General features: G+C 40.0%; 1 protein-coding gene across 1 annotated transcript; it reads left to right on the forward strand.

Moving 5' to 3' along the window:
* Positions 1–68632: 68632 nt before the first annotated feature.
* COL8A1 (collagen type VIII alpha 1 chain) lies at positions 68633–240066 on the forward strand. Its single transcript, NM_001101176.1, is given in 4 exon segments — positions 68633–68677; positions 177951–178066; positions 232352–232682; positions 235451–240066. Coding segments are annotated over 2 exon segments (2238 nt in total). The 5' UTR covers positions 68633–68677; positions 177951–178066; positions 232352–232354; the 3' UTR covers positions 237361–240066.
* Positions 240067–243793: the final 3727 nt, after the last annotated feature.

Consider the following 243793-nt stretch of genomic DNA (forward strand, 5'->3'; position numbering starts at 1 on the left):
CAGGAACTCCAACTACTATTCTGAGAACAGATGAAGAGAGGAAAGGGGAGAGTTTCACAATGACAACCCCACTAAAGCCACAAGTGCTAAATGGCTTCAGTCATGTCCAGCTCTGTACGACCCCATGGACTGTAGCCCGCCAGGCTCCATGGGATTCTGCAGACAAGAATACTAGAGTGAGTTGCCATTTTCTCTTCAAGGGGATCTTCTCAACCTGGGATTTGGATTCATGTCTCATTTCTCCTCCATTGGCAGATCAGCTCTTTAACACTAGCCCCCCTGGGAAGCCACATGGAGTAGAGAAAATGGTTGTGAAGGGAAAAGTGGTTACTTTTGAGTGTCTTAAATCCTTGACTAGTTTTTATGATCCAGGAGAGCAAGAACTCTGCTCTAGTCACATTTATATCTTCCATAGCACATAGTGCAAGGCCTTGCACAACACAGATGTTTAACAAACATGAGGGGTGATTCCACAAAAGTAGTCCCTACCCCCCACCCCCACCCCCCACAAGTGCTTACTATTTAAAAGACAAAGTGGAAACAGACAGATTGAAAATGAATAGAAGTGTTTTGCTTATATGGATTACATTAATTACAACTAATATTTACATAGTAAGTTACAGTTTACAAAGTATGTCTGCATATATCATTTCATTTCCTTATTAAAATGATCATGCAAAATAAGTTAGCAACAGCCCCATTTTACAGATGAGCCTCTGAGAGGTAGACTCTTACCCAAAACAATAATGGCTAGTACTCACTGAACAAGAATATTTGATCTAAGTTCTCTATTTCTTCTTCTTCTAAACACAACCTTCTTGAAAAGGTGGGTCCCCTCCCTACTTGGTCTCTTATTTATCTGGAAAATGTTTTTGGAGCCTGAGATTAAAGAGAGAGACTGGTAATGAGGAAGCGTGTTGTGCTCTGGCAATCTGTCTTTTCTTTCAAAAAGGAGACCAATAGCACCATGAAGTAAAGACAGCAGGGGATAAAGCAGGCCAGAGGTGTATAAAGAAGTAAGGAAGACCTCATTGCATTCAGGGCTCTCAGGGTTAGATTATATTGTTACGCTTCGCTTCTCTAATTCCTGGCATCTATTGTTTCAGCTGCTGAACACTTTTGAGTTTTTCCCCAAGAAAAAAAAAGCAAGGCCAATCCAATTTCTCTTCAGTTACATAGTTTCACTCACATCCTTTAAAATATAATTAATCAGGGTGGTGCGTGGTCATACCCCATCTAACCTGGGGTCAAAACTTTCCCTGTAATCATTAGGAAAACTTCTGCCTCTCAGGGAGAAAAAGAAAGCTCCCTTTGCTTCTCAATGCCAGAAAGCAGAATGCGAACAGGTCATTTGACTTAAATCCATAGATATCACATAGAACCCATGTCTGGTCTTTGAAGTCCAAGAACACACAGAATTTCATCTAAGTAGCTCTTGAAAAATCCTCTGTGAATCTGTTTGAAATTGTCTATTGGCTGGAGTTTTCACATTCACACCAGTGGTGTCTGATTTTCCATTCTTTTCTTTAATTACGTTTTTCTACCTGGGGCTGTTGATTTCAAATTATTTTATTCTAGAGCTGTTAAGACTCATACAAGCTGGTAAAACAGGAAACCCCCCCTCCTCCCTGGGCACCAGGCTTCCCCCACCCACCCACCACCCACCATGGGATCAACAGCAATGACTATGATCTTGCCTGGCAATGCCCACAGCTAGATGATTCTTCCAAGTGAAATTCAAGTTCACATCGAAGACAAAATTATCTGCCTCTATACATTTGTCCTTTGACCAAGAATTTGAAAACACTTCCAAGATCAAAAGATGAAATCTCCCTTCATAGACAATGTTTTGTTGGCCAATATTACTACAGCCAAAATAGTCCCAGCCACACATTTGCCTACATTCTGATTTAAAGGTCAGAGAGAGTAAGGGATACACCCTAAGTCAGCCAGGGCTTCAGTCGTTAGGGGTTTCTTGTCCTTGATTCTCTCCATAAGGCTCAGCATGGTTGTTTACAAACACAGTTTTCTTCAAAAGAGCTTGTATGTTTTTCTTAAATCAAACCAACTATCTCGGTGCCAGATTCCAAATATAGGACTACTTCACCACCTTTTTTTTCCATCTTCCCTAAAGGGGGCTTCCCTTGTAGCTCAGGCAGTAAAGAATCTGCCTGCAATGCAGGCGACTTGGGTTCAATTCTTGGGTCGGGAAGATCCCCTTGAGAAGGAAATGGCAACCAACTCCAGTATTCTTGCCTGGAGAATCTCCATGGACAGAGGAGCCTGGCAGGCTACAGTCCAAGGGGTCGCAAGAGTCAGATATGACTTAGCGACTAAACTACCACCGCCATTTAAAAGCTTGTTTAGAAAAATACCAATACAGTATACTAACGCATATATATGGAATTTAGAAAGATGTAACAATAACCCTGTGTACGAGACAGCAAAAGAGACACCGTTGTATAGATCAGTCTTATGGACTCTGTGGGAGAGAGAGAGGGAGAGGGTGGGAAGATTTGGGATAATGGTATTGAAACATGTATAATATCATGTATGAAACGAGTTGCCAGTCCAGGTTCAATGCACGATACTGGATGCTTGGGGCTTGTGCACTGGGACGGCCCAGAGGGATGGTATGGGGAGGGAGGAGGGAGGAGGGTTCAGGATGGGAAACACGTGTATACCTGTGGCGGATTCATTTCAATATTTGGCAAAACTAATACAATATTGTAAAGTTTAAAAATAAAATTAAAAAAAAAAGCTTGTTTTTTAATTACAATAACATAAAGTGCTCATATTTCACAGAGGAAAGGTATAAGGTTGAAGAAAGAGGGACTAAAATAAATTGGCAGTCCCCACAAACAAGTGGAGACATATTCAAAATAGGGTAATTCAGAGCAAGGCTGTATTCCAGAGGCAAGGTTAACAAATGTGTGGGTTTAGGAGAGCCACAAAGGCGAGTGTGATAACTTGAAAGCAGCTGGGACAGTCTCACCAGTGAGACTGAGGATAAAAGGGAGGACGTATTATCAGAATCCAGAGGGAAGACTTCGCTGGTGGTCCAGTGGTTGGGAATTCACCTGCCGGTGGAGGGGACATGGTTCCATCCTTACTCCAGGAAGATCCCACGTGCCAAGGGGCAACTAAACCCATGAGCCATAACTACTGAAGCCTACACACCTAGAGCTCACGCTCTGCAATAAAAGAAGCCACGGAAATGAGAAGCGCCTGCACTGCAACTAGAGAAAGACCATGCAGTAATGAAGACCCAGCCCAGCCAAAAATAAGTTAGTTAATTACAAAAATAATCCAGAAGGAGAGAGTTGGGTGGAGTCTGTCTTGTGAAGAATGGTGACTTTCGGTAGGAGGACAGAGGTGGGTCTCACAAAGAAGGGGCCAAGGGAAGACATCCTTGAGTTTGCATTCAACCATCTCACACAGCTTCCTTCAAGGGCTGTCCTTTGGCCAAAAGTAAAAGGTAGTCTGAGGGCATGGAGAACCCTCTTGATTGAGTTCATATGCATCAGCCTCTTAGGATCAATAATTTTGCTGGGTTGTGATGCTTAGAAATTGTAACAAGAATGACCATATATAGTATCTCTGGTATGTACCAGACACTTGTACTTTATTTCTTCTAATCCCTTTACTACCCTCTGGGGTGCATATTTTATGGACTTCCCTGGTAGCTCAGCTGGTAAAGAATCTCTATCTCACATATGTGAAAACTGACTTGGAGAGACTTGCTCAATGTGGTCACACAGCTGATAAGTGTCTCATCCTGATTTTGAACTCCATTCTGTTCCTTCTAGGATGTCCCACTACATATAAAGTGCCCATCATTGTGCTTGGTAAACAGTGAGCTCAGACAAGCAATACTATTAATGATGGTAAGGAAAGAGCTGCTTCTTATTATGCAAAACTATGTTTTATGCTAAGCCTTTTACATACATAATCTCAGTTAATCTTCACAGCCACCAATGGATCTTATCCAAGAAGGAAAATTTCTCTTGTCACTGAAAAGATACATAAGTTTTGACCAAGGACTGTGTAGTGACTGTGAGAATCTGCCTCTCTGATTTCCCTGCATAGGGAGTGTAATTGACTAAGAGCCCCAGGGGCCACACTCTGAAATGTCAACCCTGCCTTTGCTCTGAGATCACACTTTCCACCAGCTACTCTCAGAGACTGAATACAAGAAGGACACTAAGTCACACCCTTTCCTGGAAGATGTGGAATTCCTCTGATAAGCAGCTTTGGCTTCAGGACTTCCCAGTGGCCTCACCAAACTTTTCTTAGAACTGCAATTCAGTCTAAGATGTTTCCACCCACCTCCCTCCCTTTCTCCATTCCTTCTCTCTCTCTCTCTCTCTCTCTCTCTCTTTCTCTCTCTCTCTCACTCTTTCTCTTTTATTTGGGGTTAGACCTGCATTATACTCTGATGCCTCTCTCAACCTCCTCATTTTTGCTCATAGGCATTTCCCCCAAAATTTTCTTGTAAGTTTAATCCTGCCTTGGTGTCTACTTTTTGGCAGACCTGGTTCTTGGCAGACTATGGCAGTCTTACTCAAATTTTAGTCTTAAATATAGTATTTTATGGATGATTATTGAGTATCTGTTGAGTATCCTTTATTGAATTGCTAGAAAAGACAAGAGAAATCAATCAAGCACCTATCCACAAGTAGCTTACACTCTAGTAACATATTTAGTATGTAAAAAGATAGCTGTCAGCTGATACAACAGAAGAAGAGATCACACCGGATAGTCAGATTCTATCCTTTTGTGTTTCATGCTATTATCAGTGGGAATTCCATGCATGTTCCCTGGCAATGTGTTTCTTTGAAAATTTGGTTCTAAATCCAATATCAAGCTGTGGTTTTTTTTTGAATCCTAAGTGGAAATGGCTTGGCAGAAAGAAAAAAAAATGAACTAGCTGTCCAACTGTTTAAAATATGTATTTTCCAAGTCTTCCATTCTTTCCACTGTTTTTTTTCAAAACCCCCACAAAATATGTTTGCACTCAGAAAGTCCTTCTCTCCTCTGAGGCAGATAAAAATTAGCAAAAAGTTATCGGTCTAAGCTTTCTTTTTATCCATATAACAGGCTACTATGTGCATCCCTCCACCCAGAGAACACAAATGCTTTCCCTGAAATTGTCCTACTAGGAGAAGGCGATGGCACCCCACTCCAGTACTCTTGCCTGGAAAATCCCATGGATGGAGGAGCCTGGTAGGCTGCAGTCCATGAGGTTGCTAAGAGTCAGACACGACTGAGCGACTTCACTTTCACTTTTCACTTTCATACAATGGAGAAGGAAATGGTAACCCACTCCAGCGTTCTCTCACCTGGAGAGTCACAGGGACAGTGGAGCCTGGTGGACTGCCATCTCTGGGGCCGCACAGAGTTGGACACAACTGACGCGACTTAGCAGCAGCAGTACTCTTTACTTTCCTCTTAATGAATTTGGGGGGTGTACGTAATACACACAAAGAGACATGCATGCTCACACACATACAGGAAGATAATTCTGGTTATCTTTGTTGTTGGGTATAAAATATATCTTGCACAAGTCAAAGAATTAAGAACTGAAAGACAATTCCAATTCTCTATTATTTTCTCACTTGAAAGAATTCATAGGCTTTTTGTTTGTTTTTAATCATTTTTATTGATTTATTTGGCTGTGCTGGGTCTCAGTTGCAGTATATGGAATCTGGTTCCCCAAGCAGGGATCCAACCCAGGCCCCCTGCATTGGGAGCTTAGAGTCTTAGCCACTGGACGACCAAGGAAGTTTGGGCTTTGTGTTTTTTAAGAAAAGCCTCAAGTCCTAAGAATAGCCACCACCTTTTGAATATGCATGGAACCTGTAACAACTAATCAGTCACTTTGGAGATAGGATGAAATGTTTAGAGACAGATCATTTTAGTAACTTTCAAAGTTAGTGATTCAAGTGATTTCTCACCTTTGACATGTTTTTGAAAAAACAAACACAAATCTTGTCAAACTATTGACTGAAGTAAAAGGAGAGTGTCCAAATCTTGACACTGCCTTCACAACTGCCAGATACCCCTGTTCATACTGAAAACAGCCTACAAAATGTAAACAGGAAGTTAATGGAAAAAGTCTCTGCTTTTCTAATGGTCTCTAAATGATGTGGCCAGATGTCTTCAGTTATTAACCTTGGGACATGCAGCTAATTCTGAGAATCCCAGCATGATTATTGACAAGAACTCGATGAAATATGAGTCCCAAGGTGTTACTTCCTCAACTGTGATCACAAGAGATATCTCACCCAGCTTGACCAGAGAGAAGAGCAGACCTCTCCCTCAGCTGCCTGGCATTCAGGACACCTCTTCAGTTGAAGGGGCAGAATCTTCTCTGTCTTCCATTTCAGACACCCCAAATACTTACCTTTATTTGAAAATAATTCTTGACAGAACCAAAACAGTAAGGGAGGTTTTAAGACTCAGTGAAATGAGGAAAATGGCCATATCTGGTCAATTTCATAAACTTTACTAGAGCTCAAGAAAAGTCAGTTCTTTTTACAGAAACTTGTCTCCCTTCTCTGTGGTCCGTAAAATTTCACAGCCTTAACACATAATTTAGTCTGAATCTGTTTTAAATGTGCTATACTTATCTTCCTTTAATGTAGCTCCTTGAGGGTTAGAATCAGCCTGTATCTTCCCTCCCTTAGTCTGCCCCTCCCAGCAAAGAACACAGTGGTTTGAACTTAGGAGTCTAATAATTAGGTAATAAAAATTGAATGCCCAAGAAAAATAAATCGATTACTTTTGCCTTCATGTATATTTTAACTATGTATTCTATTGATTCATGAGTAATTAAGAGAAGGATTTCAAAAAGTCATAAAAACCTTTTCTGTAAATACATATATATATATACACACATAAATATTTGTAAACAGAACAATATTTATCTTTACCTTTCTGTGACCAAAGCTATCTATTTGACTACAGAGTTGTTAACTAGTTACTTTTGTCATTTAGAGTTATTTTTTCTTTTTCTTTCCTGTCTCACTTTCCTTCATTTTAAGTCTTCCTAGAAAATGTCCCTTTCAGATTGGGTCAGAAGGCTGTGACTTTCCTACTTTTCATAAGAAACCCCTCAGAGGAAAACCCTAATTAACCAGAAGGGCAGAGATAAGGTTCCTCTGAGGAACAGTTGAGCTTTGGGAGTTATTTTCCAAGGTTATATGGCATGGCATTTTGAGGTGGTTAAGTCAGAACTGTGGTCATTGGAGGGAATCAAGTGTACAGTAGGAAGGTTAAAGCATTCAAAAGCTGGAGCAGAAATGATCAAAATTTAAGGAGCCATCTGGAAAGCAATTCTGACTCCACAAGCAGCATTTGAAAGCCTATTCATTTTGTTTCATGCCCAGAATTTTTGGAGAGGAGACAATAAGAGAAGAGGCAAGACAGAAAGAGAGGAAGTTCTTAAAGAAAGCTTACCATGCCAATGGCTTCTCTCTTCTTTAGATGTTCCCTTAACTAAGCAACAGCCCATAATTGTATTAAAGATAAGCATAACAGAGGCCATTTTCACCTGAGAAAAGCTGCATCGTATAGCTGAAAGCTGCTGTGTGATTTTCCTAGCATATTTGGTATTATGAATAACCTGGATTATGGAAAGATTTTTCCAATCCCTCAAACAAAAGCAGAAGTGGCCACATCAGTAGGTACCACTGAAGAGAATTTTGAGCATCTTCGGTATTTAAGTAAGATGGCCCAGAATATATCAGTCTGTTATTAAGCACAGATTAAAAAAGTAGTTTTCACAATTTGAAGATGCATTTCCCTTCTTATTTTCCTTGCATCCTCTAGAGGTGGAGCACTTAGAATTCCAAGAACTGCAATTCAGCTCTAGTACCACTTACTATCTTGTAACTTTGGGCAAATTTCTTAATCTCTCTAAGCCTGAACTCTGCTCACTACCCACAACCCATCTACAAAATTGGAGTATTTTTATCTGCCCTCATTAGACAAAAAGGGCTTTGTGAAGCTCAAAAGGAGAAATGGATGTGAAAGCATTTTGTCAATTATAAAGAAATTCACAAGAAATTATATTAAATGGATTAGCTATTGTTGGGGTTCCTTTGATGATCTTTGCTTGGGTTCCACCAACCATTCAACAACTGATTGGTTCTGACATGATCACTATCCATCCAGTCCTTGGGCAGAACTTCCGTTGCCTAAGTCCAGCACCAAATATGAATGGATACCAAAATTTGTGTTCTTCTTGTTTCTGACAGAGCTCCTGGTAATTAGAATCCTAGAGTTGCTTTCAAAAATAAGCAGTGGGAAAAAAATCATATTTATATCAGTGTAGGTCCTTAAACTGTTGGGAATTAATTGTCTGTTTCATGTATTCTATTATTTTTGGAGAGGCCAAATTAAATTATGTAAGTTTGTATATTTCATAAGAATGTACATAAATATTCATGTTCTTTGCTCAGGTTCTAGAAAACACTTATGAAAAGTGTTCCTTTGCCCCTTGGATTTCAGCAAAGATGTTTTATTCTGCCTATTAAATCATTTTGAATTATCTTCCATGCCAGCAGCATACATTACATATCCTGCCAGTCAACAGCTAGACTGTAAAGGCATTCATCCAGATTTTCATTTTTACATAAATGGTTTTAAAGCACGTTCTCTATATTACATCCTAATCTCATTCTGGCCCAGCAAAATATACATGATTCAATATAATGCAAATAATATGATGATGAGAAAAAGTTACCAAGGAGTCAAACGGTGTTATAAAGACTTACTATAAAATCCATATGCTCACTTTGAACAAGTTCCAAATAAGCACTAGAAACTGACAGTTTAATGCTGTACTGAAAAGGTCAGATCAAGAAGCAGGAAGGCTCAGGAAACTGAAGCACATGCAAAAGAAACAGCCAAAAGAGTATGAGAACTCCTGTAAAGAATTCAGCATAAAATGAGGTCCACATTTCTAGCCCCAAACTTAATATACTTCTGTTCATATCAGAGACAAAATATCCTATCCATATTAGACACATTGGAAATGCAATAACGTGGGTATCATATGTTTGCACTAATCCAAATCAATGAAAAATTTAGCCACAAAATCCCTTCCTTAGAATTAATAAATGTAGAGTACCACTGGCTTATATACACTGAAAAAAAGTGTGAAAGTGTTAGTCAATCAGTCATGTCTGACTCTATGTGACCCCTGGACTGTAGCCCACCAGGCTCCCCTGTCCATGGAATTTTCCAGGCTAGAATATTCAAGTAGGTAGCCATTCCCTTCTCCAGGGATCTTCCCCACCCTGGGACCAAACCCTGGTCTCTTGCACTGCGGGCAGATTCTTTACTGTCTGAGCCACCAGGGAAGCCCCATATGTATATACCCAGGTGGCACTAGTGGTAAAGAATCTGCCTGCCAATGCAGGAGACTTGAGAGACTTGGGTTTGATCCCTGGGCCAGGAAAATCCCCTGGAGGTGGGCATGGCAACCCACTCCAGTATTCTTGCCTGGAGATGCCATTGACAGAGAAACCTGGCAAGCTACAGTCCATGCGGTTGCAAGGAGTCAATATACACTGTTGTATACAAAATAGACAACTAGTGGAAAGCAGCTGTATAGCACAGGAGGCTCAGCTCAATGCTCTGTGATGACCTGGAGGGGTGGGATGCAGGGATGGGAGGGAATACATGTATACATAGAACTAATTCATATTGTTGTACAGCAGCAACCAACACAACATTGTAAAGCCATTATCCTCCAATCAAAAATGTTTTTAAAAGAATTCATGGACAACTAGATTTTAAATTTCCCCACATACCAAGATTTATACATCTATCCGCCATTTAATTCACTTGCCTGATGAGAATTTATGGGCATGATACTTGATTTTCTATATACAGTTTGCTGCTGGCTGTTTTAGGATAATGTTTCAGGCATGATTATTGGCTAGTATATTCCCATGGGTGCTTTTTCAGGATGAACCTCTTAAATAATTTTTTCTTATGTAAGTATAGCTTCAAATGTGCATCTTATAAAAGGGACCATGAAGGATCTGCTATGGCCTTTTAATTATTGTAAATCTATGGTCTACTACAACACCATCCCTATGTTGTATTCCACATTCCCATATTCCAGATGGAGAAGCTGAGGCAGAAAGAGGAAACTCAGATTCAGAATGTTCAGTGATTGAGTCCAGAGACAGAACTCATGTTTCCAAATTCCAAATTTACAAGAGTTTTCTGGAGTTGCCTTAGAAGACCCTCCAGGCATGACCAGAACTCTGACAAACAACAAACTGCTTTTAAAAACAGGACAATGACTGCTGGGATTCCTTCTAATTGGCATGAGTGAAATCAAAAGCCAATAGAACCAATAAACTTGGCTCAGGCTACATGATGATTCTGACATCAAAATGCAAAAATTCCAAAATGCAAGCATGCAACTGTTTAGCAGTGGGGGTGGTGAGGGAGAAGGAGAAGAAGTTTCAACATGTCTTTCAATCCAACAAAAATCAAAACAAACATTAATGGAGTCATGAGATGGTTCCAAACTGGCCTGGACAAAGCAAATCACAAAGCTGCAATATAAAACAATTGAGGAGAAGCCTTCTTCCTTGAATGAGGTAGTGGATGCCAGGGTTACATGTTCTTCCTTGCTCTAGTTTTCCCACCAAGGTAGTCAACTGACTCCATCTGAAATGGACTTGCTGTCTTGTGCACTGGGTCCCATGGGAAGTAGCAGCCAACTCTCAGATCAGATCAGATCAGTCACTCAGTCGTGTCCGGCTCTTTGCAACCCCATGAATCGCAGCACGCCAGGCCTCCCTGTCCATCACCAACTCCCGGAGTTCACTCAGACTCACATCCATCGAGTCAGTGATGCCATCCAGCCATCTCATCCTCTGTCGTCCCCTTCTCTTCTTGCCCCCAGTCCCTCCCAGCATCAGAGTCTTTTCCAATGAGTCAACTCTTTGCATGAGGTGGCCAAAGGACTGGAGTTTCAGCTATAGCATCATTCCTTCCAAAGAAATCCCAGGGCTGATCTCCTTCAGAATGGACTGGTTGGATCTCCTTGCAGTCCAAAGGACTCTCAAGAGTCTTCTCCAACACCACAGTTCAAAAGCATCAATTCTTTGGTGCTCAGCCTTCTTCACAGTCCAACTCTCACATCCATACATGACTACTGGAAAAACCATAGCCTTGACTAGACGAACCTTTGTTGGCAAAGTAATGTCTCTGCTTTTGAATATGCTGTCTAGGTAGGTTAACTTTCCTTCCAAGGAGTAAGTGTCTTTTAATTTCATGGCTGCAGTCACCATCTGTAGTGATTTTGGAGCCCAGAAAAATAAAGTCTGACACTGTTTCCACTGTTTTCCCATCTATTTCCCATGAAGTGATGGGACCAGATGCCATGATCTTCATTTTCTGAATGTTGAGCTTTAAGCCAACTTTTTCACTCTCCTCTTTCACTTTCATCAAGAGGCTTTTTAGTTCCTCTTCACTTTCTACCAAAAGGGTGGTGTCATCTGCATATCTAAGGTTATTGATATTTCTCCCGGCAATCTTGATTCCAGCTTGTGTTTCTTCCAGTCCAGCGTTTCTCATGATGTACTCTGCATATAAGTTAAATAAACAGGGTGACAATATACAGCCTTGACATATTCCTTTTCCTATTTGGAACCAGTCTGTTGTTCCATGTGCAGTTCTAACTGTTGCTTCCTGACCTGCATACAAATTTCTCAAGAGGCAGATCAGGTGGTCTGGTATTCCCATCTCTTTCAGAATTTTCCACAGTTTATTGTGATCCACACAGTCAAAGGCTTTGGCATAGTCAGTAAAGCAGAAATAGATGTTTTTCTGGAACTCTCTTGCTTTTTCCATGATCCAGGGGATGTTGGCAATTTGATCTCTGGTTCCTCTGCCTTTTCTAAAACCAGCTTGAACATCAGGAAGTTCACGGTTCACGTATTGCTGAAGCCTGGCTTCTCAACCTCCATTTAAATAAGAACAAGAGTCAACAAAGTATTCAATCAGATATTTTCTGTATTGAGAAAAATACCAAGAAAAGCAAAAATTACTAGCAAAATAAGGGAAAGTGAGCTTTCCTAGCACTCCCCTATCCTGGGACAAGAAGTTGGCACAAGGACAAAAGGAGACTGAATTCTGAGGGCTCTTTGGTTTGTGGCTACTGCTACATACCATTATGTTTTAATTCAAAAATTATTATTTCCTACAGCAACTTTGCCTAATCAGGAATTGACTTTTAATTCTAAAATTGAAAGACTATTTCTGCCTCAAAACTGTCCTAATATGTTAATTAGAAAAAAACATAAATAACAATGTCAAAGCAATCAATTGTCAGCCTCTAAAAATAATAGCAATAGAAATAAAAATTCTAACTTGCTGGCTCAAACACACTGTTCCCTTCCCTCAACAATGTTTGTTACAGTACAGGTGTAATTTTATGTCTACTTTGCAATGTATTTCATGATAAATTCTTCCTCAGTTGAGGGGTCATTTTGAAAATGTTTTTGAATGGTAAAGTGCATTTTGAATAGTTCAAGAATTCAGAGCAAACTAAAGTATGTAAAACCAAATTTTATATAGCTCCTAGATTTCTAAATTGAAAAAACTGTTCTAAGAAATTATCTGTTCACATATATACTAGTATTCCCTCTGTTACAAATTCAGGATTTTTAAAAAGAAAATGATGCATAAGGATCATAGAATCATAAACATGATAAGCTAAAGGTTTTGGAGACCACCTATTACTTATAAAATTCCCCAATAGAAAAGGAAACTGGGTTAATAAGCCAAATGCTAACCTTCAACATGACGGACTCAAATAGAAAATAAACCTATCAGCAATTTGCTTATGACCTTTTAAAACATGTTGCAGAATCTTGCTCTTCCATTGAAGTTTCATTTCCCACTAACTACAAAAAAGAAATCAGATTTGACATCTTATAACTTGCACATTTAATGTAAGAAGCCATGTGCACACTCAGAGATTTTTTGCTAATTCTGATTCTCATATATTTTTATTACTATTTTCTCATCCCTAAAGATCTTTTTCAAAGTTGTATATGGGAAATGTCGAGGGTGATAAGAACATCATGAGCACAAAGGAAATCCAAGTAGATGCCTCTATGTGCCCATTGGAAGAAAGCAAGGACTAGTGTTTGTGGCTGCATGTAAAGAATTTTCACTGTTGAAATCACTGTGATATTTGAAGGGGAAAAAGTCTCTAAATACCTAAGTAGTTTTAGTGAATGTATCATAAATTACACCAACCGGTTTTGCCCTCTTCCTATAGAGATAATGTATTAAATAAGTAAGCATGAACATACATTAGAATGTGCCAGCTTATGGAGTTCCTTTCACCCAAAGAAGAGACTCCATTTGGTAACTGCTCTGCACCAAATAAATCCAGATATGAAAAGCATATCTTTCAGTAAAGTTGAAGGGCAGATACAAAACAGCATGGAAGCTTATCTGTCAAGGAACTGCAGAATCCTAAAGCTCAAGGCCATCTTATTCAAAATCCTCTCTTCAAAGGTGAGAAGCCTAGAGAAGTGAAGTGCCTTGCTCAATGGCACAGACAGTAAAGTGTGGTTTATAACCAGAACTCTGAAGGTCAATCTACTGGAGTTCTCTACTGATTCTTTTATTCTGTGAGAGGACATAGGTGAGGTGATTGTTCTTCCTGAAATCAGAATGTGAATCCCAGATGTTTACTTGAATTTTCTGTTTCGCCTGTGATTCTTGGTTGATATTCAGCTATCATGTTGAGTTGATACATGTTTATAAAATAAACCTAAACTCAAACCCTCTAGACTATTTCTATTTAAAGTATTTATTTTGTTCTCTCAAACTCTATAACACTGCTCCTAAAACTGACATAAAATTCCCATACACTACTCTTCTATATAGAATAGATAATCAACAAACACCTACTATATAACACATAGAACTATATTCAACATCTTGTAATAAACTTTAATGGAAAAGAACCTGAAAAGAATGGATATATACATAGACACATACATTATATAATATATATATAAAACTGAAGCCCTTTGCTATACACCTGAAACACTGTAAATCAACTATACTCCAATAAAAAAAATAAGAATTAAAAATTTTAAATTACAGTCTCGCTTATCACTTAAAGAATATCTTAAATCCACCTCCTCCATGATTTCCTGCAGTTTTCAGCCAGAAAGGGACCCTTCTAAGTCCTCACTCAGTTCAGTTCAGTTCAGTCTCCAGTCATGTATGACTCTTTGAGACCCCATGAATTGCAGCATGCCAGGCCTCCCTGTCCATCACCAACTCCCGGCGTTCACTCAAACTAATTTACAGCTCTTATTTAGCATTTGTTGCATACTTCCTTGTATTGCTGTTATTCGTAAGTTCAGTTCATCTGCTTCACTGTGTCTAAAACACTCAAGAGTTCAAGTCAGGACAGTGACTCTCCCTCAGTTATGCTTCTAAAGCACATCTGTCTTCTGGGTAAGCCCCTTAATCCTTTCGAAGTCATTATCTGATTTGCATTATAGTGAATTACTTATGGATCTGGATCCTGCAACAAATTAGGAAGTCCTGATTGTCCACAATTTTGTCCTTTGTTATTTTTAAAAGCTCTCATTGCACTTATTTTTGTACCCTAGAGCTCAGATGGTTAAGAGTCTGCCTGCAAGGCAGGAAACCCAGGTTCAATCCCTACATCAGGAAGATTCCCTGGAGGAGGGCATGGCAACCCATTCCAGTATTCTTGCCTGGAGAATCCCATGGACAGAGAAGCATGGTGAGCTACAGTCCATGGGGTCATATAGAGTGAGACACGACTGAGCAACTAATACACACACACACACACACACACACACACACACATATACACTTAGGGAAATTAAGTGCTAAAATAACATCATGCCTGGCATTTAGCAGGTGCTCAAAAAATATAGCTCCACAATACTGGGGAAATCTTTCTAATGTGCTATTATAACACTAATCCACTCTTTTAAAAGCTGTGTAGTATTCCATAGCATGAATAAACCCACTTTATCCAACCATATCTCTATTGAGGGTTCTTCATTTCCAGTTTTCAGCTACTATTAAAGAAAAAAAAAGCTGCAATAAACAGCCTTCCATACACAAGTTCTGCTATATTATATATATATATATAGCATATATAAAGCATATAATATACATAGCATATATATATGGCATATAATATATATTATAGATTGGTAAATGCATCCTTAAAAAAACACCTGGCTACACAAAATTGTGCAATAAAAATCACAGGGCTGGGACTTTACTGGTGATGCAGTGAATAAGAATCTGCCTGCCAGTGCAGGGGACACGGTTAAATTCCTGGTATGGGAAGATTCCACATGCCTCGGAACAACTAAGCCTGTGTGCCACAACTACTGAAGCCCCTCCGCTTAGAGCCTGTGTTCCACAAGAAAAACCACCTCAAGGAGAAGCCCATCACAGCAAAGAAGAATAGTCCCCACTCGCTGCAACTAGAGAAAAGCCTGAATATACAGCAATGAAGACCTGCTGCTGCTGCTGCTAAGTCGCTTCAGTTGTGTCTGACTCTGTGTGACCCGAGACGGCAGCCCACCAGGCTCCCCCATCCCTGGGATTCTCCAGGCAAGAACACTGGAGTGTGTTGCCATTTCCTTTTCTGTGAAAGTGAAAAGTGAAAGTGAAGTCACTCAGTCTGTCCGACTCTTTGCAACCCCATGGACTGCAGCCCACCAGGCTCTTCTGTCCATGGGATTTTCCAGACAAGAGTACTGGAGTGGGTGCCATTGCCTTCTCCGAATGAAGACCTAGAACAGCCAAAAATAAGTAAATAAAAATCCTTTTTTTTTAACAAAACCATAGCACTTCTGGCAAGTATGGGGTTAGGGAGGTACAGAAACCTCATCCCAGAAAGCAACATATTGAAAAACTAGAACCCTAAAAAATGATAGTGCCATTTCACATATGATAAATGGTTAAGAAATGCATAAATACTATAAAATACTATAAATATTAGTGCCAAAATACTATAAATACTAGTGCCATTTCACATATGATAAATGGTTAAGAAATGCATAAATACTATAAAAAATATGTCATTCAACCTTGAAAAAGACATGAAAACTGCTTTAGGAAATTGGCATCAGAAAGGTTGTTACAAGTTGTGAAGCAGTGGGAGGAGGGTTATTTGGAATCAGATGGAAAGTTGTAACACCAGATGTGGAGGGTGTGGCTGCTAACACACACAGTGAGCTAAGGTAGCTAGAGATGTATGAGGTGTGTTTTGTGTTTTCCCAGGCAGCTGGGTTCAGCTGGGTGCAGTTTCCTGCCATCTCTTGGTGGGGTTTTTTTGCAAAGGAAATTGTGCATAAGCCAAAGCAAAATTCACGTTATGCTCAAGTGTTCCCTAATATATCAATTGCATTGGAACAAATTCACATTTTCAAAGTAAAGTGTTCTAGCAGAAGTGACTGCATAGGTACCTTTAGATGCCAGTGCTTTCATTCCTATGGGTTTGATTTCCAAGATAGAGACTGATGGGTTGAAGGGTGTGTGCCCTGTTGGTCTCTAGATATTGCCAGATTGCATCCTAATCAGTTTTAACAATTTTAAGATATTTGCTATTTTGTATCCTGAGAGAAAACAATTCAGTTCCACACTCTACAGCCCTTTATTCCTCAATTTGAGATAACAACCCTCTGAATTCCGAGCAGAGACCCAGGATCCTGCTTTGTACTAGTCAAAGCAACCAAATGGTTAAAGGACCAGGCATTTCCTGGGAAAATCAAGGAAGAAAACAACTCCTATTTATGTGCCCTTCACCTCTGGCTATGCTGCTAATGGACAGAAAAAAAGATTCTCCAGGTGCTTAAAAAATTTTTTTAATCTCTTTTGAAAAAGGTAAAACTATATAAAAGAGAGAAAGAAAATAACATTCACTAACGACTCTTCCAAGTGGATAAAACCATTTTTATTATATTGATGGTTTATGTCCATGTGTTATGACATCATGTAATATTTGGTTTATCTTGACTACTCATGTCATCATTATCATTAAGGTTCTGCTTATTAACACTTCATGTCTGCATGATACTCCATTTTACAATGTACCATAATTTACCTAGACATTTTTCTATTATTAAAAATTAGATTGTTTTTAAATATACTCTCTTAGATCTCTTCCATTGGTATTTTTGTATGTATATAAAATACATATATGATTCTTTTATATATATATATATATATATATATAATATAGTTATATGCAGTTACATCTTTAGAATAATTTCCAAGGAGAATTTCTCAAACATAAAGAATTATGGCTAATGAAATATTTTGCAAAATTCCTTTTCAAAAAATTTACACCAGTTTAGAGATCTACAAACCTACCCTTAAACCTTATTTGAATATTATGTAAAACTATCTTGATTTGATGTTTGAAACATTACATAATTTATTACACAATTTGCATTTCTACTACTGGTATGAATAAAATATTTTATCTCATTAAGCACTCACTTTCCTCTTCTGAAAATTTCAAGTTTTATATCATGCCTTTTATTGATATGCACAACTTAAACCTATTAATTGTATTAATACTCTGTCTATAGTATTTACTGCAAATATTTTGACAGTATATTGTTCATCTTTTTATTTTCATGAGGTTTTATATTAGAGAATTTAACTAAAGTTTAAAAATTTTATCAACTATTGTATACTAATGCATATATATGGAATCTAGAAGTGACTTAGCAGCAGCAGCCGAAAGATGGAACTAACGAACCTATTTACATTGCAGCAGTGGAGACACAGACATTGAGAACAGACTTACGGATATGGCTGGGGAGGCGGGGAGGAGAGGGTGAAATGTATGGAGAGGATAACATTAAAACTTACATTACCATATGTAAAATAGATAGCCAGTGGGAATTTGCTGTATGAGTCGGGGAAATCAAACTAGGGCTAGGTGACAACCTAGAGGGGTGGGATGGGGACGGAGGTGGGAGGGATGTTCAAGTGGAAGGGCACATGGGTAAATCTATGGCTGATTCACACTGATATTTGGTAGATACAAATGCAATGCTGTAAAGCAATTATCCTTCAATTAAAAATGAATAAATGTTTGAAAATTTATCTAGTGAGATTTGTCCAAGTCTCCGTTTGGTCCCTTCACCTTGCTTACAGTTTTAGGATTTCTTTTTAATCTTTCAATTTATATACAGTAAAACTCACTTCTGGCGTACAGTTCTATGGGTGCTGAGAAATAAATGGAGCCCATATGCAGAGTACATCATGAGAAACGCTGGGCTGGATGAAGCACAAGCTGGAATCAAGATTGCCGGGAGAAACATCAATAACCTCAGATATGCAGATGACACCAGACTTATGGCAGAAAGTGAAGAGGAACTAAAGACACTCTTGATGAAAGTGAAAAAAGAGAGTGAAAAACTTGGCTTAAAGCTCAACATTCAGAAAACTAAGATCATGGCATCTGATCCCATCACTTCATGGCAAATAGATGGGGAAACAATGGAAACAGTGACAGATTTTATCTTCTTGGGCTCCAAAATCACTGTAGATGGTGACTGCAGCCATGAAATTAAAAGATGCTTGCTCCTTGGAAGAAATGCTGTGACCAAACTAGACAGCATATTAAAAAGCAGAGACATTACTTTACCAACAAAGGTTCATCTAGTCAAAGCTATGGTTTCTCCAGTAGTCATGTATGGATGTGAGAAAGTCATGTATGGCCCTCAGAAAGAAAACTGAGGGTCAAAGAATTGATGCTTTTGAACTGGGGTGTTGGAGAAGACTCTTGAGAGTCCCTTAGACTGCAAGAAGATCCAACCAGTCCATCCTAAAGGAGATCAGTCCTGAATATTCATTGGAAGGTCTGATGCTGAAGCTGAGACTCCAGTACTTTGGCCACCTGATGCAAAGAACTGACTCATTTGAAATGACCCTGATTCTGGGAAAGATTGAAGGCAAGAGGAGAAGGAAATGACAGAGGATGAGATGGTTGGATGTCATCACCAACTCAATGGACTTGAGTTTAAGTAAACTCTAGGAGTTGGTGATGGACAGGGAGGCCTGGCGTGCTGCAGTCCATGGTGTTGCAAAGAGTCAGACAAGACTGAATGACTGAACTGAACTGAACTGATACCATCACAGTCATGACAGAAGAGTTTCATCACAGCAAAAGTTCTTCCTGCTCTCCCTTATTGTGAACTCCTACTCCTAAGCCCTAGTTCCCAGCAACCACTGCTCTGTTTTCCATCCATGTAGTGTTTCCTTTCCCAGCTGTCATATGATGAAATCACACAACCTGTAACATTTGGGGTTTGGCTAATTTTACTTAGCAAAGCAAATTTGAGATCCATCCTTGTTATTGTGAATCATAGTTCATTCTTTTCATTGCTGAGTAGGAGTTCATGGCATGAATGTACTAGGTTTTTTTTAATCCCCTAACTATAAAAAGGACATCTCACTTGATTTCAATTTGGGGCAAATATTAAGCTACTATAAACATTTCCATACAGAAAACAAGGAGATCAAACAAGTCAATCCTAAAGGAAATCAACCCTGAATATTGATTGGAAGGACTGGTACTGACGCTGAAGTTCCAATATTTTGGCCACCTGTTGCAGAGAGTCAAATCACTGGAAAAGACCTTGATTCTGGGAAAGATTGTGGGCAGGAAGAGAAGGAGACAACAGAGAACGAGATGGTTGGTTGGCATCAATGACTCAATGGACATGAGTTTGCACAAACTCCTGGAGATAGTGAAGGACACGGAAGCCTGGCGTACTGCAGTCCATGGGACCATAAAGAGTCAGACACGACTGAGCAACTGAACAATAGCAACAAAATACCTGTAGTAAACTCTGAACCATGTAATAAGTCTATTGTATTTACATGTTTAACTTTATAAGAAAATGCAAAACTGTTTTCCAAGTAACAACAAATTTTTGCATATATTGATATATCAGCAGTGCCTAAGAGTTCCAGTTGTGCAATTCTAGTGAGTATCTAGTACTGTTACTTTTTCTTTAGCCATTCCAATTGATATGAAGTAGTATCTTACTACAGTTTTAATCTGTATCTCCCTATCTGAAGTTGGCTTCCCAGGTGGCATTAGTGGTAAAGAACCCACCTGCCAATGCAAGAAATGTAAGAGACACAAGTTTGATCCCTTGATCGGGAAGATCCCATGGAGGAAGGCATGACAACCCACTCCAGTATTCTTGCCTGGAGAATCCTATGGACAGAGGAGCCTAGCAGGCTAAAGTCCATGGGATCCAAAGACTTGGACACAATTAAAGTGACTTACCACACATTCATGTGAAGTTGAGCATCTTTTCTTGTGTTTATTTACCATCTGCATAATCTTCTTTAGACAAGTCTGCATAACCTTCTTTGGGCAAGAGTGTGTTCAGAGAGTTGTTGCTATGGTTACCCTCAGTGAACCTCAGGCTTCAAATATTCTAGAAAAACCTTGTGTTCAGGGTGAAAATAGTTTCTTCAGATGGGTTTTCTCCACATCTAATCCACCCTCAGTCTTAGGTCTTCCCTTTTGATTAACCTTAGAGAAGGTATCCACACTCCTGCAACTTCCCCAGGAATTTTCCATACGTATTTGTTACCTTATACTTTTTGGCCCAGGTGTGCGTGTGTGTGTAAAGGGATAGAAAGAGGTAGAAGCCTCTGTTCTAATAAAGATGCAGTGTTTGAGCAGCACAAAGTCCCCGGATCTGGAGTGTGTGTTATTCTCAATGACTCTGCCCCTCCCTCAAGGATAGAGGATATTTTTCTATTCACTCCCCCCAGATCAAAAGCTTTTTACCAGTGCCCTAACAAGGGCTTCCCTGGTGGCTCAGTCGGTAAAGAATCCACCTGCAGTGCAGAAGACCTGGGTTTGATCCCTGGGGTGGGAAGATCCCCTGGAGGAGGGCATGGCAACCCTCTCCAGTATTCTTGCCTGGAGAATCCCCATGGAAAAGAAGCCTGGCAGGCTGCAGTCCATGGGGTTGCAAAGAGTCAGACACGACAGAGTGACTAAGCCCACATTATGGGCAACAATGTTAGTTGCCCCTCCCTTCTGCCACCCACACACATAAATTAAGACTTTTGTTCCATGGAGTACATAAGAAGGAAGTGTCCTGGTGGGGTTCTGGACACTCAGCAGCCACAGAAGCGCTATCAGTCTTAGAGAGTGGGAGCCCGTGCTGTTGGGCTCATGCATAACTTCCATCACGGCCACCATGGCTCCCTGTGCCAGCACTGGAGGACCAGTGGAAAGCCCTGGCTGACAACAACTGGCCAAGGCATTGTATCTATTTGTGTTTAGCACTTATTCCATGGTTTATGGTCCTTGATAAGAGCGAACATTTGATTTAAAAGACCGTCACACTTTTTTCCCCACCCCATAGATCTATCCACGTGCCTCTTCCCCAGATTTCCCTCCAGGATTAACAGTCTCCTGTCACCACACCTCCCCAGTCCGAGTTCAACCACCAAACCATTAACAGCTCAGGAGTCCATGTATATTCTTAACTCAGGCTGTTTCTCTTTCCGTGTAAAGTGGGTGACTAAAGCTCTGCTCAGTGAATTTTCACTCACTTCTGTTTTTCAAGGTTATTCCAAGTAGGGCCGCAGGGCAGCAGTAATCCTTCTGTAGCTTGCCCTGACATATCAAACCTACACTTATATGAAACAAATTCTTTTTTTTCTCTGTCCATTGGCTGATTTTAAGGAACCCTCATGAGGTTCTGGTGCAGAGTCTTAGACAGCACATGAATATAAAGCACCTGGAAGTGACCCTCCCTTTTTCTAATGGATTACTGATAGCTGTCTGACCCAATAGCTTGACGAGTCTGGCAATACTCTGCTCACAACGAGCAGCTTTGGCCGCACAATCACCCTGTGTCTCAAGGTAAAGCATCCCACTTCTACTCACCCCTAATAGCAAGCCAAGGGCTCTTTTCCAAAGTCTATAGCTCACTGATGCAGATGTATTACAATATCTACTGCATTATAATAATTGTAGATGATATGGCCCTGTTTCAAGACCTTAGAGGTCTTCCCTACTGAAGCTCTTCATACCTGCCACATGACATCTTTTCTCACCACATAGTTTTATTACCTGGAGAGCTCACCCAACTGGCAGGCTGCTATACCATAGCCTAAGCTTTCATGCAGGTCTTCTCTGCTCTGGGCCTCACCTAAAGCTGGCAGTCTTTTGTGTGAGCTGGGAAATGGGTCAGAGCAGTAAATACCCAAGTATGTAATATGCTGCCTCCAGAACCAATGAGGCCATCCAGGTATTAGGCTTCATGCCTAATAGTAGGAGTTTCCTTCATCTGACAAAGTCCTAGTAACCTTATCAATATGCTGGGTCACTGAATCTTCGGAGCTCATTTCCCACTGTACCTTACCAAGGCCTCCAACATTCTTGTGTGTCTGGAACAATTAACATGGTATCATCGGTAGATCAATGTGATGTTTTATGGAACATCCAGGTGGTCTAGATCTTGTTGGTCTGTATCATGACAGAAGGTGGGAGAGGTACAATAACAGGGCCCTGAGGTCAGGTCACAAATGTATGCTGCGTTTTATCTCATGTGAATGAGACCTGCTTTCAATCCTCCAAAATAGGTATATGAAATAATGCACCATTTAGATCAGTGGTTGTATGCTTTGTATCTGAGGTGTTTTGTTAGTCTATTCTAGCAGACACAGAAGCTATAAGTGGAATTACCCCTTGATGGAATCTGTTGTCATCCTCTAGGATACAGTTCTCTCTTGTAGTGGCCAGAGAGGTGAATTAAGTGAAGAGGTGATAAGAAATTCCTGCATTCTTCAAATCTCTAAATGTGGCTTTCATACCTGTCACCATCCCTCTACCTAAGATATGTATGGTTTTGGCTCATGGTTCTTTCCTCTCAGTCTTCTGATCCTGCCTCCTCCATCTGCTGTCAGAGTCCTGACATTTCTGCTTCACCTCATGTGGGCCAGCATTTCTCCAAGAACCATCTTAGCAGCATCTCCTAGGTTCTTGATGGGATGGGGTGTTAAATCCTGTAGCCTGGGAGAGTACTCTCCTGGAGACAGACTTTTCCCTTATGTAAACCTAATGGTCTAGCTCCATGCCTTGATCCAGCATCGTAAGGATTCACGTGCGTGCACACACACACACACACCCTACTAGTTCCTGCCAATACACATTAGCCTAGCCAAAGTGCTCCTTAGGTTTAAGCCTCTTTACTCCCTTAGCAGGTCCAGCACTCTTGATTGTTCTTTATTGTGAACTAGTCTTAGACTTGGGCTAGTGTCCAGAAATGAAGGTAAAGATAGCACTGAAGGGAGGCTGCATTGTCTCTCAAAGCCTGTGTGTCATCTTCAAGCAGCAAGAGGGACTAATAGTGTGTATCTAATAGTGTGGAGTGGGCCACATCAGTGGGCCTGCAGTCTTAGGAAATCTGGGGACTCAAGGTTTTTGAAGACAAACAGAGGTCCCCATTTCAAGTCTCAGAGTCCAGCTACTTTCTAACTAGGGTGCTAATTTCATGATACTTGACTTGCTGGGGTTGAAAATTCAACCTTCCCTGAAGCTTCACTATCCTCATAATCAAGCCCTGGGCCTGATCCTCAGCTCTTTTCCTTCTGGTTGTAAGAGATAAAATTTTTTTCATACTCCGTCAAAAGACCCTGGAACTTCCGTGGTGGTTAAGACTTTGTGCTCCCAATGCAGGGGCCCCAAGTTCAATCCCTAGTCAGGGAACTAGACTCTATATGCTGCAACTATGAGTTGGAATGCCACAACTAAAGATCCTGCACGTGGCAAGGAAGACCCAGGGCAGCCAAATTAAAAAAAAAAAAAAAAAAAAAATCTGGCTTGCATACTTCACCTTAAATGAGTTATTAACCCTTGGCCCTTGTCTTTCTACAATGTACTGCTTACACATAGCAAAAGCCATCTGATTGAATTGGTCTGACAATCACTACTTTACAAATGCCTGAGATGTTGCCCCTGGCAGGGCATTTCCTTCCACTGAATCCTACCCTGCTGCACAACTTGTGAAAGTTCTAACTGCATGCTCCAGCACGCCAGGAGCTGACTGCCCCTCCCTCCACCAGGGATGGGGCTCTCACTACCCTGCAGACAGCAGGCACTCCAGCTCCAAAATTCTGCTGTACAGTCTGGATCCTCAGACCACTCCTGGAACCAACTAACATTTAAGTTGGGTTCCTCATAAAACAGAATCTAAGGCTGAACAACATGTATTAAGGAGTAAGGAAGGAGGATTGGGCAAAGGGAGAAGCGGAACTTGTACAGGGCAGTTCTAACAGGGGTCTCAGGTAATCCTTCAGGAAGCCCTGGATCTAGGATGGCCCTTCACAGTTTTCTAGAATTAAGGCAAGGAAACCAAGTCTTTAAGGTATACCCATATGTGTTAGTCACTCAATCATGTCTGACTTTTTGCCATCCCATGGACTATAGCCCAACAGTCTCCTCTGTCCATGAGTTTCTCCAGGCAAGAATACTGGAGTGGGTAGCCATTCCCTTCTCGAGGGGATCTTCCTGACGTAGGGATCAAACCCAGGTATCCTGCATTGCAGGCAAAATTCTTAAAGGTCTGAGCCACCAGGGAAGCCCACACTCATATAGGTCAATTATTCAGTTGGTGAGCTGTCTCTAGGGACAGGGTATAACGTGAGCAAAGAAGCCATCTTTATTCTAGAGCAATTTCCAAAGAGCTCCCCAGCTGTGAGAGGTCTTTAGCCATCAATGCTCGCAGACCTGCAGGGAGAATCTGAGTGACACTCTGGAACACCCACTACACACTTCCACAACAACCACAAATTTGTAGTTGAAAAAGATGTTCATGAAGGTCAGAATATTGATCAGGTAGCAGAAAAATGATGTTACACACGGGGAAGTCAATAAGCTCAAGCAAAAGGAGAGTCTGAATATTAAAATTATCAGAAAAGATGTTCATACAAATCAGCATAATCAACAGGTAGGAGATTTAGCTGTATTATAAATGCAGAAATTAACATTAGATAGCTACTAATAAGTCGAGGTTTCCCAGGTAGCTCAATGGTAAAGAATCTGCCTGCAGTGCAGGAGACCCGGGTTTGATCCCTGGGTCTGGAAGACCCCTGAAAAAGGAAATGGCAACCCACTCCAGTATTCTTGCCTGGAGAATCCCATGGGCAGAGGAGGCTGGTGGGCTACAGTCCATGGGTTGCAAAGAGTCAGATAAGACTGACCAGTTAGTTAAAAAAAAAAAATAGGATCAACTCTGGCTAGGAGACAAACTCTTCTAAGCACCAGACATATTCTGAAGCTGCACAACCTCCCCAGCCCTGAATCAGTCTCCATCTTAAAGTTGCTGTGCTGCATCTGTACAAATGTTCACCTGTCTTCCTTCCACACCACTACTAGCTGTGTTTAGCCCAACAGGCAGGAACAGGGATAAGGTTTTGGTTTCCAAAATGGATGTAGTTTTGTGCCGTACCAATACTACTCAGCCAGCTCTCTGCTTCAAGTGGGATGATAAGGGAGTTGAGGATAGGGATTGCTTTCCAGTTGCTCACATAAGGAGCTTGGAAGCCATATCCCATTCTACAAGCAAGTGAAAAACTGAAAAGATCAACATCCACAACTCATCTTGTATCCATAACAAGAGGGCACAGAGCAAACCACTGCTGCCAAGATTAGAGAGATAGGAAAGTATAAGGTATAACCTTTGAGAACCAAACACAGGGCAGGAAGCCAGGAACTGTAAATGATGAATTGATGACAGTTCAGCACAGACAAGCCTGAGACTTAAAAACACCATGAGGACCCAGTGACGGGGGATTTAGCTCCAGAAGCCCGATCAGATTTCATCAGAAAACATCAAAGAAATATCCTCTCCTGCTTCTAGCAGAGGAAGGGAGAAAAGGAACATTTTGAAATATCCCAGAATGCTCTTTCTTCTTAACAAGCCTGCCCACAGAGGAAACTGCTTAACCAAAGCCTCACCTGCAGGGCATTATCAACACCTGTGACTAGTTTCAGTTTAGTTCAGTTCAGTCACTCAGTTGTGTCGGACTCTTTGTGATCCCATGGACAGCATCACGCCAGGCTTCCCTGTCCATTACCAAATCCTGAAGCTTGCTCAAACTCATGTCCATTGAGTTGGTGATGCCATCCAACCATCTCATCCTCTGTTGCCCTCTTCTCCTCCCGCCTTCAATCTTTCCCAGAATCTGGGTCTTTTCCAATGAGTCAGTTCTTCGCATTAGGTGGCCAAAGTATTGGAGTTTCAGCTACAGCATCAGACCTTCCAATGAATATTCAGGACTGATTTCCTTTAGGATGGACTGGTTGGATCTCCTTGCAGTCCAAGGGACTCTCAAGAGTCTTCTCCAATATCACAGTTCAAAAGCATCAGTTCTTTAGCACTCAGCTTTCTTTATAGTCCAACTCTCACATCCGTACATGACCACTGGAAAAACCATAGCTTTGATCACATGGACATTTGTTGGCAAAGTAATGTCTCTGCTTTTTAATGTGCTGTCTAGGTTGGTCATAGCTTTTCTTCCAAGCAGCAAGCATCTTTTAATTTCATGGCTGCAGTCACCATCTACAGTGATTTTGGAGCCCAAGAAAATAAAATCTGTCACTGTGTCCATTGTTTTCCCATCTATTTGCCATGAAGTGATGGGACTGGATGCCACAATCTTCATTTTCTGAATCTCAAGTTTTAAGCCAACTTTTTCACTTTCCTCTTTCACTTCCATCAAGAGGCTCTTTAGTTCTTCTTCACTTTCTGCCATAAGAGTGAGGTTATCTGTGTATCTTAGGTTATTGGCATTTCTCCCGGCAATCTTGATTCCAGCTTGTGCCTCATCCAGCCCAGCATTTTGCATAATGTACTTTGCATACAAGTTAGATAAGCAGGATGACAATATACAGCCTTGATATACTCCTTTCCCTATCTGACTTGGGGGAAGGGAAATACCCAACTCAAGCCCACTCTAGCCATCCTGTCTCACCTAAGAGAGGAGGAAAAAACCAAGAAGCTCTTGTGAAGTTCACTTTTGGTGAGGCATAAGCTCACCAAGGGGCTTCCCTGGTGGCTCAGTGGGTAAAGAATCTGCCTGCAATGCAGGAGACACAGGAGATGGATCCCTAGGTCAGGGAGATCCCCTAGAGGAGGGCATGGCAACCCATTCCAGTACCCATGTCTAGAGAATCCTATAGACAGAGCCTGATGGGCGATGGCCTAAGGGGTCGCAAAGAGTCAAACACCAGACACGACTGAAGCAACTGAGCACACATGCAGGCTCACCAAGACTGAGGCCTCATGACTGGACTAAAGAGTGCTTCCCCTCCTCCACACCTCACCACCACATCTCTACAGGCTTATTTACAGCAGTTTCTTTTGCCTGTTAAGGTCATGTTCCGCTACCAGGAAACAATAACAACGCACGTTCTTGTTTTTGTTGTTTAGTCACTAAGTCATGCCTGACTGTTTGCAGCCCCATGGACTATGGCCCACCAGGCTCTTCTATGCATGGGATTTTCCCAGCAAGAATACTGGAGTGAGTTGCCATTTCCTTCTCCAGGGCATCTTCCCAACCCAGGGATCAAACCTGTGCCTCCCATACCAATAGCAAAAAAAAAAACACACTTTGAAGAAAGAGAGCAAGCATCAGAACAAGACATGGCAGGGCTGTTGTAATGATCAGATCAGGAATTTTAAACTATGATTAATATGCTAAGGGTTCTAGTGAATAAAGTAGATAACATGCAAGAAAAGGTGAGCAACGTGAGTAGTATAATGAAAATTCTAAGGACCAAAAAGAAATGCTAGAGATAAAAAGCACTGTAACAGAAATAAAGAATGCCTTTGATGGATTTATTAGTGGACTGGACTCAGTTAAGGAAAGAATCTCTGAGCTTGAGGAATGTCTCAAAAGAAACCCACAAAACTGAAAGCAAAGAGAACAAAGACTTAAAGAACAGAATATCCAAGGACTGTAAGTTAATTACAAAGAGCGTAACATATGTGTAATGGGCATACTGGAAGGAGAAGAAAGAGAGAAAGGAGCAGAATTGTTTGAAACAATAATGATGAGAATTCCCCCCAAATTAATGTCAGATATCAAACCACAGTTCCAGAAAGTTCAGAGAACACCAAGCAGTATAAATACTAAAGAAAAGAGGTTGAAATTTATTGAGTCCTTCTCCCTCCCTCCTGTTATTTTTTAATTGCAGTATAATTGATTTACAATGTTGTGTTAGTTTCAGGTGTATGGAAAAGTGAATCAATTATATATCTATCTATATCTATCTATCTATCCATCATCTGAGGACTACCAATCAGCATAGATTATTGTAGAAAGTGTTGTCAAATCCAAGTTCATGTGCCCAATGCACAGTTGAGCCCATACAAACTGAAATGTCAGAGTTTGGAGCAGAGAAATGTTTATGGCAAGGGCCAAGCAAGAATTAGTGGCTCATGCTCAAAAAGACCCAAACAGGGAAGAATGTTTAAAGGCAAAATTTAGAGTGAGGGCTGCAGGGTGTGTGACTTCTGATAGGTTAAGTGTTAGTTGCTCAGTCATGCCCAACTCTTTGGCACCCCATGGACTGCAGCCTACCAGGCTCCTGTGTCCATGAGACTTTCCAGGCAAGGATACTGGAGTGGGCTGCTATTTCCTTCTCCAGGGGATCTTCCCAACCCAGGGATTGAACCCCGGTCTCCTGCATTGCAGGCAGATTCCTTACCAACTGAGCTACAAGGGAAGACTTATTGGTGGTCAGGTAACAGGGCAGTGTTCCAGGAATCTTGTGTTCAGCCTCAAATTACCATCCTCTACCTGGGTGGGGGTTTTAGTTTCTGTAGAAGAACTCAAAGATGTATTGTTATGCTTATTCCTTGAGGAGGAATTAGGTTTGACTGCTTTTCCTTTGTTTCTGCATGTCTTCATTTCCCTGATTAGCAACTGTTTGAATTTGCCTTTTGGAACTTAGGGAAGGTGTAGGAGAACAAAGCCTTTATCCTACAAACAAGGAACTGGGGACACAGAAAGGTTTTTGTACCCGGGAGGGACCCATAGACACTGCTTGGTTTCAGAAGCATGTTTTTCAAAATCTGTGGTCTAGGTGATTCTGATCAGTTATCTAGACCAGTCTTCTTCATCCAATTTGGTGTGTAAACTACTTCAGTTAGACATACTCATGACTCACCAGCCCCACTTCTCCTGTTTTTCATGGCAAAGAAAATTCTTAACCTCATTAATGGTAGGAACAACACCATTTTAAATGTGCTGTGCTGTCATTAGTCGTTCAGTCGTGTCTGACTCTTTGCAACCCCATGGACTGCAGCCGGCCAGGCTCCTCGGTCCATGGGTGTTCTCCAGGCAAGAATACTGGAATGGGTTGCCATGCCCTCCTCCAAGGGATCTTCCCAACCCAGGGACTGAACCCAGGTCTGTCCCTTTGCAGGTGGGTTCTTTACTGTCTAAGCCCCAGGAAAGCAACACCATTTTAAATAAAAAGGGTTGAATGAAGTAGTTTCTGAACTTTATTAAAGTTACAGATAAAGTATCTTGCTTTACAAAGTATAGGCATTATTATTTTATAAATATTCTACCACCCCACCCAAGGCCAACTTTCAACTCATGAGACCTGGCAATATTGAGACAAGAGGGGAAAGGGGGCAGGGCATAACCATTAAAAGAACGACACAGCCATTGGGAATAGTATACAACAAAAACTGGTTAGAACCTGCGAGGCCCCAAATGGCCAAAAGACTCAGCTTTCTGTATCCTGAGCCTCATTATATGCGTGTTGTAATGTATCAGCATGCTAAATGACACATCCACAGGAACCATGACAGTGCTGACACTGACCAAAAACGTGCCTGGAAATCTCCACTGTGACTCTGACTCTGATGATCACAGAAAACTATGGAAAATTTTTAAATAGATGGGAATACCAGACCACCTTACCTGTCTCCTGAGAAACCTATATGCAGGTCAAGGAGCAACAATTAGAACCTTACATGGAACATCTGACTGGTTCAAAATCAGGAAAGGAGTATGTCAAGGCTGTACATTGTCACCTTGCTTATTTAACTTATAAATTCAGAGTACATCATGCGAAATGCCAGACTGGATGAAGTACAAACTGGAATAAAGATTGCCGGGAGAAATATCAACAACCTCAGATATGCAGATGACACCACTCTAATGACAAAAAGTGAAGAGGAGCTAATGAACCTCTTGATGTGGGTGAAAGGGGAGAGTGAAAAGCTAGTTTGGAACTCAATATTCAAAAAATTAAGATCATGGCAAATAGAAAGGGAAAAAGTAGAAGTAGTGACAGATTTTCTTTTCTTGGTCTTCAAAATCACTACAGGTGGTGACTGCAGTCATGAAATTCAAAGATGCTTGCTCCTTGAAAGGAAAGCTATAACAAACCAGACAGAGTATTAAAAAGCAAAGAGATCACTTTGTCAACAGAAGTCCAAAGAGTCAAAGCTATGATTTTTCCAGTAGTCATGTTATGGATGTGAAGATTGGACCATAAAGAAGGCTGAGCGCCAAAGAATTGATGCTTTTAAATTGTGGTGCTGGAGAAGACTCTTGAGAGTCCTATGGACTGCAAGGAGATCAAACCAGTCAATCCTAAAGGAAATCATCCCTGAATATTCATTGGAAAGACTGGTGCTGAAATTGAAGCTCCAATACTTTGGCCAGCTGATGCAAAGAGTCAATTCATTGGAAAAGACCCTGATGCTGGGAAAGAGATTGAAAGCAACAGGAGAAGAGGTGGCAGAGGATGAGATGGTTAGATAGCATCACTGAATAAATGGACATGGATTTGAACAAACTCTGGGAAACAGTGAAGGGCAGAGGAGCCAGGTATGCTGAAGTCCATCGGGTTGCAAAGAGTCAGACAGGACTTAGCAACTGAACAATAAGAAAACTAATCACTCTATATTTCTGGGCCAGCTCTTATCTTCTGAAATGTCATACATTCTGCCTATGGAGTAGGTATGTTTTTTGTTGTTGTTTTTTTTAATTGGCCATACCACGTGACATGTGGAATCTTAGTTCCCTGACCTGGGATCAAACTTATACCATCTGCATTAGAAGCTCAGAATCGTAACCACTGGACCACTACGGAAAGGTCTCAAGTGTGTATCTCTCTAAAAAAATTTGCTTTCATTTTACTGTGGTTCACTCTTAAATTCTTTCCTGAGCAAAGCCAAGGATGCTCATTTGGCAGCCCATCCCAGAGACTCACCAGAGACCAGGGCTATGACCATCCTCTCAAGCCCCATTCTTCCACAGCAGTATGGCCTAGCATGGTCTTTGGATTTAAATAAACCTAAGTTAAAGCCCCAGCTCTGCTAGCCTGTACCTTTGTTTTTATGGGAAAATTATTCAACTTGTCTATGCTTCATTTGCCTCTTTCATAAACTAGTTTTAGTAATGATATATATTTCTCTGAGTAGAAATAAAGATCATTTTGAAATAGCATAAGGAAACAGTGTTGGATCTGACACAAAGAAAGTACTTAATTAATGATACCTACACTGACTGAGTGACTGACACATACACATTCATACTAATTAGTATTATATTTAGTGCACTAATTATTATTATTCATATTAATATTAGTCACTGTGTAAGCAATTTCCTTTCTCAGTATTCTTGTGTTGTCAGAACATAGCTTAATAGAAGCAAGAGTTGATTTTTGGTGTGTTTTAAATTGTGGCCCTCCAGAGGAACAGCAACTCAACCCTGCCTGTTTAATGTGGTTTGTTCTGAACCATATGCGTGTGGGCTTTTAATAAATACTATTTGATGATGACGATGAGTTCCTGGAGACAGAGCTGTGTTCGGCAGAGTCACTACATTATGCTTGGCCTAACTTTCTGCTACTCAACTCCAGGAATGCTCTTGTGAGCAGTACAGAAACTTCTGAAATTTCCATTTGAGGTGAAGTACCACTGCCAAAAAGCCTCATGAAGGGAGTCATTAACCCTCACCCTTTTTTCTTGTGGCTCCTTCCAAACTGACCCTCAGAAGGGCCTTCTCTGTAGGCTGCCTAGTTCTCAATTGTCCCCTGTGTTCCTAGCAGAGCTATCTTCTGTGAGCTCAGTGGGCCAACTCCCAAAGCCCAAACTATGGAGTGCAGTTTGCTACAATCCCAGAAAGAAGAAAAACAAAACCAACTACTCACAATCTGTAGCCCCTAACTGATATGAAATGAGCTAACAGCTCTAGTGTCTGAAAGAGGGTTTAAACTTTTTGAGATGTTTGCATTAAAAACAGTGTAATGTGTTAAAATATCAAGCCTGAAAACTGAGGTCAAACTCAGACTTTTTCCTCCATAACTTATATTAAAGTGACTGGGAGGCAGGAAGGGATTTTCTTCCAATAGGGATCAGGCCATGTGAAGGAGCATAAGCTCGTTTTCATAGGTAACTCGCTACCTAATCTGTGAGGGCCTTTCGACTTAGTTTTGTCTTGGTAAATTCTCCTCACTGCTATAAAACTGTATTTATCATTTGAATTTGAATTAAAGTCTCTTTCATTTCCAATGCACCCCCTTATTTTTAGAAGAAAAAGAATTTCTTTTAGGGTGAGATGTTCACTTGCTTGCCTAGGAAGCTTCTACCCTTCTGCCCAAGCATTATGGTTGGAAAGGGTCTAGTGACCCCTGGTACAACCTTCCCAAGAAGGATGCTTCAGACAGAGTGCTGTAAGTGAACAATGCTTCCTTTCAGACAACCTGGGTTCTCTAAACACAGAGATAGCTGTGATGCTTTGCCAGATCTAGAGAGAGCCCATGTTGAACACTGATGACCTAGACTGGCAGCAACGTTATGAGCTTTGCAGACAGTCTGTCTATGCGGCCTTGGACCTGATTTTCAAGGCTCATTGAGTCCATTGCCTGAAATAGCAGGAAAGAGTGAAAAGAGATTTGAGAGAGCAGAAGGACATCAAGTCACATGTAAGGGCATAGGGGACACAGGGAGGGGCCTCAGACAACTGGGCCTCTCCTTGGAAAACAACAACAAGCCTGTGAGTTCAATATCACAAAAGCCACAGAAAGGAGAAATCTTGCCTGGCTCACCTAAGTTTATGTGTTTGCTGTTACACTCCAAGCCAGTCTTTGATCCATTTAATTCAATGGTATGGCCACTGGATCAATCATTTCATCAAGTTTTTAAATTCATCCACAGAGACTTTGCAACATTATTCCAATTTTTTCTTCTTCTTTTTTTTTTTTTCTTTTTTCATTGTGGACAAGTCTGTTGTTACTGGCAATGTGTGCAGGAACTAGTCCTGGTGACCTCTCTGTGAACCTACCAAAAAGTCAAAATTTGCAACTTCTTGTGCAGTGTAAAGCTGAGCTTTGACCTCAAGGACTTTGTTGTGGTGGCTTTCCCCAGGAAATCAAAGAGACTGGTCATTTCCCAAGTCCCCAGAAGCAACTCTGCTGTGATAATCTCTCAGGGGCCTCTGAGTAAGAATCTTCCAACTTAAGGGTTCAAGTACAAGTTCTCATTGGTACACAGGGACTATAATCTAAATCTCAAGTCTTTCAAGAGGTGAAATGAAGACAAAAGGAAGAGAAACAAAAAGAAAACTTTTTCTGAGAAAAAAAGAGGTAAAGATAATATAAAATGTCATAGGAGAGGGTCTGCTTGCGCTGCATGACCATGCCCCTCTTTGGGGAATGTCTTCCCCGAAGACATTTTTGGAGAATGTCTCATTTCTTTTGTCAGGTCCCTTCCATTGTTCTTGCTCTGGCTCTTCTCATAGAGAGAACAAATACTTTCTCTGCCAATTACAACTGAATCCCTTACACCTCTGCTGGGAACAATCTTAGGCTGGACTTTATTTCAATTTACTTGGATGCCCTTCCTGTTGACCTTATTTCCATCATGTCTCATTTATCAGCTCTCCCTAAGAAATTAGGTACTGCTTAATCTACACCTCACTGAGACGCTGACATAACTTTTGTCACCTGCGATTCCACTTGTCAAAAGCAGCTGTGTGTGCGATTAGATGTCCAGAGGCCAGCCAATCATCTTTATGATACGCTTCAGCTCAACTTGTAGATTTATTCACCCATATTCTTCTTCTCTTGTTTACCCAACCCATAGGACCACTTCTCTGTCTTACTAACACATGCCTTTGTGAGGCCAGAATCAGTCAGTATTTACCTTTATTTGCCAAAATTTTGTTAGATAAAAATATATATATCATGAACAGAGCAAAAAGGACACTGCAGCTTTAGTCTAAAAGTGTCATGTTTCATACAAAGAAATGGCGATCAGGACAGGTAAAATAATTTTTTCAAGTCATCCTACAATATTGTGGAAAGACTAGAACCCTAAAACAGTTCTAATCACAAATGCTGAGCTATCACATGTTCATGGGGCTTCCAACAGAGTTGCAGTGACAACTTAAATTCTATAACATCATAATCCCAAAACATTTCCATTTAAACTTACATGGTCCTCTCTATTTAAAAAATTCTATCCTGGGTGGAAATGCTTATTGATGCCTTATCTTCCTAATGTTTTCCACAAAGGCAAACTCTAACGAGAAAGCTAATGAATTCTTCTATTTTTGTCATTGTTCAAATTCTCACTGTTCTTTTAGGTCCCAGGAAATATTCCCTATCACCAGTCCCCAAAGAGTCATAAAGTAACACGTAAGTCTGTGAATTCACTCAGTGAATACAGAGCTGCATTGGTCAGGAAGTCTGTGAGGCGGAAGCCTCAGAACTATATACAATAATTAAAAGAGGGTAACTCATATTCTGATCAATAACAATTCTGGTAAACTAGACAAGGAAAGCATACAATTTTATCCAAATATTTAATCCAAGTGAAGGTCAGTTTTCAATTAAATCCCAAAGAAAGGCAAAGTCAAAGAATGATCAGACTACCACATGATTGCACTCATCTCACACACTAGCAAAGTAATGCACAAAATTGTCTAAGCTAGGCTTCAACAGTACATGTACCAAGAACTTCCAGATGTTCAAGCTGGATTTAGAAAAGGCAGAGGAACCAGAGATCAAATTGCCAACATCCACTGGACCATAGAAAAAGCAAGAGAATTCCAGGAAAATATCTACTTCTGCTTGACTGACTACACTAAAGCCTTTGACTGTGTGGATCACAACAAACTGTGGAAAATTCTTCAAGAGATGGGAATACCAGACTACCTGACTTGCCTCCTGAGAAATCTGTATGCAGGTCAAGAAGCAACAGTTAGAACTGGACATGGAACAATGGACTGATTCCAATTTGGGAAAGGAGTACATCAAGGCTGTATATTGTCACCTTACTTATTCAACTTATGTATGCATAGTACGTCATGCGAAATGCCAGACTGGATGAAGCACAAACTGGAAGCAAGATTGCCAGGAGAAATATCAATAACCTCAGATATGCAGATGACACCGCACTTATGGCAGAAAGCAAAGAAGAACTAAAGAGCCTCTTGATGAAAGTGAAAGAGGAGAGTGAGAAAGCTGGCTTAAAACTCAGCACTCAAAAACAAAGATTATGGAATCTGTTCCCATCAGTTCAGTTCAGTTCAGTCGCTCAGTCGTGTCTGACTCTTTGCAACCCCATGAACCACAGCACGCCAGGCCTCCCTGTCCATCAACAACTCCCAGAGTCCACCCAAACCCATGTTCAAGTCGGTGATGCCATCCAACTGTCTCATCCTCTGTCATCCCCTTCTCCTCCTGCTCCCAATCCCTCCCAGCATCAGAGTCTTTTCAAATGAGTCAGCTCTTCGCATCAGGTGGACAAAGTATTGGAGTTTCAGCTTCAACATCAGTCCTTCCAGTGAACACCCAGGACTGATCTTTGGGATGGACTGGTTGGATCTCCTTGCAGTCCAAGGGACTTTCAAGAGTCTTCAACACCACAGTTCAAAAGCATCAATTCTTCAGCACTCAGCTTTCTTCACAGTCCAACTCTCACATCTATACATGACCACTGGAAAAACCGTAGCCTTGACTAGACAGACCTTTGTTGGCAAAGTAACATCTCTGCATTTTAATATGCTATCTAGGTTGGTCATAACTTCCCTTCCAAGGAGTAAGCATCTTTTAATTTCATGGCTGCAATCACCATCTGCAGTGATTTTGGAGCCCAGAAAAATAAATTCAGCCACTGTTTCCACTGTTTTCCCATCTATTTGCCATGAAATGATGGGACCAGATGCCATGATCTTCGTTTTCTGAATGTTGAGCTTTAAGCCAATTTTTTTCACTCTCCTCTTTCACTTTCGTCAAGAGGCTTTTTAGTTCTTCTTCACTTTCTGCCATAAGGGTGGTGTCATCTGCATATCTGAGGTTATTGATATTTCTCCCAGTAAACTTGATTCCAGCTTGTGTTTCTTCCAGTCCAGTGTTTCTCATGATGTACTCTGCATATAAGTTAAATAAGCAGGGTGATCCCATCACTTCATGGCAAATAGATGGGGAAACAATGTAAACAGTGATAGATTTTATCTTCTTGGGCTCCAAAATTACTGGAGATGGTGACTGCAGCCATGAAATTAAAAGATGCCTTGCTCCTTGGAAGAAATGCTGTGACCAACCTAGACAGCATATTAAAAAGTAGAGACATTACTTTACCGACAAATGTCCATCTAGTTAAAGCTATGGTTTTTCCAGTAGTCATGTATGGATGTGAGAATTGGACCAGAAAGAAAACTGAGGGCCAAACAACTGATGCTTTTGAACTGTGGTGTTGGAAAAAACTCTTGAGTGCCTCAAACTGCAAGGAGATCCAACCAGTCCATCCTAAAGGAAATCACCCCTGAATATTCATTGGAAGTCCTGATGCTGAAGCTGAAGCTCCAATACTTTGGCCATCTGATGCAAAGGGCTGACTCAGTGGAAAAGGTCCTGATGCTGGGAAAGGTTGAAGGCAGGAGGAGAAGGGGACGACAGGATGAGATGGTTGTATGGCAATACCAACTCCACGGACATGAGTTTGAGCAAGCTCTGGGAGTTGGTGATGTACAGGGAAGCCTGGCATGCTGCAGTTCATGGGGTCACAAAGAGTCAGAAACAACTGAGTGACTCAACTGAACTGAATCCATTCAATACTAAATACATGTGCCTTAAGTCTGATCCAGGGTCCCCTGAAAGCCACATAGTCCTGTGTGTGTGCATACATGTGTGTGTGTTTCATCCATACAACTTTCACTTAGTGAGAATTTGTGGAACTACAGTGTGCAGAATCTCTTCAAGAAGCAAGAGAAATGAGAGCACAGTAGCATATTAGAAGCCACCTTGCTCAGTCCTCAAACACACATCCAAGTGTCTCATCCGCCTTAGACTAGATACATCCAAGGTTTTGAGAAGGAAATGCATGAACAGCAACTTCTACTTCGAATTTCTTCTTTCAATACTTATTCTATGCTGAAGTTCATTCTTGCTTCCAGTGTGTGTGGCCCACTTTTTCAGACCTATTGAGTTAGATCCTTAACAACCCCTTTGCTTGTATTTCTAATAATGTATCATCTAATGATGTCTGGACCCTTGAGTCTTTATCATCTATCATTTTCCTGGCCTGGGTTCCCCTGTTTCTCACTGACTTAAACCCAAGACACCCTCTTACTTTCTTTGCATTTGACATAGGGTGCTTTTGATATGGTAATTGCTAGCACCTTTCTGACTTTCCAATATTTTTTGTTTCTAATGTTGGAGAAAGATTAATATAAACAAACAGAAGACATGTAAGTGAGGTCATAAAGAATATCAGGCTGTGGATAAAACCTCCTGGGGCACAAGCATGATCAAAAGTCATTCATTAAGATGTAGTTCATTTCAGTTCAGTTCAGTCACTCAGTCATGTCCGACTCTCTGTGACCCCATGAATTGCAGCACGCCAGGCCTCCCTGTCCATCACTAACTCTCAGAGTTCACTAAAACTCACGTCCATCAAGTCAGTGATGCCATCCAGCCATCTCATCCTCTGTCATCCCCTTCTCCTCCTGCCCCCAATCCCTCCCAGCATCAGAGTCTTTTCCAATGAGTCAACTCTTCACATGAGATGGCCAAAGTATTGGAGCTTCAGCTTCAGCATCATTCCTTCCAAAGAACACCCAGGACTGATCTCCTTTAGAATGGACTGGTTGGATCTCCTTATAGTCCAGGGGACTCTCAAGAGTCTTCTCCAACACCACGGTTCAAAAGCATCAATTCTTCAGCACTCAGCTTTCTTCACAGTCCAACTCTCACATCCATACATGACCACTGGAAAAACCATAGCCTTGACTAGACAGACCTTGGTTGGCAAAGTAATGTCTCTGCTTTTGAATACGTGATCTAGGTTGGTCATATCTTTCCTTCCAAGGAGTAAGCGTCTTTTAATTTCATGGCTGCAATCACCATTTGCAGTGATTTTGGAGCCCCAAAAAAGAAAGTCTGACACTGTTTCTACTGTTTCCCCATCTATTGCCCATGAAGTGATGGGACCAGATGCCACGATCTTAGTTTTCTGAATGTTGAGTTTTAAGCCAACTTCTTCACTCTCCTCTTTCACTTTCATCAAGAGGCTTTTTAGTTCCTCTTCACTTTCTGCCATAAGGGTGGTGTCACCTGCATATCTGAGGTGATTGATATTTCTCCCAGCAATCTTGATTCCAGCTTGTGCTTTTTCCAGCCCAGCGTTTCTCATGATGTATTCTGCATAGAAGTTAAATAAGCAGGGTGACAATATACAGCCTTGACATATTCCTTTTCCTATTTGGAACCAGTCTGTTGTTCCATGTCCAGTTCTAACTGTTGCTTCCTGACCTGCATACAAATTTCTCAAGAGGCAGGTCAGGTGAACTGGTATGCCCATCTCTTTCAGAATTTTCCACAGTTTGTGGTGATCCACACAGTCAAAGGCTTTTGCATAGTCAATAAAGCAGAAATAGATGTTTTTCTGGAACTCTCTTGCTTTTTTTGATGATCCAGCAGATGTTGGCAATTTGATCTCTGGTTCCTCTGCCTTTTCTAAAACCAGCTTGAACATCTGTAAGTTCAAGATGTAGAACAGATAGTAAATTAGCATAACACTGAACTCTTACTTTCAAATGATCCAAACATTTTTTAACATGTTCAGATTTTTATTAGAAAAATTAACAAGCTTATATAAGGAATTAGTCTAAAAATTCTCTCCCTAGATATATATCCTCACTCAGTACATATTCAGAATGAGCTCTTACATTCTATATATTCAATTCCAGAATCTCACACCAATGATCCTGGAGCAACAATAGTCTTTTATTTATTGACTTAAGATCAAGATGGCCCCACTGCATTGTGTAGACATTAAGTAGTAGTAGACACTGATGAATGTTGAAATAATTTTCAATATCAAAAGTTTGGACCCTTAATTTTTCAGAAAAACTAATTAAATGGACAATATTAACTTCTAATATTTCAATTAACTGAGATTTTAAAATATTTATTTAAAACACTTAATATACAACATGAATTCAGCATTAAAATTTTAAATATTTTAAGATATTGAATACAATGGAAAGTTAGTATAACCTAATTTGTTAAATTACTTTTGTAGCTGAGAACTGAATGCCAGTTCCCTAAAATATGCCTGCACTGGAATGATGTCACTAATCTTGCATCTACCAGTAACCATACTTAATCAAGTAATTTAAGGTCTTTAAGACTCAATTTTCTCATGTGTAAAATAGGACCGGTAGGTATTCAACTAAATGGCACTTAAAGTCCCTTCCAAATATAAATTTATTTGACTGTGTGAATTCTGTAACACTGTTTGTGTCATATCATAAGTATCACCCAAATATTAATCCTCTCCTCCGGCAATAAAAGGAAAAAAAAAAAAACATAAGCACAAAATAAAATCTCATACAGTGTCTCCAGCGTGCTAAATACAAGTCTGTGATTCTCATTGACTCCAAAAGGAGTTCTGCAGATGTGGAAGGAAGAACATAAATACTGTTCAAGCCTCTGTGAAGTGAAACTGAATGACTGTGAAGCAGACAGCTGCACCAAGAATGACTTCACTTGAGCTGGGCTTTCGTAGCTGGTACTCAAACCAGCTGTGCACAGTCTCAGCTTCAATTTTATTTGCAACAAGAAAGTGTTAGGAGATGCAAAGGAAATACTTCATTTACTTTCAGGAGATGATACATTGAGAGAAACCACTATTATCTTGCAATCATTAGTGACTATAGTGAATTTCTTAAATAGAAATATTTTCTAGGTTTTTATGTTTTATTTTACTGTAAACCAATATCCAATCGAGCATCTACCAGGTAGACTCTGCAGAGATAGAAAGATAAAAAAATAACATTTGCTTTCAACTCCATAGGGGGGATAAGACATATGCAAATAGATACATATACCACATGACATAAATGATAGGTACACACACGCTGCAGATAAAGTATGATCATGGTAATTAAATATTCTAAGAAAACAATAATGAACTGGATAAGCTTGTGAAAATTCAGAGAGACATATAATTATAACCCTAATGATCCTGTTTTACCTCATTAATAGCTTCTGACATGTGTTCTAGCAGAAATTAGTAAATCTTTTCAAATCATTTCATACATGTCCCTCTAGTAAGTGAAATGTTTCTTGGAAACACTAGACTAAAAGCAAAATGAATGACTCTACCCCAACACACTATTCCTTGGAATTTCTGACAGTCTTGTTTAAAACTTGAAGCGTTACAATTTCTGATTTTGTTTCTTAATCTAAATAATTTTTAACAAAATCTTTAAAATCTTTAGTAGAAATAGCATTATTAGAAAATAAAGAATAAACCTTAAGTTCTATATACCAAGAGTTTAACTTCCTTATAAGACTGGCCACATGTATATAACTCTTCAGGGCTTCCCTGGTAGCTCAGCTGGTAAAGAATCTATCTGCAATACAGAAGACCCCGGTTCGAATCCTCAGTTGGGAAGACTCCTCTGCTGGAGAAAGGATAGGTTACCCACTCCAGTGTTGTTGGCCTTCCCTGGTAGCTCAGCTGGCAAAGAATCTGCTTGCAATGCAGGAGACCTGGGTTTGATCCCTGGGTTGAGAAGATCCCCTGGAGAAGGGAACAGCTACCCACTCCAGTATTCTGGCCTGGAGAATTCCATGGACAGAGGAGCCTGGCAGGCTACAGTTCATGGAGTCGAAAAGAGACAGACACAATTGAGTGATTTTCACTTTCACATACAACTCTTCTCTCCAAAAATGTGCTAAAATGTCAAACAAAGCATTACCTCAGCCAATATGGCAGTTCCTTCTGTTCCTGCTGTTGTACTGGAATTGGGATAACAGAATGCATAATGTGGCCTCTGTAGCTTTAAATTAAGTTGATACGCCCAGGTGGAAGAATTTCCCTTCCACCGGGAGCCAGGATCTCCAGACCCACAGAGTGAAGGATTGCATAGTGACTGTGAGCTGGATTATCCATACATCCCAGAAGTCCCAGATGCTTACAGATTACCTGTTAGGGGCAAAGTAACATATAAAGGTCATTGGTTTAAGACAAATACTAGATCTGAAAGGACGGTGTCCACCATCTGCAGGTGTCAACAGGTTGCTGAATTGTGTTAACATTAAGAGGTCATTCCAGTGCTCTCTCAGGCCATTAGCATCTAGAGAAGGCAGCAGATGTAAACGAGTAGCAAAATAGCATCCCCTGAACCTGGGGGATGCAAGCACCAACCTATTAAAGGGAATCTGGCAGGGCATCTATAGCATCTGCCACAGGAAGGCCACCAAGAATTGAAAATTGAACTGATTCATGGTTTAGAAACTCCAAAAGGCTGAGAACACCAAGGAAACAGGTAAGACAGAGTACAAACAGAAAAATCATCACAAAGTTTAAATTCCCAAAAAGGTAAGAAAGAAATGGTATTAATTCAACCAGAAAGGAAGCATTAAAAAAGTGACAATCCAAAAATAATAAAGAACTCTGAGAAAATAGAAATGTGACAGACAAAATTTTAAATTCAGTAGAAGGATTAGATGATACATCGAAGATACCTCTCAAAAATAAAATGAAAAATATTAAACGGACTGAAAGTTGCTAAAAGTAAATCTTAAATGTTCTCATCACAAGAAAAAACTTTGTGACTATGTATGGTGACAGATTGTGGTGATCACCACTAATTGTGGTGATCATTTTGCAATATACACAAATATTGAATCATTGTGCTATATACCTGAAACTAAGACAATGTTGCACGTCATTATACCTCAGTAAAAAAGCATAAAATGATTGAAGAATGAAAAATAGAATAGATAGAATAAGTTCAGAATATTCTCAAACCTGATGAACGAGAGTTCCAGAAACAAAGAACAGAAGAAATTAGAGGGAAGGTTATCACTGATATAATCAAGAAAATTTTCTAAGCAGTACATGCTTCCACAGATTAAGAAAATCCACTAAATGCTCACACAATGAGAAGACCTATAGAGCACGTATCATCACAAATATCCACAAGCATCCAGGATAAAGAGTGCAGAAATTTCCAGAGAGGAAAGAGGGGCAGGGGTGTAGTACATGCAAAAGGATTAGAATTGTATTGAAATTCTCAAGCAGAACATCAGATGTTAAAAGACACTGAGAAAATGCCTTCAAAGTCCTGAGGGAAGATTATTTTCTTTTTTTTTTTTTTTTTTATACGTGAATATCCCTACCAGCTTTATTCATGATGGCCCAAATATAAACATCCAGATGTTTATCAGTCGGTAAATGGATGGAACATTTTTGTATATTGTCATTCAATGGAATCTATTGAGCAATAAAAAGGAATTAACTACTGATACATACCAAGAAAACAGATGGATCTCAAAAACATGCCAAACTAGTAAGACACAAAAGAACACATAGTGTGTGATTCCATTTGCAAATAACAATTACCATCAAAACTAATATATAATGGTAAAAAGCAGATAAATGGTTTCTTTTTTTTTTTTTTTTACAGGGTTATCATTACCATCTTTCTAAATTTCATATCATGGAAGCAACCTAGATGTCCATCAGCAGATGAATGGATAAGAAAGCTGTGGTACATATACACAATGGAGTATTACTCAGCCATTAAAAAGAATACATTTGAATCAGTTCTAATGAGGTGGATGAAACCGGAGCCTATTATACAGAGTGAAGTAAGCCAGAAGGGAAGATTATTTTCAATCCAGAATTTTATATCTGGCTGAAATGTCAATCAAGGATGAGGAAAAATAAGTTTTGCCCTTCTCAAAGCCTACTTTGGAAAGCTGCTTAAGGATGTGCTCCAGCTGAAGAGGAAAAGACAAGATGCAGCACTTAGACATTGAACACAGAGAAACTAATATGGAGGTAAAACCCAGCATAACAGCTATGCAGAAGGCTTGAAGAATAACCAGCCTGGAATGGAACAGAAGTACAGAGACCTCAAGGAGAAAAGTCCCAAAAGATTTTTTAAAAATGCTGTATATTAATCAAAATGTTTCAACATTTGGGAAAATATACTGATGGGTATATGACCAGTCTGATAGAACAAACAAGAAATAGAAACAATAGGTACAAAAAACTGTGTAGCATGAAATAAAAATAATTAACTCAAATAACAGTAGAAAGATGCACAAGAAAGTAAATGCACCCACAATACATTGTACAAGAACAGTGGAAACATTTGCATTATTTTTGTTATTGCTATTCTGGTGTTTTTATTGGTATGACCACTGTCTGCTGATTTAATTAAAAATACAGGCATGTCAAAGATCTAATCTTCCTTTATTATAAGAGAAAATCAATAGATAAAGGCTAAAATAGATAACTGTATATAAGGATAATTATTTAGGAATATGGAAGCAATTATCAGAAGTATATTCTTTAAAGAGTTGAAAGTGATTGTCTCAGAGGGTGGTGATAATTGAGGGATAGGTTAGAGAATTGATGATGATCTTTATAAGCCTCACTATAAATATTGTATTATCTAACCATGTGTATGCATTACCTTGATAAAATTGCAAATATTATGCCAAGAAAATGAGATAATCTGGAATGACAAAAATTATGTTTTACATTTCTAACTTCCATGTATAGGTAAGACAGATAATTCTCAACACATTAAAAAGGAACATTTGAACAAAGTGTTTAGCAAGTAGAAAGATCAAAGGTAATCAAATGAGAACCTGAAAACCTATGATTCCCCCCCTCATTGATTATCTTCATTCATTTTTAGCATTATTTTTATAAGCTTAGTTTCAAGTATTATTAAGTACTGTTCTATGTATTTAAAAAGTACTTAGGACTATATTCATAACTTTACAAATCAAAATGCACAGAACATTTATAAAGCATATATCTGATAAACAACTTGTATACAGAATATGAAAAGACCTCTGATCCAATTTAAAAAACAAGCCAATATTTAAAAATAGGCAAAAGATTTGATCAGCTATTTCACCAAGGAGATATATGGATGGCACACAAGCATATAAAAAATGTTTGCCATAACTAAACATTAGGGAAGTGAAAAATAACCACAATGAGATATCACTACACAAGTATTAAAATGGCTAAAAGTAGAAAGATTATCCATACTTCAGTTCAGTTCAGTCACTCAGTAGTGTCTGACTCTTTGTAACCCCATGGACCACGCCAGGCCTCCATGTCCATCACCAATTCCCGGAGCCTACCCAAACCCATGTCCACTGAGTCAGTGATGCCATCCAACCATCTCATCCTCTGTCGTCCCTTTCTCCTCTCACCTTCAGTCTTTCCCAGCATCAGGGTCTTTTCAAATGAGTCAGCTCTTCGCATCAGGTGGCCAAAGTATTGCAGTTTCAGCTTGTTTAACATCAGTCCCTCCAATGAACACTCAAGGCTGATCCCCTTTAGGATGGACTGCTTGGATCTCCTTGCAGTCCAAGGGACTCCTAAGAGTCTTCTCCAACACCACAGTTCAAAAGCATCAACTCTTTGGTACTCAGCTTTCTTTATAGTCCAACTCTCACATCCATACATGACCACTGGAAAAACCATAGCCTTGACTAGATGGACCTTTGCTGACAAAGTAATGTCTCTGTTTTTTAATATGCTGTCTAGGTGGTCATCACTTTCCTTTCAAGGAGTAAGCGTCTTTTAATTTCATGGTTTCAGTCACCATTTGCAGTTATTTTGGAGCTCCAAAAAATAAAGTCAGCCACTGTTTCCACTGCTTCACATCTATTTCCCATGAAGTGATGGGACCAGATGCCATGATCTTAGTTTTCTGAATGTTGAGCTTTAACCCAACTTTCTTTCACTTTCATCAAGAAGCTCTTTAATTCTTCTTAACTTTCTGCCATAAGGGTAGTGTCATCTGCATATCTGAGGTTACTGATATTTCTCCTGGCAATCTTGATTCTAGCTTGTGCTTCATCCAGATCAGCACTTCTCATGATGTACTCTGCAGAGAAGTTAAATAAGCAGGGTGACAATATACAGCCTTGACGTACTCCTTTTCCTATTTGGAACCAGTCTGTTGTTCCATGTCCAGTTCTAACTGTTGCTTCCTGACCTGCATACTGGTTTCTTAAGAGGCAGGTCAAGTGGTCTGGTATTCCCATCTCTTTCAGAATTTTCCATAGTTTATTGTGATGCACACAGTCAAAGGCTTTAGTAGAGTCAATAAAGCAGAAGTATGTTCTAGATGTTTTTCTGAACTCTCTTGCTTTTTCAATGATCCAGTAGATGTTGGCAATTTGATCTCTGGTTCCTCTGCCTTTTCTAAAACCAGCTTGAACATCTGGAAGTCCACAGTTCACATATTGTTGAAGCCTGGCTTGGAGAATTTTGAGCATTACTTTACTAGCGTGTGAGATGGGTGCAATTGTGCGGTAGTTTGAGCATTCTTTGGCACTGCTTTCTTTGGGATTGGAATGAAAACTGACCTTTTCCAGTCCTGTGGCCACTGCTGAGTTTTCCAAATTTGCTGGCATACTGAGTGCAGCACTTTCACAGCATCATCTTTTAGGATTTGGAATAGCTCAACTGGAATTCCATCACCTCCAGTAGCTTTGTTCGTAGTGATGATTCCTAAGGCCCACTTGTCTTCACCTTCCAGGACGTCTGGCCCTAGGTGAGTGATCATACCATCGTGATTATCTGGGTCATGAAGATCTTTTTTGTACAGTTCTTCTGTGTATTCTTGCCACCTCTTAATATCTTCTGCTTCTTAGATCCATACCATTTCTGTCCTTTATCAAGACCATCTTTGCATGAAATCTTCCCTTGGTATCTCTGATTTTCTTGAAGAGATCTCTAGTCTTTCCCCGTCTATTGTTTTCCTCTATTTCTTTGCACTGTTCACTGAGGAAGGCTTTCTTATCTCTCCTTGCTATCTTCGGAGCTCTGCATTTAAATGGGTATATCTTTCCTTTTTTCCTTTGCTTTTCACTTCTCTTCTTTTCACAGCTATTTGTAAGGCCTCCTCAGACAGCCATTTTACTTTTTTGCATTTCTTTTTCTTGGGGATGGTCTTGATCCCTGTCTCCTGTGTAATATCACTAACCTCCATCCATAGTTCATCAGGCACTCTGTCTATCAGATCTAGCCCCTTAAATCTATTTGTCACTTCCACTGTATTATCATAAGGGATTTGATTTAGGTCATACCTGAATGGTCTAGTGGTTTTCCCTACTTTCTTAGGCTTGGTAAAGATAATGAAAAACTACCAGAATCATAAACTGCTGTTGATGAGAATGTGAAACGGTACAATCAATTTAGAAAACAGGTTGGAAGTTTCTTAAAAGTTAAAAAACAAATTCTATTTAAATATTATATCATACAATGTATCCATTCTACTCCTAGGTATTTACCCAAGAGGAAAGAAAGCATAAGGACCCATACAGAGATTTGTACATCTAGTTCAAGTCTCACTGAACTATGTACACTCTGAACAGGGTACATTATTCATAGTATCTTTAATTGTAATAGCCCCAAATTAGGAGCAATCCAAATCATCAACAGGGAATAAATCAACTTTTGTATATGCATATAATGAAGTACTATTCAACAATAATAACCAGTGAATTTAAAAAGAAATGAACTATTGACACATGCAACAGCATGTAAACATAGACAAATCTCAAAAGAATTATGCCAAGTGAAAAAAATCCATACAAAAAGAGCATACATTACATGATTCTTGATTCAAAGACGGTCATTAATGTTCCTTACATTTTTTATATCAAAATGTTAAATAAATATGATAAAAGATGCTAATAATCCCTTTTATATAGAGCCCTCTTTCATCAGCAGCTGTTTCTCTGTTACTCACAGTTAACCATTAGTCCTCGGGTGGTAACAGTCCTGATAGCTTTCCTTTCCAATACTAGTGTATTGATATTCCAAAATCATCATTACTCATTGACCAATACTAACGACAGCCAACTCTCAGTTTTGATAGTGGATTTCCCAGAAACCTGGCTTTGTCCTTGCACTTTCCTGCTCCTTGCATGTGGGTCACTTCACTATTCGTTAGCACCTGCAATCAAGGGTGTTCAGTCATAGAGCAGGTAAAACTCAAACCCATCCAATATTCTGCTGAGAATCATAAAATCTTAAAATTGAAAGTAATCTCCAATGTTATCTTTTCCAATTCCCACCCAGTGCTGGAATCTTCTCTGGCCTACCCCTGACAGATATTCACCCAAGCCAGATCTTCTCTGAACATTTTGAATAATAACAGACCCAATGTCCAGTTACCCCAGTAACAAATTTTGTAGTCCCTGGCTTAACTCTTTTTCTGTGTTAGCAATGCAAGGGGTAATTGGAAACAATATTTAACTTTGGTTTGGGAGTAGTAACATGTTTTTTATTTATTACACACATACACACACAAAATATTTCTCAAGCAAAAAGAATTCTTTCAAAGTGTTATAATTACCTCAGCCCCAATATTCCCTATGAGTCAGGGAGAAAGGGTAACAGAGAGTCAGGCTGGGAGGGAAGAAAATGTTAAAGAATGAATTCATTCATTCTATGGACTGAATTGTGTCTCCTCCTGCCTCCGCCATTAATGTATTAAAGTTCCAACCCCTCAAGGGGACTGCAGCCAGCCAGGCTCCTCTGTCCATGGGATTCTCCAGGCAAGAATACTGGAGTGAGTCACTGTGCCCTCATCCAGGGATCTTCCCAGTCCAGGGATTGAACCCACATCTCTTATGTCTCCTGCATTGGCAGTGGGTTCTTTACTACTAGCGCCACCTGGGAAACCCTTTGGGGAGGTAACTAAGGTCAAATGAGATCTTAAGAGAGGGTTCCTAATCCAATAAGATTAGTGGCCTTACAAGAAGACAAAGAAAAAAGAGATGTCTCTCTCTATCATGTGAGGATACAGCAAGAAGACAGCCATCTGCAAACGAGAAAGAGAGCCCCTACCAGAACCTGACTGGGTTGGCACCCTGATCTCAGACTTCCAGCCCCAAGAAATACAAGAAAATAAGTTTCTATTGTTAAAGCCACCCATTCTATGATATGTTGTGCAATGGCCCTACCTGACTAATACAGTTAGTCTAAGGAAGACTTTTTTGAAGTGTATCAAGGAATTTAGGAGCTCAAAATACTTTTTTGCACATCTCCAGTCAATTTAAAATATATTACAGGTTCATTTTTGTCCAGACCACTTAATTAGTTTTAACTTCTTGATTTTTTTTTCCCAAAGAGAAAATGAAGATGTGAAAGAGAAGGAAATCTGTTGGTGGGGGGAGACTGAATGCCTGGATTCTAGATGCAGACTTGCCAAGATCATTTGACATAAGCCGCGCTTGTTTCCTCTTCTATGATATGAAGGGTTGAAATTTTAGAAAATCCCCAAACTTCCCTCCATCTATTTAGACTCCCTAAATCTTTAAATCTAAAAGTGCCTTGTAATATTGTAGGGAAAGGAACAGATCTGTAGTCAGGTTGACTAAATCTCTAAAGAATTTTGAAACTATGTAAGAGGAGCATTACAGACCTCTTGTTAACAAAGAGCATTACAGACCTCTTCACCAGGAAGCTGAATTTTTCCTATTAAGGATTTAATTATCCTTACTGGGGGCTCAAGTATAAAAGGAAAAATTATAGCTGAGGCATCCAACATGTAGTCTGTGCATCCCCCTTCTTTCTAAAATGATTCATTCATCCAACATACCCTGGGGACTGAGATGCAAAGTCTTGTATCACCCCAGAGTACCAGGCAGTGGTGAGCACTTAGTTTTTCTAATGAACTCAGTAAACATTAATTACTGTAGGTCTGCAAATTGTGATAGGCAATATAACCTCTCCATTTAATACAATAAAACACATAAACTGAAAGGGAACGAAGTCCTATATTCAGGGAATTTTAACATAGGAAGACACTTCAGAGACTCTCTTCCCTGAAGCCTCTTCATATGGCCTTGGGGACAGTCAGCTGTCCCCTTGCTGGAGTTTCCACAATATTTGACTCTCTTCCCTGTGACTGCATCTTGTTATAGTATAATGTTCATTTAAATGTCTAGATGTTAAGGGGTATCATGCAGAGAAACCAAGCTATATTCATCTATTTCCTGGGACCTTGTACCACATTTGATATACAGTTGGTGCTCAAAGCTGTGTTTTATAGTTTGAGATGAACTAACCTGGTTGAACAGGATGAGGAGGCTGAGACTGTAGCTACTTGTCCTAGGTCTCTCAGACAGGGGTGGCAAAGCAGGGCTAGGTCCCAGATCTCAGGCTCATAGTTCAGTGTTCTTGCCTTCAATGGCTTGCAGCTAAAGAATAGGTACCTCACTTAAACACCACCTCTGTGTTAAACTGAGAGTAATCAGAAAGTCTAACAGTGTAAATAATGCTGGGAAAGATTGAGGGCAGGAAGAAAGTGGGCAACAGTGAATGAGATGGTTGCATGGCATCACCAGCTCAAAGGACATGAGTTTGAGCAAGCTCTGGGAGATAGTGAAAGAAAGGAAGCCTGACATGCTGCAGTTCATGGGGTCAAAAGGAGTCAGACACAACTTAGTGACTGAACAACAAAGCAGTATTAAGGAAAAGACAAAATTTAAAACAAAAAGAGATAGTATTAAAAAAAAAAAGAAAAAGAAACTGCTTTCAATAGATATTTCACCAAAGGAGATACACAAAAGGTTAACAAGCACATGAAAAGTTGTTCTACATTACTAGTCATTGTAGAAATGCAAATCAAAACCATACTGATGTACCACTTCATACTCATTAGAATGGCTATAATCACAATGACAGAAAATAAGGTTATAATAATAATTAAAAAAAAGACAGGCAATAACAAATGTTGACTAGGATTTGGAGAAACTGGAACCTTCATCCATTGTTAGTGGGAATATAAAATGGGCTTCCCTGGTGACTCAGATAGTAAAAAATCTGCCTACGAGTGGGAGACCTGGATTCAATCCCTCGATTGGGAAGATCCCCTTGAGAAACCCCATGGACAGAGGAGCCTGGTGGGCGGCAGTCCATGGGGTTGCAAAAAGTCAGACGTAACTGAGCAACCAAGCAGCCAAAATAAGACTACCACTTTGGAAAACAGTCTGGCAGCCCCTCAAATAGCTTATATAGAGTTACCATGTGACCCAGAAACTCTACTTAAAGATATACTCAAGAGAAAAGAAAACATGTGATCATACCAAACTTGTACATAAATGTTCATAGCAGCATTATTCATAATATCTGAATAGTTAAAGTAACCCAAATGTCCATCAACTGATGACTGGTAAACAAAAACTGGTACATCCATGCAACAGAATATGATTTGGTGATAAACAGGTGGTATGACGTACAGATACATGCTAAAACATGATGTACCTTAAAAACACTATGTCAGGGAAAAGATCCATACACAAAAGGCCACATATGTATGGTTCTATTTGTATGAAGTGTCCAGAAGAAGCAAGTCAATAGAGACAGAAAGTTAATTTGTGGTCATCAGGGGCCTGGATAAAGATAAAATAGGTAGTGACTGCTAAGAGTATGTGTTTTCTTTGAGGGATAATAAAATGTTATAGAACTAAATAGTGGTTTTGATTGTACAATTTTGTGAATACAATAACAATCACTGAATTGTACACTTTAAAACCATGGATTTTATGGTATGTGAATTAAACCACAATGAAAAAATATGAAAAGAAAAAAAAAAGAAAGCAAACTACATAAAATGGCAAACCTATGCAAAGTAATCTTTATAAAACAGTGCTTAATGGTGCTATATATAACCTAATACAAAGCAAAATGAAATAGTACTGCCCACTGAGTCTTATGAAGGAAACTGAAGGAAACCAGTGTTTATTTAGAGCCTACCTAGGCCAGATACCACCATGAAGTGTACTTCCTATTTTCTTATTAATCTTTTGAGGAAAATATTACTCACTATACAGAAGAGGAAACCAAGTCTCAGAGAATTAAAATAATTTCCCCAAGATTACACAGGAGTATAGACCAGACCTGGGAATCATTTTCAGGTGTGTGTAATTCCAAAGCAAGTATTTTTTACACTGTAGCACAAAATTCCTTAAAATTTCATTTTCAAATTTCATAAAATTCATATTTTCAAGTTCCTTTAGAAGTTGTGAAGTAAACTAGAAAAGAGTTATCTTCAAAAGCCTATGCAAATAAGCCCAACGCATTCCCTGATTTGTCCCACCTGACGTCCTGACCAGGGCTTCCAGGTGGCTCAGTGGTGAAGAACCTGCCTGCCAATGCAGGAGACATAAGAGACACAGATTCAGTCCCTGGGTCAGGAAGAGCCCCTGGAAGAGGATATGGAAACCCATTCCAGTATTCTTGCCTGGAGAATCCCATGGACAGAGGACCCTGGTGGACTAAGATCCATAGGGTCACAAAGACTTGGGCACAACTGAAGCGACTGAGCACATACATCCTGACCACCTTCTGCATGACTGCCAAACCTGGGGACAGCAGTTCATCCCAGAGCCCTTCCTATAGCCAGTGGACCCTGTATCCCTATGGGATGTCTAGTTCATCACTACAGTTTCCAAACACCCAACTGTACTTTGCATTCAGTGGAGTCAAGGCGTGATTGTGGTGACTGAGTAAACAAACATTTTTCTCCCCCTTATTAAAATTCTTATAATTGTTGGAGGTGTAAGCTAAGGACACAGTGAAATAACCACTTTGCCATTACATGACCAGGGGCACCCAAAAAAACTCTTTTGCAGGAGAGTGCAGCTGTGGACAGACTTGATAGATGTGAAGTTATTCCCCAATCCATCTGCAGAGGATCATAGACTGATGGCAATGGGCATCTTCCACATAGATGATAGGTTTAATTCTATAATTCTTGTGGGATGAAGCCATGTAGCTAGGTTGAAAGTCAAAGGGGCACATGTCACTTCTGGACCAGGTGTAATTGCTGACCTCATGTGCAAACTCCTTTTTGCTGCATCATGGCCAACAACTGCTGAGATAATAGCTGTTCCATAAGGCACATAGGAACTGTGGGGCCCAACTTGCAGTAGACCCACCTGGGTATTTTATGTCACTAAAATTTTGAAGTTTTTGTTGTTTTCCCAGCATGATCTAGCCTCTCCTGACTGATCCAAGTCTCTAAAGTCAAGATTATGTGCAAAAATAGAAGTACAATTTAACTGGAACAGGCTTGACCATGACAAACTGGAGGAGAGAATCAGAAAGATAGTTTGGGGTCAGGTAATTCAAAGCTTTGAAACCTACTCTAGCATAGAAGGTCTACTGAAGGAGAAAAGTACTACATGAGGTAAAAATAGTTATGTGAAGCCCAGAGAAACTATTGGCAGAAAGGAATCTAAAAGCTGAGAAATGCACAGTCAATAGGAGATACCAAGGAATGGATGATGTCCCCACTTTGAGATGCAAAAAGGCTGAAGTAGATAACTGAGGTCAATATAGAGGGGCCAGTAGACAGGAGATACCAAAAGTCAACCCAAGAAGTCTAGAAGCCTATGGCTGTCATGGGAGCTGTATTAATTTTCAATGCCACTATATTAAGTTATCTCAAAATTAGTGGCTTAAAACAACACAGATTTATTATCCTGCAGACCTTATATGACAAGTCTGACCTGGACCCCCCTGTCTAAAACCAAGGCATCAGCAGGTCCTTTCTGAGGAAGGGATGATCCATTTCCTTGTCTTTTCTAGCTTCTAGAGGCAACTTGCATTACTTGGCACATGGCCCCCTCCCTCTATCTTCAAAGTCAACAAGGTGGCCACCTTCTGACACTTTTCTGGTAACATCTCTTTCTCTGAACAAATGAGGAAAAGTGTTCTGCTTTTAGAGACCTATCATTATCCTGGACTCAAGCAGATAATCCAAAATGATCTCCCCATCCCAGCTTTCTTAACTGCATCACATCTGTAAACTACATTTTGCCACATAAAGTAACATGTTCACAGGATCTGGGGATTGGGATGTGGCCACATTTGGAAGCCCACAATTCTGCCTACCACAGTACCCACCTATTAAGAATATGGAAGAGTCAAAGTATCAAGAAACAAGAGTGTGGGACTGTCAGGAGAATAACCTCATTTTAATACACTCTGCACTATAGCAGCCCAATCCTGTGTTCAGTGGCTCTTGCTCTGAGACCCCTAAAGGGCAGGCTCAGTGGTCTAAATAAAAAATGATAGACCTGTACTTTGCTTGAGGCAGAGAATGGTATAGACAGTAGTGCCCATGATGACCTGAGATTAACCCTTTCCATGTACAAGGTAGAGGCTTGAGTGAACAGGTGAATGAATGGAGGTAAATGAAATATTGACCAAATAAACAGAACTTGACCAAAGTCCGGATACAAAAGGTGATTAAAGAGAGAGAAGAATGAAAAAAGCTGACAATCAAGGAAGCAGCTAGAAGTTCAAGATCGGACAGTGAAGAAAGCATGGAGGAGGATTGCATGGGATATCTTCCCCACTGTGCTCTGAAATTTCATTGTTTTTCAGAATTTCTGTTACAGAGCTGTAGGGTTAAACATACTGGCAAACAGAAAGCGAGAGATGTTTGAGAAAATATATTAATTATATGTTTAGAAAAAGACTATTGGGCAGATGTTTTTCAGGGAACCAAAAACTAGACATAACATTTGTGGGAAAGAATTGGGGGAACTTCTAATTAGGAGCATAGGATCATTTTTAAAGGAGATTTTATCTTCAAATAAATCTGAAGAGATAGAACCATGTTTTAATTATGAAATGATGGCTTTGAGCATGTGTACCCTAGATCTCCCCAGCAGAGGTTTGCTGCATCTGGGTCCACTGACTTAGTAAGATGTGGTGGAAACTGAAAACTATACTAAATAACAACCCCTGTGGGCAACACCCGATTAAATTTCTTTCTGGCTTTTGCACAATGGTGGCAATGGCTATAATCCAGAACATAAACAAAAAGTCATATGGAAGCAACAAACACATTAACAAAAAAACTTTTTTATTATTCACCAGTCCAAAGAACTTTTTGTCTAAGACTTTGTCTGTGACTTATTTATATTAATGAGTAACTCTACCCATGAACATAAAGCACAGATGACTACAAAGAGGCAGCATTTACGTAGTCTAATGATTCCCATGTATGGATGATAGATGTGCATGCCAAGTTTGGCATTCCATTTCAGAAATTGATTTAATAGGATGGTGACAAGTGAAGTGTGTACATGGGCAGTCCCATGATAACCCAGACATTTCTATTCTCATCTCTGGAAAATCAAGTCATTCATTCTCCATTACCAACGTGTTTCAGAGCAACATGTAAATAAGTGGCAAACTGCCACACACTGAATTTGCTAAAATCAGTCCCATGGTATAAATAGAAACCAGAGCTATAACCACTACTAATGCATTATGCTAGTTGATGAGAATGACACAAATCTTAAACCTCCTGTTTCTTGAAGCTTACTCTAGGGGCTTGACAAACATCAATAAACAAGGACCAGAAAGAATCAATTTGGCTTGCCACTTGAATTATGAGTTCTTCCAGATATCCACAAAGATTATCCTACTAATGTAAATTGTCTCCGGTTAAACTTCAAATGGATGCTGGTTTTCCCTGCCATGCAATACATTCCTGTTTACAGTACATCTGTGTACTAGAGTGCTGCTTATCTAGGAAAACTATCTACACAGGAAATGAAACAAGACTGGAAATTCCCATTGGGTCTTCCTACTTTTTAATCAGTATTTAAAGGGGTTTGCATAACTGGGCATTTTATAAACATCAGTCATGAAGAACTGATCTCACACTGTGGAATCATTAACAAGTATATGCCAGTATACAATGCATCTAACATACAACCATGAGAGTGTATGTCTGGAGTTTACCACCAATCATCTAGCCTTAAGGAGGGTGGCTAGAGTCACACACTCAACACACTTTTGGTTTTCTTCTGTTTCTGTTTCCAACATTATGTCACTTTTAATCCATCTAAAACCTGGCACCATGAGACTTCATCTTTGATGGCCTCACAGACTCTTAGCACAACACCTGATTTCCATCCTGGCTTTCCCCATCAGACTTGGTATTCTTACCTGGTACCCTTGTCATATTCATTCATCAATCCATATTTTCCCATAAGTATTTATTGAACCTGACTCTGTGTTTCTTGGTAGGTAGTGAAAATACACTGGAGAGCAAGACACCAATGTTAGACCCCAGCTTTCCCTAACAGATCAAGCTTTAGCCTGGTTCCTCCAGCTATACCCCCTCAGTCTTGAAAGGTTCAAGAGGGCCACTTGGCCCACTACCCTGATACAGATCACGACACAGGCATCATAGCCAAGCTGACCCTGCTCCATTAGCAGAGACACAGAGAAGATCTGTAGAATGTCAGGCCCCTGCCCTAGTTGGCCCTTCAGCATCCTGCACTGCACTGTCTCTTCGTGGTGTCAATGAAGATTCTACAAAGATCTGTAGCCACTCAGCCTGCAACTGCTCAAAGCTCAATGCCTAAACTTTGGTAGAAGAACTGTACTGCTCTTGCTGCTACTGCTAAGTCACTTCAGTCGTGTCTGACTCTGTGTGACCCCATAGACGGCAGCCCACCAGGCTCCCCTGTCCCTGGGATTCTCCAGGCAAGAACACTGGAGTGGGTTGCCATTTCCTTCTCCAATGCATGAAAGTGAAAAGTGAAAGTGAAGTCACTCAGTCGTGTCCGACCCTCAGCGATTCCATGGACTGTAACCTACCAGGCTCCTCTGTCCATGGGATTTTCCAGGCAGGAGTACTGGAGTGGGGTGCCATTGCCTTCTCCGATTGCTCTTAGGTAATTTTTATTTATTTATTTAATTTCTGCTCTTAATGACTTTGCATAAATCTGTGTCATTCTGGGAATGAGGAAAGGAGTCTCTTTGGTACCACTCACTCCCTTTATACAATACTTTTTTGCTTCCAAGGAAGATGGATCTATATGGGGGAAGTGGATTAGCTATAGAAAGGAATGTCTTTTCAGTATCTGGAAGTTCACTCCCATTACTCACAAGCCCTGTTCTCTCTCTCTCCAAATGTCCTTTCAAAAGAAAATAAGAAATAAAAACTCTGGTTACTAAAGCCAATCTATAGACTTAGATAATTGCTGTTTAACTTCTGCTTACCCACAACATGCTGTTTACACTCACCTAGTGAAAGTAGTTTCACGTTAGTGTCAAGTGAAGAAAATTATAAACAGTTACGGAAATTTAGTGCAGACTACACACATCAAAAGTATATGAAGTTCCAAGTAGAAATTGGGGACAGAAGGAAGTTTCTAAAGCATCCCAATGAGTGGTCTGTGTTCAGAATTTCTAAGAAATCTGTACAAAATTTTTGCTATAAATGAAATGCTGTGGTCAGATTTCAACCTTTTCCTTCAATTTTCTCCCAATTGCATTAAGGTCCAATATTGAATCAATCTGTTTTATACAGGCAAATGCATTCGGCACCCTAACACTGAATCAAACCATCTAAGTGCATCACCCTCCACAGTATCTGAAATTATGTGGATGTCACTTCATGCAGTAGAAGAGTTTCTTCTGGGCAGAGTGCTGAAGGGAAGGAATCGTTTGTAAAAAATCAAATAAAATAACAGAAAAAGTCTACTCTTTATAATATCAAGAATTCTCTAGCCATAGACGTGTGTTCTCTTTACCTCTATACAATTCAAAAATTCTCTGACACACTACTGGGATAATGTCTCTCCTTTCTCATCTACTAGGGTGATAAAATTATACTTGCCTAGCTCCACTAACTCCAGCGTTCTTGCCTGGAGAATCCCAGGGACGGGGGAGCCTGGTAGGCTGCCGTCTATGGGGTCGCACAGAGTCGGACACGACTGAAGCAACTTAGCAGCAGCAGCAGCAGGCTATGCTCAATGTACCAAGTCGCTTCCGTCGTGTCTGACTCTTTGCGACCTCATGGACTGTAGCCCTCCAGGCTCCTCTGTCCAAGGGATTCTCCAGGCAAGAATACTGGAATGGATTGCCATGCCCTCCTCCAGAGGATCTTCCCAACCCAGGGATTGAACCTGCGTCTCAGTCTCCTGCATTCTCAGGCAGGTTCCTTACCTTTAGCACCACCTGGGAAGATTGCCCTAAACACAGCTAATAAAATGAAATGAGATAATACATGTGGAAATGCTCTGAAAAGCATCAAGTGCTATTTGTACTTAAGAGGAAATAATGTTGGTATCAGTGTTGGTCCTAGTGGTGGGGGTGTGACAAGTTCTCTGGCAAGGTTTCCAAATTTAGGGACCACAGAGCATTAGTTCTATGGGAAGTCCCTTGGAGAGAGGGATTAGTACGAGGTTTGTCCTGTAAGTCAAATAATCTTAGGAAACGCTATGTGTAGTATGTTTACCTTTTAGAATATGAAAAAACACATTAGCCACGGAAGGCTCGGAATAGCCATGCAATAAAGAAATCTATCTAATTTTAATAATCCAGGATTGCTGAAACATAATAGATTGGACATATTTTTTCATATACCTAACACCTACTAATATTCCAAGGCGCCAGAGTCCCACAGAACATTATTATTATTCAAAGGGAACAGAAAATTAGATTCTCATCTGGACCAAATGCTCATGGTATCCAGTCATCACAGAGGGTCTGAAAATGAGAAGTAATGAGTAACAGGCCAACTCCTTCCCCTCGTGAGACCCTATGCGAACAGCGTGAAAGGTGAGATTTTTAATTTATGAGTAAAGGCAGATACTGACTTCTTCAAAAATTAAGACCTAGGATGCAACCTAAAAAGAGGGCCCCAAATACTTCCAATCACTACAGATGCTGTTAATAGTTATGTCACAAAGAGAAATAGTCAGATGCAAATATATTCATGGATTTTATAGATGTTTCATCTTCATAGTCTCAAAAGGGACATAAATCAACAAGTGTTTATTGAGGCAGTCAGCCCTAGGCTGGTACTTCCTGCATTCAAGAGACGTTTTGACTTCTCGGTTTGAGAAACTTATAATCTAGAAAGCAGAAGTGAAGACAAGATTCCACAAATTAAAATAGAAAGCAATATCCATTTGTGACGATAAACACATAACTTATCTTTAGAAATGTCTAGTAGGAACCCTTCTGGTCTAGTCATAGAGAAAGTGGGGAATGGGGGAAGACATCTGATCCTGAACGGGGTTCCTCCATGCCACATGGCCAGATGCAATCTGCTGCTGCTGCTGCTGCTAAGTCGCTTCAGTCGTTTCCGACTCTGTGCGACCCCATAGATGGCAGTCCACCAGGCTCCCCCGTCCCTGGGATTCTCTAGGCAAGAATACTGGAGCACAGAAAGTCAAACCCAGCACAGAAAGTCAAATCAAAATGAAGGGTCCAGAAAGGGTACAAAAGACATACAACAAGATGGAATTTAATGAAAAAGTAGGAAAATGAAGATATTGGAACATTGAAGAAATGAGGACAGTGAAAAATAGGATGAAACCAAGATAGTATGAAACAGACACCTTTTCCAAAAATCCAAAGGACCAAATCTATAAATAACAAGTTACAAGAGTTTCATGGGATCAGGTCACTTTTTGCACAGATATTTGAGTCTTGCTTCTTAACAGGCCGTTTTTCTTCCCATTCCCTTACATAGGCATCTAAAGCCCATTTAACCACATGTTAATAACTTTGGTGTCTTTAATGTTATCTTGTGAATAGACTTGCCTATTTTCTTATGCATAGAGTGAAACTCCAGGATTGTGAATTTCCTTCTAGGAAAAATGATGCTAAAGCTGAAACTCCAGTACTTTGGCCGCCTCATGCGAAGAGTTGACTCATTGGAAAAGACTCTGATGCTGGGAGGGATTGGGGGCAAGAGGAGAAGGGAACGACAGAGGATGAGATGGCTGGATGGCATTACTGACTCAATGGATGTGAGTCTCAGTGAACTCTGGGAGTTGGTGATGGACAGGGAGGCCTGGCGTGATGCGATTCATGGGGTCGCAAAGAGTTGGACACGACTGAGAAACTGATCTCATCTCATCTGAACAGAGATGAAGAGGATCTGGTATTGGCACACTGAGTATGCTCACAAAATAATACAGTGACCCTAAGCACAAATTATAAGGGGCAACCATTATATGTCCACATTTAGGAAAAAAAATCATGAATAATATAGAAGCCAAGGTTGATAGGTGCCTCCTTAGCACAGTATGCAGCACTTCAGTCTCATAATCTGAAGGTCCTGAGTTCGAAGCTCAGAGGGACAACACAAAGCTTTTGTGTTTCCCTGATAATCTGCCTACAATGCAGGAGACCCTGGTTCGATCCCTGGTTTGGGAAGATCCCTTGGAGAAGGGAATGGAGAATCCCATGGACAGAGGAGACCAGTGGGCTACAGTCCATGGGGTTGCAGAATCAGACATGACTGAGGGACTAACACTGTCAAAGTAGAATTCTACATTCTCCCCCTTGTTGTCATGGAGGCTCTTGAAGGCTATCTTAGGATTTCCTTTGAAGGAAACAGATGGAACCAGATGCCCTGAGATAGCATCCATCACAGAGCATCCAAAGATACATAGCACCAATTTTTTTGAATTAATTAATTTATTTTTGGCTGCACTGGGTCTGGTTGCTGAACCGGGGCTTTCTCTAGTTGTGGTGAGCAGGGGCTCCTCTCCTGGTGCAATGCACAACTTCTCATTGCAGCGGCTTCTCTCGTTGTGGAGCACAGGGTAGAGACCACAGGCTCAGTAATGTAGCACAAGGGCCATGGGTTTAGTCACCCCTTGGCATGTGAAATCTTCCCAGATCAGGGATAGAACCCATGTCTCCTGCATTGGCAGGCAGATTCTTAATCACTGTACTACCAAGGAAGTCCAAAAGCATCGATTTTAAGTGTACTCAGTAATGAAAGTGCTAGTTGCTCAGTCATGGCCAACCCTTTGTGACCCCATAGACTACAGACTGTCAGGCTCCTCTCCACGGAATTCTCCAGGCAAGAGTAGTGAAGTGGGTAGCCATTCCCTTCTTCAAGGGATCTTCCCAACCCAGGGATCGAACCTGGGTCTCCCACAAGGCAGGCAGATTCTTTACCATCTGAGCCAGCAGGGAAGCCCGCTCAGCGTTAGGTACAGTTTAAGTCAGTCAAAACTCTCAGCATGTGATGGTATACACCAGAAGAGTATATTCAAGCCCTTTTTACGTCAAAGCAATATTGAAACATATCTACTCAAACAACCCTCACACCTTGACTGAATTACCAGGCAGCAAGACACAGCGGTCAGGCCAACATGCAGACTGTCCCTCCTGATCCCATACCCCAAACACAAAGCATATCCTACGTTCCTCCCAAGTGGCGCCAAGAAGGACCAAACTTTGCTTTTCTATGTGTTTCTCCATGCCACCCCGATGTACACCTGGCATTCAGAGTAACACACCCAAAGCTCCCTCTCATGAGCAAGGATGGTCGTGGAGCTCCTGAAGTGCCCAGTACTTAGCTCACCCATGGAATTTACAGTATGGAATAGAAACTGCCTATTTATCTCTGCTCCCCAACAAGACTGTTTAAATTCCTCAAAAATGGTAATGAAGCTATATTGGTCTTTTGAACACAGTTTCTATGACCCTGACAGAAACATACTAGCAGCTCTAAAAAAAAATTTTTTTTCAGTCGAATCAGGTAAAAGGGCTAGGAACAGAGAAAGGTAGGAAAGGATTTATTTTCAAAAAATGTTCCACAGTCATAAATAGTTACTCACCACCTATTCCATGATAGGCCCTGTGTCAGGGGGAAGAGTTAGGGCTCCAAGGATGGAGCAATGAATTTGAGGATAAAATAAGTGAGCATATGTGTAAAGAGTAGAAAATGTCATAAGTACCAATTTCCCTGGGAGGTTCAAAAAACGATCAGGAAACATTTCCTAAAGAAGGTGGTTTTGAAGTATTAAAGGATTTGAGAAATATTCACCTGGCAACAGGCACTCCATTGACAATAACATAGATGAAGAGCTACAGGCACAGATATTATGATGAGCAAATTGTTTCTCCTGACTGAAGCGCATTTACAGGGTATGTAAATGAAATGAAGACTGGGCTTGAATTTGGGGGGGATCTTTAATGCAAGAATATGAACTTGGATGTTTTTTCAATTGAAATATAGTTGATTTACAGCCTTCCTAGATGGCTCAGTGGCAAAGAATCTGCCTGCCAATGCAGGAGATGCAGGTTTGACCCCTGGGTCAGGAAGATCTGGAGAAAGAGGTGGCAATCCACTCCAGAATTCTTGCCTGGGAAATCCCATGGACAGAAGAACCTGACAGGCTACAGTCCGTGGGGTGGCAGAGTCAGACATGACTTAACGACTAAACAACAGGTGATTTACAATGTTATGAAGTTTCAGGTGTACAACACAGTGATTCATGATTTTTAAAAGTTATACTTCACTTACAGTTATTATAAAACATTAGTTACATTCCCTGTGCTGTATAACATATGGTTTTCTTTACAAACAGAGTGGTATTGCTGAAGGTGTCTAAATGAAGACATGACATAATCATTGCTGTGTTTAGGGTGATTGCTATAGGGGCAACAGGCCAGGTAATTTGGGATAGGTAAGGTCTGATCACCTGTTAGACCTCTTGTCTCAGATAAACATTTTTGCCTGTCAAACTGGAGTTTTTCATGAAAATCTTAGGTTGTATAAGATATAACTCTAAGCAGGAAGTATGGGATTTATTAAAATTGAACATGAGGTAAATATTAATAAAAGCATAAGAGTAAATCACAATTAGAAAGCATGGAGGATAGACGATAAGGCAGGATCATGAATTATTCAGCAGGGGAAGTCTAGGACCAAGACATTCCCATATTTTAGATAGGATTTAAGATGGCATATGGTAAGGGTGAATATATTTCTCTAGTACTCTGGAAAGCTTTTACTTTTCCACTCTTAAGTAAGGAAAAAAAACTCTCCCTGGACTATATTTTTCCCTCTCCATTGCACAGCCCCCATGAGAGAATCCCTACAATGAAATTTTCAACAAACAGAAAAAGGATGGAATGGCTTTAGGTGCCATTGGTTATGGAGTGGATAAATGATGAAAAAAGGTTCAGTGACCCTAGTAAAAGTCTAACAGTTTGGGAAACTAAAAAGAGTCACAATCATTTAGTCTATATTGAAAAAGGCAACAGATTTTTGCTAATTAAAGAAATAAAGAGGTGGAGCACTTGGGAAAGGGAAGAATTCATAGTGGGAGAAGAATAGATAGCTTCACAGGAAATCAAATCAATTTATTCAGACATCAAACAAATTCAGCACAATAAACAGAATTTTCAGAAACTGGGGCTCTGTATGGTGTGGTTACATTTCCACCAATTAAAAGGAGAATTACTACTTGATTCAGAATAAAAAATTAAAAGGCCTCAAGGTTTAGAGGTTGATGGCTAAATCTGGGAGTGCTCATTTGCTCAGTGGGTCTGACTCTGTGACCCCTCTATAGCCCTCTAGGCTTCTCTGCCCATGGAATTTTCCCCGCAAGAATACTGCAGTGGGTTGCCATTTCCTCTTCCAAGGGATAGTCCCAACCCAGGGATTGAACCCGAGTCTTCAGCAGCTGCTGCATTGGCAGGCAGATTCTTTACTACTGAGCCACCTAGGAAGCCCATACCTGGGAGACTTCTTCCCAATCCTGAGACTTTGAGAGACAATGATTACAGTTAAGAGCTAATTAAACCCCACCTTTGGGGATTCTGGATCTAGAATACAATGTTTAATGTTGGGGTGTGATCCTTTTATAGCAAACACTGGACTAATGCATTATAAGCTTTACTCTTATGACTCAAGTTGAGCATGTGTATCATGGATCATCAGGTTGACTTCATGGGGATGTTGAATAAAAGGAGCATCTACTAACTAGTACAGAGCAGGCATCTGAAAAGTGGAAAGAGCTGGTTAAGCCTCCTTATTTTACATACAGACATTGAATCCAAAAAGGATAAAACATCTGCCGCAAGTTTGTATGGGTAGTTAGTGGCCCAGCTGGGACTAAACCCCATATTTCCTGACCCTCAATCCAGTGCTCTTTATAAAGCCAGCGGGAGCTGTGAGGCAGTCATCTGTGGATCACCCAAGTCAGTCAGCTCTCTACCATCTGGGCCAACAGGAAAACAGTGACTCACAGAATCCAACGTTCCTCTGGAATGTAGGAGAGGTGTGCTTTTCTTCTGTGCTGTGAACCTTTTCAATTTTTGTAAATAAAACCCTACTTTAAATGTCCTAGGAGAGCTGGCAATTGTAAGTGCCTTGCGGTCCAATATCATATTTGGTGATACTTAACAGAAGCTTAGGCTGACTGACTGATGGGTCAGCTGATAGACAAAAAGCAAATTTCTGTACATCGCACTTCAGATCATTTTGATTTTTGTTCAGACCCAAAGCCATGATCATTTGCATTTTGAAGCAATTGAGGAGTGGAAGGAAAAACTGAAGGTTGAAATTTGCTGAGGATAACACATAGGAAATAATTCAAAGTATTTTAACAAACATAAATGTGACAGCATAAGTTTTTTATACCAGGGTCCACTGTTTCCTCATCCAGAAACCTTCAAAATTTAAGGATCTCTACATGAGACCTATTATCTCTGGACTGATACTTTTTTTCTTAAAAAAAAAAACATATATATATATATTATTGAAGTATAGTTGACTTACAATATTTCAGGTGCAAAATAAGGTGATTCAGTATATACATATAACATACATTATTTTTCAGATTATCTTCCATTATAGATTATAAGATACTGACTATAGTTACCTGTGCTACACAGTAAACCTTTGTTGTTTGTTGCATACCTATTTTTTTGAACTAGAAATCTAGCATTCTATTCATACTAAGTCAAACATGTGGAATCAAAATGTCATAAAGTTTTTAGTTAGGCAAATGTTCCTAAGTTTTCTAAAATATATATATTATACATACTATTTATAAACATGTAAACAAAAACTTTTCTACCATGTTTGATAAAGGCTTGAGTAAGAACATCAAAGAAAAAGAAAAGAGATGGAGAAATTGGAAAAGCTAAACTAAATGAAACGGGAGCACTGACTATGAAGTAGAAAAAGTGAAATAAACTAGATAAAAGTAAAAGATCATCTTTTTGATAACATTAAAGCTACAGCAGGTAAACTAAAGACCAGCGCCTTTGATACACAGAACAGGCACCAACCCTCACATTAACCTCATCTATCATCCTGGCCACACTCTGGGAAAATTCTGCCTTCCCATCTCCTAAGAATCACCCAGGACACTGTAGGGACACTCTAGGGTAGAACTACAGTCATTTTTGCCACCTCACGCAGACCTCCAAGTCTGCAGGACACAGACAGTCAGTTTTCTCTAAGTATGCTCATGGCCCTGGAGAGACTGGCAAGTATTTATATGCAAAGCTACTATAAACAGCCTATAAAAAGAAAAGCGAATTCTTAATAATATGCTATTTCCAGCATGCCATGCTATGGCTCAAAAGTCTCCAATGACTTCTCATTGCCTAGAAGTTACAGTTCAGACTACTGAGGTGACATTGAAGGCCGTCCACAGGCTGACTCCATCTCTCCTTTCCTGTTTCTTAGCTTCATTGTTCTGCTATACAAACACTTCCCTTAAGTCATGCCGGCCATTTACCATTCTCCACATATTCCTGTGACTCCCCCAGTTGTGTACATCTCCCCCCTTGTCCTAGAATTCATCACTCACCTGTTCCAATTCTACTTTCCACAGTCAACCCAGATGCCAACACCTCCCTGAAACCACTTTGCTACCCAACTAACAGGAATTTCATGGTGTTTTTTTCCTTCCATGAGAGTAGATCTACATTCTTACTATTTCCCTCTGCTTTGAATACCCCACACTGTCTGTATCCATTCTTAATAGGTATTTATTAATTGATTAATTCTAAATTTAAAAAAAAGTTTCCATTTTCAAAGCGCTTTAAAATAAGGTAATAATCTGTAGCTGTTATTACATTCACACAATGGAAACTTCAGAGCCATCTAGTATGTTGTCATTGGATTCCTTTCTTTCCACAAAAGACCAAACTAGGTCATTTCAAACCTCAGTCACCTTCAAGAGATTCTAGAAGGGCACTCGAAGAGTCAGCAAAGAGATCACATTCCTGGATTCCTGATTTGTTGTTCAGATCTGCTAAAGTTAGATTCAGGCAAGTGTGAACTGGAGAAATCAACTAACCGTTAGCACCATCCAAACAAAATGAAAGGAGCTCTTTTGTTACATAGCTGGATATTCAAGTTTGAAAGGAGGGAGTGATGGAGGAAAAAGGGAAAGAAAATACAGCCTTCCCTTTGAATGTGCTTTTCTTGCCTTTTCTGTTTCTATTTTTCACAACTATGTGATGGATCTGGAATGTCTGAAGGCACTAAATCAGAATTGAAAAGGTGATTTGCTATAATCTGATAAGGATATCTACTAATACGCGTATCACCCAGAGGTGACTCTAACTGGGTCCTAATTAGCTTTCCCAGAAAACATTTCTTCACTAAACTATAAAGTTCCAGAAGTGGTAGCTTTCCTGTGAAATCACATTTGATTTTAAGGGTCAACCCCAGAAGACTCAATGCAGTTTTATTTCTAGGTCCAGTAACAAAGCTGTTCATTTCATAGACTTCCTTCAGTGGATTTAGGCGTATTCTCAGAGCACAAACATACTATTTGTGAAGGGGGTCTAGAGATGAAAAATTATAACTATTAAGACAAATAATCAATGTCATGAAACATCATGAGTAACATCTGAGTAACTGTTCTAACATCAAGGTTGTGTTTATAATAAAGAACTTAAATGTTTCACCTCATATATCATTAATTCTCCTCATATCCCAGGCACAGGGGGTTGTTGACTCCCAGATGTATCCGAATGAGAAAAGATTAGTTATGAAGAAAGCAACTGAGGCTTTGAAGTCTAGAGGCAGACAGATGGGATTATGAAAATGTGAAAGTTATGTTCAATGTAACCTTAACACATATGGCAACTGGTATTACTATTATCCAAATACCACTGTTGGATATTTTCTTAATGAATTTCTTTAAAATCCTTTTTTATATCTGTGGACCTTTTACAACCAATGATTCTTAAAGGGAGGAGGAGATTTTTTGTGCTCCTCCTCCCACAATTTGGGTAAGTGTAGGCACATTTTCAATTATCATAACTCAAGGAGGGTGCTACTGGCATCTGGTGGGTAGAGGCCAGAGATACTGCTCAACATCCTATAATAGCCGGAAAAAGTTCTCACCAGAATTATCTGGACCAAGATGTCAACAGTACCCAGTTCAACATATTCTGCTCTTGGTCATCATTTTTCCTTCTCTTGGAGTCTGATAACTTCTCCTCACTCCACACACAAAGACATCAGGACTAACCGGAGGCCAGCTCAGGCATTCTATATGGTGGCCCCTGGTGGCTCAGACGGCAAAGTGTCTGCCTGCAAAGCAGGAGACCCGGGTTCGATTCCTGGGTCGGGAAGATCCCCTGGAGAAAGAAATGGCAATCCACTCCAGCACTCTTGCCTGGAAAATCCCATGAACGGAGGAGCCTGATAGGCTACAGTCCATGAGGTCACAAAGAGTCGGGCACGACTGAGTGACTTCACTCATGTGGAGGGTGCACATGCTCTGGCAGCTCACCAAATATGGCTCCCCTTTTCGTTAGCTTGAGCTAGTTGCTTAACCCTTTGAAATTCCTTTCTTTAAAAAAAAAAAAAAAGAAAGAAACTACACAATATGAATCATATCTAACTCCATAAGGCTGTGGTGAAATGAATCAAGTTTCATATATGTATGTATTACTATACATTTATATAGTTATATATCAATAGTGTCAGTAAAAGTTATTGCCCTTGTTCTTTTCAGGCCCATCCATCCATCTCCCTGCCCCTTTCTTTCCCCTTGTCTGTACCCCTCATCCTCAAGGCTCAGGTTCTCTCTTTTCAAATGCTTTAATTCCTGTGGTGGCAAAAATCAAACTTGGGCTAGGAAGTGAGTCACGGCTCAGCAGCTAAAGGAGTTTGTTTTTCTTTCTCTGAATGTATTTCTTAAGAATTTCGGCCTGATCCTTCAGCCTCTTGTTGGTTGAATCCTCTTAATGTTTAAGACACACAGAGAGCTATGGCACCAAGACGTTTTCCAATTGCTAGGAATGAGAGTTTTTAAAATACCGAAAATAACCAGAGGGCAGAGAGCCCTGCAATCCTGTTACATAAGCAGATGTTGGAGGACCGAGGCTGGTTTTGAGGTTCCTTTCTCCACAAGCCAATCTCTGCTGATCCTCTCCAACCTTTGCTGGATTTACCTTAATGCTGCAGAAGTCTCCAGAGGGGCCTCTGGACGCTGCGCACTACCGGCAGCACCGGGAGAACTTGCTGGTCACAAAGCACAGTGGGGAGTGATGAGTGGAGGGCCGGCTTTCACCCGCGGGGGGTGGGAGACAGGACGCAGGAGGGCGGCCGCATCGCAGCCGGCTGTGGACAGCCCTTCTCCGCGCCCACCCAGAGCTCGGGATGTGCTACTCCGACAGCCAGCTTCCCCTCCTTTCCCTTGCCTGTGAAATTTCAAATATTCCTGAACCGTTATTTAGGTTTTCGAATTCACAGAAAATACCTATTATTATCTCCGTCACTCACAACTCGCTCCCCAACACCACTACCATCTAAAATGTCATACAAAATGGCAAATAATCAAATTCCCCTTTCCCTCCGTATCTTGCTTGTTTAACTGTCTCAGTCTCCTATTCATTTTCTCCCCCAATCTCTTCCCTGTTTGTGGACTACATCCCTTTATAAGTTTTCTCTCTTGTCTCTCTCTTTTTCTCTTCTTCTCCCTCCTCTCCCGTTCGCTCCTTAACCCTCCTCCCTCCCCGCCCCTCCTCCCGCTCTCCGGCTCCTGGCTCTGCCCTCGCCGCCCCTCCCCAGAGAAGAGTGTCCAGCTTCCCGGGGCTGCCCGCCCGCTGCTGCTTCTCTGCCCACCTACCATGAGGAGCGGCTCCTCCCACCTGCCCATAAAAGCCAAGTGCATGTTACCAGCAGCGGATCAGAGCACTTTCCCGGTCCTCTCCTGTGGGAGCCCCCGAACCTCTCTCCTGGATCTTACGTGCTCAAGGTAAGATAACCCTTCTGCAGGCATCTGACCTACTGGGGGTTGCTTTGGGGGAATCAGTTTCCCCTGGTCAACGTGCTTACTGTTTGGTTAGAGCTGATTCTTATGAATGCCAGATCGGCTGCTCCTTTAAACCAGCAACTGGTTTGAAAACAAACTTCTGTTTGAACGGTAAAATAAAAGTTCGTTTGGGGCAGAAACAGCAGCATAAATATTGCAAAAACCTTTTCGCCTTTTAAATCACTTTTGCCCCCGGTTGCTGGCTGTTGCCGAGGTTAAAGTGTATCCGTTTGGGGTGCTTTCCTGACCGCTTTTCATTGTAAATATTTCACGTAACAGTGGGGGCAAGGATAACTTTGTCCCATTGTCAAAAATGTACTTTAAAAGAACACAATTAGTTTCCTAAAAATAGCACAAAGGTCTGCTAACAATTTTGCCATGTTTTCCAAACCCCCAAGACAGCTTCTGTGAGTCCTTTAAAAAATATCTTTCCAGGTTTAAGTGCTTGGAAAAAATGATGCCAACGGGTACCATTTGCCCAGAGACCATAATCAGGTGGCTGGTAAGATAGGAAAGAACAAATCCAAATTGACAAGCTACAGCACAACGTGAGAGCACAAAGTTGTCTTTTCAAGACGTCCTAAAATGAGAATTGTGCTGAAATACAAAAGTGTATAAAAGAACTTCATGAATTTCTATACACACACCTAAACATAAAGCATTTCAATGTGTTCCACAGTCAGAGAAAAATACAGGCCAGATTATCCAATACTTCTGTTTACACCCGAGGGTTGTAAAGAACGATCAGCTTGAAGGCTTTGGAAGTTTGATCCCTGCTTGTCACCTTCTTTTCCCTTATCTAGTAAAAATTGATCTGATTGGCAGATAGATAGTCTTTAAGCTACCCTCATTTTTAAAGATTTCGGACTTTACATCCTGATCTCTGAGGTCTGAGAATGTGTGTCGTGCACCTGTGAAGGAAAAACGTCCGCCGCAGCTACTTCTGGAAAACCAGACACTTAGTCCATGAAGTTTGCAGTCAGAATCTGCGGGCTGTGTGGGATGAAACTCTCTCATGTGGGAGAAAAACCCTCTTCAAATATTTCCTCTGGGGAATTGCACAAGCCAGCTGAGAGACGGCAAACCAAAGCTGGCAGTCAGGAAACCAAACCACTGTTTCAGCCCTCAAGGTTCTTAAAGTAAGAGAGGAAGAGTTTTCCTCTTTTTTTTTTTTTTTTTGGTTTGTTTATATTGTTTCACTTGAAAAAGGAAAAGTCTCCAAAGCTGTAAAAAATTCTTCACTATTAAAGAACATAGAATCATTAGAAGTTTAACTGAGGGTCTTCCAAACCTTTCCTCCTTATCGCTTGCATATCAAAAGAAATAATAAAGATATTTAAAATTTCTGTTTGGCATGGAGAGGATTCAATGCTATTATTCAAATGAAAAAGTTATATGTAAAACTTTCTGTCATGTGAAATTTTGCTTCATTAGAAAAAATTATTACTAGGAGTGCGGTTTCCTTTAAGAAAATGATATAAAATTACTATTGGCCATGATAATATGTGACCTGAGCATATTAAAATACCTTTTATCTCAAGCCACAGTGCAGACTGCTTGCTTCATATTTGCTGTAAGTGGGTAATCAACCATGACAAGAGCACAGGTATGGGACTGGGCCAAACCAAGTGTGTGGTATGTCCAAGCTAATTCCTCTTTTATGTTAGTGCCGGATTCACGCCCATCATCACAAGGGTGAAAAGACACTGCTTCATTCACCAGATCCCCTTGAGGAAAGTTATCTTTTCTGGGAGGAAAAAAAAAAAGTGCTGCCAGTGTAAAAGAGCTCCCTGTTATTCCTAAATGTGGGGATGAAAAGTGTTCCCCCAGGGTTTGCTTCTGCTTTTCCTGGCAGTTAATCCACTCTACCAGCTATGAACCATTTCATAGTAACTGCTTTCCCCATGTGCCATCACATTCAACACCCTAAATAACTAGATGAGATCATCCTAGACTGCTCATGACCTCACTTTCCCAGGGGTCTTTACCAGACACTAAAAATGATACTTTCTCCATAGTTTCCTCCTTAAGTTTATAGAAAAATCAGTAGTGGGGATTCATGGAGTCCCCACCAGTGACTCCCCCCTTGCACAGAACATACAGGCATGAGTCTTGTCTATGCCATTGTATAGCTGCCCCTGGATTGGGTTGCTTCATGGCCATACCTACCCCATACCACTCCAGCAAAATTTGAATGACTCCTTTAATGTTTCTTATAAAAGAAAAGTGACTGCATGTTTCACTAGAGACACACGGGAAGGGTGCTCGGTTGATCTGGAGGGCCTGTTACATCTAGGGAAACACACATTTTAGATCTTCTGCTATTCCCAAAATTATAAAACAATATTCTTCCCATGATCAGAAGGTATATCCTACCTTAATTCCATTTGTGAAACAAAAGATGAAATGAACAGAGAATTGAGAGGGAAGCTGGGCAGAACTGCTCCTAGAAAGTGCCCTAGAAGAGAAAGATCAGAATCTCTGTAATAAATGCAACTTCTTTTTGTTCTTTTTTATGTGGAATATGAGGAACAAAATCCATATCTGCTGTTGTTGTTTTTTTAATCAATGAGTGTTTCTAATAATTTAAGATTCATCTCTACTACACCCTTCTGTAACAGAAAGAACAGCCCTTCTAGAGACCAAAATGATTTCAGGTCTGTCCCACATTAAAACTCATAGATATTTGCCAGTTATAATTTTATAATAAAAGCTACATTCTGAATATAAAAATCCTCAGAACACATTTTTAACTAATGGGTAGTTCATGTCAACAAAGCCACCTCTAACTCTCTCAAAGGGTCCAATGTTCAGTAACTATTTGAAAGTTAGAAGTTAGAGGCAGCTGTCTACTCCTCCCTATCCATGGTCTTCAACTGTGATATGGCAACCTGCAGCGTGATTGAGATGCAGCGGTATTTGCCAATCTCTGGTCCTCCAAGTAACCCTCTGGAAATTAGGTCTTTCTTCAGGCCTTGGCTTCCTTCTCTTCCACCAAGCCCCCGTGAACATCCATATGCATAACTCAAGGAAAGTATAGATCTCGAGACTAGAGTGCCGTCTTCTGAGAGTTTCATTGTTCTAGCTACTGAGTGAAATGAAAATAAAGATACAGAGAGAAGAATGAGTGTCCTGTGGAATTTAGAGAATCACTTTAGCATTGTGTAAAAAAGAACCCCTTACTACCCAAAGCATCTAAAAATTTAAATTAAGAAATAAAAAGGCCAGCTTACAGGTTGTTTCAAAATGTTAAGGATATAATGAAAAAGATCTTCCAATGACCTGACAGTCATTAACATCAGTTTATACCCCCAAGTACTAATTTAGAGCTCTGCTAAACTTCCCCTTTGCAGAGACCCAAGGAGTGAAGACTGGGAAAGAATAGCAACCACATTTCAGCACCAACAGAGAAGCCACTAATTAGACATTTCACTATTGACTTGGGAACTACATTTGCTGTTTGAGGAAGGAGGTTCTTATAGTCTATCTTCAAGCAAATAGATTTGCAACAAGAGGGCTAAAGGGAGTCACACACGGTCGGAATGTCTATAATCTGGGGGCCCTGTGAAAGCAAATCCACAAAGCTGTTGAAATTGCAAGGAATCAAACTGAAGTGACTGAAACAAAAATGTTCCCAAAAACTGATCATAGAGTAATCTGCTAAAATAATAATAAATTCCCACTTCTCAGTGTAACATAACAGCAAAAGCTATTATGGACACCTATAACTGATTATGTAAAATATCAAAACATATTGATGGTCTACCTTCAATCTCCTCTGTTAATTTTGGGCTCACTTCTACTGTCCTTCCTGGAAAATGAAAGCTGTCCTCTCCTTCAGTACAGGATTTACAGATGCAGTCATGTCTCTCTGTGCTACCTCCTTTTTTTTTTTTCAGTGAAAGAAATCTCTATTCAATCCTTATAGATCTTATAGTTTCTGGAGTACCACCCATAACTGTGGCATTTCTCATTATCAAAAGGCTCATACTTCTCTTAAACAGGTGATGTAGATTTTCACTCCAACAAATAATAAACCTTTACATTTTTCTAAATCTTAATTCATATACCTAGAAGATAGGTAACTTAAACTTGCTACATGCCTCCAAACTGAAATGAAGTATCTAAGCAGTTTTATTTATCTAGGCTGTAGTCTAACTTCTTGGGGTTTAAACTTTTATTTAGGGAATCACACAGTACAAAGGCTGAAAGAATCCTTGGAGCTAATTTTAACAAAGTTAATTTTACAGATGAGAAAAGTCAGAGAGGCTGATGTTTCCTAAGGTCACCCAGACATGAGTAGGAGAAGCAGGACTCGAGTTCATATAACCAAACTCTCTGTTCAGGGCTCTATTTTGAATAATTATCATGTGTCTTCCCCATACAGTGTGTATCTAAGATGTCTCTGACTATGACGAGAATTCTGTTGAAACATAAAATATAGAGTTCTTAAAAACCGTAACTGGTAGAGGTTTGGGGCTTCAGCTGTACCTCTCCTACAGAACGTTCAGAAACACTGGTACAATCCCTTATGAAGAGTGAAGTCGCTGGTTGTCACCATCACTGGCACCTTGTGTGTCTTTATCTTCATTCCAGGGTCTTATATGTAATAGCTGCTTGGTAAACCTGTGTTGAGAGAGTGAGTGACTGATAAAAAAAAAAAAGGCTAAGTATAAAATATCCATATTTCTTAACTCCTTCCATAAAAATCCTTACAAGCCTATAGGTACTTATAGAGACTCAGATCCAAGTATATGAAATTTAAGATTCCCTGGTGCTTTAAGTAATGTAGGAGAGTTCATTTAGCCTTATCAATGGCTGAGCCATTTCCCTGCCTACAGAGATTTCATTAATCCTTACATTTGCCTGAGTTCTAGGAATAATGCTATTTTTTGCAACAGGCTTAAGATTGAGTTCCAATTTTTCCATGACAGAACAAATGTATTATTATTTATGTGATGATTTACAGCATAACCTTCCTCTTCTGGCATCACATTGACAGTGTGTTATCAATATACCTGGAATCTCCTCAGGTCTTTAATGAAAGAAATGACAAAATATGCATAATGGACCATTAAGGAACATACTGGTTAAGGAGTGTAGGCATGAGAAGTGTTATGACACCAGAGAGGGATTATCAAGAGGTCAAGAGTATAGACAAGATAGTGCAGCTAAGAGGATCCATTCCTCTAAAACAGAAGAGGGAGAAACTCCGGAAAAGAGATTTTTTAACATGATTGTCATAGCTAAGACCCACTCAAATGTTTGGGAAGTAAAACCTTATTTGGGTCAGACTTCTTTCTGTATAGTACAATATTAGGAATGGCTCACATGGGGAAAAGCTTTATAAATTTTACATCTATTAAAACTCTTCTTAACCCTTAACTGGACTTCCACTGAGAAAAGAACCTCACTTGACCTCATTTTAAACTTGATCCTGACCCAGAGTACTAACTCCATGGATATAATGTCATCAAAATGCTCTCTGCTAAGATAAAAATACAACTTTTTGTAATACATGAAGTTACCCCAATGTGGAAAGTGATAAAGGTATAAAAGAATATTCTTGTCTTTTCTAGAAAGAACTTACTGAGAAAGAGAAAGATGTTACCTCAGATGCTTCTTCACTTTCCTCTAAAGCATGCCTGACAATTGTTTGCAAAACTTTGAAATAGTCATTGTGTTTCTGAAATTGGTTTATTGTATGTTAAAATTTACATGGTCCGTGACTAAGCTTCATTGTGAAAACATACTTTTAAGTAAGTCTTTCTTGAAGACTGTCTTTCTTAAGCTCTCTTGAAGTGTTTACATCTCAGGATATTTAAGCATTGGCATCATTTGATGTGCTGAGATTAAAGACAATTAGTCACTTCATGCACTACTTTTCCAACTAACTGAATAGGCCTGGGTGTGGATGTCAGCTGTTGGCTTCTCCAGGAAATAAAATGTATCAGCCTGTTGGGGAGCTTTTCTAGTCCTCTCTGCTAGCTAGATAAAACAGCTGTTTTGCTGAAATTCTAGGCCACCATTAAGGTTTCATCTATTAGGGAACTATGGCCGATTTAGAAAGACATTTGGCCACCCAGCAGTGGCGTGGCTAAGCCACAGCTGCCCTCAGTTCAACAGCAGGACAGCAGACCTTCCAAGCTGGTTGAAGAGTGTTGTCCTGGGGCAGCTGGGAGATATTTTGTGAGCTCTTATCCCATTTAGTATGTTTCCTCTATCATACCGTGTGCACGCTAAAGATAAATCTAAACTTGGTTCATAAATTCAAAGTGATGACTGTACATTATTATATTTCTTTGAAGATCTGTACTTAACAATTTTCCCATCCAGAGGTCATAGTGTTCATCCGTGCTATAAAGCCAAACAAGTAGCCTCTTGTTAAAGGGCACGTACAAGACAAGCCTGAGGAATACAGGAAGGGAGACGCTAGGTGGAGCTAAGAATTTGAGGCTTAGGTGACCAAGACTGTTGAGGTAGAAAGAATGAAGGAAGATAAAGGATTTGCAGCAAAAATAGGCTATTGGATCCACAGTCCCTAACTTCAAGTCCAGTTCCCTTCTAGCTCCCAGCTGACTCTAGTCCCCTGCTGTCCCCATGACTGGGGAGGGAGGTTATTGACCAGTAGAGGGAGCTGGGGGGTTGAGTGTCTAAGAACAGAAAACTGATTTGTTCCCAGAGGGAGCCTTCAGATTTTCATTTTTCTGATAAAGGCAGAACAAGGTGTCCTCTACAACCAGTGGCTAAAATGTAGCACAGGAGTATACCACATTGCTGATTTTCCTTTAAAAAAAAAACCCCAATTTAAGCCTCTACAAATAAATCACCTGCATTTCAGCAATGCCAGAAATGTCCAGGCATGTAGGAGTTTATTTGAAAGAAAACCATGGCAATCTTAGAAAATGTTCTTGCCGAGGCCACCACCAGCCAAGACTTAAATGTTCAGGACTAAACGCTCAATTCAGCAATAAATAAACCACATCAGCTGGGGGTCCGCAGGAGACAAGCACAGAGTCAAGGGCCGAGAAAACCTCCTGGGTTCCAAAGGGAAGCCCTAGCGTCCTGCCAGGATCAACCCCTGGTCCCCAGGAGAGGGGAAGGGAAATGCAAGAAAGAGGGAAGCAGAAATGGGCCAAAAAGGCTTTATCCAATCAAGACAGCCCAGAACTTGCATTCCAGGATCCTCATTTCTCTGGGCAGCAGTCAGTCTTGCCTAGACCGAAGTGAATACCTTTCTGTTGAACATTTCCATTGCGCAGTGGTGTGGGGATGGCTTGTTAAGACTTGAGACAATTGCAAAATTCAGAACCCTCTAGAGGATAGAGATCAATTAGGACCATTAAAAAAAAAATCCCTGGCATACGAGGAAAGAGCAGCTTGCTTTGTAAAACTTATGACATTCATAGGAAAACAGAGCAATCCTCTCTCTAGGACTATTAGTGATCTCAGTAGAGATGAAGCTGTGAAGTTGGTTCGCATGTGGCCTGAGAATCCTCTGTTCTACGAATCTTTAGTGTTTTAGTCCCCAGAACACCTTGACTGTTTCTGGGGCCTTGATCATCTTTATGCCTTAATTTATTTATCTTGAATAGAAGAACAATTCTCAAAGAACCCCTCTCTTTAGAGGCAATTAAGGTCTTGCCAAAAATTTTACAGAATGGTGCTACTTAAGCATACATAGTTAATGGATTGGACTCAGGACACCTGGAGATGGCTCTTGGCATTTACAAAGAACCAAGTTAAAATGGAATACAGTGCCAAATAAGCACCTAACTTTCCAAGACGTACTAAGAGCATTTTTATTTCTTATAGTACAGAGGACAATATTACATGTCTCAAGGGGCCAGATAAGGCCTAGGGTAAGTAGAAAAGGGAAAGAAACAATAATTAAACTATGACTTCCAGAGTCTCAAGAGGCCTATACGTTCACCTATTCATTATCTTGACACCAGTCAAAAGATAATTCCTCATACAGAAAAAAAAGTTTTTGTGATTTTTAAAGTTGTTTTACTGGAGAATATTTTTAATAGTGACTCTTATAGTATAAAATTTCTAAATGCCACTTCTTCAGCATTTTCCAAAGTGTGTTTCAAAACCAGTAATATGTGGGATACTAACATGTTTATACAGAAAAAGGTTCTATGGTCAAACAAACTTTAGAAATACTTAATCAAATAACATGAGCAATTTTACTTATTATTTTACAATTGATACAAGTAATTTTACCAATTACTTATTATTTTACAATTTTACTTACAAGATTTAATAAAGACCTTAATATGCTCTGTATATTTTCATTCTTCAAAAAAGTTACAGTAAATAGTGTGCACCCAACATATTTGATAACAAATCTTCTCAACGTTCTCTCTGGTCTGGTATTTTATGGGATAGTTTAGGAATCACAAGCCTCAGCTGTTCTCAGTTTAAATTATTCCAAGACTTACTGGGACATGATATTTTCAGTGTTACTAGTTAATATGTAATATACATTGATTGTCAGTATAGATTATGTGCTATGTCAAACCATAAAGTAAGAAATAATCCCAGTGTGATTTCCAAACCCAATTGAAAAGGGACGAAAAGAAGCAAATGAACATGTCTTGGTCCCATGACTAAGTTCTTTATGATAAGAACAGCAGAAATGTTAAAATAATTTACCAATAGTTAAGTTAAACAGTAAATGAGAGAGAAAAAGAGGGGAGGGAGTGATGGAAAGAAAGCAAGAAAGGAAAGAGGGGAAGCAGGGAGAATATTGGATAGACTGAAATGATCTCTTCCTTCCCTCATCTTTCTCAGTGTCAGGATATTGTATTACAAATAGAGAAACGGCCAACAATGAGTAATAAGTCAGTAAATGGGCAGCCTGGATAATTTTATGAATTAGCTCAACAACCCCTGAGCTGTTCAACATAAACACCACTAATTAATCAAGATCATTAACCAAACATTTTTCTTGAGAATTTACTTTATCGCCATCAATAGGGAGCTAATTCCTGGAATAGGAACACACTGATATTCTAGTATATCTTGCTACATCAGGGCTTATTGGTTTACCTATGACACTCAGACCTCCTACCCATATCAAATTGATTACTTCTCTTAGGGTTCTACTCTGGAACATCTCTTTCCCCTTTACAAAGATCACACTTGGAAGCCAGTATCCCAAAAGCATTGCAGTGTAGCATCCTCTCCTTTAAGAAAATAAGTTCACAGTCATCCAAGGGAAAAACTCAAACTCATCATTTCTAGTTACAATTATAGACACTATCTAGTAAGTGTCTCACAGAAGCAGACACCGTACTGCTCTCATTACCTCTATTCCTTACACCAGCAGTACAAAGGTGGTATTATCATTCCCAATTCAAAGATGAGAAAAACAGAGCGCCTATTTGGTCAAGCAACTTGCCCAGGGTCACCCAACTAGAAGTGGCAGAGCCAGGATTCCCATCCCAGTCATGCTCCAAAGGCCGTAGGTTTCCTGCTCCTCCACGGCGCCTCTCCTGAGGTCTCATCATATCACAAAAGGAAGAAAAAATATCGACTCCCTGTGTCACTACCTCTGACTCATAAAGAAAGTCAGAGAATTCCAATGGCTCTCTTCCTAGACACTGCCTACTGGCTCTGTTTTTTGTTTAATACTGTGATTTTAATTTCTTTTTCTTTTTTGTATTTTTTTCCTAAAAGCATGCTGCCATTTCAGAGCCAAAGAAGTAAGGTCTGTGTAACTAGAAAAATAAACAAAAAAAAGCTATCATTTCTCCCTGGGGTAATTTATAAGGTCTAAGGTTTCTCCATAAATTCTCCCCAAGTGATCCCAAGTTGCTTGGCATGAGTCTGGGAAAAAGAGTGACAAGCAAGCATGTCATTCCTCAGGCAGGAGAAATTCCCATGAGTATATGAGGAACAGCCTAGAACAAAGGTACTCTGGCGTGTGAAACACACTTGAATCCGGCTCCCTGGATCATTCTTTGACTCTTGCTGTATTCCATACCCAGGTGAAGAGAGTAAAGACAGTTTAACTGAGGCCCCAAGCCACGTGAGTCACCTAGACAAAAGTCTATTGTCTTTACACCTGCCGCTTAAGCTATTTGAGGGTGTACAGGTATCCTCCACTTTCCAAAAGTTCACTTTATGCCACTTCACTTCTATGAAAGACCTATATTACTACCTGTTTCTGCTAATCTAAAGAAATCCAAAGAAGATTTTCACCTTTATGGCGGGGGGGGCGGGGGTGAAAATGCAACAGTGTTGGCTTGGCCAAAAAGTTCATTCACATTTTTCCGTAAGATGGTATTGAAAATCCAAACAAACTTTTTGGCCAACCTAATAGCATTCAGCACTGCCAAGCTCCTTCCCCAGGAATTGCACTCAGCATCAAGCTGCCATAGCTCTGAACTGTGTCTGTAAGCATCTGTGCTTATTCTGGATTTATTTTCTGCACAAGACGTGTCCTAAGGTACCTGCTTCTTCACTTTACCCCATTTTCCCTTATGAAAGATTTCATATGAATGTTCTGATTTCAGATAGCAGGGGAAGCTTGTATGTAGAAAATAGTTACACTCTGAGCCCTTCCTTTGTGCTGTACCAAAGACAAAAGAGGAAAGAAGGTCTAGGTCTTTCCACATGGTCACATTCTGCTTAACTTTATAGTTTTGTGCTTGATCTTCCCTCTCTGCCTGGAGCATTCCTCATTTGATCTACTGGCTTAATTTGTACTCCTCCTCTGAGATTCAGATCAGCAAACTTCCCCTCTGAAAAGACCTGCCTGCACCTGGCCTGTCTTGACGACATGTGCACCTCCCCACGCCCACTAGTGTTCTGTACACAGCCCTGTCACGGCCACATCTTTGTATAAGACAGTGATCCCCTTGTAGGATTCATGTGCTGTTTATCGCTGCACCTTCGATGCTTAGCACACAAGAGAAACTTAATAAATGTGAAAAGAAAAAAAGGGATGAGGGGACAAAATGCAATGATGGTACATGAGAGGCTCTAAATATGCTTTTCCCTCTCCCTGTAGTTGTTCCAAGAAGCGCACACACAACAAACGCGCACACACACACACACACACACACACACAGCATTACTAGGCTCAACTCTGTAGTTGTTTGTAAGGCTCAGGACGAACTCCCAGTGGGAGATTAATATCAAATATGAGGCTTCTGAATACCTAACTACATAAGGAAAGATTATTTGCTGGGTGGTGCCACTGCCCCAGGACTATCAGTAACCTGCTCAAAACTATTTATTAGCATTAGAAAACAGATCAAACATCTTAGCTTGCCAGCCAGTCCCTCCATCTCTCTTACCCCAATCCAGCTTTCCATTTTCATCCCTCTCTCAGTCTGTACCAGGAATTTGACCTAAGTCAGATGGACTGTTCTTCCCCCAAATATTCTTTCCCCTTTTTTCTACTGACTATGCCCCACTGTCCTTTACGCTTGTCAAAATAACCATAAATTCAAGGCCCTACTAAGATCTTCCTAAGTACTGCAGCCTGCATTGATTCTTCCTTATTCTCATCTGGTTGGTAGTTATTGTAAATATCAATTATGTGATGCCTGTACCCTGTATTGAAGAAACTGGGGCTGTCTATTAGAACTTGCTGCAATTATAGAAATGTGTCATAACTGAACCGTCCAAAATGGTAGCCACCAGCTCTATACGGCAACTGAGTACTTAACATGTGGCTAGTGCAACTGAGGTACTGACTTTTATTTTATATTTTTGTAGTCTCTTTAAAAATGACATAGCCACATGTAGCTAGTGGCTACTGTATTGGGCAACACAGAATATTTAACTTTTTGTGTGCTATGTCTTGTATCCTTGATGAACATATAAACTATTGGGGAAAAAAATTGAATTCAGTTCTTTTTTGTATCCTCAGCTCATGCCATGATTGCAGTAGTATTCAACAAATGTTGTGGTCAGTGCATTGCTAGACTACTGGGTCTGCCTCTGATAGTTATACTCTCTTGAAGAAGTCCTCTCCCATATGTACATAATATTAATAAAAGAATACAGATTGTCTTTGCTTAATGGTTTAAACTCACTCAGAATGGCACTGTATCACTACATGGATCCTCTATCACTATAAAACCAAAATAAGATGAAGAATGATTTGAACTGAGTCTCTGAAAGAAAAAGTTCCATTATGCATAACTCTCTCTTCTCTTTTCCCTTTTGGGGGAAAATATGTTTTAAATGTTTTTTAAACACATTTCAGACCTGCTGAAACAGAATTTCTTCAATTTTCAAAATGACCTTTTCTACAGAGAAAGACTGTCCCTGAGAATCTGAAACAAGTTCAGCCAATCAGATTTTTATTACCCACTGAGGCCCCATCACTTTCTAAAGGAAGGTAGTTCTCAATGATAGACTTTCCCATAGCATTCTTTTCTCTATTTCTAGTGCCCAATCTGAGGCTCTTTGAAGAAGGCTAAACTTCTACTAGCAGGTCAGGGAAGGTCACAGGTCTTTGGAATTTAACAGTGATGTGCCCCTGGCATTTGCTGGCTTACCAACAGCCCTTCAGGAATCATCATGCCAACAGGCCAACCACACAACAAAGTCCTGTGCCTGCAAAGCCAAGAGCAAAGTGATCAAACAGTCTGGTTGCAGATTAGATTCTGACTTATTAATAAGCTTTCAGAAAATAAACCAGAATGTGTCTCTAACAGCAACAGTTTACAGGAGATGTTTAATGATTTCAGAGGTCAGCCATACTGCATGCCTTCCTTCTGACTCAGTGAAGAGCAGGACAGGGCAGAAGAGATGTGGACAAAGCCAGGGCAATCAGCTGTATCTTTTCCATTCACAGCTAAGTTTATTTGGAGTGACTGGAAAAACCTTCAATGAAAACTTTTTAAAAATAATAAAATAAAAGAATTTACCCTGAGATCATCAGCCAGACAACATCGAGAAATAATTAGGGGTTGGTATTTTCCTCTGCCTTGTAAAATATTTTCAAATTGTAGGATAAGCAAGCCCTAGAGGATCATAAAGATAGCAATAACATTTCAATTGTATTTTTTTAATATTTAGTCATCAAAGATATCACCATGTGTTTAAATCACATTTGAATACATATAAATAAAATTTTCATCTGCAGACAGGAGCCAGTGGCTAAAGAAAGAATCCACTGACTCCTTTAAAACAGAGCAAGAACACCAGAGAGGTTTGAGATCTTGGTTTTATAAAATAGAATTCATTATTACCACATGAGCAAGAGAATATTAGTAAGTATCTTAATTTGAGGCCTTTTAAACATGAACATATTGATGATGATAAAAATAACCTTTGCAAAGAAATCTGCAGTTTATGACATATATTCTATAATACATTCCTTTATTTGCATTAGAGATTTTTATCTATATTTCACACATGAGTCTGTGGAGACTTAGAAAGATTAAGCAACTTTCACAACATCATTTAGACAGTAAGTGATGGAGCTTGAATATGAACCTAGATCATCCCATTCCTGAAGTCCTCTTCTTTCTACTCACCTAGGCTTAGAGTATCACACCCAGGTATGGTCCTGGCACGATAAATGAGAAACTGCAGCAAAGGAAAGCTGAATGGTCTTTAAGATTACTTCATAAACCAGATTCAGTGATTAAGAATGTGCTTTTCAAGAAGATAGAACTCAAACTCCCAACAATGATAGCAGTTAATGTGTAATGAAGGTTTACTTTGTGCCGTGTAGAATGCCAAAAGCTTCTCTTTTTTTTTTCTTATATATTAGTGCATGTTATCCTGATCAATTTCCTATGAGACAGGATATGTAAGAGAGGTGAAGTAATTTCCTTCCTCACGTGGCTAGAAATAAAGTAACCAGATATGAAACCAGTAAATCATATTCCTGAGCTCTCCTCATTAACTGCTACATCACTGACATTTTAACCCCAAAGAATTAATCACAACACCCTATTAGTAATCTGTGGACAAACAGATTGGCAATGGTCGCAGGACCAGCAATATAGAAGTGCCACTAATAATCAGCAAGAATAGTTTTATAGACTGTTTTCTGTACAGTTGATGATTTTAAAGGACACACAATTAATTTTAAACCTGCCCGTAAGTTGTAAAGGGTATTTAAAAATCCCCTTTGAATTAATGCCAAAATGCATGTCATTAATGGAAGAAAAAATAACAAAACACCTTAAACCATCGACAAGAAGCCACGGTCACAAATAAAAGCACTGAATTTGGCAGAAGTCACAGGGTCATGTACTACCTCTGCTACCCAGAAGCACAGACACCCGGGGCAAGACCGTGGGTCTCACCCAGTGTTCACTTTCTTGGCTTTAGAATTAGTCTGCCTCTCCAGGTTGTTATGATGTTTAATAAGATAACATATGAGAAAGTAACTGGCACTCAGAAGGCACTTGGTAAAAATTATTTGATAATAATGACTCCCAATTATTGAAGGTGAAAGTGAAGTCACTCAGTCATGTCCCAGTCTTTGCGAGCCCGTGGACTGTAGCCCACCAGGCTCCTCAGTCCATGGGATTTTCCAGGCAAGAATACTGGAGTGGGTTGCCATTTCCTTCTCCAGGGGATCTTCCAGACCCAGGAATCGAACCCGAGTCTCCCGCATTGTAGTCAGACGCTTTACCATCTGAGCTACCAGGGACTTAAATATTGCTTTATACATAATGCAAATAAGGGCAAACTAAGGATCTCTTTCCTTTGCAGTTCATTTGATGAACTCTAGACTCCTACTCCAGGGTGCTTCAGTGAGCTTGTCATGGTGGCAGTGTGGGATATTTTTCGGCTCATCTATCTTTCTGGTCTTTGGAGGATTTGGGATTTGGAGAGTAAGGAGGTTGTTTATGTTCTGCTGCTGTTGTTATTTGTTTGTTTGCTTGTACTAAATGGCACTACGTCAGTGTTCCCAGTAGTTCCCCAATGGAGGAAATTTCTGTGATTGCATAATCCCTCTCCAGTCCAAAGCTACCTCCTTCCATTACCAGGGCAATGTAGGTAACATATAGGCAACTGTGGTATCATCAGAAAAACGATGGCTGTCCCAAGTGTTTCATCTAAGGTCTTAGCTCATCCCATGGGCTTCTGGAGCTTTATGCTTCTATGCTCTGTACACGCCCATTTAGGGTGCTGGCATTCCAAATACATCCTGGTCCCTTCATTTTGATGCAGTAATATGCCTTCTTTTTTATTGGAGTATAGTTGACTTACAATTTGGTGTTAGTGTCTGGTGTATGGCAAGTGATTCATATATGTATTCTACATAGAGAGACTATATATATGAATGATGAATTCGGGTGAATACTATCCAAACCACTAGAAAAAACTAAATTATTCCGAGTTTCAGAATTAAAATGTATTTAAGGTAACTTTTCATTTACCTTCTTAGGTCATGCACATTCTCCCTACAAAATTCAATGTCAAAGAGTCCTATCTTATATGAATTCCATTTTCCTATTTTAAAAGAGTCTTATCTTATATGAATTCTATTTTCCTATTTTAAAGGAAAATAGGGCTTATTTTAAAAGCCCTAGCCTTTTTATCTCTATGGCTTAATTATCAAGAAAACTTTCAATCCAGACTCCCTCAATAACTGGCTCTGAGAAGCCAAATGTTAGAATAAGGAAAATAATAAGCTACAGTGGAAGGTACTTTCGTTTATGAGACAAAGGAAAGAGGGCCATAAGAATTTTGAAAGACTGTCATTCCAGTTCAATTACCCTACTTTTGTTTGTTTAGGTCTTTGATCTCAACCTCATTTATTCATTCATTCAACAATTCAACATCTAGCTTTTGGGGGCCTACTACATGCAAGCCGTAGATGCCAGATGCCATCAAGGACTGTTTGACCAGCACTTAGGATTAGCAGCTGAAAGGCAAGAAACCAGTAAAAAGCCATTTGAAGCATAAATGCACAGGGCATATGAGAACTCCTTTTTACTCAAAGGGGAGGCCAATTTTTGTGCCTTTTTCATGCTGGTCAGGGTGTTCTGAGCCTTCCCTGGGACCAGTATTCTCCCACAACACACCCCTCCTCACTCAAGAAAAGGCTTTCACTCAATAGCTGTCAAGGATTCAAGCCCTAACCTACTCTCCAGGTGCCAAAAACCTAATAAGTCAGCACCTTAATAGATATACTTCAGACATTCAGCACACATATATAAAAATGTACAACACAGTAACCTCTGTTTTATCTGGTATTCTTTCATCTAAAATTGTTATGAAGTCTTTTAATTCTGTTGCCAACAAGATAAAATGAGTGAGTGTCCTAGGGATGACCCCACGTCACTGAGAATCCTAAGGGCCTGGAACAGAATTGGGTACTTTGCTTTCCAATAAATGCTGGGTGGATTAATATTATCTGAATCACTAGAAAAAAAATAAATTATTCCAAGTTGAATTTCAGAATTAAAATACACTTAAGGTAATTTTTCATTTATCTAGCATTCTGAAAACTTCAACCCTACATAACACAACTGAGGATAAAAAGTAAGTCAAAAGTACTCAGAGATGAAAGCAGTGGTTGTTAAGGTTTGTGGTATGGTGGTGGTATAGTTGATAAGTCGTGTCCAACTCTTTGTGACCCCATGGACTGTAGCCTGCCAGGCTTCTCTGTCCATGGGATTTCCCAGGCAAGAATACTGGAGTGGGTTGCCATTTCCTCCTCCAGGGGATGTTTTCTCAACCCAGGGATCAAACCCAGATCTCTTGCATTGCAAACAGTCTCCTGCATTGCAGGTGGATTCTTTCCGACTGAGCGACGAAGGGAAGCCCATTACGGTTTGTCAGTCAGTCAGTCAGTCAGTCAGTTCAGTCCGACTCTGTGCGACCCAATGAACCGCAGCACGCCAGGCCTCCTGTCCATCACCAACTCCCGGAGTCCACCCAAACCCATGTCCATTGAAACGGTGATGCCATCCAACCATCTCATCCTCTGTAGTCCCCTTCTCATGCCCTCAATCTTTCCCAGTATCAGGGTCTTTTCCAATGAGTCAGCTCATCACATCAGGTGGCCAAAGTATTGGAGTTTCAGCTTCAACATCAGTCCTTCCAATGAACACCCAGGACTGATCTCCTTTAGGATGGACTAGTTGGATCTCCTTGCAGTGCAAGGCACTCTCAAGAGTCTTCTCCAACACCACAGTTCAAAGCATCAATTCTTCAGCATTCAGCTTTCTTTATAGTCCAACTCTTACATCCATACATGACCACTGGAAAAACCATAGCCTTGACTAGATGGACCTTTGCTGGCAAAGTAATGTCTCTGCTTTTTAATATGCTGTCTAGGTTGGTCATAACTTTCCTTCCAAGGAGTAAGCATCTTTTAATTTCATGGTTGCAATCACCCTCTGCAGTGATTCTGGAGCCCAGAAAAATAAAGTCTGACACTGTTTCCACTGTTTCCCCATCTATCTGCCATGAAGTGATGGGACCGGATGCCATGATCTTAGTTTTCTGAATGTTGAGCTTTAAGGCAACTTTTTCACTCTCCTCTTTCACTTTCATCAAGAGGCTCTTTAGTTCGTCTTCACTTTCTGCCATAAGGGTGGTGTCATCTGCAGACTGAAACTATAGTCACAGACAACTAGCCAATCTGATCACAGCCTAGTCTAACTCAATGAAACTAAGCCATGCCATATGGGGCCACCCAAGACGGATTGGTCATGGTGGAGAGGTCTGATAGATTGTGGTCCACTGGAGAAGGGAATGGCAAACCACTTCAGTATTCTTGCCTTGAGAACCCCATGAACGGTATGAAAAGGGAAAAAGATAGGACACTGAAAGATGAACTCCCCAAGTCAATAGGTGCCCAATATGCTACTAGAGATCAGTGGAGAAATAACTCCAGAAAGAATGAAGGGATTTATTTTTCTAGAGTTGAGCTGTAGGAGTTGCTTGTATATTTTTGAGATTAGTTGTTTGTCGGTTGCTTCATTTGCTATTATTTTCTCCCATTCTGAAGGCTGTCTTTTCACCTTGCTAATAGTTTCCTTTGATGTGCAGAAGCTATTAAGGTTAATTAGGTCCCATTTGTTTATTTTTGCTTTTATTTCCAATATTCTGGGAGGTGGGTCATAGAGGATCCTGCTATGATGTATGTCAGAGAGTGTTTTGCCTATGTTCTCCTCTAGGAGTTTTATAGTTTCTGGTCTTACGTTGAGATCTTTAATCCATTTTGAGTTTATTTTTGTATATGGTGTTAGAAAGTGTTCTAGTTTCATTCTTTTACAAGTGGTTGACCAGATTTCCCAGCACCACTTGTTAAAGAGATTGTCTTTAATCCATTGTATATTCTTGCCTCCTTTGTCAAAGATAAGGTGTCCATATGTGCGTGGATTTATCTCTGGGCTTTCTATTTTGTTCCATTGATCTATATTTCTGTCTTTGTGCCAGTACCATACTGTCTTGATAACTGTGGCTTTGTAGTAGAACCTGAAGTCAGGTAGGTTGATTCCTCCAGTTCCATTTTTCTTTCTCAAGATCGCTTTGGCTATTCGAGGTTTTTTGTATTTCCATACAAATTGTGAAGGCTGCGATCCAAAAGTCTACAAATAATAAATGCTGGAGAGGGTGTGGAGAAAAGGGAACCCTCTTACACTGTTGGTGGGAATGCAAACTAGTACAGCAACTATGGAGAACAGTGTGGAGATTCCTTAAAAAACTGGAAACAGAACTGCCTTATGATCCAGCAATCCCACTGCTGGGCATACACACTGAGGAAACCAGAAGGGAAAGAGACACGTGTATCCCAATGTTCATCGCAGCACTGTTTATAATAGCCAGGACATGGAAACAACCTAGATGTCCATCAGCAGATGAATGGATAAGAAAGCTGTGGTACATATACACAATGGAGTATCACTCAGCCATTAAAAAGAATACATTTGAATCAGTTCTAATGAGGTGGATGAAACTGGAGCCTATTATACAGAGTGAAGTAAGCCAGAAGGACAAACACCAATACAGTATACTAATGCATATATATGGAATTTAGAAAGATGGTAACGATAACCCTGTATACGAGACAGCAAAAGAGACACTGATGTATAGAACAGTCTTTTGGACTCTGTGGGAGAGGGAGAGGGTGGGAAGATTTGGGAGAATGGCATTGAAACATGTGAAATGTCATGTATGAAACGAGAAAAAAAAAAAAAAGAAAAAGACTAAACTTCTAGTATGACCAATCAAGAAAATAAATAAATAAATAATGATCATACCAGTGCTATTTTTTTTCTGTCATTTGCTGTGAAATAAATGTGGTTTTAGAAAAATGCTGGTTTCTCAATACTTAACTAAATTAAATTTCTATTTTACTTCTTATTCCTTTTTGACTCTCCTGTGAGTCAATATGTCTTATTTAATGGCCAAAGCAAAAACAACACCCAGTTGTGAATGGGACTGGTGATAGAAGCAAGATTCAATGCTGTAAAGAGCAATATTGCATAGGAACCTAAAATGTTAGGTCCATGATCAAGGCAAATTGGAAGTGGCCAAACAGGAGATGACAAGAGTGAACATCGACATTCTAGGAATCAGTGAACTAAGATGGACTAGAATGGGTGAATTTAACTCAGATGACCATTATATCTACTACTGCGGGCAGGAATCCCTTAGAAGAAATGGAATAGCCATCATAGTCAACAAAAGAGTCCAAAATGCAGTACTTGGATGCAATCTCAAAAACGACAGAATGACCTCTGTTCATTTCCAAGGCAAACCATTCAATATCACAGTAATTCAAATCTATACCCCAACCAGTAATGCTGAAGAAGCTGAAGTTGAACAGTTCTATGAAGACCTACAAGACCTTTTAGAACTAACACCCAAAAAAGATGTCCTGTTCATTATAGGGGACTGGAATGCAAAAGTAGGAAGTCAAGAAACACCTGGAGTAACAGGCAAATTTGGCCTTGGAGTACAGAATGAAGCAGGGCAAAGGCTAATAGAGTTCTGTCAAGAGAACGCACTGGTCATAGTAAACACCCTCTTCCAACAACACAAGAGGAGACTCTACACATGGACATCACCAGATGGTCGCCACCAAAATCAGATTAAGGTTTGTATTCATAAGCAATTAGGATTTCTCACTTCAAGCCTATTTACCTCTACTTTGCAAATAATGCTAACAAACTTGGTTCTCTGATCCCTAAGTACAGGCTTACCCGGCAGCTCAGTGGTAAAAAAAATCCACCTACCAATGCAGGAGACATAAATTTGATCCTGGGTTGGGAAGATTCTCTGGAGAAGGAAATGGCAACCCACTCCAATATTCTTGCCTGGGAAATCCCGTGGACAGAGGAGCCTGGCAGGCTATAGTCCATGGGATCACAAAAGAGTCAGACATGACTTAGCCACTAAACCACAAGAACATACCGAACTTGAAGTACCTAAATTTGAATAGGGGAAGGGATTGCAACAAGTGCACTGACAGCAGGGAGGAATAGAATCATGGAAGCCTAGCAGTACAGAAGGAAAAGCGCTATAAAATGATCAGAATTTCTAAGGGAAATGGCATTCGTGGAGGAGATAAATAGTTGCATAGACTTAGGAAGTTTCTGGGGGAACCACTGAATCACAGCTGAATAAAAATACTGACATATTTAGTAGTATCATTTAAGAATAAAGGACATTCTGTATTTCAAATATATCATATAAAAACAAGCCTATGTTGGTCCTGGTGGGTGTAAAATTATCAGCTATTAGGAAATTTTTAATTTATCCAAAATGTCTCATTCCCTGAAGACTCAGGAAAGTTGAGGTCATTCTACTATATATGAGTGTGTATGCATGCATATGCGTACATATGTATATAAATTATATGAAGTAGAATTTTTGTTGCACTAGAAAACCTCATCCCCCTAACATGCAGTATAATGGATTATTAACTTTTTGGTTGTTGGCTTCCTATAAAAGCATGATCAAAGTGGTTACCTGGAATCCAAAACCTTGAGTTCATGCTTTCTTTTCATCTAATACAACTGAGATCAGAGAAATTACCTCACTGCTCAGTGACTCAATTTATCTGTTGGTATAACGAGAAAAACAAAAGCTCAGCTCTCAAGGGTCTGGTGGACTGCTCCCATTTCAAAACTTGGAAATGTTTAATATAAATCCCAATAATAGCCTGGTTTGGGTTATTATCTTTAAGCAAACACCCTTCAAAAAAAAAAAAGAGGCAAAGGTAGTCAGTCTTTCTTTCCCCAGTTTCTTTCCTTACAGTTTTTCCTTTCCAAAGAACACAACAGAGAAACAAAGAGCCAAGCACTCTGACTCACAATTTTTTCTAATAGTGCTGTGGTCAATTTGCTCCCGCATAAAAAAGTAGTCATGAAGCTTTGAACTCTGGGTCTTGGAAGGCCAAGCATGGAAAAACATCTTTAGCAGAAAGAAGGGCACGTTCCCAATCTGTCCGAATCTGTCCAGTGTGATGCGTTTGTGAAAAGCCCACTTGGGCACACAGCTCCCCTCATTGGAGTCCTTTTCTGATGTTAGAGCTTTCTGACAAAAGAAGGGGCTGAACTTTGCCTTTCAATGAAATCTTGAGTCTAGTTTCTTTTTCAGATCTTACTCATTTCATCCTTAGGATGGTTTCTTAGTTTGAACTTGCTTTTAGGACAAATGCGGAAAATGCTAAAACTTTGTGCCTAGAAAAGCTGGCTCCATCCTTCTTTCAGGGGGAAAAAAAGTCCTATGTGGTTCAGAAAGCTGAAGGTTCACAGAGAGCCTTCACTTAAGAGATTTCTGATATTGAAATTGGTTATTACATCCCAGCAATGAGCAGATATCACGCTTTTTGTTTTCTTCAAGGCTGCTTTCTTAAAGTCTGTCACAGTCTAACATACAACTTTGTAGTGTATGAAGGGCTTTCATGCATGTTCATTCATTTGTGAGACCTGTATGCCTCTGATTTCCCAGTATTTTATAGTTGTGTTTTATTTCTGGTTTTAACTATTTTTTTATTGTTAATTTATTTGGCAGCCTTGGGTCTTAGTTGCGGCACTCCGGATCCCCATTGTGTCATATGAGATTTTTCGTTAGGACACACTGGCTCAAAAGTTGCAGTGCGTGGGCTTAGTTGCTCCATGGCATGGGGAATCTTAGATCCCTGACCAAGGATTGAACCCATGTCCCCTGCATTGCAAGACAGATTTTTAACCACTGGACCACCAGGAAAGTCCCTGTTTTAATTCTTAAAGACACTCACAATCTGAAAAAGATACATATCCATTTTGGTACATGTTTAAATGGCTATTGTCATTCTTTGGCTGAGAAGATTAAGAAGTTGGCTGTTCCTCCGTATTGCCCAGTTGAAAATTTTATCTCAGTACTAAAATCTCATTATCTAAAGTGCTCTACGGACATCTCAAAAGTGTCTTCATTCATCTCCCTGGGAGGAAGTTTCTACAGAAACACTGTCCACTCACTGTTACCAAACACACACCTAACCTGCAGGCCATTCTGTCCCCTGTGCCTTCTCTCTGTTACAGACATTCTTCTTCCTAAATTTCTCCATATTCTCTGGCACTCCTCATCCCAGCCCTCCTGCCTTCTGGGGATTTCACTCTGAACTATTTGCACCATCTGCCCATTACAGCTGTGGTGATCTCTCTCAACCCAGATTGCATCATGACTCACATCTGTTTAAAACCTTTCGGGGATATTTCATGGCCCTCAGATTAATAGAATCCAAACACCATCAGAGGATTTACAAGGTTCTTTTTTAATCTGGGCCTGCCGATCTTTCTAGCTCCATTTCTTTCCATACCACTTGCTGTCACCAAGCCCCGCCCCCCTTTAGATATAGCCAACAGTTTTCTCTGAGCATGCCATAGCTCTTGTTTTCTAGGGCTTTCATTCACACTATTCTGTCTTTTTGTCTGGAACACCCTGCCTTCTCATCATCTCCCATCCCCCTCGAAGCCATCCTTGAACCCCAGAACTGGATTAGGTGGCCCTGCTGTATGCTCACATGTTGCCCCAACATCCCTCTGTGGCATTTAACACTATCACTGTAACTATTTAATTAACAGATTATCTCTCCTCCTGGCCCCATTATAAACCCCATTATGGTCCAAATTGAGTTTGCCTTACTAAGCAGTGTGTTCCACTCCTGAGCCTGAAACCAAGCACAGATATTTAATATTTGTTGAATGAAAGAATGAATGAAAGACACATAAATGATAATCAGAGAAGTACCAATATCAAAGATAAAGCAGTAGATTCAAGATTTAACCAGGGTTCTAGAAAAAGTGAGTGGTCAAAAGTCTGGTCAAAGAAGTCAGAAATCAAAGTCTTGAACAATCAGCAGTGCAAGGTGGAGGAGGAAGAAGAGGTCTAGACAGGCCCTTATCCATAACAGCAAACAGAATCTGGTAGTCACAACACCAGCCAGTCCCTCTCATGCTCGTCCTGAGCAAAGTTCCTCAAAGTTTCAGACTGTGATATGAGGACTACCTACATCATGATTCTACATCCTCAGCCAGCCCTACTGACTCAGAATCTTTTCTAGGCTGAGGCCAGAAATCTGCATTTTCAACCAGCACCCCAAGGGATACTTATGTACATTAAGGTCCTGGGCCAGAAGTACAGATAATCACAATAGCTGGTTGAGTAGGGAGAACAAGAGTGGGAAGCAAATACCCTTCCTTGGTGGTGTCTAGCTCGATACTGTGAGCCCCAGTTGCTGTCCATGTGGCCCATGACTCATTGATAAGGATCCCTTTTGCTCTGGTTCATTCATAATGAGCTAACACACAGCTGGTCCGTGTGTGACCCTTAAAAGTTCCAACAAGGGTCATGTGTAGGGGGGAGGGGGCATGCTTTCAAAGCACTGTGGTTATAACCCCCACCTAACTTCTCACTGTGGCCTCCCTTCTCTTATCTGGGGCATGGCCCAGTATATTCATCTCCACCTTCTATCTGGACAGCAACCATTTAACCAATGCTCAATAAAACATATTGCCTTGTCCATGACCTGGACAAAGGGCTAATAACAATAATAACTATGAAGAGTCCATTGTAAGCTATCACTCCTCTGAGGAAAACAAAAATGTCCCCTTTAACCCCACTAAGCCTGTGGTTTTAAAACTCTGTCCAATTTTGCATTATTGTCAAAGAAAAATAATTAGATATGGATGACTGAAAAAAAAAAATCTAGAAAGTTCTGAGTAAAAGAAGTTCACCTCAAACCAGCATTTCCTTATTTGATCTTGTGCTCCAAGCAATCTCATTATTTTCCTTTGGGTTTTACATATAGTTTTGTCCTTTATGGTCATGCCTATAATCTGTCATGCTGACAACAAGTCCAAGGTAAACACCGATTTTTGTTACTATTCTATTATTTATAGCTTATTCTTCACCTTTCTCCCAAGGCTCTGTTCTATCACTGCCATTTGACGTCAGTACACAGCACCTTCAGTTCAGTTCAGTTCAGTCACTCAGTCGTCTCCGACTCTTTGCAACCCCATGAATCGCAGCACGCCAGGCCTCCCTGTCCATCACCTTAAGCCCCCAGTAAACCAGAACGTATGTGATGTGGGCAGGAAAAACAATACATCCTAACTTTCTTGAAGTCATCTGAATCGAATGTTTTAAGTATAATTGAAAACATATTTTTACAAGCAAAGAGAGCCAATAAACTAGAAAAGCAGTATGGAAACATCAGGCTCCACTTCTCTGGTTTTTAATATTCTTCCGTAGAGGACCTTAGGAAGAGGGAGGGGCTTGTATCCCTATATGGAGTCACACACGGGGACAAGTGCTCATCTACAAGCATGGTCCATCTCTCACACATGCTGTATGTATGAAGTTCTAGCAGCGAAAGAAGAGGAAATATATCAGAGCCCCATGGCTTTGTACAACCTCCCTTATATTAATATGGGGCCTTCATAAGCCTTTACACAGGTGGTAAGATTAAGGGGGAGAACCTCATTGCCTTTGTGTCCCTCTGGCCCCCAGATCTAAAACCATGATTATTTTCCTATAATTTTTTAAAAATATAACTACAAAGGAAATATCCTCCTGGGCCAGGTCCCTTTCTCAGTTGCAGTGACACAACTCCCGCTAACTCTGTTGGATAGTATCGTCCTCCTTCTTAGTGTCAAGCATTCCGCTGGGTCTTTCCAGCCCCTGAAACTGGATGTCTACGCCCATGCAGTGGGCCTGGCACTAGGAAGGATTCTGGGCTATGAGACTGAATCCTTGGCACACACTGAATCATTCTGGCACACCAGCTTCTCCTATAATTCCTCTAGCTATGAATTGGAGCAGATGTATTTACTCAATTTATAAAATGGCACTATTCATTAAAGTAAATCACTTGATGTAAAAGAACTAATTATAGAGCTTTTAGTAAAAAAAAAAAAAAAAAGTAAAAGATTTTTACCCTAGAGCTGGGGGCAGAACCAATTTCTGAATCATAGGTTTTTACTGTGTGTATGTGTTAAGTTCCAGGGGACGTGATTTGATTTGACCCAAATTTGCTTAATAGCTAACCATGATGTAACAGGCTTTTACTGTTTGAGGAACAGAATAGCTGTGTATAAAGATATCCTTTTCATTGTCTATGTTTATGTCCATTTGTAAAAATAGACCTCTTATGCAGTGCTGACAAGATAACAGAGATAGGGAGATGATCATACACTATTGGTAAGAGTCTAAATTGATACAACTTTTCAAAGTTGAACCAGTAATTCCATCCCAAGAATCAATATCTGGAGAACTCCTACAACTCAACAACAAAAAGTAAACAATCTAATTTTAAAATAGGCAAAGGAGTGAATAGACATTTCTCTAAAGAAGATACAAATAGCCAACAAATGCATGACAAAGCTGCTCAACATAACTAATCATTCAGTTCAGTTCAGTCGCTCAGTCGTGTCCGACTGTTTGCGACCCCATGAATCGCAGCACGCCAGGCCTCCCTGTCCATCACCAACTCCCAGAGTTCACTCAGACTCACGTCCATCGAGTCAGTGATGCCATCCAGCCATCTCATCCTCTGTCATCCCCTTCTCCTCCTGCCCCCAATCCCTCCCAGCATCAGAGTCTTTTCCAATGACTCAACTCTTTGCATGAGGTGGCCAAAGGACTGGAGTTTCAGCTTTAGCATCATTCCTTCCAAAGAAATCCCAGGGCTGATCTCCTTCAGAATGGACTGGTTGGATCTCCTTGCAGTCCAAGGGACTCTCAAGAGTCTTCTCCAACACCACAGTTCAAAAGCATCATTAAGGAAATGCAAATCAAAGCCACAGTGAGATACCATCTCATAACCATTAAGATGGCAAATTATTTTTAAAAAACAGAAAATAAGAAATATTGGTGAGGATGCAGAGAAATTGAAACCCTGTGAACCATTTGTGAGAATGAAAAAATGGTGTAGCTACTACAGAAAACAGTATGACAGTACCTCAAAAAATTAAAAATACAATTCCCATATCATCCAGAAAATTCTATCCCTGAGTATTACTCAAAATAATTGAAAGTACAGCCTCAAATATATATTTTATATCCATGTTTGCTGCATAGCAGCACTATTCACAATAGCCAAAAGGTGAAAACAGCCCGAGTCCACTGATTGAAAGATGAACAGATAAACAAAATGTGATATACATATATAATAGAATATTATTCAGTCTTAAAAAGGGAGGAAATTCTGACACATGCTACCACACAGGTGAAATTTGATGATATTATGCTAAGAGAAACAAGCTAGTCACAAAAAGACAAATATTGTATGATTCCATTTATATACCTAAGTAGATACATAAGTAGTCAAATTCATACAGGCAGAAAATAGAATGGTGGTTGCCAGGGGCTGAGGGGAGGAGGGAATGGCGAGATATTATTTAATGAATAGAGTTAATTTAATGAATAGATATAGAATGAAATGAGTTCTGTTGATTGTACAAAAATATGAAAGTACTTAAATACTGACCTATATACTTAGAGTGGTTAAGATAGTAAATTTTATGCGTATTTTACAATTTTTTAAAAAAGAATAATGGTGTTAATTATAGTAATCATGAAAAACAGAAAACATGCAAATCCTCCAAATGGGAAATAGCCATTGAATAGAATTTCACATACTATTGGATAATGTTGTGTATATAAACTTATTAACTCATAAGGATGTCCAGGATCTATGTCTTGAGTCAAGGAGCAATTTTCAGAACAACATGCTTCATTGACTGTATTAGTTTGCTAGAGTTGCCATAACAAAATACTACAGACTAGATGACTTAGGACAATGGAAATGTGTTGTCTCACAGTTCTGAAGGCCAGAAGGCTAAAATCAGGATGTCAAAATTTAATTACTTCAGAGAGCTGTGAGCAAGAGTATATGTTTCATGTTTCTGTATTAGCTTCTGATGGTTTACTGGCAGGCTTCCCAAGTGGAATGGCAAGTTATCATTTAATGGATATAGAATGAGAGTTTTACAAGCCACTTCCCAGGTGGCTCAGTGTAAAGGATCTGCCTGCCAATGCAAGAGATTCAGGTTCAGTCCCTGAGTCAGGAATATCCCCTGGAGCAGAAAATGGCAATCTACTTCAGTATTTTTGCCTGGAAAATTCCATGGACAGAGGAGCCTGGCAGACCCCAATCCATGGGGTCACAAAGAGTCAGACACGACTGAGCACACATGCACACAAAAGGTGTTCATCAAGGTAGATAATTAGGTGGCCTTGGAAAGAATTGGGAACGACAATAATTAGGTGATCCAAAGTTGTTGGAATACTTTTCAGCTGTCAAAATGCAAAACAGTAATATTTCATATTTTCCCCCTAAAAAGGGCTTATGAGTCAATGGCAGAGGAGAAATAGAACTGCACTTGGAGTCCAGAGCCAGAAGGAGCTCCACTTCTGGCACTAGTTGGCTATGTGACCTTAGGTTCTTAACCACATTGGCATTTGCATTTTCATCTTTCAATGTTTCTGTAAATTCCAGATATGCAGTCCCTTGGTCTATGTTTATTCCTATCTGGCTCATACACTTACATTGTACGTCACAACAAAATTTGACTGAGCCTAAAAATAGCCAACTGTCTCTTCTCCTAGATAAAGATCTGAACGCAGAGGCCATTGATCTCAGCCATGTGCTTGAAAGACAGCATGTAGACGATCCGTTATATAATCAGGCAGCCTGATTCTTCCACTCTGCCTCTGCAGAATGTCTGTGCCACCCTTTGCTACTGCTATTGGAGAGACAGCTTTCAGTGCACACCCATATAACAGAGTTGAACCCCACAAACCTAGGTCAGTCCTTCAGAGATTTCTTCATTCCTCCATTCAATCAGGAAGTAATGATTAAGTACCCCCTATGAGTCAGGACTACACCAGGTCCTAGGGATTCATTGATCAGCAAAATAAACAAGTCCCCTATGTGGCTGAACAAGGTCAAGAAACACCTAATTACAAGACAATATAGAATGTGTTTTGGCAAAAGAATTGCTGAGTGCTCAGGGAAGCCTGGCTCTCTGAGTTAAGGAACCCTAACTCAGATTCAAAAGGTTTTCCAAAAGTCTTCTTTTCATGGAATTGCATCAGCTCAGCTTTGAAATCATGAGTTCGGTAATTTTGCCCACTACCCACTAGCTTTCCAAGAATTTCGTCTTTCAGTTGTGTCCATGGTTGCTGGGGAAGGGCGGGGCTCAGGCAGGGAGTAACCACCCCGTGCGCTTCAGTTGCTCAATGAAGAGAAACAATGGCATATGGAACCCGGAAGCATTCTTCCAGCTTTTTGGATGGTGCCATGTGTCAGAAACGACTGAAGCGACTTAGCAGCAGCAGCAGCATGTTTTCACTGGACATAGGAGAATCCACTTTCCCAAGGCTAGGTGTAAAAAGGAGTCAGATACTAGCTCATACGGCCTGAGCATAATGAGACATATTTATTCCTTATTCATCAGTCAATATCAATCATAGCCCACCCCTCACTCTTACCAACCAGTACATCAAACACAAAGCGTCCCTTCAAAAGGCTTTGGCGTGCATGTTGTTATTTCTTTAGGCACCGCACATGCCAAGGTGATAGGGCTCTGGTTTCTCCAAATATCCTGAGAATTCTTGTTTCCTGTCCCCATTTTCTCTATGTTGACCTACAGAGCTCAAGCAAATGTACAGTTGTGTTTTGTAAAAAAGTTTGAAAGTAATTCTGATCAAAATGGTAGTGATGGTGGTGGTGTTTTGTTTTGTCTTTTCACTGCAATAAGCTCTATGAATGTTCTAAATCACAGTGTAAGCTTATGTGTGGCACTTTGACATTGTATCTTCCAGCAATACTCGCTGTCATTTTTTCCCTATAATTGACTTCTAAAATCATGGGAAATCTACGCTAGAGGAAGCAAAAAGGGCTGGAAACGAGATATTGTTTTTCCCACAGAAAGGGCTATACCTGTATCCCTTATTGAAGCCAGATTTTTTTGGAATTTTTAAAAAATACAAATTTTTTTTATTTCTTTGTATATCTAAGAAAAAAAACTGGTTAAGTTTTTTCCTAACCCTGCCTCAATTCTATAAATTCTTTACCACAATTTTCTGTGTAGAACGGACATTTCATCACAATTCATTGATTTGGAAGCTACAAAAATAAACCAGCCTATCTCTAATTACCAAATGTTCACTCCATATAGCAGCAACCTCAGACCTGAGTCTATCCATGGGATCTATGAAGACTTCTTGTCCCTGAGTTTTCTCTCTGCCCCAACTGGGAAAAAGTATGGTGGGCCGTGTGGTTTTGCTTCACATTCATAGTTTCATCAGCTTTCCTGGATCCTCAGTTAGGTTCATCCCTCTTCCCTGGTGGCTCAGATGATAAATTATCTGCCTGCAATGTGGGAGACCCAGGTTTGATCCCTGGATCAGGAAGATCTCCCAGAAAAGAAAGTGGCAACCCACTCCAGTATTCTTGCCTGCAGAATCCTATGGACAGAGGAGCCTGGTGGGCTACAGTCCATGGGGGTGCAAAAAGTTGGACATGACTGAGCCACTAACACTTTCACTTTCTCTGTAATATATGCATTCAGGGAACAAAAATTCAGATCAGTATGGAAAGTTACAGGAAGGGGAGATTAACTTTGTTGGTTTCAACTTCCAATTGAAATTTGTTTTACATCCTTGTATAAATCAGTTTCCCTTTCTTTACTTTCCTTGCTCTCTCAGCAATAAGAGACATCTACTTTTCTCAAACAAATGCTATGTCAATTTAATAGAAGAATAGATATAAAACAGAACTTGAGTTTGTGGAAGAAATCTGTCTTTCAGCTAAAGTTCTGTAATTAACCACACATCCTTTGGCAGGTTTTAACCTCTAATCTTCATTTTCCTCATCTGTCAATTTAAGGCCAGGCTAATGCATTGTCCATTTATTGTCTATTCTGTACCAGTTTCTATGGAGAGCATTTATCATGTTACTATTTTATGTTGGTATTATTGTTCAGTTGCTAAATCATGTCCAACTCTCTGCAACCCCATGAACTGCAGCAGGGCCGGTTTCTCTGTCCTGGAGGAGTTTGGACTTTTCTGTCCTATCTCCCAGAGTTTGCTCAAATTCATGTCCATTGAGTCAGTGATGCTATCTCATCATCTCATTCTCTGCCACTCTCATCTCCTTTTGCCTTCAATCTTTCCCAGCATTTGCCTTCAATCTTTTCCAATGAGTTGGATCTTCGCATCAGATGGCCAGAGTGTTAGAGCTTCAACTTCAGCATTAAGTCCTTCCAATGAATATTCAGGACTGACTTCCTTTAGGATTGACTGATTTGATCTCTTTGCAGTTCAAGAGACTCTCAAGAGTCTTCTCCAGCATCTCAATTCAAAAAAGCATCAATCCTTTGATGTTAAGCCTTCATTATGGTCCAACTCTCACATCCATACATGACTACTGGAAAAACCATAACTTTGACTATATGGACCTTGTTGGCAAAGTGATGTCTCTGCTTTTTAGTACACAGTATAGGTTTGTCATAGCTTTTCTTCAAAGGAGCAAGCGTCTTTTAATTCCATGGCTGCAGTCACCGTCTGCAGTGATTTTGGAGACCATGAAAAGAAAATCTGTCACTGCCTACATTTTTTCCTCTTTTATTTGCCATGAAGTGATAGGATCAGATTCCACAATCTCAGTTTTTTGAATGTTGAGTTTTAAGCCAGCTTTTTCACTCTTCTCTTTCACCTTCATCAAGAGGCTCTTTAGTTCCTCTTCACTTTCTGCCATGAAAGTGGTATCATCTGCATATCTGAGGTCATTAATATTTCTCTTGGCAATTTTGATTCCAGCATTTTGCATGATGTACCCTGCATATAGGTTAAATAAACACGGTGATGACATACAGCCTTGTCATACTCCTTTCCCAATTTTGAAGAGGCTTGTTCTTCTATGTCCAGTTCTAACTGTTGTTTTTTGACCCACATACAAGTTTCTCAGGGGATAGGTAAGACGGTCTGGTATTCTCAACTCTAAGAATTTTCCACAGTTTGCTGTGATACACACAGTCAAAGGCTTTAGTGTAGTCAATGAAGCAGAGGTAGATTTTTTTTTTAATTCCCTGACTTTTTCTATGATCCATCAGATGTTTGGTGATTTGATCTATGGTTCCTCTGACTTTTCTAAACCCAACTCATACATCTGGGAGTTTTCAGTTCATGTACTGCTAATGCCTAGCTTGAAGGATTTTGAGCATTACCTTTCAAGCATGTGAAATGAGCCCAATTGTACAGTAGTTGGAACATTCTTTGGCATTTCCCTTTTAGGCATTAGAATGAAAACTGACCTTTTCCAGTCCTGTGGCCACTGCTGAGTTTTCCAAATTTGCTGCCACATTGAGTGCAGCACTTTAAAAGCATCATCTTTTAGGAGTTTAAATAGCTCAGCTGGAATTCCATCACCTCTACTAGCTTTGTTCATAGTAATACTTCCTAAGGCCCACTTAACTTCACACTCCAGGATGTCTAGCTCTAGATGAGTGACGATGCCATCGTGGTTATCTGGATCATTAAGTCCTTTTTTGTATTGTTCTTCTGTGTATTCTTGCCACCTCTCCTTAATTTCTTCTGCTTCTGTTAGGTCTAATGATGGGCACAATAAAGGACAGAAATGATAAGAACCTAACAGAAGTAGAAGGGATTTTATTTTGAATTCACAGTAACTCTATTTGAAAGGAATTATAATCTGCATTTTTTAGATGAAGAAATAGATTCAGAAGGTTAAGTAACTTTCAAAACATGTATCTTGGTCACTCAAATATAGAACCTGAATCTAAACCTTTATTTCTTCCCATTCCAAAATCCTAATTTTAATTGCTGAAATATGCTATCACCTAAATGAGCTCTGAGCACCCTAAACTAGTCCTTCAGATTCTATATCCTGATCCATGGAACTACTTAATTTCATTGCAAGAAGTATTAGCAGTAAGTTATTATTGTTGATTTTATATAGAATAAAAAATAGTCATATTCAATATTTTTAACTACTTTTATATTGTGAATGGTAGAGAAAAAAGAACTATCAGGTAGCTTCATCTTCTTTGACTTTTTCTTCCAAAAGCATTCGACCCAAACAAATGCTTTTTTCCCCTTTGTTAAAAGATTCTCTCAAATAGAGACGATATAGCCTCCCTTAGAAGACCATCTATCGCTTACTTGCTTACTATTGAAAGAAAGACTTTTTCCTCTGTCTGGTGTGGCTCCCTTCAATTCTAATTTATAGTCAGTACATCAGGGTGAATTTGATCACTGTTTCTTATCCCTTTCTCCTGGTGAGAAATAATAGGACAGAATATGCTTAAGGGAAGATACAAAAATGTTGTACTGAGACACGACAAGGAATGTTAATTCCTTCTTGCAATCAGTGTTTGGCGGGGTGTCTGTAGAGAGTAAACGCAGAAGGAATGAAATGTCTATAGATGGACAGATGAAAAGTGCTAGTCTTACATAAAAGGAAACTGTTCATTTTCTGCTTTTCTTTTAAATAACAAAATGTCAATATCATCTGTGACTAGGCTTTCTGGACTTGGAGAAATAACACATAAGGAAGAGGGTGGAGAGGAAGGAAAGGTAGCTCCAACTGATAGTTCACTGATTTCATCAAGAATTATCTAATGTGTTTAATAAGAATTATCTTCTACATATGTGCTGGCCCAGAAAATGAAAAATGTCTTGTCTATCAGTCTTTGAAGAATTGAATCATGATTTTCTTATCAGTGAAACAAAGAAACACTTGAGAAGATAATAGAGCAAATTAAAAAAAAATAGAAATGAATGAGAATTTGTAGATGTCTTTTTTTTTTCACTTTGGCAAAGCTATCATAAATAGCATTTTTTAGACTGTCTGACTAAAACAAAACAAATGTTTCCTGTCAGCATGGAAAAAAAAATTCCTGTCTAAAATTGTGTTATCTGGTTTTTAGCCCACTTAATTAAGAAAGCTGCTAAATGTCATGCTACATGTCATCAAATGCCCTTTTTAAAACTGATTTCAATTTTTCATGAGTTCATCCAGTTTTTGTGTTCTCACTGTTTAATCCTTTAGGATTTTTTTAAAGTAGACTCTTCATTTCTAAAAGTCAAAGATACACTATGCTTGCTATAACTGCTTTTTGCACATCAGAGTTAAAAATATACCAGAATACAGAAATTCACTAAGATCATATACCAAACTATAATATGGTCTCACACATTTCACTGATAGTTGCTTTTAAAGAAAAAAGCTGGGATGTGGAAACTACTTGAGCTGAATTGAGCTACAGTAAGTCTGACCATCTAATTTTTCACATAAAAAAAAACCTGAGACTCAGAACTTGAACAAAATGAAGATCACAAAGTTAGTAGTGGAAATCAGGGATAAGCTGGCTTCAGTGACACAGTGTTCAATACGTATTTAACTAACTGCTATGTGCCAGGCATAGTATCGGGTTTTGATTATACAAAAGTGAAAAAGACAGGGCTGAAGAATATTATAATCCAATGGGAGAGTAAAGTAAATAAATTGGTAGGTACACTTCTGTGTAACAGTTTACACACTTAGTAGCTTAAAACAATGTACATTTATTATTGCACAGCTTCAGAGGATCAGAGACTGAGCAAAATTTAGCTGGATCCTCTGCTTCAGGGTCTCTTATAAAGTTTCAATCAAGTACCAGCCAGAGCTGAGGTCTTATTTGAAAGCTCAACTGGAAAAGGATTTGTTTTTCAAGCCCATGTGGTGTTGGCAGGATTTAGTTCCTTGTGGCCTATCAGACTGAGTTCTTCAGTGTGTCTAGCTGGCTTTTGTCTAAAGGCAATCCTCAATACCTTGCCACATGGACCTCCCCAACATGCCTGCTTCTTTTATCAAGGTAAGCCAAAAGGGCAACAGCTAGAATCTGCTAACAGGATGAAGGCAGGCATAATTGGGGGCCATTTTAAAGTTTATTCACCAGTTGTTTTTTTTTTAATTGGAGGATAATTGCTTTACAATGTTCTGTTGGTTTCTGCCATACATCAACATGAATCAATCATAGGTATACATATGCCCCCTCCCTCTTGAACCTCCCTCCAACCCTTCAACACATCTTACCCCTCTGGGTTGTCACAGAGCACCAGCTTGAGCTCCCTGCATCATACAACAAATTCCCACTGGCTATCTATTTTACATATGGTAATGTATATATGTTTCAATGCTACTCTCGAAATTTGTCTCACTCTCTCCTTCCCCGACTGTGTCCACAAGTCTGTTTTCTGTGTCTGTGTCTCTATTGCTGGCCCACAAATAGGAGCCGTGCCATTTTCCTAGATTCCACATATATGTGTTAATATATGATTTTTTTTTCTTTTTTGACTTACTTTTTTTCACTTACTTCATTCATTTTAACAGGCTCTAGGTTCATCCACCTCACCAGAAGTGACTCAAACTTGTTGCTTTTTATGGAGAAATATTAATGGAGTAATATTCCATTGTAAATATGCACCACAACTTCTTTATCAATTTATCTGTCAGTGAACATCTAGGTTGCTTCCATGTCCTGGCTATTGTAAATAGCGCTGCAGTGAACACTGGGTTACATGTGTCTTTTAGAATTGTAGTTTTCTAGGATATCTGCCCAGTAGTGGGATTGCTGGGTCATATGGTAGCTATATTCTTAGTTTTTAAAGAAATTTCCATATTGTTCTCCATATGGCTGTATCAATTTACATTCCCACCAACAGTGTAAGGGGGTTCCCTTTTCTCCACATCTTCTTCAGCATGTTTTGTTTGTAGGTTTTTTGATGATGGCCATTCTTACCAGTGTGAGGTGATACCTCACTGTAGTTTTGATATACATTTCTCTAATAATAAGCTATGTTGAGTACTTTTTCATGTGTTTATTAGCCATCTGTATGTCTTCTTTGGAGAACAGTCTGTTTAGGTCCTCTGCCCATTTTTTGATTGGGTCATTTTTCTGATATTGAGCTACATGAGCTGCTTATATATTTTGGAGATTAATCCTTTGTCAGCTGCTTCATTTGCAATTATTTTCTCCCATTCTGAGGGTTGTCTTTTCATCTTTCACCACAGTTTTAGAGTAAAACATGATAAATCTTGTGAACGAGAAAGGCACAGGGGCTGTGGGAGCACAGGAGATAGGCTCTGAACCAGACTAAGGAGGCGGGGCTATCATTTGTTGAATTTTAAAGGATGAGGGGGTCATCAGATCAATGAAGAAGGAAAGACAGTCATTCCAGGCAGAAGTCAGGTCTGTAAATGCATAAGGGAATTAAAAACTACAACATTTTAAAAGTCTTTAAAGGTAAGTAGGAATGGCACAATATCAAATACTTGGAAAAGATAATGTTTGGTTAGGATCAGCAAATTTTAATGTTGAAGACTCCAGATGGAGAAACTAAGGCTCAGAGACATTATGCCCAGCACATGGTAGATATTCAATAAATATTGAACAAAATGAAATGTCTTTGTAGCACTAGAACTGAGATTCCACTCTCATACCCCAAATAGTAACCATATACATCAACCTCCATATCTTTAAGAAAATTAGGAAAGAAAATTACGAGTGTTGGGAGACAGAAGAAAAGCATGTTCTATAGTAAAAAGAAATCTAGAGATAACCAGAAGCTACTGGAAAAGAAACAGATAATTAGATTTCAATTCTAATTTCTATTCATAGAAGTGAAAATGAAAGAGAAAATTCCTTTGGTATGATACCAGTCAGTTCTTTGGGGAAACAAAAAGAGAAGAAATAAAGAAAAAAACTTTAGACATATAAGGTAATAATGAAATTTTTGCAATTAGTCCTTTCACTACATTCCAGAGGAAAAAAGTTTCCCAGAGCCTTTTTCTTGAACTTACCAAATTCCTGTACAATTTTTGACTCAAAAACAATACATCACCTCTAGGATCCAAATAAAGAAAGATGGCTTATATTTTCACATATTTATATCAGGCTTAGCACTTTTGGGGGGGAGGCCTTGGTCTGAAATACACACGCTTTATATTTCAGCTGAAGAATTTATTTCAAATGAGGTTAAAAAAAAACAAAGTACTACCACTCAGACATTAGCTGTAATTACCTAAAAAACAATATTTTAAAGTCATAACCATTATAGGAAGCTTTTGAACCAAAGAGGAATTTGAGTAATAATAATCATATCTCTTATTGCATGTCACTTATGATTGCCTGAAATGCACTGAATGGAATTTTACATTTACAATTCTTCTACTCATAAAGTCAGCCTGAAAGTGAAAGTGTTAGTCACTCAGTTGTGTCTAACTCCTTGTGACCCCATGGACTACACCCCGCCAGGCTCCCTGTCCATGGAATTCTCCAGGGAAGAATACTGGAGTGGGTTGCCATTCCCTTCTCCAGGGGATCTTCCTGATCCAGGGATCAAACCTGGGTCTCCCACACTACAGGCAGATTCTTAACCATCTGAGCCACTATGGAAAGTCAGCCTAATGTTAGTCAAACTTAGTCATCCTGTGGCCAATGGGTACTTGGATGGGGCTTGGAACCAGCTTTTAGAGAGAAAGGAGGGGACTGTGAAATCTGTTAGAGAAGACTCCCTATTTTTGCTGCCTCTGAAGATGCTGGGTTGGTTGCCTTCTTTCCTTCTCAGTGTGACACATCCAGTGTGTGTGTGGATGTGTGTGTGTGTGTGTGTGTGTGTGTGTGTGTGTGAGAATCTGTGTGACTCATACGGAGAGAGTGTTTAAAATGTGTAATTTATTCTATACAAATCTGCAACCAAAATCTTTGAGAACAAAAGTTTAAAGAATATGGAGCATGTATATTTAAAATAGATAACCAACAGGGACCTACTGAATAGCACAGGGAACTCTGCTCAATATTCTGTAATAACCTAAAAGGGAAAAGAATTTGAAAAGAATAGATACATGTATATATATGCCTGAATCACTTTGCTGTACATCTGAAACTAACACAATATCATTAATCAGCTCTGCTGCTGCTGCTGCTAAGTCACTTCAGTCATGTCCAACTCTGCGCGACCCCATAGACGGCAGCCCACCAGGCTCCCCCGTCCCTGGGATTCTCCAGGCAAGAACACTGGAGTGGGTTGCCATTTCCTTCTCCAGTTCAGGAAAGTGAAAAGTGAAAGTCAAGTCACTCAGTCGTGTCTGACTTCTAGCGACCCCATGGACTGCAGCCTACCAGGCTCCTCCGTCCATGGGATTCTCCAGGCAAGAGTACTGGAGTGGGGTGCCATTGCCTTCTCCTAATCAGCTCTACTTCAATAGAAATAAAAAAACTAAAAAAACAAGTGAAACAGAATATAGAACATGAACAAAGGGGAAGGAAGATGATTTAAAAGGAATAGGAATGAAATTATTTTTAAATATGAAAAAGTAAAGATAATAACTTAGATGTATGTGATACCAGAACCTTCTTGGAGCATATTGTAGAAGAGACAATTCTTCATATTCTTTACAGTTCAGAAATATTTTTTAATTTCTTTGATGAGGGATGCTTTAAAGCAGAAAATTTTAAATTCTTGGTGATGTATACCAGGGTTATTTTTTAATATTTATTTATTTAGCTGCCAGGTCTTAGTTGTGGCACATAGGATCTTTAGTCTTCATTACAGCATGTGGGATCTTTAGTTGCAGGGTGTGGGATCCAGTTTCCTGACCAGGGATCAGACCCAGGCCCCCTGCATTGGGAGCTTAGCCACTGGATCACCAGGCAAGTATTCATATACCAAGTTTTAAGAGGAGTAAGTATTCAATTATCTAAATCATCTCTCCCAAATCTGCTACAAAAGAAAAAAGCAGGACTTTGGGAACTTTGGTTATTCAAGTGATTGTCTTCTATAGAACACACTAGCTGAATTAAATGGAGCTATCCACTTTAGACGGAGAAGGCAATGGCACCCCATTCCAGTCCCCTTGCCTGGAAAATCCTATGGACAGAGGAGCCTGGTAGGCTGCAGTCCATGGGGTCGCTAAGAGTCAGACGCGACTGAGCGACTTCACTTTCATGCATTGGAGAAGGAAATGTCAACCCACTCCAGTGTTCTTGCCTGGAGAATCCCAGGGACGGGGGAGCCTGGTGGGCTCCCGTCTATGAGGTCACACAGAGTTGGACACGACTGAAGTGACTTAGCAGCAGCATCCACTTTAGAAAAATGTTAGTCAATCATGTCAGACTCTTTGAGACCCCATGGACTATAGCCTGCCTGGCTCCTCTGTCCATGGGATTCTCAGGCAAGAATACTGGAGTGGGTTGCCATGCCCTTCTCCAGGAGATCTTCCCAACCCAGGGATCGAACCCGGGTCTTCTGCATGGCAGGTGGATTCTTTGTCATCTGAGCCATCCACTTTAGAGCCCAAGAGCTTTTAAAGAGAAAAGACACAAGTTATCTGGAACTGTTGAAACCTGAAGAGCTCCATAGAGGCAGTCAGAAAACTAATCTGTAGGGAATCCCCACATCTCAGAGCAGGAAAAATTAAACTTTCACACTTCCAGAAAAGCAATTGGAAAAAGAGGTAGAAAACCTATTCTCTATTTCAATATCTAAGTTTCTTTTTTTTTTTAATTGATATATAGTTGATTTGCAATGTGTTAGTCTCAGGTATACAGCAAAGTGACTCAGCTATACACATATATAGATTCTTGTTCGTGTTCTTTTCCATTATGGTTTATCACAAGGTATTGAATGTGGTTCCCTGTGCTATTTGGTAGGACCTTGCTTTTTTGTATGTTTTATATATAGTAATTTGTTTCTGCCAATCCCAAATTCCTAATTTAACCCCCGACCCCCTTTCTCCTTCAGTAATCATAATTTTTTTCTGTGTCTGTGCATCTGTTTCTATTTTGTAAATAAGTTCATTTGTGTCATATTTTAGATTCCACGTTTAAGTGATATCATTTAGTATTTGTCTTTCTCTTTCTGCCTTACTTCACTGAGTATGATAATCTCTAGTTGCATCCGTGTTGCTGCAAATGGTCATATATATATATGACCACATCTTCTTTATCCATTCATCTGTCAGTAGACATTTAGGTTGCTTCCACACCTTGGCTATTATAAATAGTGCTGTGAACATAGGGATGCATGTATCTTTTTGAATTAGAGTTTTTTCTGATTATATGCCCAGGGGTAGGATTGCTGAATCATACAATAACTTTATATTTAGTTTTTTAAGGAACCTCCATATTGCCCTCCATCGTGGCTGCACCACTTTACATCCCACCAACAGCATAGGAAGGTTCTCTTTTCCCTCTCTTTTCTCTCCAGCATTTGTTATTTATATACTTTTAAATGTTGGCCATTCTGACCAGTGTGAAGCGGTACCTCATTGTAGTTTTGATTTACATTTCTCTAATAATTAGCTTTACTATCTATATTTCTTATATGTAGATGACATTGCTGCTTTTTTGTACAAAAGTAACTATTTGATTTATGGGGAAGATTTTTGTACTTCTATTTTGAAACTACTCTTTCTTATCTTCCATGTTTTCTTAACTGCTCTTATATTTTCTGTCTTTTTTTCTCTCTGGGCTTCATTCTGAGTGCCTTCCCTGTGTCTTCAGTTTATCTAGGTTTTGTTTAAGTCATCTCTTGGGTTAGACTCTAAGGTTGTATTTCTACACGACTTGGGTTATTTAAACTCAGGTCCCACAAAGAGCCTGGATTTGGACTTCCGTTTTCCACCATGGCCAGGGAAATTATCTGTTTCTAAGCCATATCCCCATGCTATATCCCAAGCCTGTCCCTGGACTTCTACCTCCCCGTATGAATTGGACAGGATACTCGCAGATATATTTCCCCATTGTACAAAGTGCTTTAGACATTAGTTCTTAACGCGTATATCCAGGCTAATACCCTTGGCCTGCATGGCATCAACCATCACTCATTGCAATGACGTAAGTTCCCTCTATTTCCTACTACTTAAAAAACTTATCTTTCTGTCTTTTGAACTCAGCTTTATAGCTCATAATTTTTAATTTCTATTTTAGCTGGCTTTACCACATATTTTGAGTTAGAATATATGTTTCCTACATCTGCTTAGTCAGCCAACCATCCCAGAAATGAATTTTGATGCTGAAAAAAATTAATTTGGGGATTCTGTAACTAGATATCTTATAAAAGTGCGCTTTGCATGTAAGAAATAGATTCACTTCTTTGAATTATCAAACTTTCACTTCTGTTGACTCTTCCATTTTTGGTGAACTTTTTTTTAACATTTAAGAAATCCTTTGTAGTGAAAAATGATACAAGGATGTTAAGTCTGTATCTGACTCTTTGCGACCCCATGGATTATAGCCCACAGAATTTTCCAGGCAAGAGTACTGGAGTGGGTTGCCATTTCCTTCTCCAGGGGATCTTCCTGACCCAGGGATCAAACCGGGGTCTCCTGCATTGCAGGTAGACACTTTACCTCTGAGCCACCAGGGAAGCCCTATAAGAATCACTACATGTGCTTAATTAATGGGCAGCACATAGTTTAGTATGACTTACTTTGGTACAAAAAAAATAATGAGGGAGAAGCGTTTGGTTGCCCTCCTTGATTAAGAGTAAATTTCCTTGCATATTCTAGTGAAAAACAGGCTGAGTAAATTTTCAGATTCTGATATTAGAGACACCCTTCTTCCCTTCAAAATCTATTATGAGACTACCACCACCCATCAATTTGCCTAAATTATTTTACATTTCTTTATAATAGTTTTAAAATATTTTTTTGCCTTTGGTGTAAATAACTTGAGTTTATTATTCATTGAATTAAGCAGTGTCCCTATTGTTAGTCCTTAACATTTATATGAAAGTAAATTTTAAACAACAGTATTTGAGGAGAAAAAAAATGTTTTTGTTTTTCATTGTTATTTTATTTTCCTGCCTTTGTTTCACTCATTGTGATTCTGAAACAACTGTTGACTTTGGGCTATTTCTTTTAAAAAATCTATCTTATATTCAAGTTTAAACAAGTAGCAGAGTATAGGTGTTGAGATTCCCAGTTCTAGAGTCAGATTGACTGAGTCTGAATCCAGACTCCACCAGTTATTACTAAGTGCCCAACTGTGGGTAAGCTTCTTAACTTCTGTGTACCTCACCTTCCACATCTGGACAACAGGGATGACAAGGGTGAGAATGATAGTGCCTACTACACAGGGTGTTATAAAGATTAAATGAATTAATACAGAGAGAAAATTTAAACCTGTCCTCAATGGACGTTATTATTATTATAGTTCAAATTTCCATAAGGCTTTTGGCACAGGCATCTCTAAGAGAGTGTTTCTAACTATAACCTAGCCTAATGATTTCATAGTTTTATGGAAATGTCTCAAGGTACAATATCTTGAAGCATATTTTTTTTAAAAAGAAAAAAAAAACAGGGCTTTCCAGGTGGTGCTAGGTGTAAAGAATCCACCTGTCAGTGCAGGAGATGCAAGAGATGTGGGTTTGATCCTTGGGTTGGGAAAATCCCCTGGATTAGGAAACGGCAATCCACTTTAGTATTCTTGCCTGGAAAATTCCAAGGACAGAGGAGTCTGGCAAGCTATAGTCCATGGAGACATAAAGAGTCTGACATGACTGAGTAACTGAACACACACATACACATAGAAAAAAAATCAATCCTATGCTATCTCTTTTCATGATCTTACTTTTTTTTCATGAATGGATATCTTAAAGGGAATGAATCCAAATAAGCCTTCCTTTTTGAAATCAAAAACATTTGTTGAGGCTGGTGACAGGAAGTCCTTTGGGAATGGAGGGAGTTGAGGAAAAAGAGGAACATCTTAGTTCTGTGGTCAGAGGGGGCCCCACGCTCCCCTGCTGGTCCTGTGAGCCAAGATAAACAAGCTTGGCAAGGAATGCCTTGCTCACTCCACCCTGTCAACTTGAAGGTGAAGGTTTTCAACTGTGGTATTGCTACTCCACCCAAATTCTGTTCCATTTTTAATATAGCTTTGTGATGAAGTGAATTGTGTCCATTTTTTAAAAAGTCTTGAAGGTGTGGCTGACAAGGAAAGCAATATCCTGCCACAGGTTCAGACTTGAAAGGCCCCCCAGCCCTAGCTCATGGCCCACCCTCTCTAGTCTGGTTTGTATAGCTCAGGCTCTGCATTTTGTTCAGTAAAAGCAACAACATCTACGTACCTTACTACCTGGGGATATGCCATAAAATGTCCCTAGTTGTGTGTGCCCTGGCAAACACCCAGGTAGACGACTGAGCTCACACTGACCAGTCACAGGAAGAACATTAGTGCACCTTGCTTTCCTCAACAATGTGTTGCTGTAACTCTGCATGAAAATCAAGTGTTTGCAAGTTCAATCACTTCTTGAGTGCACTGGGAATTTGCCGCTTAATAAATGCTACAGAGGGTTATTGACTGAATAATAAAATCCCTTTTTAAAATAATAATGACCCTTTAGTTTATCTGTTTTCACTTTTAGAATTGTGGAATATGATTAAAGCAAGTTTAGCATTAGTTTTCTACTAATGCGTCGTTTGGTCGTGTCTGACTCTTTGCAACCCTATGGACCGTAGCCCACCAGACTCCTTCGTTCTTGGGATTCTCTAGGCAAAAATACTGGAGTGGATAGCCTTTCCCTTCTCCAGGAAATCTTTCCAACCCAGGGATCAAACCCCAGTCTCCTGCTTTGCAGGCAGATTCTTTACTGTCTGAGTCACCAGGGAAGTCTACCATAGGTGTCACTTAATCTTTGAGAGCTCAGTTTTCTTTAGGGGAATATTAGAGCACCAGACTCAATGACCTTTCCAATCCCTCCCAGCTTGAAATTCACTTTCTTACCAAGGCAGTCTAGGCATAATTGGAGAAATGTCTTTTTGCTTGGTTTTTCTTTCTGATTTTATCACTCCATTCATAGTCTACGGAAGAGTATGCTTCCACCAACAGCTTGTAGAACAGTTCCATTTGACATTTCACAATGGCATAGAGAGCTACAGCCATAGTCAACTGAAATTTTGAAGATCCTCAAAAATCTCTTCCCATTGCTACCTTCCTTGCTTTATTTTTGGTCCAGAGAAAAATCATTTTCAAAGATCAGAACTGCTTCTTTCAACTTCACAGATCAAGACCTTCTTTCTGGATGGTTCCCTGGAGCATAAGGCACTACATACAATATTTAATTATTTGCTACGAGTACCAATGATGCACAAAAGGACGATCATGTTAACTTCATATCCTAGAAAAAGAGTGCTACAGGTTAATTAGGTTACTCTCCCAAGTCACCCAGTCAGTAACTAATGAAGATAAACACACTTATTTCTGTGACAGAATTACTAGCCTGTACTGCTTAAAATGGAAATATCTGACAACAGAAGCATTTTAGTTAAAAACTTTCCTTATCATCCCCACTGAACATCACACTCTTCATTCAGGGAAACTATGCATTCACCAACACATCCTTGGAATAATTTCAAGAACAAAAGGTAATTGAAGGGTGATATTTATGAGCAGTTGGCAGTATGCCTCAGTTTATAGATGCAACAAGTCCCTAAAAACAAGTATAACTATTATTAATAGCATTTTGACTCCCCTGTGGCTGAAGAAGTACTTTCATATTAATGTAAACATTTGATGTCACAGGGATAGGAAAGAGTCTTTGATTTACATCCGTATTATTTCATCTAATTGCATAAACTTATGTGATAATAGGAAATGGCTTGGCAAACTTCAAGGAGTGAGCATTGTATTTGGCATTATTATTGGCTGTAGAAATAGTATTGTAAACTATTAGCTGACATTTAAGATTATTAGAAGATACTATGAAACACTTTATGCCAGTAAATATGACTATTTATGTGAAATTATTACCAGACTGATACCAAAAAGAATAGAAAACCTAAACTGTCTGATATTATGAAAGAAATTGAACCAATTTTTATAAGACTTTCCACAAAGAAAACTCTACTTACCAAATAGTTTCACCAGTGAATTACTTCAGAAAGAATAAATAACACTAGCGCCAATACTTCCAGAGAATAGAAAAAAGGGATAAGAGACACTTTTCTATTATTTATCAGCCCAGCAGAACCTTACAAGGACTTTACAAGAAACAAAAATAGTAGACATATAGATGCAAAAATCATAAACAACAGTAGCATGACCAAATGGGCTCTTTTCAGGAATGCAAGGATGGTTTATGATTCAAAAATTAATCAATATAATTCAACACATTTACAGGAAAAAAAAAGAGAAATCATGTAACATGCAATAGTTTCAAAAAAATTTTGATACAATTCAACACCCATTGATGATAAAAGTATCTAGCAAACCAAGGGGACTTTTTTAATCTGACAGTGTATTTACAAAAATCTTACAACAAACATTATCTTTACTTGTGAATTTGGGAACAAGGCAAGGATGCCCACTATGATCATTTTTGTTTGAATTATACTTAAGGTCCCAGTCAATGCAATAAGACAAAACAAACAAACAAACAAAAGGCGTAAGAATAGGAAAGGGGAAATATAATTTTCATTATTCATTATTAAAATTAATAAATGTATATATAAGCCCATTGGATACAAGTTTCAATATCCAAAAAATTATTCATTTCTATACAAACATAATACAAATAGAAAATGAAACTTTTAAAAGACATCATTTACAATAGCATTTAAAGCATTAGCTTGTTAGTTATGTGCAAAGAAATTTAGAGAACAGACATCAAGAAATTACTGTTTTAAGAGTAATAATCTGATGGGACAAGTGCTGAAAAAAAAAAGATCCAAAATCCATGTAAATATAACTAAATTTTGATAGTAATTTTCTAAAACCAATCTCCAAATCTTTCTTCCTCTTTCTCTTTTGTTAGCTGCTACATTTCTTAAAAGCAGGCTATCATAAAATTTGAATATTCACCAGTGATTCACTGATAACATCAGAAAATAGAAATGGACTTTAGGACCATTTCCATCAAAGCCACTGGTTTTCAATTGGTTTTATGTCTTAGATAGAAGGAGAGTCCCAAAAGGAAATAACACATGATGGTTTAGGTCTTCCTGGCTCTCTTAAAAACATGCAATCACGTAGCTTCTTCACGCAGAACATCTTAAAGGGTATCACATGAAAATACACAATGTGTCCAGAGAAGCAACTTTGAATAGAAAACTTCTGGATACCATCTCCAGCAAGGTCTGAAGAACTCAGTATTTTGTGGCCTTTTGATGAGTTTGCTAGACAGCAGGGTGACCTGCAAGTGTTCCTTTCTGCTTTTTCATAGAGTTCCTCACTCAGAACAACTCCAGCTATCTATGGGAAAGCTCCTCAAGACAAAAAGCTAAGATTTGGTCACTTACACACAGACCACAAATGAATTACCCAGGGTGGGCTGACAGAGGGATTTGAACTTAAGGACATGGGACAATCTACACAGGTTGCCAGTGGTTTGTGAGTGTTGTGAGTGAGTGAGTGAGTGAGTGAAGTCGCTCAGTTGTGTCCGACTCTTTGCGACCCCACCAGGCTCCTCCATCCATGGGATTCTCCAGGCAGGAATACTGGAGTGGGTTGCCATTTCCTTCTCCAGGGGATCTTCCCCAACCAGGGATCGAACCCAGGTCTCCCACATTGCAGGCAGACGCTGCAATGAGTGTTGTGAGAAAAGTAAAAAACCTTACTGGCATAATTTACATTGGACGATATGAACACATTCCAGGCAATCTACTTCACAGACATGATCTCATTGGTCTCCCCAACATCCTTACAAGGAAATGAGGGGGATGAGAGTGACTCCACCCTTTAGGCCAAAAGCCCTATCTTTCACTCCCATCTGCGGGTATGCGTGGGTGGAACACATTTATACAGGGAACAAATTACCATGTTCTTTGCTTCCTCTCAACATGTGGGTGAACAAGTTTGCCTTTCTCTGCTTGAGGGCCATACAATTCCCCAAGCAACTTGTCTGAAATGTTGGGGACTGAGTCACCAGCCAGCGATATTCTCAGACAACTGCTGGTTTGTTTCTCAACCACTGTTTAGCCATTCTGACTTGGACTTGATACACCATGTAATGTAAGTGCCTGGGATGAAATCTTCCTCATTGGCCTACAGCAGACTTTTAAGAAAGGGGAGACAATGGTGAATATGGAAAAGGAGTCACTTCACATTTCTGTAATACAAGGATATGTCACCAGCACTATGCCGATCTGGAAGATAAAGATTTAAGACTAGGTAGTTAGCACATTGAGTATCCAGACGTTCTCTCAGATAGTAAACTGGATAGCCATTATTCTGGGTATTATTAATTTTTGCAACTAGATTGCCTCTCAAGACTTTTTTCACTCCTCCCTTTGTGTACTTAAAAGAAATGTGGCAGAATTATTCAAATTCTCCATGAAAACAGTACCTAATAATTATAATTTTGAGGACAGCTCATTGGGAAAGAAAATGTTTTAAGAACAAAAAGCCATCGGACAGCATTTTCACATTAAGAAATATAAGATAATTTATTCAAAACCAACATCTTAGGACACATATCTGAGTGTTCTAGACTTAAAGATATGTTTATATTTTTCTTTCTCCCACTGCAAATACAAGTGCTCCAAATACTGAGGGATGAAAGCACAGGAGATCATTCTCCATATAAATGTTGACACTCAAATTCACTGTAACCACAAATGGATATCTCTTATTGGTATAGAACTCGGCAGCTTCTAGCAGTCATCTGAGATGAGCACCATATGTGACATAATAATGCATTATTTCACTAAAGCTTTCAGAGCTTAAGAAAATAGCCTGAGGAATAAGACTGCTCCTTTCTGAGCCAAGGTTGCAATCTTCTAAGTCCAAGACGTGCTTAAAAAACACTCATTAGGTAATTGTAAAAGTCAAGGGAAATCAGTTTAAGAATATGAAATAATATTACAACCAACTGCCCTTTTCTGTGTTCAATCCAGACAGAAGCTGGACACATATGAATAGATGTTTGTATAATAACAAAGAAGGAGAATGAGGAAACAATCTTCCCACCTATATTCTCTTTGTAAGATTTTACTACTATCTGCTGTTTATATCCTAGAAAATGAGAAAATTATGTTTGTTCAGAACATTATGGACAGTCTTCCCCTGTCTTTCTATGACATAGTGTCAGGTCATTATTAGTTAATTTCATTTCGTATATCAATAGTAGCCTATCAGTTTACTGAAATCAACATAAAAGGCAGTTCTTGATATCAAATAAAGAGCCTTGAAGTCAGAATACTTCACTCCCATTAATTTGGCGTATGGTCATGAGACATGAGATAAATTATCTCCACAAGTCTTTCCAGAATTATTCTATTCTTTTTGCAAATCAGTTTATATTTGTAGAAAAGGTTCAATCTGTTTCTGGCATGGCAATGGCCAAGTCAGAATCTCAACTGGAGATAGTAAGAAAAATAGGCCAACACATTACACATTTTCAAGATGAATTATTGTGGATAAAAGATATATAAATATGGATTGGGGTGTATTTTTAATATCCAGGAAAATTTTCATCCCTGAGTTACTTCATTAGCAACTGTTTCATCATCTATCCTTGGCTGAGATTTTCCTGTAAATCTAGGTCAGAAATTATAGACTCTATTTTCAAAGAAAAATCTCTCGTATTTTCCATCTGCAAAATTTTTACACCAATGGCCTAATTTCTTAAGGGTCCAAAGGGAACAGAAAGATTAGAGCGAGAAAAAATTATGTAGACACAGTTTCTGACTGGGGAGTGTATTTAGTCTAGAAACAAGACCTCTGAAGTGTGGCTGATTTAATAAAAGTCATCAAGAATACGAAAGACCAGCTGCTCTGAATTTCCTCAGAGACTAGAACCTGAGAAAACCGCCTTCAATTACAGCAGAAAGTGGCACTTTGGCTTAGACCCAAAGAAGAATTTCTTGGTTAGGTCTCTGAAACAAATCACTAAGTAAGACTGTCACTTCCTCTCAAGGATATCTTGACCCTGGGATAAATAATGTCCCATGTGTATGAAGGGCTTCTACATTCAGGCTCCACACTAAGCATGCTACATTCATTATGTCTTCATGTCAGTACAACAAATCTATAATACTGTTGTCCTCATTTTATCAATGGGAAGACTATGTTTTGTTAAGGAGCTCACACGCAGAGTTGCTGGGATGTGAACTCAAAGATTTAAACTCCAGAGCCAACTTTTTCCATCTTTAGGATTGATGCAATGGCAATGCAACAAGAAAGAGTAGCTATTAGATTTGATGTTCAGGTGTAGGAAGACTGTTTCTACAGAGAAATATAATCTGACATTCTCCGTCAACTATGAAATCATTGGAAAAGGCATCAGTGACTTAGAAGTGTGTAAACACAGAATTTATAAGAACTTAAGAGTTTTGTGATTTCAGGTATGTCACTTACCCTCTCTGATGCTGTTTCCTCTCTCACTTATTCAAGACTATTCATTAAGCACCTACATAGATCAGAATTCAATGGTGAAGAAAATCTGGAAAATGAGAGCAATACTAACTACACCTTGCATCGCTGTGGTTACCATTCAAAGAGTTCCTTTCCCACTCTCCCTTCTTCACAAGGGTCTAAGGTGACAGAGGAAGAACTTTTGACATTATGTTTGAGAAATATGCTAAGTGCAGAAAGGGAGACTAGAGAATTGGTATCTTTTGAAAGAAAGATGAGCTTTCCAGAAAAAGCCCAAAGAGAAGAAGCACCAGTTTTGTTTTGTTTTAATTATTTGCTTTCTCCTTTGTACTTTCCTACCTCTATTATGGTGCTTATCATATTCTAATAATCTTCTCACATGTCTTTCTTCCCAGTGAGATTCTGGATTCTAGAATTGTTCCATATTTACCAAATTCATACCAAGACCTGAGCCTAGCAGACTATAGGCACTCATAAAATATCTGTTGAATGAATGAATAAAGCTTCTTAATTGAAAAAAGAACAAAATCACAGGAGAAAAAATATAAATTGAATCTTATTTCCTTTACTAAGATTGATAGACCATTCATTGAAGATGGAAATTCTTTTTTCCATCTAAAATACAATACAGAAGCGTCTTTCAGTTCAGTTCAGTTCAGTCGCTCAGTCGTGTCCAATTATTTGCGACCCCATGAATCATAGCATGCCAGGCCTCCCTGTCCATCACCAACTCCCAGAGTTCACTCAAACTTACATCCATCGAGTCACTGATGCCATCCAACCATCTCATCTTCTGTCATCCCCTTTTCCTCATGCCCCCAATCCCTCCCAGCATCAGAGTCTTTTCCAATGAGTCAACTCTTCGCATGAGGTGGTCAAAGTACTAGAGCTTCAGCTTTAGCATCATTCCCTCCAAAGAACACCCAGGGCTGATCTCCTTCAGAATGGACTGGTTGGATCTCCTTGCAGTCCAAGGGACTCTCAAGAGTCTTCTCCACAGTTCAAAAGCTTCAATTCTTCAGTGCTCAGCTTTCTTCACGGTCCAACTCTCACATCCATACATGACCACTGGAAAAACCATAGCCTTGAAGTGTCTTTCACAATTGTTCAAAACTTCCAGAACTCCATCCACAGCAGCTCTTAAGGGGCAGGACAAATTCTGGTTAGTGAGAGGGAGTGGGTGGGCCTTCTGGGAATCAGGTGGATAAAACCACATGATTTCTTCCATCCTGGGCTTCAGTGACTCAGTGATCCCAAATGAACCCTGGGGAACCCTTCCAATCATATGATTCTTTCCAATTACTCTGACTGTGCCTTAAACAAGCGCCTATAAAAAGAGTGCAAATATTTAACCCAATATTGTCATGTGGCAAACATCTGTTTTTACATCAGTAGATTCTTGCAGCCAAGCACAAGTGCTGTGAATGTCAACTAGGAGAGTCTGTGACTTTACCTCCACATGATCAGAAGAGTAGGATGAAAAATCAAACACTTTCTGAAACCAGGTTTGGGGGCTGAGATCTGAAGGGAACAAAATTTTTATGTGGATTAACTAAGCAGAGCTGGACTGTTCAGAGCAGTCAGACAGGTTCAGGCCCTGGGAACCTACCACACTGTCAGAATGTCCTGCATTCACTCAGGCTTTCAGCATCAGGTGACGTGAGCCAAACATGCCATGGGGACCACACTTAGGATATGAGTTTACCAGAAGTACAGTCACATTTATCACTGTGCATGGAGCACTTTCTGGGTGAATCTGATTATACTAGACATTTTATATACATTCTCTGTAATCCTAAAATTAAAAATAAAACATGCATGCACGCACATACATAATCCTAAAAGTATTCCTAAAAAAAAAAAAAGGGGCAGAGGTCATTATTCCCATTTTATATCTGTAGAAAAGGGGCTTCAGAGAGGTTATAGAAACTCCCCAATATTGTCCAGCTACTACGTCAGAGTCAGGATTTAGAGTCAAATGCCTTTCTCTGCTTGCCTTTCTGAAGGAGCAGAGTGGCACATTGTTGACCATTTATAAGCATCTGAGCCCCAAAGCTCTGAAAAGATAGAAAGTAGACACAAAGAATTATTGAATGAGTAGTTTGACATTTGGTTTAAATCAGTTGTACATTTTTTCCTACTGAAATGGAGAGTGTCGGATCTCAACCACCCATTTTCCATTGCTCTGTGAATTGTCAGTATTATTATAATGATAGAATCATTTCCTAAGGTAGAGTATTTTCTTTAAAATGTCTGAATTTGGCACCTTGCAGAATAATTTTCTGAACGGGAATTGTGCTTCCATTACCTAATTGCAAAAGGTTGCCAAAATTTTAAAAGGTTCTGGGAAGGGGAGGCAGTGCAAAAATTCAAGTGGCCCTCAAGGTCTCACTCTTAAAAGAAATGGAAATTTTTTGGACTGAATTGTCATCCTATTTGTTGGTGTAACTACAACAGTAAAGGGAGAATACAGGCAATACTTTTCTCCCCAGCTTCTCCAATAATACCTACAACTGAATTATGCTATTTATAAAGAAAATATTTCTGAGTATTTTGCAAATTTTAACATCTTTGAAAAAAATGTTAATTTACTACTCTAATGTCTCACTCTAAGGAATAAATAAATTTATTCTTAATGTAATAAAAACTCTAAATAAAAATATGTCAATCAACTACACTGAAAGCTCAATCAGTAAGAAGATGAATGCAAAAAATACAAAGTACAGTATAAAAAGCTGATGGAAAGGCATGAGTGATAACACCATTCTACTGCCATCAAAAGCGGTAAGAAGAAAGAAGAAGAATTTTTTATACCCATGGTGTGTCCAGAATATAAATATCTTTCAAATGCCACACATTTCAGTTTTTCATTTTGGAATTGTATTTTATATTCATAAGTATGAAATAATATTAATTTAGTCATGTTCTACTGAATAAGAAATTAGTATATTATTTCCATCTTTACTAATTTTTCTTTCTCAGTTCCTCTTGAACTTAAAAATCTGCCAAATAAAAGTGTGTCAATTCGAAGAAAAGAAATGAGAGTGACCCTTCTCTGCACTGTCTATACCATACCCTATGTCACTAAACATTTTTCTCCCCTTTTCTCTATGTTGTAGAATTTTAAAGTCTTAAAAAATTCTCCTAATGGGTTTCCACATAGAGTAAAAAATTTTATTTTCAACCCAAACATGTATAATTTATCTCTGGATACTAAAATCCTATGGCCAGGTCATGTTGATTTTGGCTTATTTAAGTCCGTAATATGGTAATAAATAGAATAAGTTCTTAATAAGAGTGATAATTCATCCACCGTGGCAATTTTCCATGATTAACAAAAATACAGATGTAATAAGCCCATGTGATGGTGACCATGTGATATACCCGTGTGAGGTACTTAGCTGGGGACTTGGCAACCTTTTCAATCATACTAATGTTTTTATTTTTGTCATTTTTGTTTTCAGTATTACAGAAAATAATACTGCTTCTAATTCTAAAAATATTGCTTCTACTAAATATTTTAATGCTATCTCCATTCTTTATCAAATGCTGGAAGAGAAATATCCCAAAGGTAGTTACTTTTGAAAATTTCACAACCATGTGCAGCCTAAAATTTCTCAGATGAGGCAAAATAAATTTAAACAATAGGCTGCATCCTCAAAACAATAGTCATGGGTTATATTTTTGATTGAAGACCTGCACTCAAATTTTAATAGAATTTACCACAATATTAAAAAATATTAGTGGGATGCTTTATTCAATTTAGTACTAACCTTTTTATAGTGTGTGAAAATTTTAAAAAGAGAACAATGAAGTAGCTAATCATTCATTTCAATCCATGCTAGTTTATTCTATAGATTTCAAATGGACCTAGAGATGAACATATTATGTGAAGTCAGACAGAGTAAGACAAAAGTCAAATGATATCACTTATATGTAGAATCTTTTTTTAAAAAATGATGCACATTAACTTATGTACAAAACAGACATAGGCTCATGGACATAGAAAACAAACTTACAGTTATCAAAAAGGAAAAGGGAGAGAGAGGAATAAATTGGGAACTTGGAATTAACATGTACACATTATTATATATAAAACAGATAACCAGCAAAGACCTACTATGTAGTACAAGGAACTATACTCAGTATCTTGCAATAACCTATAAAGGAAAAGAATATGAATAAGAATATATATATGTGTGTGTGTATATAACTGAATCACTTTACAGTACATCTAAAACTAACACAACTTTATAAATCAACTATACTTCAATTTAAAAAAAAAATAGATTTTAGATAAAATAAATCCATAAAAGGTCTTTGAAGTAGGAACCAGGGGACCCTGGGGAGAGGGCTATATTACAGCCAGGAGACAGAGAAATACTTTCCCTCTGCCAGACTAAGGAGAACAGTGAAGTTTCAAGAAGAGGTCTCCCAAAGCCCAGAGGCAGAAAAATTAAGTCTTCAAGGCAGGAGAGAGACTTCCCTGGTGGTCCAGAGGCTAAGAATCCAAGTGTTCAATGCAGGGGCCTTGCGTTAGACCCCTGCTCAGGGAACTATATCCCCCATGCCACAACTAAGACCTGGTGCAGCCAAAGAAAGAAAGAAATACGTCTTTTAAAAGCAGAAACACTGGGGGCCAGCTGACTGGGCCGCATATAGGGCACTTCTACTATACAGGCGCTCAGCGTGATCCCCACGGTGACCTCAGCCAAGCTCTATAACTGCCCATCTTGGAAAGTCCAGATGCCATGGAACCACCCAGCTGCAGGTGGAGTGCCACATTAGAGAAAGAAAATGTGAGTCCCAGCACCCCTACTGCCTTTGTTACACTAGACAAATCACTGCAACTTTCAGTTCCCATTTCTTAATCGGAAAAACAGATTGAGGATAACAATTAAGGACTATAAGGCAAAGGAGGTAAAAAGCACTTTGTGAGCTATTGGGCAGCATTCAAACGTCAGCTTTCCTTATCTGTTCGTGTGTCTTTGTGTGGATGTGTGTTTTTATTGTTGTTTAGTCGCTAAGTTGTGTCTGACTCTTTGTGACCCATGACCCCATAGCCCACCAGGCTCCTCTGTCCAGGCAAGAATACTGGAGTGGGGGGCCATTTCCTTCTCCAGGGGATCTTCCCGACCCAGGGATCAAATGCACATCTCCTTCATTGGAAGGCTGATTCTTCACCCCTGAGTCACCTGGGAAGCCCCTGTGGATGTGTGTACTATTTATTAAATGATTCTAAATTTTTCACACTTCACAAATGGAAAGGGTAGATGAGAGTGCTGTCCTTGGCATGATGAGGTTGGTTGTGGCGAGCTGTGCCTAGGCAGGAGGCTGCAGTTGTACACACAGCACACCAGTGAGTACACACACTGTGTTGACAGCTGCAAAACTACAGGCTGCACCCTGGATATCACCTGACTGCTTACCACCGTACTGGATACGGGCCAGAGCAAAACACAATAGCATTCTCACTCAGGGTTCAAACTGGAAAGCAATATTTAGAGAAGCTGCAGTGAGAATCATAGTCATCTTACGATAACAACTAATGATGACTATGATAGCAACTAATATGGTTGTTGTAAAAATTAATAAAACCATTCAAGTGAGAGCATAACAAATGTTTATAATTTTGGAGAGTTCATGAAGAATTGTACAGCTACTCTGACAATACTTCATAAATTGTCTGTAAAAGAAGGCAGCATAAGGTTGGCTTAAGATTTTATCAGATCAGATCAGATCAGTCGCTCAGTCGTGTCCGACTCTTTGTGACCCCATGAATCGCAGCACGCCAGGCCTCACTGTCCATCACCAACTCCCAGAGTTCACTCAGACTCACGTCCATTGAGTCAGTGATGCCATCCAGCCATCTCATCCTCTATCGTCCCCTTCTCCTCTTGCCCCCAATCCCTCCCAGCATCAGAGTCTTTTCCAATGAGTCAACTCTTCGCATGAGGTGGCCAAAGTACTGAGTTTCAGCTTTAGCACCATTCCTTCCAAAGAAATCCCAGGGCCCATCTCCTTCAGAATGGACTGGTTGGATCTCCTTGCAGTCCAAGGGACTCTCAAGAGTCTTCTCCAACACCACAGTTCAAAAGCATCGATTCTTCGGCACTCAGCCTTCTTCACAGTCCAACTCTCACATCCATACATGACCACAGGAAAAACCATAGCCGTGACTAGATGGACCTTTGTTGGCAAAGTAATGTCTCTGCTTTTGAATATGCTATCTAGGTTGGTCATAACTTTCCTTCCAAGGAGTAAGCGTCTTTTCATTTCATGGCTGCAGTCACCATCTGCAGTGATTTTGGAGCCCAGAAAAATAAAGTCTGACACTGTTTCCACTGTTTCCCCATCCATTTCCCATGAAGTGATGGGACCGGATGCCATGATCTTCGTTTTCTGAATGTAGAGCTTTAAGCCAACTTTTTCACTCTCCACCTTCACCTTCACCAAGAGGCTTTTGAGTTCCTCTTCACTTTCTGCCATAAGGGTGGTGTCATCTGCATATATGAGGTTATTGATATTTCTCCCAGCAATCTTGATTCCAGCTTGTGCTTCTTCCAGTCCAGCGTTTCTCATGATGTACTCTGCATATACACTAAATAAGCAGGGTGACAATATACAGCCTTGACGTACTCCTTTTCCTATTTGGAACCAGTCTGTTGTTCCATGTCCAGTTCTAACTGTTGCTTCCTGACCTGCATACAGATTTCTCAAGAGGCAGATCAGATGGTCTGGTATTCCCATCTCTTCCAGAATTTTCCACAGTTTATTGTGATCCACACAGTCAAAGGCTTTGGCATAGTCAATAAAGCAGAAATAGATGTTTTTCTGGAACTCTCTTGCTTTTTCCATGATCCAGCGGATGTTGGCAATTTGATCTCTGGTTCCTCTGCCTTTTCTAAAACCAGCTTGAACATCAGGAAGTTCACGGTTCACATATTGCTGAAGCCTGGCTTGGAGACTTTTGAGCATTACTTTACTAGCGTGTGAGATGAGTGCAATTGTGCGGTAGTTTGAGCATTCTTTGGCACTGCCTTTCTTTGGGATTGGACTGAAAACTGACCTTTTCCAGTCCTGTGGCCACTGCTGAGTTTTCCAAATTTGCTGGCATATTGAGTGCAGCACTTTCACAGCATCATCTTTCAGGATTTGGAATAGCTCAACTGGAATTCTATCACCTACACTAGCTTTGTTCATAGTGATGCTTTCTAAGGCCCACTTGACTTCACATTCCAGGATGTCTGGCTCTAGGTCAGTGATCACACCATCGTGATTATCTGGGTCGTGAAGATCTTTTTTGTACAGTTCTTCTGTGTATTCTTGCCATCTCTTCTTAATATCTTCTGCTTCTGTTAGGTCCATACCATTTCTGTCCTTTATTGAGCTCATCTTTGCATGAAATGTTCCTTTGGTATCTCTGACTTTCTTGAAGAGATCTCTCGTCTTTCCCATTCTGTTGTTTTCCTCTATTTCTTTGCATTGACTGCTGAAGAAGGCTTTCTTATCTCTTCTTGCTATTCTTTGGAACTCTGCATTCAGATGCTTATCTTTCCTTTTCTCCTTTGCTTTTCGCTTCTCTTCTTTTCACAGCTATTTGTAAGGCCTCCCCAGACAGCCATTTTGCTTTTTTGCATTTCTTTTCCATGGGGATGGTCTTGATCCCTGTCTCTTGTACAATGTCACAAACCTCATCCCATAGCTCATCAGGCACTCTGTCTATCAGATCTAGGCCCTTAAATCTATTTCTCACTTCCACTGTATAATCATAAGGGATTTGATTTAGGTCATACCTGAATGGTCTAGTGGTTTTCCCTAATTTCTTCAATTTAAGTCTGAATTTGGCAATAAGGAGTTCATGGTCTGACCCACAGTCGGCTGTTAAACCACCAACCCTTCTTCCTCAGTAAGATCATCCATCCTCATGCAAAACCCCCAAGTGCCTCCCCTACTCTTAGAGAAAAAGTGTTCCAAATAGCTATAGTATTAACTAGAATTTTTGTTCTAATGCAGTAAAATCTGAAATCTCTTTCTACTATCTGTGGAAATACATATAGTGGAAATAATATGTGGAAATATCCATTCTCAAAGCATACCAAATGATAGTGTATTAGGTTTTTATTCCTGCTGTGACAAATCACCACAAATTTAATAGCATAAAACAGCACAAGTTCAGTATCCTACAGCTCTGGCAGTCAGAAGTCCAAAAGTCTACAGGTCTAAAATCAAAGTCTTAGCAGGGATATAATCCATCTGAAACTAGAGGGGAAAATCTATTTCCTTGCCTTTTTTAATCTTTCAGAGACAGCCTGCATTCCTTGGTATACGGCCCCTTCCTCAATTTTCAGTCATATCACTGCCACCTTTGCCTTCATCATCACATCTCCTTTTCTGACCCTGACCCTGACCCTGACCATCTTGCTTCCCTTTTTATAGATTAAAAACCCTTATGATTAGATCACGCCCACTCAGACAATCCAAGATAATCTCCCCATCTCAAGGTCCTTAACTTAATCATATCTGGAGAATCCTTTTTGTTATGTAAAATAATACATTCACAGGTTTAGGGCTTAACATTTAGATATTTTGGGGATCTAGTACCCAGCATACCACAGACAGTTACTGCATTATCATTATTTTTTCAGTGAGGGAAAAATGCATTGGGAGCATACAAAATGTGTTCATATATGCCCAATGAGCCTTTGTATTTATCTGAGCTGTGTAATCATATCCAATTCTCCCTACCTATGTCATTCTAACACAAGGTTTCTCACCCTTGGTCCTATTAACATTTGGGGCCAGATATTTCTCTGTTGTGGGGAGCTGAGAAACAGCTGTGGGAATTGTGCATTGTGGGAATCTGAGAAACATTTATGGCCTCTACCCACTAGATGCTCATAGCACTGCCCCCACAGTTGTGACAACAAAGAATAATGTGTCCACACATAGACAAATGTCCCCTGGGTAGAAACAATTTACCCTCAGTAGAGAACCACTCATGTAATAGAAAGCAGCCAAATTATTGTCATTGCCTCTTTGAAGGCAATAAGTTCATAGAAGGCAAAAGATTTGGATATATAGACTGATGGCTAATCTTAAGGGGGCAAATGTGAGTCATACATCTTAGCATTGCAGACTAAATTTACTGCCAAATGTATTTGTCCAAAAGACACAAAACTCAGAGTTGTCTTATTCATTGGTAGTAACTCATGCATGTGATGAGTCCCGTGTGGGTTATGAGGCTTTCAGGGCTTTGGATATCAGGCAGAAAGGAGTGCCTCAGAACACAGTGTCTTACAAGAGCTGTGAGCTCTTCAGCAGTGGGACCCATGTCTTAGCATCTTTCATTTCATTATGAGTAGCATAATTTCAGCCTACGTCTTTCAAACTTTCTATTGTACTATGATGGTTCTCAAACACAGGGGTAATGGTGCCTCTGAAGTGATACAGGCCAGGCCCCAGAATTCACTTCTTGGCTAATCCTCCCCACATTTATCCCCAAGCTTTTGCTGTTGTTCTGTTCCCCAATCATGTCTAACTCTTTGCGACTCCGTGAACAACAGCACGCCAGGCTTCCCTGTCCTTCACCATCTCCCTGAGCTTGCTCAAACTCTTATCAGTTGAGTCAGTGATGATATCCAACCATCTCATCCTATGTCTTCCCCTTCTCCTCCTGCCTTCAATCTTTCCCAGCATCAGATTCTTTTCTAATGAGTCAGCTCTTTGCATCAGGTGGCCAAAGTATTGAAGCTTCAGCATCAGTCCTTCTAATGAATATTCAGGATTGATTTCCTTTAGGATGGACTGGTTTGATCTCCTTGCAGTCCAAGGGACTCTGGAATCTTCTCCAACACCACAGTTCAAAAGCATCAGTTCTTCGATGCGCAGCCTTTTTTATGGTCCAATTCTCACATCTATACATGACTACTGGAAAAACCATACTTTTGACTAGATGGACCTTTGTCGGCAAAATGATGTCTCTGCTTTTTAATACTCTGTCTAGGTTTATCATAGCTTTTCTTCCAAGGAGCAAGCATCTTTTAATTTCATGGCTGCAGTCACCATCTGCAGTGATTTTGGAGCCCAAGAAAATAAAGCTTGTGACTGTTTCCATTGTTTCCCCATCTATTTGCCATGAAGTGATGGGACCAGATGCCATGATCTTCAATTTTTGAATGTTGAGTTTTAAGCCAGCTTTTTCACTCTCCTCTTTCACCTTCATCAAGAGGCTCTTTAGTTCCTCTTTACCATTGGAGCCATCAGGGAAGCCCTCCTAAGTTTTAGTCACTTGTACAAATCCTTCATAGGGGCTTCCCTGGTGGCTCAGATGGTAAAGAACCTGCCTGCAGTATGGGAGACCTGGGTTCAATCCCTGGGTCAGGAAAATTCCCTGGAGAAGGGAGTGGCAACCCACTCCAATATTCTTGTCTGGAGAATTCCATGGACAGAGGAGCCTGGCAGGCATATAGTCCATGGGGTCACAAAGAATTGGACATGACGGAACAACTAACACACACACACACATAACTCCTTCATGATTTGTTTTTGTCATTAATTACACAGTATTTATCTTTAAATCAACTTATGATTTTCAAGAATCAATGTTTTAACAATAATATAAGTGAAATCATGTTTCATAATGCTACTGAATTTTTTCTAAAATGCACGGAATTAAATATGTAACTATGAAGAGTTTCACGTTTATCCACATGCTATCTAAAAGTATCTCACTACTGGATACATACACAAGAGTTTAAGAAATATTGTCCTGGAGGCAACCAACATCAGGAAAAGCCTGACATTTGTTTCTAGATCTAAAGAGGTTTCTCCCATCTACTCAAGTTCCTCACAGACGAGGGACCATCAAAGTACAGAAAACCAATTGCTTTCGCAATCGGAGGGAAACCTCAGGCTAGCATTTTACACACTTTCCTAAACATCTTCCTTTTCATTTTCCTTTAAAAACAGATAATAGTTAAGATAATGCCCTTAAAAACAGCAATATCAGGTAGTTCACACTGATGTGTTTAATGCATCACATCAGTCAGATAACTACCAAAAAAGTAAACCCAAACACTGGAGAAAGTATTCCAGGCCAGGATTTCCAACAGTGTATTTCACAGAAAACACTAATTCTATAGGATCTCAGTAGAAATCATATGGGGGGAAAGGTAAGGGAGGAAGTTGGCACAGGTCTAGTTAAATAATTTGAGAAAATATTGTTAAACAAAATTAATTTTTTATTGTAAGACTTGTCAAAAGCTTTCATTTTCTACTGTGCTTTGTAAAACTTAAGAGAAACAGACATTAAGCATGCAACCTTAAATTTATTTAATGAAAAATATCCTCTTTTTCCCTAAGAGCATTCCCTGGAGCGAGTATTCAGAGGAACATATTTGGGGAAATGCTGATAAATCTAGATTAGAGAAAACAGTATTTTTCTGAGATGAAGAACAAACTCTAGGATAATGGATATTTTTAAATGTACACGACCTTATATTTTGACAACTACCTAGAAGAGCAGACAGTCTTCTCTGGATTAACTTTGTTCATCTCTGTTTTGCACCCCCAGGGACTCAAAAACATTGCTGAATGCAAGTGACAAATAAATATAAAAGACAATGTGGAAATTATTTTACTGGCTCTCAGTTCAGTTCAGTTCAGTTCAGTTGCTCAGTCGTGTCCGACTCTTTGCAACCCCATGAATTGCAGCACGCCAGGCCTCCCTGTCCATCACCAACTCCCAGAGTTCACTCAAAATCATCAAGTCCATCCAGACATCTCATCTTCTGTCATCCACTTCTCCTCCTGCCCCCAATCCCTCCCAGCATCAGAGTCTTTTCCAATGAGTCAACTCTTCGCATGAGGTGGCCAAAGTACTGGAGGTTCAGCTTTAGCATCAGTTCTTCCAATGAACACCCAGGACTGGTCTCCTTTAGGATGGACTGGTCTCCTTTAGGATGGACTGGTTGGATCTCCTTGCAGTCCAAGGAACTCTCAAGAGTCTTCTCCAACACCACAGTTCAAAAGCATCAATTCTTAGGCGCTCAGCTTTCTTCACAGTCTAACTCTCACATCCATATACGACCATTGGAAAAACCATAGCCTTGACTAGACGAATCTTTGTTGGCAAAGTAATGTCTCTGCCTTTGAGTATGCTATCTAGGTTGGTCATAACTTTCCTTCAAATGAGTAAGCATCTTTTAATTTCATGGCTGCAGTCACCATCTGCAGTGATTTTGGAGCCCAAAAGAATAAAGTCTGACACTGTTTCCACTGTTTCCCCATCTATTTCCCATGAAGTGATTGGACCAGATGCCATGATCTTCGTTTTCTGAATGTAGAGCTTTAAGCCAATTTTTTCACTCTCCTCTTTCACTTTCATCAAGAGGCTTTTGAGTTCCTCTTCACCTTCTGCCATAAGGGTGGTGTCATCTGCATATCTGAGGTTATTGATATTTCTCCCAACAATCTTGATTCCAGCTTGTGCTTCTTCCAGCTCAGCGTTTCTCATGATGTACTCTGCATATACGCTAAATAAGCAGGGTGACAATATACAGCCTTGACGTACTCCTTTTCTTATTTGGAACCAGTCTGTTGTTCCATGTCCAGTTCTAACTGTTGCTTCCTGACCTGCATACAGATTTCTCAAGAGGCAGGTCAGGTGGTCTGGTATTCCCATCTCTTTCAGGATTTTCCACAGTTTATTGTGATCCACACAGTCAAAGGCTTTGGCATAGTCAATAAAGCAGAAATACATGTTTTTCTGGAACTCTCTTGCTTTTTCCATGATCCAGGGGATGTTGGCAATTTGATCTCTGGTTCCTCTGCCTTTTCTAAAACCAGCTTGAACATCGGGAAGTTCACGGTTCACATATTGCTGAAGCCTGGCTTGGAGAATTTTCAGCATTACTTTACTAGCGTGTGAGATGAGTGCAATTGTGCAGTAGTTTGAGCATTCTTTGGCACTGCCTTTCTTTGGGATTGGAATGAAAATTGACCTTTTCCAGTCCTGGGGCCACTGTTGAGTCTTCCAAATTTGCTGGCATATTGAGTGCAGCACTTTCACAGCATCATCTTGCAGGATTTGAAATAGCTCAACTGGAATTCCATCACGTCCACTATCTTTGTTTGTAGTGATGCTCTCTAAGGCCCATTTGACTTCACATTCCAGGATGTCTGGCTCTAGGTCAGTGATCACACCATCGTGATTATCTGGGTCATGAAGATCTTTTTTGTACAGTTCTTCTGTGTATTCTTGCCATCTCTTCTTAATATCTTCTTCTGTTAGGTCCATACCATTTCTGTCCTTTATCAAGCCCATCTTTGCATGAAATGTTCCCTTGGTATCTCTAATTTTCTTGAAGAGATCTCTAGTCTTTCCCATTCTGTTGTTTTCTTCTATTTCTTTGCATTGATGGCTGGGGAAGGCTTTCTTATCTCTTCTTGCTATTCTTTGGAACTCTGCATTCAGATGCTTATATCTTTCCTTTTCTCCTTTGCTTTTCACTTCTCTTCTTTTCACAGCTATTTGTAAGGCCTCCTCAGACAGCCATTTTGCTTTTTTGCATTTCTTTTCCATGGGGATGGTCTTGATCCCTGTCTCCTGTACAATGTCACCAACCTCCTTTGCTTTGAGAAGTAATTAACATCTTTTTTATCTTAATTGATAAAGCTGCACAGAATGTGCGCCCTGATAATCTAAAAGCAGTCATTGCTGAAGTTAGTATCACCTGAAGAGTACAAATGGACAGTGGTCACAGTTCATGGAATCAGCAAACAGGATTTTTTTCCTTAATGGACTCTTACTTCGTCTACATGAGCAGTACATAAACATGCAATGCTATGCTATGCTAAGTCACTTCAGTTGTGTCCGACTCTGTGCGACCCCATAGACGGCAGCCCACCAGGCTCCCCCATTCCTGGGATTCTCCAGGCAAGAACACTGGAGTGGGTTGCCATTTCCTTTTCCAGTGCATGAAAGTGAAAAGTGAAAGTGAAGTCGCTCAGTCGTGTCCGACTCTTAGCGACCCCATGGACTGCAGCCTACCAGGCTCCTCCATCCATGGTATTTTCCAGGCAAGAGTACTGGAGTGGGGTGCCATTGCCTTCTCCGATAAACATGCAAAGGTCATTCTAAATGGAGACTAAGGCTAAGAATTGAAAAGTGGTTAATTTTTCAAATTTGATTTTTCTAGCAACTACTACAGATGGTTGGACATGAAATTGTGAATGTAATGAGATAGTGTGGCCAAAATATTAAACCCAGAATAACTCGTAAGAAATGTAAAGCCCCAAATGTTATCAAACAGAGTTTTAGCTTTGGAAGAAATATGAGAGATGTAGAAAGTGGTATTGTCATCAAACTAATAAAATGATACCAGGGATTCTTCTATGGGTTGCACTACTCAATTGTCAGGTGAGCTTGGGTAAATCATTCTACCTGTTCATGACCCACTTTCTTCTTTAGAATGAGACAGTTGGGAAAAATAATCATGTAACACCTTGTAGAGATCAGCAGGATCATCATTACATGGGATATTGCTAGAAATGTCAAAACTCAGGCCTACCCCAGACTTACTGAGTCAGAATTTGCATTTTAACAAGATTCCTAGATAAACTAATACACTGGTTTTGTAACTCCATTCTTAGTACCTAAGTGAAGTGAAGTGAAATTTGCTCAGTCGTGTCTGACTCTTTGCAACCCCATGGACTATACAGTCCATGGAATTCTCCAGGCCAGAATACTGAAGTGAGTAGCCTTTCCCTTCTCCAGAGAATCTTCCCAACCCAGGGTTCAAACCCAGGTCTCCCACATTGCAGGCAGATTCTTTACCAGCTGAACCACAAAGGAAGCCCCTCTTAGTACCCAAGACCATACCAATCCTAACCATCCTCATCCCACCCAACCATCCTCAAGGCAGAATTTGCAATAAGGATTATTATTATTATTTTTTTTTCTTAAGTGCCAGGATTCCAAGCCCTCTCTTTTGACAGGGAAGGAAACTGAGGCCCCGGCAGGTAAAGCCAATTTCCTGAAACCATACAGCTAATTAGCAGCAGAACACAGATTTTGTTATTAGTTTTTCCAGTGCAGTTGATTATACAGTTTCATGAGAATGTTACCAAAATGGTGTGATTAAATTGCCAAGTGTTAATGTTATAACAAACGAACAGCAATGCTTTTCTTCTCTTGGAAAAAGCTTTTCTTAGTTTAAAAATGACTATTTTTTAGTGAAATTATGTTATTTCTGGAGGTACAGCGAGAAGAATCAAGTTACAGGTGTCTCATTCCTCTTCCAGGTGGTAGGAAGACCTTTAGACTCAGGCCAGATGCTTACTTTCCTGCTTCCTCCCCCTCTCACTACTGAGACACCCACCTCTCCCCAAGCCAATGTGCAGCATGCACACACACACACAGCCAACACCAATAATTCAATTATGAATAACAGCAGAAACCACGGAAGTCCATGATCCAGGAAGCTTGCAAGTCCTATTAATAATCCCTCTTAGCAACAAGCCTTGTGCCTTGTCTGTGTGTCTGTGTTAGTCGCTCAGTTGTGTCCGACTCTTTGCAACTCCACAGGGTGTAGCCTGCCAGACTCGTCCATCCATCGGATTTTCCAGGCAAGAATACTGGAGTGTATTGTCATTTCCTTCTCGGGGGATCTTCCTGACCCAGGGATCAAACTGGGGTCTCCTGCATTGCACGCAGAGTCTACTGTTTGAGCCACCGGGAAAGCCCCGTGCCTTATCTAAAGGCACAGGTCTTTTCAAGCTTTTACAGCTTTGAAATTTGAAATTTTGAATAAATTTTGAAAACCAAATTTATCTAAAGCAAACATAGAGAAATGGGTAGAGAGAATAAATAATATATAATGGCATTAAACAAATCCCATTGGTTCATTATTGAGTATAGAGAGCATTCGTATGTTCCCCAGCAATCTTTCTTTCCATTTTGTTTCCACTTCTCTTTTCACTAGTCCCACTGAATGGTGACCCAGAAACAAGAGAGATTAACTGTCCAAAGTCAAGAATAATAGCAAAACCACTTGAAAGAACAATCAAGCATACTATATTTGGCCATAGTCATACTGTCAAATACTTTCTTCAGTTTGCCTCCAGACTACTCCAGGTTTTACCTGGAATTAAAGTCACAGGCGTTATATTTAAAATGGGGGAAATATAACTGCATGGTATCATTTTTATCCTTTGGAAATGATCTTTTCTTTGTCTTCTCCCTCATAGCATTATCATCTGAGAACTGTCAATCCAAAGGCATCGAACCAAAAGTTAATTTCACTATTTCTTTTATGTTTAATAAACCTGCAGTATCTTCCTCACTCTTTAGTTTCCTGTTTCTGTAAATCTTTATAAATTGTTCTTATTTTCTTTTTCTCATATAAAATTATAAGTTGTTTTTTTTTTTTTATAGACCAGCAGCATTCAGTATGGTAACATTAGGTAATTTACTAAGTTTAGCCAAATAATACAAATATCTAGCTTGTGGATGGGAAGCAAAATATAGTTCAAAATACATAATGCCTCTTCTCAAGAAATTTTTGACTTATGGCAGAAGTAAAAATTGCTGTGGATCCTTATAAAAGACAAATGTTCAGGCATATAATTAAGCATGCCAACCAAATAATCTTTTTTTTTTTAGTAATGATTATTAAGGATACATGTCATCAAGCACAATCTATCCAAAATAATTACAAATTTTCATATCAAGATTCTATTACAGTCTTTTCAATAGAGTCATATAAATAAATATAAATTTTCTTGCAGCCACATTTTAAAAAATAGGTAAAATTAAGTTTAGTACTATATTTTATTTAACCCAATGTGTCCAAAATAGTATCATTTCAACATATAATCAAAATAAAAATTTACCAAAAAGCTATTTTACATTAATTGTACTAGTCTCCATGTTAAAAGATTAGGAAGAGAAAATGATTAGAATGGTTAATAAGCAAAACAGTTGAAAACTTATTGGAAAAGTATTCTCAGTAATAAACTAGCATAAGCCCTAAGATAATTGAATTGTAATAGCCTCTTACCTTTTGTATCAATAAATCTCAAAATAAAACTGAAGGTTTCTCTCATCACTACTTATGAGTGATATTTATAGTTAGCAAAAGTGAAGTCGCTCAGTCGTGTCTGACTCCTTGCAACCCCATGGACTGTAGCCTACCAGGCTCCTCCGTCCATGGGATTTTCCAGGCAAGAATACTGGAGTGGGGTGCCATTTCCTTCTCCAGGAGATCTTCCTGACCCAGGGATTGAACCCGGGTCTCCTGCATTGTAGGCAGACGCTTTACTGTCTGAGCCACTAGGGAAGTCAAGGGAATTCACCACCAGGGAAGTTAGCAAAGTTTCTCCATAAAAAAATTTTAAATAAAGATAATTTAAAATCATAAGACCAGCTGGCTGTCCCCTCTTTCCCTCCCTTTCCCCCTTGTATTTGCTTCCATCAAAGCACCACAGTTTGTACTCATTTCACTTATGTGTTGCCTTTCTTCCCTTTCACAGAATATAAGCTCTGTTAGAGCACGAACCACACGTCATATTATGTTCAGTGTAATTTCCAAGAGTACCTGCCCTCCAGCCTGGCAATGAGAATCACTCAATATTTGTTAAAAGAATTATAAAACAAATTGAGAGACATCAGCTAGGTTAGCATAAAAGTAAGGGTCTTTTGCATTAATAACACATACTAGAATTCTAAATACTAAGTTTATTCTAATATCTGAATTGAACAAAGCCAAGAGAGTAAACATATCAAAAGTTTCAACTTTTGTAGCACAAATTCCTAGGTATTTAAGAATAACTTCTTCCTTCAGATGTCAAGATTCACAAGATTTATGGGACTTCCCTGGTGGCACAGTGGTTAAGACTTTGTGCTTCCACTTCAGGGGACACGGGTTCAATCCCTGGCTGGGGAACTAAGATCCTGAATGCTACGTGCTGAGGCCAAAAGATAAAAACTAAATTTAAAAAATAATAATTTTCACAAAAAAAAGATTAACAAGATTTAAGGCTTGTCTGGGTCCCACCTCAGGGCTAAGAAGGGTCTGTGCTAGGTAGGGGCACCTACCACGAAGCCTAGCCCAAGAAGAGAGATTCTGAGAGTTGGGGTATTTTCCGTCAGAGCAGCCAACAGCAGTTCAGTCAGGAAGGGACCTTTGAGATAGGTTCAAAGAGGGAAACTATAGGTAGAATCCACAGAAAGGCCAAGTGAATATCTGGAAGTCCTTCTGAGGGGGCAAACAAGCGTCACAGTACCCTGAGGAGCCTGTTTGCATATGGCCAGCAGCTCACAGACTAGACCTGGAGGGCTGTGCTGCACAGACCCTGAGCAGCCTTTGGTCAGGCCCACCCAGGGTCACAGGGTTACCTCACCGTCATAACAGAAACGAAAACCAGCCACACTCACACCTGATTATGATCGCAAGACCTAAAGTGGGTAACCAAGGTAGAAACAGGGGTATTTATTTTGGAATTCATGTGACAGATTTATGTATAACTCCTTCAGATCTATTTGTCATATTTTCACCATACTCTTCTCAATCTCACATTATTTTAGTGTTTTGGTTTTTTTTTTGAAACAATTACTAAGTAGTAATTTAATCAGTTTGCTATACTCTCTGCCTGAAATAGACAAAAATTTAAAACCACACACAAAAAAACCTGAGTGGCTCTTTGAGGTATGAAATGCTTCTTGTTTACCACAAGTGATGTTAAAGGAGTAGCTACGATGAAGAAATCTTTGGGATGATTAGATCTGCTAATAAACTTTATAGGTTTATGACTCAGAATTAAATTAGTCAGATTAGAAAGTTAAAAGGAAAACAAGCAAACTGTTTTAAATGCTGGCATTCCCTAAAGAGATTGGGGAAGCTGAGATGAAAGGATGTTTTAGGGAGTTAACTGAAAAGGCTTTGGCACGAGAGAGGTGGTTTGAGAATCTTTCAGCACCTAGAGCTTGAAAAATACACAATTCTAACAATGAGGGTTATAAATTCTCACTGACAACAGAGAGTCAAAGGAGATGTGAGGTACTCGAGTTAGCACAGATGCTTACCTCGGGGAGGCCAGTTTTTTTGAGAAGATTTGTGGATACACATTGATGCCACTTGCCTTTACTTCCTAACTCATGACCCTCTTTTTTTTTTTTTTAATGACCCTCTTTAGACCCAACTGTATGTCTCCCCCATACTGATAGGACTACTGCTACCTGGCCAGCTTGGAATGCAAATACTTGCCTAAGGGAAATACCAGAATTGATGACATAAAAGAATCCATGCATTCAACAGATTGGGCATCTGGGCATCATCATTTTGTTTACTTGGAAGCCCAATGTCTACAGACATGTCAGTCGTCTTCCACTTAGAAAGTTCTAGTAGCTTCCCATGTATAGGCTATCCCAACCTTCTCCCCATAACTTCATGATTTTTGCATCCAGTTCCTAAGTTCAGAAGCAACTCATTTGCAAGAAGAAAGGCAAAACAAGAGGACTATTCAGATAATACTATATGTCTCTTTTCCTCTGTGAGACCAGTGGATGAGCTCCCTGGAGGGCATCTGAAACCCTGGCTGAGGGAACTAGGAAACAGCATTCACTTTTAGTTTAGTCTGTTGAGCAAAATGTTTAATATCAGCCTTGAATTCATTTGGTTTCCATTTACCTTTGACAAGACACATATATAGTGAAAGATTCTATGCTTGTGTTTTCCTTGCTGCTTGCAAATTTCACCCCATTTAAAACAAAAAAGGAGAAAAATAATGGTGCTGACCAGAGCCAAACATAATATGGGTGGACTCAGTAAACCTTCCCTTAGAAAAGTCTCACACACAGACTTCATGGGTGAGATTTCTCCTTAAGAAAAAGAGAAGCATATCTTTGGCAGTATTTTGCTGTCAGTAGGATATAACACATACCCCAAAGGATCTTCATTCTCCTTAACTTTTGGGAATCCCACCTGCTCCAGTACATAAAAGGAAATTGGACACACTGAGGAAGCAGAAGTGACACGAATTATCTTCTCAATTTTTTCCTCTTTAAATAGAAGTTCAGTGATTATTCTTGAATTGCCAGATCCTTTTCCAGTCTATGTCTGAATCCCGTGCGCCATTAACCAATAATATCTACAAAAACTTATGCCCACCCTCTGTCCCTCCCTTAAAAAAAAATCTCAACTATGGACTTCCAGTTAATTATGGAGCTTTAGAAATTATTAATTTCAGATCTGAAAAACTTGAGCAGTCATATCGCATGCATGTGTGACTGAGGTCTTTTGCAGTGAAGTTCTAACATTTCTTAATTAGAGACAGGGCTAACACTCAATCCCATGCTCTTCTCACTACACCAGTTTTACATGAAAGAATGAAAGCGTTAATTGGAAAGTACTTTGGTATTACTGGGTTCCATTATTTTCTTCTGTCCACTCATGAGGGGATCTAAGCCACTAACTATGCATGGAAGTCCCCCACAATGTCATTTCAAGGGTGATGGAGAGACCTTCTCTGTCTGCTTCCCCAGTCCTACACACACCAACAGTCTCCACTATGAGGTATTCTGAGTGTTAGCTGAGGCACCACTCTATCCACAGTGTCCTAGCTTAAAATTCAAGCATCCCGAGAGGCATAATACTTTTTTCTTGGTGAGTCTAGCTAAGGTTTGTCAACCTTGTTTATCTTTTCAAAGAACCAGCTCTTAGTTTCATTGATCTTTTCTATTGTGTTTTTAGTCTCTATTTATTTCTGCTCTAATGGGAATTCTCTGGAAGCTCAGTTGGTAAAGAATCTGCCTGAAGTTCAGGAGACCCAGGTTTGACCCCTGGGTTGAGAAGATCCCCTGAAGAAGCAAATAGCAACACACTCCATATTCTTGCCTGAAAAATCCCATGGGCAGAGGAGCCTGGCAGGCTACAGTCCATGGGGTCACAAGAGTCGGACACGACTTGGTTACTAAACCACAATTTCTCTGAACTCCTTCCTCATACTAAGTTTGAGCCTTATTTGTTTTTCTTTTTCTAGTTCCTTGAAGCATAGCATTAGGTCATCTATTTAATATTATTTTTGTTTCTTGAAACAGGCATTTATTGCTCTGAACTTTCCTTTTAGAACTACTTTTCTGCATCCTATAACTTTTGGTATGTTACATTTCCACTTTTGTCTCAAGGTATTTTTTTATTTCCCATTTGAATTCTTCTTTGACCCATTGGTTGTTCAGTAGCATGTTGGTTAATCTCCATATACTCACAAATTTTCCAATTTTTGTCATGTAATTAATTTATACTTTCAATGTAGCCAATATTTTATAATAACTATACATGGAATATAACCTTTAAAAATTGTGTAACAAAAGTGAATCAATTAAAGGATATATTTTTAATAAATAAATTTTTCTGGTTTCATAGCATTGTTATTGGAAAATTGCTTGACATGATTTTAATCCTCTTAAATTTATTTAGACTTGTTTTGTGGCCTAACATATGATGTATCTTGGAAAATGTTAACATGCCTTTAAATAAATGTATTCTGATGCTTTTGGATATAGTGTTTTATAAATATCTGTTAAGCCTATCTTTTTTAACATGTTGTTTAAAGTCAATATTTCCTGATTGATTTTCTGTCTGCATGATCTGTCCATTGATATAAGTGGGGTATTAATGACTACAATTATTATATTGATAGCTATTTCTCCAGTTAAGTCCATTAATATTAGCTTTATATATTTAGGTGTTCCTTGTTAGGTGTGTAAATTTTTACAAGTGTTTTATCTTCTTGTTGGATTGACCCTTTATCATTATGTAACATTGTTTTTGTCTCTTATTACTATCTTTGTTTGAAAGTGTTTTTGTGATATAAGTATAGCGACTCCAGCCTTTTGGTCTCCATTTGCATATAATATCTTTTTCTATCCCTTAACTTTCAGTCTGTATGTGTCTTTACACCTAAAGTGAGTCTCTTGTAGGAGCATATAGATGAGTAACTTTTTTATCCATTCAGCTGCTCTATGTCTTTTGATTAGAAAATTTAGTTCATTTACATGTAAAATAACTTTTCATCAGTACATGCTTATTGCCATTTTACATTGTTATCTAGCTGTTTTTGTGGTTACTCTGTTTCTTTCTTCTTTTCTTGCTCTCTTCCTTTGTGGTTTGATGACTTTCTCTTTAGTTGTATGGTTATAATTCTTTCTCTTTATTCTTTGTGTATTTACTATAGGTTTTTGCTTTGTGGTTACCATGAATCTTACATATAACAAGTTATATTCTGTTACATATTATATTTCATATAATTGTATAGCAACATATTTTAAGTTAGTAATAACTTAAGCTTCTTGCCATTCTAAAGCTCAACATTTTTACTCTTTCCCATGTTTCATGTTTTTGATGTCACATTTTACTATTTTTTTTATCTTGTATGTTTTTTAACTAATTTCAGACATACTTCAAAGATATTATGGTCAGTTCCAGACAACCACAATAAAGCAAATACTGCAATAAAGTGAGTCATATGAATTTTCTGGTTTCCCAGGGCATATGTTATATTTACACTATACTGTAGTCTATAAAGTGTGTAATAGCATTATGTCTTTTAAATGTACATACCTTACTTTTAAAATGTCTTATTGCTTAAAATCCTGGCCATCATCTAAGACTTTAGCACGTTGTAATCTTTTTGCAATAGTAACATCAAAGATCACCATAACAAATATTATTTTTAAAATAAGTTTGAAATACTACATGAATCACCAAGATAAAACAAAGAGACATTAAGTGAGCAAATGCTGTTGGAAAACTAGTGCCAAAGATTTGTTCAGTGCAGGGCCATAAACTTTTAACTTGTTTAAAAAAGAAATGCAGTATCTGAGAAGCACAATAAAACAAGTATGCCTGTATTATAATCATAGACATTTTTATTATGATTAGCTTTTATAAGTAACTAATCCAGCACCTTTACTATTTATTTTTCCAAAGAGATTTATTCTTTCATATATGTTCTCATTACTAATTGTCATCATTTATTTTCAGATTGAAAAAGTCCCTTTAATAGGTTTTGTAAGGCCAGTTTAGTGGTGGTAAACTCCTCTATCTTTTGCTTATCTGTAAAACTCCATCTCTTTTTCAATTCTGAAGGATGACTTTTCTGGGTAGAGTATTCTTGATTTTAAGGGGTTTTTTTAAAGCACTTTGAATGCATCATGCCATTACCTGCTTGCCTGCAAATTTTGTGCTGATAAATCTGTTGATAACCTTATGGGGCCTCCCTTGTACATAAAGAGTTTTCCTCTTGCTGCTGTTAATATTCTTTCCTTGTCTCTAACTTTTGACATTATAATTACAATGTGTCTTATTATAAGTCTCTTTATTCAGAACTTTCTTGGCATCCTGGATCCAGATGTCTATTTCCTTCTCCAAATTAAGGAAGAAAATTATTCAGGGAAGAAAAAAATTCAGCCATTAATTTTTCAAGTAAGATTTCTTCTCCCTTCTGTTTGATGTTGTCTCATAAGCCCCTTAAACTATCTTCATCTTTTTTCATTCTTTTATCTTTCTGCTCTTCTGTGTGAACTTCACTGCCTTGTGTTCAAGTAGACTGATCCTTTCTTCTGTTTCATTTGTTGAACCTCTATAGTGTATTTTTTAAATTCAATTATCATGTTCTTCAATTCTGTGACTTCTATTTGGTACTTTTTTATATTTTCCATTTCTCTCTTGAAATTCTCACTGTGTTCATCCATTCTTTTCCCCAGTTTGGTAAGAATCTTTATAACCATTACTTTTAACTCTCTATCAGGTAAAGTACTTATCTCTGCTTCATTAAGATTTTTTATGAGGGTTTATCTTGTTCTTTCATTTGGAACATATTCCTCTGTTTGATTCTCTGTGTTGGTTTCTATATAGTAAATAAAACAACCACCTTTCCCAGTCTTGAAAGAGTAGCCTTGTGTTGAAGATGAGTTTTTTAAATTCAGCTCTGTCCCAGCTCCTGGTCATCTCTCAAACATCTGTGCTTGTTAAGCAGCCTAATATATTTTTAATACCTCCCACTGGTTGAAGACATGCCAAGACCTTTCAGAGTCTCAAAGGGAAAGATCTCAACATCTAGATCAGGCTGACAGGAAGTCAGACCCTCAGGCAGCTGCTTTTAAAAATATGCAAATATATGTAGTTCTGAGGGGAAACAAGCATAAGCCCTACTGGCCACCAGAGTCAGGTGATCTGTCAGTGTCCCCTGAGCTACAATCACAAAAATCACACTCCAGATGAGTGTGTAAGCTCCTTTCCTGAGATACTGGTGAGCTGGAGCAAGGTAGAAGGAGAAGGCCAAGATGGCATTCACAGCCTACCTTCCTTGAGAGCAGCTCTATAGGTCACTAAATATGTGCCAGACCTAAAACCTGTCCCTCAGGTTGAAGCTCCAGGACAGGAAAGGTGGCATCATTCACAGAAAGACTGAAAAATATGCCTTAGTCTGCTATCTGAGCTGTGCCCTAGGGGATTGTAAGCTGCCAAGAACCATCCCTCTGATCACCATAGTCCCATGGAACACCAGAATACAAGCTTCTTCATCCACCAGAACCAGGCAATCAAAGGCTGTCCCTTGGGTGTCATCTGCAAAAACCAGGCACCAGACACAGGCAAATCTCCCCTCCAAGAGACACTGGCACTCTGGAGTGCAATGGAGAGTGAGAGTGAATATAGCACCCACCCTCCAAGATCTCTGGAAAGAATTACAGTCAGCCCCTAGGTATATGTTTTATTAGAAGGCTGCCCCTCTGGACACAGTCATGATTAGCTAACTTACCTTATTCATAGAAAGACTGAACTCTTAGGTCTGTTATCTCTTGGTAACCTGGTGTGTGGTAGCTATTTAAGAACTCTTTCTACATTGGTTACAGTCCTGTGGGATGCACTGGCCACCAGAGCCAGGTGATGTAAAGGTGCTCCCTGGCAGCAGTCCTAAAACTCAGGGTGCCAGACAGGGGTAGGAGCTCCTTGCTGGGTGACACTGATTATTAGAGTCCCAGATGACCAGGAACACACGTTCCCCTGGCCTCCAGGGCCAAGCAACCCAGAGATATCCCCTGAGCAGCAATCACAAAATTTGAGGCACCAGACATATGTTAAGGCTCTCTCCTGGGAGATTCTGGTGCCTCAAGCATGGCAAAAGGAGAATCCCCCAGGCTCTGTCCACAGAAAGTGTTGCAGCAGGCTCATAGAAATGTGAAGTGTAAATGCAGTAGATGAGACTCCTTCACTTTAAGTCTGGGCATGATCAGCTACTTCTGAGCTGGGTCTAAGGCAGGTGATTCTGAGTGCACTGGCCCTTTAAGAGCTGCCATCCATTTCACTGCCATCCTGTAAGTTTTGGGATGCAAGCCCTATTGGCTTTTAAAATTAGATATTTGGCGTGATCCTCTCTCAAGTGGGTGTCTTAAAAGTTGGGGTGCCTGATGACAGGTCTGAACCCTTTGCTCCTCAGGGAGAAGCTCCAGGTTTTGAATTTCCTCCCAGTTATGGGTCACTGTATCAGGGGTAGGGTTTATGGAAAGATATATCTCAACCTCTCCTACCTGCCATTTAAAAATATTTATTTATTTTTATTTGACTGCACCAGGTCTTATTTGCGGCATGTTGGATCTTCAATCTTGGTTGCAGTGTGTGGGATCGTTAGTTGTGGCATGTGAACTCTTAGTTGCAGAATGTGTGACCTAGTTCCCCAGCCAGGGATCAAACCTGGGCCCCCTGCATTGGGAGTGTGGTGTCTTAGCCACAGTACCACCAGGAAAGTCCCCTCTCCTGCCTTGATGTGGTTTTCTTCTCACTTGCCCAGTGTGCAACTGTCACTCAGGCAGTCTTTAGATTTTCAAGAGGAAATTGGCCCTTTTGTAGCTGTAGACTCAGTGTGTCTGTGGGAGGAGGTGAGTTCAGGATTTTCCTATATCTTCATGTTGAACCAGAACATGGAGTTGCTTTTTTATAGACATGGTCAAGGAAGGTCCAAGTGTAAAAGCCACATTCAAGCAGAGACCTAAAGTAAACAAGGCAGTGAGCTGTGAATATTTCTAGGGAAGAGTGTTCCAAGCAGAAGGAACAGTGGGAACAAATGCCCTATACAGGAAGTATGATTGATGTGTTTGAGGAATAGCAAGAAAGCCAGTGGGACTGGAGTTTAGTAAGCAAGAGAAAGAATGGTAGAAGCTGAAGCCAAAGCGTTCCATGTAGATTCTTGTAAGCCATCATCAGGACCTTGGCTATCACACCAATGGAGGTGGAGATTCTATGGAAGTGTTGAGTAGAAGAGTAATAGGATCTGACTCATGTTTTTAAAAAAAAAAAACATTCTGGCTGCTCTGTTTAGATTAGACTTTAGAGGCAAAAGCAGATGCTTGTATTAATTCGGTTATGCATCATGAGTTATGAGATTTTTATAGTTTTCCATTTTGCACGTGACAAAGCTGGGAGAAGTCACACAGATGGCAAATAGCAGTACCAGGATAAGAACCCAGGCAAGCTGGCTCCAGAGGTCATGCTTTTAACCTCTACACTCTCACTTCTCAAGAAAGATGTCAAAGGCTGAGGCAAGAAAAACTGATGCAAATATCATTGGCTGGGGACCACTAGGCCCAGTTCTAATTGGGGAAGGAAACATCATTTTGCTTCATTCTATTTCCATTATTTCATGGACTGAATTGCACTTTGTAGACAAATGAGTCAGAAATATCTGGCTATGTCAGTTGTTAAAAAACAGTATATTACAAGTCAGAAATACAAGAGTTATAGCAGAACCTATTAATAACTTTGCAGCAGGTGCCTGAACTGTCAGTTGCAGTACTGGAAAGGGGCTTTGCACATTTATTTTCCCACCTAATGTGAAGTCAAGAATATGAAAAGGACTAAGATTCCCTTTTGTGATTACTGTATTGATATTACTTATCAGTGATTCTCAACCTTCATTCCCATATGACTTGGGTTTCTCTAATTATTTAAAACTTGTAAAGAAATCCTTCACAAAATTTTTATTATAATCATGTCAACTCACCTTAAGTACCTGATTACCAAACCTTCAAAGAGAAAGTTATCGCCATGATATCTCTTCAACACTATTTTTGAACACAAAGAAACATAACTAAAAACTTAACGTCTTCTATAATGTGCCAGAATTTTACAACTTTCACAATTAGAATGTGTGATATTAGTAAAAATCCATCTTTTCACAAAATTATGTAAAATGTTTACAAATAATTATGGAAGAATATAGTGACATATATACAAGTAATTATGCAATAAAAATTATACTTCACGCATGGTGTTTTTCTCTCATTCATTTTTTAAAGAGATTTTCAAGTAAACTAAATGAATCCCACCAAGAAGCCAAAACCCACTGAACCCACTCTTTAGCTCAAAGAGAATCTGTTCAGTGCCTTAACATTTTGAAAGAAAGTGTGAAAGTCACTCAGTCATGCCCAACTCTTTGCAACCCCATGGACTATACAGTCCATGGAATTCTCCAGGCCAGAATACTGGAGTGGGTAGCCTTTCCCTTCTCCAGGGGATCTTCCCAACCCTGGGATTGAACCCAGGTCTCCCACATTGTGAGTGGATTCTTTACCAGCTGAGCCACAAAGGAAGCTCAAGAATACTGGAGTGGGTAGCCTATCCCTTCTCCAGCAGATCTTCCTGACCAGGGCCTCCAAACCAGGGCCTCCTGCATTGCAGGTAGATTCTTTACCAACTGAGCTATCAGGAAGCCCTAACTTTGAAGGGAAAGGTAAAGAAGTAACCAGATACAGGGTATTTCTACACTCAAAGAATTTACAACCTTGTCAGAGGACAAGGCTTATATATCTCAAAGGCTTATATGCGTGCATGCTAAGTCACTTTAATCATGTCCAACTCTTTGTGACCCTGTGGACTAGGGCCTACCAGGCTCCTTTATCCACGGGATTCTTCAGGCAAGAATACTGGAGTGGGTTGCCATGCCCTGCTCCAGGGGATCTTCCCGACCCAGGGATGGAACCTGCATCTCTTACATCTCCCGCATTGGCAGGCAGGTTCTTTACCACTAGCGCTGCCTGGGAAACCCAAATCTTATACCAAAAAGGAGAAAAAATGCAGATAATAGTTAATGACAGTGTTGAACACACAGGGCACTGACAGCAGTCTCAGGCTCAGCTCCCAGGCAGCCCTGGCCTGCCTCAACTCTCACTCCTCCTGCCAGTCAGTTTTCTTCTGTTCTCCCTCTGAGCCCTCCAGACTGTGAACAACCTGGGTCATTTTACCATATATCATTATACTTCTGCACTCCCCATTTGAATCTTGTAAAGTCCATACACACACTTTTAGCAGTGTGAAGGGGCTTTCTCTTCTCACCCAGTTAGAAGGCCCCTTATACCTACAGAGCAGAAGTTTTGATTGATCAGAGAGAAGAAAGGCTGATGGAGGCAGTTCTGAACATGGATCCCATTAATAGGGTGAACGGTCCAAGGCAAGGTACCCAAGAGGCAGCTTTGGACAGTAACAAGGTACTAGAGGTCTGCGAGTTTGGGAAAGAGGATTTCAAATGTGGAAGAGTTGCCCGGCAAGGCACATAGGAGGGGAACTATCTTTCACACTTGACAGGCAGGACTCAATAGAGGACAACTTTATCTACATGCTATTCTGCTTCTCCCACACAAGACAAGTTAATGGTAGTGTTATTTGATTCCAAAACCAGGTTTCCCATTAGAATCCCGAGGTAGTTCTGATGTACTGACTCACTGCGAGAGCTTATTTATTCATTTAACAAATTTATGGAGCCTCTGTTATGAATTAAGTAGGCCTCTGAGGACCAACCTGGAGCCCAGCCTCCATCGTTTCCATAGGCATTCTGTGTTTGGAGTTCCCAACTACTGATTTACGCCTTTGGGAACTCTTCCCAGTAGTAAATAGAGGGTTTCTTGTATCCTTTCTGTATTCCAATTTACATGCTGCCTTTTCCTTAATTTAAGGACAGTATGAAGGTTCAGAAGAAAGGGCTGCACACCGCTTGATTTTATTTATTTCTCTCCCTTTCTTTGTACTTGAATTATTTGCATTCTGGGAAAAGCTCAAGGGATGGCATTTTTATAAAAGTCCTGAGAGAGATATCCATCACAGCAGTGGTTGAGAAAACTGTAATACAAGGCAGGTCACTTGATTTACATAACAGTCTGCAAATAAAGAACATGGTTTATGTTTCAAAAATTGGAAGAGGTAAAAACCTCACTTTTTTTTCAAGAAGCAGGGAAACTTTGTTTGGATTCGGGGGATGAATAAACTCCTACCCGCAGATATGACCCTTTCAGGGGCATAATAAACAAAAGGTGAATAAGATGAACATTTATTTATTCAATTCACCCAAATTTAACATCTTCCCAGCACAGAATGTGGTGATAAATAATAATACCTGTTTTAAAATGTCAATATATTTTTGTCAGCACACATTATATTTTTTATCTCTTTCTGTACTATGTTTCCATAAATGTCTTAGCCATGTTAGGAGAAAGTCCAAATTGTATGGGGCTTAATCATAACTTCAGTGAACTGAGTGACAGGTACATAAATTAGTGTCAGGTCAGGAAAAATATGCACACAACTTCAGAAAAGCAAAGGACAAGGCAGCCTTATCTTTCCAACAACCCCATGCCACCCACCTCAAACATCACACAGGCTTGTGTTTGCACTTGCCCTCCTCACTGGAAAATAGCCACAGTGTGAACTCTTGACAGTCAGAAAGGATCTTAATCTCCAGTTCAGGGCTTCCATTTTCCTAACATGATCTTATAATATTTGAAAGAACAGAGGAAATTTTCCCAATGAAAAAGTTCTGTTTCCAGAATAGGTTTTTTTTCATTCTTTCTTTTTTCCTTTACCTGGAACCCAGTTAAGCAGTTGGAAGTTAAGAGTCATTTTCTAAAACACAAGGTGCTCAACCATATCTGATATGGTCATTTTCCCAAGAAAAAGTGGAGGAAAACTGCTGGACTCCTGGATGAAATTCCCTGTTAGAATTCCAGAGTTAGAACTCCAAAACTCTAAACACATTTTCAGACTGGTGGTTTTGTGTTCTTACCAAATGACCATTATATTTGTCCATGATAAACAGTTGTAACTCCTTGACTGGTTGGGACTGCTAAATCTGGAATTTTTCAGCTGCCTTTTCATTAGAACACAGATTCTCTCTCACCTTAATGTGCATATTTTCATGTCACTTCTAAATAATTAATTCAGATCCAACTTTCATATATCTGCAATGGTAGCTTCGGTAGCTCCTTAATAAAGGAATATAGATTTTGCTGTACATGAGTAATATTGGGTTCTCTTGGGATCACTGCAAAAAGGATATTCTTATATAAACTATCAAAAAAAGAGAGCTAAATTTAAGTAAGAGAGCTGCCCGGATCTGTACAAGTCTTGCTGAATGACCAAGGCCTTGGGTTGATTTATATAATATATGCTTTTTAAATGTTTAGCATTTCTTTTTCCAGAAGGATTCAGGTCAGCTTATAGTGACACAGATGATGCAAGATGAATCAAAGAGAAACCAAGGATGAAAACATGATATGGAATATGGAGAAAGGCTGTACCAAACACGCATGATGACACTCTGTATAGTTGCTATAGGCAAGCCACAGATAGGGCCCAGATCTTTCTATCAGACCTCGGGAAAAAGAAACAGGATCAGTCACAAACACACACACACACACACACACAAAATTAACCTGCTGCTCACACCATTGCTGACACTGCCAGGTAGAGTTGTGCAGACCTTGGGAGAAGGGTTACAATTCAGCAATCCAGGGGGAATAACCAGGCTCTGAAGCTCCAAGATGACACCAGGACTTAGTTCAATTTTACATCTAACTGGAGAGCACATTTCACTTTATATTAGTGATAACACCAAAAAGCTTCAAAACTTCAGCAAGTGAGACATTATCCTCCTTTCTTCTGCCTATAACAACCCATCATTCTTCTGGGAAGGCAAGTGCATAGCTACCTCCCTGAAGAGCCTAGTAAATGTGTTTAGGAAGAAGTTACTGGGCTGTCCCTTGCTTCTGTATCATTTTGGTCTTGATGCCTTAGGCAGAGGCATAGGAAGTCAAGAGACCATGTGATTCTGCCCAGGCCCTGCCTAACTTGAGGCATTATTCCTAGAGAGAAAATTGGGGGAAAATGCCATCGAGTAAGAAAAATATAAAATAAATTAAACATATAAATCATTAAATTAAAAGCCTGTAAACATGTTAACATGTTTAATAAAATGTGTGCTCAGTTGCTCAGTCACGTCCAACTCTTTGCAACTCCATGAACAAGGTCCCTCTGTCCACAGGACTTTCCAGGCAAGAATACTGGCAAGAATACTGCCATTTCCTAATCCAGGGGATCTTCCTGACCCAGGGATGATGGAACCCAGGTCTCCTGCATTGCAGGTAGATGCTCTACCATCTGAGCTACCAGGGAAGCCCTTAATAAAATAATAGTTAACATTTATCAAGCTTCCTATGTGTTGATACTGCACCAAGAGCTTCACATTTCATTCATTTAATCCGCTCACCCACCCTATGAGGTAAATACTCTTGCATGTTTTGCAGACCTAGAAACTGAGGCACAGAGAGGCTAGGTGATTTCCCCAAACCACATAGCTAATAAGCGGTGCCCTCAGGATTTGAACCCTAAAGGTGTCACTTCAGAGCTAACCTCCCATCTATGAACTCCAACATCCACCTCACCTCATCCTTCACCACTTGGAACTTCTCCTTGGGTTATCCTGATGCCCTTTTCCATTTAAAAAAAAAAAAAAAAAGTTAAAGGAAAACCCCAGAGTGTTACTTATGCTTCTGGTTCATCATCCCCAATCTCTTTCTCAAAGACAAGGCTGCTGGCTTCGTGTGGTGAGCAGGCATCTGAGGAAGCGCTGAGCAAGTTCCCTCCCAGAACTGGAAACTACACAAGATGCCAGAGGCCTTCAGACAGACAGTCTGTGGTCAGGGACTTAAATCCGGGGGAGTGGCTGTCCCTAATTCCTCATTTCTCCTTCACCGCTGCGTCTCCATTCCTCCGTCTCGCATCCAAAGCTCAGACGTTCACTCCTCTCACTTGGCCCATTGACTCGCCTTGCCAGAAAATCACCAGCTTGAATTATTCTGATGATAAAACCTTCCGCCTGAAGCTAGAGCCTACTTCCTCCGCCCATCTTTGATCTCTGCAGAATTTTTCTTTTTTGGAAAAACCATACTGGCAAGCACACCAAACTCCTTCCACATACTTGAGATTTTACAGTGGCTTTTTTGGAACGCCGCTGTATTTTACATGTCAGTCGATCTCTACTGGAGAGAACGCCACAAAGACCTGTTGACACCTCACGGCAGAATTTCACAAAATGTTCTAGGAAGAGATAATTTTCTAATTATACCACCAAATTCTGCTTAGGAAGGCATTTTCCAACCACTCGTTTGCAGTGGTGAGAATAGCCTGAGGGTGAAATTGGACCCGGGATGCATACTTTACTTTCTTTTCTCTCTCTCTCTCTTTTTATTCCTTTTTGGTATTAGGAAGTATTGCCTAGAAAACTGGGTCTTGCCTTCTACATGCTTACCTGAGAAAGCAACCCTAAAGAAATGCTATCCCCCACCCCCAGCCTCCACCCCTCCACCCCGCCATCAATACCCGGAAATGACGGAATGAGGACTCTTTTCATGCACCCAGGAGGTTTAGGGCGCCCAGAAGAACGTGCCCGCCATTCTGTGTCCCTTTTGTCCCATCTCTAACACGTCTTCCTGCTCCTGTCTGCCTGGACAGCTCTTTCTCCAACTACTAACTACAAAGGTCACTCCCTTTTCATCCTTTAGACCGTGTTTGAGTTTCAGTCCTCAGGCCAGTTTTTCCTGACTCACTAGACAAGGGTTCTCTCTCAAAGGCTGACCACTTGCATCAGAATGATCAGAGCCCAGAAAACTGTGCTGTTAACAAAGTCCCAGGCGATTCTTATGCACCTGAAAGTTGGAGAACCTCTGTTCTATACTGAGTTAATTCTGTGCTCTATCTTCTCATGACCCCTGTCTACTCCCTCATCCTAGTGCTAATTGACTTAACGTTTATCCTCCACATCCCATTATCAGCTCCATCAGGGCAGAGACATAGTTGAGTTTTAAGGCCTCAGCACCTTCTGGCTTCTGGTAGGCATTCATTAAATATTTATTGACTTGAAGCAAATCAGAACTTTTTTTTTAAGAAATATTGAATAGGAAATATTCAATTTCTCAAATTATCCATTTCCACTTTTAGCAGAAAGTGATTAAAACACTTTGTGCCAAAAGATTAAACAGAAAGCAATTAAGTTTATAAAAACAATCTAGTCAAAAATCAGAAACCACATAACGTTCACCTGCCTTTCCATATTGAATCTGACCTCACATTTATTTATTTGACCTGTGTACTTTCCATGAATGTACTGAATAGAACAGAGGCATTGTCAGTGATTAACACTTAATTATTGGCCAGAAGGGGCTTCCCCCGATGACTCAGTGGTAAAGAATCCACCTGTTAAGCAGAGGAGGCAGGTTCGATCCCTGAGCTGGGAAGATCCCCTGGAGAAGGAAATGGCAACCCACTCCAGTATTCTTGTCTGGGAAATCCCATGGACAGAGGAGCCTGGTGGGCTATAGTACATGGGGCCACAAAGAGTCAGACACAATTGAGCAACTGAACAGCAGAACAATGGCCCAGAAGATGAGTGTTTTGTTGCAATTTTTTGAAAGATTTTCAAAAACAAAGCTTAAAGCACAAAGAGTTTTTATATCAAAGATCAATTCAGAGAGATGGTGATACATAGGAAAATCCCTTTTAATAATACACCCAATTCCCTTCTCATGTATGAGGAGAGCCTGGCTATTTAACTCACTTAAAATGTTATCCAAAAAGAAAATTCTGGGTTAAACGTTAAACTAAAAAAAAAAAAAGATGACTTCGGAATCCCAGAGCAAAGCACTGTTATCTATGAAACTGGGATATTTCCCAGGCCTCAACTGGGCTACTGCTCAAATATTCTCTCTCCTTACCCTGCCCAAATAAAAGTGGTCTCCATGAGAGAGGAACAGGTTATGACAGAGGGAAAGCCACAGGACATTAAAATAAAACAGCTCTGTGATCTCCATGTGTTCTCCAAGCACCAAGAGCAGAATCTAATACAGAAAAGTAACAACATGGTAACGCTTTTAAGGAATTCAGTTATGATCAAATAAAAGGGACATTGTTAAACTAAGTTTTCAGTACCCCATAAACAAAATTCCAAAGAGCAATGAATAAAACTAAAGCTGAGGAAATGCAAGCATAAAAGAAGAGGTTTTCACCAACCTTTCAAGAGTTTAATCTACTTGGTCAGCTCTCTGAAGAGGAATGGTCTGTTGACTTTCAAGAAAAAGACTTCCACCAGGCAGAGATATGATAACATCTGTACCAGACACAGATGTTACTACTATTATTATTATTTCTATTTTATAGGTGAGATGATAGAGATGTTAAGTAACTAGTTCACAGTCACACAAATGGCAAATAATAAAATTAATGTCAGGGCTGTGCATTCAGGGCATGTGCCTCCTGCACTGTCAAAAATCTGGAAGCTTCTGCTAATGTTATAAATTTTTTAATGAACTGGGTGAAAATGTGAGATAGAAAAACATACTATATTTCCTTATGTAATTTCTGGCCCCACTCCAGGGCCTTACCTATAGGAGATAAAATTCACCATTTTGGAACTCTACCTGGGTACCAAAAGGCAAATCTGTCCTCAAACCAGAAATGATGAAGGGGAGGGTCCTGAGAAAGTTTGGCTGCCCTGGGCAATTTATTATGAAAATTACAAGACTCTTTTTTGGACTTATTTTTTTCCAATTGCAAATCTTTACAGTGATCAGGCATTGCTTTTTCACTTCATTATCTCCTGTATGAAATCACTTCCTTTTCTGGTTTAGGAGCAAGGAGGCAATTTGAAAGCCTTTCGACTTTGGGAAACAGCAACAACAACAACACAAAGAGAAAGCAAAGAAAAAAATGTGACAGTTATTCAGTAGTTACATAAAAATGGAATTGAGTTATGGTCTGAAAAGGCAGAGAAAGTGAGTCACTTTAATAGAAACAAGTGTAATAGTCACCATATGATTAATTGTTTTGTTTTCTGCCCTCTAAAAACCTTCTCTCTTCTCTTCTCAAAACCCTTTCTCCCTTTTCTTTCTTTTTTCAAAACTCCTGGGACTTTTTTGCACATCTGCAAAACCAATATCAGTTCCAGGTTCTTATTCTGGTGTTGAACCAATCTGGCGTCCAGTCTCAGAAAAGGAAGCCAGTTCTCACCAGACAAACAAATGGAGGTGACCTAATACCTGGGGGAGGTGGGGGTGGTACCCCTGACTTATAAATGACAAAGAATGCCAAGCCTGTCTGGTCCTAGACCACTGACAAACTGAACCACATCAGAACTTACAGGCAATTGATGAGATCATGGGAAAACAGGTGACTTTTACTTTTGATCAGAGGGAAAGAACGTGGGATAGAATTTAATAATAAGCTAAGTAGTAGGTTCCTTTCTAACAATGTTTTTTAGGAAAAAAATCAGCAAAGCAGGGATAATATTTTCTAACCATCTACCTTCTTAATGATGGTTTATTTCTCCAAACTGAGGATGGTTTAAAACACACACACACACACACACACACACACACACATTTTGATGCTATCAATAAATAGAAGGAACTTTTCTTTCCACTAATAAAATATACTTGAGGCTGTCAGGCTTTTGTCAACCTCTATTAAATTCAGGTAAACATGAAAGTGAACAAAACAGAAAATCTATACTCTTTGGAAAAAGACAAAGTTATACTTTGGAATGAGAAATTTTGAAAGGTTACGAGAAAAATTGCTAAGCCAAAGTCAGATCTTATTATCCCCACCTTGAACAGTGAAGAAAAACGGAGTTATTTGTGATTATTCAAGTGGTACTTTCTTGGAGGAAAAAGATCCCAAACAATTCCTGGAAACTCTACTTCTCTGAGAAGATGGCATTTTTGTGAATTGAGGGCAAAGGCATGAGTAACATATGGAGTACATTTCCCCTTATAACACTGATCTGTTTAAAGTTGAGGGGAAAACCACTTGGCAAGGTGTACTGGCCAAGCCAATGGCAAAAGTCATTTCAGTTTATCCTGAATCCACTCCATGGTCCACCTCCCAGCCTGCTGGACATTGGGCCCATGATTTCTAAGCCTTGAATTGAAAAGCAGCTGAAGATGCGTGGAGAACCCTGCTCTCCTTGGGACTCTTTTTTTGCCCCATGTCTGCAGAGATGACATAAGGGAAAAGATCTAAAGATTTTCCAGAAACAAGGTGGATTTCAAAGAGCATCAGAGTGACTGTTTTTTGAAGGCTTGCCTAGCCTAAGGAAGACCTCACAGAACTAGGAATCAGACACGGGATCTTTCCAAAGGTGGAGTGATTCTCCAGCCTGATTGGCCCAGGTCCTTCCTGATTTGGGCCCTGAAGGTCTAGCATCTCTGGAAACCCCTCTTTCCATGCAAATTGGGACAGTAGGAGACTGGTCACCCCAGTAGGAGATTTTGGATACCTTTGTGGCTCAAATTTTGAGAAAGAAAAATCCTAGTGATACTGAGAACAATTTGTTCAATGTGAGCAAGGGAGAAAATAGAAATAAAAACTCTTGATAATAGCAGCTGACATTCACAGAGCCCTTGTTTTGTGCCATGCCTCTGCTGTGTGCTTTTGCAAACCTGATTTCAGTTAATCCCAATTACAGCCTTGAAAGTTATTTCTTCTTGTCCCCATCTTACATAAACTAAGAAACACAGACATTCAAGTAACTTGCCCAAGTTTACACACACACAGTAAGGAAAGAGCCTGAATGAATAGCACAAAGTACATTGAGCTTAACCAAGAGTTATCCCTTCCACTTTCCACCATTCAGAATCTTCTCATGCCCCATAAGCAGCCTCTTTAAGCTTTAAGATGGAATTAGGCTTCCCAGGTGGTGCTAGTGGTAAAGAACCCGCCTGCTCAGGCAGGAGACATGAGACACATGGGTTCAATCCCTGGGTTGGGAAGATCCCTGAAGAAGGACATGGCCACCCACTCCAGTATTCCTGTCTGGAGAATCCCACTGGACAGAGGAGCCTGGCAGGCTACAGTCCATAGAGTCGCAAAGAGTCGGACACGAATAAAGTGACTTAGCATGCACGCACGCAGAACAGGACATATCACTTCTTTGTTTGCTATCCTAAGAACTTGCTAGATACCAGGTGCTCCTTCAAGAAAGGAACTAAGGAAGAGAGAAAACAGTACAGCTAACGCTTGTTAAATGGCAACTGGTTTAGCACCTCCTAAAACAGAATCCACGGGCTTCTATGGAATAAAGCTATAAACTCTACAGCAAAGTTACTTGCATCCTGCATGAGTTAAGACCTTCAATGCCTTCTCTCTAAAGCATTCTTTCAGTCATTGATCCTAGGCACTGGGCAACTTCTTTGGAGTTAAGCACCTTGCCAGACAGCTGCCCAGGAGCCCTGTTTAATCCCTCTCTCAAAGAGCAGGGGTGTTGTTTGAATAAAGTTGCCACTGTAATTGCTTGGCTTACCACTTAAGAGTATTATAGGCTCTGGGAATGGATTTCTGGGTGGGGGGAAATACAATTAGAAGAAATGTTAACAGTATTCTGTTGAAATATGGAGTGTATAGTTGCACAGGAGGAGACAACTTGCCCCAGACTGGTCACTAGAGGATTGATCTTATGGAGAGAAGCTGTTTTACTTAAGCTGATTTCCTGTATAAAAACAGGAGGCTGAGAGCTTCTGGCTCTGATGAGAGGGGAGGGAAAAAAGGCAGTCTGGATGTACCTCCAGTTTAACACTTAAAATCAGGCAAATGGAAAACACATCCAACTGGGAGTCTAACCATTGATACAAGTGGATGACAAATTCAGATTTCCACATTTTAACTGAGAGCCCCTGACATCGTTCTCCCCGGACACATCTGAAAACACATGTATTTACTGCTAGTGGGCCAGAGACCACCACCACACAGTTGCAGCTAAAATGCAAGTAGCTCTGCTTTTTTTGTATCCAGACCATCTGTTTTCAACTTAGTGCTCTACTGGACTTCCTAAAACCTGACCCACCTCAAAGTAAGATGACATTCTTTTTCCCCCAAGGGCACCCTTCACCATGAAAGTAAAGCATACGCATTAGGACCAGCTGGCTGGAAGGAAGCAGTTTCTAAAGTCAGTCCCATAAACTTTCCAGATTCTCAAGGAAACAAATGACTCATTGGAGCTCTTGATGTAGGTGTCCAGTGCTTCCCAAAACTTCAGCAGACAAGATGAGGAAGTGGAATCTATCTGAGGAACTGACCTTTGTTCTGGGGCTACTGCAGCTTAAACACATGTCTGCAACCTACTGGCCACCTGTAAGCAACTCCCGTTTGTTCAATGGCAACAATCCCAAGGATCTGTTTCCATCCATCTATCCATCATTCATCTCTCTATCCATCCATCTATCCATTCATTCATTCAACAAATATTTGAGCCTGATTTTAGGCTCAGGAGTATAGCAAAGATCAAGACAAAGTTCAAGAGTGACAGAGAGAACGTTTAGGAGATTGTTACATAAACAAATAAGAAATGATGGTGGCTTGGACTAGTAGTGGAGACAGTAAGAGGTAAACATAGCAATGAAACATTTTAAAGAGAGAGCTGAGAGGTCTTATGATGATTTAGATTCAGGAGATGAGGAAAAGAAGAGAACCAAGGATGACTCTGAAGTGTTGGGCTTACACAATGGGGTAGGTGGTTGAGCCATTTCCTGATACTCATTCTGTAAGAATAATCCTAAACCAGGTAGGTAGAATGAGTCCTGTTAACTGGTCTTTTATTTTATTCCTTGCTTTCTTGAGATACAAGATGCTATTTATGCTTTCAGCCCTTGGAATTTGTAATGACAGCTTTTTTTTTTTAATTGGGGGATAATTGCTTTACAATGTTTTGTTGGTTTCTTCCTTACAATGATGCGAATCAGCCATAATTATATATACATATCCCCTCCTTGAGCTTCCCTCCTCCCTCCCATCCTGCCCCTCTAGAAGGACAGCAAATCTTTTCTGCATGTATCTCAAAATAAGAAAAAATGTGTTGGAGTCAGAGATACATGAACTGTCAGCAAAGAGAAAATAATTCTCCTCAGTATCTGAGGAAATGAACAAATAAATGAAGGCTTGCATTTTGATTTTGCAGTCCTCCTTTGCTCCTTAAAATGAGCAACCTGATTAAGTCATTAAATGGGAATGTTAAAAGTAGGATTAGGGTCAGGACCTAAAATGTTTGCTCTCTTAAACAATCTGCAAAGATTAGTGGACTCCTGGAGATTGCCTCTCTGAACAGCCTATTGCATTTCCATATTCCATGGAGTCTAGGAAACAGCATTAAAAGGTCTTACACACTCATTCTGGGGCACTTTTTAGATTGCCTTTATTAAAGTAAGAACACTTTATACTAGTAGAATCCTGTTCATCTAAAGGTGGAAGAATTTGCAATCAGCAAACTGTTTATTGACTAGGTGATAACCTTTTGGAATCTAAATTAAACCTGGTGTGTGACATCAGTTTACCATCCCCTGGCCTACACAGGTTAGTAATTATCGGGCCAGAAGTAGACTGCTATGTGGGTGCTCAGTCACTCAATCCTGTCCAACTCTTTGTGACCCCATGGACTAGAGCCCACCAGGCTTCTCTGTCCATGAGATTCTCCAGGCAATAATACTGGAGATGGTTAGCCTGGTATAGAGTAGGGTAATAATTCTCTTAGTAAACATATTCACTGCAACTGACTGGTCCTTGAACATATGTAAAAGACTGCCCTGAGCACTCTAATTCTCATGTTGATTGGGAAGCACCCTGTTTATCTGAATTCCTTCAGCCTGTGAAAGTTTATCCATCAGACCAGCCTCTTGAAAAAGCACCCAGGGAGTTGCACTGGAAAAAACTACTTCTAAGAGAAACATTCTGTCCAAATGATTAGAACCAAAATGCAAATTCATTAACTCTATGAACATAACACATAGATTCTGCTAATAAGAATGACAGTTTTTATGCACGCTCTAAAATGTACCACAAGAAGGAAGCTTATTAAATAATAAGAATTTCAGTCAGCACACCTTGTCAACAATGCTGGAAAAAATAGAAACCCAGATGAAAAAATGTAGTAAGTAGGTGGTCTTCCTGTCATACCAGCTGACTCACCCCACCCCCCTCAGAAGCCCTCTCAAGGGCACAAGCCACAGTTGCAGTCAACCCTCAGCATTTCTTTGCATGACGTTTGAACTTAGGAAGAAAAGTATTTTGCTAACCCCTTGGTGCTGAATGTTTGACCTTAAAGCTTACTGTTTGCTCCCTTTTGCCTCAGTCCTCATGACTACAAATGCTATTATTAGTCATAAGATTGTTCAGTCCCTTTTAAATTCCAGCCATGGTATTTGACTCTCTGGCCTAAACATAATAGGGAATACAAAAGTCCTAATTGTTTCTAAGGGGCCTAACTCTTTCATCTTTCCTATGTGCTCCAAATTTTCCTGGCTGTATTCGGAACCAGCACCTATGTGAAGTTTTAGCAGTGTTTGCCCCTAAATCCTTCACTGAACAAGGAGACATTCCTAGTTAAAAAAAAAAAAAAAAGCATAGGTTTGTGTGTGGACAGCCCTGGAACTAAATCTCAGCATTGCTACTGGTGAGTTAGGTGACTTTGGGAAAGTCATTAAAACTCTGTGTTTTGCACAATAAATGGAAGATACATGGAGGGCTATTATATAAATGATACATATATCATATAAAATTCCTGGCACAAAATCAGCATTCAATAAATAATGTATATTATTATCATCAACATCACTCCATTTGTGTAAAGGTAGGAAGTGACTGAACACTATTTTCCATTTCAGCCTAACCCTGGAAAGGCTTAAAATCTTTAATCGTATGATTGAATTGTTTATGACCACACAAAGGTATGACACATCCAACATACCTCCTAGAACAATCCACTTAAGAGAAACTCAGGCTGTTTTGAGTTTAATCTGAAAAGCCATCCTCGTTTATCTATCATAAAAGATCGCATGGGTGCAAAAATGCAAAAAGAGTCACAAAGTCACGAGTCTTTGAGTTCAAAGTGTCATTAGAAATGAAATGGTTCAGTTTATTCTTTACAGATGTGGAAACTGAGGCCCAGCTAAGACAAGTGGTGTTTATAAAGTCATGCAACCTACTTTTCCGTCTCTTCCACAATATCACCCCTCCCTGTCTGGCAGCATCAATCTCCCTTTCTTCTGAACTCCTACAGTTTCCAAAGCTAGCTCACAAGAGAGAGCACAATTACTACTGGCCTGATGTTCTCCTCATTGTTTCTTGTGTACATATTATCTTTGCAATTAGACTTATGGCCCCTTGAAGACAAGTACCATGACTTAGACTTATCTAACTGCAGTGGAGCAGAACACTGTGATGGATGGACTCAGATTCACTAACACTCAGTTGATTGGGCAGGGGGCAGAGAGAACAAGCTTTGACTTGTTTCTTTACCCATTCTTGATTAACTTCTGAGAATCCACAAAAGCTAATACAAAAACTTGAAACTGGAAAGTTTGATTGAGGTTTTGAACTAATTAGAACTAATTAGGGAGGGCAGGAAAGGACAGCAGATATGCCTCTCCTAATCCCATCCTACAATCCTTTCTTTGAAATGTGGAGAAAATTCACTTGAGACTTCCCAGGTGACTGATAGCTGTTTTTAAATGAGATTTCCACTTCTGCAGCATCAATTTCTGGCAATAAGTCTGCTCCTTAGACTTGAAACTTTTCTCATGGGGTAAGAAAAGTTTTATTGAATCCATGTGATGAAAGATGAATAATATGAACCTCTATGAGCCAAAATTATTTAAAAAATCAATTGCATACTTAGTTGTACCAGAATGCCACAGCTTCATTATATAGACATGAAGTGACACTTGGCACATCTCAGGAAAATATTTCTTATCCTCGCTTATTTTCTTTTAGCTTGCATTTATTGAGTGCATCTTGATGGTAATACTTCAGACCATTAAATAAACATAATAAAAAGTTAAAAGCCCAGATTCAAGAGTCAAACAGTCTGGCTTTGAATTCTAGGTTCACAACTGTAACTGTGTGGGCAAATCACTTAACATTACTGCCTCACTTTCCTCATCTATTAAGTAGGGAAAAGTAGGGGAAAAGAATAGTATTAACTCAGATTTGTTATAAGGATTAAAACAAGACAATACACGAAAAAAACACTTTAAATGTATGACACATGGTAAGCACTCAGTAAATATTAGTTATTTATCATTACTATTATAATCATTATTAAATACTTATATGTCAGACACCATGCTAAGCAGTTTATATATTTTAGTAGATATAATTTTTGTAAAAATGTGTGAGCGTGTTCATTAATATGTTTCAAGCACCAGTAGGAGCTCCTAGCCCACACAGGCACTGAGTACATAACTGATGAATGAATAACTGATTGCATTTACTCCTCACCAAAACTTCACAATGTGGCAGGAACCCAGAATACAACAGTGAGCAAGACGATATCCTAACCTGCAGGAGGAAGCAGGGCCTTGCAGGGAAGGGAGGCAAGTCCTTGTCCAGGACTTGGACTTCTGATCCAGGTTGATTGCTCCAGTAAGATAGTACAGGGCATATGGGTGAAGGTATGAGGACCTTGATGCTGAGAAAGATTGAGGGCAGGAGGAGAAGAAGGCAACAGAGGATGAGATGGTTGGATGGCACTACCAACTCAACAGACAGGAGTCTGAGCAAACTCTGGGAGATAGTGAAGGACAGGGAAGCCTGGCGTGCTGTAGTCCATGGGGTCACAAAGAGACATTACTTAGCAACTGAACAACAGCATGAGGAACATCTAGTCCAAACTCAAGGAAACCACAATGCCTTCTGGAAAAAAATGACATTCCGATTGATACGTGCAGGATCTGTTAACATGCGACAGAGCATGGTCATTTCCTTTGACCAGTGTCACTCAACATGATGAAATGAGGGAGAGAGAGGAGCCACAGAGGTCGGTGGGGCTCTGAGTGCAGTGGGGACTCCATCCTAATAGCCGTGCAGCCATTTAAATGGCTTTAGAATGATGACTGTGGCTTCCTCCATCTCACTGGTTCTCAGAGTTCTACCATTTGCTTTGAGAAACATTAACTTTGACATTTATTTGCCTATTTGCAAGTCCACGTTGCTAGAACAATAATCACCTATGGTTTTCAGATCCAGGCCTGTTTTTGACCATCTTTTGACAGTGGTTTCTAAGCCCAAAGCTATCTTGAACCCTTTGAACCCAAAGCCTATGGGTAGAAGTTCTTATCATGAGTAGATCGAATAGGATCTATCATTTTTGCCACAGAATTTCTCATCTGATTACCTCCACAATACCATACTATGATTCAACAGTTAATCTCTCTCTTAAGCTTATAGCAAAAGAGGCAGGTTAACTTTTTGTACATGGCTGACTCAACCTCATTAATGAGTGTATCTTCTATTATCTTCTAATATTAAATGACAGAGAATTTTCAAGGAAGAAGATAAGTAGCAAGATGTGGAGCAAAAAAAAAGTTTTGTAATCCTAGTTACCTTCCATTTAACATGTTCTTAATTCCAGTTTTGATTGTGCATGTATATACTACATTACTCTGGACTTCCTAGATGGTCTCCCAGCTAACCTGAATGTTTCTTTTTAGAATTCAAGGTGATAACACTGAATAAGAATCACATAATAATAATAATGACACATAGATTTTCAGCTGGAGACCTCATGGGAATTTTATATTCACCAAAAAGCAGCCTTTTATATAAATGTGTCAGGTCAGTTGGCATAATTACCTGAGAAAACCTAAATTCAAACAATCTTTTCCATCACAAACCAGGTGTGAATTGGTTTATCTTTGCAGAATAAACTCCTTAGTGGTTAAGGTATTAGGAAAAATTTGAGAAAAAAAAATAGGCTATGTATTTAAAAACTGGAACCTAGTACTAGTCTGTGTGTGTGTGCTAAGTCACTTCAGTCATGTCCGACTCTGTGCAACGCTATGGACTGTAACCTGCCAGGCTCCTCTGTCCATGGGATTCTCCAGGCAAGAATACTGGTGTGGGTTGCCATGCCCTCCTCCAGGGGATCCTCCCAACCCAGGGATTGAACCCAAGTCTTACATCTCCTGAATTGGCAGGCAGGTTCTTTACCACTATCACCACCTGGACTATAAGAAAAGGCAGTCTTTGTTTTTGAAGTTAAAACCAGAAAGGAAGGCAAATTATTTAAGTCAAGACCTTAGAAGAATGATAAGGAATTTTGGAGAATGAAAACAAGTGGGAGGAAAGACTCCATCATGACTCCTTTAGCCCCACTTAGTTCTGTACTGTTCTGTTTGTGATTTTGGTGTGGTGAGAGGATGAGGGAGGGAAGACCGGCAAACAAGGGGCAGGAGAGGAAGAGTGGGAAACTGGACAAAAAGAAAGGGCTGAAAAGATGAAAGGCGTGGCAGGGAGCATTCTCAGACCACTTAGAATTAGGGAGTAGCACTGCAGATAGGTGCTCAGGCAGGCCATGCCCCTTGCTCACCATCAACTCTAACACCAAGCCAGGAGGAACGCCTACTGGGTGAAAAGTGCAAATATCACTCAGAGACATGCTATGTGAGTTATGTGGTGCAAGATGGGACGAAGGCATGAAAAGAACTGTTAAAAATGTCAGCTGATTGCTGAGCAGTCCAGCCAGCCCGCCAGTGAGACCAGAGCACATGCTCTGTGTTCAGTTGGTACGAAAGCTGTGGTCGCAGCCTAGGTAGAGAGGGCTGAAGGCAGAAGAGAGGGGCCTGGTGATCCCCACAGGAAGGCAAAAGATAGATGTAAAATCCAAGTAGGTTTTGTTGTTTGAGACAGAAAATAAATTGCTGACAACCTGGCAAAAGAAGAAGAATGGCTCAAGTTTATACAAATATCCATTCTTTTTTGATAACTGGAATATGATTAAATACAGACTTCCCTTACTTAATTAGTCATGAGGTTTGTTGAAGAATAGTTTTCAAGTCAAGCAAGCAAAAACCAGGCTAATGCAGGAAAATGCAAAAGAGCAAATGAAAGTATCCATCTTTCTTATAAAATCCCTGAGACTATTTTAGCAGACGCTGGGTTTCTTAAGTCAGGGAGTGCTGTAGCTAACTCTGATATGGCTTTTGATGCTTAATTCAAAGTTCAGCAGAAGTTTAAAAGGAAATGAAGTGAAAATTGATCACTCAATATATAATCACTTGGAGAAAGAGATCCACCCTAAAAACATTTTTGCCATGGACTTTTTTCAATGCCCTACTTTTGAAAATTCTTTCAATAACGTAAATTTTTTTTAAATTCCATGCTTGGAAAATACAGAACAAAGTTCCATATAGTTCCACTATATACAAATCTCCTGTAAATGCATTATCATACTTAGGTAATTTAAAAAATAAAAATAAATAAATAAAATATTTCATGCTACTTAAGTGTTTGAAATCAAAGAATGTCTTTTAAAGAGAATCCTATGTGTCATGATATTCTCAATATACTTGTTTTAGTATGTGGTTTTAAAAGAACCCAGGCCATGAAGGATAGAAAGCATATCCATGTGGATAGAGAAGATGGGGAATTACAGACTCCTTTTCAGGGGATACCAACTTAAAGAAAAAACTCATATATGATATCAGTGGCCTTGCAAAAATATTCAAGCTATAATAAACTGGAAAATGACTTAGCATATACAAAAACTCATACCCTTTGACATTAATGTATCATAGAAGCAGAAATAGGTACCCAAGAAGATCTCATATTAAACTATGTAAGTTATACCTCAATAAAAAAATGTTAAACAGAGTTTAGAGGTTCTTGCTGTAGAAATCAGTCATTGGATGACACATTAACATACATAGGATTACTGCTATTGTAAGAATAGTGTTAGTTAAGGGAAAATAGCTGCTCTTTGGGGCCAAAGGATACTCAGAACTTACCCATGGGATTGTTGAACAGTAAAAGGACAAAAAACTTTAAAAATATTTTGTCCATTGTATCACTTTATAGTTGTGAAAAACAAGATACCCCTCCTCAACCCATTGCGATATCTACAGGTAAATTCTTGCCCAAGGGATTAAGAGCTAGGAAGTGGCCATTAATAGGTTGAGACTATCATCTCACCCATTCCAAAAAATATATATATAAATTCCAATGTTCTTTTATACTTTTATGACCCAATAAATAAGACCTGATTGGAACTAGATAAATGGGACAGGAAAAAAAATATAAATAGATGACATCTGAAATAGAAAGAAAATCCAGGAAAGAAAGAAGCCTGAAGTGTGTGTTTAACCACTGTATTCAGAAGAATGACTTTGCAGATAGTTCCCTCTTTTTAATGAGGAAAGAATAGGAAATGAATTTAAATTACAACCAAAGGAATTTAAGTTAGATTGAAAGATCTTATTGACAGTGAAGATTTTATAAACCCTGTAAAAGGTTCCTGGGAAGGATCCCCTATCTGGATATATTTTAGGGAAGAGATATACCTATTAGTCCAGGGTGGTTGAGGTAGAGACCTACCTGGAATTTGCTTTCAGCTGAACTCTGTAAATCCAGATTAATTCCTGACAACATTTGAGATGTCAGAGACAGCAAGTGCTAGACAATGACAAAAAGTTTTGTCCCTTATTAAAAAAAAAAATTCACCCAAAGTAATCATTTCCTTGAAAAATCAATTGACATATGCTAGCTGATTAAAAGTGGAATGTACAATTATAATAGACACTGGTTTTTATTTTCTTTTTAGCCTGGTTTCCAGTGGAAAGAAGGCTTATGAAATCTCTCTGGCAGGCTACTCCTTGCTTAATACTTTTTACTTTCCTTCTAACCAAATCTCTTAGAAGAACCTAGACCTAAGTAGAAATACACATGCCTTCAGAGCAAGTACCTGGGAAGGAAAAAAAATTCTCCCCCCACTGCAAAGGAACACTTGTTTCCCTCCTAACTGAAAGAAGCAGGGTGATCTCACCTTTACCATCATCCACATGCTCCTTACCCTCATACAGACTTCAGCAAGTTCTCTGCAACTTGTGGAACTTCCCCTCACTTCCGTAGCACAAACAAGAGCACTTGCACTCATAGTTCATACCAAAATTCTCTAATTTGTTGTACTTCTTTGTTTATACAGCTGAGCATCTGTGTGCCCCATTGTGTTCACACATCTATTGTCTGGTTTTTATTGTGAGCTCCTGGAGGAGACACATGGAGTCTGTTTAATTTGCTTTGCAAAACACTGCACACGCACACTGTGCCTGACAGTGACAATTTCTGGCATGCCTGGATCCTCGATCAATCAACAAACTACATGGATTGATCAAAGCAGGAGGGAGATGACTAAGACTCGGTTCTTAGACTCTATGTCATCCCATAATCTTCCGATATGCAGCACACCAAAGCCCTAAGGACAGTCAGGGGCCATCAGGAACTGAGCAGTAAGGACAAGCGTCCAATCAACAACTGGAAAATCTAATAAACCAGGGTGTGAAACGTAGAGAAAGTAAGACCTTATTCATTTGAGAGCTTTCCCAACACCATGACCCTCCTTCCTCTTGTGTATAAACACAGTCTTGCTGATGCTGTCAGCTCAGAGCATCATCTGTCAGATTTAAGACCCTCCACAGAAGACTGTCAAGTCCAGTCTCTTGGCTTTCTTATTTCTTTATGTTTACAACCCAGATATTTTCACCAGAATCAGTATTTTTCCCTTCCCACCAATCCCTGCACAATCCCCCTTCAACCTTACTTTATGCCAGCCTTCCTCATTAACCCAAGAAGACAGAGACAAGTTGATCCATGTTTCGTGGTTGGGTTAAATATTTCCAATGCCTGTTCATCCTTAAGAGTCTTCAAAGCTACATCAAAGGACAAAATGATTGATAAAAGCCCATCCCTCAGGAAAAGCACAAGGACTGACATTTCATTTAATTCAATCAATATTTTCTAGGTACCAATTTTGAGCCACTTGTTTTCTGGGGAGAGAAAGGGGAGTAAAACATAAACTCTATCTTCAAAATATGTGTGTGTGTAATGAGTTAATTTGAGATGTTAAATTATCTTAAATATAAGAGATTGCTTTCTTGTAGAATCATAGTATGGATTAAATAATATAAGATATATATATATATATAAATTATACTGAGCACAGAGCCTGCCATATAAGACATCCTCAATAACTAATAGGTATTACTATTGCTGCTGAGTTATAGCTTAATTTAGAGCAATTCTTCTGAGAAGGTTATCTCTGGAAATCCAACTTGACCTTGGATTATGGGCAATATGTTTGATTGTTACGGGAGTAAGAGGAACCATCACATTCAAACGCAAAAACAAAAAACTATAATCAAGAACACTGAAGTCAGTATTTTCCCATTAAAATAGAGCTCAGCCACATTCTGATGTCCTGAGAGTTGGGTTGCCATCTTTGTCTGGAGTATTTCAGAACCTCGTCCACACCCCAAATATGCAGAGCACATTTTTTCTCCTTCCTGCTTCTTTCTACCATGGTCTGCACCAAAGTTACTCCACAGGCAAGTGACTATTAAGGGACACTTGAAGTTTTCCACATTTATTTCAAAGGTACATAAAATGCTTATTTGGGGGGCATCATTTTAATTTGTTAGCTGTTATTGAATCAGTATCATCAATTAGTCTTCGATAAGAATAAATCCACTTTTAACTGGAGGTGAAACTAAATCAAATTTTACTCACCCAAGGCATTTTTTTTTCACTTGCCTCAAATCACTTCACAGGTCATCTTAGATGATGTATGATGTTTAATTAATAAATTACTCAATTATTTAATTATATGGATGAATATATTAATGAATATTAATGAATCATAATGCAAATGACCAGATGATTGAATGCAAAGTTTCAAAATATTGTCACCCTTAACAAACGAATTCACTTACTTTGCACTTTTTGGTTCAATTTAAGCATTGCTATATAATGCAAAATATCTGAATAACTGAAAAGAGACTCCATGCTAGATTTTCCTTGAATATTGACCTTACAAAGACACAGCTTTAGTCTTTTTCTTGAACTCAGTTGTTTAGAAGACCTCTGAACATACCTTGAATCGCCATTATATTACTAATATTTCATCCTGTCTGAAAGTTTATCTAACAGTTTCATTTGAAGGGGCTATAATTTCTCAGCAAGGATGAGGAACTTCTAGGAAAGGGTGATATGTTTTTATCAATAGCAAGTGTCAAGAGGATATACCTACAATGAAAATTTCATTGACTACTTCTTGTCAATGTCATTGACTACTTCTCTTCTTAAATTGCATCATGAGAACCTAATTTTAGATTGCAACCAATGAACCTTCTGCTCTCCAGTTGTCTAGAGTCACTATTTCTCAAATGTATTTGCATATAGAAGTGTTAATTTCTCACTTCATCCTTCATTATTCCAAACTAGTAGGAATTTCAGATATACTTTGGATCTTTAGATCTTTTCAATGCTCTTTTCTACCAGGTCATTTATACTTGGCTTCTTTGAAGTATACTGTGTGTTTGTAAACTGTGTGACTATAATGTGCGTCTTATAAAAAAAGGGAAAATGAGTGTCTCTCTAACTGCAAGGTACTTAAAAGAAGGCCAGTTATCTACAATCCAGACCCTCAGTGGTGGCTTAGTACAACCTTAGGAGATTTATTTTCCTCTCTCTTATCAGGATTTAGTCATTAATTCAGAATTAATCCTGTCTCGGTAGATATGAAATTTAACAATCCTTGTTTTATCTGAGACATATAACCTTAAATTTTTATAAAAAGTTAGCTGAAGGATGAAGGCATTCCTTCAGATGGGTGGAGAAAGGGAAATGGCCTGCCCACCGCTTCCTCCAGCTCTCCAAACATTATTAATGAAACCAAATCAGATGTACCACTCTGTGGGACTGTGAAAATAGCTTTCAGGAACCTCAAGGCACCTTATCCAATTGTTGTTCTAAAGCCCTGGCATTTCTAAACCACTCAAATACACAGTTCCTATGCAAATCTTGTGCCCAATTTAATAACACTATAAAATCAATGAACATTTTCCATGCTCCAGACAACTGCCATGAATCAGCACAGTAAAATAAAATGTCCCTTGAAAAACTTGGAACTAAACCCTGGGATAATGTCAGTGGGATAAGAATAGGCAGTTCTTCTGTTTTGCTGATTCCTGACTAATCAATCTTCTTTAATATTGTGTGAGAGAACAGGCGGTCTCTTCTCATGACCTTCACTCACGTGTTGCACACTTCTCAGGATTAAATGAGTCTGTGCAACCACTGCTAGCAAGGAGACTGGCCCAAAGGACATGTTAGTAAATGTGCATTTCCCATCCCTTCAAGAATCATAAGAATGTGGCCTGCCTGCTTTGTGAGGAAACTATAAACTGGTAGGGATAGGCTATGTTGAAACACATATCAAAACTTGTGCTTGAGTGTCCAAATGTTATATCACTTCTGAAATGGTGTGGCCTATTTATAAATAGCAATTCAGATTTTTCTCATGAATTTTATAGAAACAGATCTCATTTCTGTAGAATCTTGTAATCATAGTTGGCCACTGAGACCCAGCCACTGAGGTTCCTGCAATTCCAGAAAGAATAACACCAAGAGAGACAGCTTTAACTCTCATCCACTCAAGGGGACATGTAAGACATCTCCTCATTCCAGAGGTTTGTATTAAACCAGCCTCAAAAGATGAAACTTCTGTTTTCAACACTTTAAGTGCTGAAAGGGAAGTTTTTCAAGACGTGTTCCTTACCCAGTGAATAAATCATATGTTCAGCAGCAAAAAAAAAAAAAAAAAAAAATGGTGGGAGGTGCACATTCTTCAAGTCAAAGCAAGGAGCCTGTTGAGTGGTGCTCTAGTTTTGAAAATATCTAATTTGACAGGGGAGCTCTCATCACAGTCCTGAAATGATTTTATGATGTTGTGATCTTGTGCTGGCTGTTTCTTTTTTTTAAATTGAAGCAATGTACTTTAATCAGAACTATCAAAGCTTTGGAAAATGCCCATATAACATACAATGTCTAGGTTTTTTTTTAATGGTTTCAAATGCGGTATCTTCTGCACTGCTAAGTTTTGTATTTCAAATGTACAAAAAGTATTTGCAAGGCATCCAGCAAATATTTATGAATCACCTACCGTGTGCCCATCCTAGTTCCAATCACAAGGGATGTTGTTGTTTGTTGTTTAGGCACTAAGCCACATCTGCCTCTTTTGTGACCCCATGGACCATAGCCCAGCCAAGCTCCTCTGTCTCTGGGATTTCCCAGGCAAAAATACTGGAGTAGGTTGTCATTTCCTTCTCCAGGGGATCTTCTTGACCCAGAGATCCAACCCACATCTCCGGTATTGGCAGGCAGGTTCTTTACCACTGAGCCGTGAGGGAAGGCAAGGGATGTTACTAAGAATGAAACGAGTTCTCTGCTCTCAAAGAGAGTGGAGAGAGAGGAAGTGTTGCTGTTGAGGCAGACTATGAACGGATAATATGTACGATGAAGTAGGGAGTGTACAAGGGTTACTGTGTGATGAAAGGGAATTAGAGATACATGAAAATGAGTGGCTGACTTTAGATTAGATGGTCAAGAAAAACCTCTCTGCAGAAGTGACCTGTAAGTTGAGATTTAAATGAACAGCCCAGCATGCAGGGTTCTGCAGGAAGAGCATTCCAAACATGGGAGCAGTAGAGGCCTGAAGACGGGGACCAGCACGATATTTCCCACAAGAAGAAGGCCAGTGTGGCTGGAGAATAAAGGGCAAAGGGGAAAGAGGTGTAGGGGAATGGGGAGGTCGGCTGAGAGAATTATATGGGGCCTTTCAGTGAGAAAAGCAGTTTAGATCTGATCTAAGTGCTGTGGGGTTTCCGTGGTAGCTCAGCTGGTAAAGAATCCGCCTGCAATGCAAGAGACTCTCGTTGGATCCCTGGGTCAGAAAGATCCCTTGCAGAAGGGATAGGCTATATACTCCCATTTTCTTGGGCTTCCCCGGTTGGATCCCTGGGTCAGAAAGATCTCCTGGAGAAGGGAACAGCTACCCACTCCAGTATTCTTGCCTGGAGAATCCCATGGAAAGAGGTGTCTGGCAGGCTAAGTACTGAGGGGAGCTATTAGGTGCAAGAGCAGGGGTGTTAAGCGGTTGAATGGCGGATCAGACTTTTTCAAAATTCACCGCATCTGCTCTGTTTGTCGGCAGAGCAAAAGTAGATCCATTTTTCATGCAATTGGAACTATGGAAGAGTTTCCTTACGCATAAGCGTAAGGAAATTAGGAGGGAAAGTGAGGGCAGTTGAGGCTGGCCACGCTGTGGCAGGAGGGGCCGTGAGGGCAGTAAGTCCAGAGCCGGGGTCTGAGGAGGAGAAGCCGGTGGTCCTTATACAGGCTGACAGGAAGGTGTCAGCCTCCCGTATCCCCTAGCGCCCAGAACTGCTATGGGGCCGCCTGGTCCTTCAGGTGCAGGAGCCAGATGAAATGCGGGAAATGGAAAGACAACGTGACCATCTCAATCGGGTAGAACAAGCCACAGGAGGCTGTTCGAAGTGTAGTGAGAAGCCTGGGTACCAATCTGCGGCTGAAGCCATGCTCCCGGGCATCCTGGAGACGCGGCCCAGCATCTTTGACCTGGGCTTTGAGGGCTATGCCCCGGGCCCTAACCTGCTGACATCGCATGGATTCTACAGATGGAGAAAAGCCTTCTACTCGGGTCAGGAGCCCCTGAAGAACGCCTGCAGGCCTGGGCCCTCTGATTGTCAGACGGTGCGCCGTCTCGGGGCCCAGCTAGCCTGAGACCAGGGAGAGGCTCCTGGCCTTGAAGCAGCTCAGCCAGCCCCATGCCGCGTTCCGGGGTCGCGCCTCTGCGCCGCCGAAGGCTAAAATCATGGCAACCGATGCCGTTTCGCTTCATAAACAACAAATTTCTTATCTCCGGAAAGTTCAAAGGTCTCTCCCCCCTTACCTTGGTTTGGATCTTCACCCCAATGCTTCCTCCCTTGTCAGTGACATCACCCAGGAGACCGAGGAGACCCCTTGGAGTTTTTGTTCTGCCAGCCCTGATGTTGCAGAGCAGAACACAAAGCTCCTGTGTCTCTTTGTCCCAGGCCGGCAGCTTTGCAGACGTGATGGGTAGCCCAAAGGCCTTTCACGGAATGATGTAGAGCCAAGACCCGAACCCGGGTTTGTTGAAGGAGGAAGGCCCTTCTGTCCTTATCTCTGAATTTACTCTCAAGGAGGAAGGTATCACAGGAAACAGCGCTCAGTTCTGCAAACTCAGTCTCACCCTCCTGGAATTACTTCAATAGCTGCCGTCCACACCGCAGGTGTTGCTGCCCCTTAATTAGAAAGCTTCAACAAGTCTTGCTGGAGGTTAAAGCTTGGACTTAAAGAGAAGAGCTGCCTTATATGTTTTCCATACTTCAGACTTGGGAATCCCTGGTGGCTCAGAAGTGAAGAATCTGCCTGCAGTGCAGGAGCCGGTGGTTGGATCCCTAGGTCTGGAAGATCCCCTGGAGAAGGAAATAGCAACCCACTCTGATATTTTTGCCTGGGAAATCCCATGTACAGAGGAGCCTAGTGAGCTACGTTCATGGGGTCACAAGAGTCAGACACGACTTAGCGACTAAACCACCAGCCAAATTCAGACTCAACAGAAGGCCAGTTTTGAGCTGAAACAGGTTGCAAGTAATTGTATCTATTGGCATGTCCCAGTTTAAAGGGTGAGACAGAGGTTTCTGGTTTTTCCTTGCCCTTGGGCAAAAACAGGTCCTAAATGAATGACCAACTTCACTGCATTAAACTCTGAACATATTTCTTTATTTTCCAGAAAATTTGTACTATGTACACTCCACTTTACCCAAACCAATGTTTAATTTTTTTTATTTTTGCCAGTTTGATAACCAAAATTTTAATTCCATTGTGTAATTAACATTTCCTTTACTTACTAGGTTGAACATTTTTTACATTTTTTTTAGCCTTTTTGTTTTTTTGTGTGTGAATTGTGTTCATTTAATTGCTCATTTTTTTAACACAATGTTACAATTCTTTCCCCTGATAACTCATAAGTGCTCTTTCTATACAAAGGATATTGACTGTCAATTTTCTCAAACAACTTCACAGGGTGTCTTTTACATTCAATTTCTTAAATTTTTACTGTAAAAATAGCACACACACATGCGGGTATGCTCCAGTTTTCTATTGCTGCATAACAAGCCACATGAAAATGTAGTGGCTTTGAAATAACCAACATTTTATTGTATCTCACAATTTTATGGGTCTCAGCTGGGAGCTTTTTCTCTCTTTTGGCTTATTTACCTGATAGATTGGCTGACTTGGAGGGCCTCACATGGCTTTACTCACACATTTAGTGCCATGGCAGGGATAGAAAGAAGTCTGAGCTCTGCTGGAATTGTCCCTGGAGCACCTAAACCTGGCTGCTCCTAAGGGCAGTCAGATTTCTTAATTGGGGGCTCAGAATTCCAAGAAAATATTCTAGAAACAAAGTAGCAACTGGTCTTTCATGACCCAGTCTCAGAAGTTACATAGTGTCAGTTCCACTGTGCTCCATTGGTCAAAGCAGGCACAAACCCTTCCAGATTTAACTGGGAGGGAACACAGAGGTGGGTTAAACAATCTGTGACTGTTTCAAACTTGCATAAGGATTAAATATTTTAAAGATTAAAACAAATTCCACTTCACCTTTTATTTGCTTATAATGTTTTTAAAGAGCCACTGATTTTTAAGTACTTATATTAATTTCTTTCTTCTTTGTGATTTCTTCCATTGCTTTGTAATTCATTTTTAAAAATTATTTTCATACTGTGTGTCTACAATATTAAGGACATTATCAGTAACTATATTCAGAGAAATGACTGTATGGCCTTTAGATGCTTGAAGTACTATGTATTTTGGCTGCACTCATTTAATATAGTTTTTAATCCTTTCCATCCTTAAAATTCATCTAAAAATTTAGGTTAACCATACATTTAATTATTCAGTTGCTGTAGAGAGTGAGGGATCAGATCAGATCAGTCACTCAGTCGTGTCCGACTCTTTGCGACCCCATGAATCGCAGCACGCCAGGCCTCCCTGTCCATTACCAACTCCCGGAGTTCACTGAGACTCATGTCCATCGAGTCAGTGATGCCATCCAGCCATCTCATCCTCTGTCTTCCCCTTCTTCTCCTGCCCCCAATCCCTCCCAGCATCAGAGTCTTTTCCAATGACTCAACTCTTCGCATGAGGTGGCCAAAGTACTGGAGTTTCAGCTTTAGCATCATTCCTTCCAAAGAAATCTCAGGGCTCATCTCCTTCAGAATGGACTGGTTGGATCTCCTTGCAGTCCAAGGGACTCTCAAGAGTCTTCTCCAACACCACAGTTCAAAAGCATCGATTCTTCGGCTCTCAGCCTTCTTCAAAGTCCAACTCTCACATCCATACATGACCACAGGAAAAACCATTGACTAGACGGACCTTTGTTGGCAAAGTAATGTCTCTGCTTTTCAATATGCTATCTAGGTTGGTCATAACTTTCCTTCCAAGGAGTAAGCGTCTTTTAATTTCATGGCTGCAGTCACCATCTGTAGTGATTTTGGAGCCCAGAAAAATAAAGTCAGCCACTGTTTCCACTGTTTCCCCATCTATTTCCCATGAAGTGATGGGACCGGATGCCATGATCTTCATTTTCTGAATGTTGAGCTTTAAGCCAACTTTTTCACTCTCCACTTTCACTTTCATCAAGAGGCTTTTGAGTTCCTCTTCACTTTCTGCCATAAGGGTGGTGTCATCTGCATATCTGAGGTTATTGATATTTCTCCCGGCAATCTTGATTCCAGCTTATGTTTCTTCCAGTCCAGCGTTTCTCATGATGTACTCTGCATATAAGTTAAATAAACAGGGTGACAATATACAGCCTTGACGTACTCCTTTTCCTATTTGGAACCAGTCTGTTGTTCCATGTCCAGTTCTAACTGTTGCTTCCTGACCTGCATACAAATTTCTCAGGAGGCAGATCAGGTGGTCTGGTATTCCCATCTCTTCCAGAATTTTCCACAGTTTATTGTGATGCACACAGTCAAAGGCTTTGGCATAGTCAATAAAGCAGAAATACATGTTTTTCTGGAACTCTCTTGCTTTTTCCATGATCCAGCGGATGTTGGCAATTTGATCTCTGGTTCCTCTGCCTTTTCTAAAACCAGCTTGAACATGAGGAAGCTCACAGTTCACATATTGCTGAAGCCTGACTTGGAGAATTTTGAGCATTACTTTACTAGCGTGTGAGATGAGTGCAATTGTGCGGTAGTTTGAGCATTCTTTGGCATTGCCTTTCTTTGGGATTGGACTGAAAACTGACCTTTTCCAGTCCTGTGGCCACTGCTGAGTTTTCCAAATTTGCTGGCATATTGAGTGCAGCACTTTCACAGCATCATCTTTCAGGATTTGGAATAGCTCAACTGGAATTCTATCACCTACACTAGCTTTGTTCATAGTGATGCTTTCTAAGGCCCACTTGACTTCACATTCCAGGATGTCTGGCTCTAGGTCAGTGATCACACCATCGTGATTATCTGGGTTGTGAAGATCTTTTTTGTACAGTTCTTCTGTGTATTCTTGCCATCTCTTCTTGATATCTTCTGCTTCTGTTAGGTCCATACCATTTCTGTCCTTTATCGAGCTCATCTTTGCATGAAATGTTCCTTTGGTATCTCTGACTTTCTTGAAGAGATCTCTAGTCTTTCCCATTCTGTTGTTTTCCTCTATTTCTTTGCACTGATCGCTGAAGAAGGCTTTCTTATCTCTTCTTGCTATTCTTTGGAACTCTGCATTCAGATGTTTATATCTTTCCTTTTCTCCTTTGCTTTTCGCTTCTCTTCTTTTCACAGCTATTTGTAAGGCCTCCTCAGACAGCCATTTTGCTTTTTTGCACTTCTTTTCTATGGGAATGGTCTTGATCCCTGTCTCCTGTACAATGTCACGAACCTCATCCCATAGTTCATCAGGCACTCTGTCTATCAGATCTAGGCCCTTAAATCTATTTCTCACTTCCACTGTATAATCATAAGGGATTTGATTTAGGTCATACCTGAATGGTCTAGTGGTTTTCCCTACTTTCTTCAATTTCAGTCTGAATTTGGCAATAAGGAGTTCATGGTCTGAGCCACAGTCAGCTCCTGGTCTTGTTTTTGCTGACTGTATAGAGCTTCTCCATCTTTGGCTGCAAAGAATATAATCAATCTGATTTCAGTGTTGACCGTCTGGTGATGTCCAAGTGTAGAGTCTTCTCTTGTGTTGTTGGAAGAGGGTGTTTGTTATGACCAGTGCATTTTCTTGGCAAAACTCTATCAGTCTTTGCCCTGCTTCATTCCGTATTCCAAGGCCAAATTTGCCTGTTACTCCAGGTGTTTCCAGTCCCCTATAATGAAAAGGACATCTTTTTTGGGTGTTAGCTCTAAAAGGTCTTGTAGGTCTTCATAGAACCGTTTAACTTCAGCTTCTTCAGTGTTACTGGTTGGGGCATAGACTTGGATTACTGTGATATTGAATGGTTTGCCTTGGAAACGAACAGAGATCATTCTGTCGTTTTTGAGATTGCATCCAAGTACTGCATTTCAGACTCTTTGTTGACCATAATGGCTACTCCGTTTCTTCTGAGGGATTCCTGCCCCCAGTAGTAGATATAATGGTCATCTGAGTTACATTCACCCATTCCAGTCCATTTCAGTTCACTGATTCCTAGAATGTCGACATTCACTCTTGCCATCTCTTGTTTGACCACTTCCAATTTGCCTTGATTCATGGACCTGACATTCCAGGTTCCTGTGCAATATTGCTCTTTACAGCATCAGACCTTGCTTCTGTGAGGGAAGTGTGGCTAAATAGTTCTTGTTTAGTTCTTTGCACTTTTCAGGTTCATTCTTTTAAAATGAACTGAAACACAATGAGCTACATTTGGTCTGTGTAGCTAGTAGTTCCCATCAGGTGTTGCAACGGTGCTCAAATATTGAAAAAATGTATTCATTTCATAAATGTGATTGTAGCACTCTTTCTTACAGTGTTCTAAGTGGCAAAGCAAAAAAAAAAAATGTGTCCTCCCATAACAGCATTTAATTAGCAATTATTTTAAAGGACATTCTTCTAGCTAACAGAAAGGAAAGAACTCTGTTAACATATATTGTAAAGACTTAATAAATGCTAAATGATGGTGGTCATCTCATGCTCTAAAATTTTAGATTGAGATCTGTTCAGTTATTTTCTGTTTCCAATGGTACATTTCAAAACCTGGTTTTGCCATCTCAGTATGGAACTGTGAAAGCTGTGTGGAAAGAAGTAAATTGAATAAGATGTATGACACACATAATCACAATCTTCAGTGTTTCTATTTATCCTGTGTGTCTTTCTCCTATTTTCTTTTCACCACATTCAGGAAAAGAAAAAGGAATTTTGGAAGAAGAAAACATTGGGAAAAATGTTATTGTCTAATGCAGTTAATCACAGGGTGGAGTTTCATATCTTTTTTTTTTCTAACATTTTATCTCCCGCACTAAGCATTGGGCCTTTTGCATAGTAGCGCTCAATGGATATTTAGAGAAGAATGATTTGGGGAGAGGCACAAATGTATTTACCAGCCTGTTCCTGTGATCTAGTTTGAATCTGGAGAGTTTCTTTTTCATGGAGGCAGCTATATTTATGGAGTATTTTTTCTATATCTGTCTCCACTGCCTGTCAGGCATACCACACAAACAGTAGATTGGGAAAGTCAAGCCCTTGAGTCCATTTACAGCCTGAACTCTATTATGGGAGATCACTTGAGATGCCACAGTTTCTATACACAAAGTATTCTCAAATCATCTATGGTTAACCCAAATTTTAACTTTATGTCAGAATATCCCCAGGTTGAGCCGAAATTCAGAATGCTGCTGGGTCCACTCTTCTGGCACAAGCTCAGGTATCAGAGCCTGGGCCTTGTGTTTGGGGAACATAGGCCTTCAGCAGCTAGAACCATTCAAGTCCTTTCTCATTTTGTGTTCAATACAAAATACATGTAAACTCCAGAATTATACTCTTCAATACAGTAGCCATTACCCACAAGTGAATATTTAAATCTGAATTAATTTAAATTAAAACTGAAAATTCACTTCCCTGATTGCATTAGCCACATTTCAAGTGCTTAATAGCCATTTCTGGCTAGTGGCTGTCATATTGAACATTGCAAAATGTGAACATTTCCTTTATCACAGAAAGTTTTACTGAATAGCACTGCTTTAGAATATATCACTTATGTCATATTGCAGAAATTCTAAATTAGAAACCCAATTCTGCATTTATTTCCTAATCAACAAATCCTGGCTTTCAAATCTTTTTAAGTGTCTAAAGTTTCCCTGCTTAAATCTTTTTCTGAACAACAAATATAAAGAATATTTCCTAAAAAAGTCTCTGTGAAATGTACCAAAACAAAATAGAGACTAATATGTGAAACACAGAGTTAAATTTCTGAAATTCTGATTAAATGGGGAGAAGTTTCCATACAACTTGTAATAAGTCTAAATTACAGATGGTTTATAAAGTATACTCTAATTAAAAATCTCAAACAAAAACCTGAAAGTGCTGCTGAATTAAAGTTCTACCAGACCTGATTTGACAAAAAATAGAGAATAATTTCTAATTCAAATACTAGTGTATGCAAATTAGATGGAAATATGTTGATGGCAGAGATTCCTTTTCTTAAATTAACCTAACATTGCTCCCTGAGGTATTACTTCCATAAATTTCCTCCCACTGTAGCAATTGCCCTCACCCTTTCTAAATTACCTGCAGTCTGTATTAACAGAAATTAAATTAATGGGAACCTAGCACATAATATAACCATGAAAAGCAATAAACATATACAAGAAATGTTTATTTGGATAAAAATTATATATGTGGTAGTAAGTGTTTAAAAATAAATAAGCACCTATTTGCATACATAGAATTGCACAAAATTATTCTCTCTCTGAATCAGCATACAAATATCTCTAATATCAACTAAATATGCACTTAAATTCTGGTCCATAACAGCATCTTTTATTGAAGTGTGTATTTATACGTTGCTATAATGTAATTTCTCCTATGATCCCAGAACAGTGCACTTTGATAATAATCCAGATTCTTGTTGTCTTTCCAACTGAGTAAAAGTATTCTCTTTTTTTTCTACCCCAGAAGCTGTTCTGGAAGTGGAGCAGCATCTGAAGAGACGGAGACCAGCCCACACGTGCCACAGGGAGGCACAAGCGAGGACAGCGGTGCTCGATTCCGCAGGCGGGCCGAGTCTAAATGTAAGTGTGAGAAGCCATGGGGGGCACGGTGGCCTGGTGGCTGGTGGCCCACAGGCACTGTGGGTCCATCTGCAGAAGTCACTGTCTGTTCAGGGAGCACGGGGGCTGTTGGGGTGTCCAGCCTGCCTGCTTGTCCTATTTCCCACCCTCATCTCCACTGCAAAAGCCTTGAAACCATCGCTACCAATGCCAGGTTTTAAAATCCCTGAGAGTAAAATACATGTGCAGAGTGTGATTTGAGCTGATTTTTAAGCCCAGGCATGCTGAATAGAGTCTTAAAATAATCATTTCCATAGGACCTGACTAGGTATCCAAGTGTTCACCAGATGCTAGCAGCTAGATTTTGCAGAAGAAAATTGCTAACTTAAGCTTCTTTTCATGATTCAGCAGAGGGTTTTAAGTAATAAAAGATCTGGAGATTTGTAAAATAAATAATTCTAGCGCAAATGGGAAAATTAAAATAATCTTATCATCTCCCAGTCATGTCTGTATGTGCTTTTCTACCATTATCAAATTTCTCTTAATTGTGCCAATTTTTTTTTTTTCTGGCTGATACTTTATAGTTTAAAGTTATGAGTTGTAATGAAGAAATGATTCCTTTCAGATGACTGAAGTGACATGTACTAAATTTTCCTAAAGACAGTCTAGGATGTATGAAACAGTGCATGGTGTAACAAATATAGTTTTATTCATATGTAATATTGAACATATCAACAGTGAAAAATAATAACAGCATGATAGAATCTCTTTTATTCCTTAATAGATCTCTCAGTAGAAGCAATTAAAATATAAAGTAAATCATTAACTTTTGAACTTTGACAGAAAAAAATTCTATCCATTTCTGACAAGTAGACATTATCTCATAGTATCCACAGCCATCTCATGCTTATTACCCTTGCCTGGTCTTAAGTGTGACTTTTGGACACACAACTCAATGTTTCCTATTATTTAATAGTACAATGGCTTTTTATAGTCTATTTAATTTTATTTAGTAATTTAAAGAATGAAGAGTTAAGATTCCTCAGATTTTTGTGTTGTTGCTGAAGGTGCACTTGAACAAAAAGAAAAACACAGCATCTAGCCCTATACTTAATGCCACATGACCACATCCTCTCTAGAATGAATCTATTCAGAGTTCCTGGAGAAATGCAAATACATTATTCATTTTCCTAATGTATCACATTTTTTACTGCAGGTACCCCTAATTATTTTGGCTGCATTCCATCAAGGCCAGATGTTAATTGAATGAAATATTTATAATATAAAACCATTGAATAAAAAATATATGCTCACTTAAGCAACAGGTTGTAGAACTCAAGCCAATCACGTATTTTGGAGAAGCTGAAGAAGGAGGCATGACGTGGGTTACATTCATAATGTCAGGGTAAGGTTCTGAACTCAACCCAGAGAAACTTGATAATTGTTGGAACCAACCAAAGCTCGGCTACTTCTGGATTTGTTGTAACAAAATCTTGCTGCCAAAGGCATTGATGGGTTCGCACAGTGAAAAATCACAATAATAATGTTCAAGTAAATCAAAAAAATACAGAAGGTGGTTATTATAGGGAAGAGGAAAGGAAAGTTATAAAGTTATGATGGAAATATCAAAAATACATTTTTTTGAACTTTTAAAAAATTTAACTTTGTTTCTAAACTAGGGTGCAAAAGCAAGAAAATGTAGTTTGTTCAATAAATGGTTTCACTCAGTGATCAACAGCAATCATTCAACAAGTGAAAATAAAAATTATATTTATTCAGTGTAGCCATCAGTTCAGGCAGAACGGAAGCTTATAATAGTTTTCTAGTAAAAAAAAATAATAATAACCAGACAAAAGTCATTTTTAAGAAGGAATTTTGACTGAAAAGGAAATAAAGAACTTTTTGAGTGCATTCTTCTCAGCAAAAATGAACTTGGCTTATGCTTAAGTATATTTAGTCATTTCACATAGTATAAAGCTAAATATTTTATGTGGTTTTTAAGTTCTAGGAAGAAATTCATGGAAACAAATGTAGAAAATGACCCTAAAATTTTAAATATGAAAACTATAATAGACTTACAATTAGGGAAATAGATCATAATAACTAATCCGCTACGTGTCCTCCAAAAGTAAAGAACATAACTTTTTAAATTATTTTTTGGAAAATCTGGAATTTTATTTCTGATCATCTTTATATCTTCTGAAAATATAGATTCCTGAATCATATATCATAGAAAGTTTGTTAGGCTCCATATTTTTCCTCAAGTTTGAAGACTGTATTTCTGAGTGACGATTATCATAGAAACAAAGTCCATTTGTTCCCTAAAAATACTCGATGTGTCTTACGCACAGTAAGCACCAAATAATATGGTGAAGTGAACTAAATTATTTCCACTTTCTGTTCAGAGATTAATGTGTCTCTTGGACTCACACTACCGAGGTGGTGTCTCACACATGTGGATTAATGAGTTACATCTGTAACCAAAAATATCCATGGAAAACCTGATAAATTGATCCATATCTGTTTTATTAATCAAGCCCAGTACAGAAGGGTTTTCTTGTGGTTATACTATATTCTGGAGATAAATAGAGTGGGGAAACCACAGGTCAATTTAGAAGTTGTTTGAAACACTGAAGAATGTATGGTTCTATTACATGACAGTAATAAAGTCAGTCCTTGATGGCTGTAGTGCTGATATATAAGTATTATAAATATTCTGAATGTATAATTTTACTGAAGAACATATGACAGTGTCCAAGAAGACCCTAACCATCTAATATGTAATTTATTTCTTGTTGCCACTCTCTTCCTTCCTAATTTTTTTTAAATAAAGTTAGCATGTCTTGAACAGCCTTTAGTTGAAGCAGATGGCTAGAAATCAGAAGTCCCAGATTCTATCCTTGATTCTCCTACCAACTGGGAATGTGGCCCTGGGCAAGTCATTAGAGTAAATCTACAATAAAAGAGAGCTATAATGTCTTACATATGCCTGGTGCTTTATGATCTTACACAGCATTTTTGAATACAATATATTATTTAAATCTTCCTCACAGCATCCTAAGAGGAGTCTGGCAGTTATTAACAATCCCTGTTATAGAGAGTAGAAATCTGAGACCCAGAGACACTAAATCACTTCTCATCTCAATATCAAATGTCAGGGCCAGAAACAGACATACATGATGATTCCACGCTGGTCTTTGTCTCCTTTCCCATGCACCACACTACCTTGCTGCAGCACCTCCAAAGCTGAACTGTCCAGTATGGAGCCATGAGCCATAGGTGGTGATACAATACTTGAAGTGTGGCTAGTCCCAACCGAGACATACACTGGGTATAAAATACAGTATTTCTAAGACCTTGAACAAAAAAATCAGAGTGTGAACTATCTCATTAATATTTTTACATTGATTCCACATCAAAATAATATTTTTATATCTTCATTTCAATAAACTGTATGATTAAAATTAATCTCACCTGTCCCCTTAACTTCTTGAATGTGGCTGTTACAAAATGTCGAGTCACATACATGGCTCACAGTGCTTCTGTTGGTCAGAGCTGGACTGAGGATTTCCTTGTTCAGAGCCCACAGGGTGGACTTCACGGTCCTGGACTTCTTTATACACCTGCCGTGATGTGGCTGAGACTAATTTCCAAAAATTCTGTCAAACACAGAGCGGTATAGATTTGGAGTAATGATTTAGTCATTCTCACCCATCTTCCACAGGCAGGGAAAAAGTCAGACCTTATTAGTCGATGCCTCAAATTGCTCATTTATTAAAAGGCCTCATTTTATACTTGCCGAATGTTTGGAAAGCTTAGAGTAAACATACCTTGGAAAGAAGTATAAACTATATTTATGGCTCTGAAGCACAGCTTATTTTTAAATGGGTTCCCATTAACATTATGAGTGAATGAGACACTGGGCGATTAGGTGATACAAGTAATGCAAAATAATAATGATATATAAATTTATTATAAAATGTAGTATATTTTATTCCTCCTATCAACTCCTTAAGATATTTTATATATAATCCCTAAAGAAGTAGCTTATTTCTGTTTTGAAAAATCTAAATGAAAGTCCTCAGGAAAAATGGTAAATTAAAATTTCTTATTTAGCAGAAAAATACATATAGTAAAAATAAACCAAAATAGCTCAAATTATTGAAAACTAACATCTATTTGGTATTTATTATGTAGCCTTGGGCACTATATTAAGAGTTAAACCAAGATTATCTCCTTTAGAGATATGAAAATTAGCAACAACGAGAAGAAACAGAGTTCTTAAGTATTACTGCCTCTTACTTCCATGCTGTTTGAAGTCACAATATGAGCTATAGAGACAATATTAGAATATAAGGTAATGTTGAGTAATAAGATCAAAAATCAGCATTCAAAGAGGGCACAAGGGAGTAGAACATGTTTCTGAAAAACAGTTGTTATTGTTTGGTCACTAAGTTGTGTCCAACTCTTGGAGACCCCATGGACTGTAGCCCCCGAGGCTCCTCTGTCCATGGGGTTTCCCAGGCAAGAATACGGGAGTGGGTTGCCATGCCCTTCTCCAGGGGATCTTCCCGACCCAGGGATCGAACCACATTTCCTGCTTTGCACCAGGGAAGCCTTTTGAAACATACATACTTATAAACAAGATTATATGAAGGAGGAATTACTCTTCACTTTCTAAAGGTTTCTTAATGGTACAATAGAAATCTTTACAACAACGTTCTCCAAGGTGTTAAAATTTACCTATTATTTACAAAGCAAAGGTCCCATTTAAACAAAATATAACTATATGAGTTTCAGAGATTTGTTTTCCTCTATGTGTTATAACCACTTGAAGGATTCAACCTTAAATATTTTCTGGAAAAATAAGAAATGAATATAAATAAACTAAAAGGGGGTCTAAATCAAAACGGCACTGAAAATCACAAAACAGTGAAAACTAAAGGTTTTAAGTTTTTATACAATAAAAATAAAATGCTACCTTTGAAGGCTGACAATAAAAATTGTCTATGTAAGCTAATAACATAGAATATTTTTTAAGATTTCAAATTGTTACCAATTTCTTAATGTTCATGCTTACCTGAAGTGAAATAAAAACAGTAACACTAGCCAAGTCTGGGTAGCAGAATTTTAGATATTTCTGTCCTTATTTATACTTTTTTATAATAATTCTTGAATAAACATGTACTGCTTTTATAATAGGTGAAAAGAAAAGTTGTAATCAACTCCAAAAATGACTGCAAATAAGAAAAACAAAATTATCTTGGTGAGAGGCTGGTGTAAAATGCAAATTTTGTTCTCAACCATAAATTGTAAAATAATTATATATTTTATAGGTTCTTCTTTTGAGGCATTGTTGCCCTTCCTTTGATTCAAAATAAAACATCCTGTGAACTATTTTTCAGTTTCTCTAGATAGTGAAGGTAAAAGCTAGGTTGGATTTTCTAGATTTTCTTAAGAAAGCAGTTTCCCCTCAGCCGTGTACATGAGTATAAAGATCAAGGTTGTAATATGTGCACTTAAAGCTCAAAGTTGTTATTACAGCAACCAGAAAACCAGAGCATCATGTAAAGCGCACCTCTTCTATAAAACAAACTGGCTATCAGTCATTTCTAATGGTGTCTACCAGCTGGCCTTAGTCTTAGACCTTGAGATGTGTAGAACGTCATGTGAGAATATGTTATACAATCATATCTCTGAGCAGGATAGTGATCATAGTGATCCTAAAAATAGTGAAATACAGAGCTGTTTTAGGCTTCCATTTCAAGTATTCATAGAGAAATAGTTGGTCAGCTAACTTCTTTTATAACAACAACACTAAAATTTAACTGCAAAGAAAACTCAGAAATGAGTTCCTTCTGGCATTTAATCATTAAATTGTAAATCCACAGACCATTAGTGCTGAAAGGGGCCTTCTAGATTATCTCATCTACTACCAACATTCTACAGATGAGAAAACTAAGGAGCATAAGAATTGTTATCTCAGGAAAAAATGAAATCACTGAAAAATATCCCAAAGTATCTAGGAATTTCTGGAAGCTTACCTAAGAAAGGGGAGAAGAAAATGGCAACCCACTCCAGTGTTCTTGCCTGGAGAATCCCAAGGACAGAGGAGCCTGGTGGGCTGCCGTCTATGGGGTCGCACAGAGTCGGACTCAACTGAAGCGACTTAGCAGCAGCAGCAGCACCTAAGAAAGGCTAGGTATTTCAAATGCTACCGGAACTTGATAGTTTAGTTGTGGGTATTCCTGTGCAAGAAAGAAAATATACTAATGTTGACTAATATTCATATCATATGTTAAAAGCACATTTCCAGTGAATCCCTATAAAGTAAAAACCAAAAGCATAACAAAGCCAATGATTTCAGACCAGATCCCTCACTCCTTACTCAGCTTCCTCTCTTCTGTGAGTTAAATAATTGAAAGAAACTTTCTTTGCCACTTTTCAGATACAAATTGTTTGTTACCATGAGAAATTGGCTACTCCCACAATTACTGGTAGACTAAAAAATAATGGAACATTCATTCCTAGAGTTTAAAAAGAGTGTCAAAATCCTCCTGATTTTATGCATTTATGAAAGCATGCTTATAATAAAATTGTATGTATTAAAAACATATTCCTCGTCCCCCTCCTAAAAAAAATACATACTAGACATTACGGAGATTCTCCTGGAACAAGTAAATATTAAGGCTCTTTTTTCTAAATTTGTCTAAGAAACTGAAATAGTAACACTTGATTGTAAGGAAAATACAACAGTGCATGCAATCCTACTGTCATCCATAAAATGGGAATAGGAGTAGATTCTCACAGAGCTGTTTAAGGATTAAGTCAATAATAGATGTAAAATGCTTAGTACAGTGTGTGGAACATAGTTAACATTCGCTCAGTGTCAGATAGTAGTCACCGTACAGATGTTACTTACAACACACTAGCTCCTCCACACACACCTTTCCCCTCAAGCAAACCAAACTCCTGAGATCCCCTCTTGTTTTCATGGCCCCATGTCCTCACGCATGCTGCCGCCTCTTTCCACATGTCCTTTCCCTACTTCCTCTGGCGGAAGCTTCAGCTCTGAAACTTCCTGCTCTTACTTGTCTCCCCTCCTCCCTGTGCCTGACTTAGTTGCTTTCACTCATTTCCCAAGGTGCCCTGTAATATGCCTCTTCTAGCGATTGAATCGTGACTTTTTTTTAAACTTGATTTCTCTCCTCTAACACACACACGTACGCACTAAACTGGAAATGCGTCACACTCAATGCATTGCACACACATTTTTGTATCCCTATGCTGCTGCTGCTGCTAAGTCGCTTCAGTCGTGCCCAACTCTGTGTGACCCCATACATGGCAGCCCACCAGGCTCCCCCGTCCCTGGGATTCTCCAGGCAAGAACACTGGAGTGGGTTGCCATTTCCTTCTCCAATGCATGAAAGTGAAAAGTCAAAGTGAAGTCGCTCAGTTATGTCCGACCCTTAGCGACCCCATGGACTGCAGCCTACCAGGCTCCTCTGTCCATGGGATTTTCCAGGCAATAGTACTGGAGTGGGGTGCCATTGCCTTCTCCATGTATCCCTATAGAAACATCTATTTAAATGAATGAACTAACACCTGTGTAAATATACAAGTGCCTTTTTTGTCTTCGTAAGTAATTATGAGGCTAGAATGTGTATCTTGTGACCTCAGTTTTGAAGGGGAAAAAGGGTGAAGCATGTCATGGGAAAAGTTGGGGGACACAACTCCATAGCCCTGGCCCTGCCCCAAGACTAACCCTGTGGTCTTCAGCGAGTCATTTAACTCTCTGGGCTCACTCTCCTTAGTAGAATGAATGAATTGGGCAAAATGGTCTCTGAGGACCCACTCAGTGCCAACTTTTAAGTGATGCTAAATATTGGTTCATCTCAGTGGTTCTCGAACTTTAGCAGAGATCAGAATCATCAGGTGGGCTTATGAAAATACTGATTCCTGGTCAGCGGGTCTGAGAGGGAGCCCCAGAATTTTCATATCTAGCAAGTTCCCAGGTGACGCTGAGGCTGCTATGTGTGTGGTGGGGGGTATCCCACACTTTGAAGACCAGTGATTAATCTTCTTAGCACAGGATATCCTGACACTGTCCGCCACCTGGCAGAGAGCAAGTTCACGGTAGGGTGAAAGCAAGGAAACCCAGGCTTCTGGGAAGCTGCCATCAGGAAGGTTGGGTGCCTGTGGGTGCGTTCCAAGAGTGGCCACGGAAGGCAGACTTTGCTGACCGTAACAATTCTGTTAAAGGGCCAACTTGTGGGGAAGGGGCAGCCGGAGATGACAATGCTGCCCTGCACAGAAAACAAATTCCAGGGTTTGATCCATCTGTTAAAACCGACTTCTTCTCAAGTCATAGTGGATCACAGTCGCCATCTAGTGATAACTTTGAGTTACTGCATCTAGAGACTACAGAATTAAGTGATGCTTTCATTGGGAAACTATTTTTACAAAAGTGTTTAAGATGAGAACTTCTGAGAACAAACTCTAATGTACGCTGGTCTTGTCTTCATTTGTACCTAGGCACTATAGAAATAAACAGGTACATATCACTATGTGCTAGGCACTGTTCTAACAGTACATCTGTGGTTCAGTTATTCACAGCAACCCAGTAACAATTATTATGCCCACTTTATAGACAGGAACTATAGCTACAGATACGCAAAGAAATTAAGCTTGCCTGAGGCTGCCCAACCAGTGGAGTGGTAGAGCTGGGATTGAACCTAAACAGTTGCTGGAGAGATACTGCTCTAGCCAGTCTCTCTTATATCAGCCATTTAAATACACAGGTAATGGAAACAATTGATACCCGTACAGTAGCCCCACCTTTATCATGGTTTTGTTTTCTGCGGTTTGTTACAGTCAACAACCATCTGAAAACATCAAATGGAAAATTCCAGAAATAAACAATTCATAATAAGCTTTACATCGCATGCCATTCTGAGTAGCATGATGAAATCTTGTGCCTTCTTGCCCCAACCCACCCAAGATAGTATTAATATCATCCCTTTAACCCATTAGTTAGTCATTTAGGAGCCGGTTCAGTTATCAGATCAACCATGGTGGTATCTCAGTGCTGTGTTCAAGTCACACTTATTTTACCTAATAATGACCTCAAAGCCCCAGAGCAGTTATACTGGTAATTAGGATATGCCTAAGCCTTACAGGCCACAGTCCATGGGGTCACAAAGAGTCAGACACAACTGAGCAACTAAGCACAGCACAAGAGGAGCTATAAAGTGTTTCTTCTAAATGGTAAAGGGGAAGTTCTTGACTTCATAAGGAAAAAAGAAAAACATGCTGAGGCTGCTAAGATCTACAGTAAAAACAAAGTTTCTATCTATGAAATTGTGAAGAAGAAAAAAGAAAACCATGCAAGTTTTGCAGTCACATTATAAACTATAAAAATTATGGCTCCAGTGTGTGATAAGTACTTAATTAAAATGGAAAAGACATTAACTTTGTACAATAAGATATTTTGAGAGAGAGACCACATTTACATAACTTTCATTATACCATATTGTTATAATTGTTCTATTTTGTTATTACTGTTAATCTCTTACTGTGATTAATTTATAAATTAAATTTTATCATAGGTATGTAGGTATAGGAAAAAACATAGTACATAGGGCTTGGTACTATCCAAGGTTTCAAGCATCCAGTGGGGTCTTGTACTGTATCCCCCACAGATAAGGGGGTACTGCTATGAACAGTTACCAGCTCCCAGATATGGGTTTGAAATTTTTATAAAATATATATTGAAGCATTTAATTTTTTCAATTCTTCCAAATGAAATCAGCTTATGTGGAATAACTAAAGAAATGTTTCTACCTACAAAAGATACCACAACGCAAAAAAAAAAAAAAATGAGAACCAACTTGGAATCAACTTCAAACTTGCTCTGCAACTTTGGTCAGGATGCTTAACCTCTCTGGGCCCTGCTTCCTTCATCTATGAAGTAGAAAAAGTGAAAATGTAATTTACACAGCTGGAAATTCTTTAAAGCTAGATTACATTTTTGAGACACTACTCAACTTATCCAGTGACTGTGGTCATGAGAACAAATAGGGAGACAATGGGTAGTAACCAAACTGGTTTTTCTCAAATTGTCCTGCACACAGGAAAGGCAAGAGGACAGCAAGTTTGATCTCCTGGTCTGTTATGCAGAAGTGCTAGAGGTAATAATGACACTCGCAGTGAATGCACACAAGTAAAGAGCTCAGTGGTGGAGGTCTGTGTTTCATTTTTCTTCCTGGGCGCTGCCCTCAGCCTGTATACCTGAACGCTACTCCGCTGTGTGTCGCTGCCTTCCAAGAGTCCTCACGAAAGCACTTTTGCAGAAAAGTTGAATCTTTGCTGGTGGATTGAGGTCTAACTCCCCTCACTCCAGACTTCTTTTATCAGAGATTTCCTGGATTTAAAAGCCTGGTCGCTGCTAATCCTTTTAACTCCCTAAGACTTCTCAGTTACCAAAGCATGTCTAACCTCAATAACTACAAGATCGTTATCAAACCAAAATATTGACACTAGTGGTACAGAGATACAAATGCTGGCCATTGCTTGGTGCTCAGTTATGACTGGATAGAGAAATGAATACTTCCAGCACCTGATACAGGATCTTTTGGACAGAACATGTGAATGTAATTATGTATTACAATGTACATACTTTCCCTTCAAAGAGCTCGGGTTCTATAAGGTTACTTCTAAAATAAAGATACTCAAAATAAGGTAAGGTAATGGTGCCTAAGTAATAAGGACTCAGGATAAGTCTTTATGGAGAGATCCTAAAACTTGCTGATATCAAAAATGTTTCCTCAGTATCTAAAACAGTCAAACTCACAGAAACAGGAATAGAATGGTAATTGCCAGGGACTGAGGGGAGCTGGTGTTGGAGAAGACTCTTGAGAGTCCCTTGGACTGCAAGGAGATCCAACCAGTCCATTCTGAAGGAAATCAGCCCTGGGATTTCTTTGGAAGGAATGATGGTAAAGCTGAAACTCCAGTACTTTGGCCACCTCATGCAAAGAGTTGACTCATTGGAAAAGACTCTGATGCTGGGAGGGATTGGGGGCAGGAGGAGAAGGGGACGACAGAGGATGAGATGGCTGGATGGCATCACTGACTTGATGGATGTGAGTTTGAGTTAACTCCGGGAGATGGTGATGGACAGGGAGGCCTGGCGTGCTGTGATTCATGGGGTCGCAAAGAGTCGGACACGACTGAGCGACTGAAATGAACTGAACTGAACTGAGGGGAGCAGAACTGGAGAGTTGCTGTTCAGTGGGTATAAAAGATCAGTTATGTGAGATGAATAAGTTCTAGACATCCTCTGGAGAACACTGTATTGATGGTTAATGATGTTACGTGTGTGTGCATAGCCACTCAGTCGTGTCCGACTCTTTTCGACACCATGGACTGTGCCTGTCAGGCTCCTCTGTCCGTGGAATTTTCCAGGCAAGAATACTGGAGTGGGTTGTCATTTCCTACTCCATAATGATGCTGTACTACATCTTTAAGAACTTAAGAGGTTAGATCTTGTGTCATCTGTTCTTACCATGAAAGAAAGAAAGGGGGGAGGAAAGAAGAAAGGAACGAAAGGTTGTTGCTGTCCATGTAAGGCAGACTTTAAAAACTAATAACTTTGAGATACTGGTTTTTTAGGGAAATAGGACTTAGTTTTCAACATTATTCTTTGTGATCCATGCAATGTCATATAACCATAGCTTTCTTCAAAACTTATATTTAAAAACTATGCATTTATCAAAATAAGTATTACATTTTAAAAGAACTACAGAGGCTCTCATAATTTCTGATGCAAAATAAATAAACAAACAAAAGGAACATCTCTTAAACTTTGAGCTTGTGGTAATTTCATTTTCCAAAATAGAGAAGCCTAGGGTAAAATTAATTTTCCGAAACTTATAAACCTCTACTTGTGTTAGTTAATTCAACTTCAGAATTAATTTTTTTAAGTGAAAGGAATTTTTAATTCCAGAGGTTCTGGGATATGTCAGCACCTTGTCAAGGTTGAGCCACGTTTAGCAACAGTGACATTCCACTGCCACGTGGACTCCACTCTGAGATAGAATCCTAAACCAGGCAATCAGCCTGATCCAGTGCGATGTTTCTACATGTTCTTTTATAAAATAGTTTCAAAGACCCATGACTAGAGAATTACAAAATCATGCCTTCCGTTTAGGACATGTTTATAAATATGCATAATGGAAGCTTAGCTCTCCACTCTTTCAAGAAGTACAAGGTAAAAGTCCATGGTTCAGTTCAAAGGAATGTTAAATATCAGCCTGAGATTTATACCCTTGGGAAAGAATGTTACAGTGAAAAAAGGGAAGAAATGTGCTTGGTTTGTGAGCCAGTGGCTCTTTTGTGAGAACCAGAGTCTTGAACTTTGAGGCAGCTGTGTCGTACCGAGCGTGGCCACAAAGGTCTGGGGACAGTGCCATGACATCACCCGTATATGATTGCTGCTGCTGCTGCTGCTGCTGCTAAGTCACTTCAGTCGTGTCCAACTCTGTGCGACCCCATAGATGGCAGCCCACCAGGCTCCCCCGTCCCTGGGATTCTCCAGGCAAGAACACTGGAGTGGGTTGCCATTTCCTTCTCCAATGCGTGAAAGTGAAAAGTGAAACTGAAGTCACTCAGCCGTGTCCGACTCGTAGCGACCCCATGGACTGCAGCCTACCAGAAAGAGGAAATGCTTTGAGGGTGTAGCCAAAATTGCCATTAATCTGCACAAAGTCAAAACTAAGTAGACAGTATTTTTCAAATAGATACTGGAATTATTTGATGTACATGCAAAGTAAACAGAAGGAACCCCAAATTCCAAGGAAATATGGTTTCTTTGTCAGGTCCCCTCTTTTTCAGAGAATGCCTCCTTTACCACATTTTAGCTTGTCTGATGGATACTATTATAATTAGCTATAAATTTTTTATAGATAAAGACATGAAATTCTAGCAACTTATAAAGCAAGGACCTTACTATCTTCTCTATTGCTGTGTCCCCAGAAATTAGAATGGTACTTTGCATACAGCTAGTACTAAGCAAACTTTTGTTGAATGAATGAACAAAAACTGGAATAAATTGCTAAGTCAAAGGAAAATACAGAAAGTAAAAAGGAATCTTCTCTTCCTAATTGTTTTCATGTAAAAAGCCATATTGTCAGTTGAAACCTAATAAAAATTACAAGAGAAAATTTTATTTCTGGGGAGCAGCTCTTATCTAATGTACTTTTTTCTCAGCTGCCAGCCTGGGGTTCTCATTGCCCCATATATTTACAACATATGTTGGCATAGACTGAGCGTAACAGATCTTTATCTTGAGTTTCACTGGTTTTTATGTAGCCTACATACTTCACCCCATCTTTATCATCTTTGACAAGTGAATATCATCAAACTGAAAAGTTAAACAAAAAATTGAATAATTGACAGGCTGGCAACCACAAATGTTCATTTCTTTTGACCACCTACTCAATTCTAAGATTCTAATTTGTCTTAAATTTACATCAGTTCACTCTTCTTTAAATTTTTTTTTTTTACATCAGTCTATTTACCCTAACCAGTTCTGACCTCAAGCTCAAGGGGAGCCTTTTTTCAATTGCCATCATTCTATCTGGCCAAAGGTATTGCATAGCAATGGATTGAAGCTAGTAGAGAGAGAAAAATAGGAAACAAAAAAGGAAGTATCCTTTTAGGAAAGTTAATGAGAAAACAGAAGCCTCACACATCTAAGGTATGGACCTGCCTGGAATCTGGTCTGGATTTTAGAGGCCGTTATCACTCAGCCTCAACTGGATCCACATGAATCTATTCTTTTATCCAATGTTGTATCCAATGTTTTTTTGAGATCCTTGACTCAAAGACCTTTTAGAAATGTGTATAAGTCATTCTAAAGTGAGATAATGAATTAGATACATTCTAGTAGAAAGTCAAGGGGAGAGAAAGTAAATCTTTCCCATCCCCCATTTGTTGACATTACATTGTAAAAATAGATTTGGGGAGGAGCCTAGGGGAGGAATTTCAGTTAAGCTAATCTACATCAGACAAGCTAAAATGTGGTAAAGGAGGCATTCTCTGAAAAAGAGGGGACCTGACAAAGAAACCATATTTCCTTGGAATTTGGGGTTCCTTCTGTTTACTTTGCATGTACATCAAATAATTCCAGTATCTATTTGAAAAATACTGTCTACTTAGTTTTGACTTTGTGCAGTGGTGGCAATCGCACCCCACTCCAGCACTCTTGCCTGGAAAATCCCATGGACGGAGGAGCCTGGTAGGCTATAGTCCATGGGATCTCGAAGAGTCAGACACGACTGAGCGACTTCAATTTCACTTTTCACTTTCATGCATTGGAGAAGGAAATGGCAACCCACTCCAGTGTTTCTGCTTGGAGAATCCCAGGGATGGAGGAGCCTGGCGGGCTGCCGTCTCTGGGGTCGCACAGAGTCGGACACAACTGAAGCAACTTAGCAGTAGCAGCAGCAATCTACTTACAAGTAGAATTTCTTTCAGGCTACAAGAGGCTTTGCCAAACATTGGTTGGCACATTCTTTCTAAAAGGTTAAAGCCTTTTTCCCCCCCTCTTTGGCAGGTTTTAAATGATATTTAAGAGTGTCAGGCAAACCTTCCAAACCCTGACCAAAAGCAGGTTAATCCAAAACACACAGCATCCTCAGCCAACTCAAGATCAACAAAACAAAATTAGGCCTAGGGATTAGAGGATGTTAACTGTGAAACATAATCCCATGATATTTATGGCTCCAGAGACTGAACACAGCTACTCTTGAGCACAGTGCAGTACTACTTCCACTGGGGCCATTGCTTATATTTGATGCTCTCTGTTCAGTTCAGTCGCTCAGTCATGTCTGACTCTTTGCAACCCCATGAACTGCAGCACGCAAGGTCTCCCTGTCCATCACCAACTGCCAGAGTCCACCCAAACCCATGTCCGTTGAATCGGTGATGCCATCCAACCATCTCATCCTCTGTCCTCAATCTTTCCCAGCATCAGGGTCTTTTCAAATGAGTCAGCTCTTCACATCAAGTGGCCAAAGTATTGCAGTTTCAGCTTCAGCATCAGTCCTTCCAGTGAATACCCAGGACTGATCTCCTTTAGGATGGACTAGTTGGATCTCCTTGCAGTCCAAGAGACTCTCAAGAGTCTTCTCCAACACCACAGTTCAAAAGCTTCAATTCCTTGGTGCAGCCTCCTTTATAGTCCAACTCTCACATCCATACATGACTACTGGAAAAACCATAGCCTTGACTAGACAGATCTTTGTTGACAAAGTAATGTCTCTGCTTTTTAAGATGCTGTCTAGGTTGGTCATAACTTTCCTTCCAAGGAGTAAGTCTTTTAATTTCATGGCTGCAGTCACCATCTGCAGTGATTTTGGAGCCCCAAAATATAAAGTCAGCCACTGTTTCCACTGTTTCCCCATCTATTTCCCAAGAAGTGATGGGACCAGATGCCATGATCTTAGTTTTCTGAATGTTGAGCTTTAAGCCAACTTTTTCACTCTCCTCTTTCACTTTCATCAAGAGGCTCTTTAGTTCTTCTTAATTTTCTGCCATAAGGGTGGTATCCTCTGCATATCTGAGGTTATTGATATTTCTCCCAGCAATCTTGATTCCAGCTTCTCCTTCTTCCAGCCCAGCATTTCTCATGATGTACTCTGCATACAAGTTAAATAAGCAGGGTGACAATATACAGCCTTGACGTACTCCTTTTCCTATTTGGAACAAGTCTGTTGTTCCATGTCCAGTTCTAACTGTTGCTTCCTGACCCGCATACAGGTTTTTCAAGTGGCAGGTCAGGTGGTCTGGTATTCACATCTCTTGAAGAATTTTCCACAGTTTATTGTGATCCACACAGTCAAAGGCTTTGGCATAGTCAATAAAGCAGAAATAGATGTTTTTCTGAAACTCTCTTGCTTTTTCCATGATCCAGGGGATGTTGGCAATTTGATCTCTGGTTCCTCTGCCTTTTCTAAAACCAGCTTGAACATCTGGAAGTTCACGGTTCACGTATTGTTGAAGCCTGGCTTGGAGAATTTTGAGCTTTATTTTACTAGCATGTGAGTGTACCATATTGAAAAGAACCAATTAGTTACAATCTGTGCAATAGGATTGTGGTTCTCAGACTTGTGTGGGCTTACCCATCAACTAGAGTAAGCTTGTAGAAAATTCAGTGCTTTGGTCCTCTCCCTGAGCCTGTCTAGTTAGACCCCTCCATGGGGGAGGAGATCAGGAATAAGGGAGACCAATGAGAAAGATGCAATGCTTCTGCCAGCATTCATTTAGAATCACTGCATTGGAGTGTGGAGCTAGTTTGATAAACTCAGAATTCTCTCCAGCTCTAGTTCCCTGCACCCAACATTGGCTGGAACCTGCTAGATACTTGATGACTATTGAATGAATTAAAGACAGTGAGCATTTATGGATACCAGGCACTGTTGTAAGCACTCTGCACTTATTAAGTCATTTAATACTCACAATAGAAGTCTATCATTAGCCTTGACACTTTCTGGGCACTCTGCTCATACTCTGTCCAAAGTGTCACGTGACAGGTTCCTTTGTTGCATTCAGTTGCCACCTCCTCAGGAAGACTTTCCCTGACTGCCTTCTAAAGTAGCATCAGTCTTACACCCACCCCATCACAAGATCTCGTTCCTGTTTTTTACAGCATTTGCCTCTGTCTAAAATACCTGGTTTGGTTTTGGGGTTTTTTTTTTTTTTCTTTTTTAGTGACTTCCTTCACTAAAATATTGGGTTGGCAAAAAAGTTTGTTCAGGTTTTTCTGTACCATCTTACAGAAAAATCCAAATGAACTTTTTAGCCAAAACAATGTATGCTCCACAAGAACAGAAATCTTGCAGGTTTTATTTGTCACTGTATCTTTAATGAGTGACTCACAGTAGATATCAAGGAAACATTTAAATGAATACATGTTAAAAAATGCATAGTAAATGCAAAGTAAAGGAGTTGTGTTTGCTATGTAATTTCTTTATTCTTTCAGAGATTTCAAAATTATTATGGTAATGTAAAAAGCAAAAAAAAAGAGAAAAGAAAAGAAAAACCTCTAACCCAAAAATCTGATCTACTTTGTCCCAAGTCAGAGATTGGACATGAGAAAAAGGGAGAACCAGTAAGGGTTTAAATGAAAAGTCTGGAAGATTTTTTAAACCTAGAGTGTCAATATTTTGTTTGAAATGAATTCTTAGGACATCAGACACACCCGTGTTCAAATGTAAGTAATACACACATCCCAAGATTAAATATACATAATTTTTAGATTAACCAATGTTTTTATTGGCCACACAATGACTCTTCTTTACTAGTTTAAAAAGTTGTATCTACATGACACTTGAAGAGCTAGTTAAATCAATGAAACTGAAGTCAATTGTTTCAATAGTAAGAAGAACGGGTAGACCAGGTCACTCGAAATGGTGAGTATGTCAGAACCATTGACCATTTTACCCTGTGCCAACAAAATTAAAATTAGGAGCTGGCTGTAGACTTTAGAGAGAGAGAGAGAAACTCATTTAAAAAGGAGTTCTCAAATAGTGTGGCTCAAAACCATGGCCTTTGAAAAAGGCCACTCGCTAGTGACGTCAGATCACTGCTAAACAAACCTCAGCAAGACTCTGATCACAGATGATCAAGTCAACCTCCTCCTCTTCATTTATGGTAACGGGTCTCAGGCAAATAAGAGCTAGGGCTGAGGCATTGCTGCTGAATGAAGCCTTTTATTCTGAGTCATTTCTTTACCACTTCCACCGAAATGCCAAACAGTGAATGTTGTCAGGCATGTTGTTGAATAGAATATACTCAAAATCAAAAAGAAAGATTAAAAAAGTTTTCCTTGTTTTATTTTGAGAGTATCTTTTCACGGTGATCATGGCAGCAGTTAGCCAGGCCTAGGCTGGCTTCGACTGACGTGACTTAGCATGCATGCATGCATTGGAGAAGGAAATGGCAACCCACTCCAGTGTTCTTGCCTGGAGAATCCCAGGGACAGAGGAGCCCAGTGGCCTGCTGTCTATGGGGTCGCACAGAGTCGGACACGACTGAAGTGACTTAGCAGCAGCAGCAGCAGGCTGGCTTCATTAGTCATCTCAGAGAATGTGGATAGATCATGGGAAAGTCATCCATCTTTGAAAAACTGCTGTTCCCCTATCACATTCACTTCAGTCAGTCGAACTTGAAAGTACCGTAGTAGATGAGGGAAGGGCCAGAGGAGGGCGTACAACCAATAGTGAGGTCCATTTTCACTACAGGAAGGCAAAGATCCTTCACAAATACCTTCACCTATGAAGAATTTTGCTGCCACCCAACCCACCGCAGCTTCCTAGGTGACTCAGTGGTAAAGAATCCACCTGCCAATGCAGGAGATGCAGGTTCGATCCTTGGATTGGGAAGATACCCTGGAGAAGGAAATGGCAACCCATTCCAGTATTCTTGCTGGGGAGAACAGAAGAGCCTGGTGGGCTAGAGGCCCCTGGGACTCAAAGAGTTGGACATGACTGAGAATGCACACATCCACCTCACCCCCACCCCCATTGAGAAAGAATCAGAATATTTAAAACAAGAGAGGAACTTGTTTTCATTGAAAAGTTTTTCAACTTTCATTGAAAAGTTTTACAATCAATCAAGAGCAAAGATAATTTCCGTGTTCATTACCCAGTCTTCAAAACAGTCTGGGTTAACTCAAAGCCAGGTTTAGCATGTTTTGTTTCCATTTTGTGAGCAAAACATGATTTGGATTACAAATTTCTCTGAGGTTCATGCATAGAGCTGAAAGACTCTGTCATTTCCTTATCAGAAGCAACAGGAGAAATTCCAAATATGAAGAATCGCTGAGATTTATTGCCTCAATTCCTGGTCTGACACTTGGCTCAGAACAAAGAGTACACAGCCAAAAAGAAGTCCTTTCCTAAGGTATGAAAGGAACTGGCTGCTTGTAAAGTCCAGACTTGGGAGTGACACACACGGGGGTTTGGGCTTGTACACGGCCAGCTAAACCTAGTCTGTTTGAAGTCAGATCAGTTGATTTCTTGAACATTTCAAATAAGCAAAATTCTGCAGGAAATGGGAGCCAGATGCATTTTGTAACTCAGGAGTTCCTTGGAAGACGGGTAGAAAATAACCACACAACATCCTCTAGTTTCATTCTGGCTCTTCTCCTGGACCTGCTGTCCTGAACCATACCTCTGACATGTATGCAGAGAAAATGGAATAAACTGCAGGAAGGGTACAGGTAGAAGTGTTTTTACATCATAATTTGAATTTCTTCAAATCGTAATTTAAAATTTATTTACATAATCAGATCAGATCAGATCAGATCAGTCGCTCAGTCGTGTCCGACTCTTTGCGACCCCATGAATCGCAGCACACCAAGCCTCCCTGTCCATCACCAACTCCCGGAGTTCACTGAGACTCATGTTCATCTAGTCAGTGATGCCATCCAGCCATCTCATCCTCTGTTGTCCCCTTCTCCTCCTGCCCCCAATCTCTCCCAGCATCAGAGTCTTTTCCAATGAGTCAACTCTTCGCATGAGGTGGCCAAGGTACTGGAGTTTCAGCTTTAGCATCGTTGTATTTAAATACAAAAAGAAATAGTATATGTCTGATAAAAATGTAAATCAGTTTTAAAATACTACATTATTTGGAAGAGGCTCCAAAACATTTTAGGAAGCATCTGTTGTAAACTAGGCACTCTGTTGGCAATTTTCCCAATGATCCTCTGAGGCGGGTTGTCATTATTCTGGTGATAGCCCCAAGAAACAGAGGCTTCTTGAGACTTGGTGATTTGCCAGAAGCCATAATGATTATAAATGAAGAAACAGAGACTGACCCATCAAAGGAGTCCCCAGCTGGTCCTCGGGATTGAGATCCAAACAGAAAGCATCTGAGATCTATGCTTCTTCTACACTGACTTTTGCTAGTCCTCACATGTGACCCAGGAATAACTGTTGAAGATGGGACAGGAGTGGTTGGCAGCTGTGTGCATGCCAGAAACGCCACCAGGCCAAGTAGGCACAGGCAACGTCCCCCCAGAAACTTAGTGGGGAGAAGCAAGAGGCACTCTCCTTTCTCTAAAAAGCTTTGGCTTCAGACATTTAGAGAAAGCATAAGAAACATGAAAAAAAGCAGACTCACTCGGCCACACCCAGCCACCAGCTTGCTAACACCTTGTTCTTTGTTCTTGTTGACTTTCACAGAAAATGAAATATTTCTTGCCTCTTGACTTCACATATGCTGCCCAGAAGCCCCCAGGTTTCCTGGAATTTTTATTAAGAATGCCAGATATTCCAGCAATAAATCTCAGACACCAAACTTTGACTGGCAAAGGGCAGATACATACCCGGTTGGGTGCAATCAATGTCTGGGGATTTTCCCTCTGCTTTCTTCTGCTTTTTCTTCCAATGAAACTGTCCCATTATTGGTTTTGATTTATTAATGATGGTCATATTTTCCTTTCCAGAAACCTTATTTGCAAGATAAAAAAATAAAAATAAAAATGGTAGTGGGTAGCCATTCCTGGTATTTTGTTAGCTCTCTTCAGCTTTTGCTTTTGAACAATCTGCTCTATTTCTTGAGCCTTCCTGTGCCAGCAAAGAAAATCATGGACGTTTTATCATGGAATGTGTATGTGTGCGCTTGCAGAAGGTGGCTTTCATTGGGGATTTTTTTTCTGCTTTTCCAAGTTTTCTGATTCACTTTTCAAGAAAATTTCTAAAGTAAAGCTTCTCACTTCTGATCCTGACTTTTCGTTCAATTTTTTAAAGTCAGTGTTATTGGAGTATAGTTGCTTTACAATGTTGTGTTAGCTTCTACTGCACAGCAAAATGAATCTTCCATACATAGGCATATATCCCCTCCCTTTTGGATTTCCTTCCCGTGTAGGTCACCAGAGTGCATTAAGTAGAGTTCGATGTGCTATACAGCATGTTCCCCTCATTGTCTATTTTACGCGTGGTATCAATAGTGTATATGTGTCTATCCCAGTCTCCCAATTCCTCCCTATTCTTCCCCCTTGGTATCCATACATCTGTTTTCTATGTCTGTGTCTCTATTTCTGCTTTGCAAATTAGGTCATCTGTACCATTTTTCTAGATTCTGCATGTATGCGTTAATATACAATATTTGTTTTTCTCTTTCTGGCTTACTTCACTCTGTACGAAACTGTCTAGATCCATCCAGATATCTACAAGTGACCCAATTTTGTTCCTTTTTATGTTTGACTAATATTCCACTGTATACATGTGCCACATCTTTATCTGTTCCTCTGTTGATGGATATTTAGGTTGCTTCCATGTCTTGGCTATTGTAAATAGTGCTAGCACAGAATTTTTTTGTGTGTATCCATGTTAATTAGGCCCACTCCTAACATGTGTTATTATAAATGGAGGTGCTCACATACTACATTTAAGTATTTAAAAGTTATGGATCAGACTGACAAAATGTCAAAAGCTCCATGTTCTATCCTCTTTCTTGGCAAGTATACATTCATGGCAGCCTGAAAGTCCATGTTCAGATTTGGTGTTCTCAGACTCGTGGGGTGCTGCGCAAGGACACAGAGGCACGGAGAGGTCAGCCCACCCCTGGCTCATTTGTTCTCACCTCCAGCTTGGCTGCAGACCACAAGAGATTTCACAGCCAGGCACATGAACACCCCACCTGCACAGTCAACTCCATCCACAGTCCCCAACAAGCAGCTTCTCCCTGGCCCCTCATTGGACCCAGAGGGACAATCCACCTCAGGAGCCTGGGCCCTGAGAAAAACCCTTCAGAGTCACCAGAAGGAGCTCAGGATCATCTGGGTAGAGAACTCTAGGGTCTTGTGCAGAAGGGAGTGGGCTCTGGGCAGCACAATCTCTGGGTTCCTTACCCCCACGACAGATGGAGGCGGCACAGCTTCAGGGAGGTCAAGGCAGAGCTCTCTTGCCTTATGGAAGTACTGCTTGGACTTAATGTCCCTTTTGTTGTAATGACTAAGTGAGGGTTAACCTTATACTGGACGCTTTTTAATCCATAGCTTCCAAGTCACAGTGAAAGGCATCTCAGAAGGATATTTAGAACTAGAGGCTCCAGATCCATGGTTTCTCATAAGGCAAGGCTTCTACACCTCAATATCACTGATTATGCAGTTTGCTCTTTGAATTGCAAGCCCAGCCATCTGATTACCTGTTCTAGTTTTTGTGGTCCAAAGCCAGTGAAGAAATAGAATCTGTTAAATATTCGAAAGGAGACGTCATTAACAATGGATCATAATCTAATGTAGAAATAAGTTTAATTAGGAGGAAGGAGAATAAGCACATATGTCATTGTCATAAATTTCCTTAGAGGATGAAGCAAGCAAGAGCCAGAGAAATGTACTCTGGGAGACGGCAGGGAGGAGACACAGGATTCCTTGGGTTTACATTCGTTTCAAGTGAGGTACACTTTGATTCTCCTGCCTGCCTAATGCCCTGAATTCACTCCTGCCTCTGTCAGTAATGATAGCAACAAAACAGCTTACGTAACACTTACTCTGTGCCAGACATTATTCTAAACACTGTATCTACATTTACCCATTTAATCTGCACAAAAGCCTTATGAGGTAGCTATTATTATTATCTTCATTTTATATAGGAGGAAAGTGAGGCATAAAAAGATTTGGGGTGGTGGGGGGGGGAGAGAATTAAGCCTTACCCACGGTCACACAGGTAATCAGAGTCAGAGTGGGGATTTGGACACTGTCTGTGCATCACTAGAGTCTGCGCACTAGCAACACATTCTACTGCTTATTGGGATGTCCCACCACCCAGGGACTGTACAACTCAGCCACTTCTCACCCTCTGCTTCCCCATTCTGCTTTCTGTGGGAAGAGAAAAGTGTCCCATGGCCATCACCATGAAGTGCAATATGGAACCAAGGACTTGGTTTTAAGCCCACTACAATTTGTGTATTGAGCCTACCTGGTGGCTCAGTGGTAAAGACTTTGCCTACCAAAGCAGAAGACACAGGTTCCATCCCTGGGTTGGGAAGATCCCCTAGAGAAGGAAATGGCAACCCATTCCAATATTCTTGCCTGGGCAATCTCATGGACAGAGAAGCCTGGTGGGCTAAAGTCCATGGAGTTGCAGAAGAGTCGGACACGACTTAGCCACTAAACAGCAACAATGGTTTTTTAATGATACTAAAACTGTTATAGTCACTTTTAAAACACATTGTTGACCAGTGCATCACTTAAAAAAAGAAACGTCAAGGAAACCATAACAGTCACCAAATTCTCAACAACTAATGGAAATTTTTCTTAGAACTTTGAGTATTAAAATTTACTTATTCTAATCTTTAAGGTTCACAAAAGATCAGGGGCTGGGTCTCATTTTTCGTTATTTTCAGTTCTTACTAGATAGAGTACCTTATATACAAGAGGTGTTCAGAAGTTTTTAAATGAATTAAGTTTTGCTATATTCTTCAATAATCCTCAGTTTAAATGTCTGTTCAATGAATATAAAAAACAGAATAATATTTGCATTAAAAACTCTAAATGCAACTGTTGTGGGTGGACATTAATATGGAAAGTTTATGTATGCTCCAGAGTCTATTCTATATTCAAAATTCATATTCAAAGAAGTGATATGCTGTAGCAGCTAAGTGCCTAGACCCTGGAGGCAGCCTCCTCAAGTTAAAATTCTGATCTAGCTACTTGCTGACTTTGAGACTTTTGGCATGTTTTTTAAACCCTTTCTGCCCAGTTTTCTATAGGTAAATAGGAATGATTATGATAATAGCTCCCATTCTCAGGGGAGATTTTCTGAGAATTAAATAAATTAATCAACACAAAGTAGTTAAAGGAATTAATTAATATAAAATATTTTCAGTGTGTGTTAATCACTCAGTCATGTCCAACTCTTTGCAACCCCATAGTCTATAGCCCATCAGCCTCCTCTGTCCGTGGAATTCTCCGGGCAAGAATACTAGAGTGGGTTGGCAATCTCTTCTCCGGGGTATCTTCCTGACCCAGGGATCGAGCCCAGGTCTCCTGCATTGCAGGCAGCTTCTTTACCCTCTGAGCCACAAGGGAAGCCCCAGATAGTAAGTTCTCCATGAATGTTAGCTGCCATGCCAAACCATTCCATAATTTAAAAACAAGTACAGTTTCATCCAGCACATAAAATAATTATATTTTTAGGAATTGATAGTTAGCCATATTTTTTCTTAATGGTTAAGGGAACAGTTATTGATAATAACAGTTAACAAAGCACAACCAGGAATAACAGAATATAATACCTGCTGCATTAGCCACTGAGCATAGGCAATATATTAAGTTCTGTCATGAAAATATGGTTCTCAGAGGCAAGGTCTTGGCCATCACAGAATCAGCTGACTCACTCTCCTTGTCTCTCGTCGGAGCAGGCTTCACCCTTCTAAGAATTTAGGGAGCAGACACATCAGTCTTAGCTGTAGTCTGCCATAATTACTTAGAGTCCCGCAGGAAACACCAAGGAAATAAGCGGCGCAGTTCCCAGACCAACATTGCATCCATTCAGCAAAGTGTACCTAGTGGGACAGATAGTTCAGTGGGAATCCGCAAGCACTTGTTTTTTTCTGTTGTTTATTCAATGAAGCCAGAGGAAATTACAGCAGGACTACATATCCAAAATGTTCCAAAGCACACACACCAGTTTTAATATTTTTTGGAGCCCAAATTCCTTTCTGCAAGATCTTAACCTTTGCTGTATGAACCCTTCCCAGACTCCTCCCCAGGCCATTCTTCACAGTGACGCTTGGAACACTCATGGTACTACTTCTAGTTACTGTTTACCTCATTGGCACATAAGTCTCTCATTGTAATATCACTAGCATAAGGCAGGAGTTCCTCCTGGCAAGGTAACCAGAGTACTGTTCAGTTGGTCCTTTCACTCCTTTTGGTTGTGTTCGTGTTTTTGGCTTCCAGGCTAAGAATGTTAACATTTCACAGTTTTCTCCTGTTCTGTAAATTTCTCCACATAGTCTCCTTGGCTTATTACAGTTTTTCCTTAATTTTACTTTAATTCTTCCAGATATCCTCTATATCCTCAATCCAACACAACAGACTTCTCTTCTGATGCCTACTCAAAAGTATCAAAATTACATTTTTGTTTCAGGAAAGTGTTTCAAACATCATTCAAGGCAAGCAATTATAAATATCAGATGCTTGCTCAACAAACCCAGGATAGCTTATATCTTTTAAGGATGGTTTTGTTTACGGATATGCCTAACATACTAGAATCAGCTAAAGATATGTTAATATCCTATTGTATCCTGGAACTATGGTAATAGAAAAAATGCAAAGCTATATAAATCCTTATCATAATAGCTACCCTCTCTTGAGTTTCTGCTACTTACCAGGTCCCTATTAGGCACTTGTTATCTAATATGATCCCCCAAAGAATTATTTCCATTTTCCAGGCTAAAGAGTGGAGGTTCCTAAAGTTATACAGATGGTAAGTGGCAGAGCCAGGATCCAAATCCAGGCGGTGCAGACTCTCCAGCCCACAGCCTTCTGCCTTGAAGGCCCCTCTCAGTACACGGCCCCCAGCAACTGCAGCACACTTGACAAGAAAGAACTGAAATTCAAACAGTTCCACCAATCCACGCATTCAAAGCTGGGATGAAACTTATCACTAGAATTAACTAGGAAATGAAAACTAAACTTTTATATTCCTGGTTCATTATATAATCTTTCAATGATACTTCACTTGCCCCTAGGATTTTCCTTGAGAAAAAAGATAATAAATCTTGAGGCAAAATATGGGGCTACTAAAATTAATATTCGCCATAATAATTGGATTTGACTTTAGGAAACCAGTGCTACTAACAGTTAAAGATGATGTCTTCCTGGGGAGGGAGACTTATGATATCACATTGCACATGTGCATAAAGCATTAATTTCTTTAACTCCTTCAAATATGTATTAAGCTCAACGATAAGTGTAGTACCCCTGCAACTTCAAAGAAATGGTGCCTCCTCTGAGCCTAAAATGAGACATGGTCCATCTTTTCCCTGTGGGTTTTTATCCCACAGCTCTGAACTGACACCATTTACAATGCAACCCCATTCCCTTTGGAAATTTCTTTCTCTAGCGATTTGAGATCTTACCTATTTTGCACAGTTTATTAATCCTGGAGCTCCTCAGACAGAAGGTTTTCATTTAATATTTAACTTTGGCATGGAGACATTTTTAAGTTTCTCCAGCCCAGAACTTGGAAAAAAGCTAAGTAAAAGTAGCCAGGAGAACTCTACAACAATATTTTTTAAACCTTCATATGTCCAGATTTAAAAATAAATACATTTATCTTTTCTTCAGAAACAGCAATAACTCTGAGCTGACATGATTTTTAATAATGTTCTTGCTAACAGCTGGTGTACCCAACATGTTTTGGGGGAGGAAAAAAAAAGGGAAAACAAAAAAAAAAGGAAAAGGGAAGAAAAAGAAGAGAAGAAACCTCACATACCTCCCATTTACCCGTGATGACCTGGCTCAGTACTTGAGAGGATTAGGAGCACTTCTTTCATAAAGTTACATTTCATTAGGATGAACGTTTTGCTCAAACCCAAATACATTGCAGACCATCATCACTGTTAAGTTGATTATCAAAAAGCAGATCAACGTATAATGCATCCTGCTACTGGGTCTAGGAATCACAGTGTGCAAAGCATAGAAATGCAATTACTACAAAAGACAAAGCAGAAGTCTCAAAACAAAGGAGCTACAAGTAGGATAATATTAATGATGATAATAAGACACGTATCTCAGAATCAGCGTGAGGAACCGACATTAGAATAATTTCAAATTCCAGGATCTATGAAAGGAAAGATGCCCCCATTCTCCTTTTAATTGTGATATAAGGAGATTGTCATCATTTGTCAAATACAATGCAAGCTCATCTACACATAACTAATACTTGATTGAAATTGGCACATAACCAGTCTCATCTTAAATAAGATGAACTATTACGTATTTCAGGTAGTTGAAATTTTTCCTTTTCTCAAACGGAAAAAGTTGGTGGTGGCATTAGGTTAATTAATAGCAGAGTTGCAAGAGCAAAATAGAAATTCGTTTTAGTCAGAAAGGTCCTACACCCTGGGTATGAGAAGCCCCACAAACCCAAACTCTAGACAACTGATCAGCTCCAAAAGAGGCTCTTTCTTTTTACCCCAGTTGTCCCCACCATCAAGCACCAAACCATCTGGTCTGATTCTACACGCAGTAAAATGACCACATGAGACTCACAGCTTGTCACCAGCTGATGGCTGATTGAGACCTTCAAGTGGCTTGGACAGTTGCACACCAAGGGCTGACATTTATGAATCACTAATTCCAGGCACTGTGTATGGGAAAACTTCATTTAGTCTTTACAACACCCAAGGGTAATATGCAACACCAGTTAGCACTCTTTTTATAAGTAAAGAGTGTGAGGTACAGGAAAGTAAGTAACTTCCCCAGGGTTTCCCAGACTGTGAATAGCAGAAGAGTAATTAACCCTAAGCATCTGGTTTAGATCCCTTACATGTAACCACCCTGTCGTGCTTGTCTCACACTTACCACCCTCCATTAAGACTGCCAGTCAGACTTCCTAGTAAATTCCCTTCCAAATACTCGTTACAAAATGTCAGGGGGACGCAGCTTGGCACAGTCCTCAGACCACTGCCCAGAGTCTCTCAGCCCACCCAGTTCTGCTCCCTGAGCTGTCTCCCTCCCAGAAATTCCCCAGCCCACCTTCACACCTGTACCTTCTCATGCGATAATGACTTCCATTAGAGAATAGGTAATAGTCCACCTTCTCAAAATTATTAGGACAAATATGGGAATGATTTGCTAGGATAACTCTATCTGAGACCACCTGTGTTTCAGAAGAAAGAAAGAAAAGAAAGAGAAGTCACTCAGTCGTGTCTGACTCTTAAACCAAATGGATCATATAGGAGGGGACTTCTTTGCTGTTTGGTTGTTGGCGTTTTTTTTTTTTCCTTTTGGTGCCTATGGTACAAAGAGCACACTCTTTGGAGTCAGAAAGAAGATGCAATCCTGGTTCTGCCCCTATCACCTATGTAAAGTTGGGTGAGTAACTTAATATTCTGAATCTGTGGCTCCTCACCTATTTTAAAAATTAAAAGCAATAACTCTTCACAGTAGTATTGTCACAACTAAGTAACATAAGGTATGTGTAGCACCTAACATACTGCCTTGAACTTGGTAGGCATTCAATAAATGTCAGTCCTTCTCCTGTCCTCCCAGCACAATGCAGGACCATAGGGCTAGTCCCTGACCTAGGCTGCCATCACTTCACCAGGGAAGCTGGAACAACCAGGCTCCTCTGTTAAGGCAGCCATCCTGCTATCTGCCTCTCTGGCAGCCTGCACTCCACTCATACACTCACTGGAGAAGGAGAAGGAGTCAGCAAAGACTTTGGAAAGCTGGTGAGACTGCAGCTTCTCTAGAGACCAGCATTCATCATGTTGGATTATATGTCAATATGGCATAGCCTGGTTTTTAAAGCAGTTCATCAAAATTGCCTACAAACTTATCCATTCACTCAACAACATGAATGAGCTATCTGCTATGTGCCAAGTGCTGTACTAAGCCCTGGAGAAAGCAGAAACGAAAGCAGCCAAGGTACTGCCATGTGCTATCTGGTAGCACAGGTGACAACAAAAGAAAGAACAGCGAAATGCGTCCCCCTAAAAGTGCACACACACTCACTCACACACACACACACACACACACACACACACACACACAAGACAGAAACAAACCCGGAAAACAAAAATTACCACCCATGGTATCACCCATGCAATTAGTCATTCTCCAGATTTTTACTGAGCATGAACTACATGCCAACAGCAGAGTGAGTGACACAGACCAGGTTTTTTCTTTCACAAAGTTTATAGACATAGCAAGAAGAATAGACCATATAATAAATGAGCAAGATAATTTCAGCTACTGAGAAATGTTATGAATGAAGCAGTGATAGAGAATGACCATATCTGAACCTTCCTTCGCCAGAGGAGTCAGGGAAAGCTCTTCTGGGGAATGGCATTTAGCTGAGACTTGCATGACATGAAAAGGAGACATGTGCGGAGCTGCTCAGGCAAAAACAACAGATGGTACAAAGTCCCTGGCAGGGGCAAATGGGTAAGCTAAATGAACAGAGGAACTCTGCGTGTCTGGCTGTTAATCAACAGGTAGAGGTAGAATGAGCGACAGGCAGGAACCAGATGAGATCAAGATCTGAAAACAGTGAAGCGAGTTTGGATTTTATGCAAAGAATAGTAGAAAGACATTGGAGGGATTTCAGCCGAAGAGTACTGTGCTCTGACTTACATTTGTTTCAGTGATAATATTTACAGAATCACACTCTAATAAGGTTGTTGTTATTGTTGTTTAGTTGCCAAGTTATGTCCCACTCTTTTGCAACTCCATGGACTATAGCCCACCAGGCTCCTCTGTCCATGAGATTTTCACAGGCAAGCATATTGGAGTGGGTTGCCATTTCCTTCTCCAGGGGATCTTCCTGACCCAGGGATCAAACCTTTGTCTTCTGCATTGGCAGGCAGATTCTTTACCACTAAGCTACCTGGGAAGCCTAATAAGGTTAAAGGGACTGAAAAAAAAAACAATTGTTTTATCACATTATACATACAATGATCATCAGTTTTTAAATAATTATATTGTACGCTATTATAACTAGAAATATAGTTTCAGCATCACTAGATTAAATGCGATGATTCAGTAATCTGGGAACATTCAGTAGCTCAGGGGTCAGTGATAACCATCGTGACCCAAATGGTAAAACAAAAAAAAAGTATCCTTTAATAAGTTCTAAACAAACAGATGCCAGGCAAAGTAAACACTATTTGAAATAAATACTCCTCCAGGTTTGTGTGCATTCTACAAAACAGCAGGTGTGAGCTATAACCTTTCTAGCTCATCAAGCTGATTTGTGATTAATATTAATCCTGCCCAGCTGAAAGTAAGCCAGGGCCTTTTCTGTGGTTTCCATTCATGAATCCCAACATACTAACTGTGAGGGTACTCATGGACCCAAAGTGTGGCGTCAGGCTGGTGCTCAAAGAATCTTAGCTTGCTCGCTCTCTGGGGATGGAGTGCCCCCTCTGCTGTGATCCCAGCGGCATCGAGAGGCCACCTTCCCCCCCAAGATCCTCCTGGTGATCCTTGCACTCCTGGACTTCCTCATCACTAACTCCTCCTTGAGGTGATGGGAACTCTATCAAAAGACAAACATCCTATCCTAGAGAAGTAACCCATGACACCATTGTCAGTCGTAAATACCCTCCAACATTGTTTTCTTAAATTACCTGGCTAGCAGAGTCTATATGCAGTTTTTTAAGTCAGGAGAGAAGTTTGGGAAGTCAAAAATATGGTTTTAAAAGGAGTAAATTGAACTCTGTGATCACCTCTGGGAGAAAAGAATCTGAAAAAGAATAGCTATATGTATGTATGCTTAGTTGCTCAGTCATGTCTGACTCCTTGTGACCCCATGGGCTCTATGTAGCCCACCAGGCTCCTCTGTCCATGAGGATTCTCCAGGCAAGAATACTGGAGTCGGTTGCCTTGCCCTGCTCCAGGGGATCTTCCCAACCCAGGGATGGAACCCAGGGCCTTGTTCATTGCAGGCAGATTCTTTAGCATCTGAACTACCAGGGAAGCCCAGATATATGTATATGTATAACTAAATCACTTGGCTGTACACCTGCAACCAACACAGCATTTAAATCAATTATACTCCAATATAAAATAAAAAATTCTATAGAAGCAGATTGGTAAATAAACCATGGTACAAGCAGACAATGGAATATTATTCAGCAGTAAAAAGAAATGTGCTATCATCCTTATTTACAAAAGCCAAGATACAAAAGATGTTGTATCCAGAGTTGGTGGGATTGTATTAAATGAGATAATTTATGGAAAGTACTTAGCACAGTGTTTGGCACTTGGTAAACATTTATTCAAGGCTTTTTACTCTGAATATTATTAATAATAGAGTTAGCAGTGCCTAAAACATTCTCAGCCATTATAAAATGTGTTCAATGAATTAATAACGAGACTTCAATTAACTGCTGGTATTGCCAGTGTCGGGGCAAAGGATAATGTCTGGTTTCCATTTCACAGTGACGATTCCAGATGTTAAGGTCAGTGGTAGCCAGGAGTGAGTCAAACCCTCTTAACAGGATTCTGCTGAACTTTAATATAATGTTTCTGCCCTGATTATTGTCTATACCTATGTTTCATGAATCTCAACAGGATACAAAGTAAATTAAAATTCAGTCTATTACAATTTCTAGTTGCAAAAGATTTTTACTGTGAGGATCTTTATTTTAAAATATCTTTATAGTAAGAGCTCTTTCAAGGAAAATCTCTTATAAATTATAACACATAATTACATTTTTTGTGTTCAATCCAGAAGTTCCTTTAACAGGTGCTGGAAATGCCCACTTCTCTATCCAATCAGAACTTAGAACCAAGCAAACAGCCAACTTTTGTGTCTCTATAGACTGTGCACTCATTAATAACTACAAGTGGATGGAGAGAAAAGGGATAGATTGGAAGTTGAACACATGGGTGGGTAGATGATAAACATATATCAAAAGGAATTTTCTTCACGTATTTGTGAAAATGCTTTGTCATTTGATTTTGGTAATAGCTAGAACAAGTAGCATTCAGCAGAGAGAATCTGATTCTCCTAAAAAAAAAAAGAAAAAAGAAACTCAGAATATTATTATATGCTAAATAATATGTAGTTTTAGAAATTCTTTGCCTGCTCAGACTTCTCATGGATAACTCATTATTTTTTTAATATGCTTCTGTATAAGGCCAGACGTTCATAGAGATAATTCAAAAGTTATGTTAGCTATGCAGTGTCTTCCATTTGCATTCTTCGCAAGTCTTGTTGAGACTGATATTAAAATAAGCTTGTTTTTAGTGGATACACATCAAGGACTAGAGTGTAGAAGAAGCCCAATCACACACTGGAAGGTGGAGAGAAGCCAGCATGGGATTGTAAAACTGCTGGCAGTTATCCTCCGAGTTGGTCAGCCCAGCACACATGAACAGGAGTTGAATGTTTCCTTGTGACTAATTTCACAGAGATGGAAACTGAGCCAGGGAAGGAGTCTGAGCCGTCGCCTGCTCAGCTAGCCAACCGCTCTAGACTGTGAGTCATTCCAGGACAGGGACCTCATTCTCCACGTACTGTTGTGTCTACAGCACCTGGCACTTGCTAAGCACCGAACAATGTTGAATGGATGAATCAATGAATTAGGTAATTAACGGGTGAAAGCATCGCTCTGCATTCTTTATATCATAGAATTCCGTCCCCAGCTGAGCCCTGGGGGAGGATGTGGAAGTTGTTGTGCAAAGAAAGACAAATGACCAAGGAGAGTTTTAGGGAAAATTTACAAAGAGAGGAGCAGTAACAGGTGTGAGGGTCTCCCCTTGTCCTTGGCACGTTCCAGGCAAGGGTCATACATAAAATTCCAGCAGGCCTGAAAGTCAGATTTCCAGAGAAGAAACTGCTCTTGGCCTGTGAGGCATTTAAACTGTGTGACTAGGGACGCACCAGCCCTTCCCCTGGTGTGATCAGAGACTGAGATCAAATAGCTCAATGATGTGGCAGAACTTTGGCTCCAGCCCCCTCCTGGATACGCAGCAATCATGGCTGAGGGGAGCACTGACACATCTCTTCTCGGGCAGACAGGTCCTAGCCTTGCACCTCCAGCTAAACAGTACAGTGAGATGCTGGCAGTATTTGCCCCATCTGTGTGCATGTCTGAGAAACAAGTCCCTCTCCTGCAATCCACCCGCAATGCAGGAGACCTGGGTTCGATACCTGGGTTGGGAAGATCCCCTGGAGGAGGGCATGGCAACCCACTCCAGGGGTTTGGGGGAAAGGAGGGCTGGGGTCTGAGTCTTGCAAATGACCAAGGTTGTTCATCTCAAGCATGCCGTGCCTGGGCTATAGTCAGTTTCCTTGGAACTTTACTGGAGAGAATCTTTCTTGAACACATGAGCTCTGCCTCTCAGTGGTGATGTGGTAGACACGATTTCGTGGGCCATCAGGACCAGCCCTTCTCTCCAGGAGCTGCTAGAGATTCTTCATGGGAAGACTAAGCTTCACGCTTCTATCTCATGCCTCTGACTTCCTCAAAATACCTATTACCTTGTACCTCCATCTTACTATCTACCCATTCCCAGCTAGGGCAACCCCCAGAGCTCCTAAACTGTCCAGGCCCCATTCTTCTAAACTGCCTGAGTCCCAGTGCCTTGGGCCCTGTTTGTTCTGTGTTATAGATCAATCATCTGTCATAAAAAAATCTCTGGAATGTATCAGTTTTCCCAGGTTCTGGAACTTTAACAGAAATTTCAGGTACTCTGCAGACTTATGGAGGAGGCATTTTCGTCCCAAGTGGGGATGGGTGCCTTTTAAAGCCACCCTAGTCATTCCATATGGCATTTCTTCCTTACTTATAAGAACTCTGCCCTTGAATCTAGTGAAGAGAGAAGATGATTTGGTTCCTGTGCCCCACTGTGGCCTTTGAACATATTAGCTTTTATTCAGTCTTAGGTTCAAAAGACTGGACTTCCTTGATGGCTCAGCTAGTAAAGAATTCACCTGCAATGCAGGAGATGTGGGTTTGATCCATGGATTGGGAAGATCCCCTGGAGGAGAGCATGGCAACCCACTCCAGCATTCTTGCCTGGAGAATCCTCATGGACAAAGGAGCCTGACGGGATCCAGTCCGTGAACTCGCAAAGAGTCAAACACAACTGAGGGACTAAGCACACAGAAGCAGGTTCAAACTGGGCTGATTAAATTGTAACCACCAAGTGGGAATCAAAAACCTGGAAAAGAAAAAAACAATTAGGGATAGAGTTGGGAAAGGACAAGGAAAAGGGGAGAGAAAAGTATAAGAGAAAAGGGGTAAATAGGAAGTAGGATCAAGACAGGAAGCAATATCAGTTTCTTTGCATTTTTTTCAGACTTTGTCTTTGTCTTGGGTTGCCATTGAGGTGTGGCAAAGAACCTGCCTGCCAATGCAAGAGATATAAGAGACTCAAATTCGATCCCTGGGTCAGGGAAGATCCCCTGGAGAAGGAAATGGCAACCCATTCCAATATTCTTGCCCAGAGAATCTCATGGACAGAGAAGCCTGGCTGGGCTACAGTCCATGGGGTCACACAAAGTTGCACTCGACTGAAGCGACTTAGCATGCATGTCATTGAGGTGCAAGTGATATCTTAGTTGTGCTTGAATCTTTCGTGGTCCCTAGCATGGGGGTTCAAAAAATGTTTGTGGAATGGGATAAATAAGAAAATTAAAGTGGTGTGTGGTAATGACCTCAGTGAAATGGGTCAAGGGTCATGGTGACACCGCCCCAATCCTCATTGCATGTCATCTGGTCAACATCACTTATTAAACAAACCAAAGAAGGAAAAAATGAAAATAGTTTATTTTGGTGGTAATTTCTATGGCAGTAACTGAAGCCCTGTCTCTCCTGAGCTTTTTTTCCCCCTCAATATCCAGATTCTATTAATCTTACAGCAGAGAAGCTAGAAGCCTACCAAAGCTGAGTGGCTTACCCAAGGCCACACAGAGACAAGTGTCGAGCTCAGGACAAACACCACTATTTTCCAGCTCCCAGGGCTGGAACTGTGAGAAGGGGAAACTGAAGCCATAGGATGTTCTGTTCCAGAGCAGACACAGATTAAGTATAAGATTCAGATGAATTAATACAATTTAAAACAAAACATGGAGAAAGTAAAAATAAATTATAGACTACACAAAACTGAAATGGGATCGTGACACCTGATCCTTAATCTGTTTGCTATTTGGGTGGAGAACAAGATAGTGCTTTGCTTACTGGAATTTAGTCACACTTTCTATTTATTATTTATAAATTTGAATATTTAAAAGGGATACAAGGGAAGTTCACACAGGCCAGGCTGGGCCTCTTTATAATGCAAATACTTTTCCAATGGGGGGAAAAATTATTGAAAGATGGTGAGTTTGTTGTTTGACAGTATCTTCCAGACATTTTTTATTGTTAGCAAAACTCCGTTGGAGTGTAACTTAAGAGTTTCAGCAATGGTAATGTTAAAGCAAAGGGAAGGAAAATTTCAATAAGAACCAAGCTGCCCCAACTCCCACTTTATTTTCGAGCAGAACCATCAAAGAGCAGCTAACAGAAATATTCTTAAGTGGCATTCATTCACCCCTGAAAGGACTCTCCAAGAGTTTTATTGCTACATAAGAGAGCGCCATAAACCAGCAGGAGGAGAAAGCAAAGAAAATAAGTCTGGCGAGTCATCCTGTGTAAGAAAGTGAGAGGGTGCTTAGTAATGTGTCTTGGCCGGTTTCCACGGTCAGGAGACAAAAATTCAGGGCAAGGATGTGGCCCGTGATACGGGCCATCCCAGAGAAAAGAACCATGGGACTTTGTGAAGTGTTATTGAAGCGTTCACATGAGTATGGCGTCATCACATGTCCATCCCTCCTCCTCCTCCTCACCTTCCATCCAATTTCATGTTAATACTTGACTCCACAGCCTGTTGCCTGACACTTTCCAGCATCTGGCATAATTAGGACGGAACAGAAAAGGACTGAACTGGGTAGAGCCAAGGACAGTGAGTCTTTAGACTTGAAAGGAACATTAAGGATCATTTAATGTGACACTCTTGGTTTTCCAAACAAGGAAGTGGAGGCTCAAAGGTTACTTTTATAGAGAGCGAGAACTTCAGAGATTTTTCACTTGAGCTCCAGAGTCCTAAGTTGAATGTTAAGACAGAGGATTCACAAAACTGCTTCCATGATTCTGTCATTCAACTCAGGCCAAGTCTAAGACCTTCTATAGAGCAGCCATAGAGACTCTAACAAGCATCCTACGATGAATGACAATAATCACCAACCTTGAGACTAGGTTACCTTCAACCAACCCTTCCCCATCTTTACAGAGTTTGTTATTGTTAAATCAAAAAGAGCACTCAATTAACTTTTAAGGCAGAAAGGCTATTATGTAGGATTTTTCCTTCTTGTGATTTGGCAGCAGACACTAGAACACAAAATCAGGAGTGAGAATAAAAACAGAAGACAGGATTATGTTGATCCAGTATTCAGAAACCGTAGTTCTCTCAGCCTTCACATCACCTAAGACCTTATTTGAACATTTAGAAAAGGCAGGAGAGGAAGGAATGAAAATATGGTACCATTCATATACTTGTTCAACAAGCTTCATAAAGCCTACTTTGTCCACAGTTATGAACTAGGTGCAGAGAATTCCCAAAGGCAAACGTCTGACGCCAGGGTTTCAGACACTTAAGAGTGCTCTTATATGGAAATTCCTGCCCCCATAACCAGCTCCTAGAATTTACCACCATGTTCAAAATAAAATACATTGCAAATTTCATTTGGAGGGAAATTAATATTTTCTATTGAAATAAGTGTTCATGGCTAAAAAATGCTTAGAGATTTATTTGGTATTTTGAATTTGAGGTTACTACTTTGCACTAACTATAAAAGAAGCATAAATTGAATTGAGTCTGTCTTTTTTCAGATATAAAAGTGAAAGTGTTAGTTGCTCAGTTGTGTTCAACTCTTTGCAACCCCATGCACTATAGCCCTCAGGCTCCTCTGTCCATGGGATTCTCCAGGCAAGAATACTTACCTGGTTGCCTGGAGTGGGTTGCCATTCCCTTCCCCAGGGGATCTTCCCTACCCAGGAAATGATGCCAAGTCTCCTGCTTTATAGACAGATTCTTTACCATCTGAGCTACCAGAGAAGCCAAAACCCAACATAATCTTGAATTCAGCAAGGATCTATGGTGGGAATGATATGCATCTTTCAGACACAAGTCTTAAAATATTTGTTGTTGTTGATTAGTTGCTAAATTGTGTCCAACTCTTTGTGACCCTATGGATTACAGCACTCCAGGCTTCCCTGTCCTTCACTATCTCCCAGATTTCGCGCTAACTCATGTCCATTGAGTTTGTTACGCTATTGAACCATCTCATCCTCTGCCATCCCCTTCTCCTCTTGCCCTCAATCTTTCCCAGCATCAGGGTCTTTTCCACTGAGTTGGCTCTTTCTAATAGGTGGCCAAAGTATTGGAGCTTCAGCATCAGCCCTTCTAATGAATATTCAGGATGGATTTCCTTTAGGATGGACTAGTTTGATCTCCTTGCTGTCCAAGGAACTCTCAAGAGTCTTCTCCAATACCACAGTTCAAAAGCATCAGTTCTTCAGCACTAAGCATTCTTCCTTGGTGGCTCAATTGGTAAAGAATCTGCCTGCAATGCAGGAGAATCAGGTTCGATCCCTGGGTCAGGAAGATCCCCTGGAGAAGGGAATGGCAACCCATTCTTGCCTGGAGAATTCCAAGGGCAGAGGAGCCTGGCAGGCTAAGTCCCTGGGGTTGCAAAGAGTTGGATACCACAACTGATCAACTAGCATACTCACACACAGCCTTCTTTATGGTCCAGCTCTCACATCTGTACATGACTACTGGAAAAACCATAGCTTTGACTATACAGACGTTTGCTGGCAAAGTGATGTATCTGCTCTTTTAATACACTGTCCAGGTTTCTCATAGCTTTCCTTCCGAGGAGCTGCTGCTAACTCGCTTCAGTCGTGTCCGACTCTGTGCGACCCCAGAGACGGCAGCCCACCAGGCTCCCCCATCCCTGGGATTCTCCAGGCAAGAACACTGGAGTGGGTTGCCATTTCCTTCTCCAATGCGTGAAAGTGAGTGAAAGTGAAGTCGTTCAGTCGTGTCCGACTCTTAGCGACACCATGGGCTGAAGCCTACCAGGCTCCTCAGTCCATGGGATTTTCCAGGCAAGAGTACTGGAGTGGGTTGCCATTGCCTTCTCCTCTGAGGAGCAAGCATCATTTAATTTCATGGCTACAGTCACTGTCTGCAGTGATCTTGGAGCCCAAGAATATAAAGTCTGTCACTGCTTCTACCTTTTCCCCTTCTATTTGACATGAAGTGATGGGACCAAATGCCATGATCTTTGTATTTTGAATGTTGAGTTTTAAGCCAGCTTTTCACTCTCTTCTTTCACCCTCATCAAAGGTTTTTTAGTTCCTCTTCACTTCCGTGGTTGTTCAGCTGGTAAAGAATCTGCTTGCAATGTGGGAGACCTGGGTTCAATCCCTGGGTTGGGAAGATCCCCTGAAGAAGGGAAAGGCTACCCACTCCAGTATTCTGGCCTGGAGAATTCCATGGACTGCATAATCCATGGGGTGGCAAAGAGCCAGACAGGACTGAGCAACTTTCACTTTCACTTTCTGCCACTAGAATGGTATCATCTACGTATCTGAGGCTGTTGATATTTCTTCTGGCAATCTTGATTTCAGTTTGTGATTCATCCAGCCCGGCATTTCACATGATGTACTCTGCACATAAGCTAAATAAGCAGAGCAACAATATATAGCCTTGACGTTCTCCTTTCCCAATTTGGAACCAGGCCGTTGTTCCACATTGGTTCTAACTGTTGCTTCTTGACCTATATATGTGTTTCTCAGGAGCCAGGTAAAGTGGTCTGATATTCCCGTCTCTTTAAGAATTTAGTTCTGGTTCCTGGTTCCAAATTGGGAAAGGAGTACGTCAAGGCTATATATTGTTGCTCTGCTTATTTAGCTTATGTGCAGAGTACATCATGTGAAATGCCGGGCTGGATGAATCACAAACTGAAATCAAGATTGCCAGAAGAAATATCAACAGCCTCAGATACGTAGATGATACCATTCTAGTGGCAGAAAGTGAAAGTGAAAGTTGCTCAGTCCTGTCTGGCTGATAAAAGAGTAAACACTAAATAAATGTGAATTCAAATATTATTATTATTCCTAAACTCCCTGAAAATAGTATGAAAAGATTAAGCTTCTAAAGAAAGTGATTGTAAGGTGATTAATTTTCTGACCTGAAAATAATTCTATTATTACTTGTGAATCTTACTTCCTTCAATAGTAAGATATATCCTAAATCCTATAGCTGCTCCCACAAGGCCAACTTTCTACTACCACTGCCTAGAGAAATGTCTTTGCTTCTCTGAATTTCATAGCCAAAGCCCTTCTTAGTCAATAGGCTGCAGAGTGGCCAGTACTGTGTGGGATACGAAGCAGGAAGAGACCCAGAATTTGAACTAGTGCTCACGTGACCAGCAGGTGGGGGCCCAGGCTGCACTGAGCGGCAGCAATTCTGACACTACTTGTTATCCACACAGTAGGCTCTTTTGTTACCTGACCTGTCTTGGTATCTCAGGCAATGGGACAGTTGGGCAGCCTAGTTTTTATAATAGGTCAGGAGCAAAGTAAAGACAAAAGTCTTTTCAAACTGTTCAGAAACAGGACTGCAATAAAGTTAAGTGTGTGGAACTATATGCTCAGAATCCTCTCCCCTGCTTCTCCTCCTTCCCCCTTCCACTCCTCCTCTAAATAGTAGCTAACACCTACCTATATAATGCTAGCCACATCTGAGCACAGTTCTCAGCATTTTACTTGTATTAACTCTCTTCCCATCCTCAATAGCCTCGTGAGACAATGCTATTATCATCCCCAATTTATCATGAGGAAATGGAGGCACTGAGAGGTTAAGTGACTTGCCTGAAATCACAGAGCTAGATCGAATTAGAAGGCACGTGATTAGGATTTAACTCAAGCAGGTCAGCTCAGGGCTGCTGCTCTCAACCATTCTCCGCTACAGCTGCCCTTTAACTGTTGTAGCTGCCAACATCTGTTTCTGGATTATAGCCTCTACTTCCCTCTTTACTCTGCTAAACAATGCCCATTTATTCCTCAAACCTTAGTTCTAACACTGTCCCTCAAAGACCTTGTGTCTGACCAACCCTGCCACCCATACATCACAATCAGGTTGAAGTCTTTTTTTTTTTTTTTTGTCTCTATTGAAGCACTTACACCAGATTAAGATCTAACTTTCAACAGTTGACTAGAAACTTCTTGAGAGTAGGTCCTTGTATTTCAGTTATTTTTATACATTGCCAGCCACTAATGTGTGGGTTCAATCTCTTCAGTCATGTCCAACTCTGTATGACCCTGTGGACTACAGCCTGCAAGACTCCTCTGTCCATGGGATTCTCTAGGCAAGAATACTGGAGTGGATTGCCTTGCCCATCTCCAGGAGATCTTCCTGACCCAGGGATTGAACCCATGTCTCTTTTATCTACCTGCATTGGCAGGCAGGTTCTTTACCACTAGTGCCACCTGGAAAGTCTCGGCCACTAGCACGGTAGTGCCTAAAAGTTCAATGTACAAAGTGTTGGGTTTAATATTAATAATTAAACTAATCAACAGTCACAGTAGAGAGAAACAATGCCAGGAGTTAGAAACTGTAGCAAATAAAGGCAAGGGAATCCCCTATACAATATTTTAGAACGAGAGATATGTTAGAAACCATCTGACACCAAAGGCATGCAGCAGCCTAAAGTTTGGATTCTGTCTGCAGAGAGCTATTTCTTTTTTCTACCAGACATTATTTTTTTTTAAATCAACCCAAAATTTCAAGATGAAGGGGTTTTACAAAATGTCCCAATTTGTGGCTTTGTCTTGAAAAACTGGAAAACCTGCCCAAACCAGGCACACAAGTAAGTAGTTCAACTTCTGCCCTGTTAGACAGGGCAATGCTCCCCAGTTCACCGCAAACTTTGGCTAGCCAACTCCACTCGCTCCCCTGTCTCCCTGCTTCCTCCAGGTATTTGGACTCCCTCCCCTTCTAATTCATTCCCCTCATCTTACAGTTTAGGAAGAGGCGGGCCTGAAAAGTACAGGAATATATCCATGACAGAGAAGTGGCTACATATACCCCACGTCTCTCATCTCCAGTTTCCGATTCCCACCAAGTCCTAAAAAATGGCATTTGTGAAGCATGGTTATCAGAGCAATCCCTCATTTTTTCGTGAATTCTTTGTGCCCTGTAGCGGAGGTTTGCTCAAAAAAATAAACAAAAAAAACCAGAAAACCGAAAGTCTCTTCCACACTCCCAACCTCCTCCACTTTGGCATTTCCAAGAACCGGCATTTGTTACATAATTCCTTGTCCTTTCCTTTCTCCACTTCCATTTTCTCTGAAAAATGTTTGGTGGATTAACTGTGAAAACCTTATGATTTTCCTCCCAGACAGCACATCCATCTCTTTCTCCCTCAAAATAAATTCCACCCCGAAAGAAGTAGAACTTCCAATACCAAGATAGCTGTGGTTTTGTTGCCTCAGCACTTTGCCTGTGTTCAAAGGACAGGATGCTACCACACAGGCTAATTATCTAGATGAAGCCACGGTTGAAAAGTGGTGGATTTAGAGACTGCCCTCTCTGTGGCTGACAATTTATCACAGCTTGGCGTTTTAGGCTTAGCCCCAGGTTGAAAGCGAAATTTTTTTCATATTTAAATTCATTTTTGGGAACAGTCCTATGGAATGATCTCTGCTACTCTTAAACCATGCAACAGAGAAAGAACAAATTCACATTTTTACTGCCCGAGAAATTGTCGAGGTTTTCTTTGTTTTTTTTTTTTTTTTTTTTAGTTCTTATATAATTCAGAAATTTCCAGGGGTACACGTTGCAACTTTAATAGGATTGCTGTTCTGACTGGAGATTAGCCAAGTGAATATGTGTGGGCATGAGGGAGGAGCAATTTTTAAAGAAATTTATTAATTATTTTTATTTCCAAGTGCTGTTGATTTGATTTAATGTTTCACCCATGTGTGATAGAAACTCTAGAGCTTAACTTTTAACATCAAGTCATTCAAGGTTATGTGACTCAAAGTAATTTTAGCTAAATAAGACTTCAACAACTGAATCCCCTAAATCACTAGTTCAAAAGTGGGGGAAAAAATGTTAATTGGCTGCCTCACGTCCTCTATCTCTTGCTTTTCTATCCACGAAGACACCTGTGTACCCATATAGTAATTCCATTAGTAAATATTTTAGTATTATGAAAGATAGGAGAGGCTAGGATTTGTTGCTCAGTTGAGGGAATTTTTGTTTATTTCACAATTTCCTATAAAAATACCAAAATGAACAGTCTACTTCCATAATGGCTGGTTAATAAAAAGAAAACGCTAGCATGGGAAATTGCTTGCTTCAGCTTCTGGATGTGCTGATAGAGTAAATGCTAAGTGCCAGCCAGAATGGGGCAGAGACAGGAGACCTTTCTGTACTTGTCAGTCCTTCCTTGCCAACATCCTAGGAAAGCACTGGGAGCAACATCCGCGTGGCAAAGCACTCCCGGCCCCCTGCTTCCAGGGAGTGCCCATGCTGGCTGGGAGCTGACCCTGCTGTGCTTTATATTTCAACTTTCTCAGTTTTCAAAACTTCGACCAGAACTACCTCATTTGACTGTCACCTAATCTCTCAACTTTTCTTGAGTAAGATGCTGAGCAATGGTGAAGCATCTAGAAGAATATGCAGAACTACAGAAAAGTAGACAAGGCAGGAGCTTCTAATATGGCAGCCTTCCTCAGGAAAAGGTGGAGTCTAAAGACAAGCCAGCTCTTCCTCCCAATCACTCCCTCCCACATCTAGAGGTGACTCCAGGACTCACACCTAGAGGCTACCCTAGGACCTACATCTAGAGGCTACCCTAGGACCTACATCTAGAGGCTACCCTAGGACCCCAACTTCTACAAGTTCAAGACACAGAAAAAGGTCATTCAGGAAACAAGATATATGCCTTTGTCTTTTTACCAAACTTGGTTTAAACTTTCTAATCTCTGTAGCCTTAGATATTTTGGGAATGAGTATAATTTTTTTCATTTTACTTTATTCAACTCATTCATGTTATTTATAAAGAACAACTTCTACCACAACTACCAAATTTTAACTATGCATGTGACAAGGACATTGCTGAATTTTGTTTGGTTAAAATTCATTTGTAATCCCATTGGTCTATACAAGAGTTCAGGATGAAATGAAGGTGTCTGCAGTGAACAAATGTTCCATGAAATTTACATTGTTTTCCTTATAATTTTACTGAGATATAACTGACACACAGTACTGTATAAGTTTAAGGTATAGAGCACAATGATTTGATTTACATACATCATGAAATGATTCCTGCAGAGGCTGAGTGAACATTCATCATCTCATAAAGATATAAAAGAAAAAAAAAATTTTCCTTGTGATCAGAGCTCTTAGGATTTACTTCTCTAATGACTTTCACACATAACATACAGCAGTGTTAATTGCATTTATCATGTGAACTTATTTAGCTCATAACTGGAACTTTGTACTTCCATGTACATGATATTTATATTTTACAAAATACATTATTATAGTTATTTGCTCATGATAAATATTTTCACAATGTCCAGTTCAATGGATTACGTCAGAAAAGACTTCCTCACACTTGTCTCTCCATTGCAACGGCCTGAAATCACATTATTTTACATCGTGTCATTTACACAAACCATAGTAGTGCAGAGAAGGCAGAAAGATGCTTGTGTGAATGGTAGAGGTCTTTCCAGCCCTTCTTGGGTCACACCAGGAAGGAATTTGCCTTGCTACACATTCCCAGCTCATGGGATGGGGAAAGCTTTATTCCTGGGAAGCTCTCCTCTTTGTCTACTAAAGACCTGCCTCTAAATTTTGGATCTTCCATTTTTCTACGTCATACTTATTCACTGCCTACTTCTCCTTCCTGGGATACATACTTTGTATTCATTTGTCATTCCTATGACAGGAGGCATACATCAATCCTTGCTGAGGGACTCTAGGGGACATTTTGAGCCTATTATATTATAAAAAGGTTTTTTTCATTTATAGCCACTTTTTTAAAGATTTCTCATTAAGCTTCCATTTTTAGTAAATCTTTGAATATGGTATTAAAAAGTTATAAACCACTGTCTTCTCTGTAAATGTTATTTCTTATTTAGGTTCTTTCTTTGGTTTCTTGTCAGGTATAGCTTATTTCATCAGAGGGATACTTGCAGGGGGCTCTTCAAACTCTTCCTGCTCCATCTTCACCTGTAAGAAGATGAGGAGAGTAAAATACTGAAAAGTAACCAGATGTGTGAGATGACATGCAAAAGGCTTAAGCATGCACCTTCATGAGAGCATTTGTCCATGAAGTGTGGACTTGTTATTCAGGTTCACAGCTACCCTAGCATTTTAGGGCTAGAGGGAAACTTGAGACCATCTAGCTAGTGTCCCGATTCTGCAAATGAGGAAATGGCTGCCCACTTAGGGTAGTGACTTGCTCAGGTCAGAACCAGCATTTAGGTACTATCAATGATGATGTCTTCTCATTATGGGAAGAAAAGCTAAACAAAACAAGACAGGATTCTGCTTTAGCACTTCCCTTTTAGGGGTTCTCTCAAGTGTTTTAGAAACTCTTTGGCAGCTGACGTGATCCCAGTTAGAGAAACAAAAGGAGTTAATTGCAGACTTCAAGTATGTGAGCTATTATTTTAAGAAAAATTTTCTCCAGATGTTTCCCACCTCCTTTGAGAATACAAAAGAGGAAATGAGTTTAAAGTTCAGCAAGTAAGATTCAGATTAGATGTTAGGAAATGCAGGTCTGTGAAGCCTGCAGTTGGTTATTTGCGAAGGTTGTGAAATCTCTTCTGGAGGACTTGTGGAATGTGGTGGTTGGCCATCGTTTCAGAGGGGTTATGTGGGTGGCCCATTTCTAGGGCAAAGGACACAACCTAATTGACATCTCAAGTTCTAAGTCCAGAGAGGTCACGCTCTGCCTGTGGCCAGTAGGTGGGGTTGTTGGCTCCGCTTAATTATAGTAGATTCAGGATTCATCAGTGAGGCACATATTCAAGTTCAGTTTTATATATGCATCAGTCCGTATAATTGGGCAGATTGACTAAAACTAATGAATGCTTATTGGATTTTCTGCCCACTGCCTCTACTGGATTGATCGACTAATATGTGATGGTTTAGTTTCTCTGGGTTCCATCTCAGCATATTCACCTTGCTGTTATTAATACCTCCCAAGCTTGTGTCCCTAGTCCAGAAAGCAAAAAGGGATCTAGTCCAGGATCTTAAACTATATAATAGGGAAACTCTTTATTTCAATGAAAAAGGCAGCCTTGGAATTTGGAGGACAAGATGGAGAGAAGTGGAAATATAGTTAGATCTGTACCTGGTTATTTAATATATTGATGAATCTCCTAACAATAATCAAATAAGAAATACTTTTTAAAAATTTTATTGAAATATAGTTGATTTACAATGTTGTGTTTTAGGTGTGTAGCAAAATGATTCAGTTTATTTATATTTATATGTATATAATTTATATATTTATATATAATTTACATGTATATATATAATATATATATTATATTATTTTTGAGGTTCCTTTCCTTTACAGGTTATTAAAGATACTTAGTATAGCTCCCTGTACTATACAGGAGTTCCTTGTTGGTTATCTACTTTATATATAGTTGTGTATATATTTTAATTCCAAACTCCTAATTTATCCCCTCCCCTTGTTCCCCTTTGGTAAACATAACTTTGTTTTCTGTCTGAGTCTATTTCTGTTTTGTAAAAAAGCTTATTTGTATCACTTTTTAGTTTTCACACATAAGTGATATCATATGATATTTGTCTCTTTTCAAGTAAGAATTTAAACTTTCTAACTTGGAATGTAACAGTCTTGAATTTCAGTAAAATAATCAACTATTAATATATGAATACAGGATGGGGAGATACCATATGAAAGAGGTTAGCATTAAAAAAAGCCTAGTAAATGGATGAAAGATTAGTGAAATGTATCTGAAGTATGTTCATGGGACTGGCATAAAGTAAGTGCTTAAAAACGTAGCTAATATTATTATAACGTGGATGTTTATTTTCTTTCTTCCCCCAACCATTCTTCAGTTCTGGTTTTCTCAAATATAGTCACTGATTTTGCCCAGTGCTAATATGGAGCAGTTCTGAACTGTTTGCCTCAGTTCAGTTCAGTTCAGTCACTCAGTCGTGTCTGACTCTTTGCAACCTCATGAATCGCAGCACGCCAGGCCTCCCCATCCATCACCAACTCCTGGAGTTCACACAAACTCATGTGCATCGAGTCGGTGATGCCATCCAGCCATCTCATCCTCTGTCGTCCCCTTCTCCTCCTGCCCCCAATCCCTCCCAGCATCAGAGTCTTTTCCAATGAGTCAGCTCTTCTGTTAATACATAATACAATGTAATACATAATACAATGTAATACATAATAAGTTGTTAATACAGCTATCATTTCAGTTCAGTTCAGTTACGCAGTCCGACTCTTTGCAACCCTGTGGACTGCAGCATGCCAGGCTTCCCTGTCCATCACCAACTCCCAAAGTTTACTCAAACTCATGTCCATCAAGTCAGTGATGCCATCCAACCATCTCATCCTCTGTCGTCCCCTTCTCCCGCCCTCAATCTTTCCCAGCATCAAGGTCTTTTCTGATGAGTCAGTTCTTCGCATCAGGTGGCCAAAGTACTGAAGTTTCAGCTTCAGCATCAGTCCTTCCAATGAGTAGTCAGGACTGATTTCTTTAGGATTGACTGGTTTGAGAACCCCATGAACAGTATGAAAAGGTAAAATACAGCTATACCCCAATACAAAATTAAAGTTTTTTTTAAAAAGACAGAAGAGTCTCTTCATCTCTGAGGACATGAAGGAGGGATTTTATAATAGGTATCCTATTTTAAACAAGAAGAGCTCAGTTGAAATGATGTTTTCCTGTCTTGACTCTTCCTCCCCTGGAGATCCTCTTTCCTCTCTTTGTCATGCAGCAATCACAACCGCCTCCAGACTTCCAAACCAAGCAACTCTCTGTACCTCTGTTAGTATTGTTTCTATCTTTCTTTAAAACCCAGGTGCCAGCCCATCCAAGTGCAGAAGGCTCAATTTCTACAGTAACATCTCAACATCTGTACCACCCTCTCTTTTGTTTTCCTCCATATCACCCAACACACCATACATTTGTGTTTTTGTGTAATTTGTATCCCCATCAAAGCATAATCCTCAAAATGTTAAAAACACAATTTTCATTTGTACATGAATATGTCAAAATTTTAAATAAGGACAGTCAATTTGAAATAAAATATTAAAACTCTACATTTTTCATTGTAATGAGCAGATAAAAAATATGCTGAGATAATGTTAAATTTGACAAAATTAGCATTAGAATACTGGTTAATATTAGAATGTTAACCAAAACTGGTTAATATTAGAATGTTAACCAAAACTGGTTAATATTCTGCTGCTGCTAAGTCGATTCAGTCACGTCCGACTCTGTGCAACCCCATAGACGGCAGCCCACCAGGCTCCACCGTCCCTGGGATCTCCAGGCAAGAACACTGGAGTGGGTTGCCATTTCCTTCTCCAATGCATGAAAGTGAAAAGTGAAAGTGAAGTAGCTCAGTTGTGTCCAACTCTTAGCGACCCCGTGAACTGCCGCCCACCAGGCTCCTCCATCCATGGGATTTTCCAGGCAAGAGTACTGGAGTGGGGTGCCATTGCCTTCTCCAATATGCCCTTTAATATTCTAAAGGGCAACAAAACCATAACCTGAGTTGGTTTATTCAACATAGAATTGTTAATGTCCTGTAATACTAATAAATTGTGCAATAAGTTACATATCCCTACTTTGATGACCCTAAGGTGGGTTTATTGGCATGGCAATAAAAGATCATGTGACCATCTATCTTTTGCTTTAGCCAATTTGGGGATACATTTTTTTTCAGCCTTCTCTACCCCTCACTAAAAGTAAGCTACCTGTGCAAGCCAGTTATGAATCAAAAAAGGTAGGTCTCCCCTATAAGCTGTTCAGATAATAAAAATTGCAAAAAAAAAAAAAAAAAAGCTGCACAAGAAGGTGGTCAGTTGCCTCAGGAATATTTCCATCACAATTAACATTCAAGTAGGAAACATGCAAGCCTTCTGTCAACAACTGTTGTAGGAAGGATTCCAAACTGGGAGTGAGGCTGAATTTGATATTTTCTAAAGCCTCTTTCCGGAGAAGGCAATGGCACCCCACTCCAGTACTTTTGCCTAAAAAATCCCATGGCCGGAGGAGCCTGGTAGGCTGCAGTCCATGGGGTCACTAGAGTCGGACACGACTGAGCGACTTCACTTTCACTTTTCACTTTCATGCATTGGAGAAGGAAATGGCAACCCACTCCAGTGTTCTTGCCTGGAGAATCCCAGGGGCGGGGGAGCCTGGTGGGCTGCCGTCTATGGGGTCGCACAGAGTTGGACACGACTGAAGCGACTTAGCAGCAGCAGCAGCAAAGCCCCTATCAACACTGCAAGTTTTGATTGTAAGGATTCATCGATAAATATTGAGGAAGTCAAAGAATATCACACATTTTCCCTGTTCTCAGGAAACACAATCATATTGAGGTCTAGTGGAAAAAAATAGAGAAAAGCATAACGTTGGTTAGGACTGCATTTAACTTTGTTAAACTTTCAATAGTGCTAGCAGAATAATGATGTCTGAGGAGGTAGGTAGGGAAGACTTTACAGAAGAGGCAGGCATTGAGCCGACAGAGGAATTATACGTGTTATGGGCTGAGCTGTGTCCCCCTGAAAAGAGGGGAATATACTAAAGTCTTAATTTTCCATACTTCAGAACATGACTGCATTTGGAGATAGGGTCTTTAAGAGGAAATTAAGTTAAAATGAGGCCAAACGGGTGGGCCCTAATCTCATGACTGGTGTTCTTATACGAAGAGGAGATTAAGACACAGACACATTAGAGGAAAGAGCAGGTGAAGACACAGGGAGTAGACAGTCATCTACAAGCCAAGGAGAGATGCCTCAGAAGAAACTCACCCTGCCAATACCTTTATCTTGGACTTCTAGCCTCCAGAATTGTGAGGAAATACATTTCTGTTGTCTCAGTCACTCAGTCTGGGGTCCTTTGTTATTGTAGCCCCAGCAAACCAATACAGTTGGGCTGAAATCTGGAGAGGGATTTAAAAAGAATAAGGATTGGGGACTTCCCTGGTGGTCCAGTGGCTAGGACTTCATGCTCCCAGTGCAGGGAGCTCGGGTTCGATCCCTGCTCAGGGAACTAGATCCCACATGTGGCAACTAAAACAGTTCGTGAGCTGCAACTAAAGACTCCACATGCCACAATGAAGAACAGAGATCCCAAGTGCTAAGCAAAAAACTAAGCCCTGGCACAGCAAAAAAAAAAAATAGAATAAGAATCCTCTAGAGAGAACAGGATACCCTAAATAAAGAGGTCAAAATGATGACTGACATAGATGAGGAATAGTTTTGAAACAGGGGTTTACATTAATGAATGTTGTATAAGACTACCTTGTGACTAATATAGCTATCTCTGGTAACTAATAGGACTCTTTTTTTTCCAGTATTGTGTTTAAAGAGAGATAAATAAAACTTTCAATCCTCACACCTCTATCCAAAACTTACTTCCTCAGACATTTCTTCCCCTATCACCCTTCCAAAACAGCATCTGCCTCCCCAAGGCAATCTCACACCCTTTCCAGTTCTTTGTTTTCTTCACAGCATTTAAATCTGAGGTTGTTGTGTTGCTGTTTAGTTGCTTAGTCATGTCTGACTCTTTGCGACCCCACGGCCTATAGCCCTGTCTGTGGTATTTTCCGGGCAAGAATACTGGAGTAGGTTGCCATTTCCTCTTCCAAGGGATCTTCCTGACCCAGGGATCGAACCCACATCTCCTGAAATGTAGGCTAATTCTTTAGCACTGAGCCACCAGGGAAGCCCCAAAATCTTGAGATTACAAAACTTATTTTTAACTTGTTAATTACATGTCTCCCCAGGCTAGACTGTGCATTCATGAGATCAGGGACTTACCTCTATAATTCACTTCTCTTTCTTCAATCTCCAAGCAGTTTGTAATGATTAGTAGCTGTCTCATAAATATCCATATGTAGTGAATGAATTGCCCCGAGAAGTGTAATCAACCATGAGAGAATTTTCTAAACAATCCTGCTGAATATTGGAGGCGTAGGGTGCTGCTTGACTTTCCCCTTCTTAGGTGTGAATCTGAAGGTTTGAGGAACTACAAACCCTGTGTGACAGGGTGAGTAGAGGGCATAGAGGAACACCAACTGGGAGCAGAATGAGAGAAGGCTAGTCCGCACCACAGAGGACACGGACACGCATACATACACATACAGACATGCTGGGAAAGGGAAAGTTGTCCATGGGAAAGGGAGAGTTGGATTTAGCACAAGGATTGATGAGATGGTTGGATGGCATCACCAACTCTATGGACATGAGTTTGAGCAAGCTCCAGGAGTTAGTGATGGACAGGGAAGCCTGGCATGCTGCAGCCCGTTGGATCGCAAAGAGTCAGGCACGACTGAGTGACTGAACTGAACTTGAAGGCTTAAATACTTAAACATTCTTTCGGACAGCAAGCCATAATCTCATGAGGATCAACGTCCTAAGAAAATGCTGAAGAGTGTCTAAAATAATACAGATCACGCTATTCTGTTATTTACATTGCAAGTTTCACATGAGGAAACTGAAACTCTCTGCAGCAGCCCAGCCCAAATATAGGGAAGCATTTAGGGCTGTTCAGAATGTTAGGACTGGCAACTCCCACCCCAGAATGAATAACTGTCTTGGTTCAGCTGTTCTGTTTTCCCATTTTTAACAAGTACATTTTAATGGCCATTATTGTTTTCTTCATGTTAGGTTTATCATTATTGCAGTTAACCTCACATTTACTTTGGCTAGCATCTTTCTTTGAAAGTCTTTGACGTTTCAGTTGGTTTTGATTTGTCTCTTTGGTTACACTCCATTAATAATAACTTAAATGTGAATAGTGCTTTTCGCCCTACAAAGAATTCATATTATCATGTATGCCCTTCAACATTGCTGTGGGAGAGGCGGAGATCATAATTTCTGTTTTATAGACAGAGAAAGTGAGACGCAGTGAAGATAAGGGACTTGCAGAAAGTCATGAACATGGAGAATGGCAAAGCTACACCTCAACTCATGGTCTTTGGGCTTCTTCTACAATGTATAACATGACACCCATCACTAAGTCTGCCTGGCTGGCAAAAATCCAGTGTCCACACACAGCATGTATGTTCATGCTCACGTGCACACACACCACATATCAGTTTCCAAATAGAAATCCAAGAAAACATCAAATAGAACTCACAGGATTCTTGTGTTCTACATCCTTGTGGGGGCGGGGAAGAGGCAAGAAAACCCACTACCACCGTTTCTTCCCAGCAGGAATTCTGAGGCTTCCTCTTCCTACCAGGTGCTTGTACAGCGTTACACAAGTCTGATGTTCTTTTGAGTGATCTGGGGAGAACCTCCACAACACTCTGACCACCAAAAATACCCTCAGGGACAAGAGGGAAATGAGGAAGGATAAGTCAAGTGCTAAATTCTAACCAGGGCCCCTATGTAAATATTCGCACTAAAACTGAACGAAGTTTATTTAAATAAAGATCCAGAGAAATGGCAGATGGCAGACCAAAAGGGGTGGTTTTCAGCAGAAACAGGCCAAGTCTGTGAGAGGAAATAATCATAGTCGAGCAGAATTCCAGTGGGCCTTTGATATTCATCTGGCTTTCTTCTAGGAATTCGCCCCTTTCCAATTCTCCAGTGTTTCATTAGGCTGTCCTGGTTTGAAGATTATTAAGTAAATCCAACACATTCACTGAATTGAAGGAAAGGTAAAGGACCAGGCATGCTAACTTATTACAAAGAACAAGTTTAGGGTTTAATAATGAAACTCATTAACGACCAAAGGTAGAATTAAGTCCCAAGTTACTCATCACCAGATATTACCATGTTATTTCTAGTATGGATTACCATTGTCAACTCTTTAATGACTACCCGAGACATTGAATGTTAGAATCAGATGGGGCTTAGAAAACAATTGAGTCTCATTTTTAACAAAAGAAGAAGCTGAACGTATCTGTTCAGATACACAAAACTATGATGAATTTATGGTCTTCTGCATGAAAAATGTAAGGAATAGTGGTGTGTAGAATAAGTGTAGTTTGTCTTAAATGGGTGCATATTAAATGTGCATCTTCACAGATTATCTCTGGGAAAATACAAAGGAAAATGTTACTTCAAAAGGAAGGGATTTTAGACACTAAAGAACAAAAGTGAGAGGAAAATTTACTTTTTCCTGATATCCTTTGCTACTCATTAATAGGTTACACATCTGTCACTCCTACTAAAACAGTATAAGTTTCTTGATGGCAGGACTTATTGACCATATTATAGTTATCTTTGTCATCCATGGACAGGTATCTCACTGTGTCTGCTAAGTACTCAATAAGCCGTTGTTGAGTACTTAGAACAGATGTTCTTTTTTCATCTAAAATAAATTTGACTATTACCAAGTATAAATCAATATTAATTTTGTGACTCTTTCTAAATGGTTTATAACAATTAATCATTCTTATAAGGACATAAAATAACAGCTTTCTGTCTTCTCCCATTTATAGTACACTTGAAACAAATAGTTCTTAAAGACTATTCTGATTTATGAAATGGAGAAAGTTTTATAAATCTTTTTGCTGACAGATATTTCTTCATTTTTTTCCCCCCTGAAGGGGGAGAAATGATTAGTATATTTTAAAAAATTGTAATGCAATGAATTTAATGGTAAAGGTTCTTATTAAATATTTTGTTAGGTGCTTTTTATTAATCAGTTCTATAGTCTGTTCACACTCTCAGCATTACACTTGAATAAGATGTTGCATTGTCAATGCACATTTTCTGAGAAGTGGAAAACTAAGATCCAGGATTAAGTAAGGCAGAAGCAAAGAAAACAAACTCTCAGGAGAATGGAAATTAAAATTTGTAGACACAAGTTTACTCAAAGTTTTCCAGAAGACATTTACATTAAACATTGTGAGAAACTTGCCACTTCTCCTCCAGCCCCCCACCCCTCCTCTCCGTGCCTGTCTGTCTGTCTCTCTCTGCAGCATTACCACGACACTCTGTTTTAAGTCCTTTAATGAGATATGAGAACAAAGCTTTGTGTGTGGTTTTAGGTCTGGGAGTAATTGAGCTGACTTTGATGTGCATCACACTTGCCCTCTAGTGGGAATTCGTGAAAACTGCAGTTCCCTGGGCTGTTTCATCTTCAGCCCCGGGTGTCTCCAAACAGATGTTTTCTCAAGCTCTTTTTAATAAACAGATAAGCCGCATTTATATTTATTCTATTAATTACTAATTTTCAAAGGGTGCTATTAAAAGGCTTAAAAATAGTTTATCCTTGTGAGTAGTTAAACATCTTTCATTTATGCAACAAATTTGCTTTGAAAACTCCTTTCTTTCATAATAGTACAAAGCTAAACTTCAGTGATCTCCAGGTCAAATTAACTGAATTCTAAACAAATGACTTCACAGTACACAATTAGAAGAAAGAAATGGTATCCTTGTGTGTATGTAATTATAATGGTGGTTTTTTTTTTTTAATGACATTTGGGGGCTGTCACATGAAGTACTTTCTTTCCAATTCAGAAGATGTCTTTGGTTTTTATCGTCCTTGTTTGCTCTTTAACCTTTACACATGCTTATAACCCCACCAAGTTCAACCAAGGCTGAGATTTCTTCAAGCTTTTTGCTCTGCCATCCTTAATACACAGTTTTCACTCTATAGCCCAAGACGTGTCCACTCCCCTTTACAGCCTTTTTGGAAGCTGGTGCCCATTACAACTACACCCAACAGGCCAGAATTTTGTCACGTGGCCACATCTAAATGAAACATCTATGGTCTAGGCTTGCTTCGCTCCAGCTTAGAGTCAGAGGTGCCAATACTATGGAAAAAGGCTGAGGTCATGTTCGGAGACAACTAGCAGGCTCCCCATAGCCTGTTTTTGTTTAGTCACTAAGTTGTGTCTGACTCTTTTGCAACCCTATGGACTGTAGCCCGCCAGGCTCCTCTGTCCATGGAATTTTCCAGGCAAGAATACTAGAATGGGTTGTCATTCCCTTCTCCAGGGCATCTTCCCGGACCAGGGATCAAACTCACGTGTCCTACATTGGGAAGCGGATTCTTTACCACTGAGCCACCAGGGAAGTCCCCCCCATAGACTACAATCTCACCAATTGCCTTCATTTGGTAGATCCTACTCTTTCCTGGATTTTGTTCGTTTTCTATCAAAAGGTGACATTTTCCTTTTCATTTGTCCTCCACTCATGAGTTTCTGCTGATAAAGACTACGTATGCTTCCTTTTCTTTCTCAAGTTAACTCTGGTCACCTGGCCGGCTGGTTTTCACCATCTTGGTGCGTGTCTTCCTCCACAGGTGATGGCTGGACCACCTTCCCCTCTGCAGCTGCTGGGAGTCCTGCTCACCCTTTCCGTGGGCTCCATCCGGCTCATCCACGCTGGTGCCTACTATGGGATCAAGCCGCTACCACCTCAAATTCCCGCTCAGATCCCACCGCAAATTCCGCAATACCAGCCCCTGGGCCAGCAAGTACCTCATATGCCTTTGGGCAAAGATGGCCTGAACGTGGGCAAGGAGCTGCCCCACATGCAGTATGGCAAAGAGTATCCACACCTACCCCAATATAGGAAGGAAGTTCAGCCAGCACCGAGGATGGGCAAGGAAGCAGCACCCAAGAAAGGCAAAGGTAACACACCTCGGTACTGCTATAAAATAGCCGCCTCCCCAAATCCCAAGTAATGAGGTGGGGGTGGCGAGAACTAAATTTGGGGTGTTTTTATTTTAGCCTCTATGTCTGACTTTCATTAAATGCCTACTGTGTTCTAAACTCTATCCTTGAAAAAGTTCAACTCTTAAAGACAGACAAAGTTACCATTTTATGTTGTGCTTTATTTCAACAGCATCAAATGGCACAAGATGGATTTAATAACAAATAGTTCATTCTCTTATTCATTATTTCTTTATTCAAACATACAACTAATGAGCATCTCTTCCCGTGTCAGGCTCTCAGCTAAATGCTGAGGGATAAAGCACTGAAAAAAAAAAATATATATATGTATATATATGACGTCAGTCTTCAGAACTAGCAGAGAAATGTGGTAAGAACCTGCGGTGTTAAAAAAGAAAATCATATGTAACCAGATGCCAGATAAATGTGCTTTTAAGACAGCTCTAACAAAGGTGCTACACATGTCAATCAATAAATCAACAGAAGGAGCCTGAAGAGCACAGACAGAGTCTAGAGATGATACCTGAAAATCTCTCCATTACTTTCTAGGCATATTCATTAGTTATTCAACACCTGCTAAATACCTATCACTGTGAGAGACATTTTCTTTTTCTTTTTTGGCTGCACCACACAACTTATGGGATCTTAGTCCCCCGACTAGGGATTGAACCCCGGGCCCTTAAGTGCTGAGTTTTAACCACTGGACCACAAGAGAATTCCCAAGAGACATTTTCTTATACACTCAGTTGATTTATAAGAAACCTAGGAAACCTCGAACTTGCAGGAAAGGAATTGCAATCTGAGTAGCAATTCCCTTTGAGGAACAGACACCATTCCCAATGGTCCCTGCAAAACAGGAGCTCTACTTCCGGGGAACTGTGGGGTTTGGACCCCGTAGGTCTGGGTGCCCAGAGGCCAGAAATGAGAGAAACCTAGTCATTCAACCTCTCTGAAACCACTTTTCTTCATTTGTAAAGTAGGATTATTGAGAGAGTTGATGACATAAGGTAAGTACTAAATAAATGCTAAAGCCGCTTAAGAACTCTGAGGTGCTACAGCTGGTCATTCGACAAAGCTTAAGTAAGGACAGAGCGTACTCCAGGCACGGGCTGGACACTGGGGATTCCTGATGAATATGACATGACCCTGCCCAAGATGCTCCTTGATACAGGAGCTACACAACCCCTGCTTAGAAATGGCATACCTTAGTCACATATAGTAATGTCTATTGGGGGGCTTCCCTGGTGGCTCAGAGGATAAAGCATCTGCATTGCACAAAAGAAGTACTTCCTTCTTTTAGGAGCTGTATTTCTTCTCTTTAGAAGCTGATATTCCACTTGGGGGATTATTCAGTCATTTGTTTTCCTTTCTTTCTTGAATGGCCTGCCTGGATTTTGAAACTTCCTGTACTTATTCAGATGGGTACCAGATTGCAACTGAGGAATTTAGAAAAAATATGAGTTCTGTGGTTCTATTCTGTTCCCTGACAGTAGGTCAGTGAAAAATACAACATCAGGATTAAGATGCAACTAATGGTTAAAAATAAGACTTTGGGACAATGAAGTTTCCTTTCTTGATGTTATTCCTTACTCCCAATAGCATGGGAGATCCAGAGTTTTGTTTCTCTGCAAGGCATAACTTAGTCAGTATAACAGCATATGCTTTGTATTTTGATAAAAATTTGAGAAAGCATAATGCCTTTCACATCTATTATCCAATCTTGAAGTGCAGATGTATTACACTTGCCATACAGATAACCAAGCAAAGATGCTGATGGCTTAAGTAACCCAGTGAAGATCTCATTTCAAGGCCAGAAAGAGCTTCTTGCTCCTAATCCCAGTTACGTCCTTATCTGTACTGCTTATCATCCTAAAATACCTAATTCATTTCTCTTGTTTTGAAACCAAATTTGCAAGTGAGAAATAGCTTATTAAATTAAAGAAATATCTGAGGCTTAGGAAATCCTATAGCATATTAAAGAAATTAAATAAATCAATTTGACTCCACAGGACAGATGTTTAAGACGTCATTAAACCACATAAAAAATAAAATGCTTCTATTCTTCCCTGTGTCCACATCACAACGACCATCATCCTACATCATACTATACTTCAGCACAAGAGAAACATTATTTTACTATATATTATTATATTTAAAACTCAAGGACATAGAAAAATACAAGTAGGGATAAAACAGAAAAAATAAAAATGGCTCCAACATTTTTTAAAGTACACATACACACAACATTTATATGTATATATAGAACACATGAGATGGAAATACACATAAATGTCAAGCAATTATCTCTGAGTAGTGGAGCTTATACACAACTCGATTTTTCTTTATCCTTCTTTGAACTCTTTATAGTGATCACACCATAATATTTCCAAGTTTGTACTGGGAAAAATATTTCTTCATTACTTGTTAGCTTTTTTACTTAACTTAACTAACGCTGATAAAAGCAGCCGCAGACATCAGTTCTCAAAACAGTATCTCAAACATGACAAAGAAATTAACAGCTTAATTGTCCATTAAATACAGATCATACAGTCCTGGAATACACACACATTACTCCTCATCTTTTCTCTTGATAATTAATGAGCCAAAGTGTCAGAACTAAATAATGATTGAAATGAAGTGAAAGATGATCAATGTTAATCTCTCTCTCTCTCCCCCCTCCCTTCTTTGTGCCCTCCTCCCTCTTTCTTTCTCCCTTCTCCCGGTAGAAATACCATTAGCCAGTCTGCGAGGGGAGCAAGGTCCCCGTGGAGAGCCTGGCCCAAGAGGACCACCTGGGCCCCCTGGTTTACCAGGTCAGGGGATTCCTGGAGTCAAAGGAAAACCAGGACCACAGGGGTATCCAGGAATTGGAAAGCCAGGTATGCCCGGAATGCCAGGAAAGCCAGGAGCCATGGGAATGCCTGGGGCCAAAGGTGAAATCGGACCCAAAGGGGAGATAGGACCCATGGGGATCCCCGGGCCACAAGGGCCTCCAGGGCCTCACGGACTTCCTGGCATTGGGAAGCCAGGTGGGCCAGGGTTACCAGGGCAACCAGGTGCCAAAGGTGAGAGAGGACCCAAAGGACCACCAGGCCCTCCAGGCCTTCAGGGTCCTAAAGGAGAGAAGGGCTTCGGGATGCCAGGTCTGCCAGGCCTGAAGGGTCCTCCAGGGATGCATGGGCCTCCTGGCCCTGTAGGACTTCCAGGAGTAGGTAAGCCAGGAGTGACAGGCTTCCCTGGGCCCCAGGGCCCCCTGGGAAAGCCAGGCCCTCCAGGAGAACCTGGGCCCCAAGGCCCTATCGGGGTCCCAGGGGTTCAAGGACCTCCTGGGATACCTGGAATTGGCAAACCGGGCCAGGATGGGATCCCTGGGCAGCCAGGATTTCCAGGTGGTAAAGGGGAGCAAGGCCTGCCAGGGCTACCAGGACCCCCAGGCCTTCCAGGGGTCGGGAAACCAGGTTTCCCTGGACCCAAAGGTGACAGGGGTGTTGGGGGTCTTCCTGGGCCTCTGGGACCAAGAGGGGAGAAAGGACCAGTAGGCGCTCCTGGACTGGGGGGTCCCCCAGGAGAGCCAGGCCTGCCTGGAATCCCAGGTCCTATGGGCCCTCCAGGTGCTATCGGTTTTCCTGGACCCAAAGGAGAAGGTGGGGTTGTGGGGCCACAGGGGCCACCAGGACCAAAGGGTGAGCCAGGGCTCCAAGGCTTCCCAGGAAAGCCAGGCTTCCTTGGTGAAGTGGGGCCCCCCGGCATGAGAGGCTTGCCAGGTCCCATAGGGCCCAAGGGGGAGGCTGGGCTCAAAGGCTTGCCAGGACTACCGGGTGCCCCAGGGCTGCTTGGACCAAAGGGAGAGCCAGGAATCCCAGGGGAGCAGGGTTTACAGGGCCCCCCAGGCATCCCAGGGATTTCAGGCCCGAGTGGCCCCATTGGACCACCTGGAATTCCTGGCCCCAAAGGAGAACCCGGTCTCCCAGGGCCCCCGGGGTTCCCTGGAGTAGGGAAGCCTGGAGTAGCAGGACTTCATGGCCCCCCGGGGAAGCCTGGTGCCCTCGGTCCCCAAGGCCAGCCTGGCCTTCCGGGACCCCCAGGCCCTCCGGGGCCCCCAGGACCCCCAGCTGTGATGCCCCCGACACCACCACCCCATGGAGAGTACCTGCCAGATATGGGGCTGGGAATCGAGGGAGCGAAACCCCCGCACGCCTACGGTGCTAAGAAAGGCAAGAATGGAGGAGGGCCGGCCTACGAGATGCCCGCGTTCACCGCTGAGCTGACGGCGCCTTTCCCGCCCGTGGGGGCCCCGGTGAAGTTCGACAAACTGCTCTATAACGGCAGACAGAACTACAACCCGCAGACGGGCATCTTCACCTGCGAGGTCCCTGGGGTCTACTACTTTGTATACCACGTTCACTGCAAGGGGGGCAACGTGTGGGTTGCTCTGTTTAAGAACAACGAGCCCGTAATGTACACGTACGACGAGTACAAGAAGGGCTTCCTGGACCAGGCGTCCGGCAGCGCGGTGCTGCTGCTCCGGCCCGGAGACCGGGTGTTCCTGCAGATGCCCTCTGAACAGGCCGCGGGACTGTACGCCGGGCAGTACGTCCACTCCTCTTTTTCAGGATATTTATTGTATCCCATGTAAAAAAAGAAAACAAGAGAGAGATTTAATAGAAGAAAAGAAAATGATGCACCCCAAAAAATCCAAATGAGAAACATAATTGCTTCAAAACATTTATATAGTTGGAAAGTTATATTTAAGTGAAAATTTGAACTGTCATGTACAAATAAAAACTAAGATGCATGCTTAGTGCTCTGCACGGCAGCCTGTGATTGAAAATGATGGGATAGATTTATGTATCAAGTACTGACACTCCTGTTGTACCCACTGGAATTGTATTAGCTGCTTATGTTATGTGCTTCCATGATAACCTGCTTATTCAGATCGAAGTATTTCAGTATGAAAGAGCATCATAGATAATGAAAGTCACTCACTCATATTGTTTACTTTAAAATATTTATAAATATGGCTTAAAGAAATGTCAGTGATAACAATTACATACCGTATTTACTTGCATAATTTCCTCCGTATTTGTGCAGATATTTTGCCCTGGGATGTGGGGGTGTCCTGCAGTGCTCTTCCCCAGTGAGACGGGGACAAAGAACCAGGGTAGGGTTTAGTCCACAGGATATTTCACCCCTATTGGAGGCTGTGTCTTTTACAAGAGTTCTACTTAGAATTGCACATCTAGTGTCCCTAGAAGAACAACTGTAGTGTACTTACTTGTGCCTTCTCTGTGCCGAGCACTGGATGAGACACTTTTGCGGGGCTTTAAGACAGTGTCCCACAGGAAGCCAACAAACCAGCTGGGAGACATGAGCGGAAAGTAACTCATTTGTTCCTCAAGGATTGTTTTTGCTTGTATTTTTCTTTCCTGTAATTTTCTTTCTTTCTTCTTGTCTCCATGTAATTTACACTATGAATCAACTAATATAAACACCTAGAAGTCATAAGAAAAAAAAATAACCCTCTCCCCGCCGAACTTTCCAGTCTTGTGGAATGTTCATTATCAACAGCAGTTCTTAACTGTGTTTACATGCATATAATAATCTCCTTCCTCTGCCTACACACACAAATAACTACAATGAGGTTTCATCCATGAAGGGGATATCAGTACTTTTTAGTACCTATTGAATTTCAATGAAATTTCCCTGTGTAGTATACATACAAATCAGTGTGTCATCTGAGGTTCCAGAGTGAATTTCCTAAATCTAAGCTATCCTTTACTTGGGGAAAGAAAGGGGGCTTTCAGAATTATATAGGAAGATAAAGTTTTCTGGAAAAATAATTTCTGAAGTCTTAACAAATGGATGTTACTTCCTGCTGTAAGTACTAAAAATGCAGGAAGCAACTTGTGGAAGAGCCATCTGGAATGTTAAAGGACAATGACAGCCCATGGTTTTTATGTCACCCCACAAGTACAAGAATCAATACAATTTTAAAGATAAAAATATTTTCCAGGTTCTCACTTAGTTACATACTAATTGCTTTGCACATTAAAATCTGGTCTCCAAACACAGACAAAGCATTTCAAGTTGGCTGGGAGTATGCTGCCGACACTATAAGCCACTGGGGGGAATAATGTGGGGCTATGGTGGTAAAGTCTTGTATCTTCTCCTCAAAATTAAGAGTGAGGAAACAAGGTGATAGGTACAGATGGGAAAATACACAAATAAATACGGTATAAACACACATGGAATTGTGTCTACGTGAAATCAGAATCATTTGAACCATCAAGAATGTTCTCCTCAGCCTAGTAGCTGTCTTTTCCCTCTTTTCCTTATATGGTATACAAGCACCATTTGTTCTCAATTCGTTAGAATGAGAAGTGAGTTCATTATCACGTGGCTTCTTACTCATGGCTAAATGTATGACAAACTTTTCCCATCAAAAACATATCCCACTCAACCTTCATTTTCAAAGCAGATAGATAGCACGGATGTGGCCAAACATCTTCTGGGTTGGTTTTGAGGATGCTGGTTGTGGACCAATGGCTATGAGGGCCATTTGGGTTCACTGGGTTCCATCTGCTGAATAGCTTCATGGAAATGGCTCAGAAGCAAGTCAGCTCAGCTCATTTATAAAACTATATTTATCTGTGCATGTATGGGCTTTTGATTTCCACAAAGAGAGAAAGTACCTCTTTAGTCAAAACCAAATTTCACTTTTCAAATATCTTCCAACTTATTTATTGGTTGTTACTCAATTGCCTGTGTGTGTGTGTGTGTGTGTGTGTGTGTATGTATTATCAGGCATATGCTTCTAACTTTTAGATAGGAGAGGAGCAAAATCTATGCCAGATACTGTGTATTCTATTATACAATGGTGCTAATCTCAGAGCTAAATGAATTACTCCATTTAATTTAAAAAAGAGTTTTAAGTAATTATCTATGTATCTGTGTTTCCCTCTGGAGTGTTACACATTATGTTAACACACTGAGTGTAAAAGCAGATGAAACAAGTACATGTGCTAAAGTATAGGGACAGGGCTACAATTCCTAGTAATTCAAAATTAACTAGAACTTTTCCATGTGAAATGGACCAAACTGACAATATTGTTATTTCAATACAGAGTTTTAATGCAGGGTGACATCCCACAGGGGAGAAGAATGTCTGCAGTGGGTGACTGTTCTCAAATATTTTACAGATAACCATGAATGGTGAACAGACTGGTAACTTTTTTTGAGTTTCCATGATAGATTTGAGACATGTCAATAACAAATCATTTTTGTATTTAAAATTTTGTACTGATTGGAAAAAAAAGAGTCTTATTAAATACCTTTAAAAGTATGTTTCTTATCTTGTTCATATCACTCAGCTGACACTGTCTGAACTTCATAACTGTTTATCCCCTAATGTGTCAATTAGCTACTGAAACAGAGACCTAACATAATCCTAGCTTGAAAGTGAAAGTGTTAGTCGCTCAGTCGTCTCCGACTTTTTGTGACCCCATAGATGATAGTCTGCCAGGCTCCTCTGTCCATGGAATTCTCCAGGTAAGAATACTGGAGAGGATTGCCATTCCCTCCTCCAGGGGGTCTTTCTGACCCAGGGATTGAACCTGGGTTTCCTGCATTGTAGGCAGATTATTTACTGTCTGAGCCACTAGGAAGCCCCAATCCTGGTTTAATGGGGACAATTCTTTCTCTCTGACAGAGCAGCTGCAAGTATAAGCAGGCTGGGGTTGCTGTGGCAGCCCCAGTCAGGACCCCAAGGCCCCTTCTGTTGCATTGCTCTTCCACCCGAGGGTGTGGCCCTCATCTCCAGGGGCCAGGAGAGCAAACCACTGCAGCCCTGCTCCAGTCTGTGGGAAGGAGGACAAGTCAGGAAGGGGAGAGCATGCTTCCTTCCTAAAGGACTCAACTGAGGGGTTGCTGAAATCACCCACCCACATCCCATGCTCTGAATTTAGTCACATTGCCACAACAAGCTGCAAGGGAGTGTGGGAAATGGAGTATTTATTTAGGGCAACCACATGCCCAACTAAAAATCACAGGTTCTATTAATACAGAAGAAAATATAACATATATTGGGGGACAATTAGCTGCTGCATCTGTCACATCCATCCTAAAAGGAAAAACTGCCACAAATTTCTTGTCTCCCCACGCACCCACCCCCCCACACACAAAAGTAATCTGTAAGTACTAAATTCTGTCACCGTTTGCCACACCAGAGCCACAAATTTTGAAGGGAGATAGTGGTGGGTGGAGCTTCAGATGGGAAGCAGACCTGTTTCAAGAACCTAAGGGTTTTAATAAGCATCACTGATAAGGAATGAATTCTTTCGTGATGACTTATCAAGCTCTGAATGATCATAACTTATTACATAACTTATTATAAAGGAATCATTCAATAAGCAACTATGGAGCACCAGTCTGTGGCTGGTTAACTTACTTGTTTAAACCCTTCAATCTGAAAGCTCAGGACAACAGTTTCCATTTCCACTTGGCCCAACTAGCTCTATCTCATCCCATGACTAAAGGCTCTTCCATAACATGGACCAGTTATCTCCTGTGCACACAGTGCTAGTCACAAAAGTCAATGGAAGGATAGATACAGGAGACAGAGGCAGGAAGGAATAAATGGCTGGAATTCAGAATGCTGGACAAGCAGGGCAAATCCATTATTACTATGTGTCTACTGTATCCCTTTACGTTAAAACACAACACAGAGTAGCCCCTACTTTGCACCTGGTATTACCAGGCAATGTGAGGGGCACATGAGGAACAGAAAACATGACCATTCTTTTAAAAAGTACCATCTGTTCAGAGGGTATCATGGTTTGTTAAACAAGTGGATTTCCAGGTGATCTGCAAATAAGGCTGGTATACAGCTCACTGGATGCATACGTGCCAGTGAAGTTCAGAAAAAGGAAGGCCATTCCTTGCTTCTCTGTTCCTGGGAATGCTTCTCTGGCCTGTCTGCTTCTCTGATTTACCCCTAGTGAGGGATAAATCCTCTTCAGCTCTCGGGACACACACAAGCACCACCTCTCCTTCCGACTTGCCTATACAATCTTCTGTCGCTTCACTTTTCCTGCTCGGTCACTGAACTGTCTGACTCCCCTACTGAGAGAGTGTCAGCTTCTTGAGAGCAGGCACCTCATGGTTTCATCTTTGCATCCACAGCTCATCATAGAGTACTGGTCCAGCACCAGCCTGGAGGAATAAAAAATCTCTCAGGGCTGCTGTGGGAGGTAGTGCTAAACTTGATGTGAGGTGTGACTGAATCCAGCTCCAAGGCTATACAGAGATTATATGTTCCAAGATTATTTAGAAGCCGAATGTGAGAAGAAATCTAATCTCAGGTAGGTTTTTTTTTTTTTTTTTTGAGAAGATGACTTGTAAAGAAATCATCTTTAATTTGATAGAATTTGGATGAATGGAGCATAGGGCATCCCAAGAATAGCCTCTCTTCCTCTAATAGAAGAGGAAACTGGTAGTGTGTTTGTGTGTGTGAGAGAGAGAGAGAGAGAGAGAGAGAGAGAGAGAGAGTCAGAAAGGGCAGGGGTGGGGTAGGGGAAAGAGCAGAGATAAGGGAAATGGCCTGATTAGACCAGAAGAATTACTCAAAAACTAATAAAGGAAATATTTAATAACCAAAGTAAAACCACATGATGCAGGGCTTTACATATAGGGAAGATACATTTATATTTTATCTAATATGCAGTAAGACATTGTAGGTCCTCAAGCAGAAAAAATGGTATGAACATAAGCATTTTAGAAAAGTTACTTTGATAATTCTATGGAGAAGCTATGATACAGGTAACAAAACCACTGAATAGATCAGAACAGCTTTAATCCAGGAATGGGATGATGGGTTGATGGTTGAGGGAGCCTAACACTCCAGTCCTCTTGCCTGGAAAATCCCATGGACAGAGGAGCCTGGTAGGCTGCAGTCCATGGGGTCGCTAAGAGTCAGACACGACTGAGCGACTTCACTTTCACTTTTCCCTTTCATGCACTGGAGAAGGAAATGGCAACCCACTCCAGTGTTCTTGCCTGGAGAATCCCAGGGACGGGGGAGCCTGGTGGGCTGCTACCTATGGGGTCGCACAGAGCCAGACATGACTGAAACAACTTAGCAGCAGCAGCAGCAACCAAATCTCAAGAATGAGGGTGAATGTCAGGTCAGTGTCAGGGTTTAAGGACTGCATAACCATGGAGATATCTCAAGGGCTAGGAAATAGAATGAAGAAGAATTGGAAACTGAAGAGACAGTTGATAGACTGAACTGAACCTGGGGACAATCCCCGAATGGCCTTATGAGGGAGATGGAAGTTTGACTCCAAGATGGTTTCTTCTCACTGATACACTTGGAAAACAGAGACGGTGCCCCTGATAGAAACAGGCAGTCTCGCAGGGGAGCCTGCTCCAGGCAGGGAAAGAATAGATGCTCGGTTTATACACGGACTTGTGGGATGTGTCTGTGCTCCAAACATATATTTGCTGAGAAGATAAAGGGTGGAGCCATGAGCCTGGAGAGAGACCTGGTGGCCTAGGGTAATAAAAGGGAGAGAAAAGACTCACTTAAAATCAGTGGCACCATTTGCAGACAAAAATGATTAAACTGCTTTAAAATCTCCCTTACTCGTTGCAGGAATGTATTTGACAAATCCTTTCATCATATATACAGCAAAGGGAAATGTCATCCCAACCCATATGGAATTACAATGAATTCCAAATACATATGGCCACCAAAGAGTGCAAATCAATCATGTTTTACTATATTTCAGAAAAGTTTTTCTTTTTAATGGTCCTTGTGACTCTAAAAGTAAATATCATGCTCATTCCATATTATGAAAAAGAAAAATATCTATGGAATACCCTTAGAGTTATCCTTCTTCTGGCAAAGAGTTACACAGGATTTCTGATGCTTTCATTTTCAAAACCAATAATTGTATCAGGATCAATTTTATTTTCAAGTAAGCTATTCTTTATGATGTCAAATACCTGTTAATGACTTTTATCATTAGAAGATTATTTTTTGCTAATTCCTAGAGATAAGTGCACTGGAA

The sequence above is a fragment of the Bos taurus genome, chromosome 1 (genome assembly GCF_002263795.3).
Source record: "Bos taurus isolate L1 Dominette 01449 registration number 42190680 breed Hereford chromosome 1, ARS-UCD2.0, whole genome shotgun sequence".
Lineage (NCBI taxonomy): Eukaryota > Metazoa > Chordata > Mammalia > Artiodactyla > Bovidae > Bos > Bos taurus.